Source organism: Pleurodeles waltl, chromosome 3_1 (assembly GCF_031143425.1).
Source record: "Pleurodeles waltl isolate 20211129_DDA chromosome 3_1, aPleWal1.hap1.20221129, whole genome shotgun sequence".
Classification (NCBI taxonomy): Eukaryota; Metazoa; Chordata; class Amphibia; order Caudata; family Salamandridae; genus Pleurodeles; species Pleurodeles waltl.
Genome location: NC_090440.1, coordinates 252,940,668 through 253,229,025, shown reverse-complemented (window position 1 = coordinate 253,229,025; position 288,358 = coordinate 252,940,668).

Sequence of the window (288,358 nt, the reverse complement as noted above, 5' to 3'; positions counted from 1 at the left end):
ACAGGTCAGAGACAGCTACGTCAAGCACCGCTGAACAGGGCAAGCACCGCTGAACAGGGCAAAGACCGCCATGCCAAGCACCGCTGAACAGGGCAAGCACCGCTGAACAGGGCAAAGACCGCCATGGCATGCACCGCTGAACAGGTCAGAGACAGCAAAGTCAAGCATAGCTGAACAGGGCAAGCACCGCTGAACAGGACAAAGACCGCTGAACAGGACAAGCACCGCTGAACAGGGCAAAGACCGCCATGGCAAGCACCGCTGAACAGGGCAAGCACCGCCAACTCAAGCACCACTAGCCCATGTGCGGCAGGGGCAGTGACGGAACTGGGACCGTCACGGGGAGAGTGATGCACTCTGGGCATCAGTCACCCTCCAGAACCAGTGAAGAACAGCATCCACTCCGTCTTTCCTTAACAGGATGAAGCACTCTGGGCACCAGTCCCCCTCCAGAACCAGTGGAGAACAGCATCCACTCCGTCTGTCCTTAAAAGGATGAAGCACTCTGGGCACCAGTCCCCCTCCAGAACCATTGGAGAACAACATCCACTCCGTCTGTCCTTAACAGGAAGAAGCACTCTGGGCACCAGTGCCCCTCCAGAACCAGTGGAGAACAGCATCCACTCTGTCTGTCCTTAACAGGATGAAGCACTCTGGGCACCAGTCCCCCTCCAGAACCAGTGGAGAACAGCATCCACTCCGTCTGTCCTTAATAGGAAGAAGCACTCTGGGCACCAGTGTCCCTCCAGAACCAGTGGAGAACAGCATCTACTCCGTCTCTCCTTAACAGAATGAAGCACTCTGGGCACCAGTCCCCCTCCAGAACCAGTGGAGACTGTTATCGACTTGAGAGACTGTGGCTTTGCACTCCCCAGGATATGGCAGTGGGCAAGCCACCCACTGTAGAGACTTTAGAGACTGTGGCTTTGCACTCCCCAGGATATGGCAGTGGGCAAGCCACCCACTGTAGAGACTTGAGAGACTGTGGCTTTGCACTGCCCAGGATATGTCAGTGGGCAAGCCACCCACTGTAGAGACTTGAGAGACTGTGGCTTTGCACTCCACAGGATATGGCAGTGGGCAACCCACCCACTGTAGAGACTTGAGAGACTGTGGCTTTGCACTCCCCAGGATACATCAATGGGCATGGAGTCCCCTCGTGGATCTGGTGTGGTGCTGTCATCTGGCTGAGGTGCCCCCCCTTCCCTTCCCCCGAGGTGCCTGTTGTATTTCTATCTGATGCCCCTGCAGTGTTCTCTCCGTTTTGCTCAGGTATCGTGTGTGGGCCTCGCCCATGCATTTTGGGCCCAGTGGTCCACGGACATTGAATGGTGCATTACCTGGACTACTATTCGTGATGTATATTTTGTTAATAGTGTATATATTTATATATTTGCTAAGCAAATGTTGCTATATTACAATGGTTCCACTCATTTCCTTTTGTCTTTGCATTCTTCCGGGGGGTTTGGGGGTTGTTACTGTAATGTTTGGATATGCATTGGTGTGTGTGTTATAGTGGGTGAGGGTCGGGGTGGGGGTGGGGGTGTTGCGTGTGTGTGTCCCTGACATTTGCCTCCCCCTCCCCTATGTCGTAGGTGCAGTACTCACTGTTGTCTTCGGCGCCGGTGTTGCTGATGATCGTACAGGAGCAGGAAGACTATCGCAGGGAATATTTGGAGTTCCGGGTCCATGGTGTCCTCCTTCCTCGTGGAGTGTGTAGAGGTGAGCGTTTTCCCATTGAAATGGCTGTTTCCGGTGTGTTTTTATCCACGGTGAATTTGCCCCGGAAAAGGTGGCGGATTGGTAGGTTGTGATACTGTGGGCGGTACTTTGTCTCCCGCCTGTCTGTTGGCGGTGACCGCTGCGCTGTTTGTTTGTACTGCCGTGGCAGTCGGAGTGTTAAAGTGGCTGTCTTTGTTGGCCGTTTCCGCCACGGTCATGATTCCCTTTTTTTTCAGCCGGCCTGTTTCCGGTCTTACCGCCGCTTTAACACCGTCCGCCAGGGTTGTAATGACCACCTCTGTGTCGCTTCTCCATGTATTCCTGCATTACTGGTAAGGTATGTATTGTCACCTACATTGCTCCCATTCTTTAGGCTGCTTGCACTTTGTACACATCTTCTACAGCAACACTGTTTGGTCCTACATGGACATGATGCAACATGTGACTTGTATAATTGGAAGATGTACACATCTCCTACTAGTGGCTACTTGATAGTTACGGTTCCATTGTCGGTATTTGTGAGATATAATGAGTTCCACGCACGCATGAAATTACACCTTCCACAGCATTTGTGTTATCTCCAAGTGAACTTCCGTGTTGTATTTGTAAGTATCTGGGGGTGTTTCGAAGCTGTCCATCCACAACCTCCATTGAACATCGATGTGTATTTCCTCCAGCATGCCACAAACTACGTAACTCTTACAATGACAGAATGTTGAGGTGTGAAATCATCTCAGTGCTGTACTGTTCATTAGTCAATTGCAACATATATGGCTAGGTGTTGTACCTCAGACATTTCTCAACAATGCCGGCCTTAGTAGCACATCGCACACCTGATAGCAATGATGGAGCCCAAAACATGGATGGGGTAAATTGTTACTGTTGCTTTCATGCAGTTGTTCTGTCATGTGAGTGACAACGAGTGATGTTTATTGCTATGTGCTGTGTGAAGTTGTTATACAGAGCATACTAGGTAAACATGTTGACACGTGTTAGGTATTGTTGATATTAGCAAACCTGTTGCTACCTAGGTGTTGGACTTTTTTGCTTATGCAGGGTCATCCCCAATCTTTTTGCCTTCTGCCTCCTATTTTTTCTGACCTGTTGCTGTTGGCTTTTGAACTCTGAGCACTTTACCACTGCTAACCAGTGCTAAAGAGCAAATGCTCTCTGTGTAAATTGGACGTTAATTGGTTTATCCATGATTGGCATATTTGATTTACTAGTAAGTCACTAGTAGAGTGCACTAGAGATGCCAGGGCCTGTAAATCAAATGCTACTAGTGGGCCTGCAGCACTGGTTGTGCCACCCACATAAGTAGCTCTGTGATCATGTCTCAGACCTGCCACTGCAGTGTCTGTGTGTGCAGTGTTTAACTGTAAATTCGACTTAGCAAGTGTACACACTTGCCAGGCCTAAACCTTCCCTTTTCTTACATGTCAGACACCCCTAAGGTAGGCCCTAGGTAGCCCCAAAGGCAGAGTGCAGTGTATGGTTAAGGTAGGACATATAGGCCCTCCAAGTTTGGAATGCCCAGTGGCCGCCTATGCGGCCGCAAACCCACTTGCCGCATTACAACATCCCCGCTGGGCCGGTGGATGGAAACAAAGTTTCCGCCCGCCGGCCCAGCGGGGATGTCGGCCATAACATTGCAGCCGGCTCCTGATGGAGCCGGCGGTGTTGCGGCCGTGCGACGGCTGCAGCTGCACCTGTCGCGCTTTTCACTGTCTGCTGTGCAGACAGTGAAAAGCAGGGTGGGGCTGTGCCTGTGGGCCCCTGCACTGCCCATGCCAAGTGCATGGGCAGTACAGGGGCCACCAGGGGCACCGCGACTCCCCTTCCCGCCAGCCTTTCCATGGCAGTCTCTACCACCATGGACAGGCTGGCGGGAAGGGGAGTCATAATCCCCAGGGCAGGGCTGCAAGCAGCCCTGCCCTGGCAGATTATAACCACTGGGACAACGATGGCGGGAAACCGCCGGTCCTGGCGCCGCGGTCATAATATGGTGATTTGTACCGCCAGCCTGTTGGCGGTACGATCGCCAATTGACCGGCAGGGTTGTAATGAGGGCCATAGGGATGTGTTTTATATGTACTGATGGTGAAATGTTGCTAAATTCATTTGTCACTGTTGCAAGGCCTGTCCTTCTCATAGTTTATTATGGGGGCAACCTTTAAATCTGATTAAAGTGTAGATTCCCTTTGGGAGTGGATGGACATATGGAGTTTGGGGTCTCTGAGCTCACAATTTAAAAATACATCTTTTAGTAAAGTTGGTTTTAAGATTGTGTGTTTGAAAATGCCACTTTTAGAAAGTAAGCATTTTTTTGCTTATACCATTCCTGTGACTCTGCCTGTTTGTGGATTCCTTGTCTGGGTCAGTTTGACAGTTGAGCTGGTTGCTCCTCACACTAGACAGTGACACAAAGGGAGCTGGGGTGTAGTCTGTATTTCCTGATGAGCCATCTGTGCTAGGAGGGAGGGCAGGAGTGGTCACTTACATCTGAAAGGGCTGTGCCTGTCCTCACACAATGCAGTCTCCAACCCCCTGGTGAGTGTCTGGGACCTGGCCTAGGCAAGGCAGGATTTCACATTCAAAAGAGACATTATTTTGAAGTAGGCCTACTTCAAAGGAGAAATTGGGTATAAGAAGGGCACCCAAAAGAGCTGCCCTGCCTGTGGCTGTGCTTTGTGAAGCTATCCTGCAGTTGCTGCTTCTGCCTGAGTAAGAGGGCATAGACTGGACTTTGTGTGCCTTCCATCTTGACTAGAAATCTCCAAGGGCTTGAATAAGAGCTTGCCTCCTGTTGTTTGAAGTCTCAGGGACAGCAAAAACTTCTCTCTGCCAGCACCTGGAGTCTCTGAAGAGACTCCTGCCCTGACAAGTGGTGCCCTATCCAGTCCCTGGGCCCTTGAAAAGAAAAGCTGATGAAAATTCCAGGAAATCGACTTTGGACAACTCTGGACCGACACCGCTGCTGAGTCTGGGGTCGCCGCCTGCACCCAACTTTGTGATCTTCTCTGGAACGCAACGACCTTCACAGACCCGACACCGCTGCAGCCCTGCCGAAGTCCATGACTCCGTGGAAGTCGCTGCACCACGCCATGACTGATGCCACTCGAAGTGCACAGATTCAACATTTCGCACAGACACCGCGATCCCCGACTTCGCGCATCAGCTTGTTTCAATTCTTCACCAAGGTACTGTACCTGGGGGTCTACGTGACTCCGTGGCCAGCACTGCTGGTGTTGGATTATTGGGAATGCCTCAGTCACGATGCAGTGTTAACACTTGACCGAAGCATTTTGTGTTTCTAAGCGCTATTTTTGGATTTAATCTTAAAAAATTCATAACTTGACTTGTGTATGGTGGGTTTTTGTCGTTTTGGTCTTGCTTTGTTTAGATAAATATTTCCTATTTTTCTAAACTGGTGTTGTGTCATTTTGCAGTGTTTTCCTTAAGTTACTGTTGGGGTCATTCTGACCCCGGCGGGCGGCGGGCACCGCCCGCCGGGCGGAAACCGCCAAAAGACCGCACCACGGTCAAATGACCTCGGCGGTCATTCTAACTTTCCCGCTGGGCCGGCGGGCGATCTCCAAAAGATCGCCCGCCGGCCCAGCGGGAAAGCCCCTGCAAAGAGGAAGCCGGCTCCGAATGGAGCCGGCGGATTTGCAGGGGTGCGACGGGTGCAGTGGCACCCGTCGCGATTTTCAGTGTCTGCAAAGCAGACACTGAAAATCTTTGTGGGGCCCCTGCACTTCCCATGCCAGTGGCATGGGCAGTGCAGGGGCCCCCAGGGGCCCCACGACCCCCGTTCCCGCCATCCTCTTCCTGGCGGTAAAAACCGCCAGGAACAGGATGGCGGGAAGGGGGTCGGAATCCCCATGGCGGCGCTGCAAGCAGCGCCGCCATCGAGGATTCCCTGGGCCAGGGGTAAACCGTCGGGAAACCGCCGGTTCCCCTTTTCTGACCGCGGCTTTACCACCACGGTCAGAATGGCCCAGGAAGCACCGCCAGCCTGTTGGCGGTGCTTCCGTGGTCATTGGCCCTGGCGGTCGGTGACCGCCAGGGTCAGAATGACCCCCTATGTGTGTTGGTACAAATACTTTACACCTAGCACTCTGAAGTTAAGCCTACTGCTCTGCCAAGCTACCCAAGGGGTAAGCAGGGGTTAGCTGAGGGTGATTCTCTTTTACCCTGACTAGAGTGAGGGTCCTTGCTTGAACAGGGGGTAACCTGACTGTCAACCAAAGACCCCCATTTCTAACACTAGGACATACACCCGTACATCAGCCCTCACATGTTTATATGAATTTGCTCTATGCATATGTGAAGACAGCATATTTGTGTGACAAGTGTGCACCTCATGTACATAGTGAGAGTAAGACACTCTGCCTACGTTTGACCCAGATAAAACGTGTGTGTGCCATACGTGAGATACAGTCCACCATGTGTCAGGGTTGTGCCAATGGCAGTGCCAGGACATTGTCCCATGGATACACTGTTCAGGCTCAGCATCAGACATTGGTTACGATCCCTGGACAATTACTGAAGGTCTATAGTTACCAATGATGTCCCACCCTTGTCACACATGTACCATGAAAGCAAAGCTGCAATCACCATGAGTTGTGACAGTATTCTGTTCCTACATTACTTGATATCCATTTGTTGACAGACCCTACCTTATGTGTGCCCCCCTTGCATACATCCTGTTATGCATCATGTTGTTGTGGTGAATGGACTAGGAATTAGTACCTTGTCCACTTGACAGCATAATATATGTAGTGGTGCATGGATCTAGACCTTCAAGAGTCACATGCCTGTGAATTGCATGTCACTGATATGTGAGATGGAGGCAGTACACCCTCTTACGTCACAAACGATTTTGCTCCAATACCTGTCACTTTTGTGTTTCTTACCTGCTCAGTGAGGTTTGAGTCACATTCCAATGGTGTAATTAGTGGAGAATGAGTGAACCAAGGAGAATCATGTGAAAAAAATGTTTTGTGCTATTTACAATGTGATATTTTTAGTATAGCGACTATGTGTAGAAGTTCTCAACAATGTGGAGTCTCCTGCGAACTCCTGCTGCAATGTTCTGTTGTTCCCCCTCCACCTTATCTGCTCCATCATCATCCTCCTCCTCAACGGGGACATCAAACTGGTCATCCCAGGGGATATTTGTTGTGACAGTGAAGTTGTGGAGGATTGCACATGCCAGAATTATTTTGCAAATGAGTGGTGGAGCATACAAGAGGCTTCCTCCTGTCAGGGCCAGTCACCTGAACCTGGATTTCAGGAGCCCAAATGTCCACCACATTGTGTGTTATCCTGTGCCCCTTGTTGTAGGCCCGCTCTTTCACTGTTGTGGGATTGGCAAAAGGAGTCATAATCCATGGCTGAATGCTGTACCCTTAATCAGCTGCAAAGGAAAAAGAGATGATGTGTTGGTAAGTCTTGATAGTGGTTTGGAATATACCATGACAGTTGTTTGTTTTAGTTGGAGTGGTGACAGACTTGCTTGTGGTATAGTGTATGTTCCTGTGACTGTGAAATGGTTTCATTAGACTGTGTTGATGGACATGACAATCTTGGATAGTGGTTCAAAGGCCTGGGAATTTGTAAGTTGATCCCAAACTAATGGTTATAATTTAGGCAAATGTGTTGTGTAGTCCATATTTGAAGCAGTGTTCTATTGTTAGATGAACCTACCACCTGCTTGCATCACAATGGTGTCAGATGTTGAGACACAATAGTTGCCCTACAAAGCCAGACTGGGTCTTCCATGTTACCATGTGGCACTATGCATGCAGTGTGACACTTTATGACCCTTTGTGGCAGATGATGCTTGTGGCAGCCATCAAGTGTACGAGGGTGTGTATCACACATTAGTAGGATGATGTAATTTGGTGCAGTAATATCTCCTAGCTTCCAATACATGATTTCTCACAGACACTTTCTACACATGCACAGTGCAGGCTTTGGAAGGGGACACAGCTATTTTTCACATGGGTCCCTCGGTACAGTGCATGTGGGGTCAGGTATACTCCTACCAAGTCCAACTATGGCATCCATGATTGTTACAGTTTTTTCACAATGGTGGACCATTTCTGGTATACGGAACAGACACGGTGGTCTTAGGGGCAACTGGGGTCGCATGTGAAGTGGCACTGGAGTAGGTGCTTCCCCATTTCTTATGATTCTGCTCCATGGTCTTTAATGGCAGATAATTTTGTATATGTATGTGTGCGACACAATGCAGCAGACAGGTGTATGTGCACACTACAGGTATGTCAGGTATGTGTAGATGATATGTAGTTGGTTATGGCACTACTTGGGTAGCATTTGATTTAGGTTCAACCAGAGGCTTGTACACCTATTTACCTGGGACTTTGCCTATGTGTGACTTTCTGAAAATTACCATGGCCTATGCCATTGACATGCCTGGGCGCTTCTTTGTTTGGTGTAATGTGTGTATGTGATCTGTATTTAGTTGTCAAACTGTGGACACCTGTAGTGGTTTCTAAACAGCTTCTGTATGCAAAGGGGACTTGGCTCCATCTGTCCACACGTGGTGTGCCAGTCATGGTGTGGCTGAGTTTTGACCATGTGGGTGTATGTGTTTGCAAAGTGCAATGTATGTAGTGTAGTGTGACATGTTGCATATGTGTTGTTGCCTGCACATCTATGTGGCTCTGCCCATGTGTATTTAGTGAGGTGTTTGTCTTGTTTGTCCTGGATGGTTGGTGTGTTGTGTGTTATAATTGGTATGGTGGCTTACCTATGAGTAGACCTTTGCCATATTGGCCATCCTGGAATCGCTTGCTGATGGTGCAATGGTGAAATATGTATGCATCACGGACGTTGCCAGGATATTTAGCAAGGATGTTGGTAAAGAGCCCATGGTGGCCCACAGTGGCCTGCACATTGATAGAATGCATGTGCTTGTGATTCCTGTATAGGTGTTCCATGGCTGCAGGTGGCACTAGTTGCACATGGGTGCACTCCATTGCACCCAGCACATGTGGAAACCCAACAATTTGATAGAAACATTGCTTGGCCTCCTACTGCAGATGCTGGGTGTTTGGGAAGCAGATGTGGTGGGGTGTGAGGCATAGGATAGCATCCAGGATCTTTGGTAGAAGGACCGAGAAGGATGACTGGGAGATACCAGCCACTTGTGCACCAGTTATCTGAAATGATCCAGGCGCCAGCATATGGAGGACAGCAAGGAGTTTGGTCATGGGTGGAATGTTAGTGGGAGTTTGCACCTTTGCTGTGATGTGTGGCTTAATATGGTGCAGCAGGCATACAATGGACTCCAGGTTCAGTCTGTACATCTGGATCACATCTTGTTCCCTCAGTCCAAGGATGGTTGTGCACTGTCTGAAGATCGTCTCCCTCCTTCTGTGCTGCCTTTGTGGCTGCTGTGGTGGTGTTTTGGGTTTCTATGGTGGTGGTGGAGGGATCTGCTGTCTTCTCTGACATCTACGGCATGTGCCATGCTGGAGCAGTACCACTTCCATGTTCTCCTCGAGGTTTCAAAAGCTCCTTCTGTGTGTTTTCCTTGAGTGGTGGTGTGTGGGCCTCTTTTAAAGCCTGGTCTGACCAGGCGTTAAAATATGACGCTAAATAATCAGACTTAGTGCCATTTTTTAAGTCCTTTTCTGTGGTTAGCGTTGTTTTTGCGTCAGTAGGTAAATATGGCGCTAGAGGGCTAGTGTAATCTTTTGGAAGGAACGCTAACCTTGCATCTCATTGTCACAATGAGAAACAAGGTGGTTTGGCGCTCCCTTAAAATGGCTCTAACTCCTAAGTTTTGACACTAGATGGGTCTAGCATAAAAATATAAATATGGAGTTATTTTTGTGCTGCTTTAGCGTAAAAGAAATGACGCTAAGGTGGCACAAACGTTTCATAAATATGGGCCTTAGGGCCTAAATGATGGAGAGCCTTGGACACCAGGCGCAAGGCCTTAAAGTTCATTTGTTCCCTAATCAGGAGCCAGTGCAGGGCCCTCAAACCCTCCCTCAACGAATGGCTCTTTTTTAAGTTTCTTTATCTGTAGCTAAAGACACATTTGACGTAAAATACAGACCTTTAATGTATTTTTTTAATTCATATTTGGACCAACACCTACGGCCATTGGGCCATCATATGCAACCGAAGACACCCCCACTCCAGGCCAGGATCAAGCTTTCATTGAGGACACTACTCCTGCAAGCCCGGTTGATGAGGGGATGCCTGGTCCATCTGGTCTGTCTGGGCAGACAGCCCCTTTGAGTCACACACTACACCTCCCACCTCAGCTGCTACAACCCCTCAGCCTATGTATGGCTCTACTTCTTGTGTCCAGAGGAACACAACTCTCATCATGCCCCCAGTCCTGGCTACTGTTGAACAACCACCACCACCTCCATTTGTGCCAAGACCCAGTGGGATGGACCACACTGCCTCAAGGGCACAGGGTAGTGGGGGTAGGGACCATGGGAAGGAATCAGTGGGTCAGCAAAGTGAGGCCACTGGCATCATTGTCATCCAGACCACCACTGACCACAGATTGGGAGCAATACAACAGTCCCAAGATGTCATGGGTTGGGCCCCAACAGAGATCCAGGACCTTAAGCACGTGTAGAGGGAGCACATTCTTGAACTGCAAAATCACAAATCCAGTTTGTGCTTCTTGACTGGGGTACTGTTTGACATTTATCATCCCATTTGCAGGGCTTCTTCTCTACCATCTACCTACCCCTGTATTTTCTGTACCATCTACCCCTTTTGTGTATCATCTACTCCTGTCCAACATAAGGATAAAATACACCTTCCTCAGCCACAGACAGGGAAGCCCTGCCACAACAGAAAACTCATCCACCCACCCCTGTCCCTGCACCCAGGAGGGGGCGTTCATCCCAACTACCAGAAGTGGATGGCAAGACCTCCATCACTGCCTCCAAGAGATGCAGAACCTAATTTGCTCCAGTGTGTATCTACCATTCAGTCTGTGGACTATTCATTGACAGATTTACCTTTTTTGAGGAGAGTTGTATTTGGTACATTGGACTCCAAACAAGTTGTGCTCAACAACATATAGGGGGTCATTTTGGCCTCGTCGGCCTATTATGACCGTTGGAAGCTCTCTGTCCTTTTACGGACGAAGAGCCGCCAACAGCCATACTGGCGGGAGGCGGGGAAGTGGCGGTTGCTCCACCTCCACCGCCACGCCAACAGAACACCGCCCAGAAAATCACGTCCTGTGACTCACCGTGGTGGTGTTCTGTTGGCGGTGTGGTGTCGGCGGAGCTGCCCCATGGATCCCGTCCCCTCCCGGAGGATCGTCGGACTAGTTAAGTCGATCGTCCGTGAGGGGAGGGGGGTGGGGGGCGTTGTGTGTTGTGTGGGTGCATGGGAGTGTGCGTGTGTGTATGTAGAGGGGGTGTGAGAGTGCGTGTCTGCTTGCGGGGTGTTGTGTGTATGGGAATGAGTATGTGTATGTCTGTGGGTAAGTCTGTATGGATGTGTGCGTGTATATTTGAATGTGGGTGTGCGTGCCTGACTGTGTGTGTGGATGTAGGCATGTATGTCGGCGTGTGTGCGTGTAAGTGTGTAGGTGGTGCCTGCGTGCGTGTCGTGTGGGTATGGGTGATGTGATGTTGGGGGTCCGGGTGGGGAGGGGGGCCCTGCCACCTTTGGGGGGTGGCAGGGATGGTGGGGGGTGTAGGGGAAGGAGTCGGGGTGGGGGGTGGGGGAGACCCCTATCAGTGCCAGGGAAGGAATTCCCTGGCACTGATAGTGCTTACCGCCATGGATTTCATGGCGGTTCAAACCGCTGGAAATCCACGGCGGTAAGCTGGGTCCAAATACCGCCGGCGGTCTAGTGACGGCCGCCGGGCTGGAGACCCAGGTCTCCAGCCCAGCGGTCGTCTCCGCCCTGGCAGGCGGAACGGAGAACCGGTGGATGACCATGGCGGGAACCACCATGGTCATAATTCCACAAGGTAAGACCGCCAGCCTGTTGGCGGTCTTACCGCCGGTTCTCCACCTTCCGCCAGGGTCATAATGACCCCCATAGTTCCATCCACCATGATGGACTTTAGTTATATGTTTATATATTGCGCTAATTTTTTTGCTCAAAATAAAAGCACATAAAACAAAGTCAAAGACTGTCACTTTATTTGTTGTGGTAATTCCTTTTCTCTGTATTCTCCATACATTTGTAGGTAACAAGTCTGTAACACAATCAAATATGCTTTTGACAAACCATGCAGAATCCATTCTATGCCATTGAGAAGTTGACACTCCAGAACCTTGACACCATGGAAAAAAGGGAATATTTCAAAAAATCTAATTAAATAGACAAACTGTTAATGATTTATGACCTTAGCTGAAGCCAGACATCTTGACCGCAAAATAGCAATCATACATCAATTACATCAGTAGTCTACATCATGGCAGTACCACAAATTGAGGCCACATGACCATTTCAGGACACTGCAACAGTACCTGGTGAAATGTCACAACCACCATTCAGTGGTGTGCTAAAAAAAGTTATTTACGCAATGAGGAGACACATCAACAGCGTCCTACAATGAACACAAATTAAAGATTTAGCCAATGTGAAGAGAGACCAGTATGCTATGGCTTGACATACACATGTGGTTAGAGCAAGTTAAGCATCACATATTGCCTTGATGGCAACTTCCAACAGAAAACAGGTCTAATACAATCTGAAATACTGCCATTTAATCATTGTGCAAGTTGCCTCTGCACAAGATCTGTTCATCCAAAGTGGGTGTCTGTCCAAGTATTAACCCATGCTCCCTTTGCACCTTCCAACAGCAACACACCATTGCAAATGTCACTACTATGAAATGTCCAAATGAAGGACCCTAAAACAGAATAACAAGAGAAAATTAGTGATTTCACACATACATTTGACTCAAATGATAAGTTAGGAGGACACATATACTAAGCACAAGCAAAGGTAATCTATGTCAGTAAACATAGTAGTAAATGTAGGGAAACTTTGATCCACAAACATCTTGGCCTTGGATTTTCCTGAACTGACTATTATTACCAAATTCCCATCACAGACTGATATGTTCAATATGTCACAAGTTGTTCTGACATTGGCTGTCACAATATATAAGAGTACACATACACTCAGGTGAAGTGGTCAATGATATCTTGACGTAGGTTAATTCCTTCCTCTTTATTCCTTGGGCTTTTTGACATCTTCATCCGGTGGCTCTTCACGATCTCCAACCTCTATGATGATTGGGATGTTCCGTCGCAGGGCGATGTTGTGCAACATGCAGCAGGAAACTGTGATTTGGCACACCTTATTGGGTGAGTAGAGGAGGGCTTCACCGGTCTTGTCCAGACACCTAAGTCTAAACTTCTAGAGCCCAAAAGCCCCCTCCATTTGCCTCCATGTTCTTCCATGAGCCTCACTGAAGCAGACTTCCCCTGGCATTGTTGGATTCCTCAGCGTTGCCAACAACCATGGTCAGTTAGGATAAGCTAAGTCTCTTCCATGGAAGCCATATATTGATAGGTTTAAATCATATCAAGCCATTCTACATTCCTAAACTAGGATTAGAGCAATGATCCTCAAGTCATATTGTACTCTCCAACAAGCCAGGCCCTCTCTGGTCCAAGTTGTGACATTTGCAGGGGTATGGTGCTCTTCCGTAGTACAAAGGAATCATGTGTTGACCCAGGAAAGCAGGCACACACACTAGAGATGTATAAATCAAGTAAACAACTTGCACACTGATGGAATGGAAGTTATTACATTTGCGGTAGACTTGTTCCATGGTGTGTGGCACCATGGCAATATACATGCCATCAAATGCTCCAACTATATATGGTAGGCCACCCAAATCATAAAAGTATCTCTTCACATTGGACAAATCCTGAGCTCTTGGAAACTAGATGAAGCTATTGATGTGTCTCATCATCGAAGCAAGGACTTCTTGTTGCATACCACTAAAAATTGGCTGTGAAATTCCTCCAGGTACTGAAAAGAGCCAGTGGCCACAACATAAAGTATAGTTTTACTATTGGTTTTATGCTGGTTTATTCCTATTGTGAGGCAAGAGATCAGTCTCCAGTTGCTGACACAAATCCGGCATAGTTTGTCTATTTAATCTGAACTTTTTTATTATGTCGCATTCTTCCATGGTGGCAAGGTCTGGAAATGGTCTGAAGACTTGAGGACGCCTTTTTCTACCCATCCCTGAGTTCATATGTCTGCATGTAAGGAAACAAACTATCAATTAAAATTGACAGACTTTCACAATCAACACACATCTCATGTCTTGGTCAGATTAGTGATTTTATTGTGCCATATATGTTCCCATACATTTTAAGCATTTTTGCTACTTCAAATCCCACCTTTTGTTACATGTAATAATATTATTAACAATAACAATAGTAAAGCAGTTTATAAAGCACGTAGTCACTTCTAATGAAGTATCCCAGGGATAAAAAAGTAGCAATCAAAACAGGATAAAGCAGCAGCCACAGCTAATCTCCTCAAATCGATCGAAAAAGCCAGGTTTTTAGATTTTTTCAAAATGAATGTTCAATATTAGCCTGTCTAAGGAAAAGAGGGAGGAAAATCCCACATTTTAGGTTCCAAGAGACTGCTCTTTTTACAGCTGGAATACAGACCTGAGGAGCACCTGCTGACCTTAAATTGTTTCTGGGATGATAGGGAATAACCCGAGGATATAGGTAGCCCAGGCCTTTTATGTTAATAATCTGATGAGAAAAACACATTGCCTTGAGTAAGAGCCTTTCCCTCACAGGCAGCCAATGCTGCTTAGCAAGAGCAGGACTTGCAGGCTACCACTTTGGAAGATTCAACAGCAGACGGACTGCCACGTTTGGACACATTGGAGTCTCCTCAATCATGATTGTGAGACTCCCAGATAAAGAACATTGTAATAGTCTTACTTAGATGTAATTGAGGCTTGTACCACTCTTTTTCTAGAGGCTTCCAGGAGTAGGCCAAGAATTATTTTAAGAGTCTTAAGGATTTCCCAGCCAGAACAGCAATCTGGTTGTCAAACAAGAGCATAGCATCAAACCAGATGACAAGATTTTTTACTTGAGCTCTAGGAACTGGTAACTGTCCTATTGAGTCTGGCAACCAGACAGAGGACCAAATCAAAGGTTGCTTGAACATGACCAGGAACTCTGTTTTTTCCAGCATTCAACTTAAGGCAACTGAGATCCATCCACTCAGCCACTTCTGACAGAGACGCCCTATGTCCTTCTGAGACAGTGTAATGATAAGTTGGGTATCATTAGCGAAGGACACAATCTTAAACCCGTAACACTCGATGATATCTGCGAGAGGGCGCATATAAAGATGGACTAAAGTGGGACTTAACAAAGAGTCCTGCAGCACTCCCTGATGCAGTGAAAGAACCTTAGATGTAAATGGTTCCAAGGCTACCTGAAATGTACGTTCTGCAAGAAGAAGGCAAGCTATCGCAGTGCCTTAGAGCCGACCTTGTATCCCCACAGCCATTCAAGAAGAAGGCTGTGGAAGACGGTGTCAAAAGCTGCACTAAGGTCCAACACCACCACCACCACAGTTTCACCTCTGTCCACACCTTGACGAATAGATTCAGAGGTGAATAATGGTGCATATTCTGTGCCAAACTAAAGGTGAAATCCTGGCTAAATCCTGTGAAGGATCTCTTTAGCCTGAACAAAGTTCAACAGCTGCTGATTAATATATTTTGCTGCTAATTTAGAAAAAAGGCATCAGAAAGTTGGGTCTGAAAATCTCTGTCTTAGTGGGATCCAAAGAAGGTTTTATGAGCAGCGGCACTATGCCAGCAGTAAGGGACCCAAGCAGTTTCAAAAGAGTTATTGAGTAGCTCACAAAACACAAGTAATGTAATAGTCATCCCTCGAATCAAGAGAGCAGGTGAAGCAGGGTCACCCGGGGCACCTGATTTAACAGCTGAGACTACTGAAACAATGCCTTAATGGTAATAGGGCCAAACAGGGAGAATTCTGTGCTGTCAGCAGAGGGTTCAAACCAGACCTCATGATAGGGAGCATCTCTGACTTTTTGAGGAAACTAGGAGCAGATAGAGATTACTTTGTCGGAGAAAAACTGAACAATGACATTACATTGTTCCTCTGATGATAAGGTAAGAGGTGCAACTCGCACTAAGGATGATAATGTCTTTACAATTGAGAAAAGTTTGTGGGAGGAATTCTGAGCCATCGCAATTTTCCCTGTATAGAAGGTGCGACGAGTGACCCTATTCTTTCTATGATCAACCTTCAGAGGCACTTGATAAATGGCTTTGTCAGAAGAAGCCAAGCTCCTACGCCAATCGTGTTTCAGCTGCTTATTCTTTTTTTCACAGCAAGTAGGTCAACATCACACCTTCTGCTGAAGGCTTAGATCTTCGAATGGTATGAACAGACAGCGGAGCAATTTGGTCAAGGGCGGCAATCACCCGTCCTCCTAGTTGGGAGTTAGCTGGATCTACACACTCACTAAGAGTGAGAAAATCCAAAGCTGGGCCTGAGTAGAGACAGCAGTACTCACTTTGACCCATTTCCGTTTCCTAGCCGGCTGATGAGAGGTATGCACAGCTACAGGTGTGGTCATAGGAATCTGAAAAGGTATGGCAAAATGATTTGACCAAGGAACAGGGAGAGGGGAGTCCGCTGTTAGACTGGTTACATTGGAAAAAATAGGGTCCAGTGTAATTCCCATCTTGTGAGTGGGATCCTCAACTAGTTGTACTAGCAGAAGGTCCTCCACATCAACAACCAGTGCAACTGTACTCCGACTGGCTGTATCCTCACAATGGAGATTAAAGTCTCCTATGACTATAAAATTAGAAAACGTAAAACAAAAGGTGGCAATGGATCAGCTAGAGGTTATACAATTAGAAGTTGGACCAGGAGGGCGATAGATCAAAAATCCAGATAGAGTAAAATTACTGTGAAAGGCTGTAGTGGGTCCTGTTAGTTTTATTTGAACTCAGGCGGTTAATTTTGCCTTTTAGCTTGCAGGCCTGTGCCCCTGTCACCTTGTGACTTTTAACCTACTTAGTTTGCTCTGTTTTAGCCCATTTATTTTACTATTTCTTTTAAAATGGCTGCCATGTTTATAGTTAGAGAAATGTTTTGATTTTACATTATCAGTGCCACTCTGTGAAGGTGTCACTATCAGAGTCATAATCAAGTGATGTACGTAGGTAGGCACATCATGTCCTCTTCTCACTTATAGGTGACAGAAACATAATGTACACTTGTCGGGGATTGTTTACGTAATTGCTGCCACAAGTATCCCTCCTTATCTATTGGTTTGGAACAAACCTGCATCAGAGGTCTTACATGGTCAAAATAAATATACCTCACACAGATAGGGTTATCAGAGGGATTCCTACCAGATGCCATCTACGCCACCTATGCTGCACATCACCTTGCTGCAGAAACCAGCCTTCGTGTCCCCACTGAGTTTTATCTAGAGACCTCATTCCAAGGTAACAAGGGTTGGGGGGGTTCTCCTCATGGATATGGTACTGACAGATTAGGTTTATCACATCTAGCTCTAATTTGGATAGAGATTATAATGGGGTCATTCTGACCCTGGCGGTAAATACCGCCAGGGCGGAGGTTGGCGGTAGCACCGCCAACAGGCTGGCGGTGCTCCACCGGGCATTCTGACCGCGGCGGTACAGAAGCGGCCAAAAGCGGAAAGCCGGCGGTGTACCGCCGACTTTCCACTGCCCATGGGAATCCGCCATGGCGGCGCAGCTTGCTGCGCCGCCATGGGGATTCTGACACCCCATACCGCCATCCTGTTCCTGGCGGTTCACCCGCCAGGAACAGGATGGTGGTATGGGGTGTCGTGAGGCCCCTGGGGGCCCCACAAAGAATTTCAGTGTCTGCTTTGCAGACACTGAAATTCGCGACAGGTGCAACTGCACCCGTCGCACCTTCCCACTCCGCCGGCTCCATTCTGAGCCGGCTTCCTCGTGGGAAGGGTGTTTCCCGCTGGGCTGGCGGGCGGACTTTCGGCGGTCGCCCGCCAGCCCAGTGGGAAACCCAGAATGACCGCCGCGGTCTTTTGACCGCGGCACGGTCTTCTGGCGGTTCCCGCTTGGCGGGCGGCTACCGCCGCCCGCCAAGCTTAGAATCAGGGCCTAAGTTCTCCATGCTAGGGATTTTCTATTTCATGTTTATTGCCAGATGGGGGTCTTCATATTCACAACTCTCATCTTTACAATTGTGCTTCTTTTATTGTTTGTTATCCTAATCATTGCAGCTTATGCATTTTATCGTAGATTGCAGTCCTTCAATAAACCCGTTGAAAACTCTCCTGCATCTCCTTCATTGCATGTGTGTGACTGAGACTTATTGCTAACATGGGAAAAAGGTAACTTCTGTTCCACCACACCTCCCCTGAGATGTCGTACTCTAGAGTCCATGCATAAGACTGCAAGAAATCACCTTTTTCAGTTTGGGTTTTGGTGAGGTACTGCTTGTGAGCCAGGAGGATTGGGCCGACAGTTGCAACTTGGTGTGGGAGTGACTCAGTCGCCTAGAAACAAAAGTGCTGTCATCCCTAAATCAGCAGTCTTGCCTAGGAGTGAGAGACCAACTACAAGGCAAGAGAAAAAAGACCTGCCTTACATTCTGTAAGTCTAACTTCTGTAAATGTACAATGGATAGCTTGTTTATAAATAATCTCAATTACACCCCCCCACCTTTGAGAGTTTCTATCCAGCCTAGCAATTGCATATCCTTGGGGAATGACTGTCAGGATATCAGGTGCAGACCTATTGGTTAGCCATGTCTAGGATAAAAACATTGCATCAGGCAAATAGTCCATCAGGAAATCAAACATCTACAGTTTGTGCCTAGGTAATAAACGACAATTAAAAGAATAAAAATGCACCCCCAGAGGGTTGTAAACACTCCCTATTATCAATATTATGTGCCAACAAGATTGGAAGTGCAAATCTGCAATTATCACAGAGGAAATTACCTTTGGTTAAATCCAGTGTACGGCAACATTCATTTTGCATGAGTGGGGTCAATTTCAATAACTGTGTGGCAGAATAAATACCATATGGGGTGGAATCTAAATGCACAGGGGGCCTGACCCCTGGCACTATCCAGGCACGGACGGGCACATATGGGCTTGCATTAGGCGTGCCATTGAAGATGGCCAGCAGCACATCCGCACCTGGGCCATGTTTTTATGGTGGATTGGGCCCATGACAGGATCCACCCCACACTGAAGTGCTGACCTGAAAACCATGTAGCCCACCCAGTACGTCCGCCAAGATTCCCCAGTGAAGACTAGTGCCCTAATTCCAGTGAGTATGAGATCTCACAAGTTGCAAAAATGGATACAAAATCCCGACATTTGGGCAGAGTAAAATGCAAGTAAAAACTAAATTTAAAAGGTAATGTGGTACAACAGTGCAGCATGACTATCTCTTAGGAATCTGGTGAATTTAACCGTGCGTCCGCACCTTGAGCCTGTTTTTTTTTTGTGGCTTGGGTACATGACAGGATCCACCCACCACTGAAGCACTGACTTGAAAACCAGGTAGCCCACCCAAATTAGTTGCTAAGATTCCTCACAGAAGACTAGTGCCCCAATTCCAGTGAGTATGAACTCTAACAGGCTTGCAACTCCCTCCCACAAAATTATAACTCCCCCACTGTGCCCACTCTTAAAAACACAGTCTTTGCCAAAACAAAGTATTTTGCCAAAACACCAATTTTGTCAGCAAAAAAAGGAATACAAACTCCCCACAGTAGGGCACAAAAAATGCAAATAAAAACTCAATTTAAAAGGTAACGTGGTACAATATTGCAGCGTGTCTAACACTCGGGAAAATCTGGTGCTATTTCTGATGTTTGTTTTATAAATAATGTGTGAATAATACATTTGAAATGTATTATTTGCACATATTTTTTTGTTTGTTTATTTTTGACAATTACTGTCAATGGAAGTATACCATGCACCATAGCACTATCGATGTAAAACACAGCAATGGTTCACTTTTTTATGTGTAATATTTTGGTAAGAACAGTGCCATACATAGTTGAGATTTGTATACAAAGTAGCCACCATTTTGAGTGGTGGTGAGCTTCACATCCCAAAATGGTTGGTGCCTGACCTTGCCGTCAGGACAAATGCTATCTGACGGCCGTCGGCAGAAGTTGACCGTGTAGTAGGTGGAACACTTCATGACAGACACTACCATAGGATGAGGTGTGTGACAGTTAGTGACAAAAGCCAATGGCTGTGTCTGTCTATGGTGCGTAGCACTTACGCCATGTCCTTGTATGCAGTGTCTGGAAAAAAGCTCACTTGACTCATAACACTGCAGCCAACAACACCCCCTAGACTTCTGCTCCTGTTACCAGCCTCTGGGAGCAAGGATGTGGAGCAACGCAGGTGACAGGGTCCCTGCCTTCTCTCCTGAGGAGTTGAAGCTCCTCACCAGGGAGGTCTTGTCTCTGTATAGCCGGCTGTATGGTAACCCAGAGGAACAGGTACATGTTTGAGTGGGAAATGTTTATGTAAGTAACTTTTTCTTCCTTTGTACACAGGCTAATGTATCCCCTTTTGTTCATGAGTGGAGCTGTTATTGGAATGTAGTGAACTGAATGATTTAGCTGGGTACAGAAAGTTGTTTGACAATGTTAGAAATGTATGCACATTGATATGAAAAGTCACCTGAAGGAATAAACTCAACTTTCAATTCATGTTACTCAAAAATCCGGATTTCATTAGACAAACTGCAGGCCCCTTATTTCCAGTAGCCAGCAGAAACTATTCCACTAGCATAAGTGAGAACATATACCCCATGTTGAAAGGAGTAAAATGTTAAGTGAAAGAAGAATCTTCAAAATTGTGGAGTTGTCTAATGCTGTTCTGTGAAGTGAAATTACATCCCATTATTAGAAATATTAGTATCTGTATGTTTCAAACATGTCATGATGCCACATATGTGGAAAAGTATTGCCTGTGCTGATGTTCTAATTAACACAGGCTCTCAGTCATCCATACAAGTATGTGCTATCACTACAGACATGTGTTCATACATCACCCAACACTATGTACTCACTGACAGATGGCAGCTCATTCATACTGCCCTTAGTCACTAAATAGGGAGAAAACCATAGCATCAGACTCTTTGAAGATTAGGCATGAAGCCAATGTAACTGTGCATGTGGTTATGTGCAAATAATATACAGGTTGCTTGGCCTTTAATGTCTCACAATGATTTGGACTACTCAATATTGGCTCTCACTACAAGAAAGGTTTGCTAGCCCTGGCCTGGATATTGTTTGTGGCCTGGACTGGTAACATGAGGAAATAGAAAGTGTTGAGGGTGTGTGACAGGTCACTGCCAATTAGTATTTCCTTGGAAATTTTAAATGTTTGAAAAAAATCTATACTGGCTGTTTTGGGAATGCATGTTAGAGATGCAATAAAATTGTGTCACACCACTACAGACAAACAAAATCATTCAAAACCTCTTTTATTTTTATCCATACAGGTCAATGCCCTCAAAAGTGAGACATTGGGAAGGCCATCGTAAAGAAGGTGCAGACCCCTGGTGTCCATAAGCAGTGCAGTCTGTATTGCAGGAAGAGGTAAGAGGACCTCCAATGCGGGACCAGAAAGTCATGCAAGTGTAGCTCGCCCAGGCCTCACAACAAGACAAGTGCGTGTGTCGCACCCTGACCTCCCTAATGGCCGCGTCCTTGAGGTGGCATACCTGGAGCTTGATGGGGAGTTGAGGGCCCAGCAGCAGCATCAAGGTGGTGAGTTATTATAAGTAGATGTTCTTGTTGCTTAACCTTCTTAATTTACAGCAATGTTGTTTGGCATCAACATGATGGTCGACACATATGCAACGCAGATGAGGATTACTGGAAACATACGTTTTTCAGACACAAATGTGTCTACAATAGTGATAGAGTTACACATACCTCAAATGACATTTAAGTGTCCTTAGGTATGTCTAGATGAGAAATCAATGATGGTTTGAAAAGTGATACTTAAAAGGACACTTGTAGATGGATGGTTACATCACATAGATGTCAGAGTATCACATCTGGATAAGTCAATATCAGACCCAAAACATGACTCTTTTGGAAATGTGGATATGTTTTTCTCTGTACTGAAATGGTTTACAAATATATCTAGGCCTACGTATTTACTCATGCTGTTGAAGTCATTTGTCATACAGAGAAATAAAGGTGGATGAGAGACAAAAGGCATACATGAAATGGAGCTAGCATGGCGAATTTCTAGACTGGGAGCAAATGGTTTGCAAATTCTTCCCTACATACATGAGAAACTGATGATAAAGAAGGTATGTTTGAGAGCCTTGAAGCTGGTTTAATATGTAGACTTGGAAATGTTTTTGTGAGCAGCATCCTATTTACACAGATACACTCAAACTATTGAATCTGTGTTTTCAGTATCACCTGGGCAAGGTGAAGATGACAGCGGCCACGTCGGCAGTGAAGAAACTGGGCATGGTGTTATTGTTGCAGACACTGCCGACACTGATGGACCCAGTGCCACTGAGGGTGAGTGGTGGACCCTAGCGTGATAATTCCACCTGTATCATTGTCTGCCACCCACGTTTCCATCTCCACCCTCCTTTGTGCTCCCCTCCAGTTGGTCGTAGCTGCCCCCCTAAAAGGGGTGGCATCACCTTTGCTCCTAGGCTGAGCTCAATGAGAAGGCTATTGACCATCTCTGGGCTATCCCTGTAGGCCATACTGCACTACTGAATGCCATCCAGGGGCTTAGTGGGCAGATGACACAGATACTAGCTTATCTGGATGGCATTCACAGTGACATGTCTGACCAACAGAGGTCATTCCAGAGTCTGGCCTCCTCATTGATCACAGCCTCCCACCCATCTCAGCCTCATGCCCCAACTCCGTCCCCTTCTCAATCACAAATCCCTCTTCCCAGCCCTATTCAAAGGAAACTCTCACTTTTGCATGCACCTCCTCAAACACACACAAGCAGCACTTCCACACACAAACACAGCAAGAAACATAGACGCATACACAAACATACAGACACCACACTTCCACCACCACACAAACATACCCACAAACAACATACCCATCACAACACAAACATCCACACTCACCCCCTCCACAGATGCAGACACAACACCCAACAACACAATCATATACACCCACCATACACACACATGCACCAGCACATCCACAGGCACCCCAACCACACACAGTACTCCCACAGCATAACGATCCACATACATTGCAAGTTACACACACTGTTCACAAACTCCCACACTCACCCATACAACAGAAACTGAGTAAGCTACACAAACAAACACATACACCAGGCCCACTGGCACCGGCACCATCAACAGACGCATGCACATCATACCCTACCACTCCCTCTACCACCCAACCCAAACTCCATGCCAACCACCATACCCACTTTACCATGGAAGACCTTCTTTTTGTCCTGGCCCTGACCCCTTCCACATACCAAATCCCCTCTTAAATGTCTTTCCACCACTTCCATACCCCAACCCACCCCTTCCACAACACAAACCACCCCTTCCAAAAGTAAGTCCACGCCTCCCAAATGTCTTTCCACCCCTTCCACACCCAACGCACCCTTTCACATTCCGACCTACCCCTTCCACATCCCAACCCACCCCTTCCAAACCCAAAGCCATCCCTTCTAAATCCAGTCCCACCTGCCCAAACCCACCCCTCCCAAACCCAAGGACTTCTGCCAAAGTAATATCATCAATGTGCCTACTTTCTACCAAATAGATGACCCTTCCTGAGGAGGTTGTACTTGGTAGTGAAATTAGGAGGCAAGTTTAGGGCCTGAAGCCCACGTGTCCAATTGTGGACAATTTATACATTGTTTGTTGATGAGAAAAATATAATACACTGAAAGAAGTGCCTCATGTAATATTAGAATTTATTTCATTTTGAATACCTTTGCCCTGGATTTATTTTTTTATTGTTATTAATTGTTTGCTGATTGTGTTATTTCTGCTAATGTGTGTGCCATGCACTTACTCTCGTTTGTGACAGTGACAAGCACAGATTTTATTGTTTTAGATATTTGTGGAAAGCATACATTAGTGTTGTACATTTGTGATGGACATGTTAAATTTGGTGCAAACATTCAGCGTGTTACTGAACATATACACAATAATTATATGTGTGTCTGTTTTATGATGTGTCTATAATATACACATATACATTACACAGTGAATCTGACACTTTAAGGTTAAATGACATCTAATGAGTGTCAGAAATTGCACAGACCCAGGGGGCATGTGACCTTCAGACATCTCTGACATGTTTGCAGTTTAGAGGTAACCTTGTTTGGATTGTACCTTCTGTGTATACCCACTTGTATTTTGTAGTGCAATTGCTACATCATCATGGATTTATGTAGTTCCTGTTGGGTATACTGTTTATGTATATGATATGATAGTTTCGGGAAAATGATTGCACACACCTGTATGGACACATTGTGAGTTGGGATTGATGTGACTTTTTGTGTAGGTGTCAATTGCTATGAAGGCAGTTAGTAATCAATTGGTGTGAAGTTCTGATATGTGGAGGTGTTTTCAAACATTTCTCTAACTACGACATTACAGACATATGCATTGCACATTATTGTATTATTGCTTGCAAGTATTTGTTAAACATGCATGAGTCCTGTGCTACTGTACACTAACAATTTAGAGGATGACAGGTAATACAGTGACTTACCTTTTGTTTGGGCGACAACGGGGTTGATTTTCATCTTGTTCCAGGAGCAGCAGCAATGGCAGGACTTGTATGAACTGGTTCAAGACTGCAGGAAATGAGAAAATTTGGAAAAAGGTGAGGTTCATCCTTGTATCCCTCCCAATCCACCAACTCAGGTGTGGAGGTTTAGCCGCCAAAGTTGCTTCGGTGGGAAGGCACATCGTAAATGGCTAGGTGGCAAAACTGGCTGGAGTCCTGTTGCCAACTACTTTTGCCTATGGTGCCTTCGACGTGGGTGGTAATTCATGGTGGTGAAGGTGGTTCATCAGTGGTCGTTCATCTATGGACCCGTCAATATCTAAATAGAGCAGGCAGACTGCCAAGGAGGTGAATGGAAAATCCGAAAGAAAATCAATGGTGGGACCATTACCACCAAGATCTAAATCAGGCCCTTAGTGAGGTCAGTGCTTTTACCATACTCCACTGTAACTGAATTCCGAAGTCTTCTTATATTCTGCACATGAGAAGAGCTATATATTCTTATAGCTTATATTCTGCACATGATTCAGCCGCCGAAACATCCATTTTAACCCCTTAACCGTCAAGGACGTAACAGTTACATTCTTAGCTGCAGCGCTGTAGCGCCAAGGACGTAACCGTTAAGTCCTGGACCTACCTCATGGGGGGAGTGCTAGCGCTCCACCCATGAGCCTCCTACCCCCTCCCATGGGCAGGGATGGAAGGGGAATCGCTTCCCCTTCCACCCCCGTCCACCCGGACCACTCCATTGACATCTGATGCCGTCAGCGCACTATAGCGTGCTGAACTCATCAGAGGCTGCCCCCACTGCATTGGAAGCTCAGTTTTCAGTGCGGATCGGAAGAGAAATACAAAGCATTTTTCTTCTGATCTGAGGGTGAGGGCAGGCAGGGGCATGAAAGGAAAGGAATGGCCTTTCTTTTCCTTTCATGTCTCTGAACATTTCTGCAGCCCAATCGTGAAGCAATCGGGCTGCAAAAATGCCCTCTTGACACCAGGGACTTTATTTTTTGGGTAAAATTGGCATGAGGGGAGAGGCCCATTGGGCAAGGGCCTCTCCCAAAGGGGGACATTTTTTAGGAGGCCTTTTTTGACCCTCCTGGTGGCAGATCGGCCTTTTTTAATTAGGCCGATCTGCCCCCAAGGGTGGCAGAAGCCACTAAATGCCAAGGATTTTTTTTTTTATTGTAAACAATGAGGGTGAGCGACCCCTAGAGCAGGGGTCATTCCTGTAGGGGAGAATTTTTTTATTAGGTCATTTCTGTCCCTCCCGGGTGCAGAACAGCCTATTTTAATTAGTCCGATCTGCCCCCAGGGGGGCAGAAGCCACTAGGCACCGGGGATAAAAAAAAAAAAGTAAACAATGAAGGGGAGTGACCCCTTGCGCAAGGGTCGCTCCTCTGGGGGGAAAATTCTTTTTATGTCATTTCTGCCCCCCTTAGGGAAAGATCGGCCTAAACCATTAGACACCAGGGATTTTTTTTTATTTTTTAAGTCAGTTTCACGCAAGGGAAGCAACCCCTTAGGCAAGGGTCGCTCTTCTGTCTGGCAAATTTATTTTTAGGCCATTTCTGCCCCCCTGGGGACAGATCAGCCTATTTCTATTAGTCCAATCTGCCCCCGGGGGGGACAGAAACCACTAAGCCCCAAGGATTTGTGTGTGTGTGTGTTTTGTTTGGGGGGCAGCACCTTGAGCAAGGGTCGCTCCGTAAGTGACACATTACTGTTGGCTATTGCAGCCCCTCTTGGGGGCAGATCGGCCTCTTTTTGTAGAAAGCCCACCAGACACCAGGGAAGACTTTTTTTTCAAAAAAAGAGGGTGGGGTATGGCCATACACCCACCCCAAATAACTGGGGACAAAGATTGTCTGCCCACCGGTGGGCAGATGGGGCAATTAACCCAATCCCACTCCCCGGGGGGGGGGGTGAAGCCTACTAAATGCCAGGGAATTAAAAAAAATAGTGGGTTGGTGCTTTGCAAATCCTTTGCAAACCTTAAAATGTGGCAAAAAACACTTTTTCCTCACATTTTGGTGATAGAAAGTTCTGGAATCTGAGAGGAGCCACTAATTTCCTTCCACCCAGCATTACCCCACGTCTCCCAATAGAAATGGTACTCCACTTGTGTGGGTAGGCCTACTGCCCGTGAATAGGAAATGCCCCAAAATACAACATGGACACATCCCATTTTCCCAAAGAAAACGGACCTGTTTTTTTAAAAGTGCCTAGCTGTGGATTTTGGGCTCTAGCTCATCCAGCACCTAGGAAAACCTAGCAAACTTGGATATTTCTGAAAACTAGACACCAAAGGGAACCCTGGATGTGGTTACTTTTGAGGCTCTCACCAGGTTCTGTTACCCAGAATCCTTTGCAAACCTCAAAATTTCGCAAAAAGAACACTTTTATCTCACATTTTGGTGACAGAAAGTTGTGGAATCTGAGAGGAGCCGCATTCCTCCAAGTCTCCTGATAAAAATGGTACCTCACTTATGTGGGTAGGCCTAGTGCCTGCAACAGGAAATGCCCCAAAACACAATAAGGACACATCCCATTTTCCCAAAGAAAACTGACATGTTTTTTGCAAAGTGCCTAGCTGTGGATTTTGGCCTCTAGCTCATCCGGCACGTAGGAAAACCTAGCAAACTTGGACATTTCTGAAAACGTGACACCTAGGGGAACCCAGGATGGGGTAACTTGTAGTGCTCTCACCAGGTTCTGATACTCAGAATCCTTAGCAAACCTAAAAATTTGGCAAAAAAAACCTTTTCCTCACATTTCGGTGATAGAAAGTTATGGAATCTGAGAGGAGCCACAAATTTCCTTCTACTCAGCATTCCTCCACATCTCCCGATAAATATGGTACTTTACTTGTGTGGGTAGGCCTAGGGCCGGGGACAGGAAATGCCCCAAAACACTTTGTGGACACATCAAAATTATCAAAAATGAAATTACCTGTTTTTTTGGGGGGGGGGGGGCACCTGCGTTTTTGGTCCTGGGCTCAGCAGCCATCTAGGGAAACCTACCAAACCCAGACATTTCTGAAAACTAGACACCCGAGGGAGTCCAGGAAGGTGTGACTTGCGTGGATTCCCCAGTGTTTTCTTACCCAGAATCCTCAGCAAACCTCAAATTTAGCTAAAAAATAACATTTTCTCACATTTCTGTGTAGGATCACCTACCACCCAATGTTCCCCTAAGACCCCCAATAAAAATGATACCTCACTTGTGTAGGTGGGCCAAGTGCCTGTGACAGGGAAGAGCCAAAAACATGTCAAAATCGAGGAGGAACCAAAGCGGGTCCAAAAGGGCAGTTGAAAAAAAAAAAATTAGGTTGACAAGTGGGGCAGAATTTTTATCTGTATAAATGCGACAATGCTGGGTGGTAGGAATTTTGTGGATTCCAGCAGATTCTGGAAGGTTCCATCACAAAAATGTAAGAAAAATGTATGATTTCAAGCAAAGTTGGAGGTTTGCAGGACATTGTAGGTAAGAAAATATTGCAGGGTGCATGTGAAGCACACCACCCTGGACTCACCCAGATATTTAGTTTTCAGATGTGTCTATGTCTCGTAGATTATTCTACATGGCAGCGTCCCAAAGTCCAAAAAGTTCAGCCCTCACCATTAAAATTTTGAGAGTTAGACAAGCTCTCATGGCCCAAATGTAAAACCAAAACCCAAAAGAATCAAATCTGGTGAGAGCTCCACAAGTCATCCCATCTTGGATTACCGTAGATGTCTAGTTTTAAAAAATGCACAGGTATGGTAGGTTTCACTAGGTGCCGGTGAGCTAGATGCCAAAATCCACAGGTAGGCACTTTGCAAAAAAAAAGTCAGTTTTCTTGCGGAAAATGTGATGTGTCCATGTTGTGTTTTGGGGCATTTCCTGTTGCAGGCACTAGGCCTACCCACACCGGTAAGGTACCATTTTTATCGGGAGTCTGGGGGAAGTGCTGGGTGGAAGGAAACTTGTGGCTCCTCTCAGATTCCAGAACTTTCTGTCACTGAAATGTGAGGAAAAAGTGTTTTTTTACCACATTTTGAGGTTTGCAAAGGATTCTGGGTAACAGAATCTAGTGGGAGCCCCGCAAGTCACCGCATCCTGGATTCTCCTAGGTGTCTACTTTTCCCAAATGCACAGGATTCCTAGGTTTCCTTAGGTGCCGGCTGAGCTAAAGGCCAAAGTCCACAGCTAGGCACTTTCCCAGAAATACATCAGATTTCAATGTAAAAATGTGATACGTCCATGTTGTCTTTCCCATCGCGTACATTAGGGCTACCCACGCAAGTGAGGCATCATTTTTATGGGGAGACTTGGGAGAACATAGAATAGGCCTGGCAGCGAAGGGGTTAATGTCTGTAGAACAACCGGATTTACTGATAGAATTATTCTGGATTAGAAATTCGCTGGTAATTCCTCATTTCCCCCACCTCAGCAGTTACCGGTACCAAGTTATTGGGAACCTTGAGGGTGGGGAAAAAACGATTTTCCGCGCTCATTGTAAAAGGGGCCTACGACTTTTCTGTAGCTGTCAGACAATAAGCCTGTAACTAATGTCTAAAGAAATAATAAAGCTATTGGCCACACATCTTAAACAGCAACATAACACAGCCACACACTTAGGGATTAAGAGACTGCCAACCAGCCACCAAAAATTGCATGGATGCTTTTTTTGCTTAACACAATGCCAAGCCTCTCAACGTGGAACACTACACGGTTTTAGGATTACTAGTATGCAGTACCCAAACCACATAGTGGGACCACTTATACTTTAGCCCGTGATGAAAACCGCTGAATAGTGTAGAAAGGCACTTCCGAACAGCTGACTGTGCTATGAAGCCATAGAAATGACATTGTTCTCTATACAAATGCCAAAACTCACATAGTACATCACACAAAATGACATAACGTGGCATAACATAACTCAGTACATCTTCTTAATCATTAACTCTGGCATTTTCCTAAAACAATTATGAGACTGCTGGCAATGCAACCGCAGGGCTCAGTAAAGCTACAGGTACATGCATTCCTATAAGCTGTGACTCAAAAACAATTCACTCTAATTACAACATTGTGTTTCACAATGTTGTAATTAGGGTGAATTGTTTTTTGAGTTACAACTTATAGGGGTGGATTTGCCTGATTACAAATAAAACATTAATTGCTCTTGAAAAGTGCAAAGAACCGAGGGTTTGAACTACAGAGTCATTTTGCAATTGCAAAGCCTGTGCTTCACAAAGTCATAGAGACTGTGACCGCAAAATTGATTTTTATTATCTACTAAACGTATTTCCCAGGTCGTTAAAATGTTTCCAAATTGCAAAATGGCTTTTACAACTCCTAACAAATTGTTATTCCGAAGGGGTGTGTTTTGGGTGCACCGTCTAAATACCGGTCAATTAAGGTATCAATGTTTTTTCACTGAAACCTGGTTGCAAAACACAAACATTTTACAAATAACTCAAAGGCTGTGTTAAGTGTTAACCCATTCATAAATGGGAATGGGATACCTTTGGGACCTCTTCACCTCTATGAATGTTTAAAAAAAAACAGATTGTTGGGTAGTAGGCAGTAGTCCAAGGACAACTGCGAACTTTTAAACAAAGAACACCCGTTTCTTTTTAAATGCAGCCATGTTTCCTTTGGAATATGGACTGCATGCCAAAAAAAAAAAGTTGAGGACTTAAAATGCGATCACAGGCATGGTGATGGCTTACCCCAGTATGGAACCATCCCTGTGATGGCCTTTAAACATAATGAGTCACAATTTGTGACATACCTCATGAATATTGATGAGGTAGGTTGGATTGTGATACACCAGAATTCCGAATTTTGTAAACCGACACATTGGTACATAGGTCAGCTTGCAAAATGCCTTTACATTCACAATAAGTCAGTGCACAATATGCGACAACTTTTTGCAAATGGAAATTTGTACATCAGGCCTAGAGTCTTTTAGAAACGTTTCATGTGACTAACAAAACGCTCTTGTGGTTTCAGATGAGCAGCAGCTGAGGGCATCTGTCATTATTTTTAATATGTCATTAAAAGGCAGAGAATAACCAATGCCATGCTCCGTTTGTTAAACATCTGGGCTGCTCCAGAAGGAACGGAAGGTTAATGAAACATTTTTAACAGACAGTAGAGAAGCAGAGTGTAACAGAAGCAACACAATGTCACTCTCCTCTTCTAGAGGCCGGCTTTCCGCGTTCGAAACACTTTTGGCATTGCAAAGATGAGACATAGTTATTGTCTGTCTTTGCTATAGTATTTATCAGTTGCTGTAGGTTACTCGGAAGAAATTTATTTTGGCTAGTTACAAATACATATTTTTTCAAGTGGCTGGCATGTTTTTGGGCATCAACTGAACTGGTATGGAGCAAATGCAAATAGATTTAGTTATACCCTGAACCTCATTATCAGTGTCTATTATTATCAGTTGCTACATTTTTACAAGCAACAGATTTTTTCTTTTCGTTTGGCTCTCAGGGATGTGTAGACCAGTCACTAAAAACTCACATATTACAGCTGGGACAAAAAATATAACTGCTGTACAGTAAACTGGTCTTTTTGTTTAACCAAGTTAATGAGGTTGAAACCCAACTAGTACTCATCATGTTGCTATGACACATGGTGTAAAGTACCCCCTGCCATACATTATAAGGATATTGCAAGTCACCAAAGAGTTCCATGACCATATAAAGGAAAGAGGCTGAAGGCTGGATTCCTTTAGAAGGTTATGGAACTTGGAGGTGACTTGCAATATCCTTATCATGTACGACAGGCAGTAAATTATTCATCATCATACATGGTCAGCCCATCACCTTTCCCACAAACCACGTAAATCCCCGGTGTGTACCTCTTTCACATGAAAGAGAAAGTTTGTTTGCAAACATGGCAAATAAAAATAGAATCTCTAGTTTAAAATTAAAAACATAAAAAAACAGTTAGAAATGTGTTGCAAAAAGCTAGAATCAGTTTAATACAAGTCAGTTTCTTTTTCTTAAAACAAAACGTGCAATAGTTTGAAATGTGTAGAAACATGCAGAAAGATTCCAGCTTTTTCTATGATTACCTAAGGACTGCAATAAATAAACATGTTGCCATAAATATCTCCTTTCTGCTTGTCAAAGTACAGCTAGAAAAGCAAAGCAGAAGCAAGATAAGCCCCTTTTATGTTTGTTCTTCAAACTGGTGCTTTAATTATGCTCCATGACCTGACCTTATGTGACTCTTCCCTTAGCTGCTGGCTCTGGCAGCAAGCATCTTCACATCAGAATTCAACTGAAATAAGCATTGTCAGGGGTAGTGAGTGTAATATCAATAAAATTACTATTACTATTGCCGTCTGTGTCATTTCTTTATAATAGGAGATTGGGTGTGTCATAAATTGCCTATTATATTTGGTATAAAGTATCTCACACCATACATTGTAAAGATATTGCAAGTCACAAAGGAATTTCATGACCACATAGAGGAACACTGCCTGAGGTGGAGTTCCTTTATAAGGTTAAGGAACTCTGAGGTGAGTTGCATCATCCTTATTATGTACGACAAGTGGTACTTTATTCCACATAATACATGGTCACGTCATCACCTTTCCCACAAACCACTAAAAGTCTTGGCACATAGCTCTTTCGTGTGATAGAGTGTTTGTAGACATGAAGAATAAATACAGAATCACTTGTGCGCAATTAAATACATTTAAAAAGCTGGTAGATAAATGTTGAAAAAAGAAATAAAAAGCAATTTGACACAAGTTAGTTTTTTTACAAGAAAGGGCAGTAGAAACGTGTTGCATATAACTGCACACGAAGTACAGAAAATAAACATGGTGCCATGAATACCTCCATTCTTTTTTCAATGTACAGCTAGAAAAAAATAGCAGAATACGAGAAAAGCAGGGTATTGCTTTTCATGCTAAACAGCTGCATTAATTATGCTCTGTGACCTGTCTGTTGGCTGTGGCAGCAGACATCATACATAATTGAGTTCTGGCATCATTTATTTATAATCAGTGACTGCATGCGTCACAAGTCACTGATTATAAATAAATTAGAGAAGGGTATTATTAATGGCATTGCAGAATACCATTTATTATACATGGTTTGTTGTTGGTAAGTAAATAAATAAAAAAATAAGAAAAACATATAATTACATGTTAACTAAGATTTCACTTAGATGGGTGCCTCCCACCTCAATGCCTTCAGGAATTAACAAGCAGTTGCAATGCAATAGGTCTTGCATTTGCTTGAGTCAGAGCTATTCGCATTGTAAATTAATAACTGGACTTTTCTTGCCATGCAAATTGGTCAACCCTGCCTCATAATTTCATCTTTTCCTGCCATATCATTCAAGTGGCCCTTCTAATAACTAAAGCACTTCCATTTGCCATCTTCCTCTAGCCACAGCAAAAATGAAAATGTTGCCATTTATCGTCCTAATTTAAATCTTCCATACTAATTCCAATAGAATACTACTTTCACCATCCCACCATCAGAGTTGCTGGCTGGCTAACACAATTACCCCCAAAAAGACACTAGACAGCCATAGAGGAGAAATATACTAGAAGGGTCACCCAAACACATCAAGAGTGTTTAGACAATCATAGTGTAATAAGGATGTTAAATTGGTCTGAATTATGGTCATATTGGTAATAAGGAGAGATTATTAAAACGTATACAATTATCATATAAACCTTTATCCGAAATAAACTTTTGGCATTAGACTGTAATGCTCAAAACAGTCCCAAGAGAACACCACAACAAAAATATCATTTGTAATAAACATGATTATGTAACCATACTATGAGCTCCTAGAGAGAATACACCCATGAAAAAACAGGAGAAAGTGAGGCAGTGTAACCATATACTTAGCCTCTAGAGAGAGTTTTCAGGACTAACTGTCCTACTGCAATGATATTACAAACAAAGCCTTTAAAATAAAACTTCTCCCAGCTGTAAAACAAAGATACTTACCTAGAGAAAATTTAAGAGACACTGAATGGTGGGAGGGGTTATTATTTTGGGGTCTCCACTAACCTAGTGTGGAGACATAGAGATGATGTAGACAGAAAGAGTGTTTTGAAGGTGGCCCCATTGTCCCGGGACCCCACAGGCTGAGTTATGAGCAGAAATGTTTTGTAAAGGTAATGCCCTGCAAGGCATTATGGGGTGGGTTTTGTGCTGCAAATATTATAGCATGTTGACTGCAATGCTCAGAACAGCCCCTAGAGAACACCACAATAAATACAGTCATGTAACCATAGACTCAACCCTTAGAGAACATAACTGTCACAGTTTTGGGCGGGTCTGATCAGGACTTTGGTTGGGACACCCCTCGAGGTCACTGAATATCCTAAAGAGGTAGTATACAGGGCCAGAAGAGCAGCTAAAGGCATACACGGAAAGGACAGCTATGGACAGGCACAGGAAAGTAAAAGCAGAGCAACCCTTGTGTGAACAAACAGGAAACAGATTACTAATGGACAAACACGCTAGGGTTGTACACAGAGTAAGGTGCAGAACCTCCCACAGTGACAGGGAATGTCAATGCCTCTGTGCAGTTTGCTCTTACAGATAGTCACCCTACCAGCCCCATAGAAAGGAGGCAGCAGAAGTGATTCTGTCTCTGGACCCTAGAGCACAAACAAGGAAAGTACTTACATACACAAGACATGCTCTTGTGGGTCCAGCTGGAAACACAGTGGCGATTCCTGAGAAAACAACAATAGCACACTGTCACTGTTAGGCACGAAAGACAACGTATAATACTGGATAAAGATGGGGGCTGGAATTGCCTCCTGGAAACCAGGAGCCAAACCCAGTACAAAGGAGGACACTTATACACTGGTGAAGACTGATAGAACACTTACCAGACACAAATAACCAAGAAGAAACGGAAACAGAAGGGAACAAACTAAGAGGCAGAGGCAAGAACTGGGAACAGGCTCAGGCTGAAGCAAAGGCAGGACTAGGACTGGAAAACAGGGTGCAAACTTCTGGCTGGGACAAACAAAGACAGGACTGGGAAACTGAGAGCAGGCTGTGGCTGGAACAAGCAAGGACAGAGCTGGAATCCAGGGAGTAGGAAAAAGCAGTAAACAGGACTGAGAAACAGAGAGCAGGTTCAGGCTGAAACAAGGCAGGAGCAGGACAGGGAAACAGGGAGCAGGCTCTGGAGGAAACCAACAGGTACACGGCTAAGAGATAGGGAGCAGACACTGGCTGGAACAATCAGGAGTAGGACAGAGAAACAGGAAACAGGTTCAAGCTGGAACAGATCAGGAACAGGAACAAAACTGGAACACCATCAGATAAAGGGTCTGTAACACAAAGGAATCAAACTTCAATGCACGACAGGGATCTTGAGGAAATGGCAGCTTATAAGCACTTCCAAGCTGGGCTGCACAGGAGAGGATTCAGGTGTGTGTAATTTCAGACAAGTCCTGGAGGAGAGAATCCGATGAAAAGGAGCAACTGGACTTCTCCCAAAGAAAACAATGGGAAACAGAATCCAGGCTGCGCATTATGGGATTTGCAGAACCAGGAAGCAAATGTAGTACTACCCAAGTGTACCATGGAGAAAAGAGAAACAAACAGGAGTCAGCAAGGGACTCTAGATAAGTGTTTAAGGTGATTCCCAAGCTTCCCACAGTCCCATTACAGCGCCACCTAGAGATGGGACAACATAGTCGTAACAATAACTACATGAAAGAAGTAGGAGAAATTAATGCAAAATAACCATATATTTAGCTCCTACAGAACGTAGTGCATTACACATTTTCAAGACTATTGCAATGATATTACGCACAAAGCCCATAAAATAAATTTCTCCCTACTGTAAAATAAGAGTTCCAGCCATGAGAGGGCTTAAAAACATAATGAATGGTGGTAGGGGCTATTATTTAGGAAGCCCCACTAACATAGTGTGGGAATCCAGAGATTATGTAGGCAGAGCACACTGTGGTCAATATTTTGAAGGTGGTCCCTTTGTTCTTGGACCACCACAGGCTGAGTTATGAGCAAAAATGTTTTGCAAAAGTAATGCCCTTCAAAGCATTATGGGACAAGTTTCCGTGCCACAAATATTTTAATAAGTTGATATAACTGTAATGCTTAGAATAGTCCCTAGAGATCACCACAATGAAAATAGCATTTATAAGAAGCAGGGTCATGTAACTATATAGTTTGCCCAGGAGGAAATAGGCACACAAAAAGAAAAACACAATAAATAATGCACATATTATCACAGGGTAGCAGACCTGTAGCAATGACATTATAAACAAAGAACTTAAAACAAAAGCTATTCCTAATGTAAAATAAAAGTACCAACCATGAGAGAACTTAAACAGACACTGAATGGTGGGAGTCGTTATTATTTTGGGGTCCCCACTAACCTAGTATGGGGATTCAAAGATGGTGTAGACAGAAAGAGCAACTTGTTATGAATGTTTTGGTGGTGGCCCCATCATCCTAGTATCACCACAGGCTGAGTTATGGGCACACATTTTGTGAAATAGAATGCTTGCAAAGCATTACCGGTCGAGTTTCCAGAGTGCAGTGAATATTGCAGCATCGGCTCTACCCCTGTGCTGGGAGAGCCACTTACCATAAAGAATATACCAATTTCAAGTGTTTGAACACCTTGTGTGCCTGGTAAAAGCTTGTCTCATCCTCGGCCACGGTTGTCGTGAGCTGAGGACAAGACCAGCTTGTTGTGCACCCGGGCCACAGGGGAGAGCTCCACTGTGGGCCTCCCACCCCCTCCCATGGCAGGGATGGAAGGGGTATCGTTTCCCCTTCCACCCCCGTCTACCCCCACCAAGTGACATCTCCGGAAGAGAAATGCAAAGCATTTCTCTTCCAATCAGGGGGCAGAGGCAGGCAGAGGCATGAAAGGAACGGCCTTTCCATTCCTTTCATGTCTCTTTGAGTATTTCTGCAGCCTGATTGTTAAGCGATCGGGCTGCAGAAATGCCCACTAGGCACCAGGGATTTTGTTTTTTGTTTTGTTTATGTTTTAGTTCTGTATAAGGGTACAATTAATTAGTAGGCCTTTTCTGTCCCCTCTATTTTAATTAGGCCAGTCTGCCTGGCCCAGGGTGGGCAGAACCAACTAGACAACAGGGATAGTTTTTTTTGTTTTTTTTTACATGTGGGAGCGACCTCTTAGGCAAGGGTCGCTCTCTTGGGGGCAAATTGTTTTTGGACATTTCTGTCCCCATGGGGGCAGAAACCACTAGATACCAGGGATTTGTTTTTGGACAGCTTCACTCAAGGGGAGTGACTCCTTGGGCAAGGGTCGCCCCCCTGGGGCCTGTTGTATTGTATAAGAACAGTTATCATAGGGTGTTTCTTTAAGGGTTGATGGAACCCGGCTGTCTCCCGGCAACATGGGGGGGTTCTGGAATGGAGAGGACGGAGGAGAAGCGGTTGCTGGGATGACATCCGGGCCAGGGTCGCATTTACGAATAAACTGACTTTGAAGGGTGGAAGTCTCTTACCGTGTGTTCTTCTCCACAATGAGAAGTATCACTGGCGATGAGCGGGAGTCGGGTCACGGCAGTCTCCAGGAAACCCACCAACGGCACCTTACTGAAGTTAACATTGACTTTAGACCCTGGACCTTGGCAGCAGTGTTTGTCGGCAGCACGGGAAACGCAGATAAGTGTCCTGTGAAGACGGTGTTACAATACTGTTGTTTTTGGCATTTTTATCCTGTGCGCGTGCGACACCCGTACGCACGAGGAGACATAAACGCGACGCAATGTGGACACGTGTTTGGAACCAGCACGCGCAGGATGGAAGGAAAGGTTGCTTAGCAACACAACACTTAGCAACACGGCGCGTGGACACACATTTGGAACCAGCGTGCAAAACTAAAGGAGGAGAGCTTGGCAGGATACGTTGCAGGCAACAGACTTGCTTAGCAATGCGACGCGAGTATTGATTTGGAATCAGCGCGGATAGGAAAGAGGATTGAATTGCAGCGCGAAGTGCAGTTGTTCACAGTAACATTTATTCATGTTAATGCTGGTGCCGTAAAAGCTGGAAATAGGAATTTAAAAAAAAGGAAAAAAAAAAAACCTTTACTAGAAAAGTGAATAATGGCAACACAATCAATAACTCCACCACCAGCATTTCTACAACTTCCAGGAGAACCATGCATGGCTTGGGAAGATTGGAAAGATGCTTGTACCCTCTATTTGGAGGCTATTGGAGGGGAGATGTATGTAGAAAAGAGGAAGTTAGCACTTTTAAAGCACTGTCTTGGAGTGGAAGGAAGAAAAGTGTTGAAAACTCTACTGTTGCAAGAGGTACAAGGGGGAGATTCTGATCAAGAGGAAGATGTGTATGAAAATGCCATGAAGGCATTGGAAGAGAACTATGGAAAAAAATTAACAATGTAGTAGAACGGCACAAGTTTTTCTCATGCGCTCAAAAACAAGGTGAGACAGTAGATCAATATGTAAATAGTCTACGAAGGTTAGCTATTTCTTGCAAATTCAGAGATCTTAATGATGAGATTATTCATGACCAGTTCATAAATAGACTAAAGGATATAAAAATACAAAAAAAGTTATTACGTTTGAAAAATCCTAAATTGGAAAAAAGGTTGAGGTCGCGAGACATATGGAAAGTACATATCAGTATGTCAAAGAACTCATTAGCACTAATCCTGAAAGTAAGGAACAGAAGTGTGATTCTCCAAGAAAAATATGAATAAACTTGAAGAAAGCTTCGGAAAAAAGAAAGAATGTTTTAGGTGTGGCAGTAATAAACATTTAGCGGAAGCAAAAAATTATCCAGCCGTGAATACTAAGGCGGTCATTCTGACCGCGGCGGGCGTCGGTCGCCGCCCGCCATGCGGTCACCGCCAAATGGCCGCTCCGCGGTCAGGAGACCGCGGATGCCATTCTGGCTTCCCCACTGGGCCGGCGGGCGACCGCCAAAAGGGCGCCCGCCGGCCCAGCGGGAAAGGCCCTGCAACGAGGAAGCCGGCTCCGAATGGAGCAGTTGCACCCGTCGCGATTTTCACTGTCTGCAAAGCAGACAGTGAAAATCTTCATGGGGCCCTGTTAGGGGGCCCCTGCACTGCCCATGCCAGTGGCATTGGCATGGGCAGTGCAGGGGCCCCCAGGGGCCCCACGACACCCATTCCCGCCATCCTGTTCCTGGCGGTAAGAACCGCCAGAAACAGGGTGGCGGGAAGGGGGTCGGAATCCCCATGGCGGCGCTGCAAGCAGCACCGCCATGGAGGATTCCCTGGGCCAGGGGAAAACCGGCGGGAAACTGCCGGTTCCCCTTTTCTGACTGCGGCTTTACAGCCGCGGTCAGAATGGCCCTGGAAGCACCGCCAGCCTGTTGGCGGTGCTTCCGTGGTCCCCAGCCCTGGCAATGACCCCCTAAGTATTTTAAATGTAGGAAAATTAGGCATTTTGCAAGGGTGTACAGGATGGTGGGTGAAAGTAAGTTCAAGAAATCTGTAAATACAGTAAAGAGAAATGAAACAAAGGATGGTAACACAAGTGAAGATGAATTGGAGGTTTTGGCTGTGGAGGAGGTGGCCACAGTAGTCTGTACTCAACATGGGATGAAGACTGAAGAATACAGCCCGCCTAAGTGAGACATTGAAATAAATGGGAAACAGACACATATGTGGGCAGACTCAGGTTCACCATTTACATTGATAGACGAACAAGTATGGGGGAGTTTGAAGAATAACAAACTTAAACCTACGGATGTCTTGCTGGAGGGGTATTGTGGAGGTAAACTTCCAATATTAGGTTATTTTGATGCAGAACTTGTATTTAAGGGCAGAAGAACGCAAGGAAATGTATACGTAGTGTGTCAAGGACGATCATTACTCGGTTGGAAGGAGCAACGTGCATTGAACGTCGTATTTGATACTAATCATCTGGAACAAGTGTTATTAACGGAGGGAAATGTGGAAGGAAAATGGGTGACGACATTCCCCAATTTGTTTAAAAATAAATTGGGTTGCCTCAAAGGCTTTGAACATCAGATCGTTTTAAAAAAGGATGCTGTGTGAAAGGTACAAAAAGCACGGGTGGTACCAATGGCCCTAGGAGAAAAATTTAAGGAAGAGCGTCAAAGGTTATGTGGAGAGGGCGTAATCGAACCGATAGCGGTGTCCGAATGGTTGAGTCCAGTAGTTATAGCAAAGAAATCTGATGGAAGAATTTGCATGTGTGTTGACTTGAGGGATCTAAATGACAAAATATTGATAGATCGGTACCCATTGCCAAGGATAAATTAAACGGTTGCCAGTGTTCGGGGGGAAAGTATTTCACGACACTGGATTTATCGAATGCTTAACATCAGGTGTGCTTGTCAGAAAAATCCCGACATTTGACGTCTTTCATCACAACAGAGGGGGCGTTCCAATTTATTAGGATGCCTTTCGGATTAGCATCAGCCTCTGCAGTATTTCAGAGGACTATGCAGAAGATTCTGAGCAAAGTGAATAACACAATAGTATTTCAGGATGATGTGTTGGTTTGGGGTAAAAGTGAGCAAGCACATGATGAGGTGTTGGTAGAGGTGTTGAGGAAATTGGAGAAAGCTGGACTTACCATCAGCAGGAGCAGATGCAAATTTTGTGTTGAAGGGGTGGAGTACTTAGGGCACACATTGAATCAACATGGTGTAAAACCAAAACTGAAATTGACAGATGCCATAGAGAAATCTCCCGCTCCTCAAAACAAAGATCAACCAAGCTCATTCCTTGGCTTGGCTGAGTACTGCACGAAATTTGTGGATCACTTTGCAAATAAGGTGCATGTGCTAAGAGACTTGATGAAAAGGGGCTGCCATTTTAAATGGTCCTAAGAGTGTCAGGAGGCATTTGATTTGATCAAGGATTCTATAGTGAAAGCCATTACGTTGATGCCATATGATCCGGAGGATGAGACCATAATTGTGGCAAAAACCAGTAATTATGGTCTGGGGGCAGCATTGTTGCAGAGACACAAAGGCAGAGAAGTTGTGGTGGCTTTTGCGTCGCGTAAGTTGAAGGGTCGAGAACCAACTTACTCAACTATCGAAAAGGAGGTATCGGCATGCTGGTGGAGTGTGCAACCTTTATGTACGTGTGTATGGGGCACATAATTTGAACTATGGACAGACCACAAACCGTTAATAGACATTTTCACCACTTAGAGGGCCAGCAAAGCTACACCAAGAATTGCAAAGTGGATGTATAGACAAGAGTACACATTCAAAATGAGATATGTACCGGGTATAAAGAACATAAATGCAGATTGTATGTCTAGATTACCGGTGGATGACAATGAGAAATTTGATGAGGATGAGTGGGTGGTGGCCGACATATCTGAGACGTGGGAAGCTACAGATAGAGAGGAATGGGAAGCTGCAGTACGAGAAGATACTATACTGAATAAGATAATGAAAGAGTTACCGGTGGGGGAAAGGAAACATTTGGATGTTGACATGGGTGAATTTAAGAATGTAAGGGAGGAATTGTCGGTTATGGACGGTGTACTGAGAAGAGGGGACAAATTGGTTGTACAGGAGAGCCTAAAAGAAAGAGTGTTGAGATTGATGCATGAAGGGCATGGGGGCATGTCCGCCATGAAAAAGAAGGTTCGGGTGGATTTTTAGTGGCCAGGAAAGGACAAACAGATTGAAAGGTATCTAAGAAATTGTGTTGCGTGCACATGTAGTGACAAGTCGCATGTGTTGCTGTAAACAACTATCAAATCGAAAGAATTACCAGAGAAGGTGGCCATTGATATAAGTGGTCCCTTTGAGTGTTTGGGATGCTCGGACAGGTTTGCTATAGTTATGATGGACTATTATTCAAAATGGCCAGAAGTGGCGTTTCTGAAAGAGGTGAAAACGTGTAATGTGATAGCGTTCTGCGAGGAAATATTCAGAAGGGAAGGATGCCCTGGAGAGATTGTTAGGGACAATGGGCCACAATTTACTTCGGGTGAATTTGTGGGTTTTCTCAAGAAATGGGGAATCAAACATTGCAGGACACCTGTGTATCATCCAAGGGGTAATGGCATGGCTGAACGAATTAATTGTGTGTTGGGGGAAAACATTCAATTAGCCCTATACAATAATTCCTCATGGAAGGCTCAGGTCAGGGACATGATATGGAGTTACAGAACAACACCACATAGTGTGACGGGTAAAACACAATTTTTGTTACTTAAGGGGAGAGTACCATGTACAATGGCTGTGCCTGCGTGGATGGTGAAAAACAGAAAAAGGGTGATCAATCCTGAGGAGATTAGTCAAAGAGTGAAGACGTATCAGCAGCGGTATGAGTCAAGACACAACAGTAAGGTTAAGAAAGAACAGATGGTATATGAGAGGGGTGCGTGAGTAAGAGTGACTATGGGAAATTTGGCAAGGTAGGGTGAATCGAAATTGTCGGAACCGAGATGTGTGATAAAGGTGAAGGGAAATTGTGTTAAGTTATCGGATGGTAACTGGTGGAATGTGAGGAGGACAGTCAGGTGTTCGGAGGTGGAAATAAATGAGTGGATGAAAAGGAAGGGAATGAGTGAGGTACTAGTGGAAGGGGATAAAAGTGTGGCTAAAAGATCCAGCGAAAGTGTTAAGGAACTGTCAAGGTTATTGAAAGACTATGTATGCGATTAGAGTCGTATTAGCATAAATATGCATAAAGAGAATGTAGTTAGAGTAAACATGCATGAAGAAGGTGTAGTTATAGTTACCAAGATTGTTATGCACATTATTATTTTTGTTGTTTTAATTATTGTGGGGTTGGGGATGTGTTGTATTGTATAAGTACAGTTATCATAGTGTGTTTCTTTAAGGGTTGATGGATCCCGGCTGTCTCCCGGCAACATGGGGGGTTCTGGAATGGAGAGGACGGAGGAGAAGCTGTTGGTGCGGATGAGAGCCGGGCCAGGGTCGTATTTACAATTAAACTGACTTTGAAGGTTGGAAGTCTCTTATCGTGTGTTCTTCTCCACAACGAGACGTATCAGGGCCAACTTTATTTTGAGCCATTTCTGCCCCCTTTGGGAGCAGATTGTCCTATTTTAATTAGGCCGAACTGCCCCCAAGGGGGGCAGAAACAACTAGGCACCAGGGATTTTTATTGGTTTATATTTTTACAGACAGGGAGCAACCCCTTAGGCAAGGGTCGCTCCCTGGGGGGCACTTTTATTTTAGGCCATTTCTGCCCACGTTGGGGGCAGATCGGTCTGTCTTTCTTAGGCCAATCTGCCCCCAAAGGGGGTAGAAACCACTAGACACCAGGGATTTTTTTTTACATCAGTTTCACGCAAGGGGAGCAACCCCTTAGGCAAGGGTCGCTCTCCTGGTGGCAAATTTATTTTAGGCCATTTCTGCCCCCTTGGGGGCAGGTGGGTATATTTTAATTAGGCCAATCTGCCCTCAAGGGGGGCAGAAACCACTAGGCCCCAAGGATTGTTTTTTTTGTTTGTTATTTTTTACAGATGGAGAGTAACCTTTTCGGCAAGGGTCGCTCCCCTGGGGGGGGGATTTATTTTAGGCCATTTCTGCCTCCCTTGGGGGCAGATCGGCCTATTTCTTTGAGGCAGTTCTGCCCCCGGGGTGGGGGGCAGAAACCACTTAGGAACCAGGGATTGGTGTGTGTGTGTTTGTGTGTTTTGTTTGGGGGGCAGCTCCTTGGGCAAGGGTCGCTCACCATGGGGGCACATAACTTTTGGCCATTTCTGCCCCCTTTGTGGGCAGATCAGCCTATTGTTGTAAGGCCCATGTGCCCACAAGGGGGGGCAAAAAGCCCACCAGAGACCAGAGAAGATTTTTTCTCAAAAAAAGAGGGTGGGGATGTAGCCATACCCCCACCCAAAATAAATGGGGACGAAGTTGGTCAGCCCACCGGTGGGCAGATGGGGCAATTACCCCCAATCCACTCCCCGGGGGGGCAGAAAGCCTACTAGATGCCAGGGAATCAAAAAAAAAATAGTGGGGTGGTGGCTACCAACCAGTATGGGCATGGTTATGCCCCCACCCCAACTGAAGGGGGTAACAGTCTTTCAGCTCTCCCTCCACACACTAAAGCATCCTATCCTACAGCAAGCAAGAGTACATATAATTGGGGAGAACATGGCCACCTGCTAGGTATGCCGGCCGCAAGCCTCTGCCTTCCGAATGCTCACTCGCTCACCTTAGTCGAGGGGCCTCCCAGCCTCACAGAATGCTGTAAACATGCCCTTGTCGGATGGGATTCTTGGCACAGAGGGATTCCTCCGTGGGGCCTGGATCTCTGCCGCGCTCCCTGCCATTACTGCCACAGTGGTCCCAGGCAGCCTGGCTGGTCTGCCGGGGCAAAGGAGCAGCAGCCAGGCTGAGATTCCGGGGCGGCCTGGGCAGAGTCAGCACAGGTTCCTTGCTGGCTCTGCCTTCGGCTGGGAGGAAAGCTGCCTGCAGAGCCTCTTCCTGGTTGTGGAAGTCAGGCTCATTTCTACGCACTCCTAACCACTCAGGCTGAATATTTCTGCATGACCCCTAGGCGACCATCAGGACCCGGGGCCAGGACAAGGCAACAGGGGCAGAAATCTTGTCTATCCAGGCCCATTTTGGACCATCCGAGCACCTTCCTTAAATCATTCATTGTCGGGCATTGTGGCAAGAAGTAAGTGAACTGCTAAAGGTAAGCCCCCTAATTCACTATTATCTCCACCACACCACGAGGGAGGGGCCCTTTCTCAAAGTAAGCAAGCACCATCAACAAAAACTATTAAGGAAACAGGGGTTACAGCAAGACCTACTACCGGGAGAGTGAAAATAACCCCCTTGCTTAGATCTTTCTTCAAGGTACCTAACACTCAAGACCATACTAGGCTCCTAAATCAACAGGACATGTCAACCTCCATACCAAAAAAGGAGTCTACCTCGGCAGGAGCACTTTCAACACCATTGGATCTACTACAGAGCTCTGCCACTCAGGAGGTAGGAACCAGCGTTAATGGGGGGGGTCCCTGTGTTGTCACATGAGGCAGGGAATGTGCAGAGTAGTATAACCCACACCAATATTATATTACAGTCATTGTTAGAAGAGATGAGAGACAAGTTTGCAACATCGGAATCTAACCAAACTAAAATGCAGGGTGTTCTGTGACAGTGCTGATGCAAAAATTACTAATCAGACAGAGAGACTAAGGGCTATGGAGTCCTCCCTCGGAGCGTTGCAGGAAGAGGTGGCATCTAATAAGCATGAAGTTCAAGCTTTAAAGTGAAGCAAGAAAGACCTGACAGATAAACTAGAATACCTGGAAAATAACTGTAGGTGGAATAATCTTAGATTTTTTAATATCCCAGAAGGAGTAGAAGGTGATAAAATCAAAGACTTTGTCATAACTTTAATTAAAGAACATATCCCTACGGTAGCCTCCATCAATCTTGACCTGGAACTACAGCGAGTCAATCGGGATCCCTTCAGGAGGAATCCTAATGGGGATAAACCCAGGAAGGTTTTGGTCAACTTTGCCCCATACCGAATAAAGGAGCAGATCCTCACAGAAGCTCTTAAAGTTCGAGGCTTCAAGCATGAGGGCTGGACTTTTTTAATAAAATCAGATATTTCCAGGGCAACTCAAGATTGACAACGGGAATTGGGGAAATACATGCAGGAGCTTAAGTCTTTAGGTGCTACTCCGCAACTGAGATTCCCCGCTACCTTGAGAATAATGTGGAGAAACAAAATACATAATATTATGAATCCCTAAGAGGTTATGGCATTAATTGAACAGATAAAAGGGGAGATCTAGCTGTTCTCGGATAGGCAAGGCTCAAGGGTAGGATGGATTACCCAGTATGGTTAAAAGGAGGGTCCCCCAGGGAGGGTTGGGGGAAGGGTATCTCAGGGGGTAAAGGGGCATGAAGTAAAATTAATTGGTTCTCTTGGTTAAGTTTTCACAGGGTGGGGAGCATGTGGGAAAAATAATAAAAAAAGAAGAGTCCTCATTTTTAAACACAACCCTTTGGTTGGACAGGAAGCAAACACTACAAATAGGAATAGGATGAAGGGGTCTGGGGTCAGTCTTAAACTTAAAATTCTAACTTGGAATGTAAATGGACTTAGGGTAAGTAGCAAGAGAAGGAGAACTTTAGAATTTTTAAGACTATCAGGGAATTAGATTATTTTCCTGCAAGAGACACATTTAAGACACGAGGAGTGGGTGAACGTTCTCAAGGGGCAAAGATGGATTACCCAGTTTGCTTGAAAGGGTTGGCAATTATTGTAAAAAGTGATGGTCCAAGGTTGTCTAACGGATGTAAGTGCAGACCCTAGGGGGAGGTGGTTGATTGGGAATTTTAGACTAGAAAGGGGTTGAGTATACGTTGGTCTCCTATTATGGCCTCAATATGGATGACCCAGGCCCAGTTCTGGAACTTTATAACCAGGGGTCAGATGCTAGGAGCCTGATAATAGTTGGGGGGGACTTTAATGTCTTGCTAAATCCTACCTTAGCTAGGTCCACCTCTAGACCAACAACAAGCAAAATCAGGATGAGAAACTGTCAATACAACATAATGAAGAATGTAGGGCTGATAGATCCCTGGCTAACTGGAGTGGGGCAGATTAAGGAGTTCACTTTACGAAATATAAAATATGGACATGCTTCTAGGATCAATTTCTTCTTGATAGATACAAGGCTTCGAAAAAAGTTAGTAGGGGCCACCCACCAGCATAGCCACCTTTCGGATCACTCAGCCGTACAACTCGAGCTTTTACTAACTGGCCCTAATGCACGTACCAGATGAACACTTGACAGGTCACTCCTGGGCAAGGAAGAAATTATAAAACTGTTAAAAAGGCAACCAAAGTACTTTTTTGAGATTAATGAAGGTTTGGCGCCGATTATCATAGTATAGGAAGCATATAAGGCCTTTATTTGTGGGAATTTGATTAGTTATACAGCTTTTAGGGCAAAAAGAACCAAAGCAATAGTGGAGACTCTGGAGGGTAAGCTCTGTAAATGACAGGCTCGTATGGATATTTCTAAGGATCTGATAACACAAGCTGACCTGTAGAACCAAATTCAGGAAGCTAAAATCTCACTAGAGGTATTCCTGGAGTCAATAGTATGATAGCTAGTAAATTAGCACATTTTGATTATGGTGAAGGCTGTGGAAGGTTACTAGCTTGGAAACTGAGGTCTGACAATACCAGAAATACTATTAAAGAAATAAAGATCGACAAGTCGGGTAGTATGTCTCTAGAAGATCGAGATATTGAAGGGGCCTTTTTTAAGTTTTTCACTGAAATTTACAGAGCAGACATATCAACCTTGGAGGAGGAGATTGAAAATTGGTTGAGAGTATATACTCTCCCTAGGCTAGAACAAGATGAAAATGAGATTCCCAATCAACGATTTCAAATAGGGGAAGTAGACAATATTATTGCTGGATTAAAAAATTGGAAGGAACTGGGCCCAGATGGAATACCAGCCAAAATATATAAAGCCCTGAAAGAAGAACTTACCCAGTTTTAACTCAGCTGATTAACTCAGTGTTTATAGAGACCTCCCTGGTCCTGGTTTCATGGAACAAAGCTACTATAACTCTAATATTAAAACCACAGAAAGATGCTAGGAGATGTGAGTTGTATAGACCTATCTCATTGCTTAATAACGACTATAAACATTTCACACAAGTGCTTGCCAGGAGACTGGATAAAGTGATTGGAGGTCTAGTACAATCAGAAAGGCTTTATGAGAGATAGGCATTTAGGAGATTTGATCCATGACCTGGTTTCCGCAATAGACATTGCTACTACTACTAACTCTCCTCTCGCCATACTGACAATTGATGCCTCAAAGTCATTAGATAGATTGAGCTGGCCTTTTTTGCAGGCAGTGATGAAGCAAAACAGGACACAATTTCCTTAAGGCTGTTAAAGCAATTTACAAAACACCTACAGCCAGGATTCTTTTAAATGGTAATCCTTTGCCACACTTCCAAATTGAATGAGGAACACAACAGGGATGTCCACTCTCTCCACTCCTCTTAACTTGTATGTCGAACTGCTGGCTAGGAGAATTAGACTAGATCAAATAATAGTAGCATTTCAGTAAAGTTGGGTTTTGAAGGAAGCCTTATAGGTGCACGATCTTTTGATTTACACACAGGACTTTCAAATATCCTTTCCAGCACTTTTAGAAATCATAACAGGTTTTGGGAAAATTTCTGGCTATTTAGTCAATACTGACAAATCAGAGCAAATGACCTGGAATGGCCCACAGGACAATACTTTAGAAAAAGATGAAATTTGATATCTAGGGGTAAAGGTGATTAAGAACTTGGCAGGGATGGCCCAAGCAAACTTTTCAAATCTTTTGAGGAAAACTAAGAGACTTCTCCATCAATGGTTGCATCTACAGCTCTCTATTTTAGGTAGAACAAGCTCAATAAAAACGGTGGTACTGCCTAAATTGACATTCATATTTAATGCTTTGCCCCTACTTTTTAAAGCTGACTGGCTACGCAAATTGAAGGGGGAAATAATCAGCTTAATTTGGTCACATAAAAATCCAAGAATTGCTTGGAAGAAATTGAGGAAAAAGAAGGTAGATGGAGGAATTGCACTCCCAGACTTTCAGCTATATTATTGGGCTTTTCAACTGAAAAATATCAGACAGCTATTGTCCAAGGAATATACATCCTCCCAATTTTGAGCTTTAACAGAAGGTTTCCAGGAGCAGATCTCATACTTTCTCTATAAATTTGCTCATCCAAGGTACTACAAAAAAGTAAGATTAAAAGTTCTTAATACGGCCTGTCGGATACGGTTTTTAGTGAGAAGAAAATTAGGAATCCCATACTACAGCGAGATGGCTCCAATCTGGGACTCGCCCAGTACACCGATATGTTTACAGGATGCACTAGCTATCCCATTAATATAGGCAGTAATCTCACTATGGGGACAAGTATCTATGGGGGTTCTGCGATTTTGTGGGAGTCCATATCAGATGTGACAAATGGCAGGCTATCTAGGTTTAAATATCTATAAATCAAAAGTTGGTTAAAAGGAGAACCTGAGGTAGGGCTTGTCACGGACTGGGAAAGTGCAATAATAGATACTCGAAATTCAAAGAAAGAAGTTTCAAAATGGTACTGGTCATTAATTCAAGCAGAAGGTGCTTCTCTTCCACTACCAGTTGATGTTTGAAAATCCGACATGCTGGACCTGGACCTCGCTCATCATTGGCAGGTATCAATGACAACACTTAGGTCTGTGGTGAAATCTGCACCCCTAAGGAGGAATCACCTGTTCACTGTATTCAGGGCCTGGTGGACTCCCAGAAAGTTTGCTAACATTGGACTTCACAGGAAGAGTAACTGCCTGAAGTGCGACCTGGAAGATACGGAAGACATACATTTTTGGTGGCATTGTCCAGAAATTCAAACTTTCTGGAAAAAAGTGGGTAAGACATTTTCAATCATTACGAACGGACAAATAGAGGTAAGCCTACTAATGATTGTACTTGGACTATACGAGGGGTTTAAGCAGACCTCACATGATAAACTGGAGAAACTTCAGGATCATCTTATCTTTTACCTGGTGTTATTAGTTCATCTGGAAATATGTATCTAGATCTCCCCCTACTCATACAGACTGGCTATTGTCGGCGAAGAGAATCTCTGATCTAGATTGCAGTAACGGTACAGTCAAATGCCGGGGAACGTGGGAACCCTTCCTAGTTTTCGACATAAATAATTCTTCTAACTTTAGACTAGGGGATGCATTACACAACTATGTCTCTGACATTTTTATAGGTAAAAGTCCAATGATTAAACATTAAGACACAACAGAGAGGAGGTGAGGGTATGGGACTGTTTCTCCTCTTTCCCCCCCTCACGCCTCCTTTCTGTAGGTTGACGGAGGTTACCTCTCTGGTGTCAACTTTCTGGTTAGGGGTCTGACTAGAGTTGGGACACAATTTGGGCAGGAATCCACAAAATTCCTACCACCCAGCATTGTCGCATCTATACCGCTACAAATTCTGCCCCACTTGTCAGCCGAATTTTTTTTTTCAACTGTACTTTTGGACCCGCTTTGGTTCCTCCTCATTTTCAACATGTTTTTGGCTCTTCCCAGTCATAGACACTTGACGCACCTACACAAGTGAGGTATCATTTTTACCAGGAGACTCAGGGGAACGTTAGGTGGTAGAAAATTTGTGCCGGTGCGGTGATTCCTCACAGAAATGTAGGAAAAAGTTATTTTTTTTAAACTAAATTTGAGGTTTGCTGAGGACTCTGGATAAGAAAACACTGGAGGATCCACGCAAGCCACACCTTCCTGGACTCCCTCTGGTGTCTAGTTTTCAGAAATGTTTGAGTTTGGTAGTTTTCCCTAGATGACTGCTGAGCCCAGGACCAAAAACGCAGGTGACCCCCCCACAAAAACAGGTAGTTTTGTATTTGATCATTTTGATGTGTCCACATAGAGTTTTGGGGCATTTCCTGTCGCGGGCACTAAGCCTACCCACACAAGTGAGGTACCATTTTTATCCGGAGACTTGGGGGAATGCTAGGTTGAAGGAAATTTGTGGCTCCTCTCAGATTCCAGAACTTCCTATCACTGAAATGAGAGTCAAAAAGTATTTTGTTTGCTACGCTTTGAGGTTTGCTAAGGATTCTGGGTAACAGAATCTGGTGACAGTGTCACAAGTTACCCCATCCTGGGTTTCCCCAGGTGTTTAGTTTTCAGAAATGTCCAGGTTTTCTAGGTATTCCTAGGTGCCGGCTGAGCTAGAGGCCAAAATCCACAGCTAGGCACTTTGCAAAATGCAGGTCAGTTTTCTTTGGGAAAATGTAATGTGTCCACGTTGTGTTTTGGGGCATTTCCTGTCGGGCGGCACTAGGCCTACCCACACAAGTGAGGTATCATTTTTATCAGGTGACTTGGGGCAATGCTGGGTGGAAGGAAATTTGTGGCTCCTCTCAGATTCCAGAACTTTCTATCACCGAAATGTGAGGAAAAAGTGTTTTTTTGCCAAATTTGGAGGTTTTCAAAGGATTCTGGGTAACTGAACCTGGTGAGAGCCCCACAAGTCACTCAATCATGGATTCCTCTAGGTGTCTAGTTTTAAACAATGCACAGGTTTGCTAGGTTTCCATAGGTGCTGGTTGAGCTAGAGGCCAAAATCTACAGCGTTTCCTGTTGCGGGCATTAGGCCTACCCACACAAGTGAGGTACCACTTTTATCGGGAGACTTGGGGGAACACAGAATAGATGAACAAGTGTTATTGCTCCTTGTCTTTCTCTACATGTTTTCCTTCCAAATGTAAGACAGTGTGTAAAAAATATGTCTATTTGAGAAATGCCCTGTAGTTCACATGCTAGTATGGGGACCCCGGAATTCAGAGATGTGCAAATAACCACTGCTTCTCAACACCTTATCTTGTGCCCTTTTTGGAAATACAAAGGTTTCCTTGATACCTACTTTTCACTCTTTATATTTCAGCAAATGAATTGCTGTAAATCCAGTATTATTGGCTCTGGGTACCTAGGGGTCTTGATGAACCTACAAGCCCTCTATATCCCCGCAATCACTGGAGTCCAGCAGATGTAATGGTATTTTGCTTTTGAGAATCTGACATCGCAGAGAAGTGTTAGTGAGTAAAACCTGGAGAGAAATGGTGTTTTTTTTCACCACAATTTCAAAATTTGTTTTTATTTCAGCTGTTATTTACTGAAGAAAACCTTGTAGGATCTACACAAATGACCCCTTTGCTGAATTTTGAATTTGTCTACTTTTCAAAAATGTTTAGCTGCCCAGGATCCATCATTGGTTTCACACCCATTTCTGTCACTAACTTGAAGGAGGCTAAAAGCACAAAAAATAGTAAAAATGGGGTATGTCCCAGTAAATGCCAAAATTGTGTTGAAAAATGTGGCTTTCAGATTCAAGTCTGCCTGTTTCTGAAAGCTGGGAAGATGTTGATTTTAGCACCGCAAACCCTTTGTTAATGCCATTTTCAGGGGAAAAAACAAAAGCCTTCTTCTGCAGCACTTTTTTCCCATTTTTTTTTAAAGCACTAAATTTTCGCTGTATTTTGGCTAATTTCTTGGTCTCCTCCAGGGCAAACCACACACTCTGGGAACCTCTAGAATCCCTAGGATGTTGAAAAAAAAGGATGCAAATTTGGCTTGGGTAGCTTATGTAAACAAAAAGTTATGATGGCCTAAGTGCAAACTGCCCCAACTAGCCAAAAAAAAGCCTGGCACCTGAGGGGGAAAAAGGCCTGGCAGCGAAGGGGCTAAGGGGAGAGCCACAAGAAATGACTCTGATTAGGTCATTTTAACCAATGTGACCAGCGCTCCAATAACGTTTATCGAGTTTACGTTGTTGTGCCTGTTCGCGCTGTGAGCGCCATGGCCACCATACAGCACAAAGAGGAGAGACAAAAAAAAAAGTTTGCCCATGCAGAAGTATATCCGCAATCGTGCAATAATCCATTTAAACAGGGTCGATCACCAAGGCGGTAACAAAACCACCCCAATGCCGGACAAACGTAAAGCATTTACCAATGACAACAAGGGATTTTTGAAAGGCAAGCCCACGAACGAGTGAAAGTGATGTGTGTGGTTAAAGCCCACAATTTTTACAACAGATCAAAGTGCTTGCGTGCTCGACCTAAAAAAAAGATGTTGAAACAGGTCCCTATTGGGCCCTGCATTTATGTCCTTAACTTTAATGTCAAAGAACATTGGACGATTTCTAAACAGTGTCAAAAAAAGGTTACAGTAATCCAATCAGAGGGTTAGTTCCTGTTCATATTTCACATCTGACTGAATCTTGCATCAATATATCATTTGTGTGGCAGTGGCACACAAAAGGGTTTCCAATAATGGAGTTTAACCTAGTAAGCCATGCCTCTATTTACATAGGTGTGTCCCTTTTAGTGACCCCCCCTACACACACATACACACCTTCACTTTTTGCATCCCTCTTAGACCCTGCCTCAAGTGAAGTGAAACGTGATAGCACAAGAGGCTGGTGCACATTAAAACAAGCATTTGCAATGGGTCTCGCATTTGCTCGAGTTAGAGCTTTTACCATTGTAAATTCCTAACTGGACTTCTTTTGCCATGTAAATTGAAAATAAAAAGTAAAAGGGTTGACATAAGCAAGCCGATTCAAAGCACCACAGCCACAATGAGCATGAGCCTTAGGTAGAGACACAAAAAGAACAAACATTGGCAAAGCCAATAGGTCTCAGCAGTGTCCGAGCTATTCGCCTTTTTAATGTGAATGTCTTTCAGCCATGTTATCTAGCAGCACATCTGCACTTCAGCATGGACAGGGCAAGTACCAATATGTGTGAGGAAGCAAGCAGAGATGGGAGGGAGGAGGTGGGAGAAATGGAATGTAGGAACAACAGCAAAAGCGATGACAGGGGAGGGGTGATTTGTTAATGTAGCATGAGAGCAAGTGGATGGATACAGACCTTGTAAAAGCACAAGCACGGTGTAGAGTGCTGAAAAAGGATGAAAAAAGTAGGTCCTAAAATGGTTGTAAAAACGGGAGCAGTGGATGTTTGCAAGCACTTGGTTCATGGTCTCGGGGAGGGCTAAACGAAAGAAGAGGCATGACCATGCGTGCCAGGGACAAATGGTGGCAAACAATATGAGAAAGATGATGGAGCGAGCCTGTGGGGAGGATGAAACCCATTGATTTAAAACAACATGTCTCTTTGAGGCAGTGCATGCGCTGTGTAGCCAAGACCTAAAATGAGTCTTCTTCTGTAACAAAGGTGGATCAAAGTGTGCTTTTTATGTTATTTATATGTTACCTTTAAATGCCTGGTATTTATTTTGCCTGTAATTCTGATGTCGCATAACATGGCTGTTTGTTTTGCTTCTCTCTTTTTACAATTATTGTTATAAAGTAATTAAGTGACATGGCAACATTATACTGTCTGACATTAGACTGGTGATTTATACTTGTCTCCTTCAGAGGTAATAATTAATAAAATGCATGGTGCACTTAAAAATCTTGCCATTTAAAAAACTGTAGAAAAAAAAGCTGCATCTATTATATTTTTATCATAAGCCCATAGAAGCCACACTTTAGAGGTAGCATGTATTCATTTTTTTCCTTTTTATTTTTATGGTGCATGCTTGCACTAAAGAAATAAAAGTTAGAAAACATACTCCAGGTTCCCAGTGACAGACCTGTTGGCTTTGCCAATGGTTGTCTTTTTAAAGTTTTTACTTGCTGGCTGAAGGAGACTCTTCTGCTTCTGACAGAGGAGGAGGTGACTTTCTGGTGAAGAACAGATTCAATTCCGCTCCATTCCACCAATGGGAGCCACTTGTGTGTCCATTCTAGAGCAAGCGTTGGCAAAGCAAATAGACCTGGCCTTTAATGGATACCTGTTAACATATGGTAGAGCTGTTGGCTTTGTCAAGGATTACACAGTTGGGTTCGTGGCAACAGCACTACTGTGGTGTAATGGCATATGGGAGAAGTTCAGTAAGTCACTGATACGCTTCATCACGTCAAGAGCTTAAAAGGGAGGTGGGGAGGCTTTTGAAAGTCTGCTTGCTGTTGTTTTTGTTTTTGAAGTCATGCATTTTTGGAAACGTAGTAACTGGAAGCAAGTGCTTTTTTCCTAGTGATTGGAAGCAAGTGCTTTTTCCTAACTTTCATAGTTGTTGGTAAGCACAGGAAGAGGCCAGAGAGAAATCACTGTGATTAATTTAATCTGTTTTATGATTCTAGCAATGTCAGCATCCGTGCCCTGCAGGCGGTGGACTTTGTCTAGAAGAAATGTACACTATGAGCAATATATGAGGTTTCAGAATGGTAATGGTCCGTTTGATATATTCAACCTACAAGATGCAAACTAATTTTCCAATGAAAACTCTTGAAGTCCAAGTTTTGAAAAAGTTGATATATGTAATGAAACTGTTGGTGCATGTATTACTCTTATTGCCTCTGCGCACAATCCAATCAGCCAACAAAACATTCACACCCTAAAACTTGACCTAATCTAAATAGCTTAATTACACAACTGTTTGCTAATAATATTGAAAAGTAAAGTGCAATCACGTGTTCGAATCCCTACCAGGGCCAACTAAGCTCGTCATCCTTCTGAGTTTGATAAACTAAAAATCATTACATTGGGTAATAGCAAACATCTTATTTCTTTATAACGCAGGAGTGAGGACAAAGGGAAGGTACATAAACACGAGAACCTCAGTCCAAAATTAGGTCCTGTGCAGGGTATGTATGACACTGACAGCTCCTAGAGCATGCTAAGGGTGGTGGGCAGATGGACATACACATGGTACCTATGGAGGCAGCAGACACACATCCTGGTGACACCCTGGTTGTGTGCTGATGATGGCTCACTGCAGTTACACTCCTTATCTGAAGTTGCTGCTGTATTGCCTGAACTTGCACCGCACCTTTAGCACAAAGGGCAGTATTTTTAAACCAAACAGGGATGAGGCATTTGGGGTAAATGCTGTATATTATTAGCAGCCTAAATAAAGAATGTGCAGTGTAAATTAATTTCTTCATGTCTATTCTGGAATAGGTGATCTTAGTTCACTGGAAAAAAGGGACAGAGGGTAGCAAGTGAGTAACACGTGGAGGGTGGAAAGGGGTGCAAAGAATGAGTTATCCAAGTGAAAAACAAGGGCACTTTTGTGATGGGAGGTGGAGAAAGAGAAAATAGGTTTGAAATGATGGGGAGATGGTAGCCGATCTTAGACGGGAGCAAAAGAAGTATAATGGGCAGACTGGAAAAAAAGAATGTTCTCTTAAATTGGGGCAGAAAGGATAGGGGATAGAGTTGGACTGGGCAGGATGGGAACAGTTCCTGGTATTTGGAAAATGCAGGAGCTGGAGAAAAAGGGGGGTGGGGCGAGTGGGACCATAATCATGCTGGAGAAGAATTGGCACCTGTAGTAAGCCCACATTAGAAGGAGAATTAAGCAACCTAGTAGCAGTGTAGAGGGAGTTGTCAGCCCTGGCTAAAAGTAACCAGCAATATGTAAATCCAACCACTTGTCATCTCTGTGTGAACTGAAAAACTGTTTGAGGAACCTCTTGCCATGGCACGCATAGTACCTCCCACAATGCAGCTTGTAGCCATAAAAATGTCAAAGTGTGGGCTTTAAAAGCTTTAACTTTGAGCGAGGATCGTCTTATCGCAAAATTTAAGAGAATGAAAAGGGTAGCATTCTATGGATGCATCTGCTTTCATTGCCCTCAACGTACCCGTTTTTCGTGTCCACCTCCAAGAGTCTGCCATAGGAACCAAAGAAGCGCTTGATGGACTTGGTAGCTTACTAATGTGGGAGAGGGGAAAAAGGCACACGCACAAAGAAACACACACAACCAGAGGCATGCGCTGCAGCCACAACATGTGTCCACAGGCAGATACAAACAGTGACAACACACACAACTAAAAACATGCATTGCTGCAATGACCATCTTCTGGCAAACTTGAAAATAGCAACACACCGCGAAACACACTGCGTGCACGGACACCCGTTTAAATAAATAAAAAAGTTGTCCCAAATAAAAGATGAAAATGGTCACTCCGCATGTTTAAAGGTAGTTGGGCGGTGGGCTCGGGGATTGCTAAACAGTGGAAGAGGCTGGACCTATGCATGCACTTTACCAATGAGGAGAAGGAAAAATGGAGTGACAGTGCTGCCAGCAAATTGAAAGCCTATGGTCAGGATAAAGACTAAAACAGTAGATAATAGCATATCTCGGTTCAAGAACGCACATGCACGCAGTGTAGAGCGGAGTCCTAAAAAAGGCACAGCTGAAAGACAGTACCCACCCCTGACAACTACTGTGTGTCATCAATTTAAAGTCACATTTTCTGACCCAGCATTATCCTTTTCTCTGTGTCACCAGTTCTTATGCGGCAGCACCACAGACTGTGGAAGACTAGGTACAACACACGCCACTTGGTAGCTGTCGGCCTAACTTCTGGGTATCTCACAGTGCCCAAACCTCCAAACCCGTCTGGGTAAACGGTGATTACTGCAACCTCAACATGACACTCGGATTCCTCAGAGAAGTTGGAATCATAACAGGAATGCCTTCTACCCTCCTATTTGTGTTGTTGTTATTCACAACACAAAAAAATAAAAAAAATGGTTTCTATGTTATGACAGTATTTATTTAAAGTTCATTTACATTTTTGATTGTCATTATTTGTGAGGCATTATCGATTTGTAAAACATAGGAGGTCATTACGACCCCGCAGTCGGCGGTAATATGGAGGAAAGTACTGCCCACAGGTTGGCGGTACTTTCCTCCATATTATGACATTGGCGGTTTGGCTGGAGCCAAACTGCCAATGTACCACACCGACCGCCACAGCGGTAATGGCCGCTGGGCTGGAGACATCAGTCTCCAGCCCGGCGGCTGTCACGTGACTGCCTGTGGGATTATGACCCCACCTACTGTCATGGTTTTTGTGGCTTCCTTACTGCCATGAAAACCATGGCGGTAGGCACTATCAGTGACAGGGAATCCCTTCCCTGTCACTGATAGGGGTCTTCTCCACCCTTCTCCCCCTCCACAGGTTCCCCCACTACACCTTTTTCTCTCCAGACCCCCCTTCATACACACCACTCCCTTCACACACGCACACACGTATACACACACCCATTCCGACATTCATCCATGCATGCAGACATCAATTGCACACACACACACACGCACACACTTACATACATACACGCAGACACGCATTCACACTTCTCAACATACATGCACTCACACCCCCAAACATGCACAGACATACAACATGCAACACACACCCGCATACATGCATGCACAGACATACACACACACACAACACCCCCCACCCCTGTCGGAGCACCCACTTACCTGTGTCCAGGGGGTCCTCCGGCAGGAAACGGGATGGGATGCTGCTGCCAGCAGAACACCGCCAGGCCGTATTAATTCTTATAATACGGCCGGCGGCAGACTACTGGCATGGTGCTGCTGCTAGCAGCAGCACCACCTTACCGCCGTCCGCCGGCATGGCCACAGCCGGATTTCAGCCATCCTTCTGGCAGAAATCCAGCTGTGGTCATATTATGGCAGACGGCTGGTAGCCGTGGTGACGGTCTTTTGGCGTCCGTCGCCACTGCCGTAGACGTTTTTTACTACCAAGGTCCTAATGAGAGCTGTAGTATTTTTTCTGCGTTAAGTACATTTGGTAATGTTCACCATAAATACAAGATACAAAATTGCGCTTATGATGTGAACAAGACTGGGTGATGGCCCAAAAGCGTTGTGCAGCAGTTGCCAATTGGTAGCTATAGTCACCATGCACTGCCAATTAACCCACATATTACATCAGTCATGACTTCTTCTATGACATCATTGATAACATCACTGCAACATTTGCATTAAAATTATTGATCATGGCGGGGCACAAGTTATAGTTATCTTTGGACATGAGTCGTAGTTTCTTGAGCTAACTATAACTATACCTGCTGAATTCATATGGTTTTATTTGTATAAAATATGAAGCTAACTATAATGTACCTGTAACCTTGGTTTTTAAATGAATGTCTAAGATTCTTTAATACTTTTACCTATGTCTATCTATCTATCTATCTATCTATCTATCTATCTATCTATCTATCTATCTATCTATATTATATCTACCCCATGATGTGCAAAAGTCTTTGGCCATGAGCAGCGGGAGTTGGCTGCGGCCTCCCTGGGTGTGAGAATTGGTATGAGAGGGTGTATCTGTGTGTGAGAGTGGCTGTTAGATTGTCTGTCTAGGTGTGGGAGTGCATACATCAGTGATTTAGTGGGTGAATCAGTGTGTGCGCAGGTCTATGAGTGGATGCATGAGGGTGTCAGTGGGTCTGTGTGCGGGTGCGTGAGTGTCTGAGTGGGTCTGTAAGTGTATGAGTGGGTGTGTGAGTGGGAGAAATTGATTGAAAGGGAGACAGAAAGAGAGAAAGAAAGTGAGAGGGAAAGAGTTTTTTAAGGTTCTGATGTCTGATATACTTAGAATGAGCTATTTGTGTTGAATTTAGTAATTGTTATTTAAAAAAACTATAATAATTTGTTTTTTATTTAAAAAAAAAGAAGAAGCAAATGAGCACAGCTGGACTTGAACCCACAACGTTCAGTGTGAAGGTCCACACTGGACTATGAGTTTTTTTTTTAGCCCTTTATAGGCTATCTGGGACCACGCAGGAAAACCTGAAATGTTTGCTGTGGCTTGTCTACAGCTGCAGCCAATCCACAGCAAATAGCTATATCCCCAGGGGTGGACAACCCAGGACATAGCAGGAGCCGGCCCTGGGGGGTGGTCGTCTCCAGGGCTATATGTGACTCCAGGAGGGGGGCTGTGCAGCCTCCCTCCAACATTAAGATAGCCCTTTGGATGTGGTGGTTCCAAGGACTAATGGAGGTCCTCAACAGACCCCCTTTACATCAATATGTTTGTGCCCTGGGAGTGGTGATCCCCGGGGAGAGGGGATCCCAAATGGACCCCCTTTTGTTTTTTTAAATATTTGCCCTGGGGAGTGTTGGTCCCCAGGGCACAGGAGGGGCCACAAGCGGTCAGGGAGACCAGATCCTCAGTGCCTGCGCACGTTCCCAACATGTCCACCACTAGACAGCTCCAAAGCTCCAATAGATATACAACAGAGCCTGAGAGAGTCCAGAGGGGGAAAAGGGGATTAGGTAGGGAACAGCTGGGAAGGAGACCTGTAGGAAGCAAGAGGTAAACAACACAATGTCAAGATATAATCACATTGACTTTCAATAGACTATGGTTCTAAGAGTTCTTATACTGTAATCATGGATAACCTAAGAAATGACTATAACTAGACCTCAAGAAATCTAGGTACCTGGAAAAATCAAGAATGGGTTAATACAATGTTTCATATGAGCTTTTCAGGAAATATCACATACTGTCTAGAATACAAGAACCTTCTTCAATAATGTTTCAGAATAAACATTGCATTTTTACATGAGGACAAAGGCTATCTGAACATTCCTTGGAAACAACAGGAACTGTACAAGGAACTTAATATGCACAAAGAATGTTGCACTTTGAATTAAGCGTTTCAAAGAAATCCAAAAGCTCAGAATAAATGTGTGCACCTCAACAAACACGGCACACCAAAGTTTTCAGTCATAAAATGATCGCGCACACTGCCGATCTAAAAGCCAAACGTTTTATGCCAGGGTTGAATTGCGCACACTGTTGCCGATTCGAAATACATGATGCAAATGTCAGGAAATGATCACGCACACTGCAGATCCAAAAGCCAAGAGTTTTATGCCAGGGATTGAATCGCGCACTCTGCTGCCGATTCGAAATACACAATGTCATTGTCAGGAAATGATTGCGCACACTGCTGATTCAGAAGCCAAGAGTTTTTGGCCAAGAATTGAATTGCGCACACTGTTGCCGATTCAAAATACACTATGCAAATGTCAGGAAATGATCGTGCACACTGCCGATCTGAATTCCAAGGGTTACATATCAGAAATGAATCACGCACTCTGCCGATTCGGACAAGAATATGCAAGTGCCATGAAATGATCGCGCACACTGTTGCCGGTCTGAATGCCAAAGGTTGCATGTCAGAAATGAATTGCGCACTCTGTCGATTCGGACAAGAATATGCAAATGCCATGAAATTATGGCACACACTGTTGCCGATCTGAATGCCAAGGGTTACATGTCAGAAATGAATTGCGCACTCTGCTGATTCGGACAAGAATATGCAAATGCCATGAAATGATGGCACACACTGTTGCCGATCTGAATGCCAAGGGTTACATGTCAGAAATGAATCGTGCACTCTGCCGATTTGGACAAGAATATGCAAATGCCATGAAATCACACTCACGCACACAGAGAGTTTCACAATCAGGCCCAAAACTCAAATGTCTTTGAGAACGGGGGTCGGAGGCCCAGCCCGACCTCTGCCTTACCGCCCTGCTCAAGGATCACCAATATAATGAGGGCAGGCCTGGAATATCAAAGTAGGCCTCCGGAATAGGAACTCAGGAAGTTGCTGCTGCTCTGTACCTGGACCTCTGTATAGTGAGCACGTGGAGCTTGGCTGGCTCCCTTATATAGAGTCAAGCCCAGCCCACAAACCACACCCAGTCATGCTGCAGGGAAAGATTCTAGAAGGTCCTAGAAAGGGACCACACCCTAACACACTCAGTAAGCCTGCAGCAATACCTTGCAAATGAACAGTTATTGCAAACATCATTAATAGTATTTTTCAAGGTTAAACTCTGCACTGCAAAAGGTTAACATACTGCATATAAACACAATGCATGAATTATGCTCTTGCATAAAGACTGGGTTTTTGCATTTTTGGCGCCCGTAGAACGCGCACTGTCCTGATGTTGACAGTACCCTCTCTCCCAAACGCGCTCTAGGGCCTGGTATGCCTGGGTTAGGATGATGAAAACGTCTCACTAGTCATGGAGCATGAATGTCAGATGCGGAGACCCATGAGTTGCTTTCAGGACCGTAACCTTTCCAAGAGATCAGATACCACAGGTTACGACCTCTAAGTTTGGAATCCAACACCTGCTTAACTTCGTATTCCAATTCCCCCTGTACTAGAACTGGAGCTGGTTGGGAGCATACCTTCTGGACTGCTTTTTTCAGGAGGGAAGTATGGAACACTGGATAAATAAGTAGCGACCGGGACAACTGCAGCTGAAAGGTCACTGGATTAATTTGCCTGATGACAGTGTAAGGACCTACAACTTTGGGATTAAACATGTGCTTTTTCTTGAAGTCAATATGTCTTGTAGAAAGCCACACTTTATCACCTGGTTGATACTGAGGTCCTTCACAATGTTTCTTGTCGTAGTGCTTTTTGTATTTTTGTTTAGCTTTATCTAGATGCTTTAGAATCAGTTTCTGGGTTTGATGGAGTTGTTCAATAGTTTCCGACACAGCTGGTGTAAGAAAACTTTCTTGAGGAATCGTGATTGGCAAGGTATCAGGATGGTAGCCAAACAAGCCAAACAAGGGTGTGACACTAGTGGAGGTGTGAAACGAGTTATTGTAGGCTAGTTCAGCTAACCAGAGCATTGATGTCCAGGAATGAAGTGCTTTCTCAGCGTAAGCACGCAGGTATTGTTTCAATGTCTGATTCAGTCTCTCAGTTTGGCAATCTGTTTGAGGATGATGGCTAGAAGATAGTGTGGATGTAACTTGAAGCGTTTTGCACCACGTTTTCCAGAAGTTGAAGGCAAATTGTGATCCTCGATCGGAGAGAATCATTCTCGGCAGCCTGTGATAACGGAGCACTCCATTCAGAAGGATGGTTGCCAGTTCACTGGAGGTGGCCAATTTCCTGCAGGCAATGAAATGTCCATATTTTGTGAGACTATCTACCACCACAAGGATTACTGAGAGCTGTTGAACAACTGGTAGACCTGTAATGAAGTCTAACGAGATGTGTTCCCAAGGTCAAAGTTGAGTTGGGAGTGGATGCAACAAACCTTTCGGTTTTGAATGACTTGTCTTGATGCAAGCACAGACTTTGCAGTTAGTGACCATTTTTTTGATGTCTTTTGTTAGAGTAGGCCACCAAAAGTAGCATGGATTAATTCAAGAGTTTTAGGAGTGCCTGGGTGACCTGCCATATGTATAACATGCAACCAATGAAATACTAACTTGCGAAGCTTGGTAGTGGGCTCGAACAAACATGCGTCATGGAAAGGTAGTCCTTGCTTGATTGATCTTTTGGGATCTGCTTGTGCCCATGCCTGCCATTTTTCAATGGTGAAGGAATTATGGATGTCTTCAAAGAAGTCTTCGGTCCTTATGATGCAGAGGACCTTGTCTGGAGCAATGATAGATCTGGAAGGCTAGATTGTGGGTAACGTGGTAGACTCTTTGCGGGACAAGGTGTCTGCTTGGCGATTACTTTTACCAGGATGAAAAGTTACCACAAAATTGAACTCGGCAAAAAACAGCATCCAGCATAATTGCTGAGGAGTCAAAAGTCTAGCTGAACTCATGAACTGGAGATTGCGATGATCGGTGTATACTGTGATAGTGTACTTGGCACCTAACAAATGATGTATCCACTCTTTAAAAGCATCACGGATCGCCAGAAGCTCTTTCTCAGCAATTACATAGTTCAGTTTGGTTTCGTTCAGTTTTCGAGACATGTAAGCTACAGGATGAAGTTGACCAGTGTCTTTACTTTGTTGTGACAATACTGCACCAATTGCCACATCTGAGGCATCTGCTTCAACTATGAATGGATGATCCAAATCAGGGTGAGTCAAGACTGGGGCAGTGGAAAAAGCTTCTTTCAAAGTTGAAAAGGCTCTGTCAGCTCTGGAGACCACACAAAGTTTTCTTTCTTTCTCAATAACTTGGTGATTGGCGCCACTGTCTGAGAGAAATGGTTTATAAACCTTCGATAAAAGTTTGCAAAACCCAGGAAGCACTGCACATCTCAAACAGTCTTTGGAGTGGGCCAATCGGATATTGCTTGTACTTTCTTTTCTGCCATGACCATACAATGAGGGGTAAGGATGACCCCTAAAAACTCAACTCTGGTAACATCAAATTCACACTTGGTTAGTTTGCAATATAGAGGATGCCTTCAAAGAGCTGTGAGAATCTTCTTGACATGTTGTACATGTTCGGCTTTACTGTCAGAGTAGATTAAAATATCATCAATATAGACTATTGCAAATATGTCTAGATACTCTCCAAGGACATCATTCAGGAAAAATGGAAATGCTGCTGGAGCATTGCACTGTCCAAAGGGCATGACGGTGTATTCAAAGAGACCATATCTTGTCTTGAACGCAGTTTTCCATTTGTCACCTTCTCTCATTCTGACTAAATGGTAAGCACCTCGTAAATTGAGCTTAGTGTAGATTTTGCTTTTTTTCACTTGATCCAACAAGACAGGAATCTGAGGCAATGGGTATTTGTTCTTGACTGTGATCTTGTTGAAACCCCTATGGTCAATACAGGTTTGAAGATCCCCATTAGCCTCGGGGACAAAAAACAAAGGAGAGGCTGCAGGAGACTTGGAAGGGCGGATGAAGCCATTCTCTAAAAATTGATCTAAGTACTTTCGTAAGTGTTGAATTTTATGTTCTGACAAGGCATACACACAACAACTAGGGAGTATCGCACCAGGAGTTAGATCAATTTGACAGTCATAAGGTCTATGAGGAGACAAGGTTTCTGCTTCTCTTTCATCTAACACATCTTCATAGGATGAATACTGCCAGGGCAACTTTACTTCTTTCTCCGCCGCAGTGGCTATGTGAGAGTTGCAATGTTTGGCGACTTGAGACGTCTGGAGACATGTCTCATTATATAAGGCGGAAGAGAACACAACTTTCCGTTCTGCCCAGTTAATCTCAGGATTGTGATGAGTTAACCATGGTAAGCCAAGAATTATTCCATACTGAAGAGCATGGATAACATCAAGGATGAGCTTCTCTTCATGTTTGGTTCTTTGATCTTCCCCATCACAGATCACCGACAAGGGGACAGTCTGAAGAGTTACTGGGCCTCCAGTCAAGAGTTTTCCGTCTACTGCTTGCATTATTTCTGGAGTCTTCTTCTTTGGTCAATTTCAAAACAGAAAAAACAGGGCACTCCAAAAAATAAGTCCATAGTGAGCAGAAATCCAGAATCTTTAATTCCTTGTGTTGAATACATAGAAACATAAGTGTTCAAAAACAGCCAACACGTGTTTCCTCCAGCAGGACTTTTTCAAGGCTGAAACAAGGGAAAATGGTATTTCTTAAATACAACAAAGCATCACAAATGGTGAGTAGCACACAAAACACCATAACATATGAAAACATTATAGGAAAAACTATAAGAAGACATTCAAAAATACAAACATACCTCTAAAAAACTCACAAAAAACTTAGAAGTTGAGATACTCTCATGCTGAGTAAGAGACCAAAATTACCTTAGAATTGCCCAGGTAGTGCGCGCATGGAGTCAGAAAAACTTGAAATTTTGATAAGAATTTAGAGTATAAACCAGATATATATTAGTTTATGGAGAGGAAAGTAAAGTATGAACTCTGTGTTGGAGCCTAAGAAAAAAAAGTAAATGCCCAAAGGACTTAGAGTGATATGCGTAGAAACATGCGGCGGCCCGACCATAGTAGCATAGAAACACAATCTCACCCATACATGTGAGCTCGTGAACAAGATACTTATAAAAGACTAGAAAACAGTCCTACAATAATAAAAAATTAATTAACCCTAGTGAGTGAAATGGATATAGTATGTAAACATACCAAAACTTGTACATAAGCAGGAACGTGTCCAAAGCGAACCATACGCATGGATTGATTTCTGAATCGATTAGTGATGTTTCATAGTCACAGGAAACGTGGGTCCTGCATGATGTTTAGGCCATATATGCCAGCAATCCGACAGTCTTATGAGTAGTATGTGGTGGGGCCCTGATAAGCCCAATCACCTATAGGACAAGGATTTATTGGAAAAAAACACCGTGAGAAGAACCCAATGCTGACCGAACAAAGAAATCAGAAACAAAGAGGAGGATTATCAAGTGCAAAAGAAAATAATTAGTGAAACTGAGGGGGTAGGATTCTATTGCCAATCCAATCAAAGGTTACAAACTAGTGGGGCAATCCGAAAAACAAATATGTATATATCGGGAGGATCCCCTATGCAATTAATGTACTTAAATGTTTGAGTGCGGGCCCGTGGGAAAGGTACAGAGAAGCTGTTTAGCATGAGGGCTAAAGAATGAATATCATGGCAATCAAGATGCAAATGTAACTCACAGGTATCCGTAATATGTATCTATGCCAGTTGCGGGGACATTAGACATTAACAGCATAATAGCGTTCCTGTATTAAAGAACAGTTATCAAACAAACAGGAATTGCATGTGATATGCTTAAAAACAATGGCCATACCAGTAATGTGCGAGCAGATGAAAGCGGGACACAGGGAAGACTAACATACAGAAAGAGTCCCTTGCCTGTACTCTCCCGGTCCCAAGAGAGTAAAAAAAGCCAATGTCGGCGTGCACGCGCTATGTAAGAAAGAATACAGGAACATCTGAGAGCCATCCGGTCATCCAATATAAACTCTCCGTTTGCGACACACTACAATGAGGCACATGAACAAAGAGAAGTCTTGGATATCGCTATACATGGAATTGACTCACTAAACAAACAACCGAGAGGGGGTAATAGGACAGTGGCCCTGAGACGCTTTGAGAGCAGGTGGATCATTAAACTGAGGGCTGTGGAAAAGGGCCTAAACATACATAAGGACTTACATATGTTCTTATAGTGTTGCATACTGTCCCCCTACACCTTTGGTCCTGGTCACCTTTATTTTATTCTTAGTGAGCATGTGTGTAATTGGTAAATGTGTATTTACAAGTATTTCAGTATATATACCAAACAGCTCCTCATGTACGACTGATTGGGTGCCTTTTGGTCTGGTTTACAGACGTCTCTGTCATGAATGTTTTATGAATAAGGCTTGATCCCATTAGGGCTAGGGAGTATGCATTATATAGAAAGACAATGTACAGAGTGTGGGCTGGCTTCTGTATATATATGGCTGTATCTTGCTTAACAAAAGTAATTTACTTGAACTATATGTCTATGTCCAGTTTCATCTCTCTCTGTCTTTGTCTGATCATCTATCCCTATTCCTATTATCTTGTCTACATCTATACCACACGTGGTTTCATCTATAACTTGATTTTTACCTTTCCACGTTCTCACATTAATGCTAATATGCGGCCAACCTCGTAGTTGGAATACAAATTATATTTTTACATCGAGGTCTATACAGTAATACCATGTGTTGCATCTGCCGGTATTTAATTCGCAATCTTATTTTTCATTTTTTAATTCTTTCTGAACATAATTGCCTCCATTTTTGTACTTCGTTGCCATACTACTTATGTACTATTTTGTTTAATAAGTATTATGTGTATCGCCTAAGATGGCCCCCAAGGTTTCCTGTGGCTCCAGTCACATACCATCCCTGTCTCCAACATAGTCCTTTTTCAATTTTTCTTACTCCCATATACGTAGTTTAGTGGCGTGGCGCTCTGTTACTTTGCTTACACAGCGCGCGCGCGCCGACATCAGCTTTTTTTTACTCTCTTTGGACTGGGAGAGTACAGGTAAGGGGCTCTTCCTGTATGTTAGTCTTCCCTGTGTCCCGTTTTCATCTGCTCGCACATTACTGGTGTGGTTATTGTTTTAAAGCATATCACGTGCAATTCCTGTTTATTTGATAACCGTTCTTTAACCCCTTCGCTCCCAAGCCTTTTCCCCCTCCTGTGCCAGGCCTTTTTTTGGCTATTTGGGGCAGTTTGCGCTTAGGCCCTCATAACCTTTTGTCCACATAAGCTAGCCAAGTCAAATTTGCGTCCTTTTTTTCCAACATCCTAGGGATTCTAGAGGTACCCAGACTTTGTGGGTACCCCTGAAGGAGGCCAAGAAATTAGCCAAAATACAGTGAAAATTTCGTTTTTTTCAAAAAAATGGGAAAAAGTGGCTGCAGAAGAAGGCTTGTGATTTTTTCACTGAAAACGGCATCAACAAAGGGTTTGCGGTGCTAAAATCACCAGCTTCCCAGCTTTCAGGAACAGGAAGACTTGAATCAGAAAACCCAATTCTTCAACACAAATTTGGCATTTTACTGAGACATACCCCATTTTTAAAAATGTTTGTGCTTTCAGCCTCCTTCAAGTCAGTGACAGGAATGGGCGTGAAACCAATGCTGGGTCCCAGAAACCTAAACATTTCTGAAAAGTAGACAAAATTCTGAATTCAGCAAGGGGTCATTTGTGTAGATCCTAAAAGGGTTTCCTACAGAAAATAACAACTGAAAAAGAAAAATATTGAAATTGAGTAACAGTAATTTTTCTCTGCGTTTTACTCTGTAACTTTTTCCTGCAATGTCAGATTTTCGAAAGCAATATACCGCTACGTCTGCTGGACTCCTCTGGTTGCGGGATATATAGGGCTTGTAGGTTCATCAAGAACCCAAGGTACCCAGAGGCAATAAATGAGCTGCACCCTGCAGTGCATTTTCATTCTATACCGGGTATACAGCAATTCATTTGCTGAAATATAAAGATTCAAAAATAGCTATCAAGAAAACCTTTGTATTTCCAAAATGGGCACAAGATAAGGTGTTGAGGAGCAGTGGTTATTTGCACATCTCTGAATTCCGGGGTGACCATACTAGCATGTGAATTACAGGGCATTTCTCAAATAGATGTCTTTTTCACACACTCTCTTATATTTGGAAGGAAAAAATTTAGAGAAAGACAAGAGGCAATAACACTTGTTTTGCTAATCTATGTTCTCTCAAGTCTCCTGATAAAAATGATACCTCACTTGTGTGGGTAGGCCTAGCGCCCGTGACAGGAAACGCCCCAAAACGCAACGTGGACACATCAATTTTTTTTAAAGAAAACAGAGGTGTTTTTTGCAAAGTGCCTACCTGTAGATTTTGGCCTCTAGCTCAGCCGGCACCTAGGGAAACCTACCAAACCTGTGCATTTTTGAAAACTAGAGACCTAGGGGAATCCAAGATGGGGTGAATTGTGGGGCTCTGACCAGGTTCTGTTACTCAGAATCCTTTGCAAACCTCAAACTTTGGCTAAAAAAACACATTTTCCTCAAATTTTGGTGACAGAAAGTTCTGGAATCAGAGAGGAGCCACAAATTTCCTTCCACCCAGCGTTCCCCCAAGTCTCTCGATAAAAATGATACCTCACTTGTGTGGGTAGGCCTAGCGCCCGCGACAGGAAATGCCCCAAAACGCAACGTGGACATATCACATTTTTTTAAAGAAAACAGAGGTGTTTTTTGCAAAGTGCCTACCTGTAGATTTTGGCCTTTAGCTCAGCCGGCACCTAGGGAAACCTACCAAACCTGTGCATTTTTGAAAACTAGAGACCTAGGGGAATCCAAGATGGGGGGAATTGTGGGGCTCTGACCAGGTTTTGTTACTCAGAATCCTTTGCAAACCTCAAACTTTGGCTAAAAAAACACATTTTCCTCACATTTTGGTGACAGAAAGTTCTGGAATCAGAGAGGAGCCACAAATTTCCTTCCACCCAGCGTTCCCCCAAGTTTCCTGATAAAAATGATACCTCACTTGTGTGGGTAGGCCTAGCGCCCGCAACAGGAAATGCTCCAAAACGCAACGTGCACGCATCACATTTTTTTAAAGAAAACAGAGGTGTTTTTTGCAAAGTGCCTACCTGTAGATTTTGGCCTCTAGCTCAGCCGGCACCTAGGGAAACATACCAAACCTGTGCATTTCTGAAAACTAGAGACCTAGGGGAATCCAAGATGGGGTGACTTGTGGGGCTCTGACCAGGTTCTGTTACCCAGAATCCTTTGCAAACCTCAAAATATGGCTAAAATAACACATTTTCCTCACATTTTGGTGACAGAAAGTTCTGTAATCAGAGAGGAGCCACTAATTTCCTTCCACCCGTTGTTCCCCCAAGTCTCCCGATAAAAATGATACCTCACTTGTGTGGGTAGGCCTAGCTCCCGCGACAGGAACTGCCCCAAAACGCAACGTGGACACATTACATTTTTTTAAAGAAAACAGAGGTGCTTTTTGCAAAGTGCCTACCTGTAGATTTTGGCCTCTAGCTCAGCCGGCACCTAGGGAAACCTACCAAACCTATGCATTTATGAAAACTAGAGACCTAGGGGAATCCAAGATGGGGTGACTTGTGGGGCTCTGACCAGGTTTTGTTACCTGCAGAATCCTTTGCAAACCTCAAAATGTGGCTAAAAAAACACATTTTCCTCAAATTTTGGTGACAGAAAGTTCTGGAATCAGAGAGGAGCCACAAATTTCCTTGCACCCAGCGTTCCCCGAAGTCTCCCGATAAAAATGATACCTCACTTGTGTGGGTAGGACTAGCGCCCACGAAAGGAAATGGACCAAAAAACAATGTGGACACATCACATTTTTTCACAGAAAACAGTGCCTACCTGTGGATTTTGGCCTGTAGCTCAGCCGGCACCTGGGGAAACCTAGCAAACCAGTGCATTTTCGAAAACTAGAAACCCAGGGGAATCCAAGATGGGGTGACTTCCGGGGCTCTGACCAGGTTCTGTTACCCAGAATCCTTTGCAAACAAAAAAATTTGGCCAAAAAAACACTTTCTCCTCTCATTTCGGTGACAGAAAGTTCTGGAATCTGAGAGGACCTCACTTCTGTTGGTAGGCCTAGCGCCCACGAAAGAAAATGGCCTAAAACACAACGTGGACACAACATATTTTTTTCACAGAAAACAGAGGTGTTTTTTGCAAAGTGCCTACCTGTGGATTTTGGCCTCTAGCTCAGCCGGCCCCAGGGGGGGGGCAGAAATGGCCTAAAATAAATTTGACCCCCCCACACTCCCAAACTCCCCCTGCCCGGGAGCAACCCTTGCCTACAGGGTCGCTCCCCCTGCGTGACATTGGCGACAAAAAAAAAATCCCCGGTGCCTGGTGGTTTATGTCTCCTTGGGGGCAGATTGACCTACAATAGGCCAATCTGCCCCCAAGGGGGGCAGAAATGGTCTAAATACAATTTGCCCCCCAGGTGAGCGACCCTTGCCTAATGGGTCGCTCCCCATCTCTAAAAAAACAAACAAACAAAAAGAAAACACAAAAAAAAAAAATTGCCCTGGCGCCTAGAGGTTTCTGCCCCGGGGGGGCAGAAATGGCCTAAAATAAATTTGCCCCTCCCCCCGGAGCGACCCTTGCCTACGGGGTTGGCCCCCCTGCGTGACATTGGCGCCCAAAAAAAAATCCCCAGTGCCTAGTGGTTTCTGCCCTCTTGGGGGCAGATTGACCTAAAATCGGCCAATCTGCCCCCAAGGGGGGCAGAAATGGTCTAAATACAATTTGCCCCCCAGGGGAGTGACCCTTGCCTAATGGGTCGCTCCCCATCTCTAAAAAAACAAACAAACAAAACCCCCCCCCCCAAAAAAAAATTGCCCTGGCGACTAGAGGTTTCTGCCCCCGGGGGGGCAGAAATGGCCTAAAATAAATTTGCCCAAAGGGTCGCTCCCTTATGTCCATAACCAACAAAAAAAAAAAATCCCTGGTGTCTAGTGGGGTTTCAAAAGCCGGATTGCAAGCAATCCGGCTTTTGAAACCCTGGGAGAGACTTCAAAGGGAAGGAAATACATTTCCTCTCTTTGAAGCCTCTCCGGGCCTCCCCCATGTGATTGAAAGAGAAATGCTGATGGGGAGACCCTGTGACTAATCAGCGCGGGCTCGCGCGCAGACGTCACAGGGGGGGTGGGGGGGTCAGGGGTGGAAGGGGAAGGGCTTCCGCTTCCATCCCCGCCTTGGGGGGGGTGGGTGGGGTGCACAGGGGGGGCGCGCTAGCACTCCCCCCAGTTCCTGTGCCTTGGAAGAGGTGACCTCGTCCAAGGCACACTGGAACTGTAGCCTTGGACGAGGTGACCTCGTCCAAGGCACAGAACAGGTTAATACAGGAACGCTATTATGCCGCTAATGTCTAATGACCCCGCAACTGGCATAGATACATATTACGGATACCTGTGAGTTACATTTGCATCTTGATTGCCATGACTTTCATTCTTTAGCCCTCATGCTAAACAGCTTCTCTGTACCTTTCCCACCGGCCCGCACTCGAACTTTTAAGTACATTAATTGCATAGGGGATCCTCCTGATATATATATTTGTTTTTGGGATTGCCCCACTAGTACGTAACCTTTGATTGGATTGGCAATAGAATCCTACCCCCTCAGTTTCACTAATTATTTTCTTTTGCGCTTCATAATCCTCCTCTTTGTTTCTGATTTCTTTGTTCTGTCAGCGTTGGGTTCTTCTCACAGTGTTTTTTTTCAATAAATCCTTGTCCTATAGGTGATTGGGCTTATCAGGGCCCCACCACATACTACTCATAAGACTGTCGGATTGCTGGCATATATGGCCTAAACATCATACAGGACCCACGTTTCCTGTGACTATGAAACATCACTAATCGATTCAGAAATCAATCCATGCGTATGGTTCGCTTTGGACACGTTCCCGCTTATGTACAAGTTTTGGTATGTTTACATACTATATCCATTTCACTCACTAGGGTTAATTCATTTTTAATTATTGTAGGACTGTTTTCTAGTCTTTTATAAGTATCTTGTCCACGTGCTCACATGTATGGGTGAGATTGCGTTTCTATGCTACTATGGTCGGGCCGCTACATGTTTCTACGCATATCACTTTAAGTCCTTTGGGCACTTACGTTTTTTTCTTCGGCTCCAACACAGAGTTCCTACTTTATTTTCCTCTCCATAAACTAATATATACCTGGTTTATACTCTAGGTTCTTATCAAAATTTCATGTTTTTCTGACTCCGTGCGTGCACTACTCAGGTGATATTGGTCTCTTACTCAGCATGAGAGTATCTCAACTTCTAAGTTTTTTTTAGTTTTTTAGAGGTTTGTTTGTATTTTTGAATGTATTCTTATAGTTTTTCCTATAATGTTTTCATACGTTATGGTGTTTTGTGTGCTACTCACCATTTGCGATGCTTTGTTTTATTTAAGAAATACAATTTTCCCTTGTTTCAGCCTTGAAAAAGTCCTGCTGGACGAAACACGTGTTGGCTGTTTTTGAACACTTATGTTTCTATGTATTCAACATGAGGAATGAAAGATTCTGGATTTCTGCTCACTGTGGACTTCTTTTTTGGAGTGCCCTGGTTTTTTCTGTTTTGAAATTGACTTTACAGCACGGCTCAAAGGAGGCTTTCTCTTTTCTTCTTTGTTCTGTGCAATTTGAATACCCGTGGTGGTTGGGTATTTATACCAGGTTGGCACCCTTCTCAGGACTCGTTGTATCCACTTGGACATTGTTCTTTTGTTTCAGATGTGCGATTTATAGTCATCAACCACCTATTTAGTAATCTCTTCTTCTTTGGTGCATGGGATCCCCCATGCGCGAACCAGTTGGGCATCAACAAAGTTCCCGTTAGCCCCAGAATCTACTAGGGCATTCTTGAAATAGTTATTTTTCTTTACTTGAACTTCAATGCCCAGCTTCAAATGCCTAGACTGTGAAGGGTCCATGGTGACACCCAAGAGCAACCCTTCTTTACATCTTCGGTGATCTAGTTTTCCGGCTCGACTTGTACATTGGCTGTAATTTTCTGGACAGGACCTCCTTTGCTCTTTGGTTTGATTGGACAATCTTTGGCGAAGTGACCCTTGCGCCCGCAATAAAGACATTGTCCGTTCTTTCTACATAGGTCTTTTTCGTCTTTGGTCAAAGGTCTCCTGATAGTTCCGATTTCCATGGGTTCCGGGGTTCTCTCTTTCTGAGTTCTTGATTCTCTATGATTGTGAACACGCCAGGAATATTTCTCAGTCTTTTTGTGTGTTCCCCATCGTTGTGCAAGACGATGATCTAATCTCAAAACAAGGTTTATTAGATCTTGACAATCTGTAGGCTGAGGATCTATCTGGGCAAGAATGTCCTTTAACTCATCCTTGAGTCCTTTGTAGAACAAGGCTGCTTGCTTTTCTTCAGGCCAGGATGTCTCTGCTACCAGCCGATTAAAACTAGCTAAGTAGGAAACTAGATCTTGGTTACCTTGTCGCAAGTCTAACAGTTCACTATCTGCCAACAATGTCACTGTTCTTCGATCAAACAGTCATTCAAACTCACGGACAAAATTTCTCCAATTATAAGGCAGGGGACTGTCTTTACGCACAAGAGGAATTGCCCAGGTGGCTGCGTCCCCAGTCAGGTAAGATAACAAGAAGGCCACCCTGGATTGGGCATCAGGGAAAGTGTTTGGTCAACAGGTAAAATGTAATTCACTTGGACCAAGAAGGATTGCACTTTCATGGGATCGCCTGAAAACCATTCTGGAGGAGCCAGGGGGACAGCTGAGGTAACGTTGAGGGAAATGTTCGTAGGAGGATTACCTCCTGAAGCTTGAGGAGGAGGACCAGGCCAAGCCACACCCAAAGGACTTTGGGCCAGATGTAGCAAGTTTGCAAATTGCGACTTGCAATTTGCGAGTCCATCCGACTCGCAAATTGCAAGTCGCAATTTGCAATGCAGTACGGTGTCTCAGACACCGACTGCGACTCGCTATGGGGTCGCAATGACCCACCTCATGAATATTCATGAGGTGGGTCGCAAATTGCGGCCCCATAGCGAGTAGAGGCACTCGCAAACATGGAGGCCTGCTGTCGTCAGCAGACCTCCATGTTCGTGACTGCTGCTAATAAAGCAGTTTTTTTTTTTTTAAGTGTAGCCCGTTTTCCTTACAGGAAAACGAGCTGCACTTAAAAAAAAACCGAAACCTTTAGTTTCAGTATTTTTTCAGGGCAGGGAGTGGTCCCTTGGACCACTCCCTGCCCTGAAAAAATATTTTCGGGTCCAGTCACAAACTGGAAGGGGTCCCATGGGGACCCCTTCCAATTTGCGAGTGGGTTAACATCCACTTGAAGTGGATGGTAACTGCGATGCCATTTGCGACCGCATACGCGGTCGCAAATGGTATTGCATCCCACTGCAACTCGCAAATAGGAAGGGAACACCCCTTCCTATTTGCGAGTCGGAAATGCATATTGCGAGTCGGTAACGACTCGCAATATGCATTTCTGCATTGGGAAACGCGTTTAGCGAGTCACAAACGGCAAATTTTGCTGTTTGCGACTCGCTAAACGTTTCTTACATCTGGCCCTTTGTTCCTACTTTTCTCCCCTTTCCTCCAACTGACTCACTCTCTCAGCTAAGATGGCTGCTATATCCTTAGATGACACCACCACTGCTTGGAGCTGCGTGATAACTTTGACTAGCTATTCCAATGTGGCCATGCTGAGAACAAACGCAAACCAGGAGGATATTAAATTTGTGGGCTCACTATTCTGTCAGGGAGACCAGATCCTCGGGGCCTGCGCACGTTCCCAACATGTCCACCACTAGACAGCTCCAAAGCTCCAATAGATATACCACAGAGCCTGAAAGAGTCCAAGTGGGGGAAAAGGGGATTAGGTAGGGAACAGCTGGGAAGGAGACCTGTAGAAAGCAAGAGGTTAAACAACACAATGTCAAGATATAATCACATTGACTTTCAATAGACTATGGTTCTAAGAGTTCTTATACTGTAATCATGGATAACCTAAGAAATTACTATAACTAGACCTCAAGAAATCTAGGTACCTGGAAAAATCAAGAATGGGTTAATACAATGTTTCATATGAGCTTTTCAGGAAATATCACATACTGTCTAGAATACAAGAACCTTTTTCAATAATGTTTCAGAATAAACATTGCATTTTTACATGAGGACAAAGGCTATCTGAACATTCCCTGGAAACAACAGGAACTGTACTAGGAACTTAATATGCACAAAGAATGTTGCACTTTGAATTAAGCGTTTCAAAGAAATACAAAAGCTCAGGATAAATGTGTGCACCTCAACAAACACAGCACACCAAAGTTTTCAATGTCATAAAATGATCGTGCACACTGCCGATCTAAAAGCCAAGCGTTTTATGCCAGGGTTGAATCGCGCACACTGTTGCCGATTTGAAATACACAATGCAAATGTCAGGCAATGATCGCGCACACTGCCGATCCAAAAGCCAAGAGTTTTATGCCAGGGATTGAATTGCGCACCCTGCTGCTGATTCAAAATACACAATGCAAATGTCAGGAAATGATTGCGCACACTGCCGATCCAAAAGCCAAGCGTTTTATGCCAAGGACTGAATCGCGCACACTGTTGCTAATTCGAAATACACATTGCAAATGTCAGGAAATGATCGCGCACACTGTCGATCTGAATGCCAAGGGTTACATGTCAGAAATGAATCGCGCACTCTGCCGATTCGGACAAGAATATATAAATGCCATGAAATGATCGTGCACACTCTTGCCGATCTGAATGCCAAGGGTTACATGTCAGAAATGAATCGCGCACTCTGCCGATTCGGACAAGAATATGCAAATGCCATGAAATGATCATGCACACTGTTGCCGATCTGAATGCCGAGGGTTACAGTGCAGAAATTAATCGCGCACTTGGTCAAGAATATGCAAATGACATGAAATCACACTCACGCACAATGGAAGTTTCACAACTAGGCCCAAAACTCGAATATCTTTGAGAACGGGGTTAGGGTCCGCAGCCCAACCTCCGCCTTACTGCCCTGCTCAAGGATCACCAATATAATGAGGGCAGGCCTGGAATATCAAAGTAGGCCTCCGGAACAGGAGCTCAGGAAGTTGCTGCTACTCTGCACCGGGACCTCTGAATAGTGAGCACGTGGAGCTGGGCTGGCTCCCTTATATAGAGTCAAGCCCAGCCCACAAACCACACCCAGTCATGCTGCAGGGAAAGCTTCTAGAAGGTCCTAGAAAGGGACCACACCCTAACACACTCAGTAAGCCTGCAGCAATACCTTGCAAATGAACAGTTATTGCAAACATCATTAATAGTGTTTTTCAAGGTTAAACTCTGCAATGCACAAGGTTAACATACTGCATAAAAAATACAATGCATAAATTATGCTCTTGCATAAAGACTGGGTTTTTGCATTTTTGTCTCCCGTAGAGCGTGCACTGTCCTGATGTTGACAAAAGCCCCTCGCATATTAATTCTTGAATGCCCAAGGGAGGTGGTGGTCCCCAGGGCAGCGGGGGGCTTTAAGATAATGAGGCACGGAGACCGCGCTTCATTATCTATTTTATTTTACGGTGGATCTGCCGTGGATCCGACCATAATTTTTTTTTAAATGATCTTTAGTCCTCGGGGGGCCCTTTGGGACCCCACCACCAGCGCTAAGGGCTCAGGGTATTCATACCCTGACCCCTTTTTTTTCTAGGACTTGGCTAGTCCCAAGATGGCTGACAACACTTCTTTTATTAAATTGTTATCTGCCAATCAGATCTCAGCACAAGATCGGGAGGGGTTGCAAATCCTTTGTGACCCTATATGTAGAAATTTGGACTTCCTTAAATTTCTCAAAAACGACTTAATGGATTTACACCAAAAAACAAAAAGGACTCATTGTGGATCAAGAGCTAACTTTCTGCCAAATTTGGTGTAATTCGGTCCAGTGGTTTTTGCTCTATAGCTGTTCAGTTTTTTGTACGGGAATTAACATTGGATGCGCTCTAAATTTAACCCCCCTTTTATCTCGGCCCCCCCTTCACAGATCACCCCGAAATGTTCCAGACAGCAGCTCATGTGTCTGTCAAATTTTTTGGGAAATATTTGTGAAGATTCTTCAAGCAATGCCAAAGATATAGGCAAGCAAAAAACAGATTTTTCTATGGAACCTAGGTCTTAATTATAACTACCTACTGGCGACTATATAAATCTTTTTTTGACTTGGCTATATCATTGGCGTTGTTCGACAAATCATCATCAAATTTTCTAAAAAAAAAAAGTGTCAGTTGGGTAGGGTTGTGCATGGACAGTTTGGGGGTGATCCTTCAAGCGGGGGCAGAGAAACCGAGAAAACGGGGATTTCCCAAGTTAATTCCCATAGGGATTTTAGTCATGACTGCAACCCGAAGTGCTGGATGGAATTACACCAAATTTGGCAGAAAGGTAGCTCATGGTCCAGAAAGCACCCTTTTTAGGGTTGAGTGCAAAGCGCTATGTCCCTACTTTAATCTCTCGATGGGCTTGTAACCACGCCCACTGCACGCCCGTGAGTTTGGTTGGTTTGTGAGCTTGCCTTTTAAAATCCCCTTGATTTCATTAGTCAAAGGTATGCATACATCATGCCTTTTCCGGTGTTTAGCCCTCCTCTAGCACACTGGCCAACTACTGAAAACATACAAGGCTTCATGTTTTCCATAAGGTTTCTTGACTACTTTTTTCTATTTATTTCCGTGCAATCTCACTGGGCACTTGTCGAGCGCTTTGCATCACATCGACCCTGTTACATGGATAATTGCATTTTTGCCTATAATACGTTTGATTGCGAATGAACATCTGTTTTATTTTTTATTTTCAATTTACGTGGCAAGAAATGTCAAGTTAGGAATTTACAACGCAAATAGCTCTTACTTGAGCAAACGAGAAACCCATTGCATTGCAAATGCTTGTTAAATTTGGTGAAAATCTGTTCAGTAGTTTTTGAGATATTAACGGCAAAACAAATTTGCATATCTAGAGGTGTGAGCCCTTCGTGAATCAAACTGCGCCAGATTCGCAAACCCTCGCACCACTGCAAGGTACTTATTGTTTGGCCGCAAACTGAGCATACAGTTGCAGTTGCAGTTGCCATATTCTATACTGGGAAATGGTCCCTGGGCCTGAAATGTGGGCTGGAAAAGTGTTAGAAATTGGGTCTTTGGTTGACAGTCAGGTTACCCTGTGTTCAAGCAAGGACCCTCACTCTAGTTAGAGTAAAAGAGAATCACCCTCGGCAGAGCAGTAGGCTTAACTTCAGTGCTAGGTGTAAAGTATTTGTACCAACACACACAGTAACTTAATGAAAACACTACAAAATGACACATTACCAGTTTAGAAAAAATAGGAAATATTTATCTAAACAAAACAAGACCAAAACGACAAAAATCCACAGTACACAAGTCAAGTTATTAATAAAAATGTAAAAAGAGTCTTTAAGTAGTTTCAAACACACACTAACGCTGTTAGCATTAAAAAGTACATTGGGTGCATCAAAAATAACCCCGCACGGGTGAGTGGGCGTCAAAAAGGGCTTGCGATGCATCGATTCCACTCACGAGCGGGACCTTGCGTTGTTTCTCCTTTCGTCGGGTTGGGCGCGTCGTTTCTTCTCTCTGCAGGAGAGCGATGCATCGATCCGGTGAGCACTCTCGGGTCCGGGCAGGCCTTGCGTTGTTTTTACACGCCCAGCGGTACTTGAGTCGGAAATCCAGCCCACGATGATCTGAAAACCACGCAGCGTGGGTTGCGATCTCCCAGCCTCCATCAGCGATGCTGTGTGTCGTTTCTCCTGCTCTGTGCATCGATTCTTTGGTCGCGTTTCCGTGGAGCATCGATTTTCAGCTGCGGAGCCGGCGGTGTGTTGTTTCTTCAGCCGCAGATCGGAGTTGCGTGGATCTTTTCCCAGCACGGCGCTCTGTGCATGGATTTCCTTTTCTTTAGGCTGCCAGCTTCTCCTTTCAGGGACCCAGGAAGTGGATGGGCACCACAGGGCAGAGTAGGAGTCTCTCCAGAGACTCCAGGTGCTGGCAGAGAGAAGTCTTTGCTGTCCCTGAGACTTCAAACAACAGGAGGCAAGCTCTAAATCAAGCCCTTGGAGATTTCTTCTCAAGATGGAAGGCACACAAAGTCCAGTCTTTGCCGTCTTACTCTGGCAGAAGCAGCAATTGCAGGATAGTTCCACAAAGCAGTCACAGGCAGGGCAGCTCCAGGCAGAGGTTCCTCTTGTTTCCAGAAGTGTTTCTTAAGTCTGTGGTTTTGGGTGCCCTTCTTATACCCAATTTCTCCTTTGAATTAAGGCCTACTTTAAAGTCTCTTTTGAATGTGAAATCCTGCCTTGCCCAGGCCAGGCCTCAGACACTCATCAGGGGGTTGGAGACTGCATTGTGTCAGGGCCGGCACAGCCCTTTCATGTGTAAGTGACCACTCCTCCCCTACCTTCTAGCACAGATGGCTCATCAGGATATGTAGGCTACACCCCAGCTCCCTTTGAGTCACTGTCTAGTGTGAGGTGCAACCAGCCCAACTGTCAAACTGACCCAGAAAAGGAATCCACAAACTGGCAGAGTCACAGAAATGGTATAAGCAAGAAAATGCCCACTTTCTAAAAGTGGCATTTTCAAACACACAATCTTAAAATCAACTTTACTAAAAGATGTATTTTTAAATTGTGAGCTCAGAGACCCCAAACTCCATATGTCCATCCGCTCCCAAAGGGAATCTGCTCTTTTATCAGATTTAAAGGTAGCCCGAATGTTAACCTATGAGAGGGACAGGCCTTGCAACAGTGAAAAACGAATTTAGCAATATTTTACTGTCAGGACATATAAAACACATTGCTATATGTCCTACCTTAACCATACACTGCACCGTGCCCTTAGGGCTACCTAGGGCCTACTTTAGGGGTGTCTTACATGTAAGAAAGGGGAAGGTTTATGCCTGGCAAGTGGGTATACTTGCCAAGTCGAACTTACAGTTAAAACTGCACACACAGACACTGCAGTGGCAGGTCTGAGACATGATTACTGAGCTACTTATGTGGGTGACACAACCAGTGCTGCAGGCCCACTAGTAGCATTTGATTTACAGGTCCAGCACCTCTAGTGCACTTTGCTAGGGACTTACTAGTAAATCAAATATGCCAATCATGTATAAGCCAATTACAATACAATTTACACAGAGAGCATATGCACTTTAGCCCTGGTTAGCAGTGGTAAAGTGCTCAGAGTTCAAAAGCCAACAGTCACTGGTCAGAAAAATAGGAGGCAGGAGACAAAAAGATTTGGGATGACCCTGCATAAGCAAAAAAGTCCAACAAAAAGTATTTTTCAAAGTAGCATTAAGGGCCGGATTTGAGGTACGCTGACCCCATGGGTGACATGTAGAGGTGTTTGTGTGACACCTTATGTGTTATAAACATGGAAAAAAAAACATTTCAATGTGCATTATTCGCAAATTTGTTGCGATTCTTAGTGTGGCCCCATAAAACATCTAAAAAAATTCATGAATATCAGCGAAAAAAGCAAAAAATAGTAGAACTCACTCAGACGCTCATACACCCATTCACAGACCTACTCAGACACCCATACATCCACTCACAGATCCACTCATACACTCATGCATCGACTCTCAGATCCACTCAGACACTCTCACATCCACTCACAAACCCACTCAGAAACACACACACCCACTCACAGACCGACTCAGACATGCTTACAGCCCCATTCAGACACTCAGGCACCCATTCACAGATCCACTCAGACACTCATGTACCCGCTCACAGACCAACTAAGACACTCTTATGCCCACTCACAGACCCACTGAGACACTTATGCACCCACTGACAGACTCAGTGAGACACTCTCACACCCACTCACAGACCCACTCAAACACTTATGCAATCACTCACAGACCCACTGAGGCACACATGCACCCACTCACAGACCCATTCAGATACTCATGCATGCACTCACAGATCCACTCATGCACCCACTCACAGATGCAGTCAGACACTCTCACATCCACTGACAGATCCACTCAGAAACTCAAACACCCACTCACAGACCCACCCAGATACTCTCACACTGACTCCTAGAGCCAATCAGACACTCAAACACCCACTCACACATACACTCAGACACTCATCCATCCACTCACAGACCCACTGAGACACTCCTACACCCATTCACAGACCCACTGAGACACATGCATACACTAACATACCTACTCAGACACTCTCACACTAACTCACAGACCCACTTAGACACTCATGCACCGACTCTCAAATCTACTCATACTCTCATGCACCCACTCACAGACCTACTGAGACATTCTCACACCCACTCACAAACCCACTCAGAAACTCAAACACCCACTCACAGACCCCCTGAGACACTCTCACACCCATTCACAGACCCAACCAGACACTCAAACACCCACTCACATATCCACTCAGGCACCCACTCACAGACCCTCTCAGACACTCATGCACCCACTCACAGATGCACTGTGACACTCTTCCACCCACTTACAGTCCCACTGAGACACGTATGCACCCACTGTCAGACTCACTCAGACACATACAACCACTCACCGACCCACTCAGACACTCTCACACCCACTCACAGACCCACTCATAAACTCAAACACCCACTTACAGACTCACTCAGATACTCTCACATCCATTCACAGACCCAACCAGACACTCAAACACCCACTCATAGATACACTCAGACACTTAGGCACCCACTCACAGACCCACTCAGACACTCATGCACCCACTCACGGACTCACTCAGACACTCATGCAACACCTCACAGACCTATTCAAGCACTTATGTACCCACTCATGGACCCACTGAGGCACACATGCACCCACTCACAGACCCATGCAGACACTCATCCACCCACTCACAGACCCACTCAAACATTCATGCACCCACTCACAGACCCACTAAGACACTTGCACACCCACTCATAGACCCGTTGAGACACTCATGCACCCACTCACAGACCGACTGAGACACTCATGCAACAACACTGAGAGACTGAGATGAAGCTAAAGCTGCCATTTAAAAAAAAAAAAAAAAAAACAAGAGAAAATATCACTAAGAGGTCTAAAACAAGGTGTCAAGCCTAATAGCAAAAGATAAAAGGGAACAAAAGTGGTAGGGGACTTCCTCTCTATAGACATAAAATTTATTTTTGCCAATCAAATCTCTTTATTGCTGTGTCACATGGTATTCATGATAACATCCCTAAGACATTTCGATATCACAGAGAATCCTGACATTTATATTAAAACCTGTTTATAAAGGTAATTACTTAGGGGTACGTAAGTAAATACATAAAAATAATAAACAATCCAGCTCCAAAATAATTTTTATAATCTCTACATATCATTTTACGTGTTCATAAATCACACCAAGTTTTGTGAATTTCCCACAAAACCGGAATCTACGTGATGGGACAGTTTAAGAAGGATTCGCAATTGTGAAAAAAAATGTTTAAATAGAAGGAAATCCTACGAAGTTACCTACCTGTGCCAATAAAAATAGTGAACCTGCTCTGGTGCTAGAATTTTTTTTTACATTTCCCTTCATGTCCATTTTAAGAGTATACAATGTCAACATGTACGTAAAAGTAACATCAGGTTCCTGAATTAAAAATAAGAATTATAATACAACAAATCTCCTTTTTATATTACAAATTTTAAAAGATATTGCTGTTGAATTTAAGTTATACTGACAAATGAACATTCACTTCTGCAGATCACAAATGAGACAACGTTTTTCACCTTTGTACATTGATAAACAATCTACTATAGTTAATGAAGGTGTATTACACTGGATCTAAGGCCATGAGATGCAATAGTTACATGAAAGTGATGGGTTGGTCACAGGGCCTGGACACAGGCCAGGTCATGTGGGCAACTATCCACTGCCTTAAAACAATCGTAGAAATTCACTAAAAAAGTGAACGGTTACATGAATGTTTTAGTTAAGGATGAGCATTTTAAAAAACCCTAGAAATTCAATGAAAAAACCAAAGGTTACAGGGACGTTATAGTTGGGGAATAGAATAAAAAAAAGTTTAAATTAACTGAAAAAAAACAAAGGTTACTGGGATATTATAGTTAGGGAATACAATAAAAAAAAAGGAAATTCACTAAAATAGCCAAAGGTTACAGAGACATTAAAGTTAGGCCCAGATTTATCTCATACCAAACCATAGAAATTCAGAGGTTATATTTATGTGACTTAACTATACCTTACGCCTCCGCACCGCACTGCTTATGACCTCACATATCACATCACTCATGACATGGTCAAGGACATCACGATGACATCACTGATGATATCTCAAATTACATCATTGATGATATCATTCATGAAAATACTTACATTCCCATTCACCCACTCTTACACCCACTAATGCACTGACACAACCACTTATTAACCATTCACACATCAATACAACCCATAACATATAACTCAGTCATAAAACTACTCTCACACACTCACTCACCTATACAACCACATACACAGCTACTCACTCAGTCATACACCTACTTAAATAACTTCATAATCACCTACAGAACAACTCACACAACCGTACAATCACTTCTACACCTAATCCTACATCCTGTTCTTCAAACATAAAATAACTCCAACAAATATTTACTCACCTGTACAATCTTTCACACAGCTATACATGCACCCATAGAAATAAACACAGATTAACACACTCATATATAAATTTACAAACAAACTCAAATGTCCACGCAACCACTTACAAACTCACTCAAGCAACCAGACAGAAGCACCCACAAACATTACTCACCAACAGAGCCACTAACATACCAGTTCGCCAACAAAAGACACACTCTACCAGCCAAACACTCACCTATATACTAAATAATACACCTGCTCACCTACCCATATAGGTAGTCAAACACCCACTCATTCACCCTTAGAGCTGCTCACAATCAAATCAATGTTTATAAAGTGCAGCTACTCAACCGTAAGGGTCTCAAGACACTGAGGGGGTTTGTCCTCCGACCTTCAGTTGAAGAGCCAGGTTTTAAGGTCCTTCCTGAACTGATGCAGCGATGGTGACTGCCTGAGGTACATTGGCAGGGTGTTCCACCTCTTTGCCGTGAGAAAGATGATGGATCTTCCACCAGCTGAGGTCTTCTGTATGTGGGGTATGGTGGTTGGTGCTTGTTGAGCAGAGTGGAGAGGTCTGGTGGGGGAGTAGAAGGTGATGCACTGGTTAAGGTAGGTGGATCTTAGGACATAAAGGGCCTTGTTTGCGTGTACGAGGAGTTTGAAGTTTATCCTTTTCTCGATAAGAAGCCAGTGAAGGTCTCTTAGGTGATTGGAGAAGTGTTCACGGCGGGGAATGTCTAGGATGAGTCTGGTGGAGGCTTTTTAGATGTGCTCTAGTTTCTTCAGGTTCTTCTAGGTGGTGGGGCGTAGAGGGTGTTGCCATAGTCGAGTCTGCTCCTAATCAGGGCAAAGGTCACGCTTCTGCAGCAGTCCTTTGGGATCCATTTGTAGATCTTCTGGAGCAGTCAGAGATTGTGAAAACAGGAGGATGCAACTGAGTTGACATGGCAGCTCATGGTGAGCAATGAGTCCTGGATGAAGCTGAGGTTGCGTGCATGGTCTGTCGGGGGGGTGCTGAGGGTGGTTGGCCACCAGGAGTCATTCCAGGCTGATGTGGAGGGTTCCAGGATGAGGATCATGGTCTTGTCAGAGTTTAGCTTAATGCAGCTACCCTTCATCCATGCAACATCTTCCATCCCGTTGTGGAAATTCTTCTTGGCAGTTGTGGGGTTTTTGGTCATAGAAATGATCAGCTGGGTGTTGTTGGCATAGGCGACAAAGTTCAGCCCGTGGTTCCTGCCGACGGATGCAAGGATGCAAGCGGGCCATGTAGATGTTTAAGGGTGTGGGGCTCAGAGAGGAGCCCAGTGGAACTCTGCAGCTGATCTCTGTAGCCACACACTTACTTAGTCTCTGATTAAGCAACTCAAAACACCCATTCAGCAACAAATACACCAACTTACAACACCACTCACCCACCCATATAGTCACTAACAGACCCACTTACATACCAATATAGATATTCATCCACCCACTTACTCATCTATACAGTCACATACCCACTGACCAACCCACACAGCCACTCACCTACTCAATAAAAAACAGTTATAAACTCACAGCAGCACACCAATAACATATATTAGAAATAACACTCTTTATCACTACAAAACTAAAAGTAATTTCAATTACTGACTAGCTTTAGCACTCAAATACATTTTCAAAACACCAGCAGTCAGTGGATGATGTCCTCAGTGATGTCATTTGAGATGTCATCAGTGATTTTACTGGCCATGTCATGAGTGATGTAATATGTGAGGTCATAAGCAGTGCATCACAGGGGCATAAGTTATAGTTAGCTCTCATAACTATAAGTGTTGAATTTCTATGATTTCGTATGAGCCTAACTCTAACGTCAGTGTAACCTTTGTTTTTTCAGTGAATACGTATATATATGTATATATATATATATATATATATATATATATATATACATATATATACACCACCACCACTTCCCCAGGACTAAGTTGAAAGTAGGGGGGGTGGGGTCTTCTCAGACCTCCAAGCACCGGGGACCACCACCTCCCCAGGGCCGGCCTGGGGAGGTGGTGGTCAACAAAAGAGGGGGGACCACACGACCAACCCTGCCGAGCCAATTATGGATTTGGGGACCACCACCCCTCAGGGTTAGCTCCTGCTTTCCTGTGTGCTGACCCCTGGGACATAGCTGTTTGCTCTGACTTGGTGGAATCATTGATAGCTCCCACCAAGTCACAGCAAACAAAAACTATGATCTCAGGAAGCGAGGGCTGTCAAACAGCTCTCACTTACCGGGAGTGGAATTTTTGTCTGTTTTCCTGCCTTCAGAGATGCGAGCAGGAAACAGACAAGATTGCTCTCACACACAGGGACCTGCATGTTTAAGAGCATCTTGTGTGTGAGAGCAATGCTTGCTCCTGCAATAGGGGGGAGCTGACTGGGACTGCGGGGGCCTTGAGGCTTCCCCCATGGTCCCCATTGTGCACACTTTGGACTGTGAGCCCCCCTTTCCCATTGAATTCTGGTGAGCCCTAGGAAGTAGGGTCTTCAGGGCCAAAATCAGTGGTGGAGAGAGGGCCACGCATCCTCCCTACCCCATTTCTATTAATAATAAAAGGTTTTACCACCTTTTGCCTGGAAGATGGACAGCTTACCAAAGGACCCCCCAGTGAACTTGCTGCAGATTTTGCTGGTGCATTCTTGATGCAAGACATCTCTACCAAACAAAGAAGCACTTACGTCATATAGATAAAGGTAAGGGCACTGGTTTGGTGGTGATGTTCTTCTTTGTAGTCTTGTTGGCCTTGCTATAGGAGGATTCATGTTACCACAAAGTTTTGGAGAAAGAGGCATGAGTCACAGCCCATTCCCAAATGAACACAAGGTCACCGTAGACATTTCTTAACGGTCCACTATGCAGCTGCAGTGTGGAATACATATTGGACATTTACTCAAGGAGGCAGAAAGAATTCCACTTGGGTAGATATTTTGTGCAAAACTGTGGACTCTTGTTGGATAAAAGGGCATGTGAGGTTCCTTTGTGTCTAAGTCACTTACACAGCTACTGACATACTCACAAAGATACTCACACACCCACTAACAGGTGCACTCAGACACTCACTCATTTACTCATGCACCCATTCACAGACCCACTCATATTCATATACTCACTCACAGACCCACTCAGACTCTCACACACTCACTCACAGACCTATACAGACATTCACACACCCACTCTCACACTTAGAGACACCCTCTCTTACCTACTCTCACACCCAGACAATCTCAAACCAACATAGACCCTCTCACGCTGAGACACTCTCACACCAAGACACTCTCACTCCCAGAAACACCCTCTCACACCTATTCTCACAAGCAGAGAGACAAGCCCTCCAGCCAACTCCCGCCTTCGGCCATGCGTGGTGCAGGGTTGAGTGGTTATGTGGGATGGCCGCAGGGCCTGCCTGATCACAGGCCATCCCCTACGGCCAGCCCCCGGTGCACAAAGCCAGAAGCTGTGCCAGGCAGTGGTTGATTAACATATAGCAATTAAAATTACTTTATGTTAAAAAAAACCACAGAATTTCACTGAAAAAAGCAAAGGTTACAGGGATATTATAGTTAGGAAATATAATTAGAAAAAACTAAGAAATTCACTTAAAAAAACCAAAGCTTATAGGGACATTAGAGTTAGGTTCTGAATTTACTTCCACAAAACCCTAGAAATTCAGCAGTTATAGTTAGAGTTATTTCAAGTAACTATAAATCACGTCCTAAGATAACTGTAACTCGCGCCCTCGACATGCACTGCTAATTACCCGAGACATTACAGCACTCATGACAACTTTTATTACGTCAATAAAAATATCAGTAAAACATTAGCAGTCAAATTATTGAAAAAACAAACTGTGCATGGCCCAAGTTACCTTAGGGCGCAAGTTAAAGTTACTCTAACTATAACTGCTGAATTTCTATGGTTTTGTGCGAGTAAATTCAAATTGGTTTATTAAGTGTATACATATATAGATGTATAGAGATAGATATAGACATAAGGTCTAATTACGAGTTTGACAGTCTTGAAACCTCCAAACTTCACAGTGGCAGTTGGTCCACCGCACTCCTGGTGGTTTGACTGCCAGATTATGATCCTGACAGTTTGACTGCCAAGAGACCGCCCGCACCACCGGAATCAGGGATCCCGATAGGTTGGCTGCGGTCAAAGTCATAATCAGCCACGGCCGTGCTGATCACAACTTCCCTTTCTGCCAGCCTTTTCATGGACGGGTCTCCACAATGAAAAGGCTGACAGAAAGGCAGTGCTAGGGGCCTCAGAGGGGCCCCTGCACTGCCCACGACGATGCCATCGGCAATGCAGGCTCCCCCTGTCAGCATCCTAGGAATACACACAATTTGCAATGCAGACAGTGCATTTTCTGAGGGAGCTGTGTGTGATGGCATTGGCCACGGTTCTCTAAGAGAGCCAAGGCCAGTGGTGCTGAACTGCTTCCATCAGGCTGACTGGTGGAAACATTGTATTCTGATGGTTTCCACCAGTCAGCCCAGTGGAAACATACTAATACAGTGATGGTGAGGCCACCAGCTTGACGGCCGCTTCACCACCGCTGTATTGGAGTTGTGGCAGTTCAACCGCCCAAACCGTAATTAGGCCCATAGATATAGATATAGATATAGATATAGATATAGATATGTTGGAAAGTGGATTGTTAGTAAGGGCAGATACATACCTACCCTTAGTAATGAAGCCACAATCACACATAAGGCCCAGTCAAGGTCTCAATAAATTAATCCTAGCTCAACCCTTGGTAGCTTGTCTCATGAGCAGTCTCGCTTTACTTAGGAAACAGGTATGTAAAGCATTTATTATCAACAAAACAGTCACCAAGTAAAACACAACACACACTAAAAATCCAACAACAATGTATTAAAACAGGAAATATTTGTATCTTTGCAATGACACCAAAACAACAAAAATCCAATGTAGGAAACTGGAGATCTAAATTTTAAAATATTAAATGTAAAACGTATTTTTAGTGCCTTACAGCAAAAAGCGCCAACCGTGGAAATATGATCACGCTTGACCGAGCTCTTGACTGAACTCTTGACTGAGTGATGGAGACCAAGTCAGATCCACTGAACTGGAGTTGGATGATTTACAGAATAAAGACTGTTAATGAAGATCTGTATTTATTGTGTGGATGAAATGGAGGATTAGATTGTTTTTTCTGAACAAACTGTGGGATCTGGATAAATGAAAGTTTAATATTTATATATTATTCCCAAGGATTAGCCTAGGGAAGTCAAGATTATTTATTACATTGGTTACTCTCTACTAAAAAACTGTTGTAAGAGAATTTTCACGTGTGCCATAACTGAATGTATACGGATTTCAATGGTACATTGGTGTCTTGCTTCAGCGTGAGGTCCCAGTCAAGTCCTGGAAGTCTCGCTGGTGGGGAAAAGCTCTAGAGCTTCAGCAGAACAAAACTGAAATTCAGGCCAGGTTTCAGTTCGACATCACTCACTTTATGAAGTTTTTTTCCAAAGTAGCTCTAAACATCTGCATCTTTTTTCAAAAGTCCTTTTTGGGGTCTTGCAGTGTCCACAAATGTGGTTCAACATCCCAGAAGTTCAGAGTTTCTCCTTGGGAGTTGGGACTACAATTCCTAGAATGCACCTGGTTAAATCCTTAAAAGTCCATTGGATACTGGTCAGCTGGTCTTTTTTGCAGGACTTGATGTGGGGGACTCTTGGTAGCTCTTTTGTTCCTGCTGCTTACACAACATCTACACCTCGATCTTTAGAAACAAGGCAAAGTCCATTTTGTGGTTAAGCTCAGAGCATGCAAGCTGGTGCAGTCCTTGATGGTGCCGTCTTTCATAGACAGATAAATGGGGTTCAGGAAGGCAGTCTTTCTGCTTCTGATTGTCTTTCAGCAGGGATCTGAGTTGCTGTGCTGCTATTTTAATTTTAACCAGGTTCCTGGGCTGGCAAGCAGGGGGCACCCCTGACCAGTGGGATGCAGGGTGCCACATTTTATGATGAGCACTTCCTGCAAAGAGTGGCATATTCCAATCCCAGAAAGCATTGTTTCTTTAAAATTCAAGAAGGAGAAAATCTCTCCTGCAGGTGAACGTCTGGCCAAGCCCACCCACTGGTGTGGCTAACTTTCCCCAACACACCCCTTCCAGCCCTGCTGGTAATTTAATTGCAGGGCCTCCCATCTGGCTGGGGGTGCAGGAAGTGAGGGTGGTCTAGTCTCTGTCCTAGCTGTCTTTCCCTCTTTGGAAGACCAGTTTGGACTCCCAGCCCCCTTTCTGTTCTGTCAGCTGCTCTTGCAGTGTTTCCACCAGATGCTTCCTTTGTCTCAGCCCAGGCCCTTTCACACCTTATTTAGGCAGATTGGCTCAGCCTGCTGGATGGTGACCAATCAGTGAAGGCTACTAAAGGGCTGATTCCAGGTAACCTTTAGAAAGAGTTAAAAAACTCTTGAAGTTTTGGGATTTATTCTATTAATTTGGTATCTTGAATGACATTTTCAGCTCGCCCCTATCAAAAGTAAGACTTTGGCCCTCATTACAACATTGGAGGTATTGACCACCTACCTCCAAGGCGACGGCAGCCAACATACCGCCGCCGTGGCTACCAGCCGCCCACCCGCATTATGACAGTAGATGGAATGGTATTCCGCCAGAAGGCTGGCGGAATACCTTTGACGGTCATGACCGTATCACGAGTAATGATATGGCCTGGTGGTGTTTTGCTGGTGGACACTGCTGCTGACAGCAGCACTGTGTCCTGTCTCCTGCCGGAGGACCCCCTGTAATCAGGTAAGTCGGGTTCTCCGACAGGAGAGGGGGGTGGTGTGTGCGTGTGTGGGGGTGTTGTGTTTGTGTGTGGGGGTGTGTGTGTTTTTGCATGTGTGCATGTGGGTGTGAGTCACATTGAATGAGTTTGTGAATTACTGAATGTGAGTGTATGTTGTGTGTTGTGAATGCATGTGTGCGACAATGTATGTTGGTGTGTGTTGCGGTGTGTGGGTATGTATGCGTGCATGCGTGGGTGGATGTGGGTATGCATGTGTGTATGTGTGCACGTGTGTAAATGTGCGTGTGGGCAGGAGAGGGAGGAAGAGGATGGGGGAGGACTCTGGGAAGGGGGAGGGTAGGAGACCCCTATCAGTACCAGGGAAGTAATTCCCTGGCACTGAGAGTGCCTACCGCCATGGTTTTCGTGGCAGTACGCTTGCCACGAAAACCATGTCGGTAGACAGGGTCATAATCCCGAGGGTGGGATTGTGATGGCCGCCTGGCTGGAGTCCGAAGTCTCCAGCCCAGCGGCCGTTACCACCCTGGCGGACGGAGTGGTACATTGGCTTGAGCCAAACCGCCAATGTCATAATTTGGGAAAAGGTACCACCAGCCTGTGGGCAGTACCTTTCCCCAAATTACCACCAACCGCCAGGGTCATAATGAGGACCTTTTTATTTTTCATATATATATATATATTTTTCCACTTCCCATGTTAGCCTATGGAGCTAATGCACTACAATGGGTAAAAACTAAATTGCCACTTTTTTCCTCACCAGAAATATAAGTCCTTCCAAAGTATTGTACTTCCTTATTTTTAAATATGAGTCACCCCTTAAGTCTGCCCTGGGTGCCCCAAGGCTTGGGTTCAGTGTAACTATAAGCAGGGACATTACAAAAACTGTTTTATAGACATGGAGAGGGAAAAACTGCCAATTTTGTTTTTGTAGTGCATTAGCTCCACAAGCTAACACTGGAAGGCTTTATTTTCAAATATTAAAGTCTTATTTCTGCTAGGAAAGAGCTAAATATGTAATGTAAGATATCAAAATATTACTTAGACTAAATCCAACAACTTGTCACTGTTAGATTTATTATAACTATTATAGGGAAAGTGTTCTAGAGCTCTTTCTAAACGTTACCTAAATCAACCATGTAGTGCACTTTCCTGATTGGTCAGCCTCCGGCAGTCTAAGTTAAGCTGCCTTAATGAGGTGTGAAGTGCCCTAGACTGAAACAAAGAAACATCTGGTGGGTGGAGAACTGCTGTAGCAGATGGCAGAGAAGTAATGGGATAGAGTGGCCAAACTGGTCTTTAAAGGAGAGAAAAGCCACTCAGGACAGAAACCACATGTCCCCTATTTCCTACACCCTCAGCCAGATGAGAGCCCTAGTAATTAGATTACGAGAGGGGCTAGAAGGGGTGTCTTCGGGAAACTTAGCCATACCAGTGGGAAGGCTCAACCAGATCTAACCTCCCAGGAGAGATTTTCTCCATCTTGGATTTTTAAGGAACAATGCTTTCCGGAATTGATTTTTGCCACACCGCAGGAAGTGATAACTCCAGAGTGTGGCACCCTGTACCCGATTGGTCAGGGATGCTACCCTGCTTGCTAACCCAGAAGCATGGATAAACATAGAGGAGCTGGATAGCAACTCATATTCCTGCTAGAAAAAAGACTGAAGTTGAAGGACTACTCTACTGAACCCCTGGTCGGGACCTGAAGGACTGCACCCATAAGGACTTCACCAGCAGCACACTCTGGGCTTCACCACAAAAAGGACTGTGCCTTGCTTCTGAAGAGTCAGGAGTGAACTCACTGTATGAAACTGGTGCAAAGGAGCTACTAAGCATCCCCTGCATAAAGTCCTGCAAAGAAGAGCCCATCTCATCAGCGTCCAATAGACTTTTGAGGACTTGACCAGGTGCCTTCTGGTAATTATAGTTCCAACTCTCAAGGAGCAACTCAGAACTTCTGAAACTGTGGACCAAGTTTGTGGACACTGCAAGACCCCAAAAATAAATTCTGGAGAAGATCTAGAGGTTTTCAGAAGTTTGGAGCAGCTTAGTAAAAAAGCTACATAAGGTGACCAACCTGTCGAGGAGAGTCAAGCTGTCGACATCAAACCATGACCCGGACTTAGTTTCAGGTTTGTCCAACTGAAGCTCCAGAGCCTTTCTCCTGATGAACAGACTTCCAAGAGTTGACAGGTACCACGTACTAAGCTTTGCCACTGTTGACACATTGCAAGCCGGCCTGAAGAGGAGCCCCACTCGACGATGAGAGAAAAAGCTCCAGAAAAAAGACTGAGAGCCTGATTTACATTTAAGTGGGCAGGTTACTCCGTCACAATGGTGATGAATATCCCATTAACTGAAATATAAATCCCATTAATTCCTATGGGGTTTATATTTCTGCGGATGTGATATCCGTCACTGTTGTGACAGAGTAACCGCTCTGTCGAAATCTAAATCAGTCCCTAAGTCCGAAGGTAAAATCTGAACCAGGGCCTGCTGCTCAGAATGTCCGACCTGGCCTCCCTGATGTCAGCCTCAAACTCTGACTTTCCCCCAGTTAAGCGTGACCAGATGTCTGCGGTTGGCGCTTTTCTTTTAGGCACTAGAAAGCTTCTTTTTACATTTAGCCAGTCACTCCGACCCTGGCGGTCTTCAGACTGCCAGGGCCGCAGTGGCGATTGGACTGCCACCAATGTGGCGGTTTGACATTCACAATTACGACCGTGGAGGTTGCGCCACGGTCAGAACCCCAGCATCACCACTTCTCCTCCACTGGAGAGGCTGGCAGTGCTGGTGGATTTCACAGCACTGGGATCAGTGCTGCCCAGATTTTACATGACAGTAGCACCGCCATGTAAACGCTGGCAGAAACAAGGTGCAGGGGGCACCATGGGGCCCCTGCACTGCCCATGCACTTGGCAGTGCAGGGTCCTCCATGGCTTTGCAGATAGTGAAAGGCGCGACAGATGCTGGTGCACCCTACGTACTGCAACATTGTGGCCGGCTCAATTTTAAGCCGGCGTCAATGTTGTGGGTTGTTTCCAACTGGGCCAGTGGGCAGAAACTCTGTTTCTTCCCCCTGACCCAGCGGCAAACTCGTAGTAGGGGCCGCAGGAAGGGGACCACACTGGCAGCCTTTTCCGTCCGCCAAAGTCCTAATTACGGCCGCAGTCTTTGAAAATTCACATCTCAGGTCCCCTTCATTAGATATTTGTGATTTTGGTATCATAATAAAGATAATAATATTTCTTATTTCTATAAATTGATGTTGGATTTCAATTGTGTGCTGTGTTTTATATATTTACTGTTTTGGTGATATTAAATGCTTTATACATTTGTCTCCTAAATTAAGCCTAACTGCTTGTGGGCAAAGCTACCAAGAGTTGAGCAAGGATTATTTATTGAGACCTTGACTGGACCTTATGTGAGAATGTGGTCACCTATCTGACCTTGATAATAATCCACTTTCCAACATCTGGTGCGCAGTGGTGGAATCCAGTACTTGGGATTAATATCACAACTCTGCATTTAAATGCAGCAAGTTAAATGCCCTCTAAATTGCCCTAGTGCAAAAATTGTTTTTGATTTTTAATTTCTTAAATTACTGACTTGATATTTGCAATGTTTAGTTTTGTGTGTGACCCAAAACTTTTGGATACAATGGAGGTTGATCTGGATAGTCTACTGTTAGAAATAGAGTCTCTAGTTGGCAGAGGCATTCACCTTTGTCCAAGTAGGGACCACAATCCTAGTCAGGGTAAATCACACTCAATCCAAATTATCCTGTGCCCACCCTCTGGTTGCTTGGCACCGAGCAGTCAGGCTTAACGTCGAAGGCATTGTGTAAAGTATTTGTTCAATAAATCCTGCAATAACACAGGGAAAACACCACAAAAATAGAAAACACAGGATTAGAAAAATATATGATTTTTATCTAGTTAAGTTAAGGTTAAAAAGATAAAGATTCAATAAGCAGGAGTTGAAATATCAATGTTGTGAGAATAAAAAGAGTCTTAGATCTTAAAAATCAACAGTCATCTCCTGTGTGCACAAAGTACCTGGTTTGCATCAAAATTACATGAACGGAGACGGCAGAGGAGGAGATGCGTGGAAAAATAAGGTGTGTGTAAGATTTTCTGATGCAGCACAGATGATGCATCATTTCTTTCCACGCTGCAAGGGGCTTTACATTGATTTCTGGCACACAGTCTTGGGTCCACAATGCGATGCGGGGTTCTTTTGGCTCCCAGGGACGATGTATGAAAATCTTGGGTGTGCGGGACGAAGTCACAGGTGCTGCGTCGATCTGGTAGGCATTGCGTCTAATTTTCTGGTGCACAACAGGCGCTGCATCGATTCTTCACTCAGGAAGTCAGGCTGCGTTGTTCTGGATTGGCTCTGTGTCGATCCACTAGGGCTGTGCATCCACTTTCCGGTCGCAACGCAGGCACTGCATTGATCTTCACACGGTAAGGCAGGCTATGTCAATCTAGTTCCGCTGTGTGGTGAGTTTCTTGTTGCAAATCTGGCTGTGTGACGTTTCTGGCAGGCCGTGCGTCGATTTTCAGTGCACAAGGAATTTCCTTGAAGAGAGGAAGTCTTTTTGGCCCTGGGACTTTAGAAAACAGGAGGCAAGCACATTCCAAGCCCTTGGAGAGCACTTCTCAGCAAAGTCAGAGGCCAGCAAGGCAGCAGGGCAACAGCAAGGCAGCAGTCCTTCACAGCAAAGCAGACCAGGTGAGTCCTTTGGGTAGCCAGGCAGTTCCTCTTGACAGGTCACAGGATCTCGCCCAGAAGTGTCTGATTTGGTGGTTTCAGTGACCCAGTTTATAACCCAAAAATGGATTTGAAGTTAGGAAGACTTCAAAGAGCAGTTTTGAAGTGCACAAGGTCCCCTTTCAGTACAGGTCTGTCTGCCAGGGTCCCAGTAGGGGAGTTGGCAGTCCATTATGTGGGGCAGGCCGCTGGCCTTCAAAATGTAACTGTCAGGCCCTCCACCCTTCCAACCCAGGAAGACCCATTCAGTATGCAACTGAATGCAGATGTGTCTGAGTATCCTCTGTTTGTGGTTTTATGGTGGAATGCACAAGGGAGCTGCCAACCATCTCTGACCAGACGTTGATTGGAGACAGGCTGTAAGGCACAGATGGATTTTAAGTGCAGAGAAACGCTCACTTTTTAAAAGTGGCATTTCTAAAATGGTAATATAAAATCCAACCTCACAAATAAGCAGGATTTTCTATTACCATTCTGGCCATACTAAACATGACCTGTTTACCCCTTTCTGATCAGAATCTACCACTCAGTTTTCCACTACCAGGACACATAAAACACACCTGTATATGTCCTGCCTTTTACCTACATAGCATTCTGCTCTATGGGTTACCTAGGGCCTACCTTAGGGGTGACTTAAATGTAGAAAAGGGGAGTTTAAGGATTGGCAAGTACGTTTAAATGCCACATTGAAGTGGCAGTGAAACTGCACACATGGGCCTTGCAATGACAGGCCTGAGACATGGTTAAGGGGCTACTTATGTGGGTGGCACAAACAGTGCTGCAGATCCACTAGTAGCATTTACTTTACAGTCCCTGGGCACATGTAATGCACTTTACTAGGGACTGACAAGTAAATTAAATATGCCAGTCAGTTTTGAGCCAATGTTACCATGTTTTAAGGAAGAGAGCATATGCACTTTAGCATTGGTTAGCAGTGATAAAGTGTGCAGAGTCCTAAAACAAGCAAAAACAGTGTCAGAAAATTGAAGGGAGGTAGGCAAAAAGTTGGGGGATGACCACCCCAATGCTGTCAGGTCTAACACCTACCCACACTCACTTTCGTTCAGCTTAGGGAGTTGTGTACGGACAGAGGATTTCCAGCAGCTTCTAACCTGAGAAAGTCAGAACTGGTTAAGTCACTTAGAGCTTGGGCAGAGGCTCAGCAGGTAGGCGCAGAGGAGGCTCCAGGGATGGGAGAAGAGAGGGAGGATGGCTCTTCCAACCACCCACCCCTTAGGGAGGATAAGCCTTAGACCTCAGTGATGAAGAGGGAGAGAAGTAATCCATCAACACAGTGATCTGGGCCATACCGAGAACTAGTTGGAGGAGATGATTTCCCACAGGAGGGGGACTGTCCCTCACAGAAAAAGAGGCTGAGGCACAGCTAGCTTACAAAGCTTTAGAAGCAGAGAAGTTGACACTGGAGAAGAAGAACTGGGCAAGAGAAGAACAGAGAGCTAGCTGCAGTAAAGTAATGTTTGAGGTGTCCAAGGGTGGTGGGTTTTACCTCAGGCTACCCAAGGGGATTGTTCTAAGTACCAGGAGGGTGATGATACAGACAATTGGCGGACAGCCTTAGCAAGAACTCTCAGGATGAGAAGGGTTCGCCTTAGTATTGGGGTTCACTTCTGTTGGAAATGATCCCAGTGTCTGGGATAGATAGGCTCCTGACCCTAAAGGGTGATGATGCCGAATCCTACACACATGTGAAGTTTGGTCTCACCCTAAAGAAGTACAGTATGAGGTTTAGGGAAACACAGAAACTCAGCACCTAGCCCTGGGTTGACTTTGTAGACACCAGAGTTAAGTCACTAGAGGGCTTGATACAGGGTAATAAAGTTAGCACCTACGAGGGGGTAGACAATTTAATCATAAAGGAGCACATCATGACTAATTGTACCTCAGAGAAGTTACGCCAGTATCTAGTGGACTCTAAGCTGTCTAGTCCCACTGACCTGGGAGGGACGGCTGATGAATGGTTGGCAGCCAGGGTTAGGGTTTCCAACAAATACCGGGGGAGGGGTGAGTTTGATCAGAAGAAAGGAGGACAAGGTCCCCCAGGGGAAAGCCCAGGGGAAAGGTAATAATTATTTGAAAGAGTGCTCACAAGAGCCACAAAAACCTGCACAAGGATGGGAGGGCTGAGCCATTCCACTTTCAAGGAGAAAGGATATTAAGGGAAGGACATTGACCCTGCTAAGGCAGGGAACATTTTTTGAGCTCTCAAAGGCAGGGAAGTGTTTTGACTGTACATAAAAGAGGAGACACTGTGTTGCTAGAATGTGTATTTACCTGAAAGAAATTAAAGACAAGAGGAATCTGGAAAGGAAGGCACATCTGTTTAATTAAATGCAATGGCTGGGAGAGCACAGTACAGAGACCATGTCTGGTGACTGTCTCTCAAAACTACAGTTTTGAGCATTTTTTTATACACTGAACTTAATGTTAGTATTCCACATGCACTACACAGTGCACTCTGACACTAAACATGGTATCAACACATGACTGCCGTGGGTGCCCGGACATCGGCCAGAACATGCTATGTCTGTTCGCTCATACCACACGCCGAAGGCAAAATATCTCATTCACCAGTACCTTTGTAGAATCGTGGCCAAGATACAACCCAGTAAGGTAGAACCTCACAGAGTAGTAATAAACATCACTCAATATAAGACTAATGCCACTGCACTGCATATTTACACCGAGCCTAGTGACATTCAAACTGAGCTAGACAGGATGCGCAGGCACTGTGGGCGAGGATACTGTTTGGCCCCAATGCTTTTCAGAAAAGACGTTCTTGGAAGTAGCAAAACTATTGCTGGTCCCAGAGTGTCTGGGCAGCCTTATTTAATAACAATTGGACCCCAGACGTGAAGTTCCTGTGTAGGGCCATGTACCTCAATGATACAAGGGAAATGAGTAGCATAGGAAAGGTTCACATGTCAGCATACATATTCCATGCCAGGAAATCTGGGATACTGAAATACATAGGTACACATGATTGAAAGGGAAGGGTCAACCCCCAATTGTACGGAAATGTACGCTGTATTAATTATGTTTCAGAGGTTAAGGGACGATTCCTCTCTGCACAAATAAAAATTGTGGAGCAAGACTGCACGTACTAGACATGCACTAGGGCACCTCCACGCAGATGGACTACTACTGGCAGTGTGGATAATTTGCTTATGCTTAACTCGTCCCCCATGGTGGGGCCTCTGCTCCCTCATGACTGTGCACACCCCAAACTTGGTCATCCCTGGAGAAGACCAGTCCGAGATGTTCCAACATCCGCTACAGAAGAAAACACCTCTGTTGCATTAGACTCGAAAGAAAACAACTGCTGATTATTTTGATTGGGCTCAGTACAAGGACATTCCAAAATAATTCAGACTATTCACTGACACTCAAGTAAATGTGGGAAGGTCCATACTCTTCTTCACACTACAGACAAAAGTGAACACCCACTGATAGCAGATAACCAGGCAGGAAATGCTGAAAATGCTCTGACCTTGGCCTAAATGCTATCAAGGAAAATCTAAGGGGCATATTTATGAGAAAGTGGTGCATCGGTCCTGATGCGCCGCTCCTTTTGAGGTGCCCTTCCCCTACCTAATGACACCATGGTTGCATTGTATTTAAAATACGGTGCACCATGGCTCTCTTTACCACAACAGCATCTGAATTTTTGATGCTGTTGTGGAGCTTGGCTGCCCCTGCCTAAAACATTTTAATGCTAGGACAGCAACGCACAGGGAGACCCACTGATTTAAATGGGTGCGTCATCTTAATGCCTGTCTTGAGCAGGTGTAAAAAATGATGCAAAAAATGGCGCAGTGAAATCTAGTAAATTTCACAGTGCCATTTTTCCAGGGCATCCCTGTGTTGGCATGTCACCCTTGCATACATTATGCCTGGCATAGGCAAAATGTGGTGCAAGGGGTTGCAAAGTGGCGCAATGCATGCATTGCACCACTTTGTAAATCTGGTGCGGGAGGAAGACCACCTTATAATAAAAACATGACACTATGGCGGTGTTAAGGCAGTGCAAGGGGCATGTAATTATGCCCCTGAGAGCCATCAACCTCATGGTGATACAACATCGGTATGTGTTGGACTTGATGACCGCGATGGAGTGTAGGGGATGCACCAAGATCATGCATCATGTTGTACATTTATACCTGTCAGCAACCTGGACAATGGGTCACTGACTTTCATCATCCAAGCACTGCATCATTTACAAGCCGACTTGAAGAAGGAGGGAGGTGCCCCTGAGTAAGACTGGTTGTTTGATTGGTTTTAATGGCTGGTGGGTATTCAGACTGTGCATGTCATTGCTGCCAATTCTCTCATTTCTGTGCTGTTTTTGTGTTTGCTACAAATGAGTGTTTCCTGGTGTGAAAAAGCAGTCCTCAAATTAGGTAGAGTTCAAGTAGAGTAGACACAACAGAAACACATCAAACCTCAAATAATGTGACTGTCAAAAAATGGGGTGGATAAAGTAGTTGAAAATTAAACCAGAGGGGCAATGTTGACATGTACAAACACAATGTCAGTGTAAGCTATAATATGTGCCAGCAAAACATCAAACTTACTTTGCTATTGTCGATTCCACCCAACATGACCTCCCCGTCAACCTCGAGCCAGAAGTACGTGGTCAAGCACCACGGTTGACCTAGGCCTGAAGCAACTGATTGACAGATCACAGGTAGGGTGACATTTAACCCACAGACAAATGCGCAAAACAGGAATTACCCTGATCAATTCCCCAGAAAGGCAGCAGCACCACAAAGGTCTTAGGAAATTGGCCCACAATAAAACACTTTTAGCCACAGGGGTATGCGTTCCTAAAACACCATAAAGTTAGATGCCACATGACGTTAGGAACACACAGCCAATCAGGACACAGCACACACACCACACGCAGTGATACATTGCTCCTCATGCTGGACATCTGGACATAGTTCCTACTGGTCCACACTATGGGGGTCATTCTGACCCTGGAGGGAACCGCCGAATAACCGCACCGCGGTCAAAAGACCGCGGCGGCCATTCTGGCTTTGCCAGAAAGCCGCCCGCCGGCCCAGCGGGAAACCCCCCTCAACAATGAAGCCGGCTCCGAATGGAGCCGGCGGAGTTGTAGGGGTGCAGTGGCACCCGTCGCGATTTTCAGTGTCTGCAAAGCAGACACTGAAAATCTTTATGGGGCCCTGTTAGGGGGTCCCTGCACTGCCCATGCCAGTGGCATGGGCAGTGCAGGGGCCCCCAGGGGCCCCACGACACCCGTTCCCGCCATCCTGTTCCTGGCGTTAAAAACCGCCAGGAACAGGATGGCAGGAAGGGGGTCGGAATCCCCATGGCGGCGCTGCAAGCAGCGCCGCCATGGAGGATTCCCTGGGTCAGGGGTAAACCGGCGGGAAACCGCCGGTTGCCTTTTTCTGACCGCGGCTTTACCGCCACGGTCAGAATGGCCCAGGAAGCACCGCCAGCCTGTTGGCGGTGCTTCCGCGGTCCCCGGCCCTGGCGGTCATGGACCGCCAGGGTCGGAATGACCCCCTATGTCCCGCAATGCCAAGACCCACCTGCAAACTTTATGAGATGGTCTGATTTACAGCTTTGTGACTAGGGCCGGAATCCTTCTTCAAGGAATGCATTCAATTGTTTTATTGCACCGCATAACAGTGTATAAAAAGATGCTCAAAACTCTAACTTTGAAGGACAATCACCAGACCCCAACTGTGTACTGCCCTCTTCCGGTCATCATGTTTAATTAAACAGACTGTTTCTGCTTTGCCAGAAGCCTCTTGTTTTTCATCTATTTAAGGTAAATCCTCATTGGAGCAACATTTTGGCAAGCCAGCCAGGAGAGATTGGTCCTCTGATCCTAGACTGCAGCCAAAAGAAAGGGACACCACCCGTATGGATTCACATCTGCACAACAAAGAGAGGTGAGCAGATGCAGCAATTGATTCTTCTGAATCTGCAGGGTGGAAGTCCATCCTGAAGCTGCCATCAGTGGGTAGGAGACCGCATCTGATCCTTAGACCCAGCATTTGGCTTATGGCAAACTAGAGCTCTGCTTGGGCCTCTGGGCAGCACACAGATGGTACGCATGACCCTGTGTGTAATAAAGGGTTCCACTTGGAACACTGGGCGAGAAACAGATGGTACGCATGACCCTGGGTGTGATATAGGGTTCTGCATAGACCTCTGGGCGAGGTACAGATGGTACACTTGATACCTGAGTGTGACATAAAAATGAGGCCTCAATACATGGACCGCTGGATGAAACACAGATAGTACGCCAGACCCTGGGTGTGATGTATGGCTCCGCTTGGACTGCTGGGCGAGGCACAAATGGTACGCATGGTCCTGGGTGTGTTATAGGGTTCTGCATGAACCTTTGGGCGAGAAACAGATGGTGCACTTGATCCATAGGAATGAGGCCTCAACGCTTGGACCTCTAGGCATGACACAGATGGATTAAGGACCACCTAAAACTCAAAGAAGTTAGAACTGTACCAGTTCTCTAAAAAGCTTTCCAACTCATCATGGAGTCACTGTTAAACCACATGCAAACTAGATTCCCCATGCAGCCTGCGAAAAAGCTAGATAAATGCTGCTGTTAAAGGCACACGCATACTAAGGCACATGCATTCCCCTGGCCAGAGAACACATGAGGACAAACATTCAGACATCATTTGTAGGGTTTTTATAGCTATGGGCCACCTTCGAGGTGGCCCCAACTTGCAACCACCTAAAACCACAAGCAAGGATTTCGTACCTCCCTCACCAGACGTAGGGACGGAAATGCTCTCTCTGATTCTTGCCATCCTAGACGTTCCTGCCCTAGGTTACACCAATCCACTGGTTATGGGGCCCGGAGGACCCCCAGTTTGACAGTGATCCAGGGCTGGAGGGACACCAACCCCAGCCCAGGTTGGGGCTGGGGTGCTCCAAAGCTCAACACCCTATCTGCTACGCTCTGTTTTTCACACCCCAGCAGCGCAGGAAGCATACACCCAAACCCATCAGGTAGAACACTCTCAGGTGACTAGGAGATTCATAGCAGTCCTGGATAGTGTCACTATGAGTAGAGGGGAGGAAAAAGAAAATGTTCAGGGTCTGACGTCGGGGAGGGAGCCACAGGGCACACTACCCCAAGGTATGCCCAGGCAGCAGAAGAGACAACAGAAAGTGAGCTTGATGGTATGTTCCACCAAGGAAAAGCGCACGCAGCACACAGCAAAGGAGGCAGCCCTGTTTGTTATCAGAAAGGCGCAGGTTGAGGAAAGAGAAAGAGAGCAAGCTCTTGCCTCGGAAGTGCAAACGGAGGACAGAGCAGCATGCCCTCCTCCACAGGAGGCCAGAGCTAGGCCCTGGGTTACACCCCAAGATGGGATCTAAAGTACAACCAGAAGGGAGGCCCCTATCAGAAGCTCGAGCCCCACCAGACCATCAGCGTACGAGATGGGCTGACAAAGAAATAAGAGATTAAAGCAGCCTAGCCCAAACTTAACTAAGGCATAGGAGAAACAAAATGGCACCTTCATACACACACGAGGAGAGCGGTGATGAAGACGTCTGCCATTCCCTCCGCACACACTAGTCAGAAAAGACCGGACCCTAGAGCAATAGTGTCCAGAGAGGAAGGTGAGGTCTTTACATGACCATTTTGCCACCTGCTGGCCTGCTGGACCGAAAGGGAAGGCAAGTAAAATAAACCCTGGCTGGAGGAGGGATCCTTAGAACTGGAGGACATGGCCATCATGGAAGACTGCATCCGGCATGGAGGGGGAGATGCCAATTGGAACTTCCCCTACAAGCAGGAATGCCTGAGAAGATGGGAGCCCTACGTTGAGGGATAACCTGTGGAGCCGCTCTGGGCTAAAATATGCCCATTGTTACAGAAGGGCACGTCAGGGACCATCTATGTGCCATGGGTGCAGGTGGACAAAGAAGGGCTTAGGGCCAAACTACCCCCATTGATTGATGGGGCAGGAAAATGGATCTCATGTTTTGAGAAATAAACCTTGCAATAGGTGATGTCAAGCGTCTGCCCAGCAGCAGCATCGGAGAGCAGATCACTACAGTGTTTTCCCAAGCCTGCATACAAACCATCACACTAACACTGAGCATGACAGGGCCACATTCAATTCATTCAGATATCAGATATTGACAGCCCTAACAGAAATGTACCCTGACTGCCCGCACGTAAGAGAATTGATGAGGGAGAGTATGAAGCCTGAGAAAACCAAGACAGACTTTCTAGACAGAATGAGGGAATGATGGGGACAGGAGACAGGACAGCCATGGACTGACATGGGCCCCTAGGTTGCAGTCTTCTACAACATCCTCAGAAAGGGGCTGCCCACTGAAATACAGAATGGACTGGACAGCATAGTAGTATTAGACACCAATCTTTGGCAGAAAATCCAGACCCACATATCACATTACTATTGAAAGAAACAGGAATAGGACAGATCCAACATAAATTGAGAAAGACCGCCCTCGAGGGGGTCACAAGCGTGCAAATGACACCAGTCTTGAAAGAAGCTCTGCCTCAACACCCCAAGTGGTTTCCACCCAGTCCTAAATGGAAAGGTCAGGGAGGCTAGCATCCGCCAGACAGCACAGAGTACTACTATTGCCACTGAATGTGCCACATGGCCGACTGATGCAGCTTAAATGCATATCACGAACAGAGAAGGATAAACCTAGGCCAGTCCTGGCAAAATCCCAATTAGCAAAACCAAGCGCAAAACAACCCAACTGACATCCTGCATTCAGCAGACAGGGAACACATCCCAAGGGCAAGGGCCACAGCCACAGCAGGAAGTGGTTATTGTCTGGGAAGGCAATACCGTTGCACAATCACAGTGCATAAATATGCGGTAAGTCAAACTCCCAATGAGTTTACATTCACCTCATACCCACTCCAAAACTCATTTCAACTATAAAAATCAGTGACACAACATTAGGAGAGAATTCGCGCCTTTTCTTGCATTCGGGAACAACTCAGGGCTGCTGTACATTTTGTTGATAGGGAATCCTAGGAATTCAGGTGCTCACGTGCCTAGGCCCCACTCTGCTGCTTGTCCCCTCGGGGCAGGGCTGGCTGGGCATGACCCAGGGGGAGGTCAGTCTGATGAGGAGTGCAGAGCGGCCCTCGACCAGGGCATAAAAGCCAATACCCTGGTCCCTAATCCAGATCTGATTGGGACAGGTTCCAGTCACCAGATAAAATGGTCCCCATTTAAGAGCACTTAGCCCAGGACCACAGTTCCTTCATGGTGTGTAACCCCAACTACAGTGCCTCAAAAACCAGTCCTCCAGCTAATGGAGGCCGGTTTCAGTTCCAAAACGATGCAGTTTCCTGCGCACTTGGGATGATAATGTCCACAACATTCCGAGGTCTATACACAAGAAATTCCGTAGTACACATACAAAGTCAGCAGGGAAATTCAATCAGCATCCCAGCTCATTACCTGTATTGGGCAAATGTTGACGAGTCCCAGTGAGGCACCCAACTCCCATCGTAGCCAGCGCTCATCCTCTCCCAAAAGGCTTCCACACATTCAAAAGTCTGCTTGTCAGGTCATGCCCTCCAAGACAGCACAGGTAGAGTGTCCCTGGTCCGAGGGCAGTACGCCTGAAACATCTTGGATGCAAGGAAAGAAGGGTCCCGGCAGGGGTAGGTACTCAGTAAGTGACAATCACAGCCTATGTAAGGTGCACGGATACGCTCACCACTGCGTCCGGCCTATTGATGAGATCACATGAGGACTCCCACACATCACCCAGGGAATCAATGGGCCTGATCCCAGTCATTACAGCAGTAAAAAACAAACAGGGGTCATGGAGCACCTCTCTGACCCCCTCTGGAATTCCAATAAATCACCATTCCATCAAGATCTAAGGAAGCACCGAGCAACCCACAAAATGAGCCCAAAAGGTAGCCCAAAACAAAGGTTCCAGAAAAGGGACATAGAAAAAACACCTAACTCCATTAGGGAGAACCTCATTTCATGCCACTTGGAGGGACTAGAGGGGCGTACATGTGTCCTCCGAGCAAATTGCAATAATCCGCAAGCCCCAAATTGCAACACGCCCCCTTCCTTTCACATTGTTCCACGTATGTGTAGGTCAAGAGGTTCCACTTGCATCGGGAAAACACGCACATGCATACATATTAGGGAGGATAGCTAAGGAATAATCCCTCAGAGATCTCCCCAGAGACACACTCTCCCCTGCTATGTGAGAGGAGAGAATCAGATAACCCAAAAAAAAAACCTCAGGCAACCCATGACTAAAACACTTATCACTCCCTAAAAATGTTGCTCCAACTGAAGCCACTTCCAAAATAAATACATATTTTACGTTAGCAAAAGAAGAAAGGTGTGGTGCAGGAATCTTCTAAGATTAAAAGATGATGTCTGTTTTTCTAAGCAAACCTACAACCCACAGCTCTTATCCAACAAGTCTGTGACATAACCACGAGTGCACCACCTCTTCAGCGGCCCACCACTTCCTCAGCAACAACTTCCAGAACTCAGACCAAACCCAAGTGTGCAAAGACAGAAAATACGGACTGTTTTTAATGGACATTCTACCACAAGCTCTCTTATCGAAGCAAGACACCCCTGGTACCACCGCACTTGACCAGAGAAAGACACTCAAGGCACCATATCACTTGAACAGATCAAAGACATCCACGATCACCAGAAGACAACTGATGTTTCCCCAGAAAGTCATCCCAAGACCTGCAAAATTCCACATGTTATATATTATTATATCCTTGTACACCCTTTGTTTGTTGTGGGCATGGCTGCATCCATCCATAGCCAGAAATCTGCCTAGTGACAAGGAGCCTAGCTCAACATTGTTACAGCGCTTGTGTAGGGGCCTTTCTCACATCACTTGCAATTACACTGAACCTGCAATTTTGGGTGGAATTGACAATAGCAAAGCTTGTTTGTTGTTATGCTAGCACATATCATGGCATACATTGACATTGTTTTTACGCATCTCAGCAGCTGTGTGCTCCAAAAAGCCGCTCACTGGTGTGCAGTCCAAGGGGATTGCTAGTGCTGGTGTGGGGATGAGCCTAGAAGTGGGGTCAGGATATACAGAGGTTACCTTAGTGTTCGTGGGTAGGACGGAAGTTACAGCCCTGGCTGCCTTACCTCCAATTATGGAGAGTACAAGCAGAGGCCAAAAATCAACAGGACTGAGGTTGAGGCTCTGAAAGATACAGGTGCCAGTGTGACCATGGTCAAGGACAAACTAGTTTCTCCAGAGCAGATCCTAGCTGGTGGATTCCACCAGGTAACTTACACAGACAGCAGAGCCAAGCTCCATCCCATGATCCTGGTGAGCTTGGAATGGAGAGCTGTGACAGGCCCTAAGTAGGTAGTTGTGTCTCCTACCCTTCCAGTAGAGGTTCGACTGGGAAATTATCTTGAAGCGCCTGAGTGGTCAGAGGTGGACAGAAATGTCCATGTGCAGATGCTTGGCCTCCCTGAGTGGGTAGGTGCCATGACCAACCCACAGGCTGCACAGCAAGGAAGTGCTGGATATTTGGACACTGGAACAATGGGTAAAGCCTCTAGAAGTAAGAGAAAGGGCACAAGGTCTGGTGAGCCAGCCCAAGAAACTCCAGAGGTGCCGGAGGTATCCAACACTGAGTGGGAGGACCTGACCTCTGAGGTAGGGACTACACCCCTACATGGTCTGTTTGACTTGGCAGAGCTGCAAGGAGTCTTTGGACCCACCAGGGAAGAGTTGTGCCAGGGACAAAGAGAGTGCTCCACTCTTGAAAGCCTGAGGCAAACTGCCTCCAGGCAAGAGCAGGGTGATATCTGCAGTTTCCACAGGGTCTACTGGGAGGATGTGGTCTGCTTTACTGAGGCAAAGGCCCTAAAACCAGAGACAACTATGAGAGTGGTAGTCCACCAGAAGTACAGGGAATTCCTCCTCACCTTAAGTCATGACATCCCCTTGGCAGAACATTTGGGGCAGACTAAGACCTCGAATGCGCTGGTCAACAATTTCTATTGGCCCAACATGTTTGCCAAAGTAAATGAGTTCTGTAGCTCCTGTGTAACCTGTCAGGCCAGTGGAATGACAGGGTGCAAGCCAAAGGCTCCCTTCATAACACTACCAGTGGTTGTGACCCCCATTTGAGAGGGTGGGGATTGATATTATTGGTCCCCTAGACCCTCCAACTGCTTCAGGCAACAAATACATTGGGAGGTGGTCTCACATAGGGGGACAAACTTTTTGTATGCCTATCTGAAGGCAATGTGGCATTAATGTGGTTTTATTTATAAGTTCACCACCCCATATCAACCCTTTGCTACCGATAGACTAGAACTGTACCCTGGACTTTCCTCTATTATCACCCCAGCCCAGTGCACTTGCACCTCTACTTCTTAGCACTTAAATAAACATCCTTTGAAAAAATACAAGTATGGAGTATGTCAAATGATTTAAGTATGTATTCGTTTAGCCAGGTTCAAACATTGCAATTCAAATGTACAGTAATGTTCACATTGGAAAGATCTGTAGTTGGCTGCAGCGATCACACCAGGAGCGATAGTGGGGCACCAACATCTGCAAAATGAGTTACCAAAGGGTACAGTGAGTGGGCACAGAAGTGGGAAATAACAGCATGCCAGTGACAAAGATAAACAAGAAATATGTCAATGAATGATGAAGTAACACTGTCCTACCTGTATGTCATTGGAAGTATTGTCTGATCACTGTAGTTCTGTTGTCGTCATCTTCATCCTGTGCCTCCTGATCCTCACTGTCCACAGTGTCCACTGCTGCCACACGGCCATCTCCAGCCTCCTCCTCCTGCAGAAAAGGCACATGGCATCTCAAGGCAAGGTTGTGCAACATGCAGCATGCCACGATTATCTGGCAGTTCTTCTTGGGTGAGTAGCACAGGGATCCACCTGTTAGATGGAGGCACCGAAACCTGGTCTTCAGGAAGCCAAAGGTACGTTCTATTATCCTTCTTGTACGCCCATGTGCCTCATTGTAACATTACTCTGCCCTTGTCCTGGGATTCCTCACAGGGGTCAGTAGCCATGATAGGTTGGGGTAACCAGAGTCACCTGCAAATATGGAGGGACAACATTTAGCCACACGCAATCCCATATGGCCTACACCATACCCATACACCAACATCCACTGTGTGGGAACCAGGGCTCACCTATTAGCCACTCCCTGTGCCTCTGTAGTTGGGCTATCACATTTGGGATGCTGCTATTCCTCAGGATAAAGGCATCATGCACTGGCCCAGGATACTTAGCATTGACATTGGAGATGTACTGGTCCGCCAGGCACACCATCTGGACATTAATGGAATGAAAACTCTTTTGATTTCTGAATACCTGTTCATTTTGCCGGGGGGACAAATGCAATATGTGTTCCTTCAATGGCCCCAATTATGTTGGGGATATGTCCCATTGCATAGAGACCAGCCTTCACTGTGGCCAAATCCTCCACCTGGGGAAATACAATGAAGCTGCACATGTGTTTAATCAGGGCAAACAACACTCTGGTCAGCACTATTAAGAACATTGGCTGTGATATTCCTGCTGCCAAGCCCACAGTCACTTGGAAAAAAACAGTTGCCAGGAAGTGGAGCACAGATATAACTTGCACAAGAGGGGGGATCCCAGTCTGATGATGTATAGCAGATATTAGGTCAGGATCCAATTGGGTACACAGCTCTGTGATTGTGGCCCTGTCAGGTTAATGTGCCTGTCCTCCATTGTTACCAAGTCTACCAGGGGTCTGTACACGGAGGTAAGTCTCCTTTTCCTATTCATCCTCAGCAGTAGCAATCTATGGGGCAAAAGAGTGAGGAGCCGATCACAAACTGAACATTGCAGCCCCAACAGTGCAATGCATGACATTAATTTGAAATGTATAAGTGGCATTTGTCCTGTGTGTCCAATTGTGAACTGTGACGCAGTTATAATCCAGGGCCTGCCCCTCCCCCCCAGGAAATGGCATCCGCCTCCTGTGTGGAGGGACAGGTGAAAGTGACGTTGTGCACCGTTGCTAGAGGCGGTCGGGAACCGTCATCCAATGCCTCATAATGATAATATTGACCCCTATGGGGTACAGTGGCCAATGGTGATGTATGCCAGTGGTGACAGTATGCACCGCAGTGGACGTGACCGGCATTTTCTATCTGATCACTCACTGTGAGTACACTGTGAGCACGATGCCTGGTCCATGAATGCATGGAGTTGTGTGTGTGAAGCGCTCGTGTAGGAGGGGGTTGGTAGATGTCCTCTTGGCGGCGTGCAGCTTGTGTGCTGGGCCCCATGTTGGGCAGGGTTCTGATTTCCCTCCTACCTAGCTTGTAGGCATCCACTACTGGGCAGGGCAGTGTGGGTCCCAGGTATGCTGCAGTTGGCGGTATGTGTGCCCTCCCCATGCCCTGGTGGCTAGCATTGTTATTAGTAGTGCAAAGCATAGTGCGTAGGCCTGTTCACAGTGTGTGAGGGTGGCATGTATGCCAACAGTGGTGTAGGTGCATCCATTGACCCAGTGTATTCTTTGTCTCTTCCCCCCCTTTTTGTTTTGTAATCCTGTCCTAATGTGCATTAGCATCATCTGGCGGAGGAGCAGAGGCACCTGAGATGGAGGGAGCTGCATCCCACAGGACACAGGAGGCAGAGTCCACAGATAGTGAGGGCACCAGTGGGACGGACGGTGAGGGGAGCACCACGGGGGAGCCTGGAGGGGACAGTTAGGACACAGATACCTCCTCTGATGGAAGCTCCCTGGTGCTGGCGGACACTTCTGTGACCACCCCAACTATAGGTACAGCCACCACCCCTGTACCAGGAATGCCCTCCAAGCAGCCCCAAATTGAGTTGCCTGTGCCCACTCACCTAGGAGGGTGGGCATCTTCTTTGCCCAAGGCACTTCTGGCCCTGCCCCTGTGAGCCCTGTTGCCCTGAGTGAAGAGGCTATTGACTTCCTGAGATCCATCTCTATTGGGCAGTCAACCACTGTGAATGCCATCCAGGGGCTGACAGCCCAAATGCAACAGACCAATGTATTTCTGGAGGGCATTCACTTTGACTTGGCAGCCCAACATAGATCAATCCAGGCTCTGGCCTCCCCTCTGATGACAGCAATTGTTCCTATTTTCACCCTCCCCCCTCAAACTTCCTCTTCCCAATCCCATTCCTCTCAACCCCACCCTATCCCAAGCACACAGGCAGTCGAGCATGCACACAGGACAACACACAAGAGTGGCACAGGCACTCATACAAACACCATCCAGATGCAGACATACCAACATCCCCTGCCTCCATTGTGTCCCCCTCCTCCTCTACCTCCCTCCCAGTTGTGTCTACAATCACACCTGCATGCACTACAAATTATCATCCACTACTGCCATCACCAGCACACCTAGCAGAACACACACCTCACTGGCAGACACCACCACAACAGCCATGCACACATCCCCTGTGTCCTCTCCCACTGTGTCTGCCCCCCCTCCAAAGGTACACAAACGCAAGCACTCAGCCATCCTCCTCCCACAACCAAGCCTTCACGTGCAGCCTCAGATGGCTGCCCACTGGGGCTGCTGCTGCTGGCAGTGGTGCTGCTTGTGGCGGTGCAGGTGATGGTGCTGGCCGCGGTGCTGGCCGCGTTGCAGGTGGTGATACTGGCGGTTGTGGTGGTAGCCTCCAGGCCTTCACCTGCAGCCTCGGGCAGCTGCCCACTGGGGCTGCTGGCAGTGGTGCAGCTTGCAGCAGTGCAGGTCGCGGTGCTGGTCACGGTGCAGGTTGCGGTGCTGGCCATGGTGAAGGTGTTGGTGCTGGCCGCGGTGCAGGTGGCGATACTGGCAGTTGTGACAGTAGATTAGAAATGCAATGTTTACAGTTTGTGAAACTAATACATGTGTCATATAATCCACAGACTCCATACTTAAAGGAATTTGTTCAAAAGGCATTTATTTATGTGCTAATAAGTGGAGCGGGTATTGCAATGGCCTGGGTTGCAGATGGAGGAAAGTCCAGGGTACAGTCCAGTCTATTTGTATCACAGGTGCATTGTCCAAGGGGGCATAGCATGTGGAGCAATGGCAGTTTAAGGGGGACAGGGTGAAAGAGTGGGAGAGAAGGGTGACAATCAGGAGAGTCTTATTTCCTGGAGGGGGTCTTGACAATGTTCCTTGGCTTCTGCCTGGATCGCAGGGACCGTTTGCGGGGTGGTTCTCCTTCTGCGGGGTGCTGGTGGCCTGTTGGTCTTGGGGCGGGGCCTCCTGTCCTCTAGCGCCAGCGGAGGTGGAGGGCTGTTCTTCGGTGTGGCTAGTGTCAGGGGCCCATTTGTATGCCACTGCCTCCCTCATGGTGTTGGCCATGTCTGCCAAAACCCTTGCAATGTGGACCATTGTGGTGTGGATGTCCTTCAGGTCCTCCCTGATCCCCAGGTACTGTCCCTCCTGCAGCCGCTGGGTCTCTTGCAACTTGTACAGTATCTGGCCCATGGTCTCCTGGGAATGGTGGTATGCTTCCAGGACCCCTGCAAGTGCCTCGTGGAGAGTGGGTTCCCTGGGCCTGTCCTCCCCCTGTCGTACAGCAGTCCTCCTAGCTTGCCTGTTGTCCTGTGCCTCTGTCCCCTGAACCGTGTGCCCACTGCCACTGACCCCAGGTCTCTGATTGTCTTGGGTTTGTGGGGTTGCCTGAGGTCCCTGTAGTGGTAGACACACTGCTGATTGACGTGTCCTGGGAACAGAAGTATGGGCCCACTGGGTGGGTGCTGTGCTGGTGTTTCCTGAGGGGGAGGCTCTGTGGTGGGTTGGGACTGTGCCTGGGTCACCGACTGTCCAGAGGTCCCTGATGGGCCAGGTTGGTCATCGTGATCCAGGCATGCAGAGCTGCTGTCATCACTGTGGGCCTCTTCTGAGGGGGGACTGGATGTTGGTGGCACCTCCTCTCCGGTGACATTGAGTGGGGGTCCTGTGGGGATGTAAATGCAGTGTAATTGTATCTGCGTGTGCCATCTTGTGCATGGATATGTTTCCCTCTATGGTCGTTGTTAGCAAGGCAGCTTTGGCTTGTGTGAGTTGTGCCTGGTTTGGTTAAGTGATTGTCACTAGTGTGCATGCTGTGGTGATGGGTGTCCATGCAGGTCTGCGATGGGTGTCCATGCATTGGTGTTGCATGCAGGGCTTGGTATTGGGATGAGTGGGTTGTGATAGTGGGGTATATGTGAGGTGGTGGAGTGATGGGGGTGAGGGTAGGGGTAGGAGTTTGTGATGGCATGCAGGTGGTGTGGGGGATATAGTAGTAAAGATTTGATTTACAAGAGTCCAGTGCTCCTGCCACTCCTGTGGGGCCCTCAGGATGCATGATCACCAAGTCCTGCTCCTCCCATGTTGTTAGTTGTGGGGGAGGAGGTGGGGGTCCACCGCCAGTGTTCTGTACAGCTACCTGGTGCCTTGCAACCACGGAACGCACCTTCCCCCGTAGGTCGTTCCACCTCTTCCTGATGTCATCCCTTGTTCTAGGGTGCTGTCCCACACCGTTGACCCTGTCGATGACTCTCCGCCATAGCTCCATCTTCCTAGCAATAGTCGTCTGCTGCACCTGTGATCCGAATAGCTGTGCTCTACCCAGATGATTTCCTCCACCATGACCCTTAGCTCCTTCTCAGAGAACCTGGGTGTCTTTGTGGTGCCATGGGTGTAGTGTGAGTGGTATGTGTGAGGGTGTGTGGGGTGATGTGTTGGGGTGTGTACTGTGAGGTGCGTGTATGGTATATGGGTGATGGTGTTATGTGACTCAGATTCAGTGGGTGCACCTGGCTTGTCTCTCTCTCAGTTGGCAATATTTTTTTCCGTTGTAAGGGGTTGTGGGTATTGTGGGTGTGTGTTTTATTTTGGATTGGGTGTGTGGTGTGGTGTGTGCATGTGTGTCAGGTGTGTGTAGTTTGAATTGTCCAATGTGGTGCAGTTTTGTTAGTGTGTGTGTATTTTGAGCACAGGGGTGATTCATGGGTCATGATGCTGTGGGCGTATTTCTGTTGGTGTAAAGGTGTGGGTTTTGGTACCACCAGTTTATCACTGACCTTTGGGCTGGCTGACTTGTGTGGTGTCTGTATAGTGGAGGATTTCTCTGTGTGGGTCATAATACCCGTAGCGGTATACCGTCGCGGTATGTTGGCGGCCGTCAGCACAGCGGTAGGCGGCATTTACCGCCAATGTTGTAGTGAGGGCCTAAATGTCCTATTAGAGCTTGTGCAGTCTTAGGGTTGGATACATAATAAAATATGTAGATATGTATAAATATATCTATACATATATATCTTTCTGTGAAGAGCTCTGGGGTCAGGCTGCTGGTGGGCTGGGGACTTACAGCCTCTGCTGCCCTAATTCACCCCTCGTTCAATCCTGCTGTGCTGCTTGAATGAGGCGAGGCAGCATAGCAGGTAGTCTAAAGGAGTGAACTACTGTCCCCGGATTTTTGAGAGAGGGTCGGTTGAAATGTGAGCCTACACAACTCGGTGATGAATGTGCAGGTTCACATGCCCCTTTCTTAAATACCAGGACATTTATTTGTTTTCGCCAAAACTGCTGGACACCGGGACAGTCCTTGAAAAACCACGACGTCTGGTCACCCTAAATTGACACCATCTCTCCTCCAAGGAGGGCATGTGAAACGTGGTGTGGAGCCTGCAGAGTGCAGGCCCCCGCTGTGAGCCATGTTTACACAGATTTCTACTGAAAAGGGCTGAGAAAGCACCCCCAACCTCTCACCTGCACCGTTAGCAAAACTGTGACCCCTTCCATTGTAAAATCAAATAGCCCAGCAACTTGTTGCAGTTAGGGAGAAGTATTTTGTGATGACTACTAGCCACAGTCAGTGACGTGAGTGACACAGGCCTAGGCAAGCCTGTCAGAAAAAAATAATTGCTTAATTTGTAAATAAAAACGTAATGGTGCCCAAAGCTCTCCTCTGAAAAAGGCAGTTGCTGCAAATAAATATGCAAGCACAGAATACCAGGGTAAAGTAATCCTGAATCCATCTCTGGCTTCTTTAATCAATTTAAAGCTACTCCCTCCCCCTTCAGCTCACCCTTGTAGCAATCTGCTTTCTCCCTTTATGACACTTTTTTTGTTTTTCTCTTCCTCCGTATTTCCCATATGTGCCTTTTGCCTGCAGTCGCTTGAGAAAGAAATATAAGTGCCGGCCCTCAAAAACAAGGTGGTCATTATGAACATGGCGGTAACTACCACCAACAAGCTGGCGGTCTGGACAGCCAAATAATGAAGCACATGAGAAACAAGTAGCAATCCATCCACACACCGCCATCATTGTAGTGCCAACGAGGATGGTTGAGGCTGCCCATAGGCCGGCGGGAAGGAACTACCTGCCCACCAAATTATGAAGCACAAGACCGCAGTTTTTGCTGAAACAAACAAAATAAAAGGAAACACTCACCGGAGGCACACAGAACATGCCGACGCAGACATGGAGAGAGATAATGTAATGCCAGTGCTGCTCCTTGCCATACGACTGTGACTGTCGACTAAGACGACGGCGGTAAGTCCTGCAACCTAGTACACATGCGAAGAAAGTGCACAGTTACATTCCCACCCAACCCACCCTGCAATGCACTCCTAACACCTCCCACCAACCACACCATACGCACCAGAAAAAGATGTACTTACCCAACACAAGGCAAAAAAGACCTACACCAAAGTACACAAATGTGCACACCTCCCTCCCACAGTGAAATACTGAAACAACGTCACCATAATGTGCCAACGGCACTACTGGGTACTGAAATGTATTTCAAATAAACAACGTACTGTCCAAATAAGGTTATTGTCCAGTCCATTTGAAAAGGCCCAGAAGGGCCAAAATAGGCTGGACTTGACTCCCGCATGTGCACAGGGTACCCCACCTGAAGGGGGCATCAATGGGGCAGCCAGGTACCTAAGGGAACAAGGGCAGGTGATGGTGGGGGTGGGGACTTACGTCTGGAAGTGGGGGGGCTTTGGCTTAGGTTTAGGCAAGCCCACTTAGAGGGGGTGTGGGCTTGCCTTTGGAAGATGGGGGAGTGGGCTTGGACCTGGGGGTGGCAGAGGGACGTGGGGCAACATGGGGCTTCTTCCTCCCTGGTGAAAGGGCACAGGAATGTGAAGGGTGGACTGGGGTGGCCTTTGAAGAGGAAGGAGTGGACTGGGCAAGGAGATGGGCACGTTTAGGGATGAGACGGGGTGGGCCAGTGGGTTCAAACAGGCCAACATGGGAGAGGAAAAGCTTCTTAAGGGCAGTTGGGGGATTTGGAGGAAGGTCTGGGAGTGGAGTTGGAGGGAGTGCTAGTACCTGGTGTAGGTGTGCCGTACGTGGATGCAGGTAAAGTTAGCTGATGTGTGGTGGATGTGTGTTTTGTGACTGTCTGTGAATGTTTGAGTGTTTTGGGAGGATGTGGGGTGGACACAGTGGGACAAGACAGGCTGCCAGTGTACATGGATGTTGTCTGCAGATCTGGTGAGTGTGCTGAAAGTGTCTGACAACGTAGTTGTGGTGAGTGCCGGTGTGGTGTCTGGGGTGCTTGTCTGGATGTCAGATGTTGTGGTGACTGCAAGAATGGGGCCAGCAGCAGTGACTGAGGGTACAGTGCATGTGGTGTGTGCATGATGAGGTGACAGAGGGTGGTGCGGGAGATAGACACAGTGGGTGAAGTGGATGTTGTTGTCTCTGATTTTGTGTGTTGGGTGTGTGCCTGCCTGTGGTGGGAAGTGTGGTGCTTGTGTTTCTCTTTGTGCTTCTTGTGTGTTGATCTGTGTGGATGACTGTCTGGACGTGTGCTTGGGATGGGTGAAGGGAGTGGGGTGCTGGAAGGGGTAGAGGTGGTGGGAGGGGGGGAAGTAAAGACCAGGGATACTGGCTGCTGTCAAAGAGGAGGCCAGAGCCTGAAAAGATCTCTGTAGGCCAGACATGGCACCGTGGATGCCTTCCAGGTATGTATTGCTGCATCTGGGATGCCAGCCCCTAGATGGCATTCACAATGGTTGTCTGCCCTACAGAGATGGTGCTCAGGAGGTCAATAGCCTCCTCAATGAGGGCAGCAGGGCTGACTGGGGCAGGGGATGAGGTGCCTGGGGCGAAGGAGGTACCCACCCTCCTGGGTGAGCAAGCACAGGCAACTGGGTGGGGAGCAGCTAGGAGGGCGGAGAAGGCATGGTCGGTGGCGGAAGATGACATTGAATGGGTGGGCCCAGTAGGGTCCACCACCAGCAGGGAGCTGCCATCGGAGGAGGTATCAGAGCCACTACCGCCAGTGGCAGTTGCCACCCGTGGTACTACCCTCACCCTCCAACCCACTGTTCCCTTGGTATCTGCGGACTCTGCCTCCTTGTAAATGTGGGCCGCTGCATCCCCACTCGCCGGTGCCACTGCTCCCTCGCCAGACGATGCTGATGTACACAAAGAACACAAGAGCACATGGGTGGAGAGAAAAAACAAGGGATAACTCTGTAAAAACCTGAATGAATGTACATCCCTGGCTCACACACACTCCCATCCAGGTCACACACCTACACGCAGCACCGACAACAATAGTCATGACTGTGCCCCTGACTAGTGGTCACTACCCCAGAATACACCTCATTACCAACAGGAAACACGGACCTGATTAACTGTGTGGAGTACACACATGGGAGACCATGCCCAGTGAATGCACTAACCAGTCAATTAGCCCACAAACCATCCAGGATTAGAGAAAGGGCCTCCCCCATGGGCCAATTGGGGCTGCACAAACATGCCCTGACATCATCCCCAGGTGTTTTTAGGGGGCAGTACTGCATGAACACACCTGTCTGAGTGCCTGGCACTAGACAGCATACATACCACAGCACCCAAACACATTCATCAAAGAGTATTACAACAGAGTTGGTACTCACCCCCTAGTGGATGCTGTGCTGCCTTCAAGCGCCCATCTAAATCTGGACAGGCAACTGCCAGAATGCAGGCCATTAGGGAGGTCAGGGTCCGACGGGCACCCCTTCCTCATTGGGAGGCCTTCCCCAGCTGGGCCTCTCCGGTCTTCCTGGCCCAGCGCCTCAGGACTTCCCACAGCTTCCTGCAGTGGGGGCTCTGCCGGTTGTAGACCCCCAGGCTCCGCACCTCCTTGGCGATGGCTTGCCAGAGTCCCCTCTTCTGATGGGCGCTGACCTGCATGGGACACACAGAGCAGAAAAACAGACGGCAGTATGTATGCTGCGAATACAGATGACATGTCATCCCCTATGGAAGGGACATTTTTGGAAGCCATGTCATCAACACACATACAGTGTGCAGTCAGTTCATTATGGTCATGTTTACGTCCACTATTGCAGGTGATTCTGGCTACCCCAACTTGCAATGGCTCTTGAAACCAGTGAGGAGTCCCAGGACAGAGAAGAATTATAATGAGGCCTATGGACGTAATAGGTGGGTGATAGAGCGCACTATGGGTCTCCTGAAGGCTAGGTTTCGTTGCCTCCATCTCTCTGGGGGATCCCTGTGCTATGTCCCTGAAAAGGTGTGTAAGATAGTGGTGGCCTGCTGCATGCTGCACAACTTGGCTGTGAGGAAAGCTATTCCCCTTCTGGAAGAGAAGGGTGCTGTCCAACCAGCCCAGCAACCTCAGAGAGGGAATGAGAGAGATGGTGAGGAAGAAGAGTTGGAAGATCTTAACTCCAGGACCCAGCTGATCCGCCTGTACTTCCAGTGACCCTAAGGTATTGTTCAATGATGCTGTTGTCTTCACTGCATATTTTCAGTCTGACTCATGTAATTGGTAATGTGGTGTCTATAGTCATTGGCAGTGTTAACTGAGTAGTGAAGTGGCATGTGACTCAATATTATGCACAGTGTGACTTACTTCTGACACTACAGTGTGTTGCATCCCCTCCTGCACTAAAGGTATGATTATGAAATTGACTGCCTAATGCATACACACTCACAATTTGAACTCATAATTATGAGGGACATATGATTTGAGTGCATATGTGTTTTTATTCAGGGACACAAATTTGTTATATTGTTGTACTGTGATAGGGAGTGGGTTCATGGTGCATATCAATATTCTGGTGCATGTGCTCAGCTGTTGGTGGCATTGGGTTTTGGTCCATGTGTCCATTGGTAGATGGTGCGTGGGTAGTGGCAGGTCGACAAGGTAGCACAGTGGCACACAAGGGAGACAGTTCAGGGCAGAGTCACTCCTTAGCGGGGGCCTTGGTCTTGGCTGGTGTTCCAGTGCCATGTTTGGGTCTGAGGGCATGTTTGCGTGACTGGAGCTGGGCTGCAGGGCTAGGGGTACTGGTCTCCTGGGTGTCCTCTGGTAGTGCCATCAGTCCAGTAGCTGCTGCTGATGTAGATGGCAGGGAAGTGTACTGGTTAGTGGTAGGGGCTTGCAGGTGGGTGGAGCTCTCAGGCTGGCTAGGGTACTGGTGCTGCAGCACCCCTGCAATGGTGGCCATTTTGGCATTTAGCTGTTTCCATTGCTCCATTGACTCTTGGTGGTGTGCTATCTGCAGCCTTTGATTCTGCTCCAGGGTGGCCAGGATCTGGCCCATTCTGTCCTGGGTATGGTGGTATGCTCCCAGGACCTCAGATATAACCTCCTAGGCTGCTGCATCCATCTTTTGGCTTCCCCCCTGGGCCACTGATGCCCTCCCACTGGGCCTTGCCCCCTGTGCCTGTGTCCTCTGCACAGGTCTGGCAGTCCCACTTGCACTGAGGCCTTCGTCATCCTGCCTGTTGGTGGGTGGAGACTTTGGCCTCTGTACCTGTGGGCTGCGAGTCTGTGCCCGGGAGACACTGGTGTGTGGTTGTTTGGCCAGAGCTGATGTTGGTGGCTGGGTGGTAGGGCTGTCAGTGGTATCCTGGGTGGGGCTGCTGGAAGGTGACAGTCCAGGACTGTGTGACGGGCCAGGGTATTCCTCACTTTCAATACATCCCACTGCAGTCTCCAGAGTGGAAACTCGGTGTACGTGTGAGGTGCTGGCACTCCTTGGCCTTTCCGTCCCAGTGGCATGGGTGGTGGTGCCTGTGGGGGGTAATGGACATGTATGGATCATGTACTATTTCAGAAATTGATGCACAGCTGTGCCCTATTTTGTGCTTTTATTCCCCTGTCGTGGCATGCGGGGTCCATTCATGTACTTATCTTTGCATTTTGTGGGGGGTGCGTGGAGGTGCATTGTGGGTGCTGTAGTGCCACTTAGAATCCTTGCAGGGATAGGTGACTGTGCACAGGGGGCAGGATGGGGGCCTGTTTATGTGATTGTGGGCATGCAGGGTCACTGGATGTGTGTGTTGTGGCCTGGGTGGGGATGGGGTTCTGGTGGTAGTGAGAGGAGTGGGGTGCTGCATGCATTAGAGGTGGGGTGACTGTTAAAGTATTGTAGTTGACTTACCCAAGTCTAGTCCTCCAGTGAGTCCAGTTAGGCCCTCCAGGTGCAGGATAGCCAGGATCTTCTCCTCCCAGTCGGTGTAGTTGGGTCTGTATGTGGGGGACCGCCACGTGTCTTCTATACGACGATGTTGTACCTGGATGCCATTGACCTCACCTTACCGCACAGGCCGCTCCATCTCTTCCGGATGTCCTCCCTTGTGCGTGGATGATTTCCCACTGCGTTGACCTTGTTGACAATCATCTGCCATAGCTCCATCTTCCTGGTGATGGGTGTCTGCTGCACTTGTGCCCCGAAAAGTTGTGGCTCAACCTTGAGGATTTCATCCACCATGGTGCTTAGCTCCCTATCTGTAAAGCCGGGGTGCTTAGGGGGTGCCATGGTGTGTGTTGTGGGAGTATTGGTGAGGGTGCTGTTGAGTGGGTATGTGTGTGGTCTATGAGGGTGTTTGGGGTTTGTATGTGTTTTGGTGGTGTATTTGTGCGTGTGAATTTTGTTATGTTGTGTTCAGTGAATGTGTGTTTTGTTGTCAGTCTCATTCGTGCTATTGGAGATGCAAAGGATTGTGGGGTGTGTATGTGAGTGTTTTATAGTGTCGTGGATGTGTGTCAGGTGTGTGGGTTTCATAGTTGCCAATGTGTGCATTTTTTGTTGTTGGGTCCCGCTGATTTGTGCATCATTATTCGGTGGGCGGAGGATTTGTCTGCATGGTGGAGGTGGGGTGTACTGCCTCTCTGCCATTGTACGCTCTGGCGGTGGGTGGAGGTTGCAGGATTTTTTGAGGTTTGTCTTTTTGGCATCATAATTCGGTGGTGTCCAGTCTTCTGCCACTGGCGGTCTTCTGTTCACCGTCGCCATGACGGTTGGCAGTGATTGCTGCCAAGTTCATTATGAGGGCCTAAGTGTTGGTGCCCCACGCAGGAAACCACTTGCTCAAATTAAGCTGTGGAAAAAGCCCATTCTCAGATATAACACTATTCGGATGGGGGACATGTCTACGAATCCTCAGGACGATGCCTCATTCGAGGGGAAATTGGAGGAGGCAGATCTGATCAGAGGGTCACGGAGTGTACAAGCCCAGCAGGACCTTTCAGAGGTTAACTTGTTCCTAAATAGGTTTACATTGGATTAAGTCACATTGCAGTATTCCTCTGCAGAGTTAGGAATCCCTGTCACAAAATAAAAAAGTGGTCAGTCTTTTCGAATGTATTAATTATAATAATAATGTGTCCTTAATAAAGCCCCTACCGCCGTTATGGTAACTTGTCACTTAAAAAGTGTCTTTTTCCATCTATGTTATGATTAGGGATCCCATTGTTCAGTTTTTACAGATTTTTCTGAATAAATATAGACAGAAAGCAATGTGTTTCCTGTCTGTATTTATTTTTAAAAGCAGAAAAATACAGAAAATTGTGCTCCTTTTCAGCGACTCTCCATGCTGTTCTGCTTGAAATCCAGGCCAACAGCTGAGCAGCTAGATATCATGGGGAGTTACAACCAGGATGAGATTTCCTTAAATGCAAACATATGTTACCCTATCTGTGTATATAATGCTAACATGTACCTCTGGGTGTTGTGTTTTGGTAAATTTAGAAGCTTAATTTGCTAAAACACAATAGGCATTAAATTATGAGAGCATATTTATCAGGAAAATTAATGTGGAACTATACCATTTTACAATTCATTTTATTTTCAAAATACAAAATATATATGGACAAATACCAAACAGACGGCCAAAAAATAAATATGGATAAATACAGACGGAAATGTTAAAACATAAACCCCATAAAACTGGGAGCCCTAGTTATAACACAGCTCTGTAACTTTTAAGACAACTAGCCAGTAGTAATTTATCGACCTCATTAGGATGAAAGCCTGTGAAAACCATCCAGACAAAGATCTCAGAGCTCAGCTCAAGGTTTTTTCTTAGCACACCAAATGGTGTTACTGCCAGATCTTAAATTTTAATGTGTTGGTTATCCATTTTAGTTTTTTTGTTTCTTTCTGGTACTTGTAATTTTCTTTTTTAGCATTCCTAAATCCAAGACTGCAAGTCTATCAATACCACGACAAATAATACAGATCTGGTTGAGCTCCGCACAATTGGTAAGAGAAAATTCAAGCAATGTGAACTATGGGCCTCGTTTACAAGAACTGACACTTTCTGCATTGAGGCAGCAATAAGCCAGAAATACTTGCGCTGCGTGAAAACATGTTTAAGACGCCATGTATGTGTCATTTTTACAATACAGGTTTCCATGGAGTAGGGTCCTAGGATGCATGAGAAATACTGCCGCATCTGAGGGAAGGATGCAACAAAACATCCACGCAAAAACTGAAACATAGTTGAATTTTCTAACAGAACTGACGCAACTTCAGCAATGCATCAAAAATTGAGGCGATGCATCAGTTCAGATTGAGGCATTAAGACTAATGTGTGAGAACCAATGTAAAGGACTGTAAAATGGTGGACTATCACCTTTTACACGTTTACATTGGCCCTGGATGTAAGAGGTAATGTATGAAGAATGGCTATGTGTAACATTACAGTTGGCATAGTCTACTGATGAGTTTGTAGAGACTTGAGTATGTGTGACATAGTGATTGACAGTGTAATGTAATTGAAAACAAGTATATGTTGGAATGGGACGTGGAAATACATGTATTGCCTACCTTATGTGTGTACTTACCTGTTGTCCTTTGGAGTACGCAGAATTGGACATGGGAACTCCTTCCTCTGTGGAGAAGTGGCAATCCTAGACTGTCTCTTAGAAAAAGTACACAATGTCACATATCCTTGTTTCAGTGGGTGATGGAATCATAGGTTCCATGGCCCAAGGTTGATCAAGGTGTTCAACAGTATGATTGGCACATGTGTAGACCTATTACAACCAGTGGGGAAGTGCAAAGTAGACATCTTCCAGAGTGTGAAGTGACTTCAAATTGCCAGATCGGATCCCTGTTTTAAAGCCACTGCATCAGTCCTTATGCACGGAATTTGGTGGTGTAGGAATGTCGATGCATTGCAGGCTATGCATGGCACATCTGACAAAGGAGTCAAATGAAGAAAATGTTGTATATACCACTCCTTCAGTTGTAAGTGACTTTCTCCAATGGAACTCCGACTGAGCATACATTAAATTTTACGTGACGCACCAGATCTCTCACAGGTCTTTTTTTTCACTCAGGGCCAGGAAAAGTGATGCATTTGTCCAAATGTGTCACTTTGTAAATATGGAACTAGCACAGTGCTGCCGCGGCATCAATAAAATGATGTAAAAGCACACGAGCTCCTTCTAAGTAAGCCCCTGTATCGTTAGCAAGATGGTGTAGTGGCCTATCATTTTTCCTGATACGTGCGCTGTTTCTGGTGTGCCGCAAATAATTTGGCTGGGCACTGGGGCTTGATGGCAGGGTGAGGGAGGCAGAAAAGACTGGGTGCAAAAGGGAATCGTACATTGCAGAGAAAGGTTCCCCATTGACCTGGCATTCAAACGCCATGATAGTTGCCAGTGCCACTGAAAATAGAAAGATATGCAAAGTCTCATAAATAAACTGGCTGTGTTCCTGACTAGCTTCGAGAACTGCTGAATTTCAACTGAGATCACCACTTTGTCATAAACTCCAGAACATGGTGGATAAATCAGGCTAAAAGCAAGGATGACTGACGGGGAGGCGTTGGGAGTAGCAATATGGTGAGGTGGGAGGGGTCAGAAGCAATAGTGGTTAAAAAGAACCTCAATCATAGCGTGAGCTGCGAAGAGATACTAATTAATAAGAATCAATTTGTCCTTGGTCCATGTCCAGAGAAGAAATAGGACGTGATGTCAGGCCTGGGCGGAGGCAGCAAAGAAGAAGTGACACAGAAGCCAACGAACAGCAAGCAATAGCGGGCTTCAAGCCTGTTTTGTAAACAATAGTGTCTCTAAAGCAAGACGCGAACAATAGCACATGCTCTCACAGGCTTATTCTAAAAAAGATAAAAGTCACCCACCAAAACATTAAAGAGGCCCATAAACAGGCCAAAGAAACACAGGGCTACACACTGCCCTGTCAGACCACTCGTCACCAAATAAGTGAAAAGGCAAAAAAAAAAATTATTGGGAATGTTGCAACAAAAAGGTCTGAAATTATATTTTTTGTAATGAAATTATTTTGTTCTCCTGCAAATGTGCCACAAAAGATACACATCTCAGCAAGATGTAATGCTTATGTGTGCAAAATATGCATGCAAATGTAAATTAAAAAACAAAAATTCACAGTGTTTAAAGTGTGTGTCCGTGTGCCGATTGAAACAAGTTGCCCTGCAAATGGTATGGGCGGCAAAATGTGCATTGTAGAATGAAGTATTATTTAGGCTAGAAAAATATGAGCATCTGGTAAAATACAGTGTAAAATATGTGTGTGAACATAAATAAAATAAATGGTACTGCCCAAAGTGTTTTCCATTTGTGGGTGGGTGTCTGTCCCAAAACAAGAGGAAGTAGAATCTGGCAACGACGTACAGTAACATAGAAAGTTTAAAGTATGTGTGCAAATGTACGTTGGTCATGCTCCTGAGGAAAGAAGAGAAGGTAAAGTTGACACCTGCAACCCAACTAGGAGGCAGAAAATGTGAGTGAAAATGAAGCCAATGAATGGTAAGCAACGAGTGGGCTTCAAGCCCCTTGTTGTATACAATATCTCTAGCAAGCAAGCCCACATGCAGTGCATAAGTTTTCATAGGTGAGACCTAAAAATCTGTTTCAATTGGGGCATGGCAGAGTAGAGCAGTTACTGGAAGAAATGCTGTTAAACATTTGTTTGCAGTGTAATGACTTTTGGAGTAGGGCCACTGTGGTTTTGTAGATATATATCTTTTATGGTATGCTCCTGTTTTTCCTTCACCCCACACCCTCCCTCCTGGTGGCATGCAAAATAACAATTGTGACTGAGATTAATTCAAGTACTCCATATATCACTTGTTTTTTTATACTTTATTCTGCCTCCCTTAAGTGGGAGTGGCATGCCCATATGTTTGTCCCATGCACACTGTGTCACTGGAACCAAGCTGTACTCGGCTGATGAGCCGATAACTAAGGCAAAACTAGTCTTGGGTTGTTTCTGTTCCGGTTGGAAAAGGGTCAAGACTGATTTTCATATCACTGGGTCCAAACTTAGGTGACGTGGTGTGCAGTATAACGATGAATTGGGATACGGGCCAAGTACTTACAAGTGGCTGAGATTAATTCAAGCATTCCCATCCATCACTTTTTTATACACTTTAGTGTGTCACCCTAAGTGGGACGAGTATTCCCAGATGTGGGTCCTGTGCACTCTGTGTCCCTGAAGGCAAGCTGTACCTGGCTGATGAGCCCATAACTAGGGCGAAACTGGTCCTGGGATGTTTGTGTTACGGTTCAGGGCAGACCAGGCTTGGCAGTTTGGGCTGGACTGTTTCAGCTGGAGCGGGGTCAAGACTGATTTGCATATGGCTGGGCCCAGCCTGAGGTGACATGATGTGCAAAATAATGATGCGTTGGGATGTGGCCCAAGTAACTACCAGTGGCTGAGATTAATTCAAGCATTTCATCCATTTCTTTTTTGTATACTTTAGTGTGTTGCATGTATGCCCAGACTTGGGTCCTATGCACACTGTTTTACTGGATCCAAGTTGTACCTGGCAGATGAGCCCATAACTAAGGCAAAACCAGTCATGGGTTGTGTGTGTTCTGGTTCACGGAGGACCTGGCTTGGCTGTTGGGCTGGATTGTTCCAATTGGAGCAGGGTCAAGACTGATTTGCAATAATGATGGTTTGGGATACGGCCCTAATAATTACTCGCGGCTGAGATCAATTCAAGCATTCCATCAATCAATTTTTTTGTATACTTTTTGAAAGTTGGCATTTTTCTGCCATAAACTTTGTGAGGATTTCTAAGAGTTTCAGCTGATTAGGCCTGTTAATTACTCCCCCTCGTGGAATACACATTGGGTAAAGAAAGTGAATAATAGGACCTGGGTGTACCTGGTATAGGGCAATCCTGACAAATGGGAGAGCCAAAGCTGTTCCCCACTACACTTACGTCTCAAAGGGCTGCCTCCAGCAGACTCACATAGGAATGTGACACCAGCCTTTTGTCACCCTAAACCTCTTGTAGCCTGGGTAGGGGAAGAAAGGGAAAGAAAGGAGTTTTCCGGAACCAGATGTAGAAGTGGACTAGAACTTTCCCCCACTTCAAAGGGTGGCACAAACTCTAAATACTAGATTCCTGAGCCACTCATCAGTTTACTACTAGACCTGAGAACATTACCAGAGAAAAGCTTCCTTGCTCCCCAGAGGACTGCCCTGCTGCTTGAGGACTATCTTCTTCCTAAGAGGACTGCCCTGCTGCTTGAGGCCTGCCTTGTTCTTCAGAGGACTGCCCTGCTGCTACCAGAGGACTGCCCTGATGCTTGAGGCCTGCCTTATTTTTCAGAGGACTGCTCTGCTGCCTGTGTCCTGCCTGGCTCTCTTTGAAGGGACACTGGACCCCTCCCTTCACCGTAGGCTAATACGAGTGACTTTAGTGACCTCCTGTTCTGCGCTACAGGGACATAACAAGCCCAATAGGCCTTTCTGCAAATCCCCAGCTTTCCTGCTGCAACTAGCCCTACTTGGACCTGCAACTGGACCTGCCTGTGTCCTGCTGGTTTCCCCGATCCCCAAGAGCTGCCTTACAAGGTCCTAAACCCCAGGCCTGGCATCAGTTGATCTCCTCCTCTGAAGTCCTGAAGTTTTGAACTTGGTAACTTTTTCAGCAGGACTAACCTGGTCCCTCTTTCCAGGCTACACTCCATTGCTGTCAGCATGAATTTGCAAGCTTGTCCCAGTCCAGCACATTCAGATGTCCACAGTTAGTGCTTTCTGCTTCTCTGTGCTATTTTTATTAACATTTTAAAATTGCATATCTCAGGTTCTCCTGATTGGATTTTTGCCACTTTAGTCTCCTTTTATTTATAAGGTTTCAATCAATTTTTCTAAATTGGTGTGGCTCCACTTTATTACTTTTTTGAGCTCCACAAATACTTAACACAGTGCCTCTACATTAAGCCTGACTGTTTTTGTGCTAAGCTACCAGATGGTTAAGGACAGTTTACTTTAGTGACTTTTGTGACAAGGATTATATTTGTTGCTTTGTAACGGTTTTCACCCCTTCCCCAATTAAAAACCCGATTTTTCACAATGACCATCAAAGGCACATGTTTCTTTCCATTTATTCTTGCACAACTTGCAGTGAGAGCAATGAAGCTCACTGGGAATTTGTTAATTTGGAGGCTAAACAGCTATGATGCCAAGGAGCCACCTTCTTTTACAGCATCTCTGGTGCAGAACTTTCCAAACCACTGATGTATGGTCTATACTTTAACTGTGGAATGGGTTCCTCGTTTAGGTATTAGATTATGAAGAGAAGATATTTGTATCTTGATGGTGTGTGTATATTTTGCCATATCTTTACTCTGTTGATAAACTCAAAGACAGTTACAAAAGCCAAAAAGGCAGCAACAATCTGTGTTCTTTGAAATAAGATGTAGTATTGTGTGTCCTGCCAATTTTAGGCTTCTGTAGGTAAAAGTCTTCTTTGAATAGTGTGATCCGTTTGAGATGATGTTGGATGCAATTTAATATGGATTTAGTGCTTATTTTGGCTTAATTTTCAAAGGCACTTATTGATCAATCACAGGTAGGATGTTATGGTTGCCTTTTTTATATGGCACTATATTTGAGTTTGACCATGGGACAGAAACTTCATTGTGAACACATTGAAGGCAAAAGCGGGATCCACCATTCCCTCATTTTCTTAAATAGTTTATAATAGTATGCCTTCTCATTTTTTGCAAATTCTCGCTTGTGAGTTATGATTGTTCAAATGAAAACTAAGATTGCTCCGTGGCCATTCTTTTCTGCCCCAGCAGGAGTCGCTTACATTAGCAGTAACCACTGTCACTGCGATTCCTGTCAATACCTTGAAAGTGTGCTTTCAAAATGAGGCACACTTTCAATTTCTTTTTTTTATTATTTTCAGAAAGTAAATCCCAAAGCTTAAATTTACTTTTTGAAAATAAAAAAAGCAATGACTCCCTCACCATAGTTTTCTCCCATGACATGCAGGACATGAACAAGATTTTACTTTCAGTTCCTGCCACATTTTGGATGGCGGTAAGCAAAAGTAAAAACTTGCCTTTTGTTGCCCTCTCTAAATAGAGTGAATGGACAAATGGCAAAACCTCTGACGGCCCGTACACGGTAGGAAGTTAAAGTCAGCAACATAGACAGAGTAGTCTTCTCTGATGATGTACTGAAGGTACACCCAACTCTAAATGTGGTCCTTTGCTTGTCACAGCCTGCTCAAGCTTAACTGTTTCTAATTTAGGGCCTTCTTTTATTTAATCAGCTGTGTGCATTTCTTTCTGCTCTTCTGATCACTGATCTACAGAGTGTCTGTCTTCTTTCACAATCAAACATTTTTTTCTTTTGAAACCACCCTGAGCTTATCTGCTGGCACAAGAGCATTTTACATGTACATTTCTTGATGCTCTTGAAATGTATTATGACAAATCAGCAATAAGGGCTCCATGTGGCTTTAGAATATGGATGATTGAATAGAACTGTTTTAACCCCAAGCAGAATGTTTTTCTAGTAAACCGTTTTTTGGAGTGGTTTACTTCCAGTCAATCTCATGAGGCTTTTCATACCCAATTTGAATATATAGATAAACTTAAAAAACAGCAGACTTCACCGGTTTAGCTTTTCATCAAAAATGTCACCATTAATCATGTGCAATTCATCTTTATCTTGTCAATATAAATAGTTCGAGTTCTTCAGCTAATTTGATGCTTTTGTTAGCCACTCTAGTCGAGGTGATTTTACAACGTTTTTCTGGTCAAAACCTTTATCGTAACCTTACGGATCCTCAGCCTGAGTTTGACTGGGGGTCTAATTTCATATTTCACTACAAATGGAGACTTCTGAGTTTGAACTAACTACATGCTCAGTGATCATGCTATGATATTTATGCCATGTTGTCCCCTTTTTGTTTGAAAACATCTTTCTTTCTTTTTTTCCCTGGAACATCCTTGAACCAGCATACCACTTCAGAGATTTTTTGACCTCCGCTTGTCAACAAGTGTCAGACCTCAGACTCATCAGTGGAATTACCAGTCTGTACCCAAGGAAATGCAGTCTTTCAACCATTTTTGTGTATTTTCTACAGATGGTTCCTTGACCCATAATTCTCCATAGTAAGTCATAAATCTTGATTTTTAGTACATCCAGTAATCATTTTCCTTCTCAGGAAACATTGGAAATGTTCTTGAATTTCTTGAATTCTTTTGCTTTTTTGACTTTTCCACACACCATTTTTTCAGTTAATTGATAAACATTGTGTGGTGTGCCCCTGTCACTAGTAAGACCGCATCCCAATCCACCAAAATTGCTAATCCTTAAATTTGTATAAATTGTTATTAATGTCTTTTCTGTCGGGGTTTTAAAGCCTGTCTCAATTCATCATTACCTGTCTGGACCCTCCTGCTATGGTTGATTATTATTTTTACCATGTGCTCCTCATTTTCTATGTTCCACTCATTTGAAGTATGTGCTGTTTCCCTGGTGTGCCTCGCTCCTGTTGGTCAAAGATGCTTGAGGGAGTCCAAGTCCTCTAACCATCATTTATATCTTTTTTGCCTTATAATCATTCAAGATATCAAATGTGCACCTCATATCCCTGAATTCACCTTAATTTCTTTTAAAATTGACTTAAGATGATCCTTATTGATTGTGCTATCCTCTGTTTGCTGGCTGCTTTTGGCAACACCTGCACACACTTTCGGTCATATTTGATTTGTTGCTTAGGCCAAGCTCCCACTGGTGAGCAAATGTTACCTTCACTGAAGTTTGTTGATTTCCATGAACTCAATTGTGGACCATTGCTAAAGAAGTCACGTTTACATTTTGTATGATTGTGTAGCATAAAAATGTGACCTGTTGTGTAGTAGTGATGACTGAAGTGTGAAGAATTTATGTTTCATTCCTTCGTTTTATGATAGTCCCAGGACAGCACTTGACCCCATTTTTCTAGACTCCTGATGCCTTCTCATCCACCCCACCCCAGTCTTATGAACTGCATTCTAGCTTAGAAGAGACCTGCGGACAATATTTCAATTTGTTATATCAGAAAGCTGCGGTCCAATGGAGGTTCCAGAGAATCCTGTTGTACAAGAGAAGTTGTGGGGTGATCAATCAAGTGGGGGCCGAGAAAAAGGGGGAGTCAAAAAAAGTGTGTTTCCCATTATAACCCCATATATATTTTAGACACGACTACAGCCTGAACCGCTGGATGGATTTACACTAAATTTGGCAGGAAGGTAGTTCTTTGTCCAGAAAGAGTGTTTTTTTTTATTTGGTGTAAAACTGTTCAGTGGTTTTGGAGATATTAAAAGATAAAGAATTATAGATCTCTAGAACGTGAAGGAGCTCGTGCAGAGATCTGCAATGCTCTGATTATCTGCTAACACTTCAACCAGGAACTGTGGGAAACCATCTTGGGACTCAGCTTCAGCCAAGTCCCAGAAAAGAAGGTACAAAATAAGAAAAGATACCGGTAGTGAAACCCTTAGCTCTGGTGCTGGGGTCCCAGAGGAGACCCCTCCCACAGGGCAAAAAATTGTTTTAAAAAATAATTTTGCTGTGAATTTGCAATTGGTTTATAAATCGGTGGCAATCTTTTTTTTTTTTTTTTTTTTAAGTGCGGTCTCCTGTGCTTTTTTAAATGTAGCCCCTGGTGGGCCATGTCCTGGGGTCACATTAAAATAAAGGAGGAGTAATCTGTAGACCAGTGGTTAAGGACTCTGCCCCTCATGCTAAAGGTTGAGGGTTCCAGTCTTAATGTGTCTCTGGTTGTTTGCCTAATTTATTTTCTTCTTAACTTTAACCATTTAAGGTATATACTGAAAGATGATCTCACTCTTTTTACTTGACAATTACATTTTTATTTTCAATTTGTACTAAAATACATCATTCTGTTGTTATAATTTATTAACGTTTAGAAAAGCTCTCTGGGAAGTTACAGGAAGTTGGTTGGAAGGGAGCCATGGGCAGTGCCAGGCTGTGTGGTTATAGGGGTTGGCCGTAAAATTAACTCAGGGTCTAAGGTAACTATAACTTGCGCCATCGCCATCCATAGTTTTTTTTTCAATAATTTGACTTCTAATGTTTCATTGATATTATTATTCACGTTAAAAAAGTTATCATAATTGTTGTAATATCTGGGGTAATCAGCAGTGCATGGCGAGGGTGTGAATTATAGTTACCTTAGGCTGTGAGTTATAGTTACTTGAATTAACTCTAACTATAACTGCTGAATTTCTGTGGTTTTGTGTGAGTAAATTCAGAACCGAACTATAACATCCCTGTAACCTTTGATTTTTTTTCAGTGAATTTCTATGTTTTTTAATTCTATTTCCTAACTATAACGTCCCTGTATACTTTGGTTTGTCGAGTGAATTTCTTTTTGTTTTTTTTACGTAAAGTAATTTTCATTACTATATGTTCATCCAACCACAGCAGTGCACAGCCTTTGGCTGTGCATGGTGGGGATTGGCAGACAGGCCTGGTCTGTGGCCAGGCCCTGCAGCCAACCCCCTAACTACCCAACCCTGTGCGTCACACAGCCTTTGGCCGTGTGCAGCAGGAGTTGGCTGCAGGGCCTACTTCTGTGTGTGAGAACAGATGTGAGAGTGTGTCTCTGAGTGTGAGAGCGGGTGTGAGGGTGTCTGGGTGTGAGAGGGTCTATGTGATGTGAGAGTGGGTGTGAGAGTGTCTGGGCGTGAGAGTAGGTGTAAGAGAGTGGCTCTCGGTGTGACAGAGGGTGTGAGAATGTCTCTGTGAGGGGTGTGTGAGTGTCTGTGTGGGTCTATGAGTGTATGTATGAGAGTCTGAGTGGGTCTGTGAGTGGGTGCATGAGTGTCTAAGTGGGTCGGTGAGTGAGTCCGTGAGTCTGAGTGGGTGCATGTAATTCTAAGTGGGTCTGTGAGTGGGTGTATGAGTCTCTGAGTGGGTCTGTGAGTGGGTGTGTGAGTGTCTGAGTGGGTCTGTGAGTGGGTGCGTGAGTCTCTGAGTGGGTCTGTGAGTGGGTGCATCAGTATCTGAGTGGGTCTGTGAGTAGCTGCGTAAGTATTTTAGTGGGTTTGTGAGTGGGTGCATGAGTGTGTAAGTGGGTCTGTGACTGAGTGTGTGAGTGTCTGAATGGGTGCCTGAGTCTCTGAGTGGGTCTGGGTGTGTGCGTGTCTGAGTGCTTCTACGAGTGAAAGATTTACTGTATGAATGAATGATTTACTGCATGAATTAATCTGAGGTTTTTTGGAAAACATTTTTGTAGATAGTTGCAAATTCCTCACAACGTTATGCGGGGTTCATGCTGAACGTTGGGATGTATTCCCAAAAATTGCACAGCAAGAAAAAAAATACTTTTAAGGTCATAATTTGACCCTCAAAGACCCCTGTATCCCATACACACACACATATTGGTCATGGAGCCCTATATGTATTTTTGGACAGGATTAGGGCGACATTTGAAAAACAAAATACCAGGACATTTCACTAACAGAGAGGTAGGACTACAATTTTGCATCAACCAAGAACAGCAGAATAATTTATTTAGCAGCGCTCACTAACTTAGAAAACATAGACAATGAGGCACTATTTATGAGGCTTTTGCGCCACTGTTGCATCATTTTGTGCGATGCAACGGTGTCGCAAACCCCAAATCATAATTATGAGGCCACACAAAGCCACTTTGCATGGCTTTAAATGGTCTCATAAATATGAAGTAAGGCAAGGCAGCGCAAATCGCTGCATTGCCTTACTCTGCTTAGGGCAGTGTTCCACGGGCATTGAGAAGAGTGTTCCCATGCAACACCCATGGATTTTAACGCATCTAAAACATTATTTCTGCCCATGGAATGCACAAAGGGAAGAAATAGCATTATTTCTCCACGTTTTTTCCTCTTCCATGTGTACTGCAAGATTGTTATTGTGCAGAAGGTGCCCTTTACAGCACAAAAAAAAATCTGCATACAGTGCAGGCCCCCTTGCACCGTGGTGTAAGGGTGCATGCGTTGGCACTAGGCTGCCTAAATGGCAGCAGTGCAGGAGTGGAAGGACGGGAATGCGCTGTATGCATTCCTACCCTTTCCCTTTGATGCAGGAGAGCTCAACACGGTGACTTGCTGTGCTGAACTGCGCCAAAATCTGTTACATTTGGGCCTTATAGTCTCCCGAATGGAAATCTTTGCTTTGTGTAACTCTCATTCGGTTGCCCATAGTTGAAGTCCTGAGTTTCACTTATTGGCCAATGAATTTCGACTGCAGACAATATGAGCTTGGTCTGGACTTGACATTAAATTGTTTCAATCCTATCTTACCCCAAAGTAAATTCAATTGAAATAACCAAATGTGCATACAACACCACTGTTTCTAAACCACAGTTACTTTCATGTTTAGCAATGTACACTTAGGGGGTCATTCTGACCCTACCACAGAAGCACCGCCAACAGGCTGGCGGTGCTTCCCAGCCCATTCTGACCGCGGCGTTAAAGCCGCGGTCAGAAAAGGGAATCCGGCGGTTTCCCGCCGGATTTCCCCTGCATGGGTGGAATCTCCATGGCGGCGCTGCATGGAGATTCTGACCCCCTTCCCGCCATCCTGTTCCTGGCGGTTTTTACCGCCAGGAACAGGATGGCGGGAACGGGTGTTGTGGGGCCCCTGGGGGCCCCTGCACTGTCCATGCCACTGGCATGGGCAGTGCAGGGGCCCCCTAACAGGGCCCCATAAAGATTTTCACTGTCTGCATTGCAGACAGTGAAAATCGCAACGGGTGCAACTGCACCCGTCGCACCCCTGCAACTCCGGAGCCGGCTTCATTGTTGCAGGGCCTTTCCCGCTGGGCCGGCGGGCGCTCCTTTGGCGGGCGCCCGCCGGCCCAGCGGGAAAGCCAGAATGGCCTCCACGGTCTTTTGACCGCGGAGCGGCCAAATGGCGGTTTCCGCTTGGCGGGCGGCGCCTGCCGCCCGCATAAGTCGGAATGAGGGCCTTAGTCCCCAATTCCAAGGGGATGGGCGGTGGCCGAATATTTACCAAACCTTGTAAATACCGATTTGATTTATTTACTGACTGTTGTAAATATCAGTTATTCTGAATTGATTCTTGGTGAATGGATAACATGCAGAATCAGGTGATTACTGTACCAAAATTCCACATGGATCGTTTTTTATCTGTCATTTTCCCCAGCAAATATTAACATGTATATTTCCTCAGTACAAATGGTAATCTTACTACATGGGTCCGAGTCTGACCTCAGTTGGTGATTGGTTCTTGTAAATAATATATGCAATGAGTATGTTAGCGATGCCACTCTCGTAGCAAGTGACCATTGCCTGTTTGTGTAACAGTAGACTCACCACGACAAACGCCACCCCAACACTTTTACATATTTGGAAGAATTAATTTTAATTATTCACATGCACCAGGTTATTGCTGGGTGTGATGTGGTTTGCATATCCACTTACATTTTGGGAGGTGAAATCGGCCGGAAGGTAGTGGTGGGAAAATGCCGGGTAACTACCAGACATACAGATTTTGGTGCAATAAGCGCCAAAACTCTCAAGTTATTTTTCATTACTGGAGGAACTTTTAATCCATGCTCCTTACTGCACCTGATAAACTCTGACCTCTGGGGAGGTAATATCGCACACTCTCCTGTGCCACAGGTTGCAAGGGACTGTGGCAATAGTTCTAAAGCACGCGGTAGCTTATTTCCACTGTAAACAATTACAATCACACTGCATCAGGCTGTTCTGCCGACCCGACTAGTGAGAAAATGTAAGCCAATTAAAAATCAGCGTGGCGTGAATGTGTACGCGCTTTTTACCTCCCGAAGGAACACTTTACGCAGCGCTGAAGAAGCCCCCTCCCATGCCGGTTCCTGCCAGATATTACCTTTTCTTTGCTGCCAGGACATAATGAAAGGCTCACTTCACAACTGAAGAGAATTATGCGGCTTCCTGACTTTACCTAATAAAGAAGGATCTCATTGCCCTTCCAACATTAATTAAACATTTTCTGCCATTTCCTGTAAGCTCCTTTTCAACTGATCTTTGATATATCCAGGCGCATAAAATCCACCCTTACCAAGACAGAAAATAGCCATTTTATGGTCATTTTCCCTTCCTCCTGCAGTGGTAATATTTCTTTTAGAGAGTGGAAATTAGAAGTGTGTAGGTGGGTAGGTGCTGTTAGCAGGTTCACTGCGTTGCATTATTTATGTACAATGCATGTCGAATCTATTTCAGTAATGGTAAGTAAACCGGAGAACACTGACAGTGGTAAGAGTACTTAAATGTTCTGTTCATAACTCCTTGCCCTGCTCTTTTTCATCACATTTACATCCCCACCTTGCCCACATACTCAGACAGTCCTTCTTTTGTTTCCAACTCTCATGGACTCGGGGGCTGCCTGCGTCATAGTCTTATTCTTACTTTTCCAGTATTCAAGCACTTGCAGAAAGTCCAAGAACGAACCAACCATTTAGTAAAGAAAGTACCTAACCAGGATCTCATTCAGGAGTCAGCAACTCGCAAGAACACCAGATCTCAGAAGTTTCATAATGTTGCACATGTGTTTTCAAACTAATATGTCAATGTTAATGTTGAATCTGTATGATGACGATCAGGGAACACATTCTCTGTAGTCCCAGGACCCATCCTCCAAACTGATAGGCAGTGGTGTCTTAGGGACCACCCCACCTGTAAATGAGGATCCCTATCGAGATTCCATTTAGGGGCACCTGTCAAGTGAAGGAAGAGCATAAACCACCCCAACGTGATTAACGGAGGACTACCAGGATCACACCACCCCTCTTCTCTACTACTGTTGGGCAATGTATGTGAGAATCAATGGAAAGGGGAGGACTCAAGAGTAAATCTCAATGCCATAGGAAGGTGAAAGGATCGTGGTTTCCAACCTTGGTCCTGTGTGTGACAGCTTGAAACTGAGATGCCACACTGCAGACTCTATAGGGGTCATTACAACTCTGGCGGTCAAAGACCGCCAGGGCTGTTGTGATGGGAGCACCACCAACAGGCTGGCGGTGCTTCCCATGGCATTATGACCACGGCCAAAGCGCGCAGTCGCACAGCCGGGGCCGGCGTTTTCCCGACACAATGGCCCCAGCGGTTTTAATCCGCCAGGGCAGCGCTGCTTGCATCGCTGCCCAGGGGATTACGAGTTCCCCCTACCTCCAGCCTTTTCCTGGCAGTTTGAACCGCCAGGAAAAGGCTGGCGGTATGGGGAGTCGCGGGGCCCCTGGGGGCCCATGCACTGCCCATGCCACTGGCATGGGCAGTGCATGGGCCCCCTGACAGGGCCCGTGCAGCTTTTCACTGTCTGCTATGCAGACAGTGAAAAGCGTGGGCAGAAACACCGCTGGCTCCATTTGGAGCCGGCTCCTGTGTTGCGGCGAGATCGCCACTGGGCCGGCGGGGATCTTCAAATGGCTGCGGCGGGGGTGCGGCACATTGGCGGCTGCCTGGCGGTCCGATCTTGCCAAGGTCGTAATATGGGACTATGGTGGTCATTCTGACCCTGGCGGTCTTTGACCGCCAGGGCGGAGGACCGCGGGAGCACCGCCGACAGGCCGGCGGTGCTCCAATGGGGATTCCGACCGCGGCGGTAAAGCCGCGGTCGGACCGGCACCACTGGCGGGGTCCCGCCAGTGTACCGCGGCCCCATTGAATCCTCCGCGGCGGCGCAGCTTGCTGCACCGCCGCGGGGATTCCGACCCCCCCTACCGCCATCCAGATCCCGGCGGTCGGACCGCCGAGATCCGGATGGCGGTAGGGGGGGTCGCGGGGCCCCTGGGGGCCCCTGCAGTGCCCATGCCACTGGCATGGGCATTGCAGGGGCCCCCGTAAGAGGGCCCCTACATGTATTTCACTGTCTGCTGCGCAGACAGTGAAATACGCGACGGGTGCAACTGCACCCGTCGCACAGCTTCCACTCCGCCGGCTCGATTCCGAGCCGGCTTCATCGTGGAAGCCTCTTTCCCGCTGGGCTGGCTGGCGGTCTGAAGGCGACCGCCCGCCAGCCCAGCGGGAAAGTCAGAATTACCGCCGCGGTCTTTCGACCGCGGAACGGTAACCTGACGGCGGGACTTTGGCGGGCGGCCTCCGCCGCCCGCCAAGGTCAGAATGAGGGCCTATGTGTTTACCAACATTTACCACCCTTTTGGTGAAGAAGTTGTATGAATTTCTGCAGAGTCACAGTCAATACAAGTCGTACTTTCTGACCCTTGTTCTAAAGCCACTGGTTTGCAACACCTTGGAAATATTTCTGGCAGGACTGAAGTCTGCTCAAGACTAAATAAATATATTATTTGAATGTTGGTCGAAGACTGTATTGTAATCAGCAATATTGCAGGCCGTCGCTTGATTCTTTTCCAGCAGAAATATGTGAGTGCAACTCTGTAATACGGGGCTTAGTTTGTATTAAAAAAAACATAAATGAAAGAACTCAGGGTTTTTTAAAGGCCACTGCCAGGCAGAGCTGCTGATTTCCGAGGTTGCCAAATACCAGGGCTTTCTAGTTCTGATTCCAACACGTGCCTCTTTCTTCCTCCGTTCTGCACTTTGCGTCTCTTTACCTCACAATTGCAGGTTCTTTTTCATGTTTGCCCTCTGTCTTTGTCACTCTTTCCCTAACTTCTCTTCTTACTTCTTTTTTTGCATTTTGTCTCTCTCCTGCGCTCGGACATTGTCTGATGATAATGCCAAAAAATGAGTGCTAGTGGCCACCATTTGCAATCGCCTCAACAAAATCAAACACTGCTGTGATGCTCCGAGTACTTCCACGTTTGGTGTGCAGCAAATATGAATACATCTGACACAAGTAACACTGCCCATAATGGCCAAATCCGCTATTAGTATACTGATCCTAAGCAACACTCCTCCATTAATGGTGTATCACTTCTGACCTTTCTCAGAAATGCAAGGTACTGTACAAGTATTCAGAATCCGCCGTGGTTGCTTTAATACACGCGTTCAATTATTTCTCAGGCGGACAGCGCAATGAATTCTTATGTACCTTGCTCGCTTCGTGTTTGGCGGGAGATATAGTGTTCATTTATCAGCCTATTCTATTTCGCGTCATTATGGCTACGCCATCTGTCAGCAGAATCACCCCTTTACTCCATCTGCTCCACTTCGATACCTGTCAACCTGTCCGCCATTCTTGATTGCCGTCATAATTGTATTCTACGACACTGTAATTTTACAAAGGGGAGGTCGCAGGAAAATGCCAAGGGGAAATAAAGTGAATATTGCGGAGACTTGAATAAATGAGTCTGGCGTACACAGCTTTATTAGGTTTCGGCACTCAATATCCACTCGTTTGTTTCTTTTTCGTTTTGTCCTCTACATGGGCCTTGTGGGCTTGATTTCCCGTCACAAAAAGTGGACAAATATATAAATATAGAATTGGAATAAATATAACTTCATTTAATATTACCGTTAATTGCATGTAAAGAACACATTTCACTATGTTAACCCCTAATGTCTTGACAAGATATCAAACAATGCATATTAAACCAACTTTTTCCAGGTTTCAGCCAATACCAGAGCAGTGCGTCACTGCTGGGGTAGAATAATTAATATCTCTACCCTTTGCAAATGTACTGCTACAGGAGTCAACCGTGTAATACACAGGGGCTCATTTAGAGTGGACAAAAATGCGATAAATGCGATAAATGTGACTTCATTGCAAGACACAAGTCTTGGGTAGAGGTGAGTGGACCTATTTTGTAGATTGGATGCCGGTTTAAGGCCGAGAGAGACTGGTTAAGTGTCCATCTGATTGCGAATAAGGACTCCTGCCGTAATCTGCCAGGTTCAATGGTCCCAAGTGCTACCAGGGGTGTTTCTAACCCCAGCAATAACTTTCTTAGTCTTGAGAGCAGGAGGGGCTTGTAAGGGAGGGTCTCGCCACCTTCCTCTATTCTGTATTGTATTGTAATTACATTTGTGGTTATTAGTGGGAGGCAGGTGTCTGTCAGTTCATGCAGATGGTTGCTGGGATTAATAAAACGACTAGAGAAAAGTAAATGTTTTTCGGTTGCAGGAGTATGACTTTCCAAGAAGAGGTGTTGATCTTTGAAATGAAGTGTAGGCAATTTGCAGAAAATAAACAATAGTGATTAAGGCAAATATGCATATGACAGAGTAGGCTGTGCTCAGAGGGAGAAGGCATACATAGGTTGGAAATAGGGTCGTTCAAAAATGAAAAAGGGGCGGCAACAAGCAGCAGTCAAGGTCAGTTTTTCATCCACTTGTGATTTAGGAGTATGGGGGAGGCTTTTTGAGATATCATTGAGAATACAAGACTGTAGCAAGAAAAAACATTATTTACATAGGAGTGCTATATAGGGCATATAGTTCGAATGAGCTGACTAATGCGCCTACTTTTGAACCACCTCTTCATCATGGACAGCCGATCAGCTCAGTGTCAATTATTCACTAGAAGCATATACAGGTACATTTCCAAAGGTTTAGGCTGGGTTTGAAGGAAGCTGTACCCAACTGATCATATGAACAAGGGCCTCGGCAACCCCCGGCTTTAGCAGCTACAGCGGGGTGAGGTTTTTAATGGGCTTCTTCTGTCTGCAGCTCAGCAAACAAAGGCTCATAATTAACAACGCAGAAAGGTGGGAAGGTGAGTGGATGGATGGATAGATGGATGGATGGTAGATGCATGGATGGATGAGTGAAAGAATGTATGCAAAAATGGATGAGTGAAAGGGAAGAAGAATGTATGAATAGATGAATGGATGAATGATGAAAGAAAGGATGGATGGATGAGTTAGTGAGTGAGTGAAAGGATGGATGATGAGTAAATGGATGGATGAGTGGAGGGAGGGATGGAAAGGCTGAAAGGGTGAATGGATTGATGAGTGAAAGGATCGATGTAAGGACAGATGAGTGGAAGAATGGATTAATGAGTGAAAGGGAGGATAGAAGGAATGCTGGATGAAAGGGTAGACGGGTGGATGAGTAAAAGAGTGAATAGATGGATGGATAAGTTATTGAGTGAAAGGATGGATGGATCAGTTAAAGGGTGAATGGAAGGATGAATGTGTGAGTGAAATGGTGGATAGATGGGTGAGTGAAAATGTGGATGACAGATGCATGGATGATTGAATGAAAGGATGAATGTAAGGATGGATGAGTGAAAGGGAGGAAAGGTGGATGGATGAGTTAAAGGTTGAATAGATGGATGAGTGAAATAATGGATAAAGGGATGGGTGAAAGGATGGATGAGTGAGTGAAAGGCTACATCCATGAGTGAAAGGGTAAATGAATGGATCAATGAGTGCATGCATTGAGAGATGGGTTAGTGGAGGGACTGAGTGAAGGGGGTAGATGGATGGATGAGTGAAATGATTAATGTAAGGATGGATGTGTGAAAGGGAGGGGAGATGGATGGCTGGATGAAAGGATGGGCGGATCAATGAGTGAGGATGAATGGGTGGATGAATGAGTGAAAGGGTGGATGGATGAGTGAGTGAAAAGATAGATGAGTGAAATTTTTATTTTTTTAATTGTTTTATTCAGTTAAGCACAGCCCAAAGAAACATACATTAATTCAGCAGAGCTCCCGACGAGTGGATAAGGATATGTGAGAGTCTTTACACATCATATAACTACAGTGGTATCCCATGTCTCAAATATGACTCCGCCGGTGTCTCTCACCATCTGCCAATGTCCAGGGGTCTGTTCCAGAAACAGGAAATCAAAGAAAAAAGCCCTCCATATCGGAGGAATGCAACATTCCGCCATCCCGTAGAAGAGAAACGACAGAAACACCCATTTATATTAATCAACCACCATCGAACAGGGAGAACTGCAACAAGGTGCCAATTGCAAAAAACCTCTAAGAACAGGCAGGTGGAGGACACAGCCACATCACGCAAGGCTATCACACATCAAGGTAACTCGCATGTCTCGGGGGGGGATTGAAACGCTCAGGTAGGGGACGTCAGTCACACAGCGCTCACAGTCTGCATAGCCAGGTATTCATTTAAAGGGCTCCAAATATCTTTGGGACGATATCTCTCTGGCATGAGTTCCAAGAATACTAACAGCTGGTCATGGCAAAAAGCCGCATCTCGTAGCCAGTCCGATCTGCGCGGAGCTCTCCCTCTGCCCCAACACATCGCTACTCTTCGCTTGGCCAGCAGCATGAGCAGGCCTACTAAACGTCTATGCGGGCTCTGCACCTCGTCCATATAGCCCAACAGCGCTAACTTAGGAGAGAGGGGTATTTCCTCCCCTACCATTTCAACAATCGCCCGTCGTACCTCCTCCCAAAACTTTTATTCTTCCACACACTCCCATGGCAGATGTAAGAAGCCTGCGTCCGGAGCACCGCAGCGGGCGCAGCGTGTGTCCGCTAGCAGTCCCATGGAGTGTAGCTTCCTAGGCGTATAATATATTCGGTGCAGAAACTTGAAGTGCAGCAAGCGCAGTCTATAATTCGGGGACAATGTCCTCATATGAGCACAACAGCTGCGCCACATCGCTTCCGGGATAGGCTCCCCCATATCTCTCTCCCATGCAGCCCGAGCGGGCATCGCGAAGCCACCGCCCTGCTCCTGCGCAGCATTATACAGTTTGGTTATCAGCCTGGAGGGGGATCTCGCGCTACAGAGTGCCTCCAAAGCCCGAAACTCAGAGGGAGCGTCCGGCTCTTCAAAGAACCGATCCCGCAGCAAAGCGCGGACGCGGAGAGCACAAAAGCGCTGCAACGGGGTGCCATCACAGTTCGAGAGTGCGTCAGGAACATCCAACAGCCGGCCATCCACCAACGGGGGAGAACCCGCCTGCCGAGCGCACATACCAGGCCGTCAGGCCAGACAGAATCACTCTCCGGTGCAAGGTGTGGCATATAACGGGTCGGATTCAACCAATAATACGCGAAATGTGCTTGAGCACTATGATAATATAACTCCAGGTCTGGGACTGCCAATCCGCCTCGCTCAGATGGCAGCGTCAGTTTCTCCCAAGCGATGCGGGGTTGACACCCCGCCCACGCCAGCCGCACTAACGCGGATCTCAGGCGCCGGAAATAAGCCTTGGTAAGTGGCAGGGGGAGATTCACGAATAAATAAAAAAATTTAGGGAGTACCACCATCTTAGCAATAGCAATGCGTCCAGTCAGCGAGAGGGGCAGGGCTCTCCAGGCCTCCACCTTACCCTCTAGCCATGTCATTGCTGTCCCGTAGTTAGCAAGCCGAAGCGTTTCCGCGTCGCGGCATAGATGTATGCCTAAATAGCGCACTGGCCCATCTGCCCAGACCAAAGGGTATCGCGAGTCGAATCTCTCTACACTAGGGGTTAGTGGCAGGATCATTGATTTTGACCAATTAATAGTGACCCCAGAAAAGTTCCCAAAGCGAACAATTTCATCTAATAAGATATCTAGATTTTGCCCGGGATTGCGCACATATATCGCGATATCATCTGCATATAAAGATATCAAGACAGGGCGTTGCCGGAATTGTAGGCCGCTATTGCTGTATTTCTGTCGCAGTCCTGCCGCCAGTGGCTCCATAGCAGCCGCGAAAAGAAGCGGAGACAGCGGGCAACCCTGTCGTGTACCCCGCAAGACCAGGAATGGGGCTGATATACCCCCGTTAAGGCGCAACCTGGCAGTAGGCAGAGTGTACAGCAGCCTGATCCAATTCACAAAACGCGCGCTGAGGCCCACTCGGTTCAGAAGCGCAAACATAGATTCTCAGGCCAGAGAATCAAAGGCCTTAGCCGCATCGAGAAACACTGCAGCCACATCATCGTCTGTCTCTAGTGATACCAGCACCGCAAAGAAGGTGCTCAGATTGTGGCTCGTGGATCTCCCGGGAATAAAGCCCGATTGATCTGGAAGCACCATTCTAGAGAGTAGTGGCTGTAGTCGGGTCGCTATCATTTTTGCAAGAATCTTATTATCAATGTTTATCATGGAGAGTGGGCGATACGAATCGCATCGCGTCGGGTCTTTCCCAGGCTTCAAGATAGCTATTATTAAAGCCTCCCGGAGGGAGGTCGGGAGGGAGCCCGTCACCAGGGACTCTTCATACACCTCCAGCAAATAGGGGGCAAGGATGTCCCCATATTCTTCATAAAAGGCAGGGGTTAAACCATCAGTGCCAGGAGACTTATCCCCAGGTAGGCTTTGGATCGCCGCCACCACCTCCTCTACTGTGAACGGCGTATCCAAATACATCCTATGTGCCTCTTCAAACCATACTAACGCAATGTTCTCAAAGTACTCCTTCATATCTGCTTCCCTAAGACCCTCCGGAGGCGCGTATAGCTGCGAGTAAAATTTAGTAAATACCTGCATCACGCCTCCCGTTCCAGTTACCCTGCCGCCCTCGGTGTCTATCACCTCGGTAACGTAATTGCTGGCCCAGGGGCTGCGCAATAACCCCGCAAGTGTCCTCTCGGCTCTCTCACCTTCGCCATACCTACGAGCCCGTGCATATCTCCCAAGAAAGCAAACCTCTCTAAGAGAGGCCTCTTCATACAGTGACACCTCTCGTCTGATTTCGGCAAGCACCTCGTTTGACCATGTCGCCTCAAGTCGCCGCTCCAGGTCCTCAAGCCTCCTTTCAATATCAGCCATCTCCCGTCTTAAAGCCTTCACTATCCCATGCTGCTTTGCCATACACACCCCACGAATCACCACTTTAAATGCTTCCCATACAGTGCCAGGGGAGTCCACCGACCCTCGGTTCTCCTAAAAAAATAACCTAGTAGCTCTCGTACCTCCGCTCGGAAGGTGTCGTACCGGTGTGCACCGCTGGGCAGCCGCCACATCACCATCGGTTGTATCTCACTAAGCATCGCCAGGTCTAATAGCACCGGTGAGTGGTCCGACAGCGTACGGGGGAGATGGTTAATTGCTCTAGTCCAGGCCTCCACGTCTCTAGTACCAAGCCATCGATCAATACGGGACCAGCTGCTATGGAAGTAATTCAGGCAGGTGCCCTCCCGCACTCCTGTGTGTCTCTGCCTCCACAAATCTACCAGCGCGCCACTATCCATTACTGCTGCCAATGATCTTGCTGCAGAAACGTGTTGCATCCTGGCCACACACTCCCGGTCCAGCCACGCATCTAACACAACATTAAAATCACCGCTCCAGATCACAGATGATGATTGCAACCCCACGAGCGTAGCTAGAGTATGCCGAATGGTGAGCCTCACCAACCCAGCCAGCCTTCAGCCTACCAACTGTAGATGTCATCAAATGGGTTTCTTGGAGCATACAAATATCAATGCCATGACGTTTAACATAAGCCATCACCAGCCAGGTTTTTCGATTATCATTAAGTCCCCACACATTCCATGTCAAGCATCTCACAGTAGAAGAAACGTCATCCCACATCCAGAACCTCAATCATGCAGCTCCGCACATGGACACAGCCCTCCACCTGCCAAAAACTAAACAGAAAAGGAACCAGGATCATTTCCCAATTCGCCCCACCCACCCAGGCCCCCCAATCGGACCCTAGTAGTGTCCCATCCAACCAACGCTAAAGCCCAAACTGTAGGCATGTAACAGAAAAAAATCTGAATCATCCGTGGGGGGAGAGGCCTGCCATACAACTCTCCACCCAGAAGGTCTAGGGGAGAGGGGCCACGGGCAAGCATCAGCTATACATCAGGGGCAGATCGCGGAGCGGGCCCACACGTCCCCACAGTTCCAGAAGCAACGAAGTTCCAAACCTAACATTTAATCATTGTCACTGAGTGGGGCGTCTTCGGGGCTCACCTCCCCGGCGCCCCCGACCCCCGCTGCCTAGGCAATCATCTTATAAACTTATTCGCCTGCTTTGGATCCTAGAAATATAGCACTTTGCCTTCATGTCGCACCCTCAATTTAGCTGGGTATAACAGGGAAAATCCGATTCCAGCCTGGCTGAGCAAACGCTTTATCGGCAAGAAAGCCCGCCTCTGAGCTTGTACACCTGGGGTATAATCGGGAAAGAAGTTAATTTCAGAGTTCTTATACATTAGAGGGCTTTTCTCCCTAGCTAGCCGGAGCACAGTATCTCGGTCCCTGTAATTCAATAGTCGTGCAATGATTGGGCGCGGAGGAGTGCCAGGCGGAGGTCGAGGGCCCAAGGATCGATGTGCCCTCTCAATCACCAACAGCCGAGAGAGCTCGCCAGCGAACAGCTCTTGTAGCATGTTCTCGACGAAGTCTTCCATGCGACCCATATCTGTTGCCTCCGGCAGCCCCACGATGCGAATGTTATTGCGTCGGGACCGGGCCTCCAGGTCCTCATTTTTGTTTCGTATCACCTCCAGGAGACGCTCCATCTGTGCAATCTGTTCTCTATCGCCATTGCGAGCATCCTCTATCTCAGATGTGCGAGTCTCCAGAGTTTCAAACCTAGCATCGTGATCATCCACCCGGGCTCTAATGCGGTCAAGCCGCTCCGTTACATGATCCAGCTTAGCGTCTATCCCCGCCAAGCTGGATTTGAGTTCCATAAACATGGCTCTCACAGACATCTCTGGTGACCCCTCCTCGGCGTCTGCATCTCCGGCCCGGGAGGCGGAAGTGGCGCCACGTTTTTCTCCTCCAGAGAAGGAGAGTTTAGCCTGTCGCTTGTCTGCCTTGACCATCTTGCAGTATTACCCCTGTAGTGGAACTAGCCCGGTCCAAGTGTACCTAACCAAGACTGCAAGTCTCTGTCGCCGGAAAAAAAAACACCTGGCCAGCTGTTTCGTTTACCTCACCAAGCTACCAGGCGGCCTCCTGGCACACCCAGCGATCTCCTCCTCTCCCAAGACAATCCATTTCTATATGTGGGTTCCATTAGCTCCACCGGCATCAGGGGGGCTCGACACAGCACAGGGGAGATGGGGGGTGGGGTGGTCAGCCGGCCACCAGATTACAAATCCAGGATGGTTAAGCTCCACGGGCCCGAGGGGGCCTCAGGAGCACAGCGTCGTGCCAGCCAGGGCCTCCGACCCCCGCCCCAGTCCCAATCCGCCCCTTACCTGGTTCTGTGCTACCAGCGCAGTGCAGGATTTCAGATGCGGTCCGCAGGGCGTCAGAAAAGTTCATGTGCAGGCAGCCTGGGCAATATCCGAGGTCTCCAGCCGAGTCCCTCAGCAGGTCCAGAATTCAGGCCTACGCCCCATCCAGTCTCGGCGCTCTCAGCGCGCGCTCGGTATGCGCTTATTATCGACCGGGGCCCTGAGCTCTCCCGCCGGGGGCCTGGGAATCAGGATGCTCTGAGGGAGGCTCCGTCCGAGGGGCGGGAGCGATCCGCGAGGTCGGGGCCCCCAACCGAGGCACGCACCAGGAGCCGATCATCAAGAAAAAAAGGGGGAGGGGGGGGAGCCGCGGTCCGACACGACCGCCGATCAGGCTCCCCCGAAGTCCCTTGTACTCCCGTCCTCTCACCCCTCGGTCGGGGGGAGCTGCCACAGCCCCCACTCTCCCCGCGCACACCGCGGGAGCCGGCGCGCGCGGAGAACAGGCGGCGCCAGGCCTCTTGGCGTTCCTCCGCCTCCCGGGCCCCGGCAGCAGCCAAACCCGGCTCAAACAGCGCCGTCAGAGTCCCCGGGGGGAAGCCCCAGGGGTCCGCTCCCTCTCCGCCACACTTAGGATGGATTATATCGGATAAATTGCCCGGCCCCGGCAGAGCCTCACAGAGTGACGGCCATCTTGCCCGGTGGCCAAGCCACGCCGAGTGAAAGGGTAAATTGATGGATGGATGAGTGGGTGGATGGGTCAAAGGGTGGGCGGATGACTGAAATGATGGTTGGCTGAGTAAAAGTAAACCAAGAGTAAAATGGTGGATGGATGAGTGAAATGGTGGATGGTTGGATGTATGGAGCAAAAGGATGGATGGAAAAGTGAAAGGCTGGATAGATGAGCAAAAGGGTGAATGGATGACTGAAAGGATGGATGGATGAATGGATTAAAGAGGGATGGATAAGTAAAAGGAAGGATAACAGTGAAAGATATGTTTGATAGATAGGTTTGAAGGCAGGTGGATAGGTTTGGCTATGGATGGACGAGCGGATGAGCAGAATCGTCACAGACTGAATAGTGGATGAAAGACTAAATGGATGACACAATGTAAAGGTGAACTCAGGGGGTGAATGATGCTTGCCTGGAAGAAACAAACAAACTCTTCTGGGGAGGGTTGCAATGACTTACTTCGCTTGCATGGTGCCATATGAACTTTGGTTCAAAGTGGGGAGTATTTACATTTTTTGGCTAATGCCTTGCATAAGAAGACAGGAAATTTTATAGGATTAAGTAATGCCAATATTGAAAAGGAGATTGTGAAAACTCTTAAGAGGCTGCATTCAGAAGTTCACCCTTAAAGCTTAACTCACAGTGTTAATTTCAAAAGCAAACTTTGGATGCCTCCTGTTTATCTTGGCACTAGATGGAGGAGTTGACATCTTCCCAGACAGTGTTAGTGTATTGCCTGTATTCCTGTGACTTGATGGAGGATACCTAGACACTGAAGTGAAGGGAGTGGAGACTGGACTGTTGTAGATATTCTATGTGGCTTCTGGCTAGCAAGGGAATGCTGGTTAGTCTTTCTGAGCACTGCCATTTGGTGAATGGTAGGAGTAAATGTTTTCACTGCAGACTCTGTTGTGCAAGATGAGAAAACCCTTAGGTGAGGCCTGACTTTCTGTCTTTCCCTAAATTAACCTGTGCTCAGCCCTCATGTAGCTTGGCACAGAGCAGCCAGGCTTAACTCGAAGCCAATTTGTAAAGTGTTTTTTTGCAACACTTCAAACAGTAACACAGTAAAACACAATACAAAAGGGACCCAGACCAGATTAGAAAAATAGAGTGACTTTTAATAAATAAAAGAAGACTAAGATGATAGAAACACAATCAGTAGAACCAGAGATATGCAGGTTTAAATATTTCAACTGTGGATATCTGGTTGTGCCCGTCCGTTCACACGTTCAGGCCACCAAGACGGAGCATTGGCTGGCTACAAGACACCCAGTTAGGCCCGCTGAACAAAGTACCTTAGGTTCTGGTCGCAGAGCTTTGTGAGGTTCCGTGCTGAGGATGCATAACGCACCTGAGGCAATGTATTGGTTCCTATGTGCTGGACAGCTGCGGTGTGAGGGCCTGTGCTGTTGTTGAGGATTCCATTGACGAGGGCGTGCAAGGTGAAATCTGACACCAAGGATGCATTGTGCGGTCGAGGTAATGTGCTGCCTCCTAGGAGCTGTGATGCTGTGATGTGAGAACCTGCATCGTCATTAGGCTGCTGTTGATGAGAGATGCGAGGGCCTGCATTGGATAAGCTTTGCACAGGTGATAGTTCCGGTGTGGGCTTTGAGGTCGAAGTGGAGTCCTTTGTGTCGGGAGAACCCTCAAGGTTGAGGTGATATGTCCGTTTGGTTTAGGATTTTGCAGCCCACAGGGGAGAGGCCCACTTCCAAGGATCCAGGACTGGGATGGCACCACTTGACGGGTTAAGACTCAGAGATCACACAGTCGAGGAGCCAGGTCCAATGTTATTGGAACCTTCTGTCAGTGAGGCTCTAGTCAGGAGATGGACCAACTAGCCCATGGAGTCACCTTGGGGTCCTGGGTTCAACTGATGCAGGTCCAGTGCTTCCACCCATGTAAGAGGTCAGCAGGTCAGCACAGCAGAGCAGCATTTCTTTTAGAGCAGCAGTTCAGCTGAGTAGCAGTCCTTACAGCAGCACAGCAGTCTTTCTTCCTGGCAGAGTATCTATAAGTCCAGAAGTGTATTAAAGAGGTTGTGTCTGAGGTCCAATATTCATACCTGGTGACCTTCCTCTGATGTTGGTATTTTGGACTGAGGCTTTCTGGTGGGCAGGACCTGTGGTCGTGCTTGCTTGACTAAAGTTTGTTACCTGGTAGAGCGATTTGAAACAGAAAAACCTAGAAGTCTTTCAATGAGCTATAAGAATGTACACACTAGAACGCTGCTGCAGCACTCACTATCACCTTGTCTCCTCGCTTTTACTCATTACACTTCAGGCAACCATGCCTCCAGACAACAAACACTCATCATGCAAGTTTTGAATAAAAGGATTCTCCCCCTTCTACTGTTTTTGGGACCTCTGCAGTCTACCTCAACAAAAGAGTAGTCCCTCTCATGTGTCTTCACAATTTTCCCTTGAACGGCAGCTCCCCGTTTGAAACTCACCTTTTGTGTGGCTTCTTGCCAGGGAGATGTGAACCTCTTCCAAATGAAGTCCTTTATTGTTAGTTCTCCTGGGAGCCAGTCAGACGTCTCCCCAGGAGGAAAAAGGTTGTCTTGGGCCAACATCTGCAAGTGGCCACAGTAAGACTTGGGCAATAGAGTGGCAACTTCCTAAAAGTCGCATTTAAAAAAAAGTTACACTAAATTTGACTTGGGGAACAAGTCGGATTTAATGCAACAATTATTTTGATACTTTGAAGTATCAACTTTAGTTGCCCCATTCACAAGCTGGCACAGCTGAGTTATCAGGATGTAACTCTGTGCTCGCCAATGGGGCAACTAAGGTTTCTGCAGTGAAAAACAGCAATGTGTAGTTTTTACATTTAGGGCATATATACATGATCCACTCTTTCATGTGCAGCACTCTGCCATAGGAATATATAGGACTGCTGTAGGGGTGACTTAGACAAATTAAAAAGGAAGGTTTAGTCTTCGCCATTAGTTTAAATGGCAATGCTGAGTTAGCATTTGGAAACTACTCTACAAGTCTGCAGTGGCAGCTGGGAGACATGTTATCTCATCACATCCACAATGGCACAATAGGTACTGCAGCCTTGGTGAGACACTTTAACATAGAGACCCTGGGCGTGCCACTTGTACTATATACTGGGGACTATTAAGTAAGTAAATGGATAATAAATAGGTGTATGCCAAACAAACATATACTTTAAAGGGTCAGAATACTGGCAATGAGGTATGGTTATCAGACCTCAAACGTTCTCAGAATAGAAAAACCAGTATCATGAGTCCAAAACATTGGGGGTGATCATGCAAAAAGACACATTTCCTCATGTCAATCAATGGTAAGTCATTTTTAAGTTTTTTTTTTTAACCGAACGTTCAGGGTTTACTAGAAAAAATCTTCAATCACACGTGAATACTAAACAATAAAATCAACAATTTACAAACTGCCACATGTGAGATGTACGTGGCCTATTAAACCCTGTTTTAATTTGGTTCCTGAAGTTTGAAGTTTTGCTTTTGCAGAATAACAGAACTACACGCACCAGAAGGCAACGCTATTGTCACCTGATACATGCATTCCTTTCACCTGCCTCCATTTGGAGATTCATTTCACCCTCCTGTATGCTACCTTTGGTTGACAGAGATTTATGTAACAGAGAATTTACATTAGTAGCTTCTGAGAAAAAATGTCAGATGTGTCTGATATACTTCAGAAGGGTCACCTGACACAAAATACTGTTTTTTTTAATGATGTCCAGATGCAACTCATTTGTGCTCTAATGATGGTTAAACAAATGGGCAGGAAACAAAGACAGGAACACCAAGCAATTAACTCTTTAAAAAATATAACAGACACCTTTTAACTCTGTCAATCTGCCATTTTTAAATTACTCTGGGGTTCTAAGTGAAATAATCCTTTTATAAACAGGATCACACAAAAATGTGAAAAGGACATGTTTAGTTAAATTCTATTTTTTTGTAAATCACTTGTATATTCCACTTTCTACCTGGAAAAAAACAAGTTATTTATAAAAAGTAACATTTGGATACAAATGTTCTTTTTACATTTCTCTGAGGATTCATGTTTATTTGTAGTTTTTGTAAAGCGCTCAAGTAGTGAGAAAGCCACCTTATAGTGCCTTAAAAATTAACATGATCACAAACCCTATTTTAGAGTCTCACACTTTATATGTATGACAAAAAGCTGCTCATATGTAATCTGTGATGTGAACTTGATGAGTTCAAAATATCAAAATATAAAAAATTCATTTTAAGAGGATACAAAGTCTTAATAAATAACTGCATTCCTTATTTTTGTTCAGTAGCTTGACAAGTAGGTTTGTTTGTTCATTATTTAATAATATGGCTATTAGTATATGTTTTGAAATGTATACATTAGTTTTTAAATGCAATTTATGTGTCTATGTTCGCTGTTTTGCATTCAAGAAAGTAGGGGTACATGTATTGGTATTTTTAGCACTTTCCTATCATGCGTGCCCGCAGAAATTTTTTCAAGGGAGGGGGGTGGTACGAGGCGTCCCAGACTGTTTTTGCCAGGGGCCGTTACCGTATTAGTGTAGGCAGCGTAACACTATGGTGGCCGTAGTGTTACGCTGCACTATGAACCTGCCCACCAGGCTGTACCTAAATCCAGGGGAGGGGCAAGTGCCCTCTTGTTCCCCCTGTGGATGCCCATGTTTCCTACCCCTTCAAGGCTCTTAGCACTTGTATTATTTATACACCCTTCATAACCTCTGCAAGGTTGTGAAATGCTTTGCTTTCACACCGAGTTCCTGGTTGCCCCCTTGAGTGCATGGTTGAAAAGAAGCTGTTCATAATTTTTCCTATAGGTGACATGTTGTATGAGGTGTGTGAGGTTTGACCTTGTAGTGGAAGCATGGTATGTCAACTGTTGCTATTTAAAAGCATGGAGCATTATAGAGTGCGCAAGACTAGACACAGTCGCACATGGAGGTACACACAATCTTCAGTGGTGGAAAGTATTGTGTGCAGCAACTGCTGTTGATGTGCCTTTTTACATGCAGTAGGTAAATTGAGTCTACCCAGACGCACCAAAGGCTCAAACTACTGGGGCACTGTTCAGCCATTTAGGAAGTACTATATGGAGTCTAACCAGAAGCAACAAAGGAGCCACACATTGGGTGCACTGTTAAACCACTAGGAGAGTACTGAATGTCATAGCTTAGAAATGACAAAGAACTATCCCTTTGGGGTTACTGTTAAATCGCCAAGTGACTATTGCATGACACCTCTCAGGAGTAACTGAGGCAGTGTTAATAACCAATAGATTATCAAATTATTTCCGCTCTAGAAACAACAGTGAACTATCCCATTAAAGGCCCTTTTAAGAAGCCAAAAAAACATGGCATCACAGATAATTCTAGAGAATCATCCATTTGGAGGCATTGCTAAAGCACCAAGGGAGCAGTCTAATATATCCCCCAGGATTTGCAAAGAACCATTTAATTGCCAGTACTACTGAAGCACTAACTGAATAACACATGCCCCCACCTCCTAGGGGCAACATAGTACTATCCTACGGGAGGCTTCTTTAAATAACCAAGGGAGTGGTGTGTGTGGTGTCCCCCCAAGAGTGACAGAAGACCAACTCATCAAAAGCACTGTGAAACCACCACAGGAGTATTGCATGGCGTCTACCTAGGAGCGACAGACAGTGGTTAATTTGGGCTGCTGTTTGCGGGAAGTTGCTTGTTGCTGTTGGGCACTGCTCCCACCTCTGTGGACCGGGACTCATTTTATATCACTTGACCTTCAATCAGTGAGTTTACAGAGAGTGGTGAATGAATGACTGCATTCCCCCCCTTCATGGTCGAATGTGTCAGCTTTGCTCAAGCTTTTCTCAAGCTGTCATCTGCATCGTTATCACACACATACCTTTTTGTGAGTGGAACTGACACACTAGACAGGGAAAGTGGTGAATACAGTCATTCATCATGCCCTGCGCTCTGTCTGATTGAATTGCAGAGCACTCTTCCTGGCTGTCACTCTTCAGGGTCCCCATATGCAGGCCTATCCGAGGTCCACAGGAGCTGGATCAATTCAACAAAGGTATCATAAAATGTTATGTGCATCCGGGCTGTCCAGTCAGTGGAAGTAAGAACAACTTTGAACATCTGCATTTGTTTGCTTTTTAACAAATTAAACACTAGCAACAAATTACCACCCCACTGGCCTTCCTACTGAACATTCAAGAGAGCATTACATGATGTTCCTCATCTTCAGTAGTGAGAGAGAACCATCCTACTGAAGTCACCATTAGACCTTCAAAGGAGTATCATATGACATACCCAGACCCCAGAGTGAGAGAGCACTATGCCATCATAGGCCCCTTCACACAACCACAGTAGTTTCTTATGACATCCCTTCAGGAGAGGTTGTATGTGAGAATATGGAAACGAATATCAAAGTAGAAATATCAACAACCAAAGTATCATGGAAGTATATATCATGAAGGATAGGTTTACTATTATTAACTCCACATCTACATACATCAAGTGCATATTTAAGAAGTATAGTAAAGCTATACTTACCTGTTTAAACTTTTCTTGTTGATGTGTTGGTCATCAGTATTTTTGCTATGATATTTTGTAGTTGAATATTTCACATTCAATATTCAAGTACCATACCACAGGAAAAACAGTACCATCCCGCTGGAGGCACTTAAAAACAACCAGCAGAGGAATATCACTGGATATCCTTCCAAGGCGTACCATCCACAAAGGAAGTATTGTGTGATATCCCTCTAGGAGTGACAGAGTACCATCCCACTGGAGCCTTCTTTAAATGACAAAGTGAGCATTGGGTGATGCCTACCCAGGAGTAAGAGAAGCCCATGCCAATGGAGGCACTTTTAGACCATCAAGCGAATATCGTACAGCAGCGGTTCTTCATCTCTGGTGAAAGTACCCCTGCAGGTCCATGAAGCTTTCACTGGTGGTCCACAACTCTTAGAAAACAAAATAATATTATCTGATTAATAACGAGTAAATAAATAAAGAAGCAAAATTTTACATTTAAAAAGTTCTGTAAATGGAAAAGATTTTGAAATTGGAAGCTAAAAATGAAGTTGGCATCCTCAAAATGATTCGTGGGAGCAGTGCAAGTACATCGAACAGAATACAGTATGGCTGATGGGTGGCTAAATTGAATTTAGAAAAGTTCTAAACTTTCCATTAAAATTAAAACTTTGTTTTTTTTATATTTAAGAATTAAATACAATATTTTATCATTTGTGTATTTTGTTAGATGAATGCTTGTTTACATAATTTTGTATATTGTTTTATGGTTGAAATCATTGAACTGGCATAGACGGTGGTCCCTAGATTCCAATAATGACTCTGTGGGGGTCCGCTGGATTCCAAAAATGATTAACTGGGGGTCAGTCCCCGGATTCGAGTAAAGATTATGTGGAGGCCCACAGTCAACAGGTTAACAACCACTGTCACAGGACATCCAGGTCAGGATCAACAGAGTGCCATCCGGTTGGAAATACTAGGAAACCACCAAGGAAGAACTCTGTGGAATAACTTGGAAGTATACCATTCAACATCTGAATATATGAATTGATACATTAAATTCTTCAACTAAACAACAGATGGTTAGATGCTTCTTAAATACTATAAAAGCAATAATGTGGTTTACACCTAAAAATGAGGGATAGGGTTGACATGTAGGCATTTACTTTTGGTGAGCTTTTTCTGCCCACACTGTTTTTAAATGGCAAGGGGGACAAGCTATTTATCGCAGGGAATGTAATACCTTTCAGCTTTTAATCTGCTCCTACGCTGAATGTGAGAACATTGGGGTCTTTGCTTTGCTTTGAAGCAGAAGAATTCAGTATACTATGAAAGCATGACAGGGCACAAAATTGTTGCAGGCCATGAAACAATTATGAAATCAGTAGCCTTTTACCAGCAAAAGTCTGGTATTTCACACTCTTCGTGACCTGGAATGAAGCTCTTAAGACCTCCAATAGGTCTGAGAGTAAACAGCTCAAGATGACAGTCAGACAATGTCACTGGAGCTCCAAGAACAAGAAGCCTTGTCAGAAGGGTACATACTTAGGCTAATAGTCCAGATGCCATTTCACTTCAACTTAGAGCTACTGTTTAACTTGCATACAAAAAGACGTAAGTGAACATTTCATGGTAAAATAGGGTTGAGAGTGGCACTGTGAATCATAATAAGATGGAAATAAGAGAGGGCAGAACATACTCACCAAGACTTTTAACTAGCAACTAGGGTGACATCCTCCAGAGCGTATTTGTGGGTTCTGTAAAAGTTAATTCTGACCTTTCAACGTTCACTGAATGATTGTATAAATCGGCATAGGCTTGTAATGTAATCACTAAAAGAAGGTGCAAGGCTATTTTGTGGGGTGTTTATCTGTTGGAAGAAAACAATTCCACACAGAACAATCACTGTCAAGGGTATATGTCAAATCCGGACTACACAAGCAAACGTCACTTCCTTATGTACTGTTCGACAGCATGCAACACTTTACAGCAGTCTGAAGTAAAAGGCATACAAATCCTTGAGGTGGAACTCAAAAACTCACAAAACGCATAAATGACAGGTTTTGGAAGGTTGAGTATCTCTGATGCGAGATGTTTCAGATAGAAGATGTATTCCATATGCAATGAAAGTGATGAAGCAGAAAATGAAGGTCTTACATTTATTAACGCATAAACGTAGTGTGAAATAATCATGTGTGACATTAACCGAACTAATAAAGATTGTACGGGGACAAAATGTGCCCTCAGAGTAGTTTGCCATCATTTATACGCGAGCTTTATATAACGTGGTGTATTAGAATTGCACTAATCCGACATAATCATAAACGTGTGCTACGATTTGCTTGTTTGAAATGTTTTAGCTTAGCATTACTTTAGTGGAGGCTTTGGCCTAGTTGCCTGGTCTCACGGTTTAGATGCTCGTATTTTTCCACTGTGCTAATAAACGTGTATTTTTGCTTGAAGCTGTACTTTTCCACAGAAACTGTTCACATGCTTATCTTAAAGTTAGTGCCAGCCTGGCATATTTTCTCTTTAATTCAAGGTCGACTTGCAGGTGCGGACAATGGAGGCTCTGAAAGTGAGCTAATTGGGAGACAATGTTGCAACTTGCGTACCCATCTCCAAGGATAATGTATGCTTTAGTAAAAGCTTGAGAACTGTCGTTTTTGATTGGTCAATTTGAAGCTAACCTATGAACCCTCCAATGGAAGACCCTACTGGACTTGAACTGTTGTCTATAAAAACCAGGTGCACGAGAGGAAGCTCTCTCTCTCATCGGACATCCCGCCATTTTGACTTCGTAGCTATTATGGCCCACTTTGCTGCGACACCAAGAGACTTTGATTCTTTCTCTAATCGAGAGAAAGAGACTTTAAATGATTCTTGCCCTAGAGACTGTAACTTTGATTTGATCCCTTTGCATGAAGTAATAGTTTTACCTTGCCGCCGTGAGGCAATTGCCCCGTTCACCCCTGCCCCTTTGTCCCGTCCCATGCTGATCAAGAAATGGTACCCATGATGACCGAAGAACGGTACCTGTGAGACGAAGACTTCCTTGTATGCTGATCGTAATTGGTAAATATGAAAAGGAATTGTAAAATTGCATTGTGTTTCTTTTAGGTAACCAACTGCTGATTTTTGGTAAGATCCCTAGTTAAGAGTTTTTCAAATTAATGTTGCTAAATTGTTTTTGCATGAAGTCCCACATGCCTATGCTAATTTGAGGTTAGATGAGGATTCCATATGTCGCACGATGCAATTTGAGATCTTGTTATGCTGACTAAATGTATGCCATTAGTTCATTACAGATTATCGTATTAGTGATTTGCATTGCCATTATCGAATGCCTTGTGATTCAAATGCTTCATAGATTGCACTTGTTTCGACGTTATGGACAGCTATTAATGTTCATATATGTTTATCATTTGGTGTTGAGACACATTTATATTGTGCTAGCTTTGTTAATATAGGGAAATAAATTCACTAACTTTGCAATAAACTGGTGTGGTCATTCCTGACTGAAAGGTCAGGGTTCGCCGAAATGTATTCTGGATTAATTGTAAAGTGTTATGTTGATCAAGGTGTGGCTTATGTTCGTTATTGATTATTGATTTTTGATGAGACTGATCGATTAAGAGTACAAAGAGTTCCCACTAAGTCAAAAGATTCATCGGCCTAAAGAGCGTCCGAACACAGGTAAATTATTACTACGGACCGCTCTATCAGTAGATGGTAGCAGAGGACGGTTTCGTCTTTTGGGACCTTGTACTCTTAAAGTACATGGTGTTGAATTAACGGTTACGCATTTTGAGACCCCACTCGAGAAGTTGAATTAGATTTTTTTTGGATAAAACGGATTGACAAGATGATGATGGGCTAGGTCCACCGTGACTTTCCCGGGATCTCGGAGCTTGCGAATGGAGAGAACGGAGGTGTGGAATCAGCGCTGGCGGTACTAGTGATGGTATGAGTGAAGTTAGGGTTTTGCGCTTGCACAGCTTATTGCCGCAGGGTGTGTGAAAAGGTTGCGAGGATTTTCTTTTTTAAGGATAGCGGAGGTGCGACTCCGAGTGTAGAAGTAGAGAAGTCGTCAAACTTCATAGAGATAGAGGAGGTGCGGGTCCGAGTGTGAGAGTAGGGAAGTCGTCGAACTTCATGTGCGTGTGGCGCTTTGTGCATAAAAAGGTCCACGTGGTTGTTGTTGTTGAGACGGGCCCTGCGAGGTCAAGAGACTCCGGAGTATGTTGATCCATGTTGTGGTCTGGGCGGTTTAGTAGGTTGATCGGGCGTGGTCAACAAGTCGGTACGTGTGTTAGGGAGTGAAAGAAACTTCGACTTCGGGCTTTGACAAGATTCTAAGTGCACTAGAACAGATCATTGACAAGTTGAGAGTAGGTCTGCGGGTCAGATTTGCTTGCGAATGTGGGGACTGAGAAAGACGGAATAGCGGCCGGAGGCTAGTGAAAGGTCCCGAGGCTAGTGAAAGGTCCCTAAGGTCCTGAAGCGATTGTGTTACCCTTCCTGTAGTAAACCGACAGATCTGTTTTATTTTTGGTAGCTCGCGATACATGCAGAAGTTGTTACGAGAGGAGGTGAGTGAAGGAAGACTAGCCGCGAGGCTTTGTCAGCCGCAGTGTGTGTGAGTGTGACGTCACTAAGAGCCGCGCTGAGATAGGTTGGTTGCAGAGAAGGGTCGCGCACGGATTGGACGCAGTCCGTGGGACTCGATTGGAAGGGGAAAGGCAGGTAAAGAGTATTCCGGGAATTAAAGTCACCTATTGATTACAAATTTTTGTGGAATTAAAGTCACCTATTGATTATAAACTTGGTTAAAAAAAAAAAAGACGGGGAAAATGAAATTCTTTAAAGCATTCAGGAGTGCGATGAAGGGGGAGTCTTACATTAAAGCGAGCGTAGGAGAAGAGACGCCGCCTGAGGGTACACCAGCTTACATTGTAATGGAAGAGAAGGGGGTAGCTCCGTGTCTTTGGCTAAAGCAATGGCACAAGTGGACAGAGAAACATGGGAGCGTAGCGTTCCCGATACATGGGACATTCAATATAAGGATTCTAGAGAATTTGAGATTCACGATGTATGACATGAAGGTGCCTCCAAGGCCAGCACAGTTTGAGGCTCTAGCAATTTGGGAACTAATGGCCAGACAGCAACAGCAAAAGAAGTTCGAGACCAGAATGAGGAAGGTAGAAAAGACACTAGCGGATGCTAGGTGGGATAATGCACAGAAGGTGTGGAGGTCAGATGTATTGCAGGGGATAAAATTATTCCCCGCAATTACTAAGGAAGGAGAGGAGACAGGTAAGAAAGCCACCTGTAAGACAGACAGGAAGTGTTCCAAGGATAGAGAGGACGAGGAAAAGTTGAGAAGAGAAGAGGAGTTAGAGGATGAGGAGTTGATAATGCAATTGCTGAACGACCGTCCACCGCCTTATGCAGAGAATGGACAAGGTCCAAGTACCAGTTCTGCCCCTCCGGCACCGGTACAGAACAATGAAACCCAGAGTTCAGGAGCATCATCGGGATCCAAGGACCCGAGTCTGCTGTTCACCCCGCAGATACCGCAGGTTAGGAGAATTTATCCAGATGTGCCCGTGTTGAAACCGGCAGAAAATTATCAGCCGCAGATGCCAGGGTACTACAGTAGTGATAACAGTGCAGGAATGATTCTAGATCCAACCGTAAGGGGAGTACAGAATGGTTACAACCCAACAATGGCACAAGCTGAATCAACTCAGTTTTTGATGCCTCAAAAGCAGACGCAGGGAGGAAACGCACATGCTCAGATGACGGGGAGCCAGATGGGCATGCCGGCAATGATGACCCATGGTGTGGGAATGAACATGCCTCAGAACATGGGAAATGGACAGAACCCAGACGCGATATCGCTACCCATTACTGTAGGTCCACCGGTACCTCTGTATAGTCAGCCTAACTTGGGTCTGAGCAGTCAGGGATCAATGCCGCAGAATGGGACAGAAAGGAGGTGCATAGAAAACACCCCAGGGATAACTCCGATAGCGACTCAGCCAAATGGATCTGGATCCTTGATGGAGTTTAGTCCCATATGTGCTCAGTCAACACTGGTGAGGTCGAGCCCCCCACTGATAATACCCCTAACATCGAACACTGAAAAGTTGCCGCAGCCATCGATGGCAGTCGATGTGAACGCTACCCTGATGGGGGTGAATGCGCAACAGCTGACACAGTGGTTCAATAGTCTGAATTCCACACAAAATTCAGCCAGTGGGAAGGGAGAAGACTATATGAATAGGGTCAGGTTGAACATGGAAGCACAAGAATTGGTGGAAGGGACCATGGGTGTGAACAGGTTAGAGTCCTACACGGAAGAAGAGCTGAGGTATCTATGTCCCAGGATTACGAAGGAAGTGAACAAGATACATAAGAGTTTGCAAGAAGCAGCTGACAGAAACGGGGTTGACATAGACAAGATGAAACACTTAAGCAGAAGCTACAGGTTAGATTTTGGGGCCACAGATTTTGAACACATGAGGTCAGCAGGCATGAAGACACACCTTAAAGAATTGCTGCAGAGTGCACAAGTGTGGAGGTGCTTAGACAAATGGGAAAGCAGGTGGGTAAAGAGGAAGGAAAAGAGGAGGGACAGTGCTACAGAGCACAATGAGAAAAGACCGCAGAGTAGTGATACAGTAACGATGTTACCAATGAGGGAGACAGCAGGGGGGAAATTAGTACATGTACCATGGCACAGAAGCGACATTCAGTCCTTTACGTATGATTTTCCCAAACTGAGAGAGAAACCAATTGAATGGTACCAACAGACTGATAGGTTTGTGAAGCTTGCAAAATGTCTTTGGGAGGACCTGAATACTCTCTTTGAGATTGTGGTTCCGGCAGATTTGTGGGAGGATTGCAAAAGAGCTGTAGGTTGGACGACAAGTGAACCAGAGAGGGACAGGGAGACAGGTGCACCATCACCTTTGGTGATGAGCTTGTACTATAAGGTGATCGAGCATTTGAAGACTAAGGTACCCGCGAAGAATGTGGATTGGCAGAAGATTGATCGAACTGCCCAAGAGACTAAAGAGTCGATTCATAGTTACTATGAGAGGTTGTTGAAGGCGTTCAAGAATTACAGTGGCACGGAAACAATTGAGGCGAAGGACATGCTCCATTTTGTGTTCAGATTTGTGGAAGGGCTGAGACCAGAAATAAGTCAAATGATAAAGTCACATTTGATTTGTTGGCAGTCTAAACCGATTGACGAAGTCTTGACTTATGCGAAATACTGTAGCGACGAAATTGAAGTGAAACAGAAAAAGCTGAAAGAGAAGGTGATGATGATGCAGCTTAAGACAGCTCAGACAGGTTTACAAGGTTTGCAGGGTTTGCAAGGGATGCAAGGGTTCCAACAGCAGGTACCACAACCGCAGTTACAGTTGCAGGGAAACATGGCATTTCAGCCACAGGCCAGAGGCAGAGGTAGAGGAGGTTTTGTGAATAATGGTCTGGATTTGAACACTGTTGTGACGGCTGTACAGGCAATGAAGAAGGTGATGCCGTGTCACGTGTGCGGAATCGTAGGTCATTGGAAACGCGAGTGCCCGATGGTGGTGCAGGAAGGTGCAGGTGCAGGTGCAGGTGTTGGTCAGCAAAACAATGATGTCAATGCATTTCAGACAATGAGGGGACCGAAATTGAGAGGTCCAAGCCCAAATTTTCAGACCGTAAATCAATTGCAGGGATTACAACCTATGCAGCCGCAGCAGATGCAGATGCCTCGTATGCAGATGACGCAAATGCAGCCAATGCAACAGCAGTTACCTATGGTACCTAATCAGCAAATGCAAATACCCTTGGCACCAATGAGTCAGCAGCAAGTGATGGTTCCTCCACAGGTATCGGGTCAGGTAATGAGTACAAATGGCACCGTACAACAGTTCCCATTACACAGTGAGAGTGGAATAAATAACGTATGGGAGAGTGAAAGTTCAGGAGAAGAAGGAGACTGTGTGCTTGCGGCATCCTTGGAAGTTGATCAAAGGGGTCCGTACGTAGAGGGAAGAGTAATGGGTCATCGTGTCTCATTCTTGGTTGACACGGGAGCCACACGTTCAACAGTTAAGAGCAGTGAAGTACCAAATTTGCCACTCTCAGGGAGAACAGTTCAAGTGGTGGGGGTAGCAAACAGACACCTGACGAACCCAATAACAGATCCGGTGCCAGTCAGCATCGGTAACTATCAAGGGGTGCATCAGTTTGTGGTATGTGACTCAAGCCCGATAGCACTGTTAGGGAGAGACCTGTTGTGCAAATTGGGTTGTTCGATCATGTGTTAGAACGAAGGAATAACAATCCAGACGAGCAGTGATGGGGAAGAAGAGGACAGTGTAGAGGGGGATGAGGTGGAAACTGTAGATGAAGAGTATCCTCTGATTTGTCTTTTCCCGATGATAACTGAAGAAGACATCCTAGCTGAATTACGGGAAACAGTCGGAAGGGAAGTGTGGGATATGACAGGGAAAGAGGTGGGATTGATGAAAGGAGTGGAACCAGTGAAAGTGGCTGTAAAGCCCAATGCAATCTTTCCCCAGACCCCACAATACCACATGCCACAAGATACCCTCATGAAAGTTGCTCAACTCATTGACGAATTTGTAAAACAAGGGGTACTGAAAGAAGTGTTAAGCAGTCCATGTAATTCCCCAATAATGGGACTAATAAAGCCGAGTGGAAAGGTCCGACTCGTGCAGGATTTGAGGAAAATAAATGACATCATAGTCAAGTGCTGCCCTGTCGTACCGAATCCAGCTGTGATAATGTTTCAAATTCCTTGCGATGCCGAATGGTTCTCAGTCATCGATTTGTCACAAGCATTCTTTTCTGTGCCTCTTCATGAGGACAGCCAATTCCTCTTTTGTTTCAAATTCCTAGACAGAGTATACAGTTGGTGTCGAATTCCTCAAGGGTTTTCTGAGTCACCGTCAATATTCAATCAGATCTTAAAGAAAGATTTGGAAGCATTAGAATTGCCATTCGAGTCAACCCTAGTACAGTACATTGATGACTTACTGGTTGCATCAAAGACAGAAAGGGGCTGCACAGCCGATACCATTGCTCTGTTGAACCATTTGGGAAGGAATGGACATAAGGTGTCTCCTTCCAAATTACAGTTCTGTCAGAAGAAAGTGAAATACTTGGGTCACCAAATAGAGAAAGGGTCACGGAGAATAATGAAGGAAAGAATTACGAGCGTACTTCAAATGAGTCCACCAAAGACAAGGAAGGAGGTGAGGAAGTTTTTGGGAATGGTGGGTTATTGTCGCCAGTGGATTCCCAACTTCTCGACTCTAGCAAAGCCTCTACTGAAATTGACCCAGAAGGATGCCTTGGATGAAATTGAGCTGAAAGGAGATGAGATGGATGCTTTTGTTGAACTAAAAGAATGCATGTGCAGGGCTCCAGCTTTAGGTATGCCTGATTACACGAAGCCTTTCACATTGTTTTGTCATGAACGTGATGCATGTTCTTTGTCTGTCTTGACCCAGCCCATGGTGGCGTGAACAGACCAGTAGCATATTTTTCAGCTACTTTAGATCCGGTTGCAGCAGCACTCCCAGGGTGTTTGCGCGCCGTAGCAGCAGTTGGTATCAGCCTCACTCAGAGTGAAGGAATAGTGATGGGACACCCAGTAACAGTCATGGTCCCTCACTCAGTTGAGATACTTTTGACCCGCTCCCGAACGCAACACATGACTGGAGCAAGACTCACAAGGTATGAAACGATTATTCTGGGCTCACCGAATGTGCAGCTGAAAAGGTGCACTACGTTGAATCCAGCAACCTTGCTTCCTGGAGAAAATGCCGAAATTGAGAACGCTGAAGACGTCGAGCATGACTGCCTTCAGGTGACTGAATTTTGCACAAAACCTCGACCAGACATCAAGGATACCAAGCTTGATGAAAATGACCAAATTCTTTTTGTTGATGGTTCATGTCTAAGAGATGGGATGGGGATTTTGAAAGCAGGATATGCTGTATGTACTGTAACAGGGGTCTTGGAAGCGGGATGGCTTCAAGGAGTCTATTCTGCACAAGTAGCAGAACTTGTAGCCCTTACCAGAGCATGTCAACTGTCTGCATTGATGAAAGTCACCATTTACACTGATAGTCAATACGGGTTTGGGATTGTGCATGACTTTGGACAACTATGGTCACAGAGAGGTTTCCTGACTTCTTCAGGATCCCCAGTGAAGAACGGGGAGAGGATAAGGGAATTGTTACATGCCATTCAAGTACCAGCCGAAGTTGCAGTGGTAAAGTGTAGTGCTCACACGAAAGGACAGGACTATGTGTCTCTGGGAAATGAATATGCGGATCAAGTCGCAAGATTTTGTGCCATGAACTGTATATTACTGAGAGACGAATGGAATACGATAAATGAGCCAGAACTCGAACCAGCTGAAGCATTTGCCTTGAAGGTCGTAGATACAATAGATGAACTAAAAGCATTACAAAACAATGTCAGGGAGGATGAAAGAGATTCCTGGATTAAATCACAATGTATAAAGAGACAAGACGAGTTATGGGTTTCACATGAGGGAAAGTTTGTTTTGCCAAATAGTCTCTTATCACAGCTTGCGCGGTTCTATCATGGGCAAGCTCACCTAGGGAGAGATGCCATGATAAGATTGTTCAAAACTGATTGGTTTAACCCCAGATTTCGTCAAGCTGCAGAAGCAGTTTGCCATCGATGTGTCACTTGCCAGCAGATGAACCCAGGAAAGGGAACAGTTGTGAGCGCGAGTCACATTGGTAGGGCAAGCGGGCCTTTTAGTCGAATGCAGATGGACTTCATTGAGATGCCTGTGCATGGGGGTCTGAAATATGTGTTGGTGATTGTGTGCATTTTTAGTCACTGGATTGAGGCATACCCCACACGTAGAAATGACAGCCTTACAGTTGCGAAGCTATTGTTGAGAGAGTTGATACCACGTTTCGGATTCCCGATCTCTTTAGAATCAGATAGGGGAAGTCACTTCAATAACGAGGTGATAAAGTTACTTTGCGAAGCGCTGAACATTGAGCAAAAGCTGCACTGTAGCTATCGCCCTGAAGCATCAGGACTGGTGGAGCAGATGAATGGTACGCTGAAATCGAGAATGGCTAAAATATGTGCATCGACAAATTTGAAATGGCCTGACGCATTGCCTTTAGCGCTAATGTCAATGAGAAACACTCCTGATAGAAAGACTGGATTGTCTCCGCATGAAATTCTCATGGGCAGGGCTATGAGACTTCCTGCAGTTCCCACAAACATGCTTTTGAATATTACAGATGATATGGTGTTAGACTACTGCAAAGGACTGGCTGACGTGGTTCGCTCTTTCTCTCACCAGGTGGAAGCGACCACCTTGCCACCGATCCAAGGTCCAGGACACGCACTGAAAGCAGGTGACTGGGTCGTGGTAAAGAAGCACGTGAGAAAATCGTGTCTGGAACCCCGTTGGAAAGGCCCTTTTCAAGTTATCCTGACGACAACTACCGCTGTGAAGTGTGCGGGGGTTCCCAACTGGATTCACGCCAGTCACACAAAGAAGGTGTTGTGTCCCACAGATGAGGAAGTTGAAGTGCTGAAACTACCAGTGCCTGATAAAACAGTGCTGAGTGCTGAGACAGAACAAAAGCGAACTGAAAGCGAACAGGCAGAAGCAGGAGAGAAAGAGATATTCTCTGACGACGAAGACACCAACTCGCTTGGGGGAAACCAAGGAGAAAGTTCAGACAGCGACGAAGCAGCTGAAGGTGACAAAGAACCTGAAGCAGCTGAGGGTAGCAAAAAGCCTGAAGCAGCTGAAGGTGACAAGGAGCCTGAAGCAGCTGAAAGTGATAAAGAGCCTGAAGAAAGTAACGGTGACGAAGGGCTCGAAAAAGGTGAAGAGGCAGGAGAGCCTGATCAGAGGAGGGCTTTCCCAGAAGCAGACGATACAGAAAAAGAAAAAGAGAACGTGATCGATTCCCCGGAAGAAGGGGATAAGGGAGAAAAGAACGAAAAGGTTCAAGCTTCCACAGAAAAGACAGCAGGTCCATCAAATGGACATGGTGCAAAGAGAAGACTAAGTATCTCGCCAATAAAAGAAAGGGGTAAAGAAAGTTTGAACGAAGGAGGAAGGCCGAAAGTGAAAGAGAAAAGAAAAGAAGTGACTGTCGTGGAACAATCGTCAAGTGAGGAAAAAGACTTGACAAAAGAGGAAAGTGCCAGCGAGGCAGAGTCGAAAAGAGAAGCAAAATTGAAAAGGAAAAGGATACCAAACAGGAGATATTCCGGTCCTGAATGGGCATATGCAGTCAATGACGATTGGACTGACGAGTTTGTATCTCTAAGCATCGAGAACGAAGAAGAAGAAGAGATACCAATAGAAAAGAAAAGTTTCATAGACTCTGTCGATTGAAAGAGTAGTAAATGATATTGCTTGCTACAATTTAACGTGAAAGAAACAACCAGCTGAGACATTGCTAAACCGGATGAGACTTGCTAAACAGATAAAGACTGAGTTATTGCCGAATTGAGACAAATGCTGCTAACCGATAAGTGACTGGCCTTTTGAAAAAGACGGCATGAACATTGCGCTCGTTCAGCTTTGTAACTGAATTGCTAAATAGTTTCTTTTATAGGCGCTTCTAGCTCTCTGATTCTATACAGATCATGACTAGGTACGCTACGCAAAATAATAGAAAGAAATATTGTAAATATGTGTGTATAGGCTTGGTAATTACATGTGTAATAATAATAATGGCAATTGTGTTTGGAATGCATGGAAAGGGGGAAAGTGAGAATATCGAGGCTTCTACTATTGCTCCTGTTACTGTCACTGAACTAACACCATTGAAAAGACTAGCATTGGATGAGAGACTCTTGCACGATAAGAAAGAGCTTTCGTATAACGTTTTCTATCGCTTGCTAACAGAGTATGTTGAAACTATGGATGCGAAAGATTGTTATATGTGTACACAGATACCGACATCAGTAAAGGAAGGGGTAACTTATCACCACATGCCTCTTACATATGGGATTACATGTAGTATAGTAATGTCTAGGTTTTATGGTCAAACTAACATACAGTATTTTTACTCGAATTCTGATGTTACCTTTGCTTATGTTCCTATAATAGCACAGCTTAGCCAGATTGCTAAAGATTGGGATGCTAAAATAATGAGGGAATTTTTCGAGCCAATGCAACCTTTTGAAACGGCTCATGCTCATAGGGAGAACCTTACTTGCTCAGTCTCTGCTGTAGAAATAAGCTTTTTAGATCGCACAGATGATAGAAGGGCACAGATGAAGGCGAAATTAGAAAAAGAGCTGCATAAGAGGACTTCAGTATATAATTATGATTTTGCTGCTATAAAGACACAAGGGAAAATAGCTTTAGATGCTTGGCATGTAGGGAAATTTTGTATATATCGAGGAGAATCTTATTACGACAATATTTTTGTAGGAGCGAGTGAGTGCAAACATACGTTTATTTTTAAGGCCAAATGGACATTCATGATGAACGGACTTGACCCTGTCATTCCAGGTGTATATTACATTTGTGGGCATAATGCCTATTATCGTCTTCCAAAGGGATGGTGGGGGAGATGTTATTTGGGTATAGTGTTCCCAAAGGTTTATCAACTGGATGACGTATCGATGATTCAAAAGACATCTGGATCCCATCGTATCCAGAAGAGAGAGACCGCAGCTGCTGTGGTAGGTGATATATTTGGAGCCATGATTCCTTCATTGGGAGTTGTGTTGAATTCCATCAAAATAAGAAAGTTGTCTACTATAGTGGATAACATGTTGACAAAGTTTTCAGGTGCTATAATCCTGATAGATGCTGAACTTGCAGCGGAAAGAGTTATGACTCTTCAAAATAGGCTTGCTTTAGACATTCTTTTAGCAAAGGATGGAGGCGTTTGCAAAATGATTGGTGCCCGACACTGTTGTACCTATATACCTGACAATAGTGTGAAAATTAAAACTATGCTTGCTAATCTAACAAAAGAAAGTGCAGATTTGAAGGAACTGAAAGAACCAGGAGTGTGGGAGAAGGTTGGAAAGGGACTTGCTTCAGTGGGACATTGGATTGGGGGAATTTGGAATGGAATATTATTGAAAATAATAGAAGGAATATTAATAGTAATAATTTGTGTGTTTGGAATTTGGGGAATAAAAAGGGGAATAATAATGATTATGGAAAGAATTAAAAGAAGAAAAGAAGAGAAAATTATGAAAAGAATGGCAGAAGAATACAAAGCGCAAACTAGGGGAACTAAAAGGAAAAGGGAACTGACAGAATTTTAATGGAATAAAATTTGTGGGCTAAATTTGTGTGATGACAAGTAGTCATCAGAGGAGGTATTGATGAAGCAGAAAATGAAGGTCTTACATTTATTAACGCGTAAACGTAGTGTGAAATAATCATGTGTGACATTAACCGAACTAATAAAGATTGTACGGGGACAAAATGTGCCCTCAGAGTAGTTTGCCATCATTTATACGCGAGCTTTATATAACGTGGTGTATTAGAATTGCACTAATCCGACATAATCATAAACGTGTGCTACGATTTGCTTGTTTGAAATGTTTTAGCTTAGCATTACTTTAGCGGAGGCTTTGGCCTCGTTGCCTGGTCTCACGGTTTAGATGCTCGTATTTTTCCACTGTGCTAATAAACGTGTATTTTTGCTTGAAGCTGTACTTTTCCACAGAAACTGTTCACATGCTTATCTTAAAGTTAGTGCCAGCCTGGCATATTTTCTCTTTAATTCAAGGTCGACTTGCAGGTGCGGACAACGGAGGCTCTGAAAGTGAGCTAATTGGGAGACAATGTTGCAACTTGCGTACCCATCTCCAAGGATAATGTATGCTTAAGTAAAAGCTTGAGAACTGTCGTTTTTGATTGGTCAATTTGAAGCTAACCTATGAACCCTCCAATGGAAGACCCTACTGGACTTGAACTGTTGTCTATAAAAACCAGGTGCACGAGAGGAAGCTCTCTCTCTCATCGGACATCCCGCCATTTTGACTTCGTAGCTATTATGGCCCACTTTGCTGCGACGCCATTTTGAAAGAGACTTTAATTCTTTCTCTAATCGAGAGAAAGAGACTTTAAATGATTCTTGCCCTAGAGACAGTAACTTTGATTTGATCCCTTTGCATGAAGTAATAGTTTTACCTTGCCGCCGTGAGGCAATTGCCCCGTTCACCCCTGCCCCTTTGTCCCGTCCCATGCTGATCAAGAAACGGTACCCATGATGACCGAAGAACGGTACCTGTGAGACGAAGACTTCCTTGTATGCTGATCGTAATTGGTAAATATGAAAAGGAATTGTAAAATTGCATTGTGTTTCTTTTAGGTAACCAACTGCTGATTTTTGGTAAGATCCCTAGTTAAGAGTTTTTCAAATTAATGTTGCTAAATTGTTTTTGCATGAAGTCCCACATGCCGATGCTAATTTGAGGTTAGATGAGGATTCCATATGTCGCACGATGCAATTTGAGATCTTGTTATGCTGACTAAATGTATGCCATTAGTTCATTACAGATTATCGTATTAGTGATTTGCATTGCCATTATCGAATGCCTCGTGATTCAAATGCTTCATAGATTGCACTTGTTTCGACGTTATGGACAGCTATTAATGTTCATATATGTTTATCATTTGGTGTTGAGACACATTTATATTGTGCTAGCTTTGTTAATATATGGAAATAAATTCACTAACTTTGCAATAAACTGGTGTGGTCATTCCTGACTGAAAGGTCAGGGTTCGCCGAAATGTATTCTGGATTAATTGTAAAGTGTTATGTTGATCAAGGTGTGGCTTATGTTCGTTATTGATTATTGATTTTTGATGAGACTGATCGATTAAGAGTACAAAGAGTTCCCACTAAGTCAAAAGATTCATCGGCCTAAAGAGCGTCCGAACACAGGTAAATTATTACTACGGACCGCTCTATCAAAAGCCGATTGCCATCCAAAGTCTAGACAGATGAAATAAAAAGTCCGAATGGATCCAAAATTACCACTTTTAGTTCTAACATTGGAACAAGAAAGGAGACCCAATTACTATAGCAATTCTTTACACTCTCTACTTTAAATATTTATGTATATTACAATATTCCAAACTTTGAACGAGAGGGTTGGAAGGATTTTATTACAATGAATACTTGTTTCGGCCGACTCCACGGCCTTGATCATACGATTTGTGCACTTCACCCATTGTGATATAAATACTTCAGAAAGATAAAAAATGGACCAAAAACACTGTGCTAAAAGGGCCGCCATGACAGAAAGGTAAACAATTCCCACAGTAAATCATGTTATACCACTGGTCTGTGCAAAACAATCATTCTTACAGACGCTTTCATAACTCATTTGTGAATATTTTGACAGAAATAAAAAACACTTTTGCAGATTGAGCTTCAAATCTACCAACATCATTTGAGAGTATTTGAATATTTGTCTCCCCGCTGCTAAACGTGTAGCTGTTAAAATAGCTCTTCTAGAGTGTGAATGTACTCATAATGATAAGAATAGGCCTGTTTCAAACAGTATTCCACATAAATCAATCACCTCGTTTAGAATTAATTCTGTAAATTCATTTTCACAATCTAGCCCGAGTGGGCCAGTCATGCACCACATTATACATATACATTTCTATACTATCCAAATATATACATGAATCAATTATCTATATGCCCATAATTATCACAATTCCAATATTTCTGCTCATTCCACTGACACACGAGGATAAATTATTCCATTAAAAATTGTACTCACTATCAAAGTCCTGCAAGGCAATGGTTATAAAATCATGGCCCGTATTTATACTTTTTTAGCGCTGCATTTGCGTCGTTTTTTGACGCAAAAATGACGCAAACTTGCAAAATACCATTGTATTTTGTAGGTTTGCGCCGTTTTGCGTCAAAAAGCGGCGCAAATGTGGCGCTAAAAAAAGTATAAATATGGGCCCATGTTTTTGTGGGTTTGCATGTAAAACATGAATCAGTTTGATCTGTCAGTATGTACTCTCCGTTTAAAGCTCTTCATTAACATTCTATAGATTGTCTCTACTAATTTACCAAATACTGTAGGAACCTCATAGGTGACATTTCCATACCATTTCATTCCGCAGTACAAACAAACATATATCCTAACAATAATCCAAAACTACCCAAAAAAGCCTTAAAGTGTTAATCTGATGAAAAGTGTGAATTTTATGACAAGACCGGAGGCTCCTATTATGCGTTTCTTTTCTTACTTTAATGAATAGCAGCGGTCAAGAAACAAACTACAGTTCCCATGAAGCAAAGAAAAAAGAGCCAATGGGAATAAAAACGTGTACACAACATATGAACCAATAAGCATGCATATAAGGCATTATGACATCACATGACTGCGAACAGCCCTCTTTTCTTGCTGCTCACAGTCAAGTTAAGTACATTTAATATTCTCTCAGTTTTTTTGTGGTGTTATTGTGTTAATATTTTTAAAGTATAGCTGTCTATTGCTTATATTTCATGCGCATTTCGGTGCTTTCTGTTTTCGCTAATTAGTTCTCAGTCGGCATGTTGCCGCACGTCTCTTTTCCGAGCGCTATGCCTCGCGCTCGCTAATGCCACTTAACCGCCTGTTAGAACATTTTCCTCGGAGGACGGCCGCCATTTTAGCTGCGCCTGAGGAAACGTTTATCAACTGTGTTGCTCTCCTCATTCAAATGCTATTTTTAGCGTTTTACAGCTAATAGTGCTAATTACCGCTTGCTTGGGTCAGCGTTTTCAGCAAATTACAGGCGACCCAACAAGTGTTGTTTCTCCCTCACTCCCACCTGATTACACGTCGTCCTTCTCTCTGCCTCAGCTTCCTGGTGACTCAGCCGGCAACGCCCACAGGAGGAGTTTTGTTCCTTTCTCCTCCACTGCCAGATTTAACCCATTGTTTCCTGGTTTTGCTCCTATTTCTCACTACAGTTTAAGAACCTTTTTCATTTTTTAACAATGGAAAGCTCTACTTCAGAGCAGAATATCCCAGATGATATTAATTCTATTAGGCAGGAAATTAATGTCTTTATTAAGTCCTCAGTGCAGCAAGCAGTATCTTGTCCAATCAAAAACTCTCAAAAAATTTGGAGTCATCATTTGCTACTATAATTTCAAAATCTATTTCAGCCCAGTCTGCGAGGGAATGCAGTCAGCGCCTCTCTCCCACTAAGCAATCTAAAAAACCACACAAACTGGCGCTAAGGACAGGTGAGGTTTCCTCACACATGGCAGAGGACACGGTTCCTCACAAGGCTCCCTCCAAGGAGTATACAAATTCAGAAAATGGGCATTCATCGCTAAAACATAAATATAAGTCCAAAAATACCTTACCTCCTATAATTATTTCGTCCATCCCTGATACAGATGATGACATGCCTGATTTAGATTCTGACTTCAATATATCTGACAAGGATGACTCTTCTTCTCTATCCCCGCCTCCTCCAAAGAAATCTAGGCTTTCTTCCATGGATAATACCAAATCCCTTGTTCTCAAGGACTCTGAGGGTTTTCCTATGTTTGACCCTTGTCATATTCTCCATCCCAATTTTACAGAGTGGGTCCCTGCAGACCATGTGGCAGATTATGTCTCCGCCAAACTTTCCTGTCCTCTGGATTAACAAACCAGGGCCAAACTTAAGTCTGAATGTCCTCGTCCTTCACTTCCTCACAAATCCTCCATTACTCCCTCTATAGATCAACCTCTCTTAAAAATGTTTACCAAACTCGGTAAAGATTCACGGAAAGAAGTTGACAAGGCATGATCTTCTTGTCAAGACAAGTTGCTTGATATTCTCGGCCCTCTCACACACATTTTCGATAGAGCCAAAGCGGTCAGAATTGATGGCACTTTCATTGACACGAAGAAGCTTACCTTATGGGTTCAGCGCACTTTTTGTCTCCTCAGCAATGCAAACTCGGCACTCATACATGAAAGAAGAAAAGGTCTCTTATTAAAATTGGATCCTAATTTGGTTAATTTAGCAACTGTTCAACCACATATAAAAACTGATGGTTTACTTTTTGGTGAATCATTTATAAAAGAACTGAGCAAATATGTGGCAACGTTCACTTCTTTGTATAAGGCACAGCAATCCTTGAAGAAAATGTTTTCGCAATGTGTTTTTGGCAGGGCTGGCAGAGGAAGGAACCGCTTTGCCAGCCAGACCTGTGCCAACCAAGGTTCCAGAGGTTACCACAATGCATCCCAACAAGAATATAGGCCTCAATTCTACCCACAGCGGGCCAGAGGTTTCCGTTCCAGAGGGTACAGAAATCCCAGAGTTTCGAATCAATCAGGAAAGCCTTTCCTATGCATCTATTCCTATAGGAGGGCGCCTTCGTTATTTTCTTCCAAAATGGTCGGAAATCACGACGGACCCTTGGCTTTTAAATACTGTCCAAGGTCATATTATCGATCTTTATTCAATTCCTGTTCAAACACAATTACCTCCTCTTTCACGGTTCTCCACAGAAATGTCAGACCTTATTTCTGCAGAAGTACAATCCCTTATTTAGAAACAGGTCATCTCTCCTACCCTTCCTGACCCGTCAGGCTTTACCAGCTCCATCTTCTTAGTTCAAAAGAAAAACAAGAAGATGCGACCTGTCATAAATCTCAAGCTTTTCAATCATTTTGTGGTTTACCAACACTTCGAAATGGAAACTATTCTTCACCTCAGAGATACTCTCCTCCAAAACGATTGGATAGTTCGATTAGATCTTCGAGATGCATATTTAGTAGTTCCAATTCATCCAGATTTCAGAAAGTTTCTCCAGTTTCAGTGGTCAAACCAACACTTTCATTTTACCTCTCTACCCTTTGGTCTATGTTCCGCCTCTTTTTGCTTTACCAAGCTCATGAGACCGGTGGTAGTCTTTCTCAGGACTGAGACTCATCATTTACATGGATGACATTCTCATAATGAGCCAATCTCCTCAGTCTCTTTTGTCCCACTTATCTCTCACATGTTCCCTTCTGTCAGATCTAGGGTTTATCATCAACAGAGAAAAGTAATTTCTCTCCCCAATACAAATTATAGAATTCTTAGGCTTTCAAATAAATTCTGTTTCGACCATGCTCCTCCTCCCTTCCGCAAAAATCAAATCCATAATATCAGAGATTCTACAGATTTTACGTGGATCTCTAATTTCCCTAAGAACCCTAGCTCGAATAGTAGGTCTTCTTTCCTCCTCTATTCAGGCTATTTTTCTAGGTCCCCTTCATTATCGCGCTCTCCAGAGACTCAAAATTCATCATTTAAGGAAAGGCCTTTCATATTCAGACATTATTCCTCTAGATCTAGATTCTCGCACAGAACTTCAATGGTGGATAGACCATTTAGACACTTGGAATGGAAGAACTATCTTTGCATTAGCCCCAGATCTTGTGTTAAAATCAGATGCAAGCCGTTCAGGCTGTGGTGCCCGATGTGGGCCAATCTCGACTGGAGGTTCATGGTCTTTAGAGGAGTCGAAATTGCATATCAAGTGTTTAGAGATGCTTGCCGGCTCCTTTGCAATCAGAAGCCTTGCAAAAAACAGTACGTTGTGCTATTCTTCTCAGAATGGACAATGTTTCGGCAGTTCGATATATAAATAACCTCGGAGGCACGAAATCCAAACCTTTAGCAGAACTGGCCAGGGGCTTTTGGGAATTCTGCCTTTCAAACCATATTTCGGTTCATGCAGAGTACCTTCCAGGAGATCTCAATTCAGGAGCGGATTGGAATTCACAGCACCTTCAATATTCGAATGATTGGAAACTCCATCCCTCAATTTATAGAAGAATTCAGAACAAATGGAGTCCTTTACTTATCGATCGGTTTGCCTCCCATCTCAACACCCAGCTCCCTCAATTTTTCAGCTGGCATCCGGATCCGTTAGCCTTAGCATCCGATGCCTTCTTACAGGATTGGTGAGGTTCCCTGAACTATGCCTTCCCTCATTTTCTCATGATCACCAGGGTGCTCGCTCAGCTCAGACAACAACAAGCATCCTTGGTGCGTATAGCTCCATTTTGGCAATCCCAAATTTGGTTTCCAACTCTCTTGGAACTCTCAATAGACTTTCCTTTCCTTTTTCCCTCGTTTCCGAATCTTTAGTTGGATCCACTGCATCGTCCTCATCCTCTCATTTTAGACAATCTTCTCACCCTTTCAGCATGGAAAATCTTGGGTATTCCCAATCACTCCCTTTCATTTCGGCGGAAGCTTCCCAGTACTTATCACAATCCTGGGCTCCAGGCACCAAGAAAGCTTACAAATCAGCATGGTCTTTATGGCACAGCTGGTGTCTGGGAAAACACATTGATTCCTTTTCAGCAGATGTGATTTTTATTGCAAATTTTTTAGCTGCCGAAGCTAGCAAAGGTAAAGCTTTTTGTACCATCAATTTATGTAGATCAGCGATTTCCTCCAATCATAATTACGTGAATAGAAAACCAGTTGGAGAACACCCACTTGTTTGTCGTCTTTCAAAGGGAGTCAAATTTCCCAATCCCCCTATGCCCAAATACAGACAACTATTGGATGTCAATATTGTTCTAAAATTTCTACTGTCATGGCCTGATAATAACATGCTTACTTTAAAAATGTTATCTGCTAAGTTAACAATGCTTTTATGTCTTGTTTCTATCAAACGAATTTCGGATGTCAAAGCTTTAGACATTTCTAATCGTCAATTTACTCATACTGGTGTTTTGTTTACGATTGTTCATTGAACCAAAAACAATCTATCCTCAATTTTTTGTCTTTATTTTCCAGATCATCCCAAGCTATGTGTTGCACAATGTTTAAAAGTTTACGAACAGAAGACTGCAGATTTAAGAGCATCTTCTGTTTCACCACTTCTAATTTTATTCAGAAAACCTTTTAATCCTGTGTCAGCCGCTACTTTAGCCTGTTGGGTCAAATGGATTATGTCTTTGACGGGCATCGATACTTCCATGTTTGGGGCTCATTCTTCCAGAGGAGCCATGGCTTCCAAAGCCTTTTGGGCAGGTTCTCGTTTAAAGGATATTCTTAAATCTGCAGATTGGTCAAATGATAATGGATTTAAAGTTTTGTATTATAAGCCTGTTGATAATGTTGATAATGTTTCATTACATGTCATTAATATGCTTTGAACTCGCATAATAGGAGTCTCCGGTCTTGTCATAAAATGTAGATTTTCCTAGTCCCTTGACGGAAAGTCTTAATTTTATTAAAGACACAGAGGCGAGTATTATCCCTCCACATTGTTTAACTCTCATTCCCCCCCCCCCCCCTTTTTTGTTAGCTTCAATGCCCACCATCCAACCGTCATCCTAAACCATCATCTCCGTCCTGGTGATCCAGTCTCCAATTTTCTTTTTCACCTGCCAGCATGCTGCGATCATTCTCTGTTTCCTGGAATGTTGAACTTTTGTTCTGACTTATTATCCTTTATCATGGCTATCCTTATCATATTTGCCATATTTCCTTTATTTAATTCTGACTGATCTCTCGTAAGAAAAGAGGGCTGTTTGCAGTCAAGTGATGTCATAATGCCCTATATGCATGCTTATTGGTTCATATGTTGGGTACATGTTTTTGTTCCCATTGGCTCTTTTTTCTTTGCCTCATGGGAACTGTAGTTTGTTTCTTGACTACTGCTATTCATTAAAGTAAGAAAAGAAATGCATAATACTCGCCTCTGTGTCTTTAATAAAAGTAAAACTTTCCGTCAAGGGACTAGGAAAATCTACATTACTATCACAGGTAAACGTGTGGGGGGAATACAATGCCCGCTCTCTACATCCTGTAAACGATGAAAGAAAGAGAAAAAGGGGGGGATGAATGTAAGGTCTTCAAGTCTATACTAATGGAAGCAGAACGTGAACCACCTGTGAAAGGGTTTTTAACACGGGGCACGGTTGTTCAGTACTTCACTCAACCTCTCTTAATATCCTACATAACTTTGCAATAAGTCCAGAATCAGGATAAACCTTTTCTTCATCTTTCTTAATCATCTTCGCCTAAAAGAGATTGGCCAGATTAATAGGGAAAATGATGAACGGTAATGTGAAGGATGAGTGACTGAGCAAATAAATAAACACTGAAATGGCAAAAGAGCGAGAAGGGAGGTAGGTAAAGAATGAAGAACAGAGTAATGAAATCTGGCTCCTCTGACTAGATGCCCTTGTAATATCTCTTTAATGATACACAATTGTGTCGAATGAATGAGCAGAAGATGAATGGCTGGTTAGAGCCTCAAGTTAGAACATTGGTCACCATACAGAGAATGAATAACAGATCTGTCTGAAAACGATATTTTTTATGCTTTTTTTCTGTGAAAATAATACACTACTGTGTTCCCCACTATTTTTATTCTTGCCCTCTCTCTTTGACATCCGTGTATACTCCCACTGTCCCACTTTTCAATCTTTTCCGATATGACACCTCCCTGTGTCATTTCATTTTTCTCCTCTCTGCCTTGATGTAATCAGACTTTAACTACAATAACACCCCTTGAGTGGAAAGCAGGAACACCCCAGCTAAGAGAGTGATATAACACCTGTGGCTAAATTCCATTTCGACCCTTCCACAAACACGCACAGGTGCACACCCATACATTCACAAGCCCACACGCATGCAGTTACTCACATCCAACCATTCACAAACACACATGCATGTGCATGCTCACACACACACCAACCCACTGACAAGCACACACGCTAATATAGACCCACCCGTTCACAAGGATAAACATACACAAATTTACACCTATCGACTGACAAAAACGTCCTCGCACACACCCATTCACAGACACACACGCAAATAGACATACAGGGACATATTTATGACCCCAGTTTTGTCGCACTTGCACCATGCAACGTGACACAACTCATAAATGAGTATATGAAGCCACGCAAGACCACTTCGTGTCACCATGAGTGGCTTCATAAATCCTGAGTAAAGCAACTAAGGGCAAACTGCTTTGTTCCCTTACTCGTCTCCAGGGAGGCATTTCATGGGTGTTGAGTGGGTGGTCTCACACAACATCCATGGAATTTGATGCATTCCCAGATATACCAGTAGTGGTAGACCTGCGAATGTGCCAAAAACCTATACCTCCCCAGGTGAGGCATAACGAGGAGAAATATCTTTATTTCTCCTAATTTTTTCCTCTTTCTATGTGTGCTGCATTTATCCCAATACAGCACATTCTGTGGCACACATAGAAAGAGGAAAAAGCCTCAGGGGATTGTTTTTGTGCAGGTTGGTGCCCCTTCCTGCACAAAAGCAATCTCACACGCAACGGAGGCACTCTTGCACCATTGTGCAACAGCGTCAGAGAAAGGAAAATAATGCACCATATTGGGATGAATTCAGCACATTCCTGCCCTTTCCCTGTGATGCAGCACAGCAAGGTGTCCTGCTGCACTGCACCACTTGGCCATAAATATGGCCCACAGTGCATCCGAGTGTGTGTATTGCATACCAATTTTCATTCAGCTAGAGTAGTATCATACACTTGCCATGCTCAAGGTCAGCTCAATTTCTTGTGACAGTGTAAAAAGTGGTGAAAAAGACTACCTAAATGTTTTGCACGCATTTATACTCACCCTATTGTCATTTGGGTCTCAAGACATTGTAGTGAGGTGGCTTGCTTGAGCAGACCTAGTGCTGTTATAAAATATTTATGGAGTGTGGATTTGGCTTTGGTGGACATTTTGGCACTTTAGAATTCAATGGGACAACCGCATCGGATGACACAAAGATCTAAATCATGATGTGCTAAGTTAGTAAGGATGCACAAACATGTTTAAATAACGTACAGAAAAATACATTTAAAAGGTGCTGCAATTGAAAATCCAGCAGTGACACAGAGGGGGTGCACAGTCAATGAATGCTATATAAGTAGATGTGGGAAAGTGACACTTTTGACATGGTTAGCCCCCTACCTTTTGCCTGAAATATGATGTGGTTTTGAACTGTAAGTGCCCTGGGCCGTTGCTAAACAGGTTACCAGGGCCGGATCTCTTCCTCAAAACTGTGATTGGCACTTCAGCTACTCTTGTAAGTCACTAGTAAATGGCACCCTTGGTACCTAGGGCATGGGTACTGAAGAGGGCCCCCAGAGCTGCCGTACCAATTGTGCCACTCTGAGAGGCCCCACACGAGCCTCATGCAAACTTAAATTTGCAAGTGCATGACAAGGTGTAGGCAAAGTTGCAAACTCAACATGGCACTCACCACGGGTGCCTTGCCCACTAACACTGCAAGTCACCCCTCTGGCAGGCCTTTCCTGCCCTAAGGCAGGATACGCTTTAATACATGTGAGAGCATATGTGCATGAGCAGACATGCCCCTACGGTCTCTCTTCCAATTTTTAGACATAGTTAGTGTACAGGGAAGCCATAGCAAATGCATGTGCTGGACACTGGTCACTACGTGTTCCACAGCTACACGATGGCTTCTCCGTCCCCTGAGTTGTTTGGTATCAAACAACTCAAAATAATAAATCCACACTGATGCAAGTGTGGGAGTTATCATAAAATTTACCCCTGCAAAACGTTACAACCCTGGCATGGTTGCTGACTGGTCTCAATCAGCCTGCCAACACCAGACACGATTCTGGACTCCTGGGGGGAGAGCCGTTGCTCTCAGGAGTCAGAAGACAAAGCCTTTCCTGGACAGAGGTGTCACACCTCCTCCAAGAGCACCTCCAGACCTTTAAAAACTGCCAAGAACCTCCCTCTGACTCAAGGTATCACTCTCCTGCACTCTGCAGGCAAGGAACCCCGTCAAATCCGGTTTCCTGACCTGCTGCTGACCAATGACCCGGAACCAGCAGCCAAGCCAAAAACCATACAACAGCTCCAGAGGACAAGACTTGTCACTGTGCCAAGTTCAGTGGCACTAGGACTTTCTAGGGCTGTGGCATACCAGTGTTGCGGTACCGGACCCCCAACGTGGAAAACCTAGAGGAAGAGTTCACTCTGGATTCCAAAAGCACAGGAGAGCATCAATCAAGGGTCTTCAGGACACCCAAGCTCTACCCCATGAGTGGCCCTGCTGACCTGCAATCCACCCTCAAAGCTCCCTGCCACTGCCCCTGACTGCGATGACTCCAAGGCGCATGACACCTGGCTGACATATCTGCCCTGCTTCCGGCTTCCCTGGCACCCACACCAATGAGCCAGCTGTGCCCTCATGATCCCCAAGCTCTTCCGACCTCCACCCTCCAAGAACTTCAGCCACTGCTTCTGCTCGAACCGGGAACCACACGAATTTCTCTTGCCAATCCATTGGACCTCTCCACGACCTCAACCTAAAAACAGAAGGTGACATTTGTGAGGACATTGCCTGAGTTTATATAAATTTTTTACGTTTGTCCCATTGATTCCTGTGGTGCATCATCACGCACAAAAACAGAACATTTTCAAAACTTAAAAAATCATAACTACAAAAGTACTAACTATAGAATGACAAACTTTGTCTTAAGAAATTCATAAAAATCTGTAGTATTTTTGTAAATTGCTCTTGAGCCATTCTTTTAGTGTGTGTCATCATTTATTGATTCTGTGAGTGCAACAAATGCTTAGCAAGTCTCCTCAGTTAGCCTGACTGCTCGCCCACACTACCACTATAACAGAGCATTAGGTGGTCTGCTTCTCACCTCTAGATACCAGAGTTGAGTTGCTTGGACTCTTTGCACAGTGCACGTCATTTTTGTACACTATATAGCGAGCCAGCCTCTTACAGAAGGGAAGGAAGTGCAAGATGAAATTGGCCAAAAGTAAATTGAGTAAAGGGTGATATTGTCTGAAGAATCTAGTTTTGAGTTTAAGTTCTTCAAAGATTGAAAGGATGGAGAATTGTAGATTTATGGACGCTTCTCCCTGAGCCTGATTACACAGACAGATAATTACTGCTTTCTTGTGGTCCTGTTTTGTGATTTTTGCATTTCCTGGGCAGTTCTCCATTTGGTGCAGAGTTGGACATTTTGCCTGCAAGATAGGCATGGCATTGCTCACTCTGACTATGAAGCAACAGTCTTGAACTTGAAGCAGTGCAGGATGCAGAGCTTGGAGGCCCCTACACAGCAGGAGCTGTGGAGGCCTTTTTTTACCCACTGCCTGAACCACACCCCAGTATTAGACTTGGTGTAATCAAATAGCCACAAACGTAGAGGCCAAAATATCTAATATTCATAATGAAATTTCAAGATCTTCCATAACATCTCCACGGTCTCTTCACAAAGAAAAAGTACACTGGAAGGAAGAAATGGCAGCAAAATCACCACAATTAATAGAGTTTGAAGCCATTTCCCCAAAAGCTATCAAAGAGATCGTTTACAATAACCGACAGAGGGTTTACCTAATAATCTCACACTAGCAAAATACTTAAGACCATGGTCTCTTAAGACCCTGATATCATTCTCCCTATATTCAACTGCAGTTTTATGAAAGGAAATGTCCCCTCTGCCTGGAAAGAATCTGTTGTAAAATTTAGAATTTAGACCCTACATTGTTGCAGCAGATCCATCTCCCTACTTTTGTTTTTGGAAAAGTCTTTAAGAAATTAGTCTGCTCATAATTTTTGTAATTTGTTGAAATGCATATTTTAATGGAAACATATCAGGCATGTTGTAGGCTCAGGTGGAGTATGGAGATTGAAGTTGAAAGCTTATAAAGCTCATTATACAAGAAGGTGCTAAAGATGGTGGTTTCTGTTATTGATGATCTCAGATGAGTGGTGGATAGGATAGAGGGCAGTGCCTTTTTTCTCCTAAGCCTATCCACCATATTCAATACCATCAGCCTCTCAATACTAAATTAATGGAAACAGGGAGCCATGGCATAGCTCTGAAATTGATCCTTTAATTTCTTAATGAAAGAACACAAACTGTGACAAGTGGATCCTTTTTGCCAAGCTCATAACCCCTAAGTGTGATGTATCACAGAACTCAATTTTGTCTCCACTATTATTTAATACCTGTTTATGACTGCTTGCACAAGCGTTCCATAGATTCGAGACAAATCTTCACATGTACGCTGATTTACACAATTTGTGTTTGTGCTACAGAAATCTTAGGTTAGCTCTCTGTGCCAAATCAGGACAGTTTAAATCTTGCATGGTATAACAGGCACTGGGTGCCAAAACTGCTTCTAGTTCCTAACAACCTACAAAAGTGTCTGAATGGCCTCCTGAAATGGGAATATGTCTCATTCACGAACATTCAGTAGAAAGCCTAGGGATAACAATTGACATACATCTATCACTTAACAAACAAGTAGCAAATGTAGCTAAAACCTGGCATTGTCAGCTAAAAAAGTATTTCTGCCTTTTCATGAAGAAAATTCCATTTCCTAGTTATAATGGCACTTACAAAGTCTGCTTTAGATTATAGCAACACTCTATATGTAGCTGTTGGACCTGGCCCTTTTCCAGGGTCATTCCCCAGACTTTTTGCTTTTTGCCTCCTTATTTTTCTGACCTTTGTTGGCTGACGTTTTGACTCTCAGCACTTTTTCACTGCTAACCAGTGCGAAAGTGCATGTGCTCTCCCTTACAAAATTGGTATGATTGGATTATACCTAATTGGCATATTTAATTTACCTATAAATCCCTTGTAAAGTGGTATCCCTATACCCAGGACCTGTAAATTAAATGTTACTAGTGGGCCTGCAGCGCTGCTTGCGCCACTCACTGAAGTAGCCTGTCAAACATATCTACGGCCTGCTAGCGCAGAGCCTGTGTGCGCAGTTTCCTGCCACAGGGACCTGGCATCTAAATGTACTTGCCAGGCCCAGATCTCCCCTTTTACTACATGTAAGTCACCCCTAAGGTACGCCCTAGCTAGCCCTTTGGGCAGGGTGCCATGTATGTAGAAGGAAGGACATCTGCCATGTTGCATGGCCTGTCCTGGTAGTGACAAACAGCCTAACTTGGTGTCTCACTGCTGTGAGTGTTGCCTCCTCATAGGATTCCATTGGAAATTCCCTGCCTTATGTGTAAGGGGTATTGTCTGATTTATGAGGGGTAGCATAGGCATGTTTGGTATGGTTGTGATAGTGGTGAGAAATGCTGCTTACTGGTGTAGGTGTATTTTTTATTACTATCACAGCAATGCCACTTCTAGAAAGGGCTCATTTATCTGTGCTTATGACTTTGGGGGGTTTTCAGCTTGTCTCCAATCCACGTCTGGGCAGACTGACAGTTGGGGCTTTGTGCATACTTCTCAGACAGCCTGAACACAGGGAGGGTGGAGGTGACACAGAGGCGCATCTACATATTGTAAAGCCTTCCTGGGCTGAGAGAATGGAGATGCGGGGCACACCTGCATTTGTAAAGACTGTGCCTTGGCCTCACACAATAGGGTCGTTAACCCCCCACAGATGTTGGGAGCCTGTGCTGAAAGGAGAAAGGGGGCACTCCCAGAACCAGTTATAACTGGCTGGAACCTCCTCCCCCTACCATTGTGAAACACACTGTAAACCCAGTATTAGTACAGGAGAATTTTCCACACAATTTGAACATTCTTGGAATTTGAAACTGGACACAGAACGCTGATGAATGGACTCACCAGGAAACCACCTTGGACTGCTGCTGCTGTGCTGACATGTGACCTGCCTGGTCACTAGGAGGAACTGCCACCATCTGCACCCCATGTGCTGGCCTGTAGCTGGGCCCACCAGCCCTGTGCTCCTTCCTGCCTTGCTGTTCCCAGGGGCAGGGTGCTGTGGCCCCTGACGCCTGCAACACTCCCTTCAGCATAATTCTGAGCACTGAGAGAGCGCCCCTCTTGATGCCCAGGTGCACTTCCAGGCACCTTCTTGTCTGCGCCGCAACAGCCCGGGCTTATAAAATAGCCCTCGCGCTTTCAAATGCGCTCCTTCACCACTGTGACCCGGGTGCCGCCTCTGTGCCGAGCGTGAGGATCGCGCTGTTTGTAGTGCCCCTGGTGCACTTTCCGAACAGAAGAAAGGAAATAGCCCGCTCCTATCGTGTCCCCTGGTGACGCACATTTTTAGAGCGCCCCCGGGGCACACACCCTCAACCATATCTACGCTGCCTCCCTCGCGGACGAGGGAAGGCAGCAGAGCGGCTCGCACACCGGACCGGGTGCGGCCGCCGTCGGAAGCAGGTGAGGAGCCTCAACGGAGACCTCTGCTCCCTTTACCTCCTTTGGGGCAGCCTCACCACGGACAAGGGCGGCTGCCCCCCGTCTAAGCAGGACGCGGGGAGAAAAGGGAATTCCCTTTCCCCGGGTCACTGCGCTGCACTTGCGTCCCTACTACCGGTATCTTTGGTGCATTGGGCCCCCCCTTTGGAGGGGCCATTAGAGGCCCGGGGGGCCCCACAAGGATCACGGGTCCCCAGAAGGGCCCATTCTCTCTATTGTAGAGGGGGTGCAGACCGCCCATCTCTCCCAAGAGACCTCAGAGGCCCCCGTTTTACGCAGAGGAGCGCCGGGGCCCCCGTTCTCCATCTTCTAGGCACGGGAGTGCCTCTACCACAGAAATCAGGTACTTTCTAGGGAATCTGGGCTCCAGGAGCCTAATATAGACTTTTGGAAGTTTTTAGATTGCCTGCCTGTTTTTCTACCACTACATATATGTGCTAATGTTCCTTTTATGGGCATGTCTAGCTGATATGTATTTATATGACTTGTGAGATATTCTCTAATGTTCCTTTTATGGGTATTTAGGAATTGTTCATGACAAGTGCATATAATTTTTATGGTAATTCCTGACTACGGCTTATGTTGCAGAATCCTGAGTACTTACGTGTTCTAATGTGACAACTGCATATTCTTGCAGAGTATTAGTAACTTGTGTAACATTCTGACAACTGCTAAGGTATCAGAGTATTACTTATGTGTAATGTTGGTCTAATTAGGTTTTGTGCAATACAGATTATTTTTACATAGCTCAGTGTTGTGTTTACTTTGTGGTGTACATTTTGCGTCACGTGTGTTGTGTGTGTTGTGCAAACGCTTTACACATTGCCTCTGGGATGGGCCTGACTGCTCGTGCCAAGCTACCAAGGGGTGAGCAGGGGTTATCTTGGACGTGTAACTCACTTGCCCTGACTAGAGTGGGTAGGTTCTGCCTGGCTGAGGTGCATACCCTAGCCAACCAGAAACCCTATTTCTAACAGTAGCCATGACAAAAAAGTGTGTAGCAGCACTTGCAAACTGTGCATAATACAGTTGCACTTGCATCTCAAAAACTCAAAGAACAGCTCTTTTGTCTCCAATCTTTTGCAGCTTGCATTAGTTACTGATCAAAGACCAAATTAATTTCAAAGCTATGCTTCTAGTATGTGTAGGAAATTGTATGGCTTGTTGAGGGGGTGCAACCCTACTCAAGCAGAAACAACAGTCTCTCTCAGGGGTGAAACACAAGCAAACTCAAAATGAATTTGTGCTTAACCATCTGGGAGATTGGCACAAAAGCAGTATGGCTTTACTTAGAGGCAATGTGTAAAGTATTTATGCAGCACTTCAAACAATAGTTTTACATAACATCTTCACACAACAAAAATCCTACACCAAGTTAGAAAAATAGAGTAGAATTAAATAAACATTTTGACACCAAAGCAGCAAAAAATCCAATTCGTGGAACTTTAAGCTTTAAGTGAAAACAGTGCTGTGTTGATCTGGTCACACCAGATTGGAACAAAGTCAAAAGTTCAGGCAGATCCAAATGGAGCATGGACTGGATACACTTCCCAAGTTAGGCCTGCTGAGGAAAGTACCCTATATCCTGGTTTGTGGAGCGCTGCAAGATCACTCGTCTAGGATGCGTCACACAGCAGAGGTTCTGAGGAAGCTGTGGGGCTGCAATGCGGAGTCCTGCATTGTTATCGAGGATGGAGTCGATGAGGGGCATGCAATGCGAAGTCCTGCTTCAAAGATATGTTGAGCACTGGTGGTTCAGAGAAGACCTTGGACTGTGCATCCGGGATGTGTAACGCTGCAGTGGATCTGAGGCAGAGATTCGTCACACTGCTTCAGTTCAGCTCATAACTGGGCTGACAGAGCACCTTTACGGCCACTTCCAAGGGTCCAGGACTGGGGTGTCACCACTTGGGAGGAGTTGGGGGTTAGGACTCACAGAAGAGTCCAGGTGCTGAGTTCAAGTAAGCTGGTAACTTTTCTGTTTCTGAGGCTCTGATCAGGAGTCTAGCCATCTAGCTCTTAAAGTCACTCTAGTGGCCCTAGGTTCAAGATGCAGGTCCAGTCCATTTCAATCAGTCAGCAAGGCAACAGGGCACCAGGGCAACAGAGTAGCAGTCCTTCTTGTAGAGCAGCACAGCAGTCCCTCTGAGTCTTCCACAGATCTAGAGGTGTAATTGAGGTTTCGGTCTGAGGGTCCATTATATATACCTGGTGCCCACTTTGAAGTGGGAGAAGGTTCTGGGGGTGGAAACTTCCAGATTTGCTTGGAATTTCCTACCTCTCTGTCTTTGCCCCATCTTGTCTGGGGTCACAAAAGGCTACTGGTAAACCCTTTGTGCGTGTGCTCAGGAAGAGGCTTCATGATGGGCAAGTGTGGTAGGTGATAGTTCCTTCCCCTCGTCAAGTCAGAGATGGCCCATCCTACCATCACCTGTCCCCCTTGTCTCAGTGTCTGGAAGCAATAAAGAAAGACTAACCGCCAGCTACACTTAGACCCAAGATACATACTGCAGGCAAGAAATGGTAAGCACAAGAAAATTTCAACTTTCTAAAAGTGGAATTTCAGAATTGTGACTTAAAATCCGACCTTACCATTGAAGAGTGTAGTAAATTATAATTTTTTACACACCAAACTCAGCATTCCTACTTGCTCTCAATTTAACGTTAACACCTGCTAAATGTAATAAGGTAACCCATTGTTATCCTCTGAGAGTGGTAGGCCTTGAAGTTGTGAAAAAATAATTTTCTACCACCAGGCCATAGAAAAGTAAAAAATACATGTCCAGCATTTTAAATGCAACCCTGCCTATTGGCTGTTTAGGTCCTACCCTAGGGGTGGCCTATATTTATTAAAAAGGAAGGTTCAGGCCTGGCAAAAAGTTTACTTTGGCAGGTCGAAATGACAGTTTAAACTGCACACACAAACTGTAATTACAGGTCTGAGGTATGTTTAAAAAGGCTTCTTAAATGGGTGGCAGAATTACTGCTGCACGACCACTAGTAGCATTGAGTTTACAAACCCTGTGTACAGGTGTGAGTCCATTTTTCCATGTTTAAAGGAGATTGCACAAGCACTTTAAAACTGATAAAATGTGCATAGTTTTAAAGCCAGGATACCGAAGTCAGCAAAAACAGGAAAATGAAAGGCGAAATGTAGAGACAGAACTAGGCCAAGGATATCAGGTCCAACAGTACACAAAGTCCTTTATTTATGCTGCCCAGAATTTGTAGCTGATAAATTCTAATGGCATGCCCCAGGTCGCAGTCCAAAGTCCAGACAACAATACCTGATTATTATTAATGAACCAACCTAACCAAGTTGGGTTACATAGCCTTCCCATTTTCAGTGACAGTGGCTACGATTTGGAACATAATGGCACTCCCTACAATCATAATGAAATCCACGTAAGTTGAAAAAAGATCTTGAATCTTTGAGTATGTCTCTCAGTTTACCTCTGTTGTAGTCAATATAGTTTGCATAGCGCCAAGATATCCATGTGATAGTGTACTATATAAATACATATCCATAGTCATGAAAGAATTGATGGATGACAATACTTTGAGGTATAGTTATATAGCCTGTATATTCAATACGGTATCCTCCTTTGCACAATCCAAACGAGTTTACTAATATTTATTTTTGTTCTTTGGGGTATGTTCATGCAGCTTCTGCCTGTCACCACTCAGACCAAACAAATGCCCTATAATAGGGTACAACATAATCAAATTTCCTCTTGAGCGTTCGATCTTAACACCATTTGGGGTAGTTGAAAATGTTTTAAGAGACTTTAGTCACACAACTCGGGAGGCTATGTTTTATTCTGTTGGTTCTCAAACTTATGTTTTCATGTAAGATAGATATATTTTTTCTTCATCACCCTATTTACTCCATTCAATTTCAAAAGAATGATTTAATATCAAACTATGCATTACATCTTATGCAGTACTGTACTTCAGTCTAAATCATCCAGGATTCCCATTAATTGGACCGCTATTTATTTTCACATACACAAAACCTCACCTTTTAATAGCTATATTAAAACATCTGAAACGTTAACTATAAGATCCTGAAAAACATATATATATAGATAGATATATACCACATTCCTTTGATAACCATAGTAATTATTTCCTTATCCTTTGTATACACTTGTTTCTACCATGCAACGAATATTGAGAACTCTTGTTAATAAACAAATTCAACATTAAGTCACTCATTGTCCAGGTAGTTCCCATTCTTATCTTCCTTCGATTTCTGGGTTTGACATTGGTATGTGTTTCACTTGTTATTCCTAATTCCTTTCTACTGCCCACCTTTAAGTAACTCTCTACCATGATATATATTGTTTTTTACAAATTGTAAAACATTTAAGTAAAGTGAATAAAAAACTGAAGGTTTTCGGCACACCTTTATTCACACTTCGAATCTGTGGCCTTTGACTACTTGATTTGCTCTTATTATGAATGTGAAACTGTATTCATTTTTGCTGGAGTTCTGCTAGTTCTGTGTATATAAATTCCCAAAATATTTAAATCATCTAATTTAATCAGTGTACATGATGTTTTCTGCTTTGCTATCCACTGGTGGGCACGATTTCCAGTAGGTCTCTCTAGAGCACAGACTCCTCCTTTCATTAATTTTGATACTGAATCCACTATCTGAAATACGTATGTTTTGTCTCTTTACTGAAGACAGTTGATTTTCGGTGTTGATATTTGATTTGTACTACTTATAGTCATATCTTCTTTGTGTGACCTTGCGTACAATTCAATCCATATAGTGGACTTGCATGAGCATCTAAAGCACATGGCCTACCCAAAATCCTTTTATTAATAATGGTTTCTACATGTGGGAATGAAGTATGCTATTCCCTTTGTTGTTACTAGAGCCTAATTTGTGAAAGGAAGGGAACGGAAACTTACAGCTAGTGAAATTAAACATTGCCACACCAAATACCAAGACTCTGTAGCCTTAAATCCACTTCATGTCTCTTTAATCCACTACCAGACACTCCCTGATCTTGTATTTCAATCTTGCAGATATATTCTTTCTCCCTTTGTGAGGGGGTGGCAGTCTTTCACTTTTTCAGTCATTGCGTTTTCCCTGTCTTGGCTTTGGTAAATCTCTGATCCGGAAAAATAAATACCAGTCTCTAAAAATAAGGCTGATGGCCCCCACTGGTAACCACTGCCTCAAATTAATCACTGGTTAATACACGGTTGATTACTGAAACAATGACATTTCCTGATCTGTTTCTGGGTCAAAATGCTCTGAAGCATTAATATTTGTTTGTATGTGTAGCAAAGTGATCCCTTTTTGGTGGTCAGCCCCAATTTTTCAACTGCAGGTAATCTTGAACTCTGGCACACTACTTTCCAGTCAAGGGCCTTTAAACTACTACACTGAATTGTGCCAGCGTATGCACTCTGATCCCTAATACATGTTGAAATTGGCTGAACACCTGACTGGCACATCTATAGTACCATAGCATATGGTGTATAAATTAACCTGTATCATAAAAAGTTAAATGCCATTTCTGGACACCTATTGTGCCATCCACATATGGTTCCATATCTACACTGAGTAGCCTGAGTGCTGCAGTGTAAAACCTGCAATGCACCATGTAAAAATAAACCCTTTTGACGTGTAAAGACCACTCTTTTAAGAATTAGTAGTCACCCCTATGTAGGCCTTGAAGCCCTCAATGCAGTGTGTAAGGTACTTAAAAGTGGGACATGTAGAATCTTAATGTTATCATGTCCCTAAAGAGACAAAACCCAAATCTATTTTCACAGTGCCAGACCTACCTCACCTATGTAGATTACCAGAGTGCAGTTTAACATAGTAAACCCGCTATCTAGGAATTGGGAACACCTAAAAAAATAACTCAACTTCTCTTTTTATTATTTACTAGCAGCCCAATGCAGTTGAAGTTGGATTTTTAACAAATACTTAGGAAAAGTACATTTTAGAAATTTACCTTTTCCTGCCAAGACCATGGGCCAGATTGGCTGGCTCAGCTATGGGAATAAACTGACCCAACCGCTCCCCTAACAAGGTACAACCAAACTCTGACTAGATCACAGCGAGAACATTGACTGAAATCACCCTATCAGGAGGATAAGGGTTGGAATGAGCAAGTTCATTGTAGGATTCTGACTCTGCTGGTCAGAAAGATGTCTGGCTTCATTTTGGATTCTTGCCAGTTGGGTATGTGCATTTCTTAATTCAGCATCAGATTCATCTTAGGTTTGCAGGGTTGATTCCTAAATGAACAGGACATTCAATAGCACAAGGTACTTTGATTTCTACATCTTACAACTGTACATAGTAATTTGCCCAGTAGAATGTTAAACTAGACTAATTGGTTTCAATAATTTTTCCTGGAATATGGCAATGTATGATGATTCACAGTATTTTGCATCGAGTGGCTCTCTCTTGCTGATTGTTGTTCTTTTCCTTAGCTGTTCAGGTTGAAGTTCTATAACCTTTTCACCAAAATTAAGTTTTTATGAAAAGCTAGCAATGGGTTTTAGACCCGTCGTGTAATGTGGGGCAATAGCTTGGTCATTAAATGCCGTAGGTACTTTGTGCACAAAGATGTGAACTTGACTTTAACAATACTTCGAATGCTGTTTATTCACATGCATGATTAGGCTCAACAATTGATACTAGTATTCACAGGTTTCTTTTGCAATTTTTGAGACTAACCCATTTTCTCTGGTCTCCTCAGGCTTCACATTAAAGACAACTGTCCACGGGAGACAGAGACTTTGCGACTTAGAGACTGAATGAACACAATAACTCAGGACATCTCTGTTCGATGCACTCGAAAGTTAAGCAAATGACTTGTGCATTTGGTGTGGTTTGAAAAGAGTTTTCAGACAAGATGGCCACAGCACCACAATTCAAAAAAATCTTGCAAGACCTTCTGCATCCTGTGATGCAGGATCCAAAGCTGACTGCAAAGCCTACAAGGCATTGTGGGAACCTGGGGGAGCTCTTGAGGTGGCAATAATGAATCCCAGGGGTTTTCCCTGAGGGGTAAGGGACATCTGATAAAGATGTTACCTGTCTCTTTTGTGTCCTATTCGTTCCTTTGGCACAGGGCTAATGCCATAAGAGAACGTATAGGAGTTATGCAACATTTCCAGGGAGAGGGTTGTAGGGCTTATAAGTTGGGTTACGCAGGATGTGGCATTTCCCTGTCTGAAGCTCATGGAGGAAAATCTACATTAGCAATCCAGCAGCTGAAAACAAGTGCCTGACCTTACCTAGGTGTGAAATACCTCCTAGGGGCTACACAATAAACCACTTTGATTGACAGGTTTACCTGAATCTGCAGGGATGACTCCTTTGAGGTCAGCAGAATATTCAGGGTGGGGTATGTGGACATTCTGTTGGCACAACAGTGTCAAACCCTACCTGACAAGTCTGTTTGAGACACATGTAAAAATCATACACCCTTGAAAGGGATCAAATAGGACCACAACGCACTTCTTGTGTATCCCTTGTGTGATTGAAGAAGGGCCCTGCTTTTCTCCTGCCAGACTCCTGTGCTGTTTTGCTGTGGGTCAAGGTCCTGCTTTAAAGTGCTAAACTGGATTGCACTGATAGATGTCGGAGGACACTGGTGATTTACATAGCATAGTCCCATACACAACTCCAGCTGTTAGAGCCCAAGTTTAGGCCCATATTTATACTGCGCAGTTGTGCGTCAAAAATTTTACCGCCGGCTAACGCCATTCCAAAGCGCCATGCGCGCGCCGTATTTATTGAATGACGTTAGCCGGCGCTGCGGACTGGTGTGCGTCCAAAAAAATGACTCACACCAGGCAGCGCTGGCATAGGGTAAAATGGAGATTGGGCGTCAAAAAATGGGGCAAGTCAGGACTGAGGCAAAATTTTGCCCTCAACCCCATTTGCGCCATTTTTTTTTACGCCCAACCCCCATTGAAATGACTCCTGTCTTAGCAAAGACAGGAGTCATGCCCCCTTGCCCAATGGCCATGCCCAGGGGACTTATGTCCCCTGGGCATGGTCATTGGGCATAATGGCATGTAGGGGGGCACAAATCAGGCCCCCCTAGGCCACAAAAAAAATATGAAAAAATACCTACCTGAACTTACCTTTCTTTCCCTGGGATGGGTCCCTCCATCCTTGGGTGTCCTCCTGGGGTGGGCAAGGGTAGCAGGGGGTGTCCCTTGGGAGCCGACAGGTCCCTTAACGCCAGCCATCAGGTTGGGCGTCTTTTTTAAGGCCTGCCCCCTCCTGTGCATCAAAATGACGTCAAAGTATAAATATGGGGCACAGGCCTTAAAATAATTTTTTGGAAGGGAACGCCTACCTTGCATATAATTAACGCAAGGCTGGTTCCCCCTTCCAAAAAATGGCGCACATGGTGGAACTTTGACGCCCGCTGCGTCGGACGTCAAAGTATAAATATGGGGCAGGTTTTGCGCCGATTGTGCGTCAAAAATTTTGACGCACATTCGGCGCAAACAGAGTATAAATATGCCCCTTCGTGTGGCTAGAAACTTCAGTCATCTTGGCATTGCCATGGCACATGGGATTTTGAGCTTGTTTGCAGTAAGGTAAACAGGAACTACTCAAACATAGTAGTAAACGTAGGTAAGCCAATGGCTTGGAACATTTGCTCAATTAGAGATGAACTAGGAGTGTCTTAAGGTACATTCCCCCAGCCCCACATGCTGGTGAATTCAGCAAAGCTGGACCCTCACCCAGGCTTCCTCAGAACATGTGTACTGGACCAGAAAAAGATTGGATCATCTCTATGTGACCTGAGAGGAGTACTGGGGGATCCCCGGATCCACTTAGTGTACTCCAAGGGTCAGTTGGCTGACCTCCTTTGTGGCTACAGGAACCCAATAAGCTGCAGGATCCCTTTTCCTGGAAATATCCAGTTGTCCAGTAGCAACTGGATTTGGACTGAACTTTGCTGTTTGCCTCTGCCTGATACTCTGAGAGTCCATTTGTGCCCTCCCCTGACATCCTGGGGGCACTGTTGTGGATGTTTGGGCACCAGATGAACATTTTAATACTTCTCAGAACTGTCAATTAACTTCCTCCCACCCTAAGGTAACTATAACTCACAGTCTCACAATGCACTGCTAATTACACCAGATATTACAGCACCCACGACATCTTTCATAACATGGTTAATAATATCAATTTAAGTTTAGCAGTCAAATTATTGATGAGATAACTATGCATGGTGGGGGTGCAAGTTCTAGTCACCTTAGGGGGCGAGCTAATGTTACTTCAAATCAAATCATTAATATTTATAAAGCGTGTTACTCACCTGTGCGGGTCTCAAGTCGCAAGGGGAAAAAAAAAGGGGGGGGGTTACTGCTGCTCGAAAAGCCAGGTTTTTAGGAGTCTCCGGAATGCGGAGTGGTCCTGGGTGGTCCTGAGGCTGGTGGGGAGGGAGTTCCAGGTCTTGGCTGCCAGGAAGGAGAAGGACCTCCCACCCGCCGTGGAGCGGCGGATGCGAGGGACGGCAGCGAGCGCGAGGCCCAAGGAACGGAGGAGACGGGTTGGGGCGTAGAAGCTGAGGCGACGGTTGAGGTAATCCGGTCCCTTGTTGTGGAGGGCTTTGTGTGCTTGAACTAACCATAACTACAATGGATGAATTTCTATGCTTTTGTGTGTGTAAATTCAGAACCAAACTACAACACCAATGTAACCTTTGTTTTTTTAGGTGAATTTCTAGTTTTTTTTTAATGTTAAGTAAGATACCCATCACAATGCACAGTGGAGTGGGGAAGGTTGGATGCAGGGCCTGGCACTGTGCTGCCCCCTCCAAAGTTTGCTGCTCCTGCCCTTGCTCCTCCTTGCCATCCATTGTCCAAGTTCATGCCCATGCTCCCCATTACAGCCCTGTTTGGCCATTGTTCTGCCACTGCCCTTACTGCCTGCCCTGAACAGTTAGCTTGCTGTCCCATCCACCTTCTCCCTACTCTTTATTGTCTGAGTCCAAGTACCAGCCCCCTTCTTCCTGCCCTGCCTGGTCCGATGTGCTGCCACTGCCCACCATTTCGCTTCACATCACTGCCTACTTCCCTTCGTTGACAAATTCTATGCAAAATTATTTCCCTCCTGCTTAGCCTCTGCCCTCCGATGTCTGTGTGCATGCCCCTGCTCCCTCCTTTTTTCCCACCACGTTTCATGGGCCTGACGCTGCCCCTCCTATCTACTCTGAGTGTTCTGTTGATCTGTCAGTGCCCCTCCCACCTGCTTAGCATGGTCTGATGTCTGCCACATGTCCCTGTCACCTCTACCCTGCCTGAATGAATTCCAAGCCCCAATCGCCTTCCTCTGGTCCTCCATGGTCTATTTTCCTGCCACTCCCTTCTGCTCTCCATGCTCTGTTGTGCAGCAACTCCTCCTCCTGCCTGCCCTCCATAGTCTGTTGTGTAACCCCTTCCCATGCCCACTCTTGTCTAGTCCTTACTCCTCCCTTCTGTCCACCATGGTGCTTTGTGCATGCTCCTGCCCACCCCCTTTCACCCAACATGGCCATTGTGCTGCCACTACCCCTTCCCCTTGCCATGCATGCACTTCCGTTCTTCCAAAGCCCCTCCTCCCTACCCTGTATGGTCAGCTTACTGCCCCTGACCCCCTCCGAGCTTCCTTTCTTTGTCTGCATGTATGCCATTATAAACTCACTGTTGCCCTTCAAGGTGTGTTGTGCTTGCAGTGCTGATCCCACCTGCCCTACATGGTCAGCTTGCTGCTCCTGCCCTGCCCTCTTGCTCCCTGCCCTCTATTTTCCATGTCAAAGCCCCTATCACCTACCTCCTGCCTTGTCTCGTCCATTGTGCCCCTGCCCCCTTACTCCTGCTGATCATGGCCCATTATGTTGCAACAGTCCCTTCTGCGTGTCCGTTGTGGTCAGCTTTCTGCTTCTGCCTCTTTCCCCTCTGTTCTCTGATGTCCCCTCCCTATTGCTTTCCAAGGTCTGTTGTGCTGCACCGCTATCCCACTTGCCCTGTGTGGTGTATTGTGCCTGCCCTGTACTGTCAGTTTGGTACCCCTGCCCATCTCTCTCCTGCCCTCTGTTATCCAAGTCCATTTCCCTAACCCATTCCTCCTGCCCTCCATGATCCAATGTGCCATCATTTTGAACATGGTAAGAGGGAAACTTTAAAAAGAAAAACCTCTGGGAACTGATTTTCCCTATAGACTTACATTGACAAAGAGGAGATATTAGGCAGGAGATAAATAAAATAACAGGCCTTTTGGGCTTAAAAACATCTGGAGTTTTCTGCCTGAATCAGGTTTGTTGGCATGTATGGTTGTACTAACTCTTCCTTCTGCCCTCAATGGTCTGTTATATTACTACAGCCTCTCTTGCCTGTCCTGCATGGTTGGCTTTGTTGCTCCTGCCCCCTTTCCTCTGCCCTCCATGGTCCATAGGCTATGAGGCTCCCTCATTTCCTCATTTATTGTAGTAACCTCAGTAGAAAATGCTTTCAGTGTTCAACTTCGATTCCATAAAGATGGCGTTCATATGTTTCACTCTTTTGGCATAAATTCAGAATGCTAGCACACTAGTTGCTCATTAGAACACTGTAGTAAAGCCGCTGATCACCATGGAGTTACCTGGCAGTCTGTTGCTGGTGTTGAAAGTGCATGTTTCAGTCTGCATGTCAGAATGTTTTCATGAAATAGATGAGGAAGATATTTGAGAACTTACTTAAAACGTGTTTTAATTTTTCTTTTCACAGCACTTACCATCATTTCAATGACAAAATGAACCCCCTCATTTTGTTTCTTACTAACTTAAATGTTTTAAGTTTTACCAGTTTGATTCAATCAAGATAGCTTCAGGTGTGCCACACTTTTTTCACAAGTAAGACAGTTAGCACTCTAGTTGTTCTTTAGAGCAGGCAGGCTGCAGGAGAACAGAAGGAAATCAACTGATAGGATACTCCTGTTGGAATTTTATGTTTTACTGAGAATGTCAGACTTCATTCTCATATTGCTGAGAAAGATAATGGGAATTTACTGAAAATATGCACTAATTTTAGCTTCTGGAGCACCTTCCATTACCTCTATGGGAAAATCATCAGAAAACAGTTTTCTCTCAAACATGATTCATGAAATTCCAACAGGGGGAAATCATCTTAGAACTAAAACACCACAAATCCTAAAATTATTACAGAACTGTTAACAAATGATCTATATTGTAACTAAAATTTGTTATACCCTTTATACTTTTTGTGATCCTCAAAACCTGTCAATCAATAGTATGCATGTCAATGGGGTGCTAGGATGTTTATTGGTCCCAAGATGGCTGCCAGCACTTCCTGGATGAAGTTCTGGCAGCCACTCAGATCTCCCCATGAGATCTGTGCTTCGACTCCTCCCACACATAACATTTTAATTTTCTATGAATACTTGAAATATTACTGAGCAGATTTACATCAGATAACAAAAAAGGCATTTTCTAGAGCTGCAGCTACCTTCCTACGAAATTTAGTGTAATGACTAAAATCTATATGGAAATTACTAAGGAAAACACACTTTTATTGACCTCCTCCCTTTTTCTCTGCCCCCTCTTGATGTATTTCCCTGAAACATTCCATGAACAACAAAATCCTAGAGGGTCCATTTTTGGGAAACTTTCATGATGAACCGTCAAATGGTGCCAAAGATATAGCCAATTTAAAAAATGCTTTTCTATGGCAACTTGGTTCTAACTATAACTACCTACTGGTGAATATATATATTGAGCTAGATAGCTAGATAGCTAGATAGCTGATAGATAGATAGATAGATAGATAGATAGATAGATAGATAGATAGATAGCGACCCTGTAATCGTTGTTTTTTTCAGTAAATTTTAGGTATTTTTTTTTAAATAAAGTAATTTTAATCACTATGCGGGTCATTCCGACCCTGGCGGTCGGTGGCCGCCAGGGCCACCGACCACGGGAGCACCGCCGACAGGCTGGCGGTGCTCCTACGAGCATTCTGACCGCGGCGGTTTAGCCGCGGTCAGACGCGGAAAGCCAGCGGTCTCCCGCTGACTTTCCGCCGCTCGTAGGAATCCTCCATGGCTGCGGAGCGCGCTCCGCAGCCATGGAGGATTCCGACTCCCCCTCCCGCCATCCAGTTCCTGGCGGTTCTCCCGCCGGGAACCGGATGGCGGGAGGGAGAGTCACGGGCCCCCTGGGGGCCCCTGCCGTGCCCATGCCTATGGCATGGGCACGGCAGGGGCCCCCGTAAGAGGGCCCCTAAAAGTATTTCAGTGTCTGCAAAGCAGACACTGAAATACGCGACGGGTGCAACTGCACCCGTCGCACCTTCCCACTCCGCCGGCTCTATTACGAGCCGGCGTCATCGTGGGAAGGGAGTTTTCCCCTGGGCTGGCGGGCGGTCTTGCGAAGACCGCCCGCCAGCCCAGGGAAAACTCGGAATACCCTCCGCGGTCTTTCGACCGCGGAGCGGTATTTCGGAGGGGGGAAGTCTGGCGGGCGGCCTCCGCCGCCCGTCAGACTCAGAATTAGGCCCTATGTGTTAATCCAACCACCGCCATGCATGGCCTTTGACCGTGGCCAGACCTTGAAACCAACTCCATATAACCACCCAACCCTATGCCATGCACGGCTTTGGTGCGGTGGGGGTTAGCCACATGCCCTGTAACCAACACGCTATAACCACCCTACTTCGCATCATGCACGGCCTTTGACTGTGCCTTGCGTGGGTTGGCTACAGGGCGTGGCCTGCGGCCAGGTCTTGCGGCCAACATCCTATAACCACCCAACCTCCACTGTGCGTACCTTATTTTTTTTACTTTGAAAATAATTTAAAGTTGAGAAATGACAACTGACACACCTAGACTGAAACCCTCAACCTTCTGTGTGATGGTCTGAGACCTTAACCAGTAGGCCACAGGTGAATCCTTACTATCATGAGCATGTCTGACCTTATTTGGTTTCTTCTCTTTAATTTTTAAGGGGACGCGTCAGAGGTTCGATGGACCACAACGAGGACAATAGCATTTAGTTATACCTCTCCTCATATGGATCAGCAAGCTGCGATTATCTTCGGCAGTTGGACATCAGTTCGATCAGCTACAGCAACGGGCCATGAAAGGGAATGGTTCAGAAATGGGGACTCTAAGCTATCCAAACCATTAGAAAGGTATGTCTAAGGGTCAGCATTCAACATCATAACTTTACGCAGTAAGTAAAGATAGAAATAAAAGTCACCGGAACTTTTTCAGCTCCTTCAACAGAATAGAATGAGCGCTACGGAGGAAATAACAATAGAAATGGGCACACTTCTCTCTCTGCAGTCGGGCTACGTTACAATCATCTAAAGAACTTTCCACGTTGCCATTGGTCAAAAAATTGCATGTTTACAATTAGTCCAGTAGAAATAAAAGCACAAATCTAAGATATAACTGAACTGTCTTTCACATGTTGATGATTGGCTCCTCTTTTCCTGTTCCCACGTCAGGTAGCATTTTTGTATCCATCCATCCTCCAGTCAGTGCATCCATTGTTAGCTCCTGGGAAAATCGTTGTCTCACACATTACACTATACAATGTATCATCTACTAGTACAAGAGTTTCTAGCAAGCAATTCTCATGAGAAAGTTAAAGACATCTGCTAATGTTTGGTCAACTCAGTGAAAACCTATACATCAATTTATTTCTCTAGTCATGCATTCGCACAAATTTATTTGAACAGTGTAGCTTGACATGAGGCTGTCCAAACCTCACTAACTTAAGAGCTACAGTTAATAAGGGAAGTATATAATGCAAAATCATTAATACAACACTCTGCTACATTTTCTTAATGCGAGTACTGTAATTAATATGAATATGCTTTTAAGAAGACACTTCATGATTATGACTGACACTCAAGTGGGCATATTTTCCAAATCGCACATTATTTTCTATGTTAATCAAATTCTATGCAAATTCATTATCTAAAATACATGAATATGTTAGTAAAAATTCAGCATTCACACTATGCACTGTCCAACCTTCTCTATGACATTTAAGATAAAGATTATACTGGGGAAAATACTTAAATGTTTCATCATGAGGTATGTTTAACATTCAAAACACTAGTAAATAAACAGACACACTACAATGAGATAGGAGGATTTGAACCTTCAACCTAATGAGTGACAACCAAAGAACCTCATCAGTAGGCCATAAATGACTCTGTTGTACTGTGCATCACAACATAACTGTAACAGTTGAACCAAACATCTTGCTAGTGTGATGCTTTGATCTCTTTGTATGGAGAGACCATTGGAATAACAATGTCTCTCACTCTTTCTTCCATACAATTATGGGATGGATGAAAGTGAGAAACAAAAACAAAATGACAGGACCCCAAGGGGAGCCTCAAGTCCCCCGTGGACCTAGCTGATTTCAGCATCCTGCGGGAGTTGGCATTGCTCCCGCAAGTATGGAGCTGGTTTAAAGAGCAGCTCCCTGCTTTTGGGAGCATTGTTTTAATCTCTTATCCAGCATCCATAATTGCATGCAGGAAAAGAGATGAGAACTCTGCTTTCAAGAAGTGGAAGGTGTTTTCCAGCCCCCGCTTGGTGAGCTGTCAGCTCCCGCCAAGCAATGGCAAATACCTTCCTCCCGAGGGTGGACACCTTGGTATGTAGCAGGAGACAGACCTGGGGGGTGGTGGTCCCCAAGGCCATCTGTGGGTCATCTATTGTTTGAATTTAGTCCAAGGGAGGTGGTGGGCCCCGGGGTGGGCATGCAGTCCCCGCATACATCATATTCTTTGCTCTGGGGAGGTGGCAGTCCCCGAGGCAGTGGGGGGGTGTACGCCCCTCCGAAACATAATAGTTGATTTCCCCAAGTAGGTGGCAGTTCCCGGGCGGGAGGGGCTGCCTTCCTCTGCATATTACAATTATCTTGCACCGGGAAGGTGGTGGTCCCTGGGGCCTAAGTTCTGTGAACCTAAGGAGGTGTTGGTCCCAGGGTGGGCATGCAGTCCCCGCATACATCATATTCTTTGCTCCGGGGAGGTGGCAGTCCCCGAGGCAGTGGGGGGGTGTATGCCCCTCCGAAACATAATAGTTGATTTCCCCAAGTAGGTGGCAGTTCCCGGGCAGGAGGGGCTGCCTTCCTCTGCATATTACAATTATCTTGCACCGGGAAGTGGTGGTCCCTGGGGCTTTTTAAGCCATGGGGGAGGGGCCTTGTATGCCCCTCCTATATTTTATGGATCACCCTGAAACTTTCCATGCAGAACAAGATTCTAGAGACCACTTTTTTTGGTTAATTTCATGACAATTCATCAAATGGTGAAAAAACACTTTTCCCGAGAAATTAGGTCCTAATTATAACTACCTTCCTATGACATATGTATATATATATATATACATATATATATATATATATATATATATATATAGAGAGAGAGAGAGAGAGAGAAAGGGAGAGAGAGAGAGGGGGAGAGAGAGGAAGGGTAATGATATGTGATAAACCACTATTTAGAGGGATAATAATTCTTTGCTACATGTTTCTAATAAAAAAGAGTTCTCGACAACACTACGAATTAAGAAATTCCACACAGTATTGCAAGACCTGACAGCGGCCGCAAATCTCAAGGGGAGGGGCGGGGGGAGAGTTGAGGGACTAAATAAAAAAAATATATAATAATAAAAAAACTTACTCTTTCCCGTCGCAGCCACCTCCTCCTGCTGCGTTGCTCCTCTGGTCTTCTTGTGGTGTCCTAGCATTTGCTAGGACACCAAAACAAGCTCCTCAGCAATCCTGGCACTGCCTTCATGCTGAACTTAGCATGAAAGCAGCACCAGGACTGGTCTGAGCGGCTTAGACTGCCACTCAGATACAACCCTGAGTTCTGTGCCTAAAATGGCCGACCAAACACACATGCTCACTTAGTGCACTCCACTCCTCCCACCTCCCAGGGCCCAGTCCCACCCCATCCTGAATACGCTGCTGGCTGAGCCAGCAGATGAAAGATAAAACAATAATTAAATATCATTTTATATTTCATCTCCTGGCTTAGCCAGAGGGGTGACGCTTGTTTGCCACTGTGAAGGAGCTGCCCCTGAGACCTAAGGGTTCTCTGGTATATTACAGCACATTGGATACTCTCATCAAAACATAAACTGGGTTGCAATAAAACATGCAGACTGTAGAGAACTGTGATTCCAGTCTATTTATCAGAAATTGATCCTCCAGTTTACTTTGAAGACTGAAACAGTGTCATGTGTCAGTTTAATTAAAGTGTTTGCAGCGATTCAGGGGGAGGGGACCTTGATTGGAAAGTGTAGAGTTTGCCCAGTTTCTTTAATTTGCATTTGAGGTGTGCCCATGTGGGGGGAACTTGCCATGCACAATGTGAAAGTATTAGGTATTACATGAGTGGCTCTTCTGAGCTATCTGGAAAACATATGAATTGCTAGACAATTTATTTGAAAATTGTTTTGTAAAATGCAACACTTCTTCCCATTTGTAAATAACTTTATTGGAGGACAAATGTCTCGGAGTTGCGACTTGTTGATAAGGGCATTGGGGCTGTGCCCTAACTATTTCCTTCCCCGTATTTAACTGTTTGGTACCGAGAGTACCAAAAAAATGCAGATAATTTGCCTGCCCTGGCTAAGCATGGGCCAGACAGCACACACAAGTCAGGGTCAGGCATCCACTATTCATGAGTTGATGCACATGTGACAGCCAGCTGGACTGGTGATATATAACAGCCCTAAGGGCTGTGAGATGATCAGCACGGCAAAGCCCTGATGTTCCTTGCTGTAAGACCTCCCATAAATTATGTTGTAGATACAATCCATGCTGGGCACTGTTGGCTTCACCACTGAAGTTCCTGAGGCTGCACGTGAACTAGGAAAGATGCTCTCACCCTTTCCGAAATCACAATAGGGTTGTCATGGAGTCCAGATCCTCTGGGATTGCGCCTGTTCCCAATATGTCCACCTCTTGGCAGCTCCAAACTCTACTAGCCGTTATAGCACAGAGTTAAAGAATGGCCAAGTGGGGGATGGGGTTTTAGGTTGGGAACAGCGGGGAAGGAGACCTGTGGAAGTAAAAGTTAAGAACACAATAGCCAGATTATTCATATTGACTTTCATAAGCTTTGTTCATAACATCTATATACTGATAACATGAATGATCAAGAACTTTCCTATATCATGACCTTAGTAACTCTGAGTACCTGGAAAATAAATAAGGATTATGCAAGTTTTCATATGAGAGTTTTTTTTGTAGAATTCAATCTTATGCTCTGAACCTTGAACTGACTTGAGTTATTTCTTTGAATAGAAATTACTTAATAACAGTGACCAATAAACACATTAGTTTTTTCAGGAATAAACTGCGTTAGACTCATGAATGATACTGTAAGGACACACTAATAACAGTAATCAATGAAAACATTGGTTTTCAGGAATAAACTTTGATAAGCTCATGAATGATACTGCAAGGATACCCTCTGTCTAGGCTTTCAAGATTCAATTGCTTATGAATTATTATACACTTTAAATATCAAACTGTGCATCGAGATTTCAATGTATAGAAATGATCACGCTATCTGCCGATCTGAAACACAAGGGTTAAATGGCAAGAATGACTCACGCACTCTATCATTGATTCAATCAGGATTTAAATGTCAAAATACGATTGCGCACTCTGCCGATCTGAGTTGCAAGTTTTAATACCCAAGAATGAATCGCGCATACTGATGCTGATTCGACCATCTAAGTTCAAATGTCAAAACGTTATCGCACACATTGCCGATCTGAACTACAAGCATTAAATGCCAAGAATGAATTGCGCACACTGCTGCCAATTCAACCATCAAGGTTTAAATGCCAGGATATGATGGCGCACACTGTCGATCCGAACTGCAAGAGTTAAATGCCAAGAACGAATCGTGCACACTGCTGCTGATTCAACCATCAAGGTTTAAATGCCAGGATCTGATCGCGCACACTTTCGCCGATTCAACCATCAAGATTTAAATGCCAAGATGCGATCGCGCACACTGCAGATCCGAACTGCAAGATTTAAACGCCAAGAAAACCATTGCATATGCGATTTAACCAAAAGGCCCAAAACCCGAGTATTTCTGAAAACAGAGTCGGGCCTAACCCAATCCGAACTGCAGGAGTTAAATGCCAAGAATGAATCGTGCACACTGCTGCCAGTTCAACCATCAACTTTTAAATGCCAGGATATGATCGCGCACACTGCTGATCCGAACTGTGAGAGGTAAATGGCAAGAATGAATCGTGCACACTATTGCCGATTCAAACATCAAGGTTTAAATGCCAGGATCTGATCGCGCACACTGTCGCCGATTCAACCATCAAGATTTAAATGCCAAGATACGATCACACACACTGCAGATCGAACTGCAAGTTTCAAATGCCAAGAAAACCATTGCATATGCAATTTAACCAAAAGGCCCAAAACTTGAGTATTTCTGAAAACGGAGTCGGGGGACTAACCCGACCTCCGCCTTACCGCCCTGCTTGAAGATGATCAAGGAAATGAAGACAGGGCCTGGAAATCCTAGGTAGGCCTTCGGAACAGGAGCTCAGGAAAATGCTGCTGCTCTGCACCGGGACCTCTGAATAGTGAGCACATGGAGCTGGGCTGGGTCACTTAAATAGACCTAAGCCCCGCCCACGTGCCACACCCAGCTAGGCTGCAGGAAAGGATTCTAGAAAAGCTTAGAATAGGGACCACAATCTAACCACACCCTGTAATCCTGCAGCAAAGTCTTGAAAATGAGCTACATTGCAAACAGTATTAATGATGTTTCAATATGAATCTCTGCAATGCAAAAGGTTAACATACTGCATTAACACATAATGCATGAAATATTACATAACATAAGGATTGGCTTTTAGCATTACATCACCCGTGGAGCGCGCACTGTCCTGATGTTGACAAGGGTGAGGTGAGATCAGCAAGACTCACTGACCATGACCTACCCAGTGACGAAAGTAGTGGGAATGGGTTGTATTAAAGAAACAACTGTGAGATTTGTTCATAATGTCACAAACAACATAGTAGTAGCCCAGATATTTTATTGTATGTAGGTGTATAGAACTTCAGTATTTGTTCAATATTTGTAGATATAACTTATTTGATGCACTGCAGTCGCCACAAAGACTCAAACTGACAAATATTGTTAAGGAAGATCCTTTCCTCGAGCATGTGCTCTGTTTACATATGGGATTGGTCTGGGTATTCCTCAAAGAGTAGAGTATTTTTCACTCATTATTCAATTAAGGACATAAAACTTGAGTTTGTAATTGTGTCTGCCCAGGCTCTTATTTTTTTGTCATTTGATGGCATTGGTGATGAGGTGGGAATTGCGGAGACGTTCTTGCCAGCACTCTTCTCGTTCCAGCTAACTGAGCACCAGATTGCGTAATTTCTGTTAGAATGCAAGTTTACACATTTAAAATGCGTTCTGTTACGTTTACTCTAAGTGTGCATTTTATGTGTCTGAGAAACCTTACTGATGACTGTATCAAATCACTGTAGCAGAACTTGACCCCACCAGGAGGTTCATTACGATGACATGTTAGATCTCGATTGTTAATATTTTAAAGAGCAACGATGTGCCTCAAAATTTGAAAAATATCAGCTAGATAGAACAGTTTATGTTCCCTCTCCCTTGTAGCTTACTTTTGATTTGTCTCAAGTTGAGCAGTATTAACTGATTCAATAGACCGGCTAGCTTTGGAGGTGTGCTTCTCTTGCTCTCCTCTCCAGAGAACCGCTGCCAGAAAGCCCAGTCTTTCAATGTAACTGGGTAGTATAGTTTTACTGCATTACATTTCATATTATTAATTTATTGTCTTTTCTCTTTGCTTTGTCCTTGTGACATGTCCCTTCCACTCCTTTGAGTACTCCGCATTCTGCATTGTGATGTTCAAGTGCTCGTGTCATGTTTTGAATGAGCATTCTGTTCGGATGACCCTGTATGCTGCTGTATCCCTGCATGACATGTCGGCTTTGCAGAATAAAGTCGTTTTTTTATTACCAGATTTTGGTAATGAGCCTGTTCCTTCACAGATCCCAGCAGAAGAAATTTGTTGCAGGTGATGTTGAAGTTCTTATGGAAAGCCGAGTGCTTTTGAAGCTTTGTAGAAGTGACCATGGCTAAGTTTTCCCCCTGAGCCTTGAAGGATGAAGTCGGGTGAATTCTCAGTGTCTCTCCGGTTCCATTAGTAGCCATCTCCTGTGAAATGAAAGCACCATCAACATTCAAGCTGGTGGAATGCATCTCGAGTCACTCCAACATCAAACTCTTGAACACATTGCTTGCTTGTTAGGCAGGGCAGCACCAACGTCAGTCATCTTGAACACATCATGAGGCTTCTGGAAAGCCTTGCCTGCTTGTTGCATAAAGGTATCATTGTGTTGAGAATAAAGAGACTTCACCCATGGTGGTATATGGAATATAGACTTTATTGTTGTCCTCGTATTGACGTAGTCAGTGCTCTTTCTCCAGACAGCTGTCAACTGCCAGAGAGAGAACTCCCCAGCATCCTGGAACACAGAACATTACTTTGGCATTCTACATTAACAACATATACACATTACAGCATATCTTCCCCTTTACAACTCGTAAATGCATTTCTCTAAGTACGTAGTAACTATAATACACATGGCACCCTACAAGTCGGACTGTGTTAACGTACATAGTCTACCAAATACTTTGGTGGCACTCTTTGTCTCACTTCTCTTGATGCTGATGCCCTTCTTATCCTCTCATGTTGCTCTTCAGTACCTGCTCCTTGCTCTCTCCCTTCCTTGCCCAGAATTTCCCCATCATCCATCATCATAAAACCACTGCACTTCTCCCTACCTGTTTCTTCCCAGTCCTCTCTCACCGCCTTTCCATCCTTTCCTCTTTCATACAACACCACCCTGTGCATGTTCCATTGTTCTCCATTTTCCCGAATTATGAATGACTCATGTACATCTTTCACTTTGTATGGACCTTGAATTTTTTTTAACCCACCTCAATCCTACCAGGTTTCACCTTCACCCAGTCTCTCATTTTTATTCTCCCTCCCCTCTCCCCCTTTGTTTCCTATCCTTTTCTACCACCGTATCTGAATCCCCTTGACGCCTCAAAGTTTTCATCCATGCTGGAGACATTTTGGTATTCGTTTTTCTCCCTCTCATCACCTCAAAAGGTATTATCTTTGTAATGCCATTACCAGTGGTGCGATACACCCATACAAGGTCACACACCATCTTCCTTAAATTCCCTCTTCTTGCTATCGCCATTCAGACCATCCCTTTCACCATGCGCTTGGCCCTTTCCACCATGCCATTTGCCTGGGGATTGTACAACGAGGTGCAAGAATGGTAAATCCCACAATGTTCCAGGTACCTGATCATCTCTTCCGATGCCAATTGAGTTTCATTGTCAGTGATTATCTTATGCGGATACCCCTCTTCCTTGAACACTTCTTCAAGTACTCTTATTGTGCTTTGAGGAGTGAGTTCACGCATGAACATCACCACTAACCACCAACTATGGACACCTACCATCTCCAGGGCAGAATTCAATTTCCCCATAGGTCCTGTGAAGTCCAAGCACACAGTGTGCTACAGGACACACGGATCACTTATTGCACCCATCGCAGCCTGCTCTTCCACTCTCAACCTCTTTTCTCCTTCCTTGAGTCATCACATTGTTCCACCCATTCATTCACTTCCTGATCCATACCTGGCCACCACAAATGTTCCCGCAGTCTCCTTTTAGTTAAAGTCTGACCCAAATGATCCTCATGTGCCATTCTAAATAACATGTATCTCAAGTCTTCAGGTGGCACTACTCTATCCCCTCTCACAATGATCTCACACCATCAACTCATATATTACGTTTATATGGTCTAACTGATGACGGCACAGTACTCTCTTGCCTGCTTCCCTTGGTCACCAAGTCCATAACCTGTTGCAATACTACATCTTTGTCCATGCAGTCAAAACATGTTTTTTCCTTTATTGCTCCTTGAGTCCACTCCATCATATCATCTACACTTGCTACTGCACCTTCACCTTCAAATGTTTCTACTTCTTCCTTATGTACTTCATACCACGGTAAGGGTGATCTGGACAAACCATCCACTTGAACATTCCTCCACCCTGGAATATATTCTACTGTGTATTGGTATTCCTGCAATCGTGCTGCCAACCTAGCCAACCTAGCGGACACTTTCCCAGCTCCACCCGGTACCAATACTCTCAATAATGGTTTGTGATCAGTACGTATTATGATTGGTGAACCCCACAAGTACATCCTTAAATATTCCACAGCCCATGCCGCTGCCAATGGCTCTCTTTCTGTGACAGCATAGTTACGCTCTGTGTGGTCCACGAGCGCAAGGCAAATGCTACTGCCTTCTCTCCATTTCCATGCTTCTGCGTTAATACAGCTCCCAAACCTACTGCACTAGCGTCCACAGTTATTATGGATGTGAATTTCGTATCAAATGGAACTAAAACTCCTGCTGAACAAATGTATTTCTTTATATCTTCAAAAGCTTTCTGCTGGTCATCCGCCCACTCATATTTACATCCCTTCCGCAACAACTTTTTTATACTCTCAGTTTTTTCTGCAAAATCTCTTACGAACTTTGAATAGAACTCAACAAGACCAAGGAAGGATCTCAGCTGGTCCTTGTCTAACGGACGTGGTGCTTTCCTTATTGCCTCTAAAAAGTCTCTCATTGGCCTCACTCCAGACGATAACATTATGTACCCAAGGTACTCCACCTCCTAAACGCAAAATATACACTTCTCTTTTTTAAGTGTTACTCCTGCTTCTATTACTCTATCCACAACTCTTTTAAGGACTATGTTATGATTTTCAATGGTGTCTGAAAAAACTAAAATGTTGCATTGGGTAATACACTACTCCATCAATTCCCTTCAAGATTTCACCAATCATCCTTTAAAATAGCCCAGCTGCAGATGAAAGTCCAAAAGGCATCCTAGTAAATTGGAATACCCCTTCTGTTGTTTTAAAAGCTGTAAGTTGTTTAGAATTTTTATGTAACTTTATCTGATGGTACTCACTTCTTAGGTCTAATTTGGAAAAATATTTTCCTCCTTTCAACATTAATAGTAGCTCATTAATATTGGGAAGTGGGAAGTTTTCTGTCACTATATTTTGATTTAATGTGCGTACGTCCACACAAAATCTGAAGGTAACATTGGATTTCTTTGTGATGACTACTGGAGAAATCCAACTCGAAGTCTCTATTGGTTCAATTATGTTTTGATCCTCCATCTCCTGAAGCATCCGTTTAACTTCTTGTCTAGCTATTATCAGAACCTTCCGCAAATTATGCTGGATTGGAGTTGCCTCAATTTCAGTTTTATTCTGTGTACGTAACTGTAGTAGGTCGAACGGTATAAAAACCCACAAAGAGTAAGTATGATGTTCAGTTTAAAGGTTTCTTGGAGTATTTTATAGAAATGTCTCTAATTGTCTCTTTCCTTCCTCTTAGGGTTCAGTACTGTCTCTTGTTCCTTCTTTTCTTTATTGTCTTGTCTCTTCTTCTTCCAGGGGAGTGTTCCTCTCGTCTGGTGGCAGCCTCCGATGGGTGGTACCGTGGTAACAAAAAGGAAACGCTAAGGTAAGTGGGGTATTTAAATGTGCTTTATGATGTTATTAAAGTAAAGGGGAGGAGGGGATCAGGGGTGAGGATGGTAAGTGAGGGTCAAGTGTATAAACTCCCAATAGTGCACTTTTGTGACTCTTGTGCTCATTAAAGTCCCTTCAAACTCCTTCCCTCCCTCTGCCTTTGTCCCCTTCCCCAGTGCCCTCTTAATTGTGACAACCTCTTTTGTGTTCCCACAAGGACCGTACCTTGTTAAGCCACGACCCTCCTGGGTCGTGGCTGGAGCTGGGGTGTTCCTTTGGGTTGCTGTCCTGAACAATCTTCTCCTCCTTTTCTCTCCGTGATCCTCTCGTTTCTCCTGCTCCTTCTGTTCGGTTCTCCTGCTCCTCCTCCTCCTCCTGCTCTTCGTTCTCTCTCTGATCTCCGCTCTCCTCCTCCTGCTCTCTGTTCTCCTTCTCTCCCCTCTCGGCGTCCGGAAGTCCCTTTACGTAGGAAACTTCCCGCCTCGGTGCGGCCGCGGCCCGGAACCCCTCCTGGGTTCCCGTGGCAACAAGAGGATGCCACCCGTCCTTCGATGGCGTTCCCACAGCAACGTGGGAACGCGGAAGTGACGTGTCGGAGAGGTCCGACACGTCTATTCCGGGTGCAGCGCGACTTGTGAGCGGCCGAGCCCGTTCACAGTAACCTTTGAGCTCCCCAATTTTTTCTGAAAACGCCGCACTTGCCCCTTCCAGTATTAATGCTGCTGTAATTCCATCAACCATCATGACTTGGCTAGGTGACCTAGGGATAATTATCAAATGAAGGTCATACTGATGTTCCCATCCTAGTATTGGGGTCCACTTTCTGCTACATACACCTTTCCCTGTACCCATGTGTCTTGGAACTCAATTCTAGCTATCATGTATCCGAATATTTTTATTTTCTCTCCCTGATACCCTCCTGATTTGATATCTTTAGGAAGCAAGCATACTTAAGACCAATGTAGCTTAAACAAGTCTCTAGGTACAATTATGTATAGCGATCCTGAATCTACCATCAATTGAATCTTCCTGTTTTTAGCTTTCGATCTGTTTCACCTCGCTTACTCCACTTGATCATCCGATACACATAAAATCTTCTCTTCACTTATGTCTTCATCCTCTCCATCTTCTTCGATCGCCGCTATCTTTGATTTGTTAATCAACTTAAACATGCGTGTGAAGAGCCCTCTTAGCCCGCACCTTTTACAATCTTTGCCTACAGCAAAACAATTTTTGGATTCAGATATATGATAACTACTCCCCATCTAGTGCACACTTTTTCCGTCTTCATGTTATAATTGTTTCCCTTCCTGTAAACAATGTTTTTCTTCATGTTTGAGGCATAATCTTTGGTGGTGCTTTAGATTTCTTTCTTATCTTTGTCTATATACAACACATTATCGTCAGCTGTTTTCCGTGCCATCTCTTTCATACATTGTTCATATTGTTCTACCACCTTTGCTATTTCTATAGCGTCCAGTAGTGAGGGTTTTTTTGCAGCCCATAGTCTCACTTCCATTCTTATTTTTGCATTGAACTATCAACTGGCCCTGTAGCATCTCATCTCTCATATTTTGACATCTTAATGATATTTCTCGTAATCTTGTTATAAATTGGTCCATAGTTTCATAAATTTTCTTTGGTTGTGTGTAAAATTTATACCTACATATTACTACGTTTTTGTCACTCACAATTTTTTTTTCTAATCGTGGTTTAGCCTCCACATATACATCAGCTATTGGTTGACCATCCTCACCCATCACTGGTGACAAGTATTTAAATACATGTTGGCCTTCCTTGCCTAAAGTACTTAACAGCAATGGGCGAAACTCCATCTAGGGCCTCCATGTAATTCTCGAATATCTCTAACCACTCCTCCCATTCAATCTGCGGAGTTGCAGGTTGTGCTAAAAATACAGGTGGGAGATAATAATGGCTCCTTCCAGGACCTCCCTTTACTTCCTAAAGACTGTGGGCGAAAAACCGTGGGTGTTATATTGTTTTATTTGATTTATTGTTTATGTATATTGCATACTTTTCCTTCTTTCTTTCTTTTTTTTCGTGTGTACTTAAATAATGACTATCTAAACTGTGACATGCATTCAACAAACCATTTGTGTGCGTATCACTGTGATTTTTTGCACTCCTCTTTTCCTTCCTTAAACCAGTGTTTTAATAGTCGCACTTACGTCGAGCATCGTTGTGCATCAGCAGATGTTCATGTAATATCTCCCAATCTCTCAAAATGGCTGCCACTGTGTCACTTTGTATTCTTTTTAGAGGAATTTGGGCTTTCTTTTTCCAATGAAAACTCCTTTCCGCAATCAATTAAGATGGCTGCCTCTACTTATTTGCGCGTGCCTCTCAAGAGGAGTTAGCACTTGTTTCCTCCCAGAAGTCTTTGTATTTGAGCACTCCTGTGCTCTCAGCTTTGTCTTGTGTGTGCCGCCCAGCAATCGTGTGCAATTGGATCCCAAATGTGAGTTTTAACTCTTGCTTTATTCTTTTTATAAATGGACACCTCCCCTTTATCGTTCGCTCAGTATTTCATTATCGCGTAGTAGCATCACTTGCCTTAGCGTCTATGTTGCTTTGTCAGTTTGTTCCTTGTGGGTCCTCGCACTGATTTCCAGGGCGTCAATGTCAGTTTTTGAGGCTGGACCTCATCACCAGTGTTGAGAATGAAGAGGCTTTCCCATGGTGGTATTTTGAATATAGACTTTATTGTTGTACGCATATTGGAGCCATCAGTACTCCCTCTCCAGCCAGCTGTCAACTGCCAACTGACAGTAGAGAGAGCTCCCCAGAATCGTAAAACACAGAACATTACTTTGACATTCTACATTAAAGACATATACACATTACAATACATTGCATGACTGTGAGCCATCCGGCTCCAAAGTGGACAAAGTGTGGCCCTCTTGGACTCAGCAGATATAAACATCAGTAGAGAATGTTTGAGGTAATCCTGATGCCTCGTTCCGTTCCTAAGTCCTATATTTTAAACACTTTTAAACAGTAAACGCATAGGCAAAGCTTCATCAGTATACTTTTACCATTTCTTATCCTCCAGCTGTGTACACTATAAGGGCGGATTCTTTTTCCAGGCTACCATCTTTACAGAGTAAGGAATTTTCGAGAGATAATTTGGAAGAATGTGTTAAAGTCTCAATTCATGGTGCTGTGTGTGGTTTTGTTGTTAGGCTCTTTTTGCAGAAAAATGGGTCTCGTCTATGGAGCAAGACAAAATTTTGTTGAATGTCCGGTGGTATAATAATGAAGGATGGCTAAAAGAGAAAATGCTTTAGTGCAACAATCATGCACAATCAGACAGAGTGAAGTGTAAAAGGCCATTTAATTAGGAAAGCATTTCCTCCACATGAACATATTAATATTTTCATATTAACATTAAACAACATCTTCACTGTAACTCCCCTTTTCAAACCCACCATTTTTCCATAGCCCCAAGTTTTAAATCCTACACACCATCTTGCTTACTGACTTCCTTTACACCTTTCACTCAATCACCTCTTTCCATTCCTGATCTTTTTTCTCACTTCCTTTTCCCGAACATCCTTCATTGAAGCCTCCTTAATCTGTCCCAAATATTCCACACACCTTCATCCTTCACCTGTGCTCCCTTTCGCTCCCCAAGAGGAGTGGCTCCACCTCATCAGACTCTCCACCCCCTAATTCCTGCCACCCAGGAAAACCCCAGAGGGCATTTTACTACTCCACCACCCAGTATGCTGCAACACTGCAATGCACTCATTCACCCGCAAGTGCACCAGAACTTCTCATGCCACAGTTCACCCAATAAATCCCTTATTGCCAGCACATAATATGCGTTGCCCAGGTTAGAGAGATGCACACCGTCTGAACGGAACAAGCACACTTCTTTACCCTTGATACCATTGTGAGCCACCACTTTGATGTCTCCTGCCAAACGAAAATCTGCATGACTCTGTTGAGCTTGTCAATGGCTGCATGTTTGATAACGCCCCTCCATTTCCACTGGGGCACAAATTTAGTCCACAATAGACAAGTCCCTGCCAACTTCTGCTTCAGTAATAATAGGTAGCGTTGCAAGTGTTGCAATAAATAGTAAAGTCAAACTAGATAACTGTACTAGATTGTTCTTCCCCAGGTGTATGAAAAGCATGTCCGGCAGTCCCCTCTTAGGCACCATTGTCGTCAACAAAGGCAAAAAATTGCCCCATCTCATCCCGCTCTTTCCCCACAAGAGCATCTCATGCCTGCTGCTTGACAATCCCAGGGTCCGTCCATACAATTGCTGTTCTGCGTACTTTGCAGCCCAATGAATGAAGGAATGACCCACCATCCACATTACTGCCATGTGGCTTCCCTGACCAGCCACCCAGCCTATGGAAAAAGGGGTGGATACACTAACTAAAATTCTGTGTGTCACCACTCTCCCTCCCACACCCGACCATTATTCAAAACATTCACTTCCTCACATACCTCTCACAGCAACTCGACCTCCACCTACCTCTCCTGCAAACCTGAGCCCAATCCCATCCTAATCACACAGCCGCAGTTGCTGCCCTGATCCAAAAAGAATAGGTCCTGAACCTGAAGGATTCCACCCTACCTTCTTCAAGGCCATACTCAAAAATGCCAGCAACTGATGTGCTGTGACCCTTAGCCCATCTTCGTGGCAAAACACCTCTCATTGTCTGCACCCTGTCCAACTTATGAACCTGCACCATTCACTCACTGGATATGCTTTCTTATGTCCTTCCTCTTGCAAGCATTTCCATTTGCCTTGACCGGCCTAATCTGTCTTAGATTTTCTCAGCCACATACCCATTTGTCTCTGCTCCAAATGCATCTTTTCAAGCAAGACCCCTGACTCACACCCCAGACCCAACAATTCAGACACCCCAAAAGCACTAAAAACATCCAAACCATTCACAACCTGAACATATTGAACTCAAACTTGTCATAACAACACTCAGGCAACTGTGCGAGAATCCCCAAGAAAAAAATCTAATGTGATGGCTTCCCTCAAAACCGTTCCCCTGTCACCCCTTCCCCTACCTTTCAAAACCCTTCCCAAAATATCATTTTTAGCGGGATCAAACCCTCAACACAACTTGCCATAAAAAAGACTCACCTGCCAACTTGCCTGCTATGGTCGCAGGCGACAAACCCTTATCAAGTAAAAACATAACAAAACGCAATGCTCGTCCTTCCCTGTCACACTGACTCAACGCCCTGCCCAGATGCCCTTCAAACATTTCAAATTTTTCTGAGGCCAGGCATTAACTCCTCCTGGTAGACTCTGCAAAAGACAGTTACACCAGCCTAGTGAATGACTGTCATGCCTCCCACTCCCAACTTTCTGTGGGAACTGGTGTCTTGGCCTTCTCCATTCCTGGTGCCAGGCTGTGAAATCGTTACCACTGTGAATGAGACAATCACTCAGCTATACAGTTGTTCACTCTGGGGACATGCTTATCCTGGAAAATAATGTTTAACTGTAAAAATAAGAGGATGAAATGATGCAACAAACGTAAGACTCTCAAATCCCTTCACCTCTGTCTGTTCATCAGCTCAATCTCCGTTATATTGTCAATCATAAACACTACTGTCCTGTTCGGCAGTTCCCTGTATCTGTTAGGGCAGTCACTGCTCCACACACCATCTTCTGTCTCAGATTAGGCCGAAATCCTGAGACCCTGCTACATCCGAAAAGAAATCGTACCTGCCAGACTGTGGCCTTCATTATGACATATGCGGTAAATGCGGCCTACCGCCAGGGCGAAGGCCGCCAAAAGACCATCGCCGTCGCTACCTACCATCTGCCATATTATGACCGTAGCAGGAATTCCGCCAGAAGGCTGGCAGAATTCCGGCTATGGTCATGGCGGCGGACCAGTAGACCGCCGCAGCCCGTATCATGACCCATGATGCGGCTTGGTGGTGTTCTGCTGGCAGACGCTGCTGCTGGCAGCAGCACCGCGTCTCATCTCCTGCTGAAAGACCCCCTGCAAGCAGGTAAGTTGGGTGCTCCTACAGGGGAGGGGGGTTTTGTGTGTGTGTGGGGGTGTGTGTGTGTTTGTGTCTGTCTGTGTGCATATGGGTGTGAGGCGTGTGTAATGTGTGTGCACATGAATGAATGTGAGTGTGTGTGTATGTTGTGATGTGTGAATGCATGTGTGCTTCTATGTATGTCAGTGTGTGTGGGTGTGTGTGTGCATGGATGTATGCATGCGTGGGTCAATATGGGTATGCGTGTGTGTATGTCGGTGTGTGTAGGTGTGTGTATGTTGGTGGTGGGGGACGGTGAGGGAGAACCCTGGGGAGTGGAAGGGGGTTGGGGGAGACCCCCATCAATGCCAGGGAAAAAATTCCCTGGCTCTGATAGTGCCTACCAACATGGTTTTTGTGGTGGTAAAAAAGCCCCGGAAACCATGGCGGTGGGCGGGGACATATTACTGTGGGCGGCCTAGTAACGGCCGCCGGGCTGGAAACTGTAGTCCCCAGCCTGGCGGTCGTTACTGCCATGGCGGTCGGTGTGGTACATTGGCCAATTTCATTATATTGCAGTATGCACCGCCAGCCTGTTGGCGGTAATACCACCACTATAACACCGACCGCCAGGGTCGTAATGACCCCCAGTATTCTCTTTTCAGAGAAGCATTGACACGTCATTGAAATCATCCAGAAGAGAGCACCACAATAAAGGCATTCACAGTAACACCTTCTGGCTATGACAAATGTAGGCGTGAGAGGTGAGCTCCACCTCACTGGTGGAGCTAATGGAGATTTTGGCAAAAATTCCACTAGCCCCGCCAGCGGAGCTCACTGCGTGTGCACTGCAGCCCAGTTATGAGCCACACAGCACAAAAGCAAACAGTTTGCTCTCGGGCTGTGTGGCCCATAACTGGGCTGCAGTGCATAGTCTGCCGGCATGGAGCTGCTGCTGGTGCCAGCTAAGGACTCAAGCCTCCTTCTGGCAGCAGCCCAGGACTAGGGGGCAAAGGAAGGCAGAAAGCCAGGCTGCTGGGATCAAGGAGTTGAGTACCCCCTAGAGGACCCAGTTAAGTCCTCCGCTTTTTTTTTTTTTTTTGCACACTGGTGCACAAGAGGCCTGAGAAGGCAGCTTCCGCTGACTACGGCAATTCAGGCCAGGGTCCTAGGCAGTGAAAGCTGCAGTGTCAGGCCTCTTATGCACCAGCCTGCCCAGGCCTCTTGTGCACTGATCTGCCCTGTATGCAGTCCACACTGGGCATGCCAGTACACAAGAGGCCTGAAATGGCAGCTTTCACTGCCTATGGCCCTGTCCTGAATGTGCCAGATCTCGGAAGCGCTAAGCAGGGTCGGGCCTGGCTAACCAGGCTCGACCCTGCTGAGCGCTTCTGAGATTGGGCACATTTAGGACAGGGTGCCACTAGGGGAGCTGGAAGTGGTACTCCGCCACTCATGGAACTCCACCTCCACGGAATTCCATGGAGTTGTAAATCAGCTCTGTGGAGTGGAACTCTGTGAGCTCCACCCAGGCCTATACGAATGGTGGATCAGGTGAAATTCCCCAGCCAACTTTTTGGGTGCCACCTACAGTGGGGATATAATCAGGTTTTCAAGGGATCACTCATAGAAATGGCCCACAATCCTGCCCTCTGCAAGTTTTTTCTCAATTTGGCTGCCACTACGTCTGGTGTAGCCTGTCAGCCAACCTTCGTCCTCTTGGACCCTGGTAACCTACTCAAAAACCTACCCGAAGCCCCCACTCAAGCTTCAAGGCTACCTCTGTTCGTATATTGCAACAACTAAGGCAGTAAGGTCCCAAACTTAATTGGTGTTTTAGCTGTTTGCCACAGAAAAAAGAATGTTGCCCCTTACCCTTGGAACCCTCCATTGTTCTGAGGGGCTGGCCAGCCTAAAGCACAGGGTGACTGGATGTTTTCCCCACATTTTGAACAATCATGCTTGAACTTACAGGGGTGTCTAGAGCAGAAGCCTTTTTCAAAGTTCCAGAGGGCCCCTGAGTTACTGCCTGCCAGTTGTGACACAGTACCCACCCCTTGCTGAGTGGGACATGGTTGAAAGGGCTTGCAAGTGATCGGAAGGCCACTTGCTGCATGGGTCGATGATGCTGATAGTGCGGAAGACATTCACTACATCCAGAGTTCTGAGTCAACGTCACCCCAAGGTTTTTCCGGGGTCAGGCTTACCCTGCCCCTAAACTCCTCATCAGAACTGACCCATGCAAAACCCCCAAAATGCATTTGGGCTTTCCTGATCATTATAAGCAAATAGGGCCATTGCATTATTTAAATACACTGACATTTCCATGTATTTAAATAATGCATTGGCCCTATCTGCGTATTTTTAGCAGTATATGCTAGTGTAGATCTAAAACACTGAAGTTCAGTTCTCCATATTGATGGAAACCCTTGGATGCTGCACCTTAGTTTGAATATCCCTATGAAGGAGTTTGCAAACATCTACATACTCATGCTTCCATATCTGTTTTTTTGTCTTGTCCGACTAATTCTATCCCAGTGGCATTGCCAGGCCCACATAAGGCAGCCTCTTCTTATGACCCCCCCCACCATCCTTGTCGTCCTTCCCCTGCACTTCTTTCTTTGACCCATGGTCCATCTGAACTCCTTTGTCCTCCAGGAGGCTTATCAACATGTTTCTTACCTCCTTTCTCAGTATCCATAATTGCTCTGGCACCCTTAGTCACAACCTTCTCCCACTGCCACAGATGTACACACTTTTTTACCAGCTCTGCCATTCAGTGTATCCTACACTGACCACCACTCCTTCATACCTGATGGCACATGCCCCAGGTCCTGTTTGTCCTTGTATTGTCTACTGCAAGACTCCTTCCACTGTTCTGTAGTGCCTCCATTGCCAGCTCTTGAATTCTGAAAAACACCAAATGGTGACTATGTTGACCACCTCTCAGGCATCCAACGCCACAGGCATGCACACCTCACCTTCATCACGCAGTTCACCTTCCTCCCACTTATCGCTTCCCTTATCATAATCCAATTCAAAACCACCTCTTCTGGATGCACCTCATGCATACCCCAATCTTACCTCTCACCCTCTTGAACCACAGGCACTGACATATTCCCAGTTGTGGATGATTCTGCCCTGGCAATGTGAGAATACGCCTTTGGTGTAGGTGAGCCACCAGAGACCCCCCTATTACTGTAGGACAATGTCCAGAGGACATCATTTGCCTCATTATCAACTCCTCTCTCGCTGACCTTGTCCCTCCTACCACCGCCTGGCTGTACCAACCAGACAGATCCACAGCACCACCGGGCCCTCAAGCTGCATGAGCTCTTGCATAAACATGTTGCTGTTCATCAGGGATCCATAGCCAACCTCTACCACTAGCGTGAGAGCCTGTACTGGCCCTCATCGGACCAGTATTTGCCGTTCCTTTCTCACTCCATGCCAAGTAACCTTGCCCTGCACTCCCAACCCTGTCTTCACAAAAAAGTTGCCATTGCTGTTCAGTTTCTTCCATGAACCTCCTTTGTTCCTTGATACAAGCCTCAAGGTCCACATGCTGCCACTTACTGACAGGACCACCCACTTCCCGTCTGGTCTGTGTGAGGATACTTCTGTCAACTGCCTGTGTGTCTACCCCCCTTTCTCTGACCCTGCCTTCTGTCCCTAGGTGCCCGCCTTCTTAGACAAATCTATTGGCTCAGCAGCCGCTAATGGGCCACCAATACCTGTAACTCCCTCAGTCTCACTATGCTTCACCTGTGTCTACCCAGGCCCTGCCACTATTGCAATACTGAAAAGAGGTAGACCGCTGCCCACCTCATTCTGCTTTTCATGTGTAGGGAGGCTCTGACAACTTCCTGCTATCTGTTTATTTCTTACCTGGCCAACCTGAGACACGTTCTTGCCCCCCCGCCCCACCCTACTTACCAGCTGCCTTGACTCTTGGCAGGGAACAGGCTATGATCACAGCTGCAATGCCTCATAACGCTGTGTGCATCAAACTACACATTCCCACTCAGGCCTCCTTCAACATGCTGGGCCTAAGTAAATCAGCACAGCCGTGGCGCCAAGAGTGCTCAAAGTGTTCTGCACAGCCTTCGCCTGTGCTGCCACTGCAACCTTACCTTGCAGTTCTGCAATCTGGTCAACAGCCTAAAATACACAAAATTGCTGATATTCCAGTGGTGCTGAACAGAGTAAAGAAAAGACATATCCTGCCTCTCCTGATGCCTTATAAGCCTTCCTAGATGCCACACCCTGCCCACCAAACTACCTGTCCTGACCTGTTCCCATCACACAAAGACTTTCCGTGGGAGGATTAGTCTGCACTCTTCACTTCTCCCAGGACCCTTCAAACTCAGAGTTTCATTGCTATTGGACAGTTCAGGATGAGTTGACTAGGGTGAACTCATTGTTACGTCAGGGTCTTTTGTGCTCCGGGCACTAATAAAAAAGAGACAATGGCCCTCATTCTGACCCTGGCGGTCTTTGACCGCCAGGGCGGAGGACCGCGGGAGCACCGCCGACAAGCCGGCGGTGCTTCAATGGGGATTCCGACCGCGGCGGTAAAGCCGCGGTCGGACCGGCACCACTGGCGGGGTCCCGCCAGTGTACCGCGGCCCCATTGAATCCTCCGCGGCGGCGCAGCTTGCTGCACCGCCGCGGGGATTCTGACCCCCCCTACCGCCATCCAGATCCCGGCGGTCGGACCGCCGAGATCCGGATGGCGGTAGGGGGGGTCGCGGGGCCCCTGGGGGCCCCTGCAGTGCCCATGCCACTGGCATGGGCATTGCAGGGGCCCCCGTAAGAGGGCCCCTAAATGTATTTCACTGTCCGCTGCGCAGACAGTGAAATACGCGACGGGTGCAACTGCACCCGTCGCACAGCTTCCACTCCGCCGGCTCGATTCCGAGCCGGCTTCATCGTGGAAGCCTCTTTCCCGCTGGGCTGGCTGGCGGTCTGAAGGAGACCGCCCGCCAGCCCAGCGGGAAAGTCAGAATTACCGCCGCGGTCTTTCGACCGCGGAACGGTAACCTGACGGCGGGACTTTGGCGGGCGGCCTCCGCCGCCCGCCAAGGTCAGAATGAGGGCCAATGACTGTTGCCCATGAAGATCACATTGGGCTGACTAAAATATCTAGCTAGATTAGATGGTGGCCTATAATGGGGAGTCAAGTTGGAATGCTTATTTGTGTGTATCAATTGTGATAAATCCTGGAAAACTGTTTCAGTGAATGTTCAGCCTCACAAGTTTCCAAAGAAGGCACCCTGGTCTGAATTGGCTATGGATTTATTAGGTCCTTATGAAGGTTTGACTATGAGTACATTGTGTGTTTTGACTATGGGTATATTGTATACTTTTGTTGTTTTAGACAATTTTCCTAATTGGGTGTAGGTACAAAGGCTCAGTAATCCTAATGCTGAGTCTGCTGTCAAGTTTCAGGGCACATGTTTTCAAAGGAAAGTTTTGCTTGTTCGGTTACAAATGATACTAGTGTGCAATTTGTTTCTCATCAACTTTCTGAATGTTTCAATAAATATGGTGTACAAATGTTCACACTTCCTTGTATTCTTCTAATCTGAAGGGTTTGGTGGAGAGGTTTAATAGAGTTATTGATGTAGAATAGCTTGCAAGGAAAGCTGGTTTAAAGGTTGAGAATAATATTTCCAAACTGGTAATATTATTACTCTATTCATATTTCAAATGGTTGTATTCCCTTTGAGATGCTTAAAGGAAGGAAACCTTACACACGCTTAATTCCTGGGTGGCTTATGTAGGAACTGACCACGATTTGCATGGTGTATCCCTCAGGTTTTTGTATTCACAGATTTATTTTGCTGCATTACTCTTTGTACTCTACTGTTGCTAAAAAAGACGAAAGGGTATGTGCTCCCCGTTTAAATATAATGAAATAGTATACACCTAATTGGCATATATAACTTTTCAGTAACACACTAGTATGCAGCTCAAAGGGTTCCCAGGGCATGTACGCCAAATATCACCAGTAGATTGCAGCACACCCATTGTGCCATCAACTACAGTGAAGTGCAAACATGATCGCAGGCATATTGTTTTGCAACAGCAAATTTGGCTTTTGAAATAACACCTTTTGACTGATCAAAACCTTACTTTTAAATATTTCTAAGCCAGACCTATGTAAGCAATATTATCCATGCATGGGATTTAAAAGTAGGACATGAGGAATTTAGATGCGCGGTGAAAAAAAAACAAAAGGAATTTTCAGTGTAGCATGGCTATCAGTTCCATAGGGAAACACTGGGATATATTTTTAAACAACTGGTTTATTAGTTAATAAATTTGAGTGTAAGGTGAAATCAGATTTTTTTGTAAATATTAAGGAAAAGGTACTTTTGGAAATTTACCTAATCCCTTCTAAAGCCTCTTGAGGCCCGCATGTTATATGTTACATATAACACTTGCTGCACACTTCAATGGGTGAGAACAGAATCCCAGAACAATTTGTTGCTAGAAAACCCTGCTTTGTTCTTACAGATGTTTGCCTTTGGGTTTATTGGGGGTACAGTGACTGCTTCAAACTTTGTTAGAGTGTTATATTTTGGAGGACACTAGAATGACCATAGTACACTCCCCCACACACACATCCAGAACTCAAAGCCCAATTTGTTTGTGATGGCTGATGACTTTAACCATCTTGAAATTGCCCTATAAGGGTAGGATTGGCCCTGGGGGCTTTTACCCTAATAGTTAGGGTATGCTCATGAGTAATTCCCACCCATTAACTCATGCCAGGCTCCTACTTCAGGACACTCTTGGACCTGTAAAAGATCAGAAGAGGACTGAGTCTACTTTCTGAGACATTAGAAGAGCCTAGAAGACCTGACTTGCTCACACTCCAATTCCCAGGAAAAGGATGTGGGCTCCAAGGGTCATAAGGTCATAAGGCTGGCCTTCTGTAAAGCGATAGGGGCAAACAAGCTAAAAGCAGTCTTTTCCTGCAACTGTTCAGCTTACTAGTGAGAGCTGGACCCCTGGACTTGACCCTACTGTTTGGCTTCAGCCTGACATCCTGTAAGTATCTAAGAACCCCTTCCACCACCACCACCTCTCTAAGGTGCCAGGAGGCTTTATATGTCTACTCCTGTGGTGGATAAAGGCTTAAAACACTAAAGTAAGAAGGAAAAATAATTGAAAAGGATGAGTCTTGCTAGTGTATCTTATCCATAACAGTCTGCATCAAATTCTTGCTCTACTGTGACCAGTGTCTATCATTAGCACTGTGAGCTATTTTTACTTAAAAGCTTACAAATTCAAATCTCTGCTTCCCATTATTTAATTTTTATCATATTGATGTTTTTTTTCTTTATTACATTTTACTGATTTTTTCTAATTCATCTTGGGGTTTTTAAATTTTTCTTATTCATTTTGGGATTTATATTGTTTTGTATTTCAACTTTATTACTGTGTTAGTACTGCACAAATACTTTACACTTTGCCCTTTGTCTGCCTTGTGGTAGCTTCCAGGGGGTGGAGCTCAGGTTAACTTAGTGCTTTAAGGACTCATCCTGAGAACGTTTGTCATTATACTTAGAGGTAAATAGCCACAGAGTCCAAACGAGTACTCCAATTACAGCTTTCCAGCAATTTGGCTCATGTTCAAAAGTTAGAAATGTGCACTACAGAAATGGAATGTAAAGAAGTGTCAGGCTGAGTATAAACATTCAAGGTTTTTGAAAAAAGTTAACTTGAAAGTTGGTGTCTGTGTCAAAATTAAAACAGCTAATTTTGTTAAAAAATGGGATTCAAAAATTTCAAACTGCTATAAGATGTTTTTTCTGGGCAACACATCTGCACTTCTCAACATTTGGAATCTACAGACTTGCTAAAGTCAAAGCTAACTTACCTGATTGAGACCATGCATTTTGCTGTTACCTTGATTTTGACAGTGCTAATGCCTCTTCCTCATCTCCTAATGTTTTCAGGCCTTTTTTAAATGTAATGAAGCTCACATTTCAAATGAGTCTCAACAAATCACTTGTTTTGAATTATGACTCATTGTCCTCAAGCTATACACCTGTTAGGGAACTGTGTATGACCAAGAAATATGGTGATCACTTTGTCCATTTTTGGGGGGAATGGAAATGTGTGCCATAATTGTATTTTAAGTATGTCCTGCATTTCATATTATTCCTTTTTTGTTATTTCCCTTTGCTTTACCCTCATTCCACTCCCTTGTGCACTCCACATTCTTCTCTGTAACACTCCAATAGTCTTGAAACGCTCTGCATGAGCATTCTATTCAGTTGATCCTGTCTGATGCTGTATTGCTACATATGGTGGGTGCTCTCAAGAATAAAGTAGTTTCTTATGTCATGCGGTGTTATTTCTTACCACAAAATGCTTCAGCAAATACGAGATAGCCTGTCAATCAAAAGGGCACAATCAAACAGGGCCTTCTTGGACTTTTAGCCTTCCAAGGACAATATATCCATTACTAGTGGACACTTTATAACAGTAATGGTGTGTGTAGCACCATGATGCCTCATGGCTTTGAGATACTTATCAAAGCAATTGTCATATTAGTGCCACAGTGACAAACTCCCCACAAACAAATTCCTCTGACATTAAAAGTTCCTTATACTTTGGTTTTAATATGGCTGGGTAGACAACACATTACTTGTTCTCCATCACTCATATAGAGTTCAGGACTTAGAGAGTACTCCTTTTTTTGCACACTTGACACATCTCCATCCTCATTATTGTACCAGCAGAACATAAGTTCTGTACAGCGGGCCATCCTCAGCCAAGACCTAAAACCAATTGAAAGGAGCCTGTGATTGTTGCTCTTTTAAGGACGATTTTTGATTCACTCATGTTTTTAAAATAAAATACAAAATATCGGTAAGCCAAAAAGTTTATCTTGAGCTTAATGCAAAAATAGTGAGCAGCACAATAAACAATTGTCATTTGAACCGACCAGAACTCCCATCCTAAACAGCCAGTTGAAGCACTTAATGCAAAACGTTAAGCAGAGTTCAATGATTTATATACATTTTCTCTCCATACAAGTCTATGGAAGGTAGACTTGACAGAAAATTGGTACTTTCAGTGAAAGATATCTAATGAGCAAGTGGCAGAATCTTCTTATGGAGAGAATATGAGACATCCTTGAAGTGAAAAGATACAATACAAACGCACATTGCTGAATTATTTAATGTTTTAAAAATGTGCTTTCGATTGTCAATATCAAAAGTAAGAATATGCTTTACTCTGAGACACAGAAAATGTGCAAATGCCTTCTAGGCCTACTACAGCCATGACAATTAGCAAACGTCTATAGGATAAAGCAGTGGTTCTTCATCTATGGGTCGAGGAACCCTTGGGTTCCACGAGGCCTATTCAGTGCACCTGTGACTGCATAGAAAATTAAATCACATTAACAGATCAACCAAGGGTATATATGTGAAGAAGCAAAATGTAAAATTTAAATTTTTTAAATGTTCCCTAAATGTGAAGCAATTTGAAATTGGAGGCTAAAAATTACATTGGTGTACTCAGATCGATTCATGAGAGCAGTGTAAATGCATCAAACAGAATTCAGGATGGTTGATGGATGGCCTCAGTTGAATTTAAAAAAGGCCCAATCTTCCAACTAAAATGCAAAAACATATTTTTATATTTGTTTGTGAATTAAATAAAAAATTTAACATGTGTATTTTTTGATGAATGTTTGTTTCTGTATTTTAGTGTATTACTTTGAGGTTGACATCATCAAAGTTACCTAAGCCAGTCCCCGGTCTCTAGTAATGATTTAATGGGTTTTCTGGGATTAAACTAAAGATTCAGTGGGGTGTCCGAGGGTTCCATTAATAATTAATTGAGGGTCCACAGAAGTTTAAGAAACAACTGGACCAAAGGGTGCTCCAGATAATTAACACGACAACATTCAGATTTAACTTAAAAATATACAAGTGCATGTTGTGATATGAAGATGTAAATAGACATTGACACCAAAGCAATAGGAATACCGGATTACTATTAAAATTATTACTTATGACTAAACTGAGTGTTTGCTTGTGTTGCTAAATGGTCTAAACTTGTGAATCTGAGTGCCTTGGTGGGAGGCACATTAACCATGGTTTCGGTTCAGCCAGTGCATTGTTTCTGGCAGGAACTCGCCAGATGTAAAGCTGCACATTACCATGTGTCTTTGTCAGTTCAGGAGCTGTAGAGACACTAAAAAGGCATGACTGTCTCCTCTGTGCACTACTGATATCTGCAGGCACGTCCTTAGGAATGTGGTTGTAAAAGGGTATAACAAAAGATTGATGATTCACATGCAATATTAAAGCACATTCAATGTATAACCCCTTCAATAAATGTTAAACACAAACACAGACACAAACATAGACAAACACACTCTGGCACAAGCATCAATACACAAAAAAACACATAGGCTTAGACACACATACACATACACAAACCGATACAGTCACACAGACACAAACAAACAAGATGTGTTGGAAATTGGTCTAGTAGTTGTGTGACTATCACAAGTAATAGATCCACAATTCTCCTCAGTAGGAGCAAAACACCCCATTTTAGCACTTGACTCTCATAGTGTAGAGAAGCAGATCAGTCCGAGGCCTACTCAAGGGAATTGGTGTATGCTAGCTATTACCAATCCCTGGCACGAAATAACAACACTCAATAAATGATTGTCCAGACAGTACTTTTTCTTTAGAAAAAGAAGAAGTACATTTATTACACACACACTAATAAATACAATGCCATGATTTACACACATATACATTAGCGGATGGAACATACCATAAGGATTATAGAACTATTGCATCCTTTTTGCCTCTTCTAAAGTTTATTTTAATCATTTCCCATCCTCCCCGCTAACAAAGGGATACCTTAGCAGTGGGTGGGGAATTTTTATTCACATGTAGCTTCCCCCAGACACACCAATATACAAAGAGCACCCTGGAACATAATTGACTTATACGGGTCAGTGTGAATTTGATGATGAACCATATCACTGTTAAAGTGGGTTATGGTTTTATAGAAAAAAAATGATTAATTTTCCTTTTTCCCACTTCTCACAGGGGTGGTATCTAGTCATGGAGTGCACCCTTTCTCTCATATGACAGAGGGAGACTCTTATGTTTATTGTGGTTGAGCCCTATCCAACAGGGGCAGTTGCAGCAACCCTCCTCACCTCCAAAGTGGTATAGTCGTAAAAAATCTGCCCATCTTGGCTCCGCGCGCCAGCTCTCCTTTGGTGCTTTGTTGATGGGTGTGGATTCCCCCTACTGGTCCTCAGGAGGTGTATGGGGGGGCAGCCTCACAGATCCTCATGTGTATAATGGAGTGCCACTACAGTTAAAACAGTAAAGCACACTTATTGTATACATTACCCTTATAAGGCCTATCCCAGGTGAATACCAAATACTGCGGTGTTACCGGGCTGTGCACAGCAGTCCTCACCTACACAAAGCCTGCAAATGTATGTTCACTTGTAACCAGCCATGTGCCTCTTAACCTTGATGCGTCACAGTGTCCCTATCTTAAAAAGCAGACACTGGGTGTAAACACACAGAGTCCGTGTGCCATGTGATTACCGTGGGTGAGACATCGGTAGTGAGACTTACCCACAGTAAAAAGTTTAAAAACCCGGTGAACTGAAAAGCAAAAAATCCAGGTGTACTGCAGGGGCAGGACTTAGTGCAACAAGATGTTATTGTGGAAATGCCTGTAAAATATATTAATATTCAGTCATTTTTTAAAGTCATTGTGCTGAAAAACTTTCAAAGGTCAACAGCCACTACTGACAGAAGGTATTGACATATTTGTCAGATGCATTACTTCACCATTACTAAATCATCTGTCAAAACCAATGGCTTCTTTGTCAGTGCATTATGTAAGTTGTGCTATAAACAAATTATTACACATCTTTAAAAAGAGAATGAATTGCTTGAACCCTGGAATTATATTCGCTTGCTCAGTGCATCATGGGGCTGATGTTAAACTTATTCAGGGTTACTTTAAGCTCCCCATTCTGATTAAGTTGTCTAACTGCAGAACGTGGCAGACACTTTAGTGTTTCCAATTCAAAGACTGAGGGAAAGATGTAGTAAGGCATTTTCCAGTCGCAAAGAGTCGGATTCTCAAATTTGGACCGTTTATGATTGCAAAATGGCCTTTTGGTAAGTACCAAATACAAATGGGGACTACGTACCAAATCAGTTTTAGGAAGGCATGTATTTATGGCATCCCTTCCAAACAGTGATTCAGAATGAGATGTTTTAATGTTCTGAAAAGCTGGTTCGAAACCTTAATATATTTACAACTGCACAAAGTAGTGGTAACCTATTTGCAAACGGGAATGTGTCTCCAAGGGACTACTTTGTCTGAAAACATGTGGCTTAAAATGCATCCTGTTTTCTTTTAAAGGATGCACTAAAAAATAGATTGCTTTATTTGAAGGCAATCAAAGACATGGTGGTGTGCTGACCCCAGAAGGGCACCATGCTTGTGATGACAGTGAATAATGGTGGTTCACAATTTGTAAACTATCTCGAAAATATTCATGAGTGAGGTTGAATCGCACATAGGTCGGTTAGCAACACACCACACGTCACAAAAATACTGGTCGCAAGTTTCAACCAGTATTTTGCGAACAGTGTTTCAGTACATCCGGCCCTGACTTCTGACGGGCTAAATATGGTAAGAGCATGACTTCCAAGGTTTTCTGTGTCAGGAATGAAATATGGATTTGTGAGGATGGAATTTAAACGAGGAACAACATAATATGGCATAATATGACTTCCTTTGATGAGACCTGTCAGTCTAATTATTTTTTTCCTTCCTCTAAAACCAATGACATTCCAGTTCTTTACCTAGATTGATGGACCTCTTTGATTGCAAAATATTGAAAAGCAAAGAGGGTAGGATTTTAAGGTAGACACGCTTATCAGCAGTATTACTTATTGTCCTTAGTTAAACATCAAAGGTGCTATGACGAGATTCTCAAAATAACCATGTTGCAATTTGAGTAGAGGTATGTAGAAAGAGATTTTCTGGGGGTCGATAGGGAGTTGAAATTGCCAAACTATGTGGGTATTAGGTTTTCCCTGTGCCTTATTTAATTTTATATAACAGTCCTAGTCTTGCTTGTGTGCTTTAGAGTCCTTTTGATGGCATAGGGGTTGTTGGTTTCTTTCACAGTGAGTCTACTAATTGAAGGTTTACATTCCTAAGAGAATCAACCATGGGCCTGGTGCATTAACATGAGTTTTTTTCAATCTAGCAATTATGATAAATATTGAATGGCATTTTACAAAGTTCAACGCGTACTTCTTTATTTTTGACATGAATTACTACTTCTTTACCTTTATATATGACTTACGATCACTCACTAAGGAAAAACTGGCATTAAGAAGAAGTGGGGGAGGTCGCACTGAAGGTGGATCTTCTGCTGTTCCCTCTGCAAACTTCATGGGGGTCATATGGCTGTAAGTACGGCCAACGGGCTGGCGGTATTTACTGCCATAATATGACATTGGTGGGTTGTCTGAAGCCAACACGCTCCCCTCTTCACACACACACACACATACACTTTCCCACAAACATCCACGCATGCAGACATCCACTCCCACACTCCCGCACACACTTTCAAACATACACGCTGACACAAAACTCAACGCACATGCACTCACACAACACACACCCGCATCCATGAACACACAAACATACACACGCTCCCCCATAAACACACCCAACACTCCCCGCCCCATCCCCTGTAGGAGACCCGATTTACCTGCACCACCAGCAGTGTCCGCCAGCAGGCGCCGGTCTACGGGCGTGGCGCTGCTGATGGCAGCAGCGCCACCTTACCGCCATCCGCCGCCATGGCCACAGCCGGATTTCCACCATCCTTCTGGCAGAAATCTGGCTGTGGTCATAATACGGCGGACGGCTGGTAGCCGCGGCGACAGTCTTTTGGCAGCTGTCGTTGCGGCGGTAGGCGGTTTTTACCACCAATGTTATAATGAGGGTCTGAATCTACATTCATACTAGAGGCTGTGTCAGGTCTTAGGGTCAGTGGAATTGACACATTTACCAATTTCCCTCCAAGTACAGGCTAGTGATGTGCAGTCAGTCTGTCAACTTAATGTATATTATTTTCAGCAACATAAATAGTTTAATAAATCATAAAATGCTAATTAATATATAATGAAAGCTTAATAAGTTATTTTTTTACCAGGTTTAAAGTGAAAAACTCCATATCCCATAATGAAATTCAATATTAATAACTTCTAACCTTAATATTGAATGCTTATGTTTTTATATATATAATCATTCCTTAAAGTTAAATATATTTTTTATATTTACATTTTTATATAAAAAATGCAATATGGCAGTGGTTCTTAACCTTTTGACTTCTGCGGACCCCCAGTTAACCATGAATGGAACCTGAGAACTCCCACTGAATCATTGATGGTATCTGGGGACCTCCACTTAGTCATATCTTGAAGCCAAGGACCACAGTCTCAACATTTTTGATGTACAAAAGAATACAAAAAATGCAGAAACAGGCATTCATCAAACAAATACACAAAAATCCATATTTAATTGACAAACATGTATATAAAAAATCTAAATTTGAAACTTTAATATTAAGGATGGAGCTTTTCAAAATTTTATTGAGGTCACTCATTATCCATACTACATTCTGTTTGATGCACTTTCACTGTTCAGATAAATCAATCTGAGGATACTAACTTAATTTGTAGTCTCCAATTTCACATTCCTTCAAGTTAGGAGAACGTTTTAACGTTTCAATTTTAAATGTAGCTTCTTTATTTATGTACACTACAAATCTGTTAATATTATTTTATTTTCTAAGCAGTGGCCCCCCTGATTAGGTAACCTGAGTTTAAATATCATAGTAAATATAAATAAATGTTTAGAATGTAATTAAGGATATTTGAGGAAAATAAATTATGTTTTCAAAGCTATGCCTCTGGAACATGAAAGATGATGGGGTTTTTGGACAAGTCAATGGAATTCAGAAAATGATGACTGAAAGATTTAGTACAATACGTGAGAGACATCAGGCAATGTGTTCTTAAATCTTCCTTACCAGAGGATGTGCCTCCCCCTTCATGTTAAATACGAATTTTATATTTTATTATTTCTGTCCTTTATATTGATGAAAAATCTTTTCTTCTTTTCTCGTTATAACCTGTGAATAAAGAGAAAAACACATTTCATGAAAATTAGTTATTTTCCATATATTTACTGGTATAAAATTACATTCATAATAAATAACATCTACTTCAAAAGCAGTTGTTGATAATTTCCAACATAGCGCAGCATGCAACATTTCTGGTGTATACTGCAATGCTCCAGCACTTTTATGAATGCATCGGAAATGTCCTATTAACAATTTCTTCTTACTTTCTCTCACAGACCAGGCTTGCCTGTGTGCTACATTGTAATCTCTCTCACTACATGATTTAGGATTTAGGTGTCATTCGCCAGGCAGTATTGTGTATGCACTGTGACCTACAGCATTAATATGAATTTACTTCAGGTTGCCACATATCATTTTTTTTATATAATGTATATTTATTGTTCAGTCCATCTTATTTATATAATGGAACTCTAAAAAGGTGCAGAAAAAGATAGTAAGAGAAGTAAACATACACTTATAATGTACATAAAAGTCTCAATCCATAATGATTTTACAGTCATATGATTACAATAAGATCAATACAGATTTAAAAAATACTTAAATCAGTTAAAAATACTCTAACAAAATTATTTATGCAGGGAGCGCGTAAAGTGACAGTAGTGCATCAGAGGCCAATCGAATGGGCAGGTGCAGGAAGATAGGCCTCAGCCATTTACTACGATATAGTAAAAGTAGCAGGCACACAAGCAGGACATGATTTGGATCTTGAGTCCCATTGCTACATAGGTTACAAACTGGAGAGCAACTGTACCGTTCAACCCTGAGATCAGTTCAGCTGAAGCGAAAACCCACCTTAACATAATCCAGAAGTGCAGAACACTATGGGGCAAGTTATAATTAATATAAGTTTGCACCATATTTATTGTAAAGGAGTCTATTATATATAGCCAGCCCTTTCTTTTTTTTGCATGCCTCCATATCTAAGCAAAAGCTTAGCTCCCAAAAGGGTTGCTTTAGGGGGGCTTTTAGTTGTGTCCCTGTTATTGTGAACAACAAACTTGGATCAATTTGTAGCTGGTTGATTGCAAAGAGAAAGTTTCAATAAATTAGTGATCACTCTTTTTTATCAATTAAGATTTCTTTCTTCATGAACAGTCTTAGAGAGTTTTCATCACTTCTCAACAAATCCTGCGTACTACCCCCACAAGAACCTGGACAAACACAATTCTCTGGCCCAATTCCAACCTTCGGGTCGCCTGTGAGATAGCAAAATTGACAGAGACAATATTTCTCCATATATGGCCTTACATCATAATTAAACATCTCCATTTATCAATTCCAATTGGCTCCAAACCATAAAGTTAAGAAGCGGGAATTTTTCGCTCTACAAACCTCAAGAAGATAAGGAAATGCCTTTGGGCCAGTCGCCCTACAAAGTGCACCCAGACCCTTAGCCTGGGCCTGGGCTTTACTCTTATTGTTCTCAATGTGGGCCATATTGCTAAGATTGGCACGCATTATCTTCCCCAACAACATGTAAGAATGAACACTTTCTAGTTTTTGGGAGCCAAGGGCTGAAGGAAAGTTAAGACACTTACATTTCCTCTTACCATGGAAACACAAAGTTTTGCTATTCAAGATGTTAATCTTTAGATGGTGTCTAACCACATATTGTTCCAAAGCCTGCAAGGGACAATTTAGGCCCTTGGAAGTTATGTCCAGATTTATAATGTAATCTGCATACAAAAGACAGGCCAGTGATTTTCCGCCAATGGATAGTGCTAGGCCCTCACCCTACAGTAAAGAAGCAGGGAGATATACAGGGACAAGAGTATAGAGGCTCCCTTATTTTAGGCCATTTTGGCTTTGTATTTACCACTTACATCTATTAGAGAGAATAATTGTTACTCCCCCCTTAGCATGACCCCTCTCAGAGGGCATGGCTTTACAGTCCAGAGTGAAATAATCTACACAGTGATATTCCTTGTCACACCTTGTCTTCTGGAAGCAGATCTTATCCTGCTTCGGAGAGCATAACAAGTGCAATTTACTTCTATTTTACTTTATTCCCACTGCATTGCAGGAGAAAATATTTAAATCATTCCTAAGTATCAGACGGCAAGGAATGATTCTATATACTGACAGTATTTACAACCCTGGCAGCCAATTCCTTAATTCAGAGCATCGAGAAACATTCGATATGCAACCCATCTACCATTCTTTTTGAGGTGTATTTGCAAACCCTGAACAGCCGCCATCATATCTCCCCTCTGGAACGAAGAGGAGGGCACCCACTTACCCCCTTCCCTGTTCATTGCCCTGAGAATAGTTCATGCATGTGCCCATCCCCCATTCATCCCATCCAGGAAAAATGTCAATACCTCTACATTGCACATTGGCTTTTATGTCCACTATAGTCTTATCATGGCCATTTCTTTTTGAATATTTCTGAACTGTTTCAGGATACTGAAGACAGCCCAATGTAGGTATGTTTCTGTTCCTATTTGTTTACACACTTGTGGTGGTGGTTCTACCTTGTCGTATTTGGTTTTTATAAACTGTTCCAAGACTTAGGCGGTCATTACAACATTGGCGGTAAAAGCCACTTACTGCCGTGCAGAAGACCGCCAACACACCGCCGCGGAAAACCACCACAGCTATTATGACCCACATTTCGGAATCCGCCAAAATTCAGGCACCCACACAAGTCTGCCACACCAAAGGTCAGTGATAAACTGGCGAAAACAAAACCTCCACCGTCATGGCAACAGAAATACGCCCACACTATCACGACACACGAATCCACGCAGCGGTCTTTCAACCGTGGTATTCCATTGGTGGTACACACCGCCGCGCTCAAAATACACATACATTTAAATAACACTACCACATTGGACAATTCGAAATACACACACCTGATACACATACACTCACCACTCCCACACACCCATTACAATTTAAAACACACACCCACATCACCCACAAACCCCCACGACAAAAAATTCAGAAAGAAGGCCAGAGAGAGACACCACCAGCAAGAACAACAGCATCCACAGGCACACAACACCATCACCCACACAACTTCCACGCACCTCACACAACACACCACTACATATGAGCACACTTATCACCACACAATCCACCCCGCGCATCACCTACACCACCCCATGGCACGGCAAAGACACCCCAGGTTCTCTGAGGAGGAGCTCAGGGTCATGGTGGAGGAAATCGTCCGGGTAGAGCCACAGCTATTCGGATCACAGGTGCAGCACACCTCCATTGCAAGGAAGATAGAGCTCTGGCGAAGAATAGTGGACAGGGTCAACGCAGTGGGACAGCACCCAAGAAATCAGGAGGACATCAGGAAGAGGTGGAACGACCTACGGGGGAAGGTGCATTCCGTGGTCTCAAGACACCACCAGGCGGTTCAGCGGACTGGCGGCGGATCCCCTCCTCCTCCCCTACAACTAACAACATGGGAGGAGCAGGTCTTGGCGATTCTGCATCCTGAGGGCCTCGCAGGAGTAGGTGGAGGAATGGACTCTGGTAAGTTAAATCATAACTATTACATCCCCCACCCTAGTTGCATGCTATCACATACCCCCACCCCCACCCTCACCCCCAGCACCCCAACTCCTCACATATGTCCCAACATCACAAACCACCCATCCCAACACCAAGCCCTGCATGCAACAACAAAGCATGGACACCCATCACTAAAGCATTCCCACTGCACATACCCATACAACCCCCTAAACCACCATCACACAAGCTTCCACACAGGAATGCAAGCACTGGGGTACACGGTCACCCACCCATTGCACACCATGACACCTACAGATGTAATAACCATCCTTTTATACCCCTGCAGGACCCCTACCCAACGTCACCGGACAGGAGGGTCCACACATGTCCACACCACCTACAGAAGAGGCCCACAGTGATGACAGCACCTCTGTCCAACTGGATCTAGATGACCAGCCCGGCACATCGGGGACCTCGGGACAGTCGGTTCCCCTCACACTGGCACAGGCAATCACAGACCTTCCCCCCTCTGGAAACACCAGCAGAGCACCCATCCAGCGGGCCCATACCTCCGTCCCCAGGACACGTCAATCAGCAGTGTGTCCACCACTACAGGGAACCCAGGATAACCCACCACCCCAACAACAACAGGGTAGTGGGCACACGGTCCAGGGGACGGAGGCCCAGGAACACAGGGGAACTGGGAGGGCTGCTGTGCGACAGGAGGCGGACAGGCCAATGGGAACCCACTCTCCACGAGGCCTCTCCTCCATCATGGGAGCCTACCACCACTCCCAGGAGACGACGGCAACGGTACTGGCCAAGTTTCAGGAGACCCAGCGCCTGCAGGAGGAACAGTATATGGGCTTCAGGGAGGAACTCAGAACCATCAGCTCCACCCTGGGCACCATCGTAGGGGTGCTGAAGGAAATACTCAACACCAGGAGGGACACTGTGGCACTACAAGGGGTCCCTGATACTAGCATGGACGATGAACTGCCCACCACCTCCGCCGGCGCTAGTGGACAGGAGGCACAGCCACAGGACCACCACACCAGCACCCCACCCCCTGCAGAGGGAGAACCACCCCGCAAACGGTCCCTGAGATCCAGGACAAAGACAGAGCACGATGCCAAGACCCCCGCCAAGAAATGAGACCACCCTGATTGTCATCCTACTGTCCCACTTTGTCACCCTGTCCATACTTAAACTGCCCCAGCTCCACTTCGTATGCCCATTTGGGCAATGCACCTGTGAGACTAATAGACTGGACATTCCTCCGCCATCACCCCTCACCATTTCACTACCCCCTCCACTATTGAGCACTTAAATAAACACACTTAAAACACAAAATAATCTGGAGTCTGTCTGTGATTTCGAAATAGTGTGTTAGCAATTACAGTGACAAAATGCTCTTTCAATTGTAATGTCAACATACCTATGTCACACAGCTCAAGTCCATGAGGAATCAAAGCAGATGTCACACAGTGGGACCCACATCTGTGAAATCGTAAGGAAAAGTGACAACTCAGTGACCATACACTGGGTGAAAACGACAGACAGTAGAGAGGTAGTAGTGTTTAAGTACATTTAGTAGGCAGGTCTGTACTCTTACCTGTGTCTCACTGGAAATATTGCTCGTCCCTGTTGTTCATGTCTTCTTCCTCTGCTTCCTCGTCTTCACTATCCACAGGCTCCACAGGCTCCAGAGCTGCAACAACACCGCAATCTGGACCATCCTCCTGCAGAAAAGGCACCTGTCATCGCAATGCCAAGTTATGAAGCATACAGCAGGCCACGATGATCTGGCACACCTTCTTTGGTGAGTAGAATAGAGATCCACCTGTCATATGGAGGCACCGGAACCTGGCCTTCAGGAGGCCGAAGGTCCACTCGATCACCCTCCTAGTTCGCCCATGGGCCTTATTGTAGCGCTCCTCTGCCCTTGTCCTGGGATTCCTCACTGGGGTCAGTAGCCATGACAGGTTGGGGTAACCAGAGTCACCTGCAAATGGCGAGGGACAAGTATTAGACACACACTAACCTGTGGGGGAAACCCCAGACCCAGACAACCATTCCCACTGACTTGCCTCCAGGTGCTCACCTAATAGCCACACACGGTGCCTCTGGAGTTGACCCATCACATAAGGGATGCTGCTATTCCGCAGGATGTAGGCGTTATGCACTGAGCCAGGGAACTTGGCATTCACATGGGAGATGTACTGGTCGGCTAAACATACCATCTGTACATTCATAGAATGATAACTCTTCCAGTTTCTGTACACCTGTTCACTCCTGTGGGGGGGGGACCAAAGCCACATGGGTCCCATCAATGGCACCTATGATGTTGGGGATATGTCCCAGGGCATAGAAATCACCATTCACTGTAGGCAAATCCTCCACCTGAGGCAAAACGATGTAGCTCCGCATGTGTTTCAGAAGGGCAGACAACACTCTGGACAACACGTTGGAAAACATAGGCTGGGACATCCCTGATGCTATGGCCACTGTTGTTTGAAATGACCCACTTGCAAGGAAATGGAGCACTGACAGCACCTGTACTTGAAGGGGCATTCCTGTGGGATGGCGGATTGCTGACATGAGGTCTGGCTCCAACTGGGTACACAGTTCCTGGATTGTGGCACGGTCAAGCCTGTATGTGATTATGACATGTCGCTCCTCCATTGTCGACAGGTCCACCAACGGTCGGTACACCGGAGGATGCCACCATCTCCTCACATGTCCCAGCGGACGGTGCCTTTGAAGGACAACAGCGAGCACAGAGTCAAACAACTCAGAGGTACGTACCCACAGTTTACCCAGAACACCAATCATACACAAAATGTGGCCTGTATGTGTGTTGAGTCTAGGCCTAGGTATGTGTGACGCAGTTGGAAATGAAGCCACGTGGGCCCCTCAAATGGCAGCTGCCTGACCTCTAAAGTGGGACAATGGGATGTGAGGTAACTGCGCTGGTGTTGTACACCATCGCGGTAAGGCGGCCGAAGACCGTGGCGCAATGCTGCATTGGTTAACATTGGACCCTATGGGTCCCAGGAGCCACTGACGATGTGCGCCGGTGGTGACGGTACGCACCGCCGTGGACGTGACCGCCATTTTCTATCTGTTCAATCACTCGATACCTGATCTTCGACAGGAGAGGACCTACACTGCAAGTGCTGCTGTGACCTCGGTCTGGAAGAGACAATGACTCGAGTGTCTGGGGAAAGGGCCCCTGCCTTCACATCGGAGGAGTTGGAGAAGCTCGTGGGTCGGGTCCTCCCCCAGTACACGCTACTCTACGGTCCTCCAGTATGTACACAGGGAGCATGTTGTATGGGCTATGCCTGTGTGGAGAGGGCTGGATGTAAGAAGGAAGGGGGGAGAGTGCTGCGTGCATGAAAGACGGTGAATGCATGTGCCACATAGCAAGGGTAGGGATGGGGCCAATCACTTTGAAGGTGCAGTTGGTAATAACTTTTCTTTTTCCCCTGTACATTTCATGTAGGTCAGCGCCCACCAGAAAAGAGATATTTGGCGTGCCATCGCCAAGGATGTCCGGACCCTGGGGGTCTACCACAGACGGAGCACCCACTGCTGTAAAAGATGGGAGGACATTCGCCGCTGGAGCAAGAAGACGGTGGAGGCTCAGCTGGGGATGGCCTCCCAACGGGGGAGGGGTGCCCATCGCACCATGACCCCCCTGATGTTCCGGATCCTCGAGGCGGCCTACCCGGAGTTGGATGGGCACTTGAGGGCATCACAGCAGACACAAGGGGGTGAGTACACTCTCATTCTGCTGACTTTGCGCGCAGTGGAGGTGTCTGGGTGGGGGAGGAGGGCTGTGGGTTTCCTTAGGCCAGGGCGAGTTCCGTAGGCAAGGCCCCTCCGTAAGGCAGGCCATGTGGCACCCCATCCCACCTCTGTAGAGTGCCAAGTATACCTAGTCATGCCCCTGTGTCATCTATGTGTGCAGATGTCGTCCATAGACTTGTAGGCCATTTCCCAGGAATTGAACAGTGGAGCCCAAGAGCGTGGCATAGTGCAGGGGGCTTCTGTGTCTGCCGTGTCCGCCAACGGTAGTGTTAATGCATGCACTCAACATGTCTTTCTTCTGTCTCCCCCCACTTTTTGTGGTCTCCCTGTTCTTGTGTGCATTAGCATCATCAGGAGGAGGAGCAGTGGCACCGGAGCACGAGGGAGCTGCAACCCACATGGCCCTGGAGGGCGACACTACGGAGTCTGAATTCACCAGTGGGACGGAGGACGAGGGGAGCTCCACGGCGGGGACAGGAGCTGAGACCAGCGACATGGACTCGTCCTCTGATGGGAGCTCCCTTGTGGTGGCGGCAACATCTGTGCCCCCGCATCTACAGGTACAGCTGCCACCCCCCCACCAGCACCGCCCTCCCAGCAGCCCCTCAGCCTTTGCCCCGTGCCCGCTCACCCAGGAGGGTGGGCATCACCTTCGCCCCAGGCACCTCAGGCCCTGCCCCAGTCACCCCTGCTGCCCTCAGTGAGGAGGCCATTGACCTCCGCAGGTCCCTCACTGTTGGGCAGTCTACCATTTTGAATGCCATCCAGGGTGTAGAGAAGCAGTTGCAACAAACAAATGCATTCCTGGAGGGCATTCATTCTGGTTAGGCGGCCCTTCAGCGAGCTTTTCAGACTCTGGCCTCATCACTGATGGCAGCCATTGTCCCTGTCTCTAGCCTCCCCCCTCCAACTTCCTCCACCCCGACCCAATCCCCTGTACCTCAGCCTATCCCAAGCACACCTACAGACCAACATGCACACACGTCAACACCCAAGGGTAGCTCAGGCAAACATAAGCACCACACATCCCACAGGCACTCACGCAAGCATCACACACATGTAGACACACCAACATCCACTGCCTCCACTGTGTCCCCCTCCTCCTCGTCTGCCTCCTCCCTCCCAGTCTTGTCTACACTCACACCTGCATGAACTACATCTACAGCCACTACGTCCCTCTCCAGCACACCCACCACCACACCCTGATCACGTGCTGTCACCACCCCCACTACCATTCCTGTGTCCCCTGTGTCCTCTCCCAGTGTGTCTGTGACGCCCCCTCCCAAGATACACAAACGCAGGCACACACCCACGCAACAGCCATCCACCTCATGACACCCTCCAGCGCACGCACCTTCACCCAAAATCACCAAACGAACACCTCCTACAACCACAACCTCTTCCTCCACTCCCAAACCCCTCCAGCTACTCGTCCCAGTGTGTCCAAAAAACTTTTCCTGTCCACCCTTGACCTCTTTCCCACACCTCCCCCACCCCATCCATCTCATAGGTCCCAAACTAGCACCTCAGCCACAACATCTCCGGGAGCAGTGGTGCCTGTAGTCACCGGAATCTGGAGTGAACCGGCCACAAGGGCAGCGAGTGTGGCATGGAGCCACAGCACAGAGTCCCCCACCTGTGAAGCATCAGAAGTTGGCCAGTGCCTGGCGGGCGAGGGGGAAGACTCCAGCCACCAAAGCCGCTCCCAGGGGTCCCAGTGGGAGTGTGGAGTCAGCTGTGACACCTTCCAAGGTGGGGAAGGGCCACAAGAAACCCGGCAAGTCTGGGAAAAGCAGCACGGCGGAGAAGACCGCCATCATCCCCGCTGCCCAGGAGGCCACTGCCAGCACCATCCCAGCTGCCCAGGAGGCCACCGCCAGCACCATCCCAGTGTCCCAGGAGGCCACCGCCAGCACCAGCCCAGCTGCCCAGGAGGCCACCCCCAGCACCAGCCTAGCTGCCCAGGAGGCCACCGCCAGCACCATCACAGCTGCCCAGGAGGCCACCGCCAGCAAAAGGCCCGCTGGGCAATGAAGGACCGCCAGCAAAAGCCCCGTTGGGCCATGAAGGACCACCAGCAAAAGCCCCTTTGGGCCATGAAGGACCGCCAGCAAAAGCCCTGTTGGGCCAAGAAGGACAGCAAGCAAAAGCCCCGTTGGGCCATGAAGGACCGGCAGCAGCTGAGACCCTGCAATGGAGACCGCCATCTCAAGCACCGCTGAACAGGGCACCGCCATCTCAAGCACAGCTGAACAGGGCACCGCCATCTCAAGCACCACTGAACAGGGCACCGCCATCTCAAGCACCGCTGAACAGGGCACCGCTGAACAGGGCACCTCCATCTCAAGCACCGCTGAACAGGGCACTGCCATCTCATGCACCGCTGACCAGGGCACCGCCATCTCATGCACCACTGAACAGGGCACCGCCATCTCAAGCACCGCTGAACACGGCACCGCCATCTCAAGCACCGCTGAACAGAGCACCGCCATCTGAAGCACCGCTGAACAGGGCACCGCCACCTCAAGCACCACTGAACAGGGCACCGCCATCCCAAGCACCGCTGGCCCATGAGCGGCAAGGGCAGGATGATGCACTCTGAGCACCATGTCCCCTCCAGAACCAGTGGAGTGATACATCCACTACCTCAGTCCTTAGCAGGATGAAGCACTCTGGGCACCATGCCCCCTCCAGAACCAGTGGAGAAAGGCATCCACTACCTCAGTCCTTAGCAGGATGAAGCACTCTGGGCACAAAGCCCCCTCCAGAACCAGTGGAGAGTTCCATCCACTACCTCAGTCCTTAGCAGTATGAAGCACTCTGGGCACAAAGCCCCCTCCAGAACCAGTGGAGAAAGGCATCCACTTGTGAGACTGTGGCTTTGCACTCCCCAGGATGGAACAATGGACAAACCACCCACTGTATAGACTTGAGAGACTGTGGCTTTGCACTCCCCAGGATGGAACAATGGACAAACCACCCACTGTATAGACTTGAGAGACTGTGGCTTTGCACTCCCCAGGATTGTACAGTGGGCAAACCACCCACTGTTGAGACTTGAGAGACTGTGGCTTTGCACTCCCCACGATTGTACAGTGGGCAACCCACCCACTGTAGAGACTTGAGAGACTGTGGCTTTGCACTCCCCAGGATGGAACAGTGGGCAACCCACCCACTGTAGAGACTTGAGAGACTGTGGCTTTGCACTCCCCAGGATTGTACAGTGGGCAAACCACCCACTGTAGAGACTTGAGAGACTGTGGCTTTGCACTTCCCAGGATGGAACAATGGGCAACCCAGCCACTGTAGAGACTTGAGAGACTGTGGCTTTGCACTCCCCAGGATGGAACAGTGGGCATGTGGCCCCCTTGTGGATTTGGCGTCGTGCACTCAAGTGGCTGAGGTGCCCCCCCTTTCCCTCCCCCTAAGGTGCCTGTTTAGTTGCTCTATGATGCCCCTGCAGTGTTCTCTCCATCATGGTCAGGGATCTTGTGTGGGCCTCGCCCATACCGTGTGGTCCCAGTGTTCCACGGACTTTCTTAGAACACTACCTGGACTACTATGCTTGGTATATATTATGTACATGGTGTATATATATTTCTGCCTACTTGCTTTTAATATATTACAATGGTAACACTCATTTTCTATTGTCTTTGCATTCTTCCGGAGGGTTTGGGGGGTGTAACTGTGATGTATTGATATGCATTAGTGTGTGTGTTGTAGTGGGTGAGGGTGGGGATGTTGCGTGTGTGTGTCCCTGTTTTTTGCCTCCCCCTTCCCCTGTGTCGTAGGTGCAGTGCTCACTGTGGTCTTCGCCGCCGGCGTTCGTGCTCCTGGTAGAGGAGCAGGAAGACTATTGCAGGTAGAATTTGGAGTTCCGGATCCATGGCGTCCTCGTTCCTCGTGGGGTGTGTAGAGGTGAGCGTTTTCCCTTCGGGATTCCTGTTTCCGCCGTGTTTTTATCCGCAGTGAATCCACCCCGGAAAAGTTGGCGGATTGGCCTGTCATAATAGTGTGAGTGGTACATTGTCTCCCGCCTGTCTGTTGGCGGTGACCGCCAAGCTGTTTCTTTGTTCCGCTGTGGCGGTCGGAGTGTTAAAGTGGCTGTCTTTGTTGGCGGTTTCCGCCACGGTTGTGATTCCAAATTTTTTACCGCCGGCCTGTGTGCGGTCTTACCGCCGCTTTAACACCGACCGCCAGGTTTGCAATGACCCCCTTAGTTTCCCTATAAAATTAAGATATGGAACCGAATGCAACACCACTACTATTTGCAGGAGTTTATTACTTGACGTTAATAATTATTTTATTATTCTTTGAATTTTGGCATAAAAATAAAGCCCTTGTTACTGAATAGATCATCTGATCCGTGGTGAGACATACTATTGAACTATGCCTATACATTTTAAACAGTCCTTTGGTTTACCCTTTATTCTCCGTTATTTAAGAATACTGAAGACGGCAAGGATTTTTCCATACGTTTGGATGTATTTTTCCAGCTTTATATGGTATGTCTTTTTGTGAAGTCTTTGTGGTTTGACTTCACTCTACATCACACTGGGATATTCACTCAGCACTGTGGTGGATTCTTTGGATTGACATCACAATTCTTTTACTTTTTCTGAGACATATGTTTTTTTTTACTTGGTACATTTCAACACTGCAATCACGCTTTGCATGTATACTTTATCTTCTAACGGTGTAGAACCCCACCATCTAGCACTATGGATAACAAGAGGCAATAATCGTTTCTGTCTAAATTTAGAACAACCCTCCCTCTGGGGGTCACTCACTTCAACAATGGCAAGTGAAGGTCACAAGTTGAAAACTAATATTTTGTTTTTTGGAACCTTAACAACATTTATGATTCCCTATTATCGTCAGTGTATTCTATTGAACTTTCTTTCATATGTTAATTCCTGCAGCTTTGAGAAAGTCTTGATGATGAAACATGTGTTGGCTCTTGTGATTGGATTCATCATGCCTTGGAAAGAATACATCCAGACCATCCACAAGACTTCTTCAGAACATTTATTCACATGCTTTATAGAATATATACTTTGTGGACTACTTCGGTGTGCCTTGGTAATCCGAAATAAATGTGTTCAGTACCGATTGGATTTCCAGTCGTTAGAGCAACACCCTTGGTAGTTGAGTGTGAATACCAGTAGGGCACCCAATGAACATCTTGTAAAATTCTAAGTTATAACCTAGAGCACTCCAAATCTTCACAGTGTTCACAGGGGGGCCTCTCCATTTGCAATAATTGGTAAACCTTTTTGTAAAACCATGCCTGGCCAAACACTGATATGAAGCTTGTTAATGTATATTTTTATTTAATTCTTGAAAGGAAAATGTGGGATTGTAAGTACCCAGAAAGGCTTTTAGTGTACCACTTTTGACTACGATTCAATGCTGCTGTGCATACTTGCCTGTGGCACGGAGGAACAAGTCTTTCCAAAGATGCATCCAAAGGAAAAAAGAATTTGCATTGCATTAGGTCTTGCATGAACTTGAGTTGGAGCTCTTGGCTATGTAAATGCATAACTGGACCTTTTTTGCCACATTAATTGGTCAACCCTGGCGCATATTTTGGTCCTTTCTGCCATATAGTTCCGGTGGCCCTGCATATAATTAAAGGGCTAGTAGACCTATTGGAATATGTTTTTTAATCAAGGCCCTTAAAACACAAGCTACCTCCAGGTACAAGCGATAACGCCCGTGGGGCAATTAATAAATGATCGTACTCCAAGAAAGTGTGCTTATTGGATCACTGTCACTTAAACACAGTCTGGGGAGTCAAACAAAACTCCCATGATTTTTCACACACTTGAGGAAAGCCATCTCAAATGATATTAATAATTTTGAACTGAAGATATTGACCATTGTACAGCATAATCAACTGTAAGCTGTCCTTGAGGTTAGTTTTATAAATATACGCACACACAACTCAAGTTTCACAGACTCAAACATGTGTAGTGAGGTTTCTGCTTTACATTTGCAGTTTGTATCACATTATAAAAATAAAATTACAGGTACCAGAATGCAAAGCAGAAACAAACTAAATGATCAAATCACGCATCAAACTAGGGAGCTAGACAACTCTACCAATACAATTCCAAGAGCTAGTTTCCAGTTTGTATGATGTCATACAAATAGAACTACAAGTCTCAGAATGCAAAGCAGAAACAAACTAAATGAGCAAATCACATTTTGAACTAGGGAGCTGGGCACTCTACGAATTCTACTCCAAGGGCTGGCTTCCACCTTTACTAGATAACAGTTGGAATGCCTCTTGAATAGTAATGTATCATAGTAAAAACACAACAAAGCCAGGATTTCAGCACCTTACCTGACTGTTTTCATCACGGACTGCAGCTGCAGCTCATGAGCTGGGGTTGGCTTCCTGCACAGGGTTTGGAAGCGGCAGAAGTACACAAATTTCAAAGGTATTTATTAAGGAGCTCAGTAAAGTTGTAATATTGTGCTCAAACCAATAACTCATTATTCCTGGAGGCCCAAAAAAACAAACATCTTCAAAGCAGAAAATAGCTTTAAAGCGCTATGCAGTAACAGGGCTTCTACATATAAATGTTAAAGTACCAAATACTGAGGCAGCACAATTTTAAAGCATAAATTAAATAACTCTTATTAGGTAACAGTGTAAACAATGTGAGCAGCACTCCAATACTGCCAATCAAGTTCGTGCTCTGAGCGCTGTGAGCGCTTTGGCAGCTACAGAGGTCAGACAAAAGTAAAAAATGCTTTCCGATGTGCCTGGAAGAGCTAGCGCTAATAAAAAACAAATTCATAAATATTTACCATGCATTATCTGAGAAGGTAATCCAGTAACCTACAGATCACGCGAATAAGATCCAAAAGCAAAAATGAAATGACTCTTATTAGGTAACAGTGTAAACAAAGTGAGGAGCGTTTCAATACCGCTGATCGAGTTCATGCTGTCAGCGCCATGGCAGCCACGGAGCGCAGACAGATGAAAAAAGAGCTTGCCCATGCTGAAGTATATTGGCAATCATGTAATTATCCCTGTAACAGGGTCGGTTGCCCAAGGCGGTAAACAAATCGCCCCAAGGCGGAGAAAACATAAAGTATTTACCAATGACATCAAGTGATTTTTTAAAGTTAAAACCATGAACGAATGAAAGTGATGGGTGTGAGGTGGGCATGGTTAAAAGCCTGCAATACTTACAACAGGTTAAAGCGCTTGTGCACTCAACCTACAATCTCAGTATTCTGCAGACATTCCACCTCACAAAGTGCCAAAGTGTGACACTTCATACTTTACACAGTCACCCGATTACTAAGCTGATATCACACAGTGGCAGGGAAAACAAACTAAAAAGCACTGTAAACAGTGGATTTCTAGCTCTTATTGGAGGTTTTGCACTGTCAACGTTCATTAAAGGATATGAAAATACTTCAGGACATCGACACCAGCCTCAGCATGCTTTTTTCTGTTTTTGAACCAGGGGATTTGGGAGCAGGGTGTGGGCAAAAATGTCTCTTAGGTACTTCTGGGTACGAGGCCCAGCTCCATCTCAGGTTCCACTCCTTCCTTGCAAACTGAAAGTGTTGTTTTAGTTGGCAGGTCTGATTCTGATAGTATACCACATTGGATGGCCTGTATGTTAGCAGCTGCCTTAATATTGTGCCCGTCATGCAGTTTGGAAATACAACAGTCTTCAGCTAAACACAGCTCTTGTGATTACACCTACAGCCGCCGCAGAGGTCAAATACCAAATGGGCAGAGCAAACAAATGGGAAGTGAATGGAAGAAATATAGTTATCTTAAAAGGACCAACAGATACACTTAAACATACAGGCCATCATACTTGTATGCATCCTCACACACATCCCAACACAATGACAAAAACACATTCACACACATAGACAAGCACACATGCATGCACCCGCCTACAGATACGTAGCCATCGGTGCCCACACCAAGGAGCAAATCTACAGAACCCATGCACTCAATGAGCAACTAATGAACGGGCTCCCATGCACATAGACCAACAGAGATATATTCAGATGGCTGGATGGGTGGATGAGCAGGCTGATCCACATTTGGTCTAATGGAAAAATGTGTAAATAGATGAATGGAAAGTTATGTAGATGGTTGAATGGGTGTATAGATGGATAGATCATTGTAACTGGGGGGATTGGTGAACGATGATTGTTGGAATGGTGTGATACGTGTTTCAATGGATGAACAAACATACAGTTGGATCTGTATGCTAATTAGTAGATCAGTGCTCCGATGGGTGGATACATGGATGAGTGTATAGACGGAAGACTTTGTATTAATGGATGTGATTGAATGTGCGGACACAAGGATGAAGGTGGCAGATAAAGACATGAGTCAGTGAGAGGATGTCTGGATTAATGTGTGACTTGATGGATGAAAGTGCAGATGGTTGAATTTGCATGCGGATGGAAAAGTATGCAAGGGTTGAGTGTGTCTAGGTGGGCTAATGGCATGCTGATGGATGAGGGGCTATACAGATTGTGTGAATAGATGGATGTAACTGTGTGTAGATGCAGGACCTTGTTGGCTGGTGACTTTAGGATGCATGAAAGCCGATGGGTACATTAAGATTTTGATAGATAGATTAGTTTGGAGATGGATGGATGGATCAGTGTGTTGACGGGATGACGAATGTTTGGATGGATGAAATGATGAGTGTAAGGGCTGAGATATGTGTGAGTGCATGAAGGAGGCCGTGCAAAAATGAATGTGCAGATGGATAAGTTTGTGGATCGGTGGACAAATGAGCGTACTGATAGAAGACTGTATGTGTAAGTGAATATATTGTTTAGAAGGTTGAAGGATGAATTAATATTTAAATGGTTGAAATAGTGTCCTGTTCCTTGATGGTTTTGTGTGGTTGACAGATTGCTGGTTGGACGAGTCTGCTGGCAAATTAATGGGTTTTTAGACAGACCAATGAGTGTGGGGCTTAGATGAGGTGTCAAGGTTCAGATGTCTAATTGGATAAAAATGACATAAATGGAAAGATACGTGTGTGGGTGAATGGGAGAGTGTGGGCTAGGTGCAGATGGATGGATGGATGTCGGCTACGCAGAAGGATAAACGAGTTAGTAACTCAGTCTTCCATTCAGAGCTGGTTGCTATCTCGTAGCTGATATAGTATCCTGTACAATGTAAGCACGGTTGGTGTATTCTCTTATATTAAAGTGATATTTCTAATTTTTCCACTGCAAAGATGTGGCACCCTGCTAGAGGACGGAGGAACATAACACAATAGAATAAGTTTAAATCTCTGAAGGAAAATGCAGGAAATTTCATTAAAAACAAATAGACCACCTGTGTACTGGAACTTACAATTATTCACTCCAACCCCAAGAGTTGGAAATTGGGGAAATTGTGGGCCCAAGTGCGGGAAGGCATTGCTTTTAGTATGCCCGAATACCTTTCCGGGATATCTAATAATTCAACAAATATATGAATTTTGCGGGGTTTGTATGCATCACATTTAATTTTATCCTCTGCTTGTTAATGGCCTCGGGGCGTACTCGAATGTGCTCCTTTGTTTTTCCTGCATTTTGCTTGTATTATGTTTTTCCAATTAAAAAAATACATTAAAAAACAAATAGAAAATCCGCATGACATTAAGACTCAGATTGGTGAGATGAGTGTTTTTTTGTCTCAAAATAAAATGATGACCAGCGCCAACCGGGTGCCACAGCAGAGTGAGAATCACAGACTTTGAGAGAAGCTTAGCTCGCCTAGGTTCACTTGTAAAAAAGCACTGCCACTGGAAAAACATTGTCTCACTCTTTCCCATTCACTGGCTTTACTTAAGGCAGCATTGCTCATATTGGAGTAATAAAATAAATTCAAAATGTATTCTTGAAAGCACTTGATTTTAAAACACCATTCCCCTCTGGCCTCCATATATCCTTTTCGAAAAGATGAAGACTAGCCAAACCTGGTTGATACTCTCAGCTCTCTGTAACAGGCACTCAGCAAACGGAGCCATCCATTTAATTCTCCCGTTGCACGCACCTTACAGGCTTATGTATGGACAACAATATTTGAAAGCTCTAATCAGGGACACTTCCAGAAAGATAATCCTCCCAGTGGATTGCAGCTAAGAAATAACGTGTCTAGCCGGAAAAACGCCGAATAAAATGACATTGCCCAAACAAATATTTCGCAATGTCAATCAGTCTCGCCTTTACATACAAAATCGCTTGGCTCTGCCAATGCTTGTTCAAATGCTGTTATTTAAACAAGAGGCCTATGGCTACAATTTCCACATCACTTGAAAGCTGCTAGGAAGAGAAACATTTACCCATAACTGAGAGAGCGAGAGAGAGAGACAGGGAGAGAGTGGTATGAGTCCACCTTCAAAACACTGCAGCTAAAATATGACAAACTCATCAGACAAGCACTTTCTCAACTTCTTCCCACGATGGCAGCTTGGTAACATAACGTTTTTCGAGACTGATGAAGCAGAAAAAGAAAGACTAGCAAATATTCATATATCATATAACCAAATCGTATAAGGTAGTGTGATTTTAGCAAAGAAAAATAATGTATGTGGGAAAATGTGCCCACAGGTAGTTCGCCATTATTATAAACGAGCTTAATTAATCATGAAGAATCGACAAATGTAGTAATCTGTCATAATTGCAATTGTATTGTATGATTTTTCTTGTTGAAACTGTTTTATGCTTAGCCTAAATTTAGCAGAGGCTTTGGCCTAGTTTGCCTGGTCTCAAATCTAACTGCGTGGTTTTCACTTGTATTAACAAAGACACATTTTACTTTAAGGTTGTATTTTTCCAGTAGAAATGACTAATACACTTATCTCAAGGTTTCGTGCTAGGCCAGTTTCATCTCCTTTGAAACAAGGTCAGTTTCTGCAGGTGCAGACAATAAAGACTCTGATATAGAATTAATTGGCAAACTTTGTTGCTACTTGTGTTCCAAGGCTCCAAGAACACCTTATGCATAAATGAGTACTAGGAGAAAGACACTATTCATTGGTCAAAAGGAAGCCACCCTATGAACCCTCCAATGGAAGACCCTGAAGAATTTGGAACGTTTCTTACTTAAACACACGGGACAAAGAGAAGTCAGCCATTTTCTTCGATGCCATTTTGAAACCATTTTCAAGACGCATTTGAAATGACATTTTGATGCCTTTTCTCTGTCGCAGGAAAGAGACTTTAAGAATTCTCACCCTAGAGACTTTAACTTTAATTTTGCCCCGTCTTGCCCATGCAGTGACTTTTTGCCCCATTCTCCTTTCTGCCGCAAGGAAAACCTGCCTTAACTTTGCCCCTTTTGAAATCTGTCCCATGCTGATCGAACCGGTACCTGAAGGATGAAGACTTTTCCTTGAATGCTGATTGTATTTGGTAAATATGAAAGGATAATTGTATTATGCATTGTGTTTTCCTTTTAGGTACCAACTGCTTATTTGATAGAACCCAAGCTAGAAGTTTTCTAAATTTATGTTGACTAAATACGTTTTGCATGAAGCCCCACATGCCAATGCTAATTAGAGGCTGTCGAGGTATTCATCTGATGCACCTTGCTAAATTGAAATCTTGTTATGCTGACCGATGTATGCAATTAGTCAAATTCAGTTACTTATATTAGTAATTTGCATTGCTATAACCGAGTGCATTATAATCCAGATATTGCGTAGATTGCGTTTCTTCAGTCGCTATGGACAGCTAGTAATGTTCGTATACATATATCATTTGATTTTGAGACTTACTTATATTGTGCTAGCTTTGTTAATATAGGGAAATAAACTCATTAACTTTTAATAAACTGGTGTGGTTATTCATGACTGAAATGTCATGGTGTGTCTAATTACTGATTTTCTGTTTCACTAAATTGTTGATTGATTATTAATTAATTAGTTATTGATTATAAATGGTTATTGATGATTGATTTGAGTGATCCGACTATTCTTGGATGAGGAGAACCCAACTCGGTTAAAAGGTTCACCGACCTCCAGCGTGTCCAAGTACAAGTAACTCATAAAGACTGGACGCGCTATCAAGACCAAGCTGAGGGTGGAAACTTGAATTTTCGATCGTTCCCTGTCTGCTCTCATGACAGCAAACACACTGACTGTGGGGCTATGAAAGAATTCAGTCGAGTGCATAAATCACTCACAGTTGAGACGTCAGAGTAACCAGCAAGTTACAAGTTTTAGTCCTCGCAAAGGCAACTCAGCTTCCAGTTTTTTTTTTTTTTAGGTCAATGCAATGAATAAATAGTTTTGAATAGTGGAACAGTAAAACATATTCCCAATACATGGAATCATGTGGTATCCAATGCCATTGTAATATAAAAACACATTCTTGTTGAAAGGTTGGACACTCCTCTGAGCCCCATATAAGATAGCCAGGCCTTTATTTTTTAATGATTTTTGAAGATAGCTTCCAGTATGTGTTTTATGGCTGTTAACACCCCCTTTATGATAATTCATTATACATCAGGACTCATTTTAGGCCAATTAATCTTTTGACCCAGTTGAGAGACATCGTAGGACGAGATAGCTAATCAATATGTCAATCAATACGTCAATAATGTCATCAATATTTATCACAACAATACATTTCACTTTAGTCAAAGTCACTAATCAATTCAAAACACTACCATGACCTTGCAGTCATGAATAATCACACCAGTTTAATAGAATTTTATGAGTTTTATTCCCTATTAGTTACAATTCTAAAAGCAGATGTGTTAATCTCAAAACCAAGAAACATAAAAGCATAGTCAGGATATGGCAACGTTGATAAGATTTCCTTAAGTCGAGAATCACAAACATCAAAACATAACACGACGTAAACATAGATCAATTTAGCAAACTGTCAATAACGCGTCAGTTCAACAAAGCATAGATTCGGTCGTTTGTCTATTTGCGTCAATTTAGTGAACACCTGTCTTAACCGCTAATTAGCATTGGCATGTTGGGCTTCATGCAAAAAAATTTAGAACACCAATTTGGAAAACATCTAACTATGGTCTCTGTCAAAAGTAAGCAGTTGGTACCTAGAAAGGAAAAGCAAACAGACAAATCACAAATTCATTGTCATAGTTAACCTCCAAGGTTTAGGTCAGCGCACAGGTTCAGTCTTCGTCTTCAGGACCTCAGTCAAATCGCCATCAGTCAAAACTCAGCTCAGGGGCAAAAAGGAGTACTTCCCTCATAAGGAGGTAAAGTGTAAAATGGGCAATTCTAAGGAAAAGAATGGTTTAAGTAAAACCAAGGTAAGTCACCAAACAGAGTGACAACGTTTCTGGATAAAATCAATAGCATTCCCTACCTAATTCTAAATGGCTCCCCATGTCATGGGTTTTTATCCCTTTTTCGTTGTACATTCCCCTAAAATTCTATTGGACATTGGTTAAACCCCACTATCTTTACCCAATTAGAAGATGGATTATGTCATTAATCTTTCACCCCATATTATTTTACAAGCTTTTTATTGGTCCACATGATCAACGTCTTCAGAGGTAACATGTCCGGTATGATTTCATCTTTCTGTAATTCTTTGCACATCTTTTGGTCAGTAGCTCCATTGTCTTCACCGGTTTGAACGACCTTGTACATTACATTAATCTACAATGTTTCATTTTGTCTAATATTTTCTACAAGTAATGTGGAATTCATGGGAACAGATCTACTATGGTTACATTCAGCTTCTAGTTTGAAGAACAACAAGGGGTCATGTCCTTTTGCGAGTCAGCACACTGCAAGATAGGAAATTTAATATGAGAGCCAAGCAGCTAAGCTTCGGCTCATGCTAACTTAAGGCCTACAAGGATTTCAGCACAAATTCAATAACGCAATCATTAATATTTAGTATAAAACTTATTCTTTGTAGCAAAATATAACCCAGCTAATTTTTTTATTAGTCTACGTATACATTGGCGGCCACTCCCCGTCACATTTCAAGTGCAAGTTTAAGCAAAAATTCATTATTTCGGTTTCTATGCGGCATTATCACACATTAATTCATAAACATTTCATGTTAATATAGATTATATAAGCTACGCTCTCTCATGGTAATACGCTTCCATGTGATGTCCAACACACCTCCAAAGTGGAAACGTTTCATCAGAGCACATCGCGTTTTGGCCCATCTAATTTCCATTTAGATGTGAATCCCTAGATTCCGCAGGCAGGTAGGGACATAACCCCTCACTTGGGCAGTGGGGGTGGTGCCATGTAGAGGGTCAGACAGCACTGTTTCAAATGGCTTCATGGAGTGAGTACAATGTTGAAAGGAACCTTACTACCTGAAATGTTACGTTTTTTTCATTTAATTAGCATAACATAATACTATAGTGTGATAAAATAGAATCTACAACTTTGATTGCTTCTAAATGTTCCTAACATGTATAATTTGCGCAGTGTAAATCTAAGGTATAATCTATGATACACAAAAGAGTTAGCACATCTAAATCTCATTGGATCTTCATGTGAGGTGGTCATTTGACAACATCAGACCAACACAAAACACTCTATCCTACTTGTCTATGTGGTCCATTACAGATACAGAAGTGCTTCTTCCCTGTGGCATAGCAGTCACTGCTGCCCGTGTCCATTGAAAGAGATGGATATTGTAGGAAGTTGGCTCTGTATATACTATTTCAAAGTAAGAAATAGTGTGGAAATAGTCTAAGGGTTCCCTTTAGAGGTAAGATAGTGGCAAAAAGAGATAATTCTAATGCTCTCTTTTGTGGTAGTGTGGTCGAGCAGTAGGTTTATCAGAGGGTAGTGTTAAGCATTGTTGTACATACACAGGCAATAAATGAGGAACACACACACAAAAACTTACTCCAGGCCAATAGGTTTTACATAGAAAAATATATTTTCTTAGTTTATTTTAAGAACCACAGGTTTAAGATTTACAAGTAATACTTTAAATGAAAGGTATTTCACTTAGGTACTCTAGGAAGGAACTTTGAATAATCACAATAGCATGTACAGTCTTTGTAAAAATAGCAATAAGCTATTTTAAAAGTGGACACAGTGTAAAAATCAACAGTTCCTGGGGGAGGTAAGTAAAGGTTAGGTTCACAGGTAAGTAAAACACTTACAAGTCTCAAAGTTGGGTCCAAGGTAGCCCACTGTTGGGGGTTCAAGGCAACCCCAAAGTTACCACACCAGCAGCTCAGGGCCGGTCAGGTGCAGAGGTCAAAGAGGTGCCCAAAACACATGGGCTTCAATGGAGAACAGGGGTTCCCCGATTCCATTCTGCCAGCAGGTAAGTACCCGCGTCCTCAGGGGGCAGACCAGGGTTTTTTTTTAGGGCACGAAGGGACACAAGCAGGCACAGAAAGTACACCATCAGCGGCACAGGGGCGGTCGGGTGCAGAGTGTAAACAGACGTCGGGTTTCAGATAGGAAGTAATGGGGAGACCCGGGGGTCTCCTCAACGATGCAGGCAGCACAGGGGGGGGGGGCTCCTCGGGGTAGCCACCACCTGGGCTAGGCAGAGGGTTGCTTGGGGGTCGCTCCTGAACTGGAGTTCGGTTCCTTCAGGTCCTGGGGGCTGCGGGTGCAGTGTTGGCTCCAGGCGTTGGGTCCCTTGTTACTGGCAGTAGCGGTCAGGGGGAGCCTCTGGATTTCCTCTGCAGGCGTCGCTGTGGGGGCTCAGGGGGGTCATCTCTGGCTACTCACGGGCTCGCAGTCGCCAGGGAGTCCTCCCTGTAGTGTTGGTTTTCCGCAGGTTGAGCCGGGGGCGTCGGGTGCCGAGTGGAAAGTCTCACGCTTCCGGGGGGAAACGTGAAGTCTTTAAAGTTGTTTCTTTGTTGCAAGAAAGTTGCAGGTTGTTGAACAGGGCCCCTATTCATGGGAGTTTCTTGGTCCTTGGTTTCAGGGCAGTCCTCTGAGGCTTCAGAGGTCACTGGTCCCTGTTGGATGCGTCGCTGTTGCATTTTTCTTCGAAGTTGGGAGACAGGCCGGTAGGGCTGGGGCCAAAGCAGTTGTCGTCTCCGTCTTTACTGCAGGGCTTCAGGTCAGCAGTCCATCTTCTGGTTAAGGTTGCAGGAATCTAGTTTCCTAGGTTCTGGGGGGCCCCTAAATACTGAATTTAGGGGTGTGTTTAGGTCTGGGAGGGCAGTACTGTCCTTGAGGGTGGCTACACCCTCTTTGTGCCTCCTCCCTGTGGGGAGGGGTTACATCCCTAATCCTAATGGAGGAATCCTCCATCCACAAGATGGAGGATTTCTAAAAGTCAGGGTCACCTCAGCTCAGGATACCTTAGAGGCTGTTCTGACTGGTGGGTGACTACTCCTTGTTTTCCTAATTATCTCCTCCAGCCTTGGCACCAAAAGTGGGGGCAGTGGCCGGAGGGGCGGGCATCTCCACTAGCTGGGATGCCCTGTGGCGCTGTAACAAAGGGGGTGAGCCTTTGAGGCTCACCGCCAGGTGTTACAGTTCCTGCAGGGGGAAGTGAGAAGCACCTCCACCCAGTACAGGCTTTGTTCCTGGCCACAGAGTGACAAAGGCACTCTCCCCATGTGGCCAGCAACATGACTGGTGTGTGGCAGGCTGGCAGAAACTAGTCAGCCTACACTGGAAGTCGGGTATGTTTTCAGGGGGCATCTCTAAGATGCCTTCTGGGTGTATTTTACAATAAATTGCACACTGGCATCAGTGTGCATTTATTGTGCTGAGAAGTTTGATAACAAACTTCCCAGTTTTCAGTGTAGCCATTATGGTACTGTGGAGTTCGTGTTTGACAGACTCCCAGTGTGAGGTTGGCATGGCACTCTGAGGGGAGTGCCATGTCGACTTAGTCATTTTCTCCCCACCAGCACACACAAGCTGAAAGGCAGTGTGCATGTGCTGAGTGAGGGGTCCCTAGGGTGGCATAAACCATGCTGCAGCCCTTAGAGACCATCCCTGCCATCAGGGCCCATGGTACCAGGGGTACCAGTTACAAGGGACTTACCTGAGTGCCAGGGTTGTGCCAATTGTGGAGACAAAGGTACAGTTTAGGGAAAGAACACTGGTGCTGGGGCCTGGTTAGCAGGGTCCCAGCACACTTTCAAGTCATTACTTAGCATCAGCAAAGGCAGAAAGTCAGGGGGTAACCATGCCAATGAGGCATTTCCTTACAAATATATAGAGCCCTCTAGCTGGGGCTCTAGCTATGTTTCCCTTCCCCAAATGGAGAAAAAGTTATGGTGTCCAACAATTCCCCTGTAGATCTGGAGGCATTCCTTATACAGAGTTTCAGCGTCTGACGGTTGCCTTGGCAGGGATGATCACTCTTAGAGAGCCATAAGGCACCTACCACTCCTCCCCATTCAGTTGCGAGAAATAGAATCTTCCACTCTCTTTAGCCAGTGTGTGTCAATGTGCATGTTCCCTGCATGACTGATTTCCATCCAGTGTGGATTATCAGAGACTATTAAAGCTTTTTTATTTCCTTAGACTGGCCACTAAAGAGCTTAGAGGAAATCTTTAAAAATCTAACTCACAGGTGAATTGTGTGCCAGCTGGCTTAGACTACTGGGTGGACTTGATGGTTTCCCAGGAGTAAGACTGAGAGTATACAGGTCCCCACAATATCAAGTATATAGGTATTATCTGCCGGTTTCCACTAACATATGCCTTAGGTTTTAGTGAACAAAAGAGTATTTGTTTTTAGTTTTTAGGTTGTGCTTTTTGTCTTTTTCATGCATTTTCTTTGGTGCCGCACATTATCAGTACTCCTGCCAGGTTCATTCATTTCAGGCGCCCTGCAAGCTTCATGTATCACCTCCTTGCCTTTACAGAAGGCCCTGGTCCCTTGGTGAGGCGCACTCACTGAAGACATGCATCAGAAACAAGTTTGGAACAATTGCACAAAATCTTCTCTACTTCACCTTGTAGTAACCATAAGAAAACTTGAATGAAAGTGAACATATACTTAAGATTTATTTTTACTGCACCTTCTTTGAAAAAATCAGAATATATGATTTTAAGAATGCTGGGCGTTGTTGCTAATAATTGCAGGAAACACAATTAAAAATACGTTTTTGACAGATTTTGTTTTGTGAAAACACGTTTCTGTTGAATTATGATATTTTAAAAGAACCACAACCTCCAGGTATAATTAAGGTAATTTGATAAGCTTTCTATCGTGGAAAAGGGTACAAAGACTTAATAATATGAAGCACATTACCATTATCTGTTAAGGGTGGAGGGGGCCTATTCAGGATTGTATCATTGCCTCAACTATTGTGCACATTATAGAACCTCCTGCATAGGCTCCCCCGCATCTTCTTCACAGGACTGCAACATAGTCTGAAAAACTACAGTTAGACAAGGTTCCCCAAGGGTCTCATTGCATATGTGTTCATTACTCTTATGATGGTGGTCTTGGAATAACAGAAATTAAGCGTTATTACGGTGTGGCACACCCAATCCCAATACACCACTGGGTATTCGAAGAGAGACAAGACCAAACCATCAGCCTTGAAATTGACGTTCTTGACAAAAGTGACCTGCTACACTAATTATATGGGAAGAAATCCACACATGCATTGCCCCTGATGACTGCAATCCACCTTGTCTTCTGGCACCAAGCACTAAAGTGGATGATATGGGAGGAAACCCTAGCTCAGGAAATGCTTCTTTTGGGTGGCATTAGGCTTGCCCACTGGTGCAGCAGGACATTTTCTGACCCTGGGATCTGATAGGGATCTCGAGGCTTGGGACTTCTAAGAATCTAGGCACAGTAAATCCTTTCAGCAACTATCATCACAGTTTTTGCTACAAAAACAATTTTCTGTTACAGACAACAACTCTATGCGCTTGAAATTAATAATAACAAGTTTGGCCTCCTAGCATTTAATTCCTCAGATCTTAAATTAAGTATGGAGCAGTTTGAAGGGAAGGGCATCTCAAACCCCTAGTAGTTGACAGGCTCAGTCCCCTGAAACAGTTTAGAGTTCGCTGGGAGCAGGACCTGAATGGGGAGGAAGAATGAATGGATGCCAACAAGACTACCAGATAGTTTGTAATATGATACAGACTCCAATGATCCATCTTAAATATTTTCAAAGAGGATAACTTTGAAAGTAGAAGCCCCAGCGCTAATTGTCTGTTTTTTAAGTATTAACAGGAGCATTCCTACAAGTAGTATGCCACTGCCCTGGTAACCAAGATTCTTGGCCTCAATGTCTAGAACTAGTAACTAGGATAACTGTCATCAGGGATCCTAAAGTCCCACTACTGGCAATAATGGGGCCTTGGATGGATCCTGAGGGCCGCTTTATTAATGGCCATAGGTTTAATCATTGCAAAATGAGATGTTTCCCACCACTGACATTCAGACAAGCCCTCCGCTGTATAATGCCTTAGAGGAATTGATCAATGGCTCCGGAGTCAGTGTACAAAGGAATAGAATGTCCCAATAACACTATAATAATATGCATGTGGGTGAAGTATTACTAATGGAAGCTGTGTGATAATCGGGCATCAATGTGCATTCCTGCAAAAGTTATAAGTATAACTTAAAAACCTTACATAATTGTGAACAAATACAGAATGTGCGTGGATTGCTTTTTAAAGGTAGTTGCACTGATAGGAAATATCTTAGTACTTGTAAGATTAAGGCTGAAAATGTGAAATCAGTTGTCCAGAACTCACAATGACTGCGTGTCAGGGCCAGGATTAGATGAAGGGAATCAGAGATGAAGCAACACAACTCTGAAACACAGAAAGTATGTATGACTCTGGCACAGAGAGGGGGCAATGTGCCGTGTTTGTTCACAAGTGTAGACTGACACGTAAGTGGAGCACATGGACAATGAGGGTCTCTTCCCATTATCAGTTTTATACAAGAAAGGTTTGCATGGGTTAAAATAAAGAGCAATTCTACAAACATTGATACGGACAAAAATAGTGATGTGCTGTCTTTGATCATAGAGCACTGGTAGTTGAAATGAGTACTTAAAGGAAACTTTAAATCTGCAAGTATATCTGCAGAAAGCCATTTAGAGGTACTTCATAAGATCCACTCAAGTAATACTTAAACCAGCTTGAAATGTTTTGTTATTGTAGAGTATGGTGAGCACAAAAAGTCTGGCTTCAATGTGGGTGTTTATCTGTGAACTAGTATATAGTGCAAGCAGGCCATACCCAATGGGCTGATCTGACTGATCAGTGTGTGAGTCGTTTTTATGGCTGTTTGTGGGCCTGTTTTATGGTCTTCTGGGACGATTTTTACAGTTGGTTTCCATTATATTAAAATAAACACTGCCTGCAACAAGCTGAAATCCGTGCACGTTTCCATCCCTTGCAAAACACTTATACAGAGTGTCTTTATAAGTTAAAAACTACCTCACTATGCAAACATGGGCCACTTTTTTAGTTATCTGTTAGACCTGACAGCCTATGGTGGTCATACCCCAACTTTTAGCCTGACTCCCTCCACTTTTCTGACAGTGTTTTTGCTGGTTTTAGGACCCTGCACACTTTGCCACAGCTAACCAGTGCTAAAGTGCATATGCTCTCCCCCTTAAACATGGTAACATTAGTTCATACCCAATTTGCATATTTGATCTACTTGTAAATCCCTAGTAAAGTGCACTACATGTGCCCACGGCCAGTAGATTGAATGCTACTTGTGGGACTGGGGCACTGGTTGTGCCACCCACATAAGTAGCCCCTTAACCATGTCTCAGGCCTGCCATTACAAGGCGTATGTGTACAGTTTCACCGTCGCTTCGACTTGGAATTTAAAAGTACTTGCCAAGCCTTAAACTCCCCTTTTTCTATATATAATTCACCCCTAAGGTAGGCCCTAGGTAACCCATAGGGCAGGGTGCTATCTAGGTAAAAGGCAGGACATGTACATGTGTGTTTTATGTGTCCCGGTAGTGGAAAACCCCTAAATATGTTTTCCAATACTGTGAGGCCTGCTCCTTTCATAGGATAAAATTAGGGCTAAACTCATATACTGTTTGAGTGGTAGATTCTGATCAGAAAGGGGTAACCAGGTCATATTTAGTATGGCTAGAATGGTAATACAAAATCCTGCTTATTGGTGAGGTTGGATTTTATATTAACATTTTAGAAATGCCACTTTTAGAAAGTGAGCATTTCTCTGCACTTAAAATCCATCTGTGCTGTACAACTTGTCTCCAATCCACGTCTGGGCTGGGCTGGTTGACAGCTCTGTTGTGCATTTCACAAAGACAACCACAATCACAGGATACGCAGTCACACCTGCACTCATATGCATACTGAATGGGTCTTCCTGGGCTCGGAGGGTGGAGGCCCTGACACATTTCAAAGGCTAGTGGCCTGCCCTTACACAATGGACTGCCAAACTCCCGACTGGAACCCTGGCAGACAGACTTGCACTGAAAAAGCACCTTGTGCAATTCAAAACCACTCTTTTGAGTCTCCCTCACTTGAAAGGCATTTTTGGGTCTATAAACTGGGTCTCTGACCCCACCAACTCAGACACTTCTGGACCTGAACCTGCAACCGGTCAAGAGGAACTGCCTGGCTGACCAAAGGTCTCATCTGTACTGCTTTGCAGAGAAGGACTGCTGCCCTGCTGTTGCCCTGCTGCCCTCTGAATTTGCTGAGAAGTGCTCTCCAAGGGCTTGGATTGAGCTTGCCTCCTGTTTTCTGAAGTCTCAGGGCAAAAAAGACATCATCTCTTCAAGGAAACTCCTTGTGTGCCGAAAGTCAATGCACAACCTGCCAGAAATGATTCACAGCCTACCCTTCTATGAGAAAATCACCACACAGCTGAACCAGAACGAGCTAGCCTAACTTCCTGGCCGAAGATCAAAGCACCACCTGTGTTGTGACTGTAAATTCGACACAATGCCCTACCGGATCGCTGCACAGCCAAGCCTGAATGACGCAGCCTGACTTCCTGAGTAAAGAATCGATGCAGCACCTGCCGTGCAACAGAAAATTCAACGCATCGCCTACCGGATCAACACAACACCTGTGACTTTTTCCTGCACTCCCAGGATTTTACCAGCATCGTCCCTTGGCGTCCAAGGATCTCTGCATCACAGTGAGAAACCAAGACTGTGGGCTGAAAATCGACACAAAGCCCCTTGCAGCATGGAAAGAAACAACGCATTGTCTCTTTTTAAACTTGCAAAAGTGATACCTCAACTTGTGCTGATTGAATCTTTATTGTTTTGACCTTAATTTAACCAGCTAAATATCTTATATTTTCCTAAACCTGTGTGGTGTATTTTTGTGGTGTTTTCACTGTGTTACTGTATGATTTATTGCACAAATACTTTACATATTGCCTTCTAAGTTCAGCCTGACTGCTCAGTGCCAAGCTACCAGAGGGTGGGCACAGGATAATTTGGATTGTGTGTGACTTAACGATGATTAGGATTGTGGTTCCTGTTTGGACAAAGGTGTATACCTCTGCTAACTAGAGACCCCATTTCTAACACTATCTAACTCACTAATGGGTGGGGCACTTTTATATTGATACACAGTCCTATTTTCTGTGTCAGTCATATCCTACTGCCATTTGAGTCAATCTTTTTCAAAACTGTATTACAATGAGGAGAACCCCCCTATATTCCCCTTTTTAGGTCAAATGCTCAATCGCTTTAGACCTGTTGTCATCAATTCTGTGGACTTTAACCACATCCATTTCACACCAATTATTTTCATTTGCACGTGGGCTTGCCTTTAAAAATTCCCTCGATTTCAATTGTCAAAGGCATAAGTCATGACGTTTCCGGGTTTTAGCCCTCGTCATGAGCACCGGCCAACTACTGCAAACATTCTCAGCATCCAGGTTTTATGGATGGTTTCTTGACTACTTTTTAATTTTTAGGTCCCTTCTCTCGATCAGCAGTATTGGAGCAATTTGCATAAAGCGCCCCAATGCTGCTGACCAAGGTCCCGCTGTAAAAAACTGGAAAGCGCCATGACTGTGACTGAAAAAACCCAATGACAAATAATTAGTAGTTACTTGTCAATGTTTGTTTTGTTCTTCAGTTTCGCTCATGACGCTTTAAAATTTTCTACAGTGGGACTGCTAATCGAGTTACCTCGGTGTGCCTGTACGTTTTGTTTCAGTGCAGCCAAATACAAGCTATGCAGTCAGCCTCCTGAAACTAGAAAGCGTAATCAAGAGGATTAACACAATATTACATTTCTGTGCATTATTTTCTGAATGACTCAGCTTACCATGGTAAAAGGAAAATTAATATTGATATCTCTGACTTCATAGTCGCAAGGCATGAGAATCTGAAGTAAACTTGTTTCATTTTTACCACCACAGTATAAGAGGTTACGTCAAATAATGTCTCTTCGTTAATAGAGGACACTGCGGTGATTCTAATAGGGCTATAGGTGGCAGTGTTACGAGACCAACTTGGTCCTCTGACTCATTTGACATTAAGATAACGTATTACTGTACATCACACGGGCAGGCTGTTTTCCACAGTATCAGTGCTTTAAATGGAAAAATAGAAGTGCAGGTACTCTGTAATAGAGTACCTGCTTGTTTCTGAGAAGTGCCGTTACTCTCCAATTAAAAGTATTACGTTTTTCTTGAGATATGCCGGTACTCTCCCTCTCAAAATAAAAAAGTGCCGGTACTCTGTACCGGAGAGTACCGGCCCATTTAAAGCACTGCACAGTATGACTAATAAGCAAGTTTACTAGAAAGATCGTTTGGTGATTGTAACACACAGCAGACACATTAACACTCTGCTGACAGATGACATAAAAGGAAAGGCACATACAATTCACTATCATACTTTCTTAGCAAAGCACAAAGAATAAAAGAAAACAAAAAACGTTAATTCGAGTGGAACCAAGAAACAGATTATACAGTTTGCAATTCCTCCCATTACTGTCACTTCTGTGTAAGAATCGTATCTATTGTGGCTGTATTATCTGGCACTCTTACACTTTGCATTACGCCTCTTTCTGCTTCACTGCCATCATTCGTTTCACTTTCGGGTATTTAATTTCTATGGAGCGCCCAAGACCGAATTTATATACTTATGGAAGTAGCAGAGCTTTGATAAGGTGACATTAAGGCTATCATTAACCCAAATGTCTTGCAGCCCCATGCTAACGCTGTAAATGCACACCTACAAATTTGCCTTCATTTGGTGAATGTCGTCTGATTTTTCATGATATTTACACCAAAAAAGTGACTTCTATACGGTCACTCTCGTTACTCCTCCGTGATTGTCTTGTGTCTTTTTTTGTGAATTGTGTTAGCCAGCCAGCAGCTCTGATGGTAGGGTGGTGAAAGTGGTATTCTATCGGAATTAGCATGGCAGACATGGCAGATTTAAATTAGGATGCTAATAACAACAGTTTCATTTTTGGCTCCAGATAATGGAAGAAGGTAAATTGAAGTGCTTCAGTGATATGCAGGGCCACTGGAATTATGTTGCAGGAAACGACCAAATTATGATGCATGGTTGACCAACTTATGTGGCAAGAAAAGTCCAGTTATACATTTAGCTCTAATGCAAGCAAATGTGAGACTCATTACTTTGCTAATGCTTGTTTAAACGTAGAAATGTTTAGTTAGATTTTTGCCTAAGGTTCTTCATGACCGTTCACTGAAAAAGTTCCAGTGGAATTATTGATGTTCAATTTCTGAAGGTACAAATGCAATGCATTTAGCAAACATTGATTGAACGAACAAGAAACATCGTTTTTCGCTAAGGGTCTGTTTATGCATTCCAAGATTGAGCTGTTGTGCGAGGGATGACGTGTATTCTTGTAAAATTTGTCAATTATCTAACTGGAAATAAGAAGTGTGATTGACTGAATTTAGTGGACTAATCAGAGAATGAAATGGAGTATTATTATAGATACATTTGATTTCTACATAACATTTGCTTGCTCGCATGCTGTATTGACTTGATTTCACGGGAGAATGTTTGGAAACAGAATGAACTGCCTAGGACAGCCAGTAAGGAATAAACTTTTGCATTAAAAAATATATTTTTATAGTTTCTTCTTTCTTAACTGTTAAGGTACCCACTTGAGGCGGCTTTTTTTTGGGTATCTGAGCTTGGCCATCCGAAATCTAAAACATAGATCCTCAGAAACTTGATTTTAACATTCTCTCTCCTAAAATCTCATTTACTCCAGTCCAATTTATTATTAAAAAATTACAATTCTTTCTTTTTATCTCAACACGTCTGTCTCGGATTTGCCCTTCTGATGGCTAGTACATATTAGAACATTCGAACGTTGGCAGCTCCATTGAAAACAATGGAGTGCTGCGGGCTTTTACTGGCCAGTAAAACCCCGCAGCACCAACATTCCAATGTTCGCTTTGTTCACAGCAACAGCTGTGAACAAAGCCTCACGGAGCCCGAGGGGATTTTAATCCCCTCGGGCTCTGTGAGCAATTTGTTTTTTTTAATAGAACATTCTGCCCTGAGTGGCAGAATGTTCTAATAGCCTTAGAACCCGCCGTAGCGGGCTCTACCGGCTATTAAAGGCCCTTTCCCTTGTTAAATGCCCTCGCCTTCGGCTCAGGCATTTAACGCAGGAGCGGGCCTTTAATAGCCGGTAGAGCTCGCTACGGCGGGTTCTAAGGCTATATTAGAAAAGTAAGATGGTGGTGTAGCTAGAATAAACTGCTTTTGACCTGACAGTCTTTACTTGGGGGCTACCTATTCGTGGGCAAGTGTCTGACTTCAGCCCAGGTCCAGTAAAATGGCTATGTCCATCATTATTAATTGGCCACTATCAGATGCGACACAGAGGTGTTTAATTTATCTGGTGTGATAATTATCATAATCAAAGTTTTCTGCAGAATAATATGTGGATTGTGGTGCTTACGGACCCAAAGTCTGCTTGTTTCGGTAAAATATCGGGCATTTCTTCCAGATAACTATTGTCCGGTTAGCCCCAGCAATATTTATAAAAAATTTCATAATCTCGATATGTGTAGTAAAAGGAGTTACAGCGCATCTTGAAATTATTATTCTCACTGAGTGGCTATTTCTGATTGAAGCTTGGATGAGTGATCAAACTCTTCCACACATCAAAACTAAGTAACACCCCCAAATAAAAAGTTTGATTTGAAGTATTGATAAGAGTTTAACCAGTGGCAGCCGGTAATTTTAAGAGTGGAGGCAGGTGGGACACACAGGCACACATGCATACTCACACATTAATTCACAAATGCGTGCACACACATCCATTAACAACACTCATTATCAAATATTCAAACATACCAAAAATTAATTCAAAAAAACAAAACACACACACACACACACACTTACCTTCACCTCTGCCTTGGAGGTCCAGGAGGGTTAGAACTGCTGCCTTCCCTCACTGGGTAACCTAGGTCACCCAATGAGGGAAGACAGCAGTCCCAATTTGTCACAGAGTGGGGTGGGGTCAGTGAGACTGCTGACCCCACCCCACTCCGTGACAAAGTGTCACTGATTGACATTCAGCCCTGGGGGCTTCAGGGCTTAAAACTGAAGCGCCCAGGTATGAAGCAATTGGTGACGTTTCCCCTTGTCATGGGGGGGGGCTTGAGGCACCTTTGCTAGGCTGTGACTTCTTCAGCCCAGCAAAGTTCAGCTCAGGCAGCCAGGAGCTGGTGCAAATAGCACATGTCTAGCTCCTGGCTGCCTGACCTGAAAATGAAGAGTGTCAGGCTTACCTTTGCTCAGCCTGACAGACACTCTTCTTGAGGGGAAAAAGGTGTGGGGGGACAAGGTCCCTCAGTCCCAAAACATAGGCCACAGCTGGGTTTAACACCTTTGCTTCAATGTTTTCAATGTAACGCAAGTGGATTAACACATTTCGCAGGTCTTCACTAACTGAATAAACAATAAGATCCCCTTTCTCAGCCAGGGGGAATATCCTTGTTAGTAATTTGATTTCTGAGTGGCATAGGTATGCACCCTGTCCAAGCAGGAACCACAGTCCTAGTCAGGGTAAGTCAGAAACACAATTAAACCAACCTGTGCTCATCCTTTGGTAGCTTGGCACAGAGCAGTCAGGCTTAACTTAAGAGACAAGGTGAAAAGTATTTGTGCAAAACAGGGGGCCCTAGAGGGCCTGAAGCAAGATGGGTGCACTGTAGTGGCCCTGAATCCAACACTTAACCTGGCTCCACGGACCCATCTTCTCCCTTAACAATGCTAAAAGGTGCTGTGGCAGGTAGGGGCAACATGGTCTGGCAGCCACAAGGTCCATATCACTTGCACTCTAGCAAACTAAGGGCGGTGTACCACGGAGGAATATGGTGTCAGTGTTGATCTGAAAGGCCGTCGCTTTGCGCTGAGGCGGACTGGATAACCTCCTTGTGTGGGGGGGGGGGTGCGCTGATTTATAATACCCTAGCCGCTGCTGAAGTTCAGGTGGTGGTAGTGAAAAGTTTGGAGGGGGAGTGTGGCATCTGGAGCTGAGAAACGTATGAAGCCCTGGTGCTATGGATTGCAGCTTATGATGGGACACAGCTGAGCTGTGGAGAGGAGGCAGTGAGTGATGGTGGTGGTACAGTTGGCGAGGGCCACGGGCGGGTCACTCACTGGCCTGTGGTGCCACTGGGGGGAGTTGCTGTTGCCAAGTGACCCTGTAATTACTGCTGGAGCCTGCCCTGAGCCACCAGAGAAGTGCGCTGCAGCCCTGAGTGCTGTGGGGCCACCAAGAGCAGGAGGACTGGTGTTCTCTGGGGCTGGTGAGGATACAGAGCCCTGATTGAGCTTGGGTGGAGTGGCTGGGAGCTGGCAGATGATCTGTGGATCATGAGGAGGCCTTGAGGATTGTGCAACATAGTTTGTAATCAATCAACAGCAAAATAAATGACTTAAATGCACACATTGATCAAATGGTGACCAAACGTGACGGAGATGGGACGCGTATCACGGAGGCGGGAAAACGAATATCCAACAGTGAGGATGCACTACAGACCACGAGGGAAAAATGGCAGAATATGGAGAAGGTACTCGCCATCATCGAAAGGAAAGGAGAATGAAGACCTTGAAGCAAGATCCCATAGAAACAATATCTGAATCTTGGGAATTCCAGAAACATCCAATGCAGGGAAGATGGAACTGTTTATTGAGCAATTATTGCTAGATATATTTGGAGCGGAACATTTTTCCAATATGCTGATCATCGAAAGGGCCCATCGATTGTTGGTGGCATTCCCCCCCAGGGACACTGCCCAGTCCTATAATTGCACAGTTGCTCAGCTACCAAGATCAGTATATAGGCTGCCATAGACTACCTCAAAAAGGCAGGATTGGAGCGCAGACCGAACACAGATGAAACTGATTAGAGGATGACAGGTCGCAGGGGAACAGGGTGGTTGGGGCCTCTCTGTGTCCCAGACTGTGCCATGCCTTGGAATGGACAGCCTATTTTTGACATAAAATGCCCAACATGGCTTCTTTTTTTTGCATTGAGTAGGTGGGTACATTTGGAGTATGCTGACAGCCACCTATGTTTATCTGGAGGATGGCTCTCTATCCGACTTTGGAGGGGATTCCCTGCATGCCACAAAAGGCTCATGTGAGTGGTAGAGTAATGCTCAGTGTTATGCTGTATGGTCATACATGTGGTTGTTATGGTTGAATGGGAGGGAATGTGTCTTAAGCCAGTTGGGGTTGCTGAAGTGGGTGGAGAGTAGGTGGTGTCAGGGGAAATATTGTGCCCGCCCAGCAGGTGCTCTGCACATACTGCCTGGTATTGTACTGCGTTATTCTGCTACTCAATGGTTAATAGCCTGGAGATATGATTCCTGATGGGATTTCTGATGTAGCCCCTCCGCTTTATGTCATGGAATGTACGCGGGCTAAATAATCCCCAAAAAATCTGACAGATGCTGGCCTATCTCGATAGTCATCACATGCAGGTAACATATCTCCAAGAGACGCACCTTTCTCAGCATGCAGCGGGTCAGGTGGGATCAGTTCCGTATGGCACCATTATATTTCACCTATGCTCAGGAGTAATTATGTAAATCAAAATAGGGGTGAAATTTGAGTTGATGCATTCCGAGATAGTAGATCAAGGTCGCCATGTACTGGTACATTGTAGGCTCTGTGGTACCATGGTCACGATGCTCAATACATGTGGCCCTAATGTAGATGACTCAGAGTTTGTGTTGCATCTCTGGGACCAGTTGCATGTGCTGCCGACCAAGCCTTTGCTGTGTGGGAGGGGAATTCAATCTATGTTTCGATGCAGCATTAGATAGATCAGTGACCTCCGGGGTTAAAACAAATGAACAACCAAAATTATATGGGAATATATGGCGGAGGATGGGGCCATGGATGTGTGGAGGCTGTAACACCCTGGAGTGGGGGAGGGTATTTAAGTGTCCTCTGTGCAAGGATCATGGTCTCGGCTGGATTACTGGGTGACAGACAATGTTGCCCTTACTCAATCAGGTGTTCAGGAAAACAGTTAGGGGGGCCATAGCAAAGTATTTTCTCCTAAACAAAGACTCCATTGGAGTGTAGGTGTGCTCTGGGAAGAGTTTAAAGCCACTATACAAGGGATATGAATAGGAGCCCAAGCAGGCATAGTGAAGGACCTTTGATAAAGACTGCACACTATTGAGGGCACATTGCATGAGTTGTAACATGACTATTTTGTGAAACCAACACCAGATACATTGGCACTTATTCGGGAACAGGTAACTGAATATAACGAAACAGCTGAAAGTTAGATTTACTATATTTCCAGGTGACATGTTGCCCACACCTATGGCAAAGGAGGTAGACCTGGGAGCTCTTTGGCACACAAACTCAGGAGCTCTTGAGCTCCAACTCACATGGAGTGACTAGTTAAGCCCATCAGCAAGACATCTTCTTATGCAAGGTATATATTAGAACAGTTCTCGGTCTTTTAGGCTGAGCTGTAGGGACCTAGGGAGACGGGAACACTGGCTGAAATAAATAACTACCTCATTGATATCACCAGGAGGACTGTGATTTCTGCTGTGCATTGGCAGATCAGCTGACTGCTTAAGGAAATTTAGATATTATACATTTAAAGTTTCTGCAGCTGGTATATTACACACCCACACAAATGGCCATGTATGGGCTAAGACAGGAGGATGCCATTAGTAGATGTGCTAGACAGGGAGCGGACCTTTTACACCTAGCATGGGGATGTGGTCAGATATATCATTATTTGGAATTGGTTACCTAGACACTTACTAAGGTCATCTCTGAAATGGTAAGATGTGACCCCCGCACATGTTTATTGGGCTATGTTAAAACTTTACAGCCGACAAATCGCAAGTTGGTAGCTGTAGCCTTGTTACTGGCAAAGAGGAGGGTTGCCATTCATTGAGGGAAAGATTTGTGCCCGACTCCTTCACAATGGTATTGGTACATTGCTTACTGTAGAGACAAGCTGGAGATATATGTGGAGGAGAGCCCCCAGATGCCCCAACCTAAGTACTACTGGGTACCCATAGCAAACTATCGCCCAACATTATCGGCTGATGATTGTAGGATTGTGAAAAAAAATTATAAGGATTCTGTGGTATGTGTTACACAACTAATATGTGATATGTTAGGGTTGCGGAATTATACGTACATGAGGTAAGCGGACTAATACCAGGAACACTGTATGGAGAATGGGCAATGGTTGTATGTTTTCTTTTGTGGCTGTAACCTGAAATGGTTCAATTAAAAAAAAAGTATTTGTGCACCATAGTAAAAAAGTGAAAACACCACAGCAGAGGATGCATCAGTTCTGCTGGGGCAAGCACCTTGGTTCACTTCGAATTAACCTTGCACAGGAGCAGGGTAAAAGGCTTTGATGTCCCTGAGTCTTTAAACGACAGGAACCTAGTCAGCTAGCCCTTGGAATCACTCTAGGTCAAGTGATAAAGGTCTATTTAGAGAGAGCTGCAGGCAGCAGAGCGCACCGGAAGGCAGCAGTCTTCCAGAGCAGCAGTCCAGCAGTGTAGCAGTCCTTAGCACAGGAGTTATTTTTTCTGGCAAGTTGGTTTCAGGTCCAGAAGTGTACTGAGTTGGTGGGGTCAGAGGTCCAGTACTTATACCCAGTGATGCCTTTGAAGTGGGGGTGACTTCAAAGAAGAGTCTTTGAAGTTCACACAGACCCTTTCATCCTGCATAGGCTCCAGACACACTACAGGGGATATGCAGCCCTTTGTGGGTAGACATCACCCAGCCTATTCAGGTGTAAGTGTGAGGCTGTGCCCAGCTCATCCCTCCCTTCCTCCAAGAAGATGAATGAAGTCACACCCAGCCTTCCTGTGTGTGTGACTATCTAGTGGGAATACACAAAGTGAACTTTTACCCAGCTCAGAAAGTGTTCAGAGACATGCAGAAGACACCAAATGGCTAAGATTAGGAAAATGCCCAATTTTCTAAAAATAGTATTCTCAGAACTGTAACCACAAATCCAATGTGATCATTAAAAAAGATTTGTCATCACTGTTCCATGGGAAATAAACATAACAGCTCTACCTGTGTATCTAATAAGGGATCTCCAATGTTAACCTATGACAGGGGTAGGCCTCCCAGTAGTGTAAAACTTAAAAGTATATGTCTTTCCTTTTAGTTACATAGCACCCTATCTTATGGGCTACCTAGGGCTTAGCTTAGGGGTGACTTATTTGTAATAAACCGGAGTTTGAGGCTTGGCAAGGGGATTTAAATGCCAAGTCGACATGGCAGTGTAAACATCACATACAGGCACTGCAGTGGCAGGCCTGAGCCATGTTGCTACTTGTATGGATGGCACAATCAGTGCTGTAGGCTCGCTAGTAGCATTTAATTTACAGGCCCTGGGCACATATAATGCACTATATTAGTAACCTATAAGTAAATTAAATGTGCCTATTGTGACTACATCAATCTGAACATGTTTTATTGGAGAAGCACATGCACTTTAGTACTGGTTGGCAGTGATAAAGTTCTCAGAGTCCTAAGGCCAACAAAAAGAATCAGCATAAATATGAGGCAAACAGGCAAAAGGTTTAAGGGAAGACCACCCTAAGGATGTCAGGTCTAAACATTCTTATAGAGATGATTGAAACTGTGTGTATCTCCACAGCTAACTTATGATTTTCATTCAAGACATTTGGTTACATGCCCCAGGGGTGTCTGGAATTAGTCTTTATCATCTTTGGCATCTAGAATGTGGGCAGTACTTCAGGTGTGGCCTCCTGAAACCTTTTTAGCAGCTGTGTCTGTTCTTTTCTTTACTTTTTCCATGGATGTAGATCAGATTGTTAAATGTTCCTATAAACGTTTCTAGTTGGCCTAAATGGGCCATTTAGAAAAAGTGATCCACATCCCATGGTTCCAAATGTGCAGCTAGCATGATGGATTTGCTGCATCATTGTAGGCATTGAGCTTATGAAATCTACAGGTCATAGGTGGAGTGGAAGGATATCAAGACTCAGAGTGTATTTGTAAGATTCCTAGAGGTTCTAGGATTCAGGGGTAAAATTCTAATAAGACCACCAAAGTTCCACAACTCTAGATTGGTGGCAGAAGCTTTTATTTGAGAGTGACTCCCTCCTAGAACTTGCACTCAGGGGAGATGAGACGTGCTCTGAGTACCAGCAAAGGGGAGGCATTTTGGCATCTGGTTTGTGGTTTGTGGTGCTGGCATATTGGAGACACCCCTTGCATGCAGAAATGACCATTAGGATATGGTGGACTCCTCAACACTTGGTGGGCATCCCTAACATCATATCATAAATCTTGACAGAGAATGCCCAACTTTAGCCAAGAGTGGCCACTACTAGCATTTGACCGACACATGTAGCTTATTAGGTGAGGTCCTGGCATAAGAAGTGTACTCTTACTTAGGTACCCTTAATATCTTCTGGTTACTCCTTGTAAGTGGTAGTCACCCCTGGAGTGTATTGGCATCTTTGAGAACTGGTGTTCACCCTTGACAACAGATGGGTATCTTGGGTCGGAGATAACCAACCGAAAAATCAGATAATCATCACCGGCTATGGTGGCCACCACTGGAATCTGGTGGTCAACCCTCTATTTAATGGCCATTTTCGGCATATCTTTGGCATAAATTGAGCCGCACTGTCATCTGGGAACCTATCAGGCACATGACTCGCATATGGTAGCCATAAATAGATAAACAGTTTGAGAGATGGTGATGGAAAAAGGTGAAGCAACAGAGTGGACCATGGAAGAAGCAGGGGTGGGGAGAAGCACATGAGCAAAAGAACATGCTGCACACAGTGAAACACACCAGTGAAAGAGAGCAACGTGGAGCACAGACAGCAGAGATGTACACAGGCAAGAAAGAATGCTGGTGGGAGAGAAAAGAAGATGAGCGAGAGAGCAACGTAGTGGAGAAAGAGGTACATAAAAGAAACAACTGGAAATTCCATGCATTCTCATGAGTGCTCAAACACAAAGAAAATATATTGTTCCTTAAAAGCAAGGAGGGGAAGCAAAGTGTTAGCTGTTTTTTATCCATATACAGGAATCAAAACTCTTCACTGAGTTCGAGGAGCATCTTGATCCAGTAAGGAGTGTGGTTAAGCGTACACAATTATTTCAGCATCACCCCAACAATTTAGACACCATGACCAATGTGGCCAGGAAAGGAAAACTCCAATCAATGAAAGTTTCAAAGCTTTATTTTACAACCACAAAGCTAATGTCATATAGACTGTGTGCAAAATCAAATTATAAAGATAAATCAACACTTTGGGCTGCCCAAAATGGCAAAACAGATCTAATCAAATTAGGATCAATGCAATTAAGCATTATTAAGCATTCAAGAAGGATAATGCATATTGTTAATAATATTACCTGGGAAACAGAGAGATATCTAAGATCAGACTGTGTTGCATTTGTCAAACCAAATTAAGCATGGTACACAGTTTGGGAGTTTGAACATAGGTGGTCCCTACAACTAACCAAGTTAGGCCATGCATGTGTGTGAACGGACTAACACATGCAGGCAAAATGCAAAAGAGGTAACAATAATTTGAGAAATAATCTATCTAGGGCTACAGAATAATAACTAGAAAAATGAAATGGGTGAGTATCAGCATTATAACTTCTATTCTAATTCAAGGATTCTATATCAGCAAAGCAAGTAGATCATCAGCAAAGTCCAGTCAGAAGCACTATCAGGGAATTGAAGAGAGAGAGAGAGCTCCACAGGGTCATGGGTACTCAAGAGCCATGGAAAGACTGTCTAAAACTTGTAAAGTCCGTCCCTACTAAAAACACCTAAAGCATCTTTGATTCATCCGTTCAGTGTTCCCACATCATGCAAAAGTGGCAATGTCCAACCAAATTAGTGGAATTACTTCAGGTTTTCTCAGGTTTGATCTGAAGTAATCTCCTCTTTCCATCTGAATCCAAACAGAGGGTTACAATTTACTGTAACTTGCAGCAATCCGAATTCTTCCCAGGGTGTACAATGAACTAGTTTCAGTCCCATGTGAATCCACGTTAATTGAAATTTTTTATTTCACGTTATGTCCACGGGCCTCAATGTTCTGGACCAAGGTCACTAAACTAAAAGTGTCTGTAGAATTGAACAAAGAGCCTGTCGCTACTCATGCGAACGAAACCTAATGGAAACATTCAGGTTAGAAAGAACAATGATTCATCACTTTTACAAGACTGCAAATGCAAGCTCTGCTGGCGTAGTTATGCTAACACAAGAAAATATAAATGCATTGATATACCTATTAATAAGAACACATAATGTGCAAACTTAGAAACTCAATAATAATAATATACCATCAGAAAGAATAAAGCATTTCATTATAAATTGCAATACTTGTTAATACATCACGTTAGATATGTCAGAGAAGTGCATTTATTTATATGCACACATCTATTTAAACTCATAAATCATGCATTAAACATAAACATGCAAATTTGTTTTAATACTAGCAGTTAATCTGGTGTCTGAAATATGCTTTGGCATAATTCATTTTTCGTCAGCACACTGCCTAATCAAGTGGGCACAATTATGACCAATACAAATGAAAACATGAACACTTTCAAAATATGTGTCAGTGCAGTTTTCTATGTTGGGCTTGTTAAACATGAGACATAATTTGTCACCTTCAGCAGACATCTGGGTCACTAAAAGTGTTACCAAAATGTATTCTAAAACAGTCCCTCCTCTGACGCCAATCTATGCCGTCTCAAAAAGGACACTCTCATGTCAATGAGACAACTCAAAGTCTTGGCATCTGTTGATGTTTTATTCTGCTGTAATTCTCAATTTTTTTCAAGTTTGAATAATAATCACTCCTCATCTTCTCCATGTCATTCTCTTCCCTCCTCTTACTACTCTTAGCTCTTTTCTCTTTCACAGTTTGTATAGCTTGTAAGATCCAAGTGCACCTAAGGCACACAAAGCCACAATCAATACAGATCTCAAAATCATTCCTACTATTCCCTTTCCCAGGTCTCCAAACTAAGTTCCAATGGTCGAAAATGCATTACCTATTGCCTCCCAGGCACCAGTTGCTTCTAATTCTTTCAGGTCATTTTTCAGGTTTGAGATCTTAGAGATAAACTTTCTTATTTCTTATCTCCATACTATTGTCAGATATATGTGTGCAGCAATGCTGTGCATGCAAAACCTTACAGACTCATCCCTCCTTCACCAATAACATGTCTAACGCAAGATGATTTTGCAAAACTATTGATCTCACAGAAACCAGCTCTGTATCCATCAAAAGCACAGTTCCAGCATAGACAGTAGACATTTTGTCTATTATTGTTGACAACTTTCTAATCTTGATATCATTCAAGATCACACCAACTGATGGAATAATGGCACCAAATATACCTCCTGTAATCTCTGCTGCGCTAGCTCCTCTCCTCAATCTGGAATTCAGTTATTCTTTCCAGACAGGATTGTCAAAACTGTCAGCATGAAACATTTTTGGAAAAACTACTCTGACTTAACATGTACCATACCAGCTTTCCAGCAACTTATAATAGGCATTCTTTCCCCAAATGGAATAAATACATGATATGGCAGGGTCTTGTCAATTTAACATGAAAGTACAAACATTCTTAGACAGAAACAGGTTTGCATTCAAAAGTACCAACAAAATGTGTGCTTGTTTGCAATTTAGGTCTATATATACACAGTTTTCCTACAAGTCTAAAGCTAAGTGTCCTTGTGTATCACTGCCTGCAATATGTGCTGCATCTTTTTGCCAGTCTTGTAAAACTACTCCCTTTTCTATCTTTGTTTTCATTGCTTTTCTTCTGCCATCCATTTGACCAATGAACTCCTTTTCTACCAGTGTAAAAATGCATTTTAAATTGTTTTGTGGTTTCCAAAATTCAGGGTTGGTTCAAAGAAACCTACCACCATGTCAATGCATGGACCCCTTCTCTCACTGTAACGGACCTTGAGGAACAGCCATCGTATCATCAAGAAGACTTGGAACTGTGCATGTGTGACTCGCATGAACCCAGTTCGGCAGACCAGCACACTTCTCAGCAGTTGTATTGCTAAGACAACTTGAAAAGGCCCTTTCCAGTGTGGCTTTAAGCATGACTTTCTGGCATGCTTCTTCACCAGAACCCAGTCTCCAGGACTCAAGTCATGGCACTGTTGCTGTGGTGGTTGAGCAGTCGCTTTTTCAACCTGATGAGACGAAGAGCGGGCCACATCAGCTAACCCTTTGCAATAATCCAACACCAAGTCATGTGTAATGTTCGCAAGTGCATTTGCAGGCACAGCCGACAGCCTCGTAGCACACCCCATAACGATTTCATGAGGGGACAATCCTATCTTTCTGTCGGTTGTGCTGTGCATGCTCATCAGGATAAGAGGCAAGGCATCCAGCCATTTCAACGTTGTAGATGCACACTGTTTTGCCAGTCGAGACTTCAAAGTTCCATTCATCTACTTAACTAATCCTGAGGCTTCTGGTCTATAACTGCAGTGCAATCTTTGCTCAATCTGTAAAGCCACACACAACAATTTGATGATCTTGTTATTTAAATGAGTTACTCAGTCTGATTCCAGTTACCTCAGAAATCCAAGTTGAGGAATGATTTCCCTCAAAAGTAGCTTTGCAAGGACCTCCTGATCTGCCTCACGTTAACCACAGTGCATTTCCCTACATTCATTTGTTGGCATGTTACGCATCTGTGTCTCACTGCTCCTGCAACCAATTTGAATCGGGGGTTGTACCATGTTTGCCTGAATTGTTCGGATCATTGCATCTCTGTTAATATGGGCTTGTCCCCAATTGCAACACTGCTTTACCTTCACTAAAAACCCAAACATCATCCTCAAATCTTGAACACCACCTGCTCTACTCTAACCACTTCGTTCTTCTTCGGTCACCTCTTCCTGCAGCCTCTAAACTTCCACCCACGTATCAATTACTGTTATAATTTGTCTCACCTGTGATGCTTCCATCACTCCATTTCTCATTAAAGGATGCGGCCAAGTGGCAAAATAACGTGCCACTTGGTTTGCATAGGCATTGATTAATGAAATGCCGTCATTTGTCTTTTGATGTGCTGCACATTTCACAACTACAGTTTTTACAGGTACTGCAATGCTTTTAGAAGTTGGTAAATCTTGTCACCATTCAGATAGGAGATTCAGAAGAGGTTGTCATGGGTCCATTTTTAGTTCCCTGCTTGGGCACAGGAAATAGCTTAGCTTTTAGATTGCGGACCTGTTGCCCTTTTTACCTAGTCCCCTTTGACCTATTTTTAATGCTTTGTTTTATGATACTTAATTATTTATTTCCTTTTAGCACTGCTTGCAGATGCATGCATTCTAGAGACATGTTCTTATGTTCCTAATCTGTGTCATTCACAGAAAGCATCATTATCAGTGATGTACGTGGGCAATGTCATCATGCCCCTTTTGCTGTTTTGTGATGACAGGAACAGAATGCGAACATGTCAGGTATTTGTCATGTAATTGGCAACACAAGTTTGGGCACACAATCTGATGTGTAGGTACATACACGCACCAGGATTCGTGCACAAACAATAACAAGTGCCCTATAAAAACACCTCACAAGACGAAGGTCATTAGAGGGGGTGCCACCAGGATACACCATCTAGACTCCACACCGCTTTGCAGTGAATCACAGCCTTGTGTCTCTACAATTCCTGATCCAGAGACTAAGGAGCTAATCTCATCCCAAGGTAACTGGGTTGGGCGCATTTCGCATGGACACTGTAAAGGCAGATTAGGCTTATTATGCCCAGCTCTCGTGTTAGGGTAGGGTTTAGGCCTTATGACTAGGAATTGCATATTTTCATGTTATTGCAAGATGTTGGGGCTTTTCATATTTATCACTTTTGTCCTCACCATTCCACTTCTGTTATTTCTCATTGTCATAATCAATGCAGCACATGCATTTTATTGTAGATTGCAGTCTTTCAATAAATCTATTGAAAACTATCCTGCATCTCCTTCATTGCCTGTGTGTGTGCGTGTGTGTAAGAAACATTCCTAAACAGGGAAAAGGGGTAAGATTTGCTACACTGCGACTTCCCTGAGAGGTCTCCAGAGTCCATGCACCAGCCTGGCAGAAATCACCTTTACCACTTATGATTTGGGTGTGGTACTTCTAGAAAGCCAGGAGGCTTGGGTCGATAGTTTTTAACTGGTGTAGTCACCTATGACAAAAGGTGTGCCGCCCCAAATTCAGCAGTCTCACTGAGAGGTGAGAGTCATTCACACCTCTCTGGGACCACAACTGTCATGAACAGTACCTAAACCATAATGACTATCAGTGAAAATTATCACTTTGAGCTGTTCAGGAGCACAGCATGCTCTAGTAAGAGCAACCAATTTGGCTAATTGGGCAGAAAAGACTCCTTGAAACCATAACACTTCTTTCACTCCTAAGACTGCAAACTGCAAGACCAGCTCTCAGAGTTCCAATGGCATCTCTTAAACAGGAGCCATCGACAAACATTTTCGTCTAGTGGGGGTATCTTGAATAACAGTTGTTAGTCTGGTGCACAATTCAGTCACATCAAGACTGTCATGCTCTACCTCATCTTCGCGGTCATTTACATTTTTTGCAGTGATTGGTAAAAGTCTTGCAGGATTCAATAACATTACATCTTTAATGTTGACATTTGGGGATACCAAAAATAACTTCCTCATAACGGGTTAAGCAGGTATTAGTTAGGTGCTGGATCTTTGTTAGGTTCAACAGAATGGGGCACAAAAACATTCAGGGGATGACCCATGATAATGTCTTTGCATTATCCAATGCTGACACTCACTGCCACGACGGCTTTTAAACAGCCAGGCAATTCAGCAACTATAGGATCAAGTATGATGGAAAAATAGGCCCCAGGCCTGTTGACACCTCCATGTAACTACGTTAAAACAGAAAACGGACAACCATCTCTTTCACAGCAAAACAAACAAAATCATTTGTTGCAATCAGGCATTCCCAATGCTTGGGCTTGACACAGACTTCCTTTCAGCTCGGAGAAGGCTTTCATGCATGTGTCATCAAATGATATCGGATCAGACACATCCTTCTGTGTCATTTTCAGTAAAGGTTTAGACAAAAGGGAAACATTTGGAATTTACTGCTGGCATTATCCAACCATTCTCAAAACCATTTTGGCATCTCTGTGTGTCGCTAGTGAGTTCATCTGCATGATTACGGAAATTCTTTCTTGGGACACCTTTCTCACACCCTTCTCTAGGTGGTGCCCTAAGCTTTTTACTTCTTTTGGCAGAACTACCATTTTACTGGGGATACTTTACATCTATTTTCTCCTAAATGATCTAGCAGGGCAATTGTATCTTTCTTAAAGGCTTCACGTGTGTTTGATGCAATTATCAAATCATCAATGTACTGTACCAAAACTGAATGAAAAGACATTTTGAGGGACTTCAGTTTCTTTTTTAAAATCTGATTAGACATGGATGGGACTCCACATACCCTTGAGGCGTACGACACCATGAGAAAACATGGCTTCTGAATATGACTGAAAAAGATTCTGCCTCACAAGGAATCTGGAACAAAATCACTGCTGGGTTCGGAACCACAGGACAACATGGATCGACAATCTCATCCACCTTTTTCAAAACCTGAAGTATGCAGTCTTTTCCATTGGGCTTCCGCAGTACTAAAATAGAGGAATTTTATGGGCTTCTCAAGATTTCCTTTAAAACATCTTGTTCGATTAAGTTTTCAATTGCGGGAGTTATTCCTGCAATTACTTCTGGGGTCATGTCATAATGCAATATCCTTGGATACACTGTGTTTGGTTTTATTGTGATTTTAACTGGCTCAACTCCTTGTATGAGTCATATCAGTTTTCCTGAAAAATCTCAGACTTTTGCCATAACTGCCCCTTGCAACTCCTCAGGTAAATCTTTAACTGTAATGATTGGGAACAATGTGATAAGAGGGTACAATTCCGAATTGCCATTCGATTGTCTGTGAAGCTAATTGGACAATATAGCTTACATAATACCTCACAACCTAACAGACTCACAGGATCACAAACCACAAATTGGTGCTGATCCTCAAATTACTCTATTTTAATATGGATATGTTCTGTAATTGGGTTAGTTAACTGTTGAATTGCTACTCCTACCACCTGAACCTTCCTTCCTGAGAAGGGCACATTTGGTACTTCAGCGGTTCTGAGAGTGGAACTTGTAGTTCCTGTGTGAACCAGAAATGTCATATTGTGTCCCATAACGTTTGCATTTGTATAGGGACCGCACTGATCTACTTCTAAAGATGCAGCTAACATGCAATACTTATTATCAGAACGATCACTGTTAAATGTTTCTGAAAACTTGTCACCACTCAAATCAATTAGGGGAATCTGAGTTACCAAATTGATTTACATTTGCATTTGCTCTCTGATTCGTGTTTTGCTGAGGAACACTCATTTGTTGCTGTGTCATCGGGGCATGTAGAACCTGCATTTGCTGAGGGCTTGGCATCAGTTGGGGAACCTGCATCTACTGTAATCCTATAGGAACAGCCACATTTTGGACTCAGGGTCTTTGAATTCTCTGAGTTTTAATTTGTTGATTTCCAAAAGTCCAAGCAACACCACCATTGTGCACCAAATGATTCACATTATTATAAGGACACTCCCGTCTCAAGTGTTCAAAGATTCTGCAGGAATGACATGGCTGCATTTTCTTTATTGACTGCACATCAATCACATTTCTGCTTTGACCTATCCGAACACCACTCTACCTCTGAGGCACATTGTTAACCTGCTGTTTTTCACCTTGCATTCCACTAGTGTTCACTGGCATCTGTGGGCTCTGATTTCCTGTGTGTGCAGATTTCAGTTTCATCACCATCAATTTCTTTTATAACTTTTTGTGCTTCAATTCAATTTTCTCACTACAGCACCTTGCATACTGCAGTACTTCATCAATGGGCTTATTCAGCCAATAAATCAAATGCTGCTGAATCATGGTGCTGACCTCAGGCTTCAATCATTGTACAAACCTAAACACAAAATGACTCATGTCTTTTGGCTCAATAGTTTCAGAACCACTTTCCTGTTTGAAAGCTTGCATCAAACTCTCACAATAGGAGTTATTTGACTTTTTTGTTTCCTGCGCTGTCCTTTCAACCTTTTGCCAATCAGCTTCTTTTGGGGAAAATTTATTTTTCAGAAATTCAATCACTTTATAATACTTTTTCATCACCACTTCAGACAGCGCATCTGTTACTGGATCTCTCGGCGGTTCACAATCTGGCCAATCAACACTCTGCTTGCACTCAAACCACAAATCAATTGGAACCATAATGTCAAACAAAGTGTTAAAATCCTTCCACGGTCATTTTGAAAACTTTACAAATCTTTCTGTCATCTTATACCACTCTACTGGCCTCCCCATCAATCTCGGGTAATCATTTGTGAATGGCAGTATGTCACTTCTGCTTCATTGGACATGTACATAACCTCCTACTGGTATTTCTTTAATTGGCATCATTTGTACATTCTGATCAGCTTGATTGGCTCCTGCTGGATGCAAATTTTGCTTTGTTTCCTTTGATCTCTTTTCTTTGCCCGTCTGCCTTCCCATTTATCTAATGCACCCCATGTTTGGGTGTTTGTGATTAATTCCTTAATGTGCATTCTAATTCAGGGTGATCTCATGTTTGCTATGTCTTTGGTGCTGAACTCTAACCTGTAACCTCTTTTTAGGGGGTTTGACTTTTCTTAATCCCAATCATTTTTCTCAGCTAATTCCACTAATTTCTCATAAGTCAGTCCTGCACAAATCTATATATGCACATGAAGAGCAATTCGGCCTCTGTGTAAGTTTCCAGTCGCTCCATCTCAAGCGATCTCTTAATTAACTCATTTAATTCTAATTTTCTGGACATATTCACTGTTCTTTACTTCTCTGGAGTCTCTTCTGTTCTAACACTACTACTTGTTCTACCTGCTGCTCCCCTTGGGCTCATATTATCCAACCACTCAGTCATCTGTTGTGCTGAAAAACCTTGCAAACTGATATTGTTTCTCTGGGGCATGCTTTGCAGGTTATTGCAATGAACACTGATAATCTGATCTTCTGGGGGCATGTAAGGAAGTGGAGTTCCCTGAGGACATCTGGTATCCAATATTGGTCCTGCTTGATTTAACATTTGATTTAACATGACAGAAACTGTTCTCTCCATCTCCAAATTATTAAAATATACTGGTTTCTGCATATCACATGGTGACACCCTTGCAAATACTGGATTTGATGACTGGGCATTAATTCCAGGGTTACCTGAAGCATACAATGGAACAACTGGACCTACAGTTATGGGAACTTTTAATGCATCAGTTCCTGTCAAATCTGTATGATTCTGCAGAATTGTCAACCCAGCACTTTGACCTGTTAAAACAGTAGTGAAAGTCTGTCCTGTTTGATTTGATGTGACATTTGATGTTGCCTGCACTGGTGTATACATGGACATAGTCTGATTCTGGCTGAAGTTTGGCACAGGTGTAGACACATTAGCTGTAAGCAACATCTGGTTCATATGAGTGCTTGGCATTACCTGATTCGTACCTGGGCTTATGACGTGCTGTGCTGTATTGACAACTGGAACTGATGAGTAAACGACAGGTACTTGGGTACTGGTGTTCTTGGAACTAGCTGAATCAGGCTCTGTGAAACTGGAGCAGTTGGCACATTTGGGCTACACTCTGTACTACTTCCTCAACTGCATGATATGGCAGGGGACGATTCATTAAAAGCTGATTTATGAACTCGTCTTCTGAATCATTCCCATGTGTTGCTGTCTTTTTACCCTCATCTGCTGTCTGTTCTGCCTTAGCTGTCTGTTTCTTTCTTGTTTTAGGTTTTGTACTCCCATCACCTTCCTCTGTGATAGCTGGAAACATTCTTACTCCATCTAATATCTCAGCTCTCCCTATTTTCTGTTCTGCATCCTATCTAGCTCCTGTTAATGTCTTAATTGCTTTCTTCATTCTATTCTCAAATTTTGCCCTTTCTTTTTGTCGGGCAACAAGTTTCCAAATAGCAAGGGCTTCAAATTGTCAGGGTCTTGGAGGAGACTTTAATTTGCACAGTACTCTCCTCAAATTTTCTACAATTCTCAAATTAAAAGTGCCATAACAAGGGAAAGCTAATGAACCTTCTTTGTCAGTGATCTTGCGCGATTGTTTATCTCAAATGCATGCCGAAACTCCTTTTGCCTCTGACACTTCATATGCTGGTGTCCCTTTGGCAACCCTCACCCTCGCTAACTGAAATAAATCTCCTCGGTGCACATCTTAAAGCTTTGCAAAATTGCCTTTTTACGCAATTTCAATTAATAACAACAATTGAAATTAAACCAGTAGGTAAATTCAGTCCCACAATCCTGTTCACTGGTGGTTCTCAACTAATGGGAATGCAGTATTGTCCATTAATACGAGCACAGCCTTCTCACCAACCGACCTATCCCAGTGCAGTCACATAACGTCACACTCACTTCACTCAGTAGCTGCAGTCACTTTGCGATTGTCTCTCAGACAATTACTGACACATACACTAAATGCAAAATATTGTGAGCAAAATCAAAAACCTGTTTGCACACTATGGGTTGGTCTCAAATGCTTTGAAACCTGTACGGCTATTCTTCTGACTTTGGCTTTCACAATTACACAACAGGTTAAACTTGACCAGCAATTCTCATCCTGGTTAATACGGATCCTGCCTGTGCACTCAGGATTCACCTACTACCAACCAATAACTCACTCTCACTCAAGGAAGGAAAACTAATGGGACTGTCAATAGTACTGCATGACACATACCCCACTGCAGACAATAAATTGTCCAAGTGTCATCTACACTTGTGCGTTATCTTGGGATCTTAAGCCTCAACAGACCCGTCAACACCAACTGCAGACAACTTTTTAGCACAAAGCGCCACATTCACTTTGAGTACTATGACTCTGCAAAACACTTCACAACATCACACTTCATCGCCATCTTCAAGCAAAAAGCATCCCAAGTGCAAATGCCTACTTATACTTACACAGCACAACACTTGTAAAGACAATGCTGGAATTTCATCAATCTTTCAAACAGACCATGGGAAAACTTACAGGGTGGGCAAAATTTGGACTGGGCAATGACATGTGCCTAATGCTGAAGAAAGATATGCTTACCCCTCTTATGTGAAGTAACCATCACTCTGCTACCAAAACCTTTAACACGATTTTTCATCCTTCACCGGAATCAAAACGCTTCACTGAGCTCGAGGGATCTTTTGACCCAGTAAGGAGTGTGGTTAAGCATACACAATTATTTCAGCACCATCCCAACAATTTAAACACCATGACCAATGCGGTCACGAAAGGAAAACTCCAATCAGTGAACGTTTCAAAGCTTTATTTTACAACCACAAAGCTTATGTCATGTAAACTGTAAGCAAAGTCAAATTCTAAATATATATCAACACTAATGGATGCCCAAAACGATGAAACAAATTTAGTCGAATTAGCATCAACACAAATAAACATTCAAGAAGGATAATACATATCATTAAGAATGTTATCTGGGAAACAGAGAGATATGCCAGATCAGACTGTGTTAGCATTTTTCAAGCCAAACTAAGCAGAGTACACAAATCAAGAGTTTGAACATAGGTGGTCCCTATAAGTAACCACATGCATGTGTGGGAACGGATTAACACATGCACGCAAAATGCAAAAGAGGCAAAAATAATTTGGGAAATAATCTATCCAGGGCTACAGAATACTAACTAGAAAAATAAAATAGGTGAGTGTTAGCATGCTGGCTTCTATTCTACAGAAAGGGAAACATGTCAAGGGAAATGGCAATCAGCAGGGAGATACACCTCTCCTAGGGCCAGCATTCAAGGATTCGTCATCAGCAAAACAATTAGATCATCAGCAAAGTCCAGTCAGAAGCACCATCAGGGAAGTGCAGAGAGAGAGCTGCACATGGTCAAGGGTTCTCAAGAGCCATGGAAAGACTGTCTAAAACCCATAAAGTCCATCCCTAATAAAAACACCTAAAGCATCTTGATTCACCAGTTCAGTGGTCCCACATCACACAAAAGGGTCAATGCCCAATCAAAACTAATGACATGACTTCAGGTTGCAAAAGTCAGGTGTTTTCTCAGGTTTGGTCTAAAGTCATCTCCTCTTTCCTTGTGAATCCAAACAGTTGGTAACAATTTACTGTCACTTGTAACATTCCAAATTCTTCCCAGGGTGTACAATGAACCGGCCTCAGTCCCACGTGAATCTGCATGTTATTTGAAACAAGTTTACTCCACGGTATGTTCACAGGCCTAAATATTTGGGACCAAGGTCACTAAACTAAAATTCTCTGTACAATTAAACAAAGAGTCTATTGCTACACAGGAGAATGAAAGCCAATGGAAATATTCATGTTAGAAAGAATGATTCATCACTTTTACATGACTGCAAATGCCACCTATGCAGGCCTAGTTATGCTAAGACAATGCTCTTAATAAACACACATAAGATGGAAACGTGTAAATTCACCATTATTAATATACCATCAGAAAGAATAAAGCTCTTTATTGTAGATTGCAATACTTAACTTAGTGAATTTATAGAAAAATATCAACAGGACCCCCCAACCAACAAAGCAGCCAATTTACTCATGTGGGCAGATGCCACCATCTCAAGCTCAACACTATGCTGACCAGGGGTCAGTTTAGATATGACTTTAGGAGACTTGACATGTAAACCTAGCTTTACAACGATCATAAAAGATGCTGAAAAGTAAACCAAATAATAAAAATCTGAGCGCCACTGTCAGAAAAAGGGCTGTCCTTGGGCATAACTATTGAAACCACTCTCATTCTAATCATTGCATAGTAAGCAAGCTGGAAACTGGGCAACCGATAGAACATGTGGGTTTTAAATTGGCGTCTCCATATGACCAAACTGTGTGCTTCTAGACAACCACTTTTTGAATGTATTTCCTATGCTCTAGTTCGTACAAAGATTAGACAAATATAAAATTAGGTTTATCGCTAGTCATAAGAGGAGGGCAAGAAGCACAATGCCCACTGGAAATTAAACTTTAGGGGTGGAAGCACTCATTCTCCTTGACAGTTTCTAAAATGTACCATACTGGGAATGTTACAATCTTTGAAATATGTAGGCCCAGATTTAAGAGGGCCTAGCTCCATCTAACGACACCGTAGCATAATTTTTTTATTCTAATGTGGTGTTAGTTGGCTAAAAACACTGCATCAGATTTACAAAGTGGTGCAATGCATGTGTTGCACCATTTTGTAACTCTCTGGGCCACATTATGTCTGGGCCAGGCATAATGTATGCAAGGGGGGTGTTTCCTGTTAGGGGGGACTAACAAAATGGTGTAAAGAAATCTAAGCGATTACTTTGCGTCATTTTTTCTGGTATTTTTAACATCTGTTCAGAGCAGGCTTTAAAAGGAGGCACACCATTGGTTACAATGGCCCCCTATGTACTGTTTAAGGTTAGTGACAAAATGTTGGTGCTAAACCTGAACAGTGCATCAACAGCATCAAATATGTTAACGCTATTGCCCCCTACCCTGCGCCATGGTGTGCTGTATTTTAAATACAGCGCACTCATGGTGGCGGTAGAGGGGCGCTAAGGTGTGCAAGGAAAGTGGCGGTGCACTGGGTGCATTGACACTTTTATTAAACATTCCCCATAGTCCTGCATTGCACTTGGTACTCCTATTTGAAAAATTTGACCAGGGGCAGCTTCTCTGCTATGGCGGAGGAGCAACGTCCCCCTGCCAGCAGCAGCAGCAGTTGCAAACCTTTAACCCCTTGGGTGCCCAGGACAAGCTGGTCTCGCCCTCGGCAAAGGTTGCCCAGTGCTGAGGATGAGACCAGCTCGTCCTGCTATGGGCCCTCCGGGGGAGCGTAGTACTCCCCCTAAGAGCCAAGGACCCCCCTCCCCTGGGCAGGGAAGGACCCCTGACCCCACATGGCATCTAATGACATCAGCGCGCAATCACGCACTGACCTCATCAGAGGCCTACCACTCGGTGCTTCTGCATTTCTCCTCCGAGCACGTGGAGGGGCCGAGAGAGGCATCAAAGGAAAGGAAAGGCCTTTCCTTTCCTTTCCTTTGATGAATTTCTCAGAATTTCGATCGGACAGCAGAAATGCCACTAGACACCAGGGATTTTTTTTTTTTTTTTGTAATTCAATAAGGGGAGTGGCCCCTTGGGCAGAGGCCATTCCCCAGGGTGGCAATTTATTTTTAGGCCATTTCTGACCTCCCTGTGGGGCAGATCGGCCTATTAATATTAGGCTGATCTGCCCCCATGGGGGCAGAAACTGCTGGACACCAGGGATACATTTTGTTTTGTTTATTTATTTATTTTTTATAGGAGGGGAGCAAACCCTTAGGCAATTGTCGCTCCCTTGGGGGGCAAATTGTATTTTGCCCATTTCTGCCCACCTTGGGGCAGATTGCCCTATTTTTATTAGGCCATTCTGCCCCCAAGAGGAGCAGAAACCACTAAACACCAGGGATTTTTATTTTATTGCCTCAATTTCACGCAAGGGGAGAGACCCCTTAGGCAAGGGTCACTCCCCTGGGGAGAGCAAATTTGTTTTAGGCCATTTCTGCTCCCCTTGGGGCAGATCAACCTATTTCTATTAGGCTGATAGGCACCAGGGATTGGTGTGTGTATATATGTGTGTGTTTTGTTTGGGGGGGCAGCCCCTTGGGCAAGGGTCGCTTCCCATGGGGGCACATTACTGTTGGCCATATCTGCCCCCCTTTGGGGCAGATCAGCCTATTTTTAGAAGGCCCATCTGCCCCAAGGGGGGCAGAAAGTGCACCAGAGACCGGGGAAGATTTTTTGTTTTTCAAAATAAGAGGGTTGGGGTATGGCCATATCCCCATCCCAAATAAATGGGGCCAAAGTTGTTCTGCCTACCGGTAGGCAGATGGGGCAATTACCCCAATCCACACCCCAGGGGGGCAGAAAGTCTACTAGATGCCAGGGAATTAAAATAAAAAAATAGTGTGGTGGTGGCTACCAACCAGTATGGGCATGGTTATGCCCCCACCCCAACTGAAGGGGGTAAAAGTCTTTCAGCTCTCCCCCCGCACACTAAAAGATCTTATCCCATGGCAAGCAAGAGGACGTTTCATTATTTTGTGCATTGGTTTTACATTTGGGCCATGAGAGCTTGGCTAACTCTCAAAATCGTCCCACTTGGAATGGTGAGGGCTGCACTTTTTGGAGTTTGGGACGCTGCCATGTAGAAAAATCCACAAGACCTAGTCACATCTGAAAACTAAACATCTGGGTGAGTCCAGGGTGGTGTGTTTCACATGCACCCTGCACCATTTTCTTACCCACAATGCCCTGCAAACCTCCAACTTTTGCTGGAGATCACACATTTTTTCCACATTTTTGTGATGGAACCTTCCGGAATCTGCAGGAATCCACAAAATTCCTACCACACAGCATTGTCTCATACATACCAATAACAATCCTGCCCCACATGTCAGCCTAAAATGTTTTTTTTTCCAAACTGCACTTTTGGTTCCACTTTGGTTCCGCCTCAATTTCGACATGTTTTTGGCTCTTCCCTGTCACAGGCACTTGGCCCACCTACACAAGTGAGTTATCATTTTTACCAGGAGACTGAGGGGAACGTTGGGTGGAAGGAAAGTTGTGGCTCCTCTCACATTTCAGAGCTTCCTGTCACCGAAATGTGAGGAAAAAGTGTTTTTTTGGCCAACTTTTGAGGTTTGCAAAGGATTCTGGGTAACAGAACCTGATGAGAGCCCCACAAGTCACTCTATCCTGAATTCCCCTAGTTGTCTAGTTTTTAAAAAATGCACAGGTTTGGTACATTTCCATAGGTGCCGTCTGAGTTAGAGGTCAAAATCCACAGCTCAGCACTTTTAAAAAAACAGCTCTGTTTTCTTTGGGAAAATGTGATGTGTCCATGTTGTGTTTTAGTGCATTTCCTGTCGCGAGGCCTACCCACACAAGTAAGGTACCATTTTTATCAGAAGACTTGGGGGAACACTGGGTGGAAGGAGATTTGTGGCTTCTCTCACATTCCACACTTTCTGTCACCAAAATGTGAGGAGAAAGTGTTTTTTTGGCCATATTTTGAGGTTTACAAAGGATTCTGGGTAACAGAACTTGGTGAGAGCCCCACAAGTCACCCCATCTTGTATTCCCCTAGGTGTCTAGTTTTAAAAAATGCACAGGTTTGCTAGGTTTCCTTGGGTGCTAGCTGAGCTAGAGGCCAAAATCTACAGCTAGGCACTTTGCAAAAAACACATCAGATTTCTATGGAAAAATGTGATGTATCCATGTTGCGTTTCCATTCACGAGCATTAGGCCTTCCCACGCAAGTGAGGTACCATTTTTATCGGGAGACTTGGGGGGGGACAGAATAGCAAAACAAGTGTTATTGTCCCTTGTCTTTCTCTACATTTTTTCCTTCCAAATGTAAGACAGTGTGTAAAAAAGATGTTTATTTGAGAAATGCCCTGTAATTCACATTATAGTATGAGCACCCCAGAATTTAGAGATGTGCAAATAACCACTGCTTCTCAACACCTTATTTTGTGCCAATTTTGGAAATACAAAGGTTTTCTTGATACCTATTTTTCACATTTTATATTTCAGCAAATAAATTGCTGTATACCCAGTATAGAATGAAAACCCATTGCAGCTCATTTATTGGCTCTGAGTACCTAGTTTTCTATTTGAACCTACAAGCCCTATATATCCCCGCAACCAGAGGAGTCCAGCAGACGTAACGGTATATTGCTTTAAAAAATCTGACATCGCAGGAAAAAGTTAGAGAGTAAAACGTGAAGAAAAATGTCTGGTTTTCTTTACCTCAATTTCAATATGTTTTTATTTCAGTTGTTATTTTCTGTAGGAAAACCTTGTAGAATCTATACAAATTCTACAGAATTCAGAATGTTGTCTATTTATTGGAAATGTTTAGCTTTCTGGGATCCAGCATTGGTTTTATACACATTTTCGTCACTCACTGGAAGGTGGCTGAAAGCACAAAAAATAGTAGAAATGGGGTATGTCTCAGTAAAATGCCACATTTGTGTTGAAAAATTGGGTTTTCTGAACCAAGTCTGCCTGTTCCTGAACGCTGGGAAGACGGTGATTTTATCACCACAAACCCTTTGTTGATGCCATTTTCAGGGAAAAAAAACAAAAGCCTTCTTCTGCAGCCCTTGTTTCCCATTTTGTTTGAAAAAAATGAAATGTTAACTGTATTTTGGCTAATTTCTTGGTCTCCTTCAGGGTAACCCACAAACTCTGGGTACCTCTACAATCCCTAGGATGTTGGAAAAAAAGGACGCAAATTTGGCGTGGGTAGCTTATGTGGACAAAAAGTTATGAGGGCCTAAGCGCAAACTACCCCAAATAGCCAAAAAAAGGCCTGCCACCTGAGGGGGAAAAGGCCTGGCAGCGAAGGGGTTAAAAATAAAATGATAATAAACAATATTTATTATCATTTTATTTTTAAGGGGGGGATGCGCATGGGAGTGACGAGCACTGAGGGAAGTGCACAGAGAACTACCCTCAGTGCGCACGTATGTTTGGCCGGCCGTCTCGGGCATTAAAAATTATAGAAAAGATGATGGAGTGAAATGTTGCAAGTTTCACTGCACCTCTTTTTTGGCCTCCCTGCGTCTAAATGCCACCTCTTACAAACATTATGCATGGCACAGGCATGATATGGTGCAAGGGTTTACAAAGTGGCACAATGCAAGCAGTGCACCACTTTGTCAATAAGGCGCAGGAGTAAGGCCTCCTAAACGCGGCCTTAGCGTAAAAAGAATATTGCTGTGGCGGAACAGGCTGGTGCTAGGGGCTTGTAAATATGCCCCTTAGTGTAATTCTTTCTAGGTGAGCGCTCATCATATCTGGGCTGACCCATGAGCGTCAGCATTTTACTAAGAATGTCTATGTAGCCTGACAGCCTCTTGTCCTGACATGTCCCTTTGAGCACCTGTCCTATCTTGGGTAGCTGCTGAAATTTACATCCCCCTTTGGCGCGGTGATTTTGAATCATGCGGTTGTTTCTCACCTCTGCTTGGCGATGTAAAGAAGAAATGTGTGCCTTAGAGCTCGCTTGGGGAAAGCTGTATCGCTGCTGTCACATTCGCTCGGATGGCATTAAATCATGATTAGGAGGTAACCTTCTGCATGGATTGTGCTGATAGATTTCAAGCTTCAAGGGTGAAATTTTATGATCCAAGACGAGAAGGTGGGAAAGCAACCGGGGAATTTCAATCTGTTTTATAAACGTGAAAATATATGTAATTATGCTTTGTACAATAGATATAAAATAAGTGGCAAATCCAATATGAACATTTTGGCTATTCTAGTTTAGGCAGTTGTAGGCAATGGATGCAGCAAGGAATTTTAGACGAAGAAGGCTTCAGTACTCAGATGGAGCTCTAATAAATGCCCTCATATTCAATTATTACGACGGCTTTTGGCACCAACCGGTTGCCATATCGGTCCAAAT